The 242177-nt window shown below is 48.8% G+C and overlaps 5 protein-coding genes across 12 annotated transcripts; 3 read left to right on the top strand and 2 right to left on the bottom strand.

The window, feature by feature from the left end:
• The first annotated feature begins 954 nt into the window (after window positions 1–954).
• On the top strand, window positions 955–9354 carry CDKN1A (cyclin dependent kinase inhibitor 1A). Its single transcript, XM_082639650.1, has 3 exons — window positions 955–1053; window positions 5869–6324; window positions 7833–9354. The coding sequence occupies exons 2-3, from the start codon at window positions 5880–5882 to the stop codon at window positions 7880–7882; spliced, it is 495 nt and encodes a 164-aa protein (XP_082495776.1). The 5' UTR covers window positions 955–1053; window positions 5869–5879; the 3' UTR covers window positions 7883–9354.
• An 11589-nt stretch (window positions 9355–20943) lies between these two features.
• Window positions 20944–55253, top strand: RAB44 (RAB44, member RAS oncogene family). Its single transcript, XM_082638254.1, has 14 exons — window positions 20944–20969; window positions 27833–28050; window positions 36940–37051; window positions 38757–38931; window positions 40188–40334; window positions 41000–41090; window positions 41498–41593; window positions 43588–43775; window positions 44364–45826; window positions 49371–49452; window positions 50513–50627; window positions 51702–51803; window positions 53554–53630; window positions 55104–55253. Exons 1-14 carry the CDS (start codon window positions 20945–20947, stop codon window positions 55192–55194), a joined length of 2982 nt encoding a protein of 993 aa, XP_082494380.1. The 5' UTR covers window position 20944; the 3' UTR covers window positions 55195–55253.
• Window positions 55254–63197: 7944 nt separating this feature from the next.
• CPNE5 (copine 5) lies at window positions 63198–155333 on the bottom strand (the record flags this gene model as incomplete). Of its 2 annotated transcripts, XM_082638887.1 has the most annotated exons (22): window positions 63198–64717; window positions 65932–66005; window positions 66440–66497; window positions 67282–67384; window positions 67626–67753; window positions 68661–68842; window positions 70469–70515; window positions 73607–73668; window positions 76891–76944; window positions 80791–80866; window positions 82928–82969; window positions 91133–91237; window positions 96002–96105; window positions 108373–108436; window positions 108725–108775; window positions 110876–110935; window positions 112712–112788; window positions 113003–113042; window positions 114498–114601; window positions 139220–139266; window positions 141054–141094; window positions 155239–155333. In XM_082638887.1, 22 exons carry the CDS (start codon window positions 155331–155333, stop codon window positions 64499–64501), a joined length of 1833 nt encoding a protein of 610 aa, XP_082495013.1. In that variant the 3' UTR covers window positions 63198–64498. The 2 variants fall into 2 exon arrangements, with proteins under 2 accessions (XP_082495013.1, XP_082495014.1); XM_082638888.1 differs by lacking the exons at window positions 108725–108775; window positions 113003–113042; window positions 114498–114601; ... (1 more) ...; window positions 141054–141094; window positions 155239–155333 and having other exon boundaries at window positions 112712–112741.
• Window positions 155334–165285: 9952 nt separating this feature from the next.
• PPIL1 (peptidylprolyl isomerase like 1) lies at window positions 165286–187945 on the bottom strand. 2 transcript variants are annotated; one of them, XR_014295584.1, is made up of 5 exons: window positions 187644–187945; window positions 184441–184595; window positions 170957–171025; window positions 170054–170415; window positions 165286–168475 (listed from the first exon to the last, which is right to left on the bottom strand). XR_014295584.1 is itself a non-coding variant. In XM_082639283.1 (4 exons), the coding sequence occupies exons 1-4, from the start codon at window positions 187697–187699 to the stop codon at window positions 170195–170197; spliced, it is 501 nt and encodes a 166-aa protein (XP_082495409.1). In that variant the 5' UTR covers window positions 187700–187945; the 3' UTR covers window positions 169220–170194. The 2 variants fall into 2 exon arrangements, 1 of the variants encoding a protein (XP_082495409.1); XM_082639283.1 differs by lacking the exon at window positions 165286–168475 and having other exon boundaries at window positions 169220–170415.
• A 4253-nt stretch (window positions 187946–192198) lies between these two features.
• Window positions 192199–221667, top strand: LOC309813478 (bombesin receptor-activated protein C6orf89 homolog). Of its 6 annotated transcripts, XM_082638410.1 has the most exons (10): window positions 192199–192277; window positions 195951–196042; window positions 197033–197140; window positions 200757–200964; window positions 201667–201880; window positions 212698–212852; window positions 212983–213122; window positions 214290–214419; window positions 217515–217638; window positions 220512–221667. In XM_082638410.1, the coding sequence occupies exons 4-10, from the start codon at window positions 200776–200778 to the stop codon at window positions 220604–220606; spliced, it is 1047 nt and encodes a 348-aa protein (XP_082494536.1). In that variant the 5' UTR covers window positions 192199–192277; window positions 195951–196042; window positions 197033–197140; window positions 200757–200775; the 3' UTR covers window positions 220607–221667. The 6 variants fall into 6 exon arrangements, with proteins under 6 accessions (XP_082494536.1, XP_082494535.1, XP_082494533.1 ...); XM_082638409.1 differs by lacking the exon at window positions 197033–197140; XM_082638411.1 differs by lacking the exon at window positions 195951–196042 and having other exon boundaries at window positions 192207–192277.
• The last annotated feature ends 20510 nt before the right edge of the window (window positions 221668–242177 follow it).

The raw sequence follows: 242177 nt of genomic DNA on the forward strand, positions 1-242177 counted from the left end.
TGGATGAGAGGCAAAAGGCCTATGTTCCAACCATCGCCATTTATTTGCTGTGTTATGAGTCAGGCCACTGAACTCTGAGCCTCGGTTTCCCAGCAGTGTATGTGGGCTGTGTGGGGACTACCCAGGAGCTAACTCACCCACCAAATCTTTCTCCCCTTCCTAGCCATCAAATCTGCTGCAATCACAGAGCTTTCTTCTGCTGAGGTGAGAGGGAGGTGGGTGTAGGGAGTGAGGACGAGGGGGTGGGAAAGTTAGTTCAGTGTCCCATTTCCCCTGGAGACCAGGTTGGCCCTTTCTTAGCAGTGTGCCCAGTCCTCTCTTCCCTGGAGCATTTGACAAATAACTTCTCATCCCTTTAGTTCTGTGGGCCTCGGTTTCCTTATCTGTGAAATAAAGGGAATTGAATCCTTTCTGGCCTCCAAGAATGCTTCATTGGGGTCTCTGGGTGCCTCAGGTAATGGGCAGAGGTGGTGTAGTGAGGGATCCATGGGAATAGAGGTGGTGTAGTGGGGCTTTTCTGGGAATTGCAAAGTGAGGGTTTTTTTTTTTTATTATTTAAGGATTTTTATTTATTAATGACACTCCTCATGGTCTATTCAGCTGCTTTGGGTAAACCCTTGCCCAGAGTCAGTTGGTGGTGGGCCAGAGAGGGGGCTCCTCGGTCCTGTCCTAACAATGTCGTCCCCTCCGGGGGAGCGGCAACTCACTCCCCAACTGAAAAAACCAGATTTGGGGCTCAGTTCGTGGGGAAATGTGTCAAGCGTACAAACCCAGGCGCGGGTAGTGGGGAGGAGGGAAGCGCTCTCCTGCAGCACGCGAGGTTGGCCGCAGAGGTTTCCAGAGCGCTGTTGCGAGCGCAGAGGAGCCGCAGTTGTCCCCCACCAGAGGCCGGTCCCCGGCGCGCTGTGGGCGGAGCGGCCGGTCCCGCCTCCAGCCCTTTTATAAGGGGAGTGCAGGCGGCGCCAGCTTAGGTGTGAGCAGCTGCCCGAGTCGGTAGCTGGGCGACGAGGAGCTGGGCGCGGATTCACTGAGACACCGAGACCCTCAGAGGAGGTGAGGGAGCCAGGGCAGGCAAGAGCGAATCCCGGGCTGCGGCTCTGAGCTGAGCCGAGCGTGTCCGCGTGTGTGTCCGCGCAGTTACGTGGGTGTATGTCCGCAGCGGCGTGTGTGTACTGTGTTCACAGGTGAATGGCGTGCGTGGGTCCGTGCTTGGGGTTCGGTTTTGCGCACATCCGAGTCTATACGTGCGCGTGGGACAGGGGCCAGGACGTGTCGGAGATTCCGGGAGGGGAGAGGGAGCACTAATTTCAGAGATTCCCCGCCACGCTCCCTCCGCTTGAAGCTCAGCTGGGGCGAGGGACGGCGTGGACTGGGCGGAGGGTGAGCTCGGGGCCCCAGGCTTGGTGCGCTTGCGGCGTGGGGATGAAGCCCTGTCCGCGGAGGGGTCCGGGAGGGGTGGGGAAAGCCGAGCCGAGCAGGTTCATCTGGGATCCGCTCCTGGGCGGCTCTCGGATCCAATCGGTGCCATCCCGGCCCAGAACCGAGGTCTGGGTCCCCAACGCTGCCTCGTCCGCCAACAGGCTGGGCGCTGAGGTCAGCGCGGGCTGTGTCTCCGGCCCTTGGGAACGTGTCGGGACACGTCCCTTAAGGGCTAGCGAGGAGGTGACTCACGGTGACAAGAAGACCCCAGGGAACGGGGCCGGGTGAGGTCAGATCCCCGCCAGGGCTGGGAGACGGCGGCTCCCCCAGAAGTCCCCTTCCCTGCCTCTCCACGGTCTCTGTCCCCTCATCAGCACAGTGACCTATTTGGCTGGCACAGAGTGTTCCCAGGGAAGCCGGGACACCGGGAGGTCCAGGACTGGGTGTCCGGTCCCCGCCCCGCGGCGCGCCCTCGAGGACCCGGAGCCGCGGCCCGGCGCTGAGTGGGCTTGAGCCAGCCAGTCAGGGAAGCGCAGAAACCGGACCTACCTCTCTCCCACCGCTGCCGGGAGAACCCCGGCCCAGCCTGCCCTTGGGTCGGACGGACGGATTCAGGGGCGGGGGCCGAGCCCTGCTCTGCGGGGCGGCGGGGCACACAGTCCCCGCAAGGGAGGAAGGGGGTGAGAGGTCGTGTCTTTGAGGGATGGGGCTTCGGGGTGCGACGCCGCTCCGGACCTCCGTCGCCTGCATTCGGGGGCTCCGGGCTCCCCCAACCTAGTCCAGAATTCCCTCTCCGAGGGCGACACGGCTGAGCAGGAGGGCGAGTCGTCCTTCGGGCGCCGCCGCCCAGCGCGGACCACGGTGCGTCCGCCTTGTCTGCCTTGTCAGGGGCCCCCGGGGGACACGCGCCCTCCCCGTGGGGACAAGAATCTTGGAACTGTTTTGGTACTTTAGGGCGCCCAGGCAGCTCTCTCCTTCCTTCCCTTTCTCCACGTTGCGTTTCGGGGAGGACTTAAGAGCGGTTTTGTTTTCGTTGCTCCCGTCTATTTTTATTTTCCAGGGATCTGACTCATCCCCTGCTTTGGGCGTGGAGATAAGGTGGAGGGACCAGATCTCGGCGCGCCTGTGCTTGCGGTGTGTGTGTGTGTGTGTGTGTGTGTGTGTGTGCGCGCGCGCGCGCGCGTGTGTCACAAGAGACGGCGCGAGAGCGCGCGGTTTCCCAATAGTGGCGGGGGTTTTGGAAGCCTAGCTGGCTCAGCGTGACGTGTTCGCGGCTCCCGCTCCCCCTCCTCACCCGGGGGTGACGTGCAGCCGGAGTGGAAGCGAAGTTTTGGCGGGCTGGGAGCTCTTTGCAGGAAACTGACTCATCACAACTCCCTGCCGCTGTCCCAGGCTCTGCCCACGCACCTCCCACCCCGCGCGTGATTTCCTGTAGACCAGCGCCCCCTTCTGGCCCCAGCGCTAATAGCAAACACGCCTTCCCGCGGAAGGAGGCTTCACCCGCCTTTGCTTCCCGCCGCTATTCCAGTACTGATCTGAGGTTGCTCCCCCGCCTCTTAAAAAGAATACCCTATTGGTTCAGCAGTGTTTACTGAGAGCTTACCATTTATTTGGATATGAAAATATGGTTGAAGTCTAAGGCACGAAGGCCAACAAAGGAAGCTATTCTCAGTTGCTTGTTTGTAAAACAAGGGTTTTTGTTTGTTTTCTCTGAGGTGGGAGTTATAATAATGGGCATGAGAGAAGATTTTGGTGGGGAGCCTATGAGCCATAAGGGAAGGGGTGGCAGAAGTAGAGAGGGTCCCTGCCTGGATTCTGGTCCCATCTTCAGCTCCTAGAAGCTAGGGAATATCCAGCTCCCTGATAAAGCTCTAGGTGGGCTTCTCCTCCATGTACCAATGAAGCACTGAGATCCATAGTGTCTATTCAGGACATTGTGTGTCTCCTCTTGGCTGGCACCCCAAGTATGCCCATCTGGAGAGCTGTCAAACACTTGAATTTAAGTGGTCTGGGGAAGGAGGGGCCTGTCAGTCTACATTTTGAAAAAGCTCAAGTGGCTCTGATGGGTCTCTCTGGTTAAGAAACCTCAAAATTAGAGAGGGAGTAGGGTTCAACACCAGAGCACAGAACCCAGGGCATTCAGACCTGGGTTCAAATCCTGGCTGTGCCACTTGTGAGCTTTGTGACTTTGGGAAAGTTACTTAACTTCTCTGAGCCTTGGTTACCTCTTTGGTAAAAGAGCTAATGTACCCACTTTTTCAGAAAATTAATATTTGTAAACTTCTTAGAACAGGTCTTGGCACATAAAATATATAAATAAATCTCAATCCTTGCCCTGAAGAGAGTGAGCAAAGGTTTTTTGTGGGCTTTGCCCACTGCACTAGGTAACCCCTCTCTGTGTGGCAGTGGCCCTTGATCCTTTTAACTGTGTGGTTTTGGGGCAAGTCTCATAACTCCTACCCTTTTAACTTGATCTGAGGTCACCTAGTGCCCCCCCTCCCCTATCAGCTGAGACATCACATTGTGGGCTCCACTCACTGTGAGAGGTGGAGTGGGGAGGGGTAGGTGTGGTGTGGGTTCAGGGCTTCCTGTCCCAGGAGGTCACTCAGCAGAGCTTTCACCCTCAGAGCCTACAAAGCAGGACTTGTCCCCAGAAAACCCAGTCCCTGTCAAGGTCGTGCAGGAGCTCATCCTGGAGTCAGGCCGGAGCAGGGCAGGTAGGTGCCAGCACTCCCCCACGGGCAAACTCATCCTTAGTTTTCCCTCTCCTGAAGTGGGAGGAGAGGAACCAGGTAGACCAATGCCTTTAATTTTCTTTGCCTGAAAAATGGGTTCTTTGGATGCAGGCAAAATGGGGCAGGGGCTTCCAGGTTGTCTAGACTTCAGGTCACCTCATGTGCCTGGCAGGATGTGGCTCAGCCTGGGAGAAGTCATCTCCCTGCCCTGCCCTGCCTAGCTGCTCCTCACCCCCAGGCTGCCTGCATGATGACATCCTTGGGAAAGGCCCTCAGCGCACAACACCTGTCAGCTGCTGTCTGAAGGAGGCAGCGGCCCAGGTGGAGTGATGGGGAGGAGCTCAGGCAGAACTAAAGGCAGAGAGAAATAATAATAATATTTTCCAAGTGCTTCTATATACTAGGTACTGCTCTAAGCACATTATCTACATTAACTCAGTTAATCCTCACGTCTGTCCTCTGAGACATTCACTATTGCTGTCTCCATTTTATAGATGAGGAAAATAGAGCCCAGAGAAGTTAAGCCACTTGTCCAGGTTCACCCAGCAGAGCCTGGATTCCAACCCAGGTGGCCTGGTTCCAGAGACCTCACTTTGAACCACCAAGATACAGCCTCCCAACTCTGTTCCATCTGCCTTGCCTGGAGCGACCCACTGATCAACTGCTTGAGCATGCTTCTACAGCCCTGCTCTTTAGACTTGCATGCAGTCCCATTTTACATATGAGGAAATTGAGGCCTAAAGACGTTAAGTGACTTTTTAAAGTTGAGATAGTAAGTGGCAGAGCTAGGACTAGAACCCAGGTGTTTTTATTTTTATTTATTTATTTATTTAGAAGATGTTGGGGGTAGGAGTTTATTAATTAATTAATTTATTTTTGCTGTGTTGGGTCTTCGTTTCTGTGTGAGGGCTTTCTCTAGTTGTGGCAAGCGGGGGCCACTCTTCATCGCGGTGCGTGGGCCTCTCACTATCGCGGCCTCTCTTGTTGCAGAGCACAGGCTCCAGATGTGCAGGCTCAGTAGTTGTGGCTCACGGGCCTAGTTGCTCCGCGGCATGTGGGATCTTCCCAGACCAGGGCTCGAACCCATGTCCCCTGCATTAGCAGGCAGATTCTCAACCACTGCGCCACCAGGGAAGCCCTAGAACCCAGGTGTTTTTTACCCCAAAGTCCAAGGTAGTTTTAAGTAGCTGAGCAGGATTACTCCACATGAGTATCTAGCTGGAGGGTTTCAGGAGGCTCGAGGAGCTGTCCATTTACTTGGGAATTGACCTCCTGGCCAGGTCTGGGGTTAGGAAACTGCTGGACTCTGGCAATTCACACAGACTTGGGGCATTCACACCCATGAGGGACACCTCAGGGGGGAAAACAAATTGATTTTACCTGATAATACCTGGTGGTAAACAGGACCCTGATCCCTGCTATTGCAATAAACCTGCCTTTGTTGACATACATAAACTTGCCCTTCAGCTGCCCACTTCTCCAGTGACCTTGGGGTGCCAGGCTGACTGAGCTCTGCCCCAACCCTGTGTGTGATGCTGGGGGGTTGGGAGAGCCTGTGGGAGGGAAGTGGGGGAAAATCAGCTGGAAGGAACCAGAGTGATCCTCTCACCTCACGTTCTGGTAAGAAGACCTCGCCTGAGGTTACAGAGTGAAGCACGGCCGGGTAAGGGAGGGTCTGATTTCTCCAGTGACCAGGGTCTTACTTGTGTTCCAGCTGCAGGCACCATGTCAGAGCCATCCAGGGATGCCCATCAGATCCCACGCAGCAGCAAGGCATGCCGCCGCCTCTTTGGCCCGGTGGACAGTGAGCAGCTGCGCCGGGACTGCGACGCCCTGATGGCCAGCTGCGTGCAGGAGGCCCGAGAGCGATGGAACTTCGACTTTGTCACCGAGACACCACTGGAGGGTGACTTCGCCTGGGAGCGCGTGAGGGGCCTTGGCCTGCCCAAGCTCTACCTGCCTGCAGGGCCCCGGGGGACCCGGGACGACCTGGGAGGGGGCAAGTGGCCAAGCACCTCATCTGCCCTGCTGCAGGGGACATCTCAGGAGGACCACGTGGACCTGTCGCTGTCCTGCACCCTCGTGCCTCGCTCCCCTGAGCGGCCTGAGGTGTCCCCGGGAGGGCCGGGCACCTCCCAGGGACGAAAACGGAGACAGACCAGCATGACAGGTGAGGACAAGTGCAGAGAAGGATACTGCAAGGGATCAAGACTCCCAGAATTTATGGTGCAAGGGCTGAACTATTTGGCCCAGCTTCCTCATACCTCAGAGGGGGAAACAGGCCCAGAGAGGGGAAGTGACTTGCCTGAGGTCACACAGCTAGCCTGGTGCCAAGACCAACCAGCTAACATTTATTTGGAACATTGATTATATGCCAGGCCCTTTGCTAAGTTTCTAGATTTCTTTCAGTCCTTATAGTAATCCTATACCATAAGACATTCTTGCCATCCTTCTGTAGGCAAAGAAACAAGGCTCAGAGAGGTAGAATGATTTGCCTAAGGTCCCACAATGAATTTGCAGTGGAGAGAAAGCTAATGAGAATTTCCTGGCTGTCCTATTCAAACTTAACTCCCCTTCCCCATCACACATACACACCTCCAACCCCCCCTTCCCTGCCTATTTTTCTCTTTTTGGCACTTTTTAAACTATCAACAGCTACTTCCTTATCTTGATATTGTCCATCTCCCCAACTAGGATATTATCTCCACAGGAAAGGAATCTGTATCTCTGTTGTTCATTGCTGAATCCTCAGCACCTAGGATGGTGTCTGACACATAGCAGGTGCTTGAGGAAAACTGAATGAATGATACTGACATTTGAGCACTTCGACCAAAGTCTTTTTATTTTTTACTTTAAAATTTTATTATTATTACTGTTATTATTATTATTTTTTGGCTTCACCATGCACGGCTTGCAGCATCTTAGTTCACTGACCAGGGATTGGACCTGGGCCCTTGGCAGCGAAAGCATGGAGTCCTAACCACTGGACTGCCAGGGAATTCCCCATCAACCAAAGTCTTTTAGAGAGCATTTCATTTAATCCTCAGAGCACCATACCAGTGTTATCCTCATTTTATAGGTGAGGAAACTGAGGCTTGGAGAGATGCAGCCAAGAATCCCACAGCTAATTTGCAGCTGGGTCAGAACTAACAATAATGATAATAATAATAATAATAGTAATAATAGCTAACTTATACAGCCCAGGCATTGTGCAGAACACTTTTCATGGATTATCTAATGCAATCCCCAGAGCAGTGCTATCCGATAGAACTCTGTAAAGATGCAAATGTCCAGTGCCGCTGGCCACATATGGCCGCCAAGTACTTGACACCTGGCTAGTGTGACCGAGGAATTGAATTTTTCATTTTGTTTAATGTTAGTTAATTTAAATAACCACATAGGATTAGTGGCTACTGTCTACGGCAGCTTGGCTTAGAGCCGGCCCATGGGCGTAGGTCCTATCTATTATTAATCACATCTGTGAAGTGTGGTGAGATGCTCTGGAAATGCTCCTCTGGGAGATGGGCCAGAAGTTGCCAGAGTTCTTCCCTGTACTCGGCAGTGTGTCCCTCTGGCCCTGGGGAGGGGTCCCTGGCCCCTCTGCAGTTTGCGTTGGATGGGTGGTTCTGCTGTGCCCTCTTCCTCCTGGCCTGGCTGACTTCTGTTCTCTCTCCTCAGATTTCTATCACTCTAAACGCCGGCTGATCAGCTCCAAGAGAAAGCCCTAACCCAGCCGCTGGAAGCTAGGTCCTCCTGGAAACAAGGAGGCCACTGTAGGCCTCTTCTACATCTTTTGCCTGATTCCTTCAGTTTGTGTGTCTTAATTATTATTTGTGTTTTAATTTAAACTCCTCCTCATGTATATACCCTGCTTGCCCCCGCCCTCCTCATACCCCCAGCCTCTGGCATTAGAATTATTTAAAAAAAAATGAGATAGCAGAAAAATAGGCTTATTAGAGAGCTAGGTATTTTTATTATGTGAACTATTATTTAAGCCCTCCTCATCCTTTGCTGTCCATTTCCTCTCTCCCTGAGGTACGGTGAGGCTGGCACGACCCTCACCCGCTGGGTGGTACTCTCTGGAGGTACCTGGCTCCCTCCCCTCACCGTCTGATGGGTGTTACAAAATTCTGCCCCTTTCCTGCATTCTCAGACCTGAATTCCTTGTAATTTGAGAAGTAAACAGATAGCACTTTGTAGGGGACCCAACAGAGTGGGGGGCATCATCGAAACTTTGAGGTCCCCTCACTCCCCTCTAAGGTTGGGCAGGGTGACCTTGAAGTGGGCACAGCCTGGAACAGGGCTGGGGATTTGATACCCTCGTGGCCCTTGATAACCCCCTCGGTCCCGTGAAGGCGTGGGGAAGGTCGGTCCCGTAGCAGACCACCCCACCTCCCCTCCACCCGCGGGGGAGCCGGCCTCAGTGTTTGGCTTCGCCTTCCCCTGCACTTTTCTAGGAGCCCCAGAGGCCCCTCTTTCCCAGCTGGGCTCTCAGTCCCTCTCTGCTCCTCTCCCTTCCTCCATGTTCTTTCCCCTTTGTACCTTCTCAGCCCTGGGTGGCAGCTCCGGGGTGCCTGTCCCCCCAACTCAGTGGACTGGAAGGGGAAGGGGCATGCTAGAAGTAGGGTTCCCCAGTTCTACCTCAGGCAGCTCAAGCAGTGACCACCCCCTCCTCTTAGCTCTTGGGGTGGTGGTCCTGGATGGTCAGACAGGCCTCCTTGAATGGGGATCTCTCTATGTGAGGGGTACGTGGGTGAGGAACAGGAGGGAGATTGTGACGCCAGCCTCTGGAACTCATCCAAGGACGTTTTCCATTTGCCCCACCCCTCCCCCATTTCATTGCACTTTCAATAGCAACTGAACAAGGAGTTAAGTGTTTTATGATGGCGGGAGTAGAGGCTATGGATAGGGCACACTAAGTGGGTGGATATGGGCCCGGGAGCTGTGAGTTGTTGTCTTTCCTGGCACTGAACCACTTGGTGGCTCTGACCCCAGACACCTTCCAGCTCCTGTAACATCCTGGCCTGGACTGTTTTCTCCTGGCTCCCGTATGTCCTGGTTCTTCTGTCTCCACCTAGACTGTAAACCTCTCAAGGGCAGAGAATAAGTCCTGTACTGCCCTGTGTCCTTCAAAGCCCCTCCCACAGTGCTGGATATACAGTAGGTGCTCAATAAATATTTCTGGTGACTTCACTTGTAATATTACTGTTGTCGTCAATATACCTTGTTATTTATAAGAACAAATAGGTGGAGGTTTTTTGGATTGTTTTTTTTTTTGCTGTACGCGGGCCTCTGACTGCTGTGGCCTCTCCCGTTGTGGAGCACAGGCTCCGGACGCACAGGCTCAGCGGCCATGACTCACCAGCCCAGCTGCTCCGCGGCATGTGGGATCTTCCCGGACCTGGACCGGGGCACGAACCCGTGTCCCCTGCATCAGCAGGCGGACTCTCAACCACTGCGCCACCAGGGAAGCCCTGGATTGTTTTTATAATTTAAAAAATTAAGCACTTAAATTTTAAAAATGCAGAAAGCTTAGCAAATAGAAAGACCAAGACTACAGAACAAAAAGCAGACAACAATAACAAAACAAAATAATAAATCATCACACCTCTGCAGACTGCCACTGTCAATATTTTGGTTTCTTGTGTGTGTGGTTGTTTTAGTAAAGAATATATTGTTACTCATCAGGGAAATGCAAATTAAAACCACAATAAGATACCTACCAGAATGACTAAGATGAAAAAGACTGACAATGCCAAACGTTGGCAAGGATATGGAGCAACTGGAACTCTTATACCTTTTTTTTTTTTTTTTTTTTTTTGTGGTAGGCGGACCTCTCACTGTTGTGGCCCGTTGCGGAGCACAGGCTCCGGATGCGCAGGCTTAGCGGCCATGGCTCACGGGCCTAGCCGCCCCGCAGCATGTGGGATCTTCCCGGACCGGGGCACGAACCTGTGTCCCCTGCATCGACAGGCGGACTCTCAACCACTGCGCCACCAGGGAAGCCCTCTTATACCTTCTGATGGAAGTATAAACTATTTTAACTACTTTGGAAAACTCTTTGGCAATATCTCCTAAAGATGCCTCCCCTCATGCCTGCCCTGTGACCAGGAATTCTATTCTTAGGTTTGTTCTCAAGAGAAATGAGTACACATTTCTGCCAAAAACCATGTTCATAGCAGCATTATTCATAACAGAGCCAAACCAGAAACAACCTAAATGTCCATAACATAAGAAAAGATACATAAATTGTGGTATCTGTATATAGTGGAATACTATATGACATTAAAAAGAACAAAGTACTCTTACATGCATCTTCTGATTACCTATTCATAGTTAACAACCCTAAGACTTAGTAGCTTAAAACAATAATGATCTGTTTGCTCTGGATTGTGCAATTTGGCCAAGAACTACTTTTCAAATGCTGAATAATTCTCTGCTGTACAGGGCGTGGCTTTGCTCCAGAATCCTAGGGGTCTGAGATGAGGCTCTGCCATTGGGGCTTTTGGAGACTTTACACTGTTTACTTATCGCCCATGGATATTTCTAGTATCGTGGGATATGCCGGGTCATACATCCCAAGCGCTTGCCCCATATCAAGGACCTATTGCAGAGCCTCTTTTGCTCTGGACTCCACTTAAACAAGTCATACAGTATACGGGCTGGAGCAGTATTTAGTATACTGCCTCCAAAATCCTTATTGGCCACCAGCGCTATGCCTCTTTTTAGTGGTAGGATGTCCACAGTATAATAACTTGTCCTTTATCATAGAGGGAATGTCTCAGCATGCCCCAACTCATTTGACCATTTAAAACAACTAACAGGGCTTCCCTAGTGGCGTGATGGTTAAGAAACTGTCTGCCGGGCTTCCCTGGTGGCGCAGTGGTTGAGAGTCCGCCTGCCGATGCAGGGGCGGGTTTGTGCCCCGGTCCGGGAGGATCCCGCATGCCGCGGAGCGGCTGGGCCCGTGGGCCATGGCCGCTGGGCCTGCGCATCCGGAGCCTGTGCTCCGCAACGGGAGAGGCCACAACAGTGAGAGGCCCGCGTACCGCAAAAAAAAAAAAGAAAGAAACTGTCTGCCAGGGCAATGGACACAGGTTCGAGCCCTGGCCCGGGAAGATCCCACATGCCGTGGAGCAGCTAAGCCCGTGTGCCACAACTACGGAAGCCAGCGCGCCTAGAGCCCGTGCTCCGCAACAAGAGAAGCCACCGCAATGAGAAGCCTGCGCACTGCAACAGAGTAGCCCCCGCTCACCGCAACTAGAGAAAGCCCGCGTACAGCAACGAAGACCCAACACAGCCAAAACTAAAAACAAATAAATAAATTTATTTTAAAAAAAAAACTTAACTAACGTGATAGGTTTCTGAATTTTTGTGGGGAATGTGGTCATGACCCACTTTTCTTTTTTTTTTTTTTCTTCTTTTGGTTGTGTTGGGCTTTGTCTTCATTGCTGCGCGTGGGCTTTCTCTAGTTGTGAGCGGGGTCTACTCTGTGTTGCTGTGCGTGGGCTTCTCATTGTTGTGGCTTCTCTTGTTGCGGAGCACGGGCTCTAGGCGTGCAGACTTCAGTAGTTGTGGTGCGCAGGCTTCAGTAGTTGTGGCTCGCGGGCTCTAGAGCACAGGCTTAGTAGTTGTGGCACATGGGCTTAGTTGCTCTGCGGCATGTGAGATCTTCCTGGACTAGGGCTCGAACCTGTGTCCCCTGCGTTAGCAGGCGGATTCTTAACCACTATGCCACCAGGGAAGTCCTCATGACACACTTTTTTTTTTTTTTTTTTTTGTGGTACGCGGGCCTCTCACTGTGGTGGCCTCTCCTGTTGCGGAGCACAGGCTCCGGATGCACAGGCTCAGCGGCCATGGCTCACGGGCCCAGCCGCTCCGCAGCATGTGGGATCTTCCTGGACTGGGGCACGAACCCGTGTCCCCTGCATTGGCAGGCGGACTCTCAACCACAGCGCCACCAGGGAAGCCCTCATGACACACTTTTGATCCGCTTTTCTGATATGGATTGGAAAGAATGCATTGGCCATATTATTAGCTTCTTACAGTCAGAGGCCGTGGAGACTATTCTAGTAAAGATACTATATCTGATATAATGGCTGCAATTAGGGCTGCCTCATGGATAACCATCAATCACCATGTTACATTTGGTTTCTGTAAGAGCAAGATCTGGGGGTAGATTGGGAAACACTCTGTGTCCTTTAAGTTTTTGAAGGTAAGACTAACCTTTGTAATTCCACCAGGGATGTGGTATTGCTTCTGATTTACTATCTTGACCAGTGGGATAACTTAAGAGACTTCTACTCAGTCCTTTCCCTAATGGCTCTTATTCCACAGATTAGGGAACCAATGTGAGGGTTCTGTTAGCTGCTAAGTACATCCACACCAATTTGCATTCAGGGGCTAGGAAATAGCCACAGACTCATTGGACCCATTGGACTCCGAGAGGGAGCCGCACTGCATGGCTGTGGGATCTTAGTTCCCCGACCAGGAATTGAACCCGGGCCCTCAGCAGTGAGAGCACAGAGCCCTAACCACTGGACTGCCAGGGAATTCCCCAGGATGTTTAATCTTGAATCAAGAGAGAGGCCTCAATAAACACTCTCTTTAGCCACTTTGTATTCCTCATCTCCCCCAGCCCCAGTCCCATACCCCTGAGATCTCCTCCATGTGTTTCCCTGTTCCTACCAATACATACCAGCCACACCTGTAGCTTTTTGCTAAGTTGTTTCCTCCAGTAGCAGGGACTGTACTTTCCTGCTTGGGCAATGCTGAGACCTGACCCAATTATTGGTCTAAGAGAAGTGGCTGGCAAACCCCTACTCTGTGGACCAGCTGACCATTTTGGTATAAAGTTTTACTTCAATATAGACACACCCATTTGCTTGTTGCCTATGGCTGTTTTTGCACTTTAAGTAGTACAAAAGCAGAAATGAGTAGTTGCGACAGAGACCACTTGGCCCACAAACCTAAAATATTTACTCTCTTGTCCTTAAGGTGTTTTGCTGACTCTTGTCTAGAGGCAGAGAGGGGAGGTGGGGTGAATCCTCATGTGACGGGAGAGTGTTCTCCTCTAGAGAGGGAGGGGGCATTCTGCAAGCCTGGAGGGCTCAGGGGAAGCTGGGGGTATAAGGTTCATCCATACAAACATCTCCATTCCAGGACTAAGCACCCCACTCTTTCTTTGCCAGCTGCGGCTGTGCTCGGTCTCTCCTGTAGCTCTGCCGCCTTTATACCAGATCCTGGGGCTGATTATCAGCACAGACTGCTCTTGGGCCACAGGAGATGAGGGCCATTTAGAATGCTCTGATGGGGGTCTCCTGTCCCACACAGCCTGCCCTGAGTTGAGTCTGTGATTCTCCTTCTTCAAGACTTCTAGGGCAGTCAACAGAAGCCAGACAACCCTGCAATCCTCATAATTACCATGGCCCCATATCTTTCTATACCTCTCCCCGGTCCGCCTCCCACATCTGGGTCTCTGTCACCATGAGGCTGCAGCCTACGTGGGGTTGGGGGTTATCACCGCCCCACTCACTGCCGGCATCAGGCCTCCATTGTTATCTCACCGGTGAGGGATCCATTTTCAGAAGCCCACCTGCCATTTCTGCTACCAACTTTCTTAGACTTTTTTCCCTCAAAAGCAACCTGAGACAAGGACGTGTGTGTAGGTGGTTTACTTGGGAGGTGGTCCTGGAAGCACAAGCGGGAGAGTGGAGAGTGCGGGAAAGGAAAGGAGAAAGCCACTGGAGGTGCTGGTGAGCAAGTTCTGCTGTGTGCACCTGGGAGGTCTGAGGAGACCGTGTGGAATGCACCCTAGGATTGTCCCTGGGGGTCTACTTGCCTGGGTATCTCTGGGGTACTTAACCACTGACGCCAGCCATGGCTGACTGAGGGCAGCCTCCAGGAGCAAGTTCAGGTTGCTCCTTGGGTGGATCTAGTTCCTGTGATGCCAGAGAAAACCAGAAGGATGCAAGCATTTGAGGTGAGAAGCTATATCCCTGCCAGGAACTATTAACCAAAACTTCCAGTGAACACAGACATGGGCCTGGGGATGCAGGTGGGGCATCAGCAGTGGCTGCTATAGCTACGCTTCAGCCAGCCTAGTGCCCAGGTGAGCAAGCTGGCAAAAATCACTGCAGCTTTACCCCCTCCCACCCAGCTTACAGAAACACGGGCACCATGAGGGTTGGTCTTTGCCTCTTGTATTCACTGCTGTATCCCAACACCTAGAAAGTTCCCAGCACATCATAGGTGCTCAATAAATATTTTTGGAATGATTCACTGCAGCTTGAATTGCCGTCTTGACCTGAGCATTTGTCTCCCAAACTCCACCCCAACCCCAATCCTCAACCCTACCCACCCCCAATCCCAGCTCTCACTTCACTGCCCCTCATCACTCGACAACCAGTCTGGCGTGTGCACAAGGCCACCTGCAAATTGCTAGGATGGAGAAGTTGGAGGTTCTCTCAGTCTCCTTTTAACAAGCACAAAAGTAACAACAGCTGACATTGATTATCATCTGCCTAACACGGTTCCAAATGCTTTATATGGGTTTATAGCACTGAATCCTTACAATACACAACCAAGGTGGGCATTATTATGGCATCTGTTTTACAGATAAGAAATTGAGGCAACAAACCTTTACGTCACTTGCCTGAGGTCACACCCCTACGAAGTGGTGGGGCACCAGGATATTCACGCTGATGACCCAGGTCATATTGCCTGCTCAATAACCCAGAAAGGGGAAGTGCCTCGCCCAGGGCCACTGCTGCCATGACAGCTCTTCAGAGGAGGCTTTAGGGCACCTGTCTCCTTCTGTGTCCCTCCTCAGTCTTTGATGTAACTTAGGTTTTCTCAGTCTTAGGTAAAGCATGCTGTGTAAATGCAGTTTCGAAACTGGTTCCCTGGCCTTGCTTTCCCCTGAGATCACCAGCCTGCCTAAGCTTGCTCTAAAGATAGTTTGGAGCTGGCAGCTGGAGGCAGGGGGACCCAGGTCTCCCAGTTTGAGCCCCAGCTCTCACCACTGCACCCCAGAACAGAGAGTATCTTGCTTCAAGGTTTACTAAATTGTGAAGTGAATTCGAACATCTTTAGGGAATTGAAAATTAGTGAGCGTGAAACTTTGCCATTCACAAAACGGTCTCACTGTCTTTGATCCTTGTTCATTCATTCGATTTCTGTAAAATTTAGTTTCTGAGCTCAGTCCAGTGACACTGTGTTTTAAAATTAGTTCTACTGTTTCCAAAAAGGCCTGGATCTAACTTTTTTCCTAGCACCAGGCTATGTCCTCCTGTCAGCTGGCTCATGGGCAAGTTTTTCCTCTGCCTAGTGTGGAAGGCGAGGCCAGCCTGAGCTCTCACCACATACAGACTCAACTCTGTGACACTCAGGTTCCATCAGAGAGGGCTGTGACCTCCACCGGCCATCTCTGTGCCCCTTTATTTCCATTGTTGGGAGGTGGGGGGGTGGGGGGTAGGGGAAAGTGAACTGGGGATTTCTTGAGATGCTGGGGACTTGGTCTTAAAAATCCAAACTCACTCTATTCTCAGAGAAGTGGAGAGAGTCCCTCGCTGGAGATAAAAAGGTCCGGGATTTGTCGCAATTGCCCAAATGCAGAAGCAAACACTGCTGGCCCTCCTTCCGGAATATATCCAGAGTCCAGTCGCCTCTCATCGTCACCTCACGGCTACCCTCCTGGTCCAAGCCATCACTTGTCTGGATGATTGTAACAGCCTCCTCACTGGTCTCCTGCTTCTTTCTGCCTTTGCCTAATACAGTCTATTCTCCACAATGAAAACAGCCACAAGGATCCTTTTCAAACTTCATGACACAGGATCCTGTCATCCTCCAAATGCCTTCCATCTCACTTATAACAAAAACTCATGTCCTTGCATGGCCTACAGGTCACACTGTCTGTCATCTCTGGCCTCATCTTACTCTACCCTCCACTACCTGCTCCAGCCATACTGGTCTCCTCACTGCTCCTCATGTACACAAAGCATGCTCTTGCCTCAGGGCCTTTGCACTCACTGTTTCCTCTCCCTGAACATTCTTCTTCCAAAACTTTTTTTTTTCTTTTTGGCCACGTGGCTTGCGGGATCTTAGTTCCCCCGACCGGGTATCGAACCCAGGCCCCCTGCAGTGGAAGCGCGGAGTCCTAACCACCAGACGGCCAGGGAATTCTCCCAAAACTTCATCCTCACATACTCTATTCCAATAACACTTCCTAAGACAAGCTTCCCCTGACCACCACTCCCCTATCTGAAATATACCATCCACCATTCTATCCCTTCACTCTGCTTTACTTTTCTTCATAACTTATTGCTACCAGACATTATATTACACATGGTGTTTTTCCTATTTTTTTCACTTTTTTTTTTTTTGCGGGCAGAGCCAATTCAACATCTATGAGGTAAGGCAGACACCTGAAGGCTGGAGTTTGCTCTGACTATATGTAGCTCCCAGTTGCTGAGGACTAACAGTGATCCATGGCTGGGTTTTTTTTTTGTTTTTTGTTTTTGTTTTTTGCGGTACGTGGGCCTCTCACTGCTGTGGTCTCTCCCGTTGCGGAGCACAGGCTCCGGATGCGCAGGCTCAGCGGCCATGGCTCACGGGCCCAGCCGCTCCGCGGTATGTGGGATCTTCCCGGACCGGGGCATGAACCCGTGTCCCCTGCATCGGCAGGCAGACCCTCAACCACGGCGCCACCAGGGAAGCCCTTTTTTTCACTTTTGTATCCTCAGTGCTGGCTCATATTAGACATTCAATAAATATTTGTTGAATTAAAAAAGTCAGTGTTTTATTTAGCTCAATAAAGCCACAGAAACTCTGAGTATCTCAGTGGTAAGAAGGGGGTGAAAAGGATGGTTGGTTGTGGATGGATGGTTGGTTGTGAGAATATCTATTTATTTAGGAATTACATTTATTAATTTTGAAATCTTTTTATTTTGAAATTGTTTCAGACATACAAAAAAGTTGCAAAGATAGTAAAATCATTTCCACAGACCCTTCACCAACAGTTCCTAAATGTTAACATTTTACCACATCTCCTTCATCATTCTCTCTTGAAGGAGAGAATGTACAAAAATTATTCTTAAAATAATGTACAAATTATTCTTAAATTTATTTTATTTTATTTTTTTATAGTTGTATTAAATTCATTTTTGAATGGGTAATGTCTAACAATGGTACAAAATAAACAGTGAAATATAAATCTCCCTCCTTGTCCATTCCAATACTTGTCCCTCACTGCTACCAGTTTCTTGTCTATTCTGTCAAAAATATCCTATGCATTTACAAACATATATGACAGCATGTGCATTTATATAGCATAAATTTCATCCACAAACAAACACTTTTTCTTCATGCAAAACTATACTCAACAATATCTTTTAGAGGGTGTGGAGAAAATGGAACCCTCTTGCACTGTTGGTGGGAATGTAAATTGGTACAGCCACTATGGAAAACAGTATGGAGGTTCCTTAAAAAACTAAAAATAGAACTACCATATGACCTAGCAATTCCACTACTGGGCATATACCCTGAGAAAACCATAATTCAAAAAGAAACATGTACCACAATGTTCATTGCAGCACTATTTACAATAGCCAGGTCATGGAAGCAACCTAAGTGTCCATTGACAGATGAATGGATAAAGAAGATGTGGTACATATACACAATGGAATAAAAAGCCATAAAAAGGAGTGAAACTGGGTCATTTGTAGAGACGTGGATGGACCTAGAGTCTGTCATACAGAGTGAAGTAAGTCAGAAAGAGAAAAACAAATATCGTATATTAAGGCATATATGTGGAATCTAGAAAAATGACACAGATGAACCTAACTGCAGGGCAAGAATGGAGACATAGACATAGAGAATGGACTTGTGGCCATGGCGGGGAGGGGGAAGGGGGTGAGATGAATTGGGAGATTGGGATTGACATATATACACTACCATGTGTGAAATAGATAGCTAGTGGGAACATGCTGTATAGCGCAGGGAGCTCAGCTCGGTGCTCTGTGGTGACCTAGATGGGTGGGATGGGGGTGGCGAGGGAGGTCCAAGAGGGAGGGGATATATGTATACATATAGATGTTTCACTTCTTTGTATAGAAGAAACTAACACAACATTGTAAAGCAACTATACCCCAATTTAAAAAAAAAACAATATCTTTTTTTTTTTTTTTTTTTTTTGCTGTACGCGGGCCTCTCACTGTTGTGACCTCTCCCGTTGTGGAACACAGGCTCCGGATGCACAGGTCCAGCGGCCATGGCTCACGGGCCCAGCCGCTCCGTGGCATGTGGGATCCTCCCGGACCGGGGCACGAACCCGTGTCCCCTGCATCAGCAGGTGGACTGTCAACCACTGCGCCACCAGGGAAGCCCAAAACAATATCTTTTGTAGGTCATTCTATATCAGTCTACCCGGATCTTTCTAATTTTCCATCATATGCATGTATCAGAACTTATTTAACTAGTTTCCTGTTGGTGGAAATTTAGGTTGTTTCCAATCCTCTGCTATGACAGACAATGCTGTAATGAATATCCTTTTAAATCGTCATTTTGTACATCACCCGTAGGACAAATGACTAGAACTGAAATTGCTGAGTAAAAAGCTTTTTGCATTTTAAACGTTGATAGATATTATCACATTACTTTTCATGAAAGGTGTACTGGTTTATGTTCTTACAAACAATCTGTGAAAATGTTTTTCTACATCCTTTACAACATGGTATGTTATTTTTTTTGTTTGTTTGTTTTGTTTTACCAACTGGATAACTTAAAATGCTATCTCATTGTAGTTTTATTTTTTATTTATTTTATTACGAGTGAAGGTAAACATTTTTTCATGTGTCTAAAAGCCATATTTTTTCCCATGAGTTGTTTATTCATATATGATAACAATTTCTCTAATGCATTATTGGTTTTACATTGATCTGCAAGAGCTCATGATATAAAAAGGAAATTAGCTTACTTTCTGTGCTATGTGCATATTTTTTCATAGTTTGTTTGCCTTTTTATTTGTCAATGGTAATTTTTTTGTTTTTGCCATTCATTTATTTTATTTTTTTCTTAAAAAATTTCTATCTGGTGGATTGCCTCAGTCTTTTCTTTTATGGCTTCTAATGCTTTTTGATATGCCTGGAAAGGCCTTAAATGCTCCAAGATTATTTTTTAAATTATCCAATAATTACTTTTGGCATTTGTTCAAGCATACACAAAAGTAGAGAGAAAAATAGAAGGAGCCAGAGTTACCCTCATCAACTTCAACAGCAGTCAGAATAGGGCAGGGCCAGTCTCATTTCACCTACATCCCACGCATTCCCCCATCCCTTGACTATTTTGAAGCAAATTGCAAACAACATATAATTGTACGATTTTTTTAAATGCTGAAACTTTTGATCTGGAATTATTTTAGAGTTAGAGCTCCAACTTTGTTTTCTGCAGATACCTAGCCTATTCTTCCCACAGTTTACTGCATAAACCACTGTTTCTCCATTGATTTGGTTTTTTTTAAGTTTATTTTTTAAACATATTTATTTATTTATTTATTTTTGTTTGTTTATATTTATTTTGGCTGCACTGGGTCTCAGTGGCAGTGCGTGGGATCTTTGTTGTGGCATGCGGGATCTTTAGTTGTGGCATGTGAACTCTTAGTCGCAGCATGCATGCAGGATCTAGTTCCCCAGTCAGGGATTGAGCCTGGGCCCCCTGCATTGGGAGCACGGAGTCTCACCCACTGGACCATCAGGGAAGTCCCTCTCCACTGATTTGAAATGCCACCTTTATCATACAATAAATTCCCATATAGAGTGAGGCTGTTCCTTTCTATTCTTATTTATTTATTTATTTATTTATTTATTTATTTGTGGCTGCGTTGGGTCTTCATTGCTGCTCGTGGGCTTTCCCTAGGGAAAGTGAGTGGGGGCTACTCTTTGTTGTGGTGCACGGGCTTTGCATTGTGGTGGCTTCTCTTGTTGCGGAGCACAGGCTCTAGGCTCGCGGGCTTCAGTAGTTGTAGCATGTGGGCTCAGTAGTTGTGGCTCATGGGCTCTAGAGCACAGACTCAGTAGTGTGGTGTATGGTTTTTAGTTGCTTCGTGGCATGTGGGAGCTTCCCAGACCAGGGCTTGAACCCATGTCCCCTGAATTGGCAGGTGGATTTTTAACCACTGTGCCACCAGGGAAGTCCCCCTTTCTATTCTTTATTTTGTCCCATCAGTTCATCCATTTATATTTATGCTCCAGTACCATGCAGTTCTGATGGATGTAGCTCTGCAATATATTTTGGTGTTAGGTTAGACATTCCCTAAAAGATGCTTTGGGTGTGGGCCTCCCCTGGATTTTGAAGACGTGGTCTGAGAATGAGGATCTGAGGTAAGGCATGGTGTATACACTCAGCTTTAGCCATAACTGTGCCCTTCAACACTTTGGCTGGGATAAGGTGAGGCATCACTCTGGCAACCAGAGACTAGGGTCAAAGTTCTGTCTTTGCCACTGAGAACTGGATGACCTTACCCTGAAGAGCTTCTGTGGCCTCCCCACCAGCTCCAGCTTTCTCCAGTTCTAAGATTGTAGGGCTAGGGCTCCTTGGGAGTACCAGGCAAGATGGTGAAAGTGTAATCAGTGGTCACTTCGACAGGAAGTCCCATAGATTAACACAGGAGGTTGGCTCCCCGGGGAACGGAAAGAGTGATTAAGCAAGAGACAAGACTGTTAACAGTTCCAGAGCTCGTGGGCTCCTGGGGGCAGTGGTTGCCTCATTACCAGGTCCAGGAGGCACGGGGCTGCATGCACGATTGGGAGCCTCTGAGAGGTGGGAGCTACCCTGGAGTTGCAATGCTTCTTTTCTTTGGCGGGGTGAGGATGGGGGAGGGAGCTGTGGTCCCCACCCGGCTCCTGGGACGAGGTGCAAAGGGCTAAGCCCTTTTCTCATGAATTTGGACCTCTCTGCATCTAGCGGAAGGCACTTGGGTAGGAGACTTGGATAGATTACCTATCCTTAAATGGCCATGTGACCCTGGGCAAGTCACCTGGCTTCTCAGAGCCTCGGTTTCTCTATCAGGTTAGTGGGGGGAAGGGAGAGGATAAATATACTAGGAGGTCTCTCAGACCCACTGACATGAACAGTTTGGGTTCTGTGACTATCACTATTACTTGTAGTTATTGAAGTAGTTGGAGTGAAGCGCAGGCCCAGTTCCTCAGCCCTTTGGAGAGAGAATGATGGAACTGGGAGAGGCCCTAAGGCAATCACAGATGCTGTGATTCTGCCCCTGTCCCCCACAGCATCCTTCTTACAAGACTCTCCACTTCCTGAGGGAAAGCCTGTGGTGCCTGATTGCTGAACCAAATCCTACAGTGGGGAGCTGATTTCTGGGATGCCTGGGAGCAGGATTCATTTGCCCTCAAGTCTGGCCTCAAACTTTATATGATTTCTTGGGCGAGGAAGTGGGGAGAGGTAGTAGTGCTGGGGGGTGCGTGTGTGTATGTGTGCTCCTGGCCAGGATGAGGTTTCCCACTGTTACAAGTATGAGGTAGTGATGATCAATAAGGGGAATGTGGGGACTTCCCTGGCGGTCCAGTGATTAGGACTCTGTGCTTCCACTGCTGGGAGTCTGGGTTTGATCCCTGGTTGGGGAACTAAGATCCCACAAGACACAGCACTCGGCCAAAAATAATAATAATAATAAGGGGAATATGGCAGAGGAGGGGCCTCTGACGGAGGGCTGCCCCTGCTGGCTGACTCTGAGGGTGTTGTTCTGAGTGACTCTGAGAGTGCAGGGACCTTCGTAGACGCCAGCAGCTGTGAGGGGTGTCCTGTCTGACTGTGAGAGTTGACTGTGAGGGAGGTGTGTGTGTGTGTGTGTGCGCGTGTGCACATATATGTGTGCACACACATGTACACACGTGAGGACTGACTGAAGGATGTCCCCATTGTCTCTGAGGGGCCATACCTGGCCATGATGGGGGCATAGACTGTTTTTAGGTGCACGTTGCGAAGCCGTGAGGGGGCAGTCCACTGTCCCTGACTTATGGTGACAGGTGTGTTGAGACAGAACTGGTGGTAGGTCACCTGCTGCCTTTCTGCCCTAGGCCTCCTGACAGGCAAGGAGGGGGCCACCAAGTACCCTCTAGAGAGAGAAGGATTGACAGACTCAGAGGGCTGATGCTGAGGCCTTCGGCATAGTGGGGACTGGTGAGGTGTCCAGGAAGTGCTGCTTTCTTACAAAGTGCCAGGGGACTGATGGAAATAGGGTGCAGCTTGACTAGGAACTCCCGGACAGTGATGTCAAGAGCATCCCATGTCTTGCCATGTGGTCACAGGGAATCTATTTCAGGATTCTAACTCCCTTCACTTGTGGGAGCCTGACAGACTCAGTGATGTGACACCCACATCACAGTAGACTCTTCCCCCAGCACTTCAGTTCTAGAAGCTTCTGCACTGGGAATCTTATCTTGTTGCCTTATGTGTGTGTTATCCCTGTCAACAGAAGTACATGTGGAACTTGAGTTCCCAAGTCTCACGACCCGAGCAAAGCCTGCCCACTCTGCCCTGTTCCAAAGCCCTGTCCCATCATGGCTGCTCTGTGGGGCATCTGTGATCTACAGAGGGGCCTCCTGTCCTCTGAGGAGGTACCTCTCCAAGAAGTGGTCTTGGGGCAAGTCCGTCCCATGACAAACCAAGAGAGTGGATCTGGTGCCAGATTTGCTTCTGACATCATGGCTTGGGCAGGTCTCTGTCTTTCGGAGCCTACCTCCCTCAGTTTCCTCATCTGCTGAGTGGGGATAAATCATATGTGTACAGCACCCAACTTTTATGAGACTCAAATGGAATTTCACCCTCATCCATGTTGTCACCACAATTGTCATGGCTAACTTTACCAAGTGGTTGCTGTTTTCGGGGCATAGCTGTGAGTACTTTACATGGATTATATATTCAACAAATATTTGCTAAGCGCCAACTGTATGCGAGGCACTGTTCTAGGCATTTGGGATAGAGCAGTGAACAAAAGAGTAAATTCCTTACTCACATGAGGCTTCTGTTTCAGTAAGAGGAGACGCAAATTTTACCAAATAAATGAATAAAAATACCCTATTCTGGGAAGGGGACAAGCACTAAGAGAAAATAAGGCCAGGAGACTTCCCTGGTGGTCCAGTGGTTAAGAATTGGTGTTTCCACTGCAGGAGGCATGGGTTCAATCCTTGGTCAGGGAACTAAATCCCCAATCAAAAATAAATAAGTAAATTAATTAAAAAAAAAAAAAAGAAAGTAAGTAAAGCCAGAAGGGAGGTGGGCTCTGCTGGGAATGGGAAGTGGTGTTTCCACTTCAATTGTCTCCTCTCATCATCACAACAACCCCATGTGGTAGATATTAGTCTCATGTTCCAGTGAGGAGACTAAGGCACAGGGATGTTATATGACTTGCCCAAGGTCACAGAGCCAGTGAGCGGCAGGGCTCAGGAGGCAGAGTCTGTCTGACTCTAAAGCACTGGGACTAGAAGTCACTGCCTCTCTTGGCCACTTTTTCCACATTTATGGGTCAAGAGGGTGGGTTGGACTCTCTTCTGGCACTGACACTCAGTGAGTGTTTCTTTGATTACAATACACAAGGCCCAAGGCCCAGCCCATTGGAGGGTCGTGGGGTCATGGAGGGAGGGAGCTCCCCTCTTAGGGGGATGGTGAGTGAGGATGGATGTTGACCTCTGGGTGTGGACAGATGCACCCCAAGGAGGGCTGTGTATCTCATCGTTGTTTCCAGGGGCAACATGGAGGGTGATGGGGGAGTGGGAGATACTAGCGGAAGGACAGTTAGATTCGTGGAGGAAATTCTCTATTCTAACCCCTGGAATCTCATTCTTGGCTTCCCCCCCCACCAGTGTTTTGTTTTTGTTTTTGTTTTTTTGACCAAACCATGGCTTGCGGGATTTCAGTTCCCCGACCAGGGATTGAACCTGGGCCCCGACAGTGAGAGCATGAAGTCCTAACTACTGGACCACCAGGGAATTCCTATCTCCTCTGCCTTTTATTAAGAAATCTTCCAAATCTACAAAGGAGTTGAGCAAATAGTTCAATGAATGCTATAGGACAGATGGCTAACAATTTGCCCCATTTACTCTCCCCCTCCCACCCACACTTATTTCCTGTTCATTTTCTTATGTATTTACTCAGAACCATTTGAAAGTGAAATGCAGACATTATACACTTCAGCATGGATCCCTTAAAGACAAAGAGATTCTTCTACATGATCACAACACTTGTACCACACCTAAGAAATTTCACATTGCTCAGTGAATATCATCTAATATAAAGTCCATATTCAAATTTCCCCAGTTGCCCCCAAAATGTCCCTTATTCCTACTGTGTTTTTGTTTTTGTTTTTGTTTAATTAATTAATTTATTTATTTTTGGCTGCATTGGATCTTCGTTGCTGTGCACGGGCTTTCTCTAGTTGCGGTGAGTGGGGGCTACTCTTTCGTTCCCGTGTGCAGGCTCCTCATTGCGGTGGCTTCTCTTGTTGCGGAGCACGGGCTCTAGGCACGCGGGCTTTAGTAGTTGTGGCACGTGGGCTCAGTAGTTGTGGTGCGTGGGCTCAGTTGCTCCGCAGCATGTGGGATCTTCCCGGACCACGGCTCGAACCCGTGTCCCCTGCATTGGCAGGTGGATTCCCAACCACTGCGCCACCAGGGAAGCCCCCTACTGTTTTGTTTTTTGAAGGGAAATCCAATTAAAGATTGCATACTATATTCAGGTGCCATTTATCTTTATTCTCTTGAATAAAGAACAGTCCCCCTGATTTATTTTTTCTTTTACGACACTAATATTTTTTGAGTCTACTCAGTTATCTAGTAGAACAACCCACATTCTGAAGGACAGTGTGTGTCAGTGGAGGAAACAGTGAGTAACTGAGGGTCCAACACATGCCCAGAGCAAGGCTGGGCATCATGAGGCGATCCAGGGTTAAAACTGATCTCTCCTGCCCTGGAACTCACTGCTAAATTATGTTACCTCCCCCAGGAAGTCCTCCCTGATAGGCACTGGAGAGTTGTTCCTTTTGCAGTGCTCTCACAGCACTTGGCACACAGGTTTATTGCCCCTTCCACACTGTGCTGTAATTAATTTTGTGTTTTCTCCTGCATGAGGCTATGTGAGTGCCTCTAGGGGAGACCAGGAGTTAGTCCACCCATATAACTACAGGGCCAGGGGCTCTACTTAGGTATGTAGGTTGTGTCCTGTACAAGGGTGCCTGACCAAGGGGGTGAGTGGGGACTGGAGTCCAGCCCACAGTCCACTTGCCAACCCGTGGGCCCTGGCACTGGGCTGCATCTGCCCAGAGGAAGGGGCACTTTTCCTAATTTGCCTAATGGAGCCTCACACATCACAGCAGGCTCATTTTCCACTGTGCTGGCATTTAGTCGGTGCTCAGTGAACATCTGTTGCTTAAATGCATGCTAGATCTTGGGAAGGGTTTGGGCAGAAGAGATGTTCTGGTAACTGTTCTTTGGGGAAAAACCCCTGATTTGTAGCATTTGCTGATTCCCCTGGTGTAAATACTCCCACAGCGGCTGATTGCAGGCCGCTGAGTTGGGAAGAGAGGTACACAATTGGCTCTTGCAAGCCTCTAATATGTGGCTCCAGCACACCACTGCGATTTTACATCTATAATCTTAAAACTGCATCTGAAGCAGACTTTGAAGGCCCCAAGAGAGAGACAGAAAGAGATATGGAGAGAAACAGGTAGAGAGAAAAAGCAGAAAGGGAAGAGAAAGAGGCAGTAACTGATAAGGGGTCAGGACTCTACTTCACTTTAAAGTTTGGGGCCTCCCCAAGGGTGAGGAATTGCTTCATTGAGGTTCTATGCAACCTGTGTGAAGGAACTTGCCCAAGGGGAGGCTAGACCAGTGGCTCCAGACCCCTGCCATGAGCCCGTTATCCCTGAGGCAGAGTCCCGTTCCCTCCACTCAGCCTGTCTGTGACCTTTGACCCCAACAGGAAAAGTCCAGGGTGAGTGTAGTGCTCCTGCTTCATCAGTCCCATCACACAGGCTGTTCGCTGCTTCTAAATCTTACCCGCTTCCTTTAGAGCCTGGCTCAAGTCTCAGCACCTGCAGGAAGCTGCCTATGTGCACATCAAACCCCTCCCACCCTATACAGGTTTACGTGTCCCAGACTTATTCTCACCTCCCCCTCGCCACCCCCCACTAGGACCAGATTCTACTCCTTCCAGACTCCAGCCTCCTTCTCTCCTACCTTGAGGCCTCACCTGGACACATCCTTATCCATCCAAATCCTTATCAATTGACTAACTGACCTCGAGTGACAGATGAAAGTAGCCCAATTAATGAATTTGACAACCCTTACTTGAGCACCTACTAGGTACTAGGGAGCTGGGAGCAGTGTGGACCGAGGCACAGAGTAATATTCCTACAGGGGGAGCCCAGAACATCATGGGGTCACAGATAAAGGGGCATGAACCCTGCTTGAAGCATGGGGGAGCTTCAGGGAGGAGGTTAGACTCTAAGGTGAGGGGGGAAGAGATATCAGCTAGGCAAGGGGGTGAGAGAATCAGGGAGGTTTGGGGCAAAGGGAGCAAGCGTGGGAGGGAATCTGGCATTCCAGGAATGGTGAGTGGTTCAGAAAGGATGACATGGACCATGATGGGATGCAGAGGTGAGGGGGTGAAGGATGCACATGTCTTGAAAGGTCATAAAAGCCATGTGGGGGGGCTACGGATTCCCTGGTGCATAGGTGGAAGGAGTAGGGAAACGTTGTTGAGGAGGAAAAAGAGGTTGGAGGCCAGGTGAGGCTGAGAGAGGGAGGAAGGGAGGACGGAGAGAGCCCCTTCCGGAAGCTGTGATGTGAGGAGACAAGCTGGTAGAGCAGCAAGTTGCTTCTTTCTGGTCTTTCAGATAGTGAGATCCTGGACCATCCTGTGTAACCACCCCCAAGTAAGGCAATAGAACTTATGATGGCTGGAGAAGACTTCTTTTTTCTTTTTTTCTGGCCGCGTGGGGTCTTCGTTGCTGCCCGTGGACTTTCTCTAGTTGCCGCAAGCGGGGGCTACTCTTCGTTGCAGTGCGCGGACTTCTCACTGCTCTGGCTTCTCTTGTTGCAGAGCACGGGCTCTAGGCACTCAGGCTTCAGTAGTTGCAGCACGCGGGCTCAGTAGTTATGGCATGCGGGCCCTAGAGCGCGCAGGCTTCAGTAGTTGTGGTGTGTGGGCTCGGTAGTTGTGGCTCGTGAGCTCTAGATCGCAGGCTCAGTAGCCGTGGCACATGGGCTTAGTTGCTCCACGGCATGTGGGATCTTCCAGGACCAGGGATCAAACCTATGTCCCTTGCATTGGCAGGTGGATTCTTAACCACTACGCCACCAGGGAAGTCCTGGAGAAGACTTCTGACAGTTGAACAGAGAATTGAAGGAGATGAGGGCATGTGGATACCTCAGGGAAGAGCATTCCAGGCGAGGGAACAGAAAGGGCAAAGGCCCTGAGTGGGATGTGTGGGAGGCTGTCAGCTGGGGGTGGGTGATGAGTCAGAGAGGCCAGAGCAGGTCAGATCAGGCATGGCTTCGTCAGCCACCGTGGGTTTTCTCCAGGGGTGATGGGGAGTCATGGGAGAGTTCTGAGCAGGGAGTGACTTTGTTCATCAGCCCAGTGTCCCCTCACCTCTCTGTCCCCAGGCCAAAGCACCATGGAGAGTGGACAGAGAGTGCCTCGAAAGGCCCGGAAGCTAGGCTCCAACCGCTGGCGTCAGATACGAGAGCCAGCTGATGGCCAGGATGCCTCTGTGGCCCCCGAGCCAGAGTCCTGGTCCTCCCAGTCAGCTGCAGAACTGCAGGACTTCTTCCAGGACTGTGGTGCCAAGGAGAGGGGCTTTGTCACTAGAGAGGACCTGGCGGTGAGTCCAAGGCCCCATCCCCCTGAATCCCTTTTTTTTTTTTTTTTTTTTTTTGCTGTACGCGGGCCTCTCACTGTTGTGGCCTCTCCCGTTGCGGAGCACAGGCTCCGGACGCACAGGCTCAGCGGCCATGGCTCACGGGCCCAGCCGCTCCGCGGCATATGGGATCCTCCCAGACCGGGGCACGAACCCGTATCCCCTGCATCGGCAGGCGGACTCTCAACCACTGCGCCACCAGGGAGGCCCCCTGAATCCCTTTTCCACAGCCTTCTGAGACTCCCCATCCCAGGAAAGCAGAGCTTTCCTGCTGTTTTCCCTTTCTCTCATCTCAAATTTGCTCTTAGGAAAGGCTAGGAATTTGTTTATACTGATGTGTAAATGATTGATAAGGCCTTTTGTGTTACCCTCTTCCAGAAAATTTGCATATTAACAAAGGAAAGGTTTTAGGCCAAAGGAGTAACTTGCAAATGGTATAATTTTAGGCCCACTGAGCAGGGAAGTTTATCTTGGGGAGCAGTCAGGGCCCTGGAAATCAAACAATGTCAATGGCTGCAAACTTCAATGAAACAGAAGATCAGCCAAGGTTGTACATGCCAAGAAGTAATCTTAGGCTGTGACCTAGACCAAGATTGGCTGGATTTTATTTTATTTTATTTATTTATTTTTTTTAAATGAGTGGCCATATTTCTTTTTTTTTTTTTTTTTTTTTTTTTTGCGGTACGCGGGCCTCTCACTGTTGTGGCCTCTCCCGCTGCGGAGCACAGGCTCCGGACGCACAGGCTCAGCGGCCATGGCTCACGGGCCCAGCCTTTCCGCGGCACGTGGGATCCTCCCGGACCGGGGCACGAACCCGTGTCCCCTGCAGTGGCAGACGGACTCTAAACCACTGCGCCACCAGGGAAGCCCTGGTTTTATTTTATTTTTTTTTGGTTTCTCTTCATTTTCTACAAAGGGTCCTATGGGAGTTGCTGGAGTCTCACTGGACCTGCTGTCTCCTCCTATGCTCTATGCTCCAGACTTTGTTCTTCCCCCATCAAAACTGACCCTTCCTATATTCCAACCTCATGGCCACAAAAAAGTACAAATGGCTGATGTTAAAATATAATTTTCAAAATGGTTAAAAAAAAAAAAGACTTTTGAGTAACCATAAAATTAATACTTATCAAAGATCTATCTAATTCATTATTATTATCAATTAGTGAGAGAACCAGTAAGATGTCATGACAGGTTCAAGGACCATTTGAGAAGCTGAAATATGTATAGGCAATTTGACAGAAGAGTGTTAGGATAAGTTTGCTGAGTTCAGTTTTAAAAAAGGCCATAAATCTTTGGGGTTATCTGTACTACTAGACAAAAATTATTTTCACCTCTCCTGGACAAAATCTACAAGTTAACAAGTAACTTCGATAAGTCTGGGACTTCTAATGAAAGGTAAACAATGAGATGAACTAAGTGCATTCCTCTTGTCTAGACAACACTTGGGTAGTCCTTACCCCCATATGATATTGAAAGGATGTGCTGTCTACCTTTTTGCCTTATTTCCAAGTTTCAGATAATTTCCTGTGATCATAAATAGTCTCCAAAGTTTTTTATTTTTGACATAAAAAAGTCTGGTCTCATTTGGTTTGGCTCGATCATTTCCTTAGATGCAGCGAGGGTGCAAATAAAGCATGTAGGCCTCCTTGACTGGGCTCTGCAAATCTAGAATTTTGAAGTATTGAGCCATTTTAGCTTCTCTCCAGAAGTTTTCATATGGAATCTTAAGTTGGACTTTTAAAACCTCTGTTATTCGCTCTTCTACCTAGAGTGACCATCTGTCCCAGTTTGCCTGGGCTGGAGGGGTACCTGGGATGTGGGACTTTCAGTGTTGAAACTGGGAAAGTCTTGGGCAAACTGGAACAGGTTGGCCTCCCTACTAATATGGAAACCAAGCATAAGACTTTCTCTAGCATCTTTCACCTGCAGCACCTATAAATGTGAGGAACTTCCTCCCTTCCTTAGGTTCCCAATTTTTCTAAGGTCCCTCTCCTGCCCAGAAGTAACCTTCCTTATCACCTGTTTCCAGGCCAGCTTCCTGCGAGAGCTTTGCAGGCATTGCTTCCACAAGTGCACCTTACAGTGGACTTGTCACAATTGATTAAATGAGAATCATCTTTTAATACAACATCCAGTCACACAACTGATCTATTCAATTATATCCCAGTATAAAGGAGGACAGATCCTTACTGAAACTGTGTAAATAACTATATTGCCAGAGAAAGAAAAGAGATTCGGGAAAAGTATTGAAGTATTGGTTTCTGAATCAGGAGGGGGTCAGTGAGATTCAGATACCATTTAAAATGTTAAACTTCAGTTTATGAAAGCATAATTTCCTAAACTGAAGCTTAGAGACAGCTCAAAAAGACAGAGAGAAGAGTCTCATACATCCATAAAAATAAAACAATAAAAAAATAATATCAACTATATTCCCAGCAAATAACTACAACTCGATTTCCTTCAACCATTCATTCAGTTCCATGTAATTAATTCTTGATCTACTGGATCTTGGGTGAGCTGGCTGCTTCTGGACTGAAAAGAGTCCTAGAAATTGTGATCCATTGGCTCAGTCTGAAGGTCGGCTAATGCCAGCTTGGAATCCTGTACCCAAGTAAAGCATCAATAGTTCATAGAACCTGGTACAGTCCTTTTCCACAAGACTTTGAGTGTGTGCTTTGTGGAAGACACAAACTGCCCTGCAGCTTGTAACCAAGCCTTCAGGCAAGGGTAGGAAAGCAGAAATGTGTTTAGTAATGAGACTGAAAGCCTGTAGTTATTACAGTAACTAATAATATCAGAATGGAAGAGAGTAAAATGTTTTATTGGGATACGGTATATAACTATTTCTTTTTTTTTTTTTTTTTTTTTTTTTTGCGGTATGCGGGCCTCTCACTGTTGTGGCCTCTCCCGTTGCGGAGCACAGGCTCCGGATGCGCAGGCCCAGCGGCCATGGCTCACGGGCCCAGCCGCTCCGCGGCATATGGGATCCTCCCAGACCGGGGCACGAACCCGTATCCCCTGCATCGGCAGGCAGACTCTCAACCACTGCGCCACCAGGGAAGCCCAAGGCTGAATATCTTTTCTGATCTGACAGTTCTTCCCACGATGCTCTTATAATAGAGTTGAGGTACTTAATAAATAAAGAGAAAGATATCCTGACATTTTAATTTTTTTTTCTAAATTTAGGATCTGATGTTGGGAAGGCAAAACCAAAAGAGCCATCAGAGAAGATAGGGCACTAGATTAAGTTAGAATCATGGGATCCTGAGAAATAGTACTTGGTTTCCTATTTAATCAAAGTGACAATAAAATAAAACATTTTGAAATAAACATAGAAGGCAACACTATTGCAAGGATATTTAGCTCTTTTATAGGGGAAGTGACTCTGCTTTTTGTTTTAAAGAAAATTAGAACATGATAAAGCCAAAATAAAGTCGAGAAAATTATTCTGCTGAGACATGGGATCAGTTTTCCAGGCAACTTACACAGAAGATTAATAGTAACCCCTTTTTAACCCTTGCCTAGAGCTCTAAGACCAATTTATTATTTTAATAAAGATGGAGCCAAATTCTAGTTTTGCATTAATATAACATGTGGCAGTAAAACTTTCACAAGATTGATTGATTTTTTTAAAACAAATTAATTTATTTATTTATTTGGCTGTGTTGGGTCTTTGCTGCCGCGCACGGGCTTTCTCTAGTTGTGGCGAGCGGGGCTACTCTTCGTTGCAGTGCGTGGGCTTCTCAGCTCTAGGCGCGTGGGCTTCAGTAGTTGCGGCACGCAGGCTCGGTAGTTGTGACTCAAGGGCTCTACAGCACAGGCTCAGTAGCTCCACGGAATGTGAGATCTTCCCGGACCAGGGATCGAACCTGTGTCCCCTGCATTGGCAGGCGGAGTCTCAACCACTGCACCACGAGGGAAGCCCCCTATTGATTGATTTTTAAACCCATCAAAACTGAGCCAGGGGGCTTCCCTGGTGGTGCAGTGGTTGAGAATCTGCCTGCTAATGCAGGGGACACGGGTTCAAGCCCTAGTCTGGAAGGATCCCACATGCCGCGGAGCAACTAGGCCCGTGAGCCACAACTACTGAGCCTGCGCATCTGGAGCCTGTGCTCTGCAACAAGAGAGGCCGCGATAGTGAGAGGTCCGTGCACCGTGATGAAGAGTGGCCCCCGCTTGCCACAACTAGAGAAAGCCCTCGCACAGAAATGAAGATGCAACACAGCAAAAATTAATTAATTAATTAATAAACTTCTACCCCCAACATCTTCTTAAAAAAAAAAAAACTGAGCCAAATTTAGCAAAATGTTAACATATACTTCATAGTCTATTTTCAGACTCAGGTGTTATAAATCAAGACAAATAAGATTCCCTTTCAACAAATCCTCTACTACTCTCTATATCCATTCAGATTTCGCTTTTTCATGTTCTGGAACAACCAGGCACTTTAAGACAAAACCACTTCCCTTATTCCTTGTAAAGCAAAAGCACATCCCATTTTCCTTGCAGACACAGTTGTTTTTCTCTGTCACTCTCATTCCTAGTATCATCTCAAACATCATAGTGATTATAACTTTTAACAAAGTAATTAAACTCTATTTCCCAGAAAAAACTAATGGGTAAATAATTGAGAACTGTCTTAGCATTTTAGTAAACTAGCAAAGCTCACAAATACACAACATGACTTTCTACAGTCACACATATCCCTTGCACAACTTGAAAAAAAATTGTGATAAAATATACATAACTTAAAATTTGCCATTTTAGCCATTTTTATGTGCAGAATTCAGTGACATTATGCTGTGCAACCATCACAATTACCACCATCCAAATCCAGATTTTCTTCATCTTCCCTAAAGAAGACTCTGTACCCATTGAATACTAACTCCCATTCTCCCAGCTCCCTCTCCCCTGGAAACCCCGACTCTACTTTGCCTCTGAATTTGACCACTCTAGGTCCCTCATATAAATGGAATCATATAGTATTTGTCTTTTTGTCATTGGCTTGTTTCACTTAACATAATGTCCTCAAGGTTCATCCACGCTGTAGCATGTGTCAGAATTCCATTCCTTTTTAAGGCTGAGTAATATTCCATTGTTTGTATATACCACATTTCGCCTATCCATTCATCCCTTGATGGACATTTGAGTTGCTTCCATCTTTTAGCTATTGTTAATATAGCTGATATGAATATGGGTAGACACATATCTACTTGAATCCCTGCTTTCCCTTGCATAACTATTTAAAGTGGAAAAAATGAATTCGCTCATGAACATGACCCAAAGATACAGCTGCTCTTTAGCATGTAAAAATAAGTAAAAAGATATATATTTAAAATTGTGCTTAGCTATCAATGTTTCAGTATTAAATTTTTCTTAGAAATTTTCCAGGTAGCCAAAAATTATTTATCAATTAACTTAATTGCTATTAGTTCAGTTTCAAAGTTACCTAAGGCTCTCGGAAATTGTGTGTAAGGTGACACACTAAAAAATATAAGTACTGGGCTTCCCTGGTGGCACAGTGGTTGAGAGTCCGCCTGCCGATGCAGGGGACACGGGTTCGTGCCCCGGTCTGGGAAGATCCCACATGCCGCGGAGTGGCTGGGCCTGTGAGCCATGGTCGCTGAGCCTGCTCATCCGGAGCCTGTGCTCCGCAACGGGAGAGGCCACAACAGTGAGAGGCCCGCGTACCGCAAAAAAAAAAAAAAAAAAAAAATATATATATATATATATATAAGTACTGTTGATATAAAATTTGTTACAATAATAAATCAACTGAGTTGAATACAATTTCACATTAAAAAGAAATTTATTGATTGATTTATTTTTGGCTCCATTGGGTCTTTGTTGCTGTGCACAAGCTTTCTCTAATTGTGGTGAGCAGGGTCTACTCTTCGTTGCGGTGCGCGGGCTTCTCATTGCGGTGGCTTCTCTTGTGGAGCACGGGCTCTAGGCACCCGAGCTTCTGTAGTTGTGGCACACGGGCTCAGTTGTTGTGGCTCGTGGGCTCTAGAGCACAGGCTCAGAAGTTGTGGCACACGGGCTTAGTTGCTCCGTGGCATGTGGGATCTTCCAGACCAGGACTCAAACCCATGTCTCCTGCATTGGCAGGTGGATTCTTAACCACTGCACCACCAGGGAAGTCCTAAACCAATTTAATTTAATTTGTCAAAGATTCACCTTAATTATCTGAACCTGGCTCCTTAAAAGTTTTCTGAGTTAGCAATTTCTTGTAAGAGGGATTTTTTTTAAGTCCAGCACATTTAAAGCATTAGAAGTTGTTTCTTTTTTTTTCTGTGACTTTGGGGGCCATTAGATTTATATAAACACTTATTTGTCTCTACAAACCAATCCACACAGAACCCCTGTGAGAGACGTAGTACTCTAAGTCATTAATACCAAGATACAGAAAAATATTCACACTCACAATGAGAGTTAAGGGCCGTTCTGAATTACAGACATGTAGACACACAGACAGGGCTTCTTTTCTCCAACCCTAGCCACAGGTCAAAAGTAAACACAGAAACAAAAACTCTCCAGATCAGATTTCAAAGAGCTGTTCTCCTCCCCAGCGGGCACAAAATTCTTAACCTGATTTGAGGTCACACCTAGAAAAACAAACACACCACCACCAACGACAAAGGATTAGCAAACCAGGTTTTCTGTTGTCTCTCAACCAGCAGACACTAGGTCTCCTTCATGTATCCCATGGAGATCTCCAAATGGTCAGTCCATAAAACAGAATTCCCCATCATGGCTACCACCAAAACCAGAAGCAGAAAATCAGTTAAAACAAAAACGTAAAAACTAGAGAAACAGAGTCAGCAAACTTAAAGTTCTGTCACACTTGGGATTCCCTTCAAGAGCCAAGAAAAAAAGTTCCTGGGTTCCCAGAGTCCATCTGGGGCTCTTTTTTCCAGCAATGCAATTTACTGGGTTCTGACAGCTGAGTCCACTGGGGCATCTCCATGAACCTCCAAAACTGTCGAAGTAGAATTTCCAAAAAGGTAAAATCATGACCCTTAGACAAAAATAAAATGAGTCTATACGAGAGGTTTTATTTAACTCATTTAGTAATGAGAGATGTTATGAATAGTTGAAAGAGCACTTTAAAAGCTGGACAATTTAACAAAGAAATGTTAGAATTGGATTGCTGAGATAGATTTTTTTAAAGCTGGTTAATGTACAACAGGCCATAAATCTTTGGGGTTATCTGTTCTGTCAGACAAAAGTTATTTACATCTCTCCTGGACAAAATCTACAAGTTAACATGTGACTTCATTTAGTCTGGGACCCCTAATCAGTACCATGTGTTGAATTAAGTACATTCACAGAATCTAGAAGATGCTTGGGTGGCCTTGGCCCCCCTGTAGAATACTGAAAGGATGTGCTGTCCACTTTTTGTACTTATTTTCAAGTCTTAGATAATTTTCTGTTTGGTATTCATTGCATTTTATTTATAGAAGTGAAAACAGAGCCAAAAAATGTCCAAGAATAGGGGAAAAGGTAAGTAATTTTGGAACACCCATTCAAGAGTATGAAGGAGCAATTTCAATGAGTTATGGATATGAAGAAATTATGGATAAGAAAAAGGTACAAAAAAAAGAGAGAAAAATGTACAGCGTTATATACATCATGATATGATTGCAGCTATGTAAAATATATGCATCTGGGAAAGGTGGGATGGAATTATTTTCATATGAGGAAAGGAGGACACCTTTACTTCTTGCTTCTTCCATTCTGTTGTCTGGAATAGAGATTTCTGAGTTCCGGAGGCTTCTTTCACCTTCATGTGGAGGGTGGTACTGAGGGACAGTTAAGCCTCGAGCTTGAAGTCTGAGGCCCTGCAGACATAGTGGAGCTGCCACAGCAGCCCTGGCCCGAATACTTCAGATTACTTATCTCAGCTTTTATTATTTAAGCCTCAGCTATTTGAGTTTTTCTGTTATTGTTTGTTAGTTTGTTTTTGCTGAATGCATCTGAGCCTAATCCTAACCCATATGTAATAAAAAATAATAATCTAGGATTAATTCTATATTTAACATGAACAAGCAATTCCAAGGTTTTTTTTTTTAATAAATTTATTTATTTATTTATTTTATTCTTGGCTGCATTGGGTCTTCATTGCTGTGTGCAGGCTTTCTCTAATTGCAGCGAGCGCGGGCTACTCTTCATTGTGGTGTGCGGGCTTCTCATTACGGTGGCTTCTCTTGTTGCGGAGCACGGGCTCTAGGCGAATGGGCTTCAGTAGTTGTGGTACGTGGGCTCAGTAGTTGTGGCTCATGGGCTCTAGAGTGCAGGCTCAGTAGCTGTGGCTCACGAGCTTAGTTGTTCCGTGGTGTGTGGGATCCTCCTGGACCAGGGCTCAAACCCGTGTCCCCTGCATTGGCAGGCGGATTCCTAACCACTGTACCACCAGGGAAGTCCTCCAAGTTCTAATTAAAATTTTAAACTAGATATTAATATTTTAATGCAGAACATAGTCTGTTATACTGCATCATTGAATAGTTTTAGATAATTTTTGAAGACTGATAAACACATTCTGGGGAGAATTGGCTACTGTCCTTTATTAGAGTCCTAAAGGGATGAGACTCAGATCAGGTAGGTTTTGATGTTGGATGGAGGAAGGGAAAAGGTGTGAATGAAGTTCAAGGTACTGCTGAGAGGGCAGCCTTGGATAGGGTCCAAGAGCCTCAAGGGTCTGCCTTGAGGTCAGGTTGGTGGTGGGACTCCAAAACTGGGGAGAGGGGAAGTGGAGATGGCTACAGACAAACACCCTCTCCTTTTCTGAGGGTGACCCAGAGCCCTCCCCAGTGGGAACAGCGCCCAACTTAACTTACCTCTTCCTTGCAGGTGGCCAAGTTCAGCTTCCTGGGCAGCAAGGAGGAGCCGGGGATGATCTTTGACTGGGTGGATGTGGAGCGGAAGGGACGCCTCTCCCTTGAAGAATTCAGCTCTGGGCTCAGTATGTCTGTCCTGGGAGGGCCTCTGGGGAGTGTGCCCAGCATGAGGCGAGGCTGGGCAGGCAGGAAAGACCCCAGAACTCCCTACCAATCACAGGACCTTCATAACCTGCCCAAGGGCAGTTCTGGGCATGGATGACGATACAGATTTCTGTGGAGATGAGAACACTTAGCCTGAGTGGGAAGGCAGTTGGTTCAAGGCAGAGCTGAGCCTGAAGACTCTAACCCAGGAGACTTGACTTCCTTTCTACCAGAGAGAGCAGTTTATTGGCTGGTGGCTCCCCTGAGCATCCCTCTCCTCCAGAGAGGCCTCCAGGCTTGCTTTCTGATGACTCCCTTGTCTTCACCCCAGTCAAAGGTTTTCCCTGAGCAAGAGGTTAAGCACCACCTGTTCTTGAGACCACAGGCCTTGTTTCTGCCTGAAGAAGGTCACATTCTAGCTTTGGTTAAAGGAAATCAAGGCCCCAGGGAGCAGCAGAGGGTGATGTTTAGTGGGTGGGGGCTTCCCTGGCCCTTCCTTAGCCTTCACTGGCCAAGGTTACTCCAACACCGGCTTCTCAAGACATGCCCAGAAGGACCTAAAGACACCAAAGCCGGAGATGCACAATATTCCTGCTGAGCTTGATGGGGGAAGACCTTCTGGCCCAGGGAATGGAAGGAGTGGTGTCCTTGCAGAGACCCTGAAAAGCACTGTTCAGCTTTTAAAGTCTGCAAAGCCATCTGGAGTTCTCAGGTCTGCTGAGTGTCCAAGAGTTTGGGGGACAACAGGAAGGGAGGCCAGGAATCTGCATGTATAGGTTGGGGCCGCCCCAGGAGGTGGTTGCTCCAGTTCTGGTGATTGAGAAACTGGGAGTAGGGAAGGGAAATGAGGGTCTGGAATCGGGAGTGGGGCAGAGGGAACGTTTTGTCCATGTGGCCCCAAGAGGCCATCTTCACATCTGTGTCCATTGTGCCCACTATACTGGGGACTTCCCAAGGTCTATGGAACAAAATCCAACCCCCTTCCCAGGGCCTACAGGCCAGCACCATCCAGACCCTTCCAATCTCTTGGGCTCACTCAATACCACTCGCCTCATCCAGCATGCCAATCTGGCTCTTACCTCAGGGCCTTTGCATGTGCTGTTCTCTCAGCCTGGAATATGCTTCCCTAGAAATCCACATTGCTTGTTCCTTCTTGTTAGTCACATCTCAGTTCCAGTGTCACTTCCTCAGGACACTCCTGACCACCTCCTCTAAAGTAGACTCTGTCTAGTCTCTCAGTGGAAATTACCCTGTTCATTCCTTTAGCTCACTTGGCAAACTACTTTAAAAAAAAACCCCAAAAATGTGTCCTTTTCAGCATTCATAGACTGTCAGCTCCACCAGGGCAGGGATTTTGGCCAATTTTGTCCCTAGCACATAGTAGCTGCTCAATAAATATCCCTTGACTGTGTGTAAAGACTGTGTTGGCCACCGTGGAGCTGCTGTGTGACTTCCAGCAAGTCTTTTGGCCTCTCTGGACCTCAGATGTTCATCTCTAAAAGGGACACAGTGTCTACCTTGAGTAGACTCCAAAGGTTGATGTGAGGAATGTATGACCCTGGCCCTGTAAAATGTGACTGACACAGATATAATGATTTCCCCAATGACTGGAGCAAGGCAAGGTGGGAGGTCAAGGGACTGAGCCGAACCCCACTCTGCTCCCTTCTGCACTCCTTTGTCTCACAGAGAACATCTTTGGCTCTAGCCCAAGCACCCACAGGCTCCACAGAAGGAGGCCACAGTCCTCCAAGCGAGGATCTGTAGCCACCAGCTTCCCAGTGCAGGAGGAGGCCGACGCTGAGGAGAAGGAGGCGTTCTTTGCCTTCACGGAGCAACTGGCAGCCAGTCACTCACTTCCCGAGTAAGGCCATCATGGTTGTGGGTGCAGGGAGAGCTACTGCTGGTCAGTGGGGGTGAGGACTCTCCTGGACACAAGGTCGAGTGGGAGCCACCAGGTACAGCTGGGCAGAAATCCTGGTTTAGCCACTTTTTAGCTGTGTGACTGTGGGCAAGTAGCCTAACCTCCGACCTCTATTTCCCCGGCCACAGAGTGAGCATAAGAGCTGCTGTGGGATTAAATGAAGTCACGTGTGGAGAAAGCCTACCCACTAGGAGTCCATCCCACTCACCCTCTCCCTCCCTGTCCTGCCCTACATGGTCACTCCTCAGAAGGATTAGTGAGTTGAAGGGTCAGCTCCCTAAGGGGACTCAATTCTTAAAAATACAAAGCTCCCCGAGGGTGCCAAAAAGAGGGTCCTCCAGGGGTATGATGGGAGATGTTTTTCAGGCATGGTGATGCTTTGAGTTGGGCAGGACTGGAGACAGGAGAGCTTGGAGACTGCCTCAGGCTCTGGGCTTTTGGCGTTCACTCATGCTTAGAGAAGGGGCTCCTGCCTAGAAATGCCCCTCTCACACCCCCCATGTCCCACTGGGTCTGTTAGAACCAGCAAGGGAATCGCCCTTGCCTGTCTGCCCAGGTTCTCCCAGGTTCTCCCGCCCCGCAGGGCTCTGTGAGGACAAGCTCTCAGAGGGTGGGGCAGCTGTTGTGGGGCAGGCAGGGTGGGATTGGGGTGCAGCCTGGCAGGACAGGTGTGGTGGGGTGATTTACCCACTTGGCAGCTTTGGCCTGGGCTCAGCCCTCAGGCATCTGTCTTCATGACTTAGTTAAATCCATGTGAAAGCAGCATTTATTGAGTGCCAACTGTGTGCCAGACCCCAAGCCAGTGCTTTCACTGGGTGTGTCTCATTCTCCAGTGGCCGTTTTACAAATAAGTTCAGAGAGGGCATGGGACTTGCTAAAGGTCACACAGCTAGAGTGGGAGAAGAGAGAAGACAGATGGAAGCCCTGGGCCATCGGACTCCCAACTTCCCCCACCCCACAATTAATCACCACACCATAGAGAGACAAAGTGTGGGGATTCACAAAGGGAAAGGGCACAACTGGGAAAGGTTCCTGGGGGAGGTGGCATTTGAGCTTCACCTTGTAGGGTGTAAATAGATTTTCGTGGCCCAGGTGCCCAAGTCTCTTGGAGTGTTGCCATTAAAACCGAGGAGTGGGGCTCCCCCTGCCTCCTGGTCCCGCCTCGTGTCTAATCTCTGGCTATCCTCTCCTCCCAGGCAGGCGGAAATCTGGCAGCTATGGAGGAAGCTGCAGCAGGAGGAGCCCCAGCTGGCAGGCAACCTGGAGGGCTTTCTGGCCAAGATGAACAGTCGCCTGCAGGAAGCACGGACTGACAAGGAGGTTCTGGAGCTGACCCTGAGGAAGTGAGTTGGGGCCGGGGTGCCTTGCCCAGTGTTGGCACACAGTGGGTGCTCTTTACATTTTAGTTGAATCTTAATTGAATTCTCTCAGCTCCAAAGAATGGAGGCCAGGCGTCCACTGCAGGGATTGGGAGCCGGACGGGCAGAGCTGAACTGGAAGAAGGGGTGACTAAGGGAACCTACTGGGGAGGACAGAGTTAGGCCTTCAGCTAAAGAGGGAATGGTCAGTGTGTCTTGGTGCAGGGCCACTGCGGCACCTAACTCCAGGGCACCACTCACATAGATTACAATGCATGTGGTGATCCTGGGGTTGGCATGGGCACAGCCTTGCCAGGGAGTCTGAGTTATGGGGGTAGGAGGACAGCAACAGCGGGAAGTGGGGACAGAGTGATGGGCCTTTGGGGACTATGAGACAGGGCCACAGGAACCAACATCTTGATGATGGTTATGGGAGTCGGCATGATGGGACCAAATGATCATTATCAAGGGCATATATGTCAGGAGCTGTTACTGGGACGACTGTTCTCAGGGCGACGGGGGTCAGTGACCACTGGCAGAGTGAGGTGGACAGTAGCATAGACTGCAAACCCAGGCCCAGACCACCTCTGCTAGCAGCAGGGTCCCGGGGTGCTGATGGGCTGCCTGGCCCCGCCCCCCACCCCTTCCAGGCGGGACTCTGACCACCATCACGAGGTCCAGCAGCTCTATGAGGAGATGGAGCAGCAAATCCGGCAGGAGAAGCAGCAGCTGCAGGCTGAGGTAGGCTCTCCGCGACAGCCAACCTCTTCCCCGGCCCTGAACTCCCCTGCGGGCCAAGCAGCGGGCCGGCCACTGGCCAGCATGGGGCAGCAGGAGGCTGCTGGGAGTAGATCTTCTCATATCCCTGAGCTCGTATTCTTCAGAGAGGTGGGGTGGGGAATGTTGAGCCTGGGCCCCCTGCTCACCTCTGCCAGGTCTCGCGTGCCACCCGGAGCCGCTCCTTCTGCTCTCTGGGTTTCTGTCTCCTATTGCCTGAGCCAGGGTAGCTGCCCTAGACCCCTCCTTGTTGAGACATCCTGGACCCTGCACCCAAGGCCTGGGTGGAGGTGAAGTGTGGGGAGGGCCAGCCCAGTCCAGCTGGGTCTTAGATTCGGCAATACAGGGGCTGAGACCTTTCTGCTCCCCAGAGCGACTCCCGGGGCCTGGCCCTCAGCTCCCAGATGCAGGAGGTACTGGAGGCCAAGGAACGAGTGGTGCAACGCCTGACTGAGGGCCAGAAGGAGGTGAGTGACGGGTTTCCCCAGGAGCCCAGTTTCTGAAGATTCACAGACCCTGACACCCATCTCCTGAGGGTTCTCTGGGCTCGTTGGGCCCCTGCATCAGAGCTGGCCCCTAGGAAAGCGATGTCTCTGGCCTTTTTCTGAGATGAGGCCGGGTAGTGCAGTGGAAGTACTGGGACATGAGTCAGAAGGTTCAAGTTCAAATTCCTGCTGTTCCAATTAAAAACCATGCAGATCCGAGGAAATAATTTTGCTTGTCTTGGCCTTAGTTTCTCCATCTGTAAAATGGGAATAGCCACATCTAGTGCATCTCCCCAGCTAGTAGTGTCAAATGAGGTAATAAATGGGAAAGCATTTTGAAACAGGAAAGCACTGGGCGAATACAAAGTCTCAACGTTGGAGAAGCTTGGTGATAGAGTGGTGTTCAACTTTCATCTCCATTGTCAGCTGAGTGACCTTGGGCAGGTTTTTAACCTCTCTGACCCCTGGTTTCCTTATTAGAGAAATGGAGATCAGAACTTTTGCCTTAGAAGGCTGCTGTGATGATTAGAGATACTATATTTAAGGGCCTAAGATGGTGCCTGGCTGGTAGTAGGTGCTTTACATATCACAGTTGTTACTGTCGCTGAACCTGACCTAGCTTCCTGGTCAGAATACCTGCTACCCCAACACCTCATGTCCCGTAACCTATAGTCACTTCCAGTTGGCATTGTGCTAAGCCTTTGGGTCTGAGACCCTGCCCTATTGTCTCTTCCCTCCTCAACTTCTAGACCTTTTACCTTAGTAAAATCACCGTCTGTTGTAACCAGGGCAACCTGCATTTCTTCAGCACTGGACCAGGTTCCCGGAGTCTTCCCCACCGTTGCCTTGGCTGGTCCTGCTACCTGGTCTCACACACCTGACATGGGTTGATTTCCCAGGTGCCTCTGTAGTAGCTGCTCCTTGGAAACTGAGGCGGGCCACTTCTACCGAGGGAAGAGGTTAGACTTTCCACATGGGACCATTTTGTCCTGTCCCCTGTGGATGTGAAGCCTCTCCCCCCAAGGCTATTCAATCCTTCACCCAACAACTATTTATGGTGCACCCACTATGTGCCAGGCACTGTTCTAGGTTCTGAGGAACATAATAGACACAAATAACTCCTGTCCATGGAGTTATTGTCTAGTCAGAGAGAGAGATGGTAAACTAAATAAGCAAGTAAAATCTATAACATATTAGATAGTGAAAGTGCTAAGGAGAATAAAGTAAAGCAGGGCAGGGGGACAGAAGGGTTTTTATAGGGGAGTCAAGGAAGGCCTCACTAAGATGATGACTTTGGAGGAAAGACCTGAAGGCGGTGAGGAGTGGACCATGTGGCATCTGGGGGAAGAGCAGTCCAGGCAGAGGGAATAGCAAGTGCAAAGATCCTGAGGTGGGTATGATGTGCTGTGAATGTTCAAGGACCAGCAAAGAGACTTGTGGGCTGGAACAGACTGAGGGAGCAGGTGGGGGGGTGTGGTAGTGGGAGAGAAGGTCATAAATGTAACAGAGGGGGGTGGGGGGAGACTGTGCAGGGCCTTGGAGGCTATTGTGAGGCCTTTGCCTTCCATTCGGCATGGTCAAGAAGCTCTCCATCTCCCAGTCTTGTGACCTGCCGTTGGATCAGGAGCTCCTTGCAGACCAGATGCGCTCAGAGATGAGCAGCCATTGCAGAACGTTGAGCAGAGGAGGGTGTGATCCCATGTATGCTTCAGGCCCTTGTGGTGCTGGCAGTTTGTGTTTCTTACACAGTTCCCTCTCTCTTCCCCATCCCCCAAATTCCAATGTCTCTCCTGGGTGGGAGATAATGGAACTAATTAGGCCAGTGAGGGGGTAACAACCGCCCCCTGCCCCAATCCTATGTTTTAAGCTGGGTCTCCAGGAGCCTGGAGTCTGTGCCCCACAGTGGCCTTGGGAGGCTGTTTGTTCCCCTGAAGGGCACCTGGGCTTCCCTCCTCCTCACCCTCCACCTCCTGCAGCTGGAGGCCCAGCTCCACCGCCTCAGCAGCACACACCAGGAGGCCAGCTCGGAGAACCAGCAGCTTCGGGAGGCCCAGCGTGACCTGGCTGGGAGGCTGGAAGAGGTGCGGGGGCAGCTGCAGGTGACCAGGGGGCACCTGAACGCCACCAAGGGCCGTGTGTCCTGGCAGATGGAGGAGGAACCGAGGCAAGTAGCTGCCACCCCTGGGCTGGGCTGGAGACCAGGGGCTTCCTGGAAGAGGGGAGGGCGGCTCTGAGTTCTCCGAGGCTCTGCTCAGTGCCCAGAGCACACAGACTCCCTCCTTAAACCTCACAACAGCCCTGCCAGGCTGGAATTATCATGCCCATTTCTCAGACAAGGAGACAGACAGGGGAAAGTCATGTGCCCAGACACACATGACATATGAATCACACAACTGGGATTCACACACACACACACACACACAGACACGCACACACACAGGCTAGTGCAGTGCTGGATCCTTGGCGGGTACAGCATCCACTCTACTCGTTACAGGTCAGAGGAGTGGGATGGGCCAGAATGGTAGGGAAGGCTTCCTGGAGGAGGTGAGGCTCCATATAGGCCTGGGAGGATGATCAGGATTGGAGGTGGGGAAGGGTAGGGAGTGTGTGCCAGGACAGAAGCACTGCCAAAGGAAAGACTGGGAGGAAGGCCTAGTGGTGAGGTGCGCACCCAATGGTGATGGATGCCGACAGGGTTGGTGTGACCTCTACCCGCCCCTCCCCTGACCTTAGCTTCCTGCACCCTTTCTAGTGTCCCCAGAGCAGGTGAGGAGAAGGCCTCAGTCTCCTCTGAGGAGGCTCCCCTGCCCGGACTGACTGGGGACAGCGATGACTGGGACCAGCTCCTTAGCAGCTTCAGCAGCACCCGCCACAGTGCCCTGCAGCTCTCCAGGAGCCCACCCCCAGCTCCGAGAGCCTCCTCAGGCCCCCAGACACCCCGAGTAGTCAGGCAGATCTCCATCCTGGAGCCGCGTGCTTTTCTCTTTGGTCAGGAGCCACCTTCAGATCCAGATGGGTCTCTAGGAAGCCCCCCTGGGGTGCCTTCCGGGACTGAGGAAGAGAAAGGAGTGAACCCAGAGGGGCAGGACATCAGCCCAGAGCTGACTGGAGAGCCCCCCACCCTGGAACCTAAGGAGGAGTCAGGGCCTAGCCCTGGGGTCCACTTCCGCTGGGGGCTTCCAGGGGCTCCAGCTGGGGAGTCAGGGGGTCTGATGGCAGCTGTGCTCAAAGTGCTCATTCCTTTGGAGGATGGGGCCCCTCCTCATGTGACCTCTCCCCCTCCCCAGGCCCCAGCTGGGCCCAGTGAACAGTTCCAGGCCTCATACCCAGATGACGAGGGCCCCGGGCCTGGGCCTGTCCCAGCCAAGCCACACAGGCAGAGAGAGGCCCTCCATCAGGACCCACATGCCACTGGCTCTGAGCCAGGGCTGGGGTCCTCAGGAGCTGGAGCCCTCACGGCAGGGCTGGATGAGCCCTCCCAGGGCCTGGAGCCTGTGGGTCAGGCTCCCACAGATGGATTGGAGCAGGGCAAGCTGAGCCCAGATGCACAGGAGGGCCGTCCTGGGGGACTACAGGAAGCTCACAACCAGGTCCTTGGGTCTGAAGGGCTGCCTGCCCTACCCCACCAGAGTCTGGAAGAGGAGCCCAGGGCTGACGAAAGGAAAGCAGGGGACCAAGGAGGGCAGGATTTCAGGTCAGAGCTGTCCGTTGAGGCTCATGGCCTGAAAACTGGGCACTCGGAACTCCCCCAGCACAATTCCCCACCTGCTCCTCTCCCACCTGACAGAGCACAGGCTCAGGCTGAGGCACAAGCCCCAGCTCCTGAAAAACCGTCACCTTCAAGGGGCTCTCCCCACACCGGGGCTCAGCCTGGGGATGCAGCAGGGCCCCAGGAGCCCACACAAACCCTCCCCACCAGGGCTGAGCTGGAAGCCCAGCCCAGGCCCCAACCTACAACCACTCACGCAGAAGAAGAACCAGGGCCCCCTCAATCCAGGGAGCCAAGGGCAGAGAACAGGCCTGAAGATCCAGGAATGGACTCTGGAGGCATTGGGCTGACCCCATCCCCAGGGGACTGCACGGCCAGTGAGCCTTTGGCCAATCCTGATTACGCCTTCCACGTCATCTTCCTGGGAGACTCGAATGTGGGCAAAACATCCTTCCTGCACCTGCTGCACCAGAACACCTTCGCCACTGGGCTGACAGCTACTGTGGGTAAGGGCCACCTGGGGAGGGCGACAGGGGAGGGAGGGGAGACCTGGGGGACCAGGCTGAAGAGCTGGAACAGGCCCAAAGCAAGCCATCCCTGAGGAAGCTGTAGGTTCTGCCCTCACCACAGGCCCTGCATTAGACGTTATTTTACATGGGCATAATCTGGCTATTTTACTAATCATCTCTAATTACAGGTAATGTGCTTTTTCTGCATTGATCTGATTAGCTAATAATGTGCCACATCAACAAAGCACCCTGCAATTTAGCTGCCAGCACTGGCTGATGGTGAAAACAAGCAGGTTTCCACCCATGTGGCCCCTGGGCAGGCCACCGCAGGGTCCTTGCTGCTTGAATTTGCTCAAGACCAACCCTAGGCCAGTCAGCTAGACTCTGGCAGGAAGTGGCCTTTGGCAAGTTGAATATTTTATGCAGAATGTATTTGTAGAGTGGGGTAAGTTAGGAACACAGGTGCCTGAGTTCAAAACCCAGCTCTGGGGCCTCCCTGGTGGCGCAGTGGTTGAGAGTCCGCCTGCCGATGCAGGGGATACGGGTTCATGCCCCGGTCTGGGAGGATCCCATATGCCGCGGAGCGGCTGGGCCCGTGAGCCATGGCCGCTGGGCCTGCGCGTCCGGAGCCTGTGCTCCGCGACGGGAGAGGCCACAACAGTGAGAGGCCCGCGTACCGCAAAAACAAAACAAAAAAAAAAAAAAAAAAAAAACCCAGCTCTGTCACTTACTAGTGGTATGAACTTGAGCAAATTATTTAACCCCTCTGAGCATAATGGGGGCAACAGTAGTGCTGACCTCATAGAGGGGCTGTGAGAACTAGTTCAGTTAATACATACCAAGTTCTCGGAATAATATCTGGCATGTATTAAGTGCTCAATATTAGTTATTTTTATGGTTATTATTATAAGTAAATTTTTGATAACGTCTAATTCAGTGGCTTTTGCAAATGAAATGTCCCATAGCACAAAGCCTCCTCTCTCTAAAAATATTGGGATATGTGGCCACTTGAACATTGCATAGAGCCACAGAAAAGAGCCTGTGGGAACAGCCAGTTTAGGAGCAAAGTTGGAATGATCCACGTCTTTGTGTCCCATCAGTGTGCGTGCTGATGGGGATCAGTGCTAGACCAGTGGATAAAGTTCTCAAACTTTATGTAAGAGAGGCCCCCAAGGATAAGTTCTTGAAATTTTCTCTGCCTGAGAATCCTCACCCGGGGAGCCAATTAAAAATGCAGACTTGTCAGGAAAAGGGGACCCATAGGAGGCCTGGTCTGATGTTGAACAGGGTCACAGGGTCTGCAAGGCCACCATCCTTAACACCTAAGCTACTGGTTACTGACCACCTACAATGCACCAGGCATACATGCCTTATTCCTTACATCAGCCCTCCCTGTGACTGAGCCTCTCCCATTATTATGTGGTAAGAAGTTTCCACAAAATTCAGTAGAGAAAAATACAGATTGCATAACTCTAAAAAGACAAGGCAACTTTGCATGCACTGCTAGCCAGCTGGGAGGACCTGAGATCCTGGTGCGTGATCCAAATCTGTCCCACTTCTAGCTGTGGTTTGGTGCCCTTGGTGGCTGTCATCTGTCTGGCTTAACTATCAGTGGGGACGATTCCAGCTTCCTCAGCCATAAACATTTCCCCACTCAGCATCACCCTGCTCCATGCCCACCCCCCTTTCTCACCTGCCTCCATCTGAGAGCAGGGCTGGTGGAGGACCAGAGACAGAGCCAATCAAATTATAGCTGATTGTGCATTTTTTTGAGGCTTCTCTGTATCTACTCCCATTTTACAGATGAGGAGAACAGAGAATTGAAGACCCAATTAAATTTCTTGCCCTACCTGGGCCCCAAAGTTCATACCTGGGGCCACCTGCCTTCAAGCCACACGCCCCCACTCCAGAAGTTTTACCCTCTTATGGGTTCAGCCTTGCCCTCTCCCTGGGGTTGTTCATGTAAAATAGCAGATTCCTTGGGAAGCTGAAAACATTATATTTCTAACAGTTTATGTGGTTAAGTTGTAACATGTTTGGGGGAGGGTATGGGGATACATGGGTGGATTGAGGAGGGTGATGGGCAGGGAGGTGTAAAGTTACTAAATGCAAGGGTTTAGTTAGGGTTAGGGTTGCTCAATAGATCACACAGTGGGTATTTAAGCAGAGGCTGGATATCATCACGGCGGGTGGGATTGGATAATCTCAGAAGTTCCTGCAGACCCGGGGCTTCCTTAGACCTGGAGGAAAGAGGGCAGTAAGGAGAAATGGAGGGACTTCCCTGGCGGTCCAGTGGTTAAGACTCTGTGCTTCCACTGCAGGGGACACGGGTTCGATCCCTAGTCGGGAACTAAGATCCTGCATCCCGTATGCCACGTGGTGCGGCCAAAAAAAAGAGAAGTGGATGCTACAGACAGACTTTTGCTTCAGCATTTTGCTGAGGTCAGGACTCCCATCTGCCACTTCTCCCAGCTTCCTGTGGAGAGCATGGGTGTGGGAGTGGTCTGTGGCTTCAGTCACCACCAGAGACAGCAGCAGGTGCTTCTGGGGGCTGTCATGAGAGACCTAGACCTTGAGGAAAGCCTTACCAGCTCAGGGATAATATGAGGAGATGCCCCTTTCCTGAGCTGGTCTGAGCCCTGCAGTGGGCTCAGCATGGACAAAGCAGCCCCTCTCTATCAGCCCCACCCGGCCTGGTGTCCCTGGGAAATGGAGGTTGGCTGGAAGGCGCTCCCCAAAGATTCCAAACCTCCCTGGGACTTCATTATTACTTCCATATTTCCAGGCACAGGAGGTGTCTAGAACCATTACACAGGGAAGGGTGGGTCTGTGAAATTTGAGGAGCTGGGGCTCAGGGAGATGAGAATTCATAGTGATAATAAAAATTACCACCTCCTAAGCTCCCCCCAGAAATTAGGCTGAACCTTGGGCATTAGTCATTTAATCCTCCCAACCACCCAGTGATGTGGGTCTTTTTAAGTTGCCACCTTGCAGATGAGGAAGGAAGGCTCAGAGAGGTGAAGTGACTTGCCTGAGGTTACACAGCCAGTATAGCAGCAGAAGGTGGACAACTCACAGCCCAACTGGTCATCCTTGAAGCCAACATTCCTTCCACCCTCCCAGGCTGCTGTCTGGGTAAAGGGGGAAGATGCATGCAATAATTAGGAATGAAACAAGAAGTATTATAAAAAATAAATTAACAAAACTGATTTTCCTGAGTAGACTGAGGAATAAACACTGCCGTGCAGTTGAGAAGACAGATTTTTTTTTTTGTAGAGGTAAAAATAATGCAAGGTGCCTCACGCTGGCCAACTTTCAGGGCGGGAGTGCAGTGGGAGCTGCGTGGTTAGGGAAGGCTTCTTGGAGGATGTGGGCCCTCAAGTATGGATGGGATTTGGAGAGCAAAAGGGAAGCCCAGCAGCTGGAGGTTCCCATCCCACCCTGGCTGGTACTGGGGACAGGTATGTATTCAGGCAGGCCGCAGCTGCACGTCCGGGATGGTAACTTAAAAGTAAGCTTGACTCTCCTCTGTGTGTCCTAGGAGTGGATTTTCGGGTCACAAACCTGCTGGTGGACAACAAGTGCTTTTTGCTGCAGCTCTGGGACACAGCTGGCCAGGAGAGGTAACGGGCACTGTCGACATTAGTGGCTGAGCCTGGGCTGCAGAGGAGTGGAGGGCAGCCCCGACCCTGAGGAGTCCAATATGGGCTAAGAGGCAACCAAGTGCAAATGCAGCTTCTACCCCTGATGATTCAGGAGGTCAGGGATGGAGAGATGAGTCCAGTCCCCATGCAGGAGACAGGACAGCAGACCCAGAGTTCTCCTCAGCATGGCGGGGCACCTGTGATGGCCATCCCAACAGGGGACAGCCACCCAATCGCCTGTCCTTCTGAAAACGCTGGCTTTCCACTTTCTGGTTAAGCTGTAGTGATCAAAACTGAAAAGGCACATCTTCTGTGACCCAGAAGTTCTACTTCTAGAAATTCATTCTATTGATAAACTCATACATGACTATAATATCAAAGGGACCAAGACTGTTCATAGCAACACTGTTTATATTATGAAACATTGGAAACAACCTAAACACCATCAGTAATGGACCAGTTAAATATATTAGAGTCTCTCCACACAATAGAATATTATGAAGCCACAAAAAAGATGGAGGACCCTCTTTATGTACCAATAGGGAAATATCTTCAAGACATTTTATTATGTGGATAAAACAAAGTACAGAATACTGAATATTAATAGGTACAATGTTTTACACTGTATTTGTTTAAACAGTATGTATATGGGTATATGTGTGTGTGTGTACATATACATTTATGTATCAATATATATATAAAATACCTCTGGGAAACTATTTAAGAAATGGGTAAAATAAACTTCTTGCTATCAAAAAAAAAAAAAAGAAATGGGTAACTCTGGCTGCCTCTGGGGGTGGCTGCAGGATGAGGGTGGGGTTAGCTGGGAGAGACTTTTCACAGGGTGCCCTTTGGAACCTTCTGAAATTTGAGCCACGAGGACTGTTACCTATTCAACAATAAGCACACTGTAAGAAGGAAAATACATGCACGTTCTCTTTGGGAAGCAATCAGAAGCAGATGGAGTGGCTGAGGCCTAGAGAGGTCAGGGCTTAGGGTTAGGCCACCTGGCATGGCCTGATGCGGACTCTCTGGGCAGGTACCACAGCGTGACGCGGCAGCTGCTCCGCAAGGCTGATGGAGTGGTGCTCATGTACGACGTCACCTCCCAGGAGAGCTTTGCCCATGTGCGCTACTGGCTGGACTGTCTCCAGGTGAGCTGATGGCTGCTGGGGTTGGCCCCAGTGTGTGGAGTCAAGAGGGAACTTGTATCCTTCCCACTCCTTCTTTTCTCCCAGGATTACAAATGACACAGCAGACATATGGGTGACATAATCTACTGAGGGTATGTGGCTGGATGGGCTGGGAACATAGTAGTACAAAGAAACTACAACCACATAGTACGGGCTCCAAAACAAACTCTTTCCTTTATCCTATGACCATTGTTTTCCTATATACAGAAGCTCTGTGATGTCTTCTTAACACCTGGGGATAATGCAAGTCTAGTGCCACTCTAGGTGATCATTCCTCTGTTCACACATGTCTAGTTCTTTCCCCCACATACTTACTTGCTGTATGTATACATGCTGAAATTCTGCAGTATGTGCTAGCACAGAAGAGGGGTATGAAGAAAGACATGTTGTCTTCTCCCTAGAAGTTTCTAGTCTAGTTGAAGAGATGCAAGAGAAGCAGGATAAGGTGACACGTGAGGGGAGCTGGGTTCTGGGTTCTGATAAGACCTGGGTTTGTATCCCAACTATCCCATCCGAACTCTGTGACCTTGCACAAGTGACTTAAACTCTCTGAACTTCAATTTCCCAACTTTTCTCATAGAGCAGTTGTGAGGATTAACTGATATAACTGATTTCAGCACAGCACCTGGTATACAGTAAACTCTCAGTAAACAGAAGCTATTATCATTATTATCCATGAAACAATTAGGAGATGAGCCAAGCCAGCCTGTGTAGTCAAATGCTGGGCTGTTCAACACAGGCAGGAAAGAGGGGCATGGACAGGAGCAATCTAGGAAGGCTTCCTGGGGGAGGTGACTTTGAGGTTGGCCTTGGAAAGTGGGTGACATGTTTGCAGGCAGAGAGGTTCACTGCAGATGGAAGGGAAAGTGTAAGAGGTGGGAAGAGTGTGGAGTGGGTGTGATATGGAAAGGTGGGCATGTGTGGAGGGAAGTGGCATACAGTCAGCTTCCTGGAGAGCATGGCTAAATCTACCCAGGGCCTGGCACACAGCAGGCGCTCAACATGTGTTGCTGAGGGAACATGTTCTGTGTACAGGATGCAGTGTCTGACAGCGTGGTCGTCCTTCTCTTGGGAAACAAGACAGACTGTGAGGAGGATCGGCAAGTGTCCACCGAGGCTGGGCAGCAACTGGCCCAGGTGAGTACCTGGGCATCAGCCCCTCCCCCAGCCTGGGTTGGGCAGACCCCTCCCTGGAGGGTAATGAATAGGTCAACCTAGCCGATACCACAGAGAAGGATCCGTTCCTGCCCTTGCCCCATCAAAGACCGACAGCCTCCCACCCACCCGGGGCCTAAGACCCAAACATGAGAAGGTAACAGTGGGCATGACATTGAACCTCACTGTTGAATTAGCAAATCCCCACAGTGTCCCTACCTACCTAAAAATATCTTCAGAGTCAAAATCTTTTTAAGGGCTTCCCTGGTGGCGCAATGGTTGAGAGTCCGCCTGCCAATGCAGGGGACACGGGTTCGTGCCCTGGTCTGGGAAGATCCCACATGCCACGGAGCGGCTGGGCCCGTGAGCCATGGCCGCTGAGCCTGCGCGTCCAGAGCCTGTGCTCCACAACAGGAGAGGCCACAACAGTGAGAGGTCCACGTACCACAAAAAAAAAAAAAAAAAAAATCTTTTTAAGCTTCACTTAAAATTCCCAATCAAATCTTAATTTTATCTCTGGTCTCTAATTAACATAACATTCCTTCTAATTTATTCTATCTTAAGACCCAAATTCTTCCCTGGGAAGATTGCATCAAAAGCCCTGTCACCAGACAGGGGACAGTGGATACTATTTATTTATGAATAGAACTGAACTACATTCCAGAAAATCTGGAGAATAATAAAGGTGGAACAAAGACTCGCTCCCTGCCCTACCTCTGACTCCACCCCTCTTGGCATTTCCATATCGTATTTCCTTCCTGTTTCTTCTCTCATTTCTCCTGATCATGAGGTCATCATTGTGACTCCTGGTTGGTGGGAACATTTTCCTCTTAAAAGTAGTAGCTCATCTCCTTGACACAGTAATTCCTCCTCTAGCAATTTATCCTAAGGAAAGAGTCAGAAATAATAATTCTTAAGAGAATGACGTACTGGATACCTGTGTATTATGTATACTTGAACATTTGTATGAGGATATTCTTTACAGTGTTATTTATAAGAACAAACCTTTGGTGGTTAATTTGTGGAGCTTCATGTGAGAGGCTAGCATTTGCCATTAAGAATCCTGTTCTAAAAAATATCTAAGGGTGTGGAGGAAATGCTTACAATATAATGTGAAGTCAGAAAAGCAGCTGCATCTCCGGGTATAGGTTAGGTTGAATCATATGAGATTGCTGATATTTGACTGTTTGGTGTCTATCAAAACAGCACTTTCATATGGTTTAACCTAAAGTATAACGACGTTTAGCCCACCCCCCTCACCCCCCAATAAAACGGTTATATAAAACACAATGGAAATATATATTCAAACACTAACAGGAGTGTTTTATATTTTGTATTTCTACTTTTTTATGCTACATTTTCAAATATTTCCCCCAATTAAATATTTTTGAAATTAAAAATACATATAACTAATGACTTAAAAATGTCCCCAAGGACACATCTCCAAGTTGGGACACAGGCTTCCCACTGTCACTCTGAATGCTGTGGAGTTTTCTAGGTGGCATCTTTGGTACCTTGTCCAGCCAGGGTGGAGAGACAGTGGGCAGAGGGGCAAGGCTGGGGACCATGGGCCACAAGGAGATGGAGATGGGCTGCCTCACCTGTTGGGGTTGCCTGGGGGTGTAGTGGGTGGGACTCTGTCTGATGATCAGGTCTTTGGTGGTGGGCACTGCCACCTAGACTCTCAGTGGTCTCCCCCATGGCACCTGTACCCATATCTGTCTGGCTGCAGGAACTGGGGGTCTCCTTTGGAGAGTGCAGCGCTGCCCTGGGTCACAACATCCTGGAGCCTGTGGTGAACCTGGCCCGGTGAGTGCCGCCCTGCTGCTCCCCACCCAGAATCTCTGGACAGCCTTCAGCTGACTCATGTGGGAGGGGAAGGCCCATTCCGAGGAAGCACCTGTGAAAGCACAGGGCTCAGAAGTCTGGGGAAGGAGAGAGAACACTGCCCGGAGTCTCCTCACTCCAATGCTACCAGTCCTGTTAGCTGCATCACCTCTGGGAAGTCTCCCGTCCCCTCTCTGAGCCTTGGTGCAGTGGTCGAGGGGCCGGGTTTGATCCCTGGTTGGGGAACTAAAATCCCACAAGCCAAACAGTGCGGCAAAAAAAAAAAAATAGTAATAATAATGCAGTGCTCTCAGAGTAAAATCCAAATGCCTTTCAGTGGCCTGTGTTGGCTCCAGTGCCATCTCCCCGCCCGCGCCCACCCCCCCCATAAGCTTCAGCCGCTCAGAGGGACCCTCCCTGACCACAACCCCTCCCACCGCTATTCTGGATTACCTTCTCTGTGTCCTTCAAAGCCCTTCTTGAAAAAAAAACAAAAAAGCCCCTCTTGACAAACTGTAGTTACAGTTTTCTTTTTGCTGCCTGCCTTCCCTACCAGGCTGTAGCTCCAGGAGGGCAGAGTCATGTCTGTTTCGTTCAGCCCCTCCCCCTGGGGCCTGGCACATACTAGGTGTTCAATAAATAAATGAAGTGAGTGAGGGGGGAAGGGTATTAGACCAGATGATCTCTGGGCCCCTTCTCTGACAAAGCAGCTCGAGGGAGCTTGCTAAACTTCAAACCTGATCACACCAGATCCCTCCGACAGGAAACTGCTCAGTGGCTTCCCTTTGCTTTAGGATAAAAGCCCAAGTTCCTGAATGTGGCTTCCTGGCCGACAGAGCCCTGAATCCCTGCTGCCTCCAAGGCTTCTTTCTGGCCATTTAGTCCTTAGGCTCTGTGATTTAGGACAGCGCCAGGCACACAGTAAATATATTGTGAATAAATGAATGAACGAAGGAGCTTTGCTTCCCCAACCCCCAAGCTCTCTCTCGACACTGAGCTTTTGCCCTCTGCCTAGAACACACCCCTCCTTCTTTTCTGCTAGTGAACCCTTGTCCACTGCTCAGTCTCAGCTCCATCTCTGCCTCCTTGTTCCCTAAATCCCTCCAGGACCTGGTGTGAAGTCCCTCTGTGTGCCTCCCCATTCCTGGGTCCTGATCGCCCCTTCCCCTCTCTGTCTCTCTCACTACTCAAGGCAAGGACATGATGGCTTCATTGTCATAATCAGAGTCCCTTGCGCCTGGCACGCAGTAGGCTACAGAGAATGCCAGAAAAGAGACAGGAAGCCGAAGTCTCCGTGGCCCCATTTTTCTGGTGCCATGTGGAACGCAAGACAGGGGCAGAGCAGCTGGGAGAAAGGAAGCTCAGGGGGGCAGCCCCCCAGCTGCACCCCTGGGCCCCTCCCTGCTGCCCCTGGGAGATGAGAGAGAGGAATGATGCCCAGGCATCTTCACGCAGGTCACTCAAGATGCAAGAAGACCGTCTGAAGGGCTCACTGGTGGAGGTAGCCCGCAAGAGGCCACCCAAGAGAGCTGGCTGCTGCTCCTGAGCACCTGGCCTGGCCAGGGTAGGCGGGCCACCTCCCTGGGTTTCCTGTTCCTCGGCTCCTGTCCCACCTGCCTGGACACAGCAATGACAGAGACAGCCAGCTTGGAAGTTCAGGAAAATCCTCCTCGGGTCAGGGCTTGGATCCCAGGGGAGTGGCTGCACTAATGCTGCCCTTTGTACTCCAAAGGACTTTTCTGAGTAATAAGGCTGGTGGTGGGGGCGGGGTGGGGGAGGTTAAAACTCTTTAAAGAAAGAAAAGTCTAGAAAAGTGACTTAAGGAAAATACACCACAATATTGGCAAAACATCTCTGGGTGGTAAAATTACAGGGTAAATGTGTGAGGGTGTTTTCCTTCTTATATGTATTTGTATTTTCAGATCTTCTATAATGACTGGGTATTGCTTGTGTAGTCAGAAATAAGAGCAAATGTGGAGGGGTGGGAGAGAAACTTTTCAAAGAGCTTGCTTTGGTGCTGATTACAAATTGATATGGCCTGTTAATCGCAAAGTACACTGTTTATTAAAGCAGCCCCACTGTTCCATGCCTGGCAAAGCCCGTGAACCTTGTCACACTCACTGTATCTGTTTGCAAGCATGGTGTTCTTTCGAGCAGGATCCGATTCCTGGGGAAGAGCGATGTTCTGATGGCCCCTGATATGCTCCATCCCCCCTGTCTCCCTGAGCCCCAACCCCACTCTCTTTCCCCAAGATGTGCCTCTAAGGGGCCACATTTGGGGATCCCACTCCTGCCCCCATGCCATGGTGCCCCTGGTGCAGCCCTCTGCCTTGAGGTGTCAATCTCCGGATACACTTGAGGCGCAGCTGGGGTGTGGCTGGTGGAGCCTGGGGAGCAGCAGGGGAAACTGGATTCAGATTATTCAAGGGTCCCTCTTTGGAGCATTTGTGAGAGTTCCCAGAATTGCACAACATTTGCCTCCTGAAAGGTGGCTGCACATTATAGCCTGGGGCTGGGAATTTCAGTGCCCTTAGGGAGCTTGCTTTGAGAGTCTTAGACAGCCTCTTGGTGTTGGACTATCTCCTGTCATCTGTGTTTGCTGTAAATGTCGACTGTCTCATCTTACCATTAACCAAAATAATGCTCACCAGGTACTGCGGTCCAGTGTGGGCAGGGTGCTGAGTTTGGTACTTTGTAATCATTCGGGTACTGGTGACTTCCTCAGCTGAATCAGAGGAAACCTCAGTTGCATACAGAGACAAGCAAATACAGTTCCGGAGGCAGAGGGTAAGAGAGAGAATGAAGGAGAAAGAGGAGGGCATGAGATAGAGGAAAGAGACCTCCAATCAATTTAATCAGTCTCCGCTCTTGGCCCCTATCCCTCTGCTCAGTTCTAAAAGACTTTGAGCTCTCTGTCACTAAAGGCATACAAGCCAAAGCCAGGTAACACTTGGCAAAGAGGTGAGGTGGGGAAGATTCAGGTATCAGAAGCCACCAGAGGGTTAGATCAGATGCCCTTAATGGATCCCATTCAATCTCTAGACTAGTAAATGCAGAATGATTCCTGTGATCCAGCCATTTCTCTTACTGGTCCTGCTCACTGATTCTTTCTTAGCTCCAATGTCTTCTCCCTTCCTGGATCCTGTCAGCCCACAAGCCTCCTCCTGTTCTGAGCAGGTTCTAGGCTGTAGTAGGCTCAGAGAAAGACAGAGAAAGACAGAGACAGACAGAGAGGGAGAGGTGAGCTGGAGTAAATGATGCCTGGCCCTGGCTGAGAGTGGGGGGCAGGTTCTACTGTTGCTAATGGCTCTCTCTCAGGGGTCTGGGGATCTGGCAGGCACCAACATCTCTGTCCTATGGGCCAGTGAGTTAATGAGGCAGGTAGGCAGGGTGTGATTCCTGGGGGAGCCAGTAGAGTGGATAGAGCCCTTATTCTTTGGGGGATCCAGTATAGAAATGGCCTCTCCGCCTGCCCCTCCCATCTCAGCTCTGATCCCGCCTCAGGCAGCTAGCTCAAGTTCCTTGGAGGTGGGGTGCTAGAAGAGACTGCACAACTGCCCAGAGGCCTCTCCTGGCTTTCTCTGGCTGGATCCAGCTTCTGTGCAAAGTACAGCTGCGGAGGGGGTGCTAGACTTTCCTGGTGTCAAAGGGCTCCAAGTCACCAAGCAGGGCCCGGGAACCTCAGAGCAGCACAAGGCAGGTGAGGAGAGCAGCAGGAGGGACTCAAGGTAGACTTCAGAGTGAACTTCCAGGCAAGTGGTGAGTTCTCAGGGCACGTCAGCCAAGGGGGCTCTGGTCATAACTTAGCTTGAGGCTGATTAAGAAATGGAGGGTGGGACTAGGTTGATGGGTCTCAGGGTGTGGAGTGAGAAGGGGAGGGCAGGGGGATAAGATGGAGCCTGGGCAGGGGTGTCAGAGAAGAGAGCTTTTTGGAACTGAGGGTGGGCAGGATCAGAACAATAGCCATCATTTACCAAGCACCTACTATGTGCCAGGCACTGTTCTGAGCACTTAGCTTGTATTACCTCGTTTAATCTTCACATCAGCCCTTTGAGATGGGGCCTGTTATTATCCCCATTTTACAGATAAGGAAAGTTAAGCATAGAAGATTGAGTAGATTGCCCACAGTTACATAGCTAAGCAAGTGGTTGAGCAAGGCTTTAACCCCAGGCTCCAGTGCCCCATAAGCTTAACCCTGAAGTTATAGAGCTTCTTATAGGAAGGTATGGATGCTTAGAGCAGGGGCAAGGTCCTTCGAGCCTTCTCCTTTCCCTTCTCCCTTTCCCTCCCCTCCTCTCCAATCATATTTCATATTATTAGCAGGCAAGCCTGGGCCATGTAGAAGAAATAAAAAAGCAATGACAAATGCCTAGAGAGTGGCTCAGGAACAGTGTCCTTCCCCTGCAGCCCCTGGAAATGGAGTCTGAGATCTGGGGCGTTGGCGGCAGAATTTATAGAGACCCCCCTCCGGTCTCTTCTCAGCTGTTTTCAGGCAAGTGGCTGCCGTTGGGCCCCGGAGACCAAGCAAGTCCTCCAGGCAGGGCTCTGCAGGAGGGACCTAGGGGACCCCCAGCCCTGGCTCTAAGCCAACTACCAGAGGGGCTTTCCAGCCTCCACCCCCGGTGTAGGAGAAAAGGGGATGGTGACATCAGCCCCTGAGCCAACTCTGGGATGCCTTGACCCCATCTCCCAGCCTGAGTTCTCTCATTTGGGCGCTCTCCATGTCCTCAGCATGTGGGATGGAGTAGGGGTGAGGAGGAAGATCTGACAGCTGGGGTGCAGCACTTCCCCCCGCCCCCCGCCAGGTAACCCGAATAGCATGACCGTAGAGGCAGTGGTTCCCAAGCTGGTCTTTCAAAACTGCCAAAGCCCAAATCAATCAAATCGGGTCTTTGGAGGTGTGACCCATGTATTAGTATTTTTGAAACTCCTCAACTGATCCCAATGTGTAGACCTGCTTGGGAACCACTGCTTGGGGGATTATACCTTCTCAAAGCACTTGCACATTCATTTTCCCACTTGAACTTCAAATTAAAACTTGCTCATTTTTGTAAAGCAATTATACTTCAATAAAGATATATAAAAAAAAACTTGCTCATTTCACAGGCAGGGCAAGGTTTTGTTAAAAAATATATATGTATGTATACACAATAAATAAATATATATACTAAATATATATACTATAATAAATATATATGCTAAATATGTAAATAATGTTTATCAGATTCAATTTGTACTCCCTGCAGAAATTTTAGAAATACAGAAATTAAAAAGAAGAAAATGAAAATTACCTGAATCTCATCCTTTAGTGACAGTTACTGTTGACACCTGTTTTGTTTTCTTTATTTCCTCGTTTCCTTACAGTTGAGGAAACTGAGGTAGAGAAACATGAGGTAACTTTCCCGAGATCATGGAGCTCCCAAGGAGCAGTCAGGATTTGAACCCAGGGAACTGATGGAGCCCATGCCATCAGGTTGTTGAGAGGTCTAAAGGGGCTGGTGCATGCCAAGGGCACCCACTGTGTGCAGGGGTCTGTGAAGGGAGGGGGCTCAACAGGGAAAGAGGGAGGCAGCCCTCGGGCAGGTTTCTATCCTGTCCTTGTATGTCCAGAGCAGGAGAACGGAGGCCAACACCATGTCCACCGCTGGGCTCACAGCTACACCTGAGCGACTGCTCCGACTCCTCTTTGCCGGGGTCTGTGGCCTCATCCCCAGGTGGGGCTGCTGGCCAATGGGCCGATGCCGCTGGTGGTGGGCCGGGGTCCGGGCGCCCCCCACCCACTCCTCACCTTGACCAACAGCCTCACGGCGAGCATCACACTGTCTGACCTGCTCTTCCTGGCCGGCGTGGTGCCCGTGCTCCTGCTGAGCTTCCTGTGGCAGGACTGGTGGCTGGCCCCCACCATCTGCACCATCAGCCAGGCTGCCAATGACACCACCATGTTCTGCACCTTCTATGGCATGGTGGCCATGGCTCTTCTGTGCCATGTGGCAGTGGCCTGGCCTGACGTGGCCCTCCCGTCTGGCCTGGGTGCCCGCCTGCTTCTCTGTGGGGCCACGTGGGTCCTGGGCCTCACTGCATCGCTACCCAACTGGCTGTTCCAGCGAGTGGTCGTGGAGGAGGAGGCCCAGGACTGCCTCTTGCTCCTGAACCCTGCTCAGACCTGCTACTTTACCCTGCTGGGATCCCTGGCCTTCCTGCCTTGCATGATGGGGCTGGGCTGCTCTTTCAGCCACCTGGGCTGGCTCCTATGGCAACATACCCGTAGCCCCAGGGGGTAGAACATCTGGGAGCGCCGGGAGAACACAGGGCTCATCCTTGTAATGCTGGTGGTCTTCATGCAGATGTGGGGACCCTGCTCTGTGCTAGGCTATATGGCAGCTGTGGGTGACCTGCCTGCCATACTGGTGGCTTTTGTGGCATCCAGCCTCTGCACCATTCTGGCCTACTCCAACTGTGCTGTCAGCCCCATCCTCTGCTTCTACCTCTCTTGCCCCTTCCAGGCAAGGCTCAGGGACCTCTTCTGCAGGCCAGTGGCAGCCAGGCATCCCTGGGATGTGGGAGGGGCTGGTGTGGCGATAGAGAGAATCCAGCCTGGACATGACAGGGCCCCAGGAAGCCTATGGGGTCTGGCGGGGGTCTGAGAGGTTAGGCTGATGGGAGAGCTGAGATTCAAGAGAGATGGGAAGACCCCTATGACATAGATCCCATCCCCTCCATTTTACCAGTTGGGAGACTAAGATCTAGAGAGGGCAGGCATAGCCCAGCAAAGGTGACACAGCAATTAAAAGGCAACTAGGTCGCTGTTCCCATTCCACCTTGGGGCTCAGATGGATAACTATAGGCTCCATTACTTTCTAGTAGTATGACTTGAACAAGTCCCTTGACCTCTCTATGCCTCAGTTTTCTCATCTGGAAAATAGGATCATGATAGTACCTTCTTGACGGTGTTGTTATGAAGATAAACTTTCTTAATACATATAAAGTGCTTAGAATAATGCTTGGTACTTAGTAAGTACATATGAGTGTTGGTCATTACTATTATTATTATAATCTTATTTTTATTAATTCAGGGGCATTTGAAGTGAGAGTGGTAAAGGGACTTCTAAAGGCAGAGAAGTGGGTAGAGGAATGATCTGGGGGCTGATTATTCCTGGGGTCCTCAATCCTGGGGTAAGGCCTGGGGATTGAATGGGCTGCCTGGGTAGGGGCTCATGGCCCAGGGGGACCCTTCAGTTGCCTCTCCCTTCTCTGCCTGTCCTCCCCCAGCTCTGTCCCACACACACCTCTCAGCCCAATAAAGGAATATCATGAAGTAAAGTCAAAATGGAGCCGTGAGTCTGGGCCTGTGAATTTCTGAATGCCCTCCTTTCTTCTCTGTGGTTTCTCTTCCTGATGCGGCAGGGGCAGGGGCCCCTTTTGAGGCCCCTTCCTTCTCTCCAGAGCCAACTGGAGGTCTTCACCTCTCCTACCCCATCCCCTCTGAGAAGTTTCCCAACTCCATGACCTCCTCTGGCTTCCTGGGGAAAATGCCTCAGGCTTTTGTGTTGGCCTTGGAACCAGGGAGATTGTCTCTACTGAAATTCCCAAGACGACATGGTCTGCTTGGTGATAGTGTTACGGCTAAACACACACACACACACCCTGACCCCACGGTCAAAAAGCTTAGAAAACATTGGGATGAACCAAGTCAAAATAGTCTCTTTGCCACAGGACTAATCAAAGTCTTGAATACCCTGAAGGCCATGGGGACTCTCTGAGAGGGGCTCAGAGTGGGCAGTTTCCCAAAACCCATGCCAGGGAACCAGTGTTCCGTGGAACACACCTTGGGAAAGAACCCAGCTACCGTGTTGAGCACAGTAAAGACACTCTCGGTGCATCAGTGGCAGCGGCTCTGAGCCTCGACTGCCCTGCCAGGTGGCCTTCTCCTCCCGATGCTTTCCCATGGGAGCCCAAGTTAAGGTAAAAACGGGCTGCTGGTTATGGGAACTTTCTTCTTCTCGAGCTATGACTCCAGCCGGTACCCACTCAAAGTGGATCGGAATGCAAGTCGGAGGGGCATCTAATTATAAGGACCGTGGTGAATCAGCTCTAATTTACCATAAAATCGTCTAAGAAGCAAGCAAGTCCCAAACTTTGGTATAATTAGCACCAATTTCTTGTGACGTGCTGGTTGGGAAAGGCTGCCTGGAGGGCTAATCTGAGAGCAAACTCACCCAGAGAAGGGAGAAATCCCCTTTCCCTGTGATCCCGGTCCCTCATGGTCACAGGGACTTACATGTGAAGAGGGACAAGGAGGAGAGTGGTGTTTACTGTGCACCTAGTGCAGCAGGCCCTGTGAATGTCACATGCTTCATGAGTGCACATCTACGTGTCACTCTGACCACACAACGATCCTGCAAGAGAGGAGTGACAGTCCCATCACACAGAGGAGCAGTAAGTCATCCTGGGCACATGACCTGTGTGGCATTTAGGCTGCCCCAAGAGCCCCGCTTTGGTGGCCACAGATCCTGGTCCCTCTCATTGGTTTGGCGTCGATACCTCAGGGTAGTAGGATTTCCTTGCTTATTGCTGCAGAGCAGGGGTTAGGCCCATGAGGGTGCAACCGTGTGTGAGGCAGTGTCTCCAACCTGAGCAGGGCCTGGCACTAATGTTCAGTATATACTTGTTGAGAGATGAGTGATCAGATGCAGTAAAGTCACCCACGGAATAATCTGATCATGTTACTCACATCTCTCACCTCCTCAGTGGCTCCCTGATTCACTCAGAGTAATGCTGAAGGCCTTTCTGTGGCCTGCAAGGCCCTGCACATTCCAGATTCTCTACCCCCAACCCCATCTCCTGCATTCTCCCCTCCTTAATGCAGCTTCAACCACACTGGCCTCCTTAATGTTCTTCAAACACACCTCAGGGCCTTTGCACTTGCTGCTCCTTCTCCTTGGAGCCCTCTTGCCTCAGATATCAGCATGCCTCCCTCTCTCATTTCCTCGGGGCTCACCTAACTGTCATCTCCTCAGAAAGGCCCTCCTTCCCTGACCACCTCATCTGAAATATCACCCTGTCATTCTCTGTCCTCTTATTCTCTTATTTTTCTTTGTGACTCTTATCACCACCGGAAATTATATTATTTACCTATTATGTGCTTCCTGTGTTTCCCCTGTCCTATCTGTGTGTTTGTTGTAAGTGCCATGTGGAGACAGGGCCTATGTTTTGTTCATTGCTGCATCCTCAGTGCCTAGCATAGACCCTGGCACATAGTAGTTGCTCAGTACATTTTTTTGAACAAAAGAATGGAAGAAAGAGAGAGGAGAACCTGGACTCTGTCACACAGCAACATCTGTGCTATTTTTCACAGGAGAAAGGAGAACAAGGAACTTTAGTAAAAGAACCAAATTTACTTCAGTTTAAGGCAAATTCCACACAGAGACTGTCTTAGAGACAGGCACAGACCAGACAGCAGAGAAACACCACCATCATGCATGACAGGAAGGGAAGCAGTGTCTGGCAACAGACGGGGTGGGGCCTGGTCTCCACCCAGGAATGGGAGATTCAGTGGGCTGAGGAGCCCCATGCAGCAGGAGGGACTGGCATGCATGACCATGTGGTAAAGGCTGGGCAGCTGGGTGGGCCCAGGGGTGAGATCATCTTTCTCACCTTTCCCACAGCAGGGGCAAGGGCTCAGGCTCAGATGCCAGAGCCCAAGGCTGAAGGACAAGGGTGGATTTGGGATGATGGGATGGAATAGGGTGACCCTAAAAGCCAAGACGGCCTTAAGGGGTTGCACTGGTGAGGAGTGGGATGGGGGAAGCTGGGCGTGGGATGAATGTGGACTCTCAGAGTATCAGAGCTGAAGGTAAACCCAGGGCCATCTGGTCAACCCTCTTGCCTTACAGATGTGGAAACTGAGACCCAGAAGGTAGAAAGGCCTTGCTCAGGTTCCCACAGCCGTCAAGGGCTGGAGGCAGGACTTGAACCCAGGACTCCCATCCCCTATCCCCATAGGATAGAGGGGCAGTGTGGGAGTGCTGGAGCTGCGCTGCTTCTTGCCCAGGCCTCCAGGTGGGCAGCAGAGGATGGTGCCCCAAGGACCCCGGGCAGTCTCTGGGGAGAAAAGGGGAGTCCTGGAGCCAGGAGCCAACTGTGGAGGTACCTACGGGCTCAGACCACGGAGAGGCCTGTGGATCTGTGTGTCTAGAACCAGCGTCATACTGGGCTTGAGAGGCACCAGAAAGGACTCTGTGCCTGAAAAGCCTCCATTCCTTGCCCACCATGTGGCCTCCATCCACTATCACAGCATCCCCTTCATGGGTCTGTAGGACTCCCACTGCATGCAAGGGTCCCAAGGAGGGGTCACATGTTCAGGCACTCCTGCAAACCCAGCAGCCTCACAGGGTTCACTGGAAATGGGACAGGATAGATACTGGGTGGGGGTCAGGGGCCAGGTATAGGAGTAGACACCACAGGACGAGGGGAGGGAGAAGGGGGCCTGGAGGTGGGAGGCTTAGCCCAGGCTTCAGGGTGATATAGGAGCAGATGGGATTACCCAGGTAATAGCTCAGGTGGGCTGAGCGGGACCCCAGTCGTCCTGATTAACATCTTCCTGGCTGGTCCAGAACCAGGTGTCAATGAAAGGAGAGAAGAGCAGGGGCCCAGATCTCCACCTCCACCACCCGTACCCCCAAACTCTAGGGGCTTGGGCAGTATGGGAAGGAGTCTCCAGAAGCCCCACCCGCTGTGGGCCTCCCAGGCACACGTGTTCTAAAGGCTGGGCAGGATGGTCTGTAGCTGGGTCTGGGTACCCCACCTCGCTTTCTACTGGCCTAAGCCCCAGCCATCTGAGCAGACCAGGCTCAGATGTGCGTGTGCAGGGGGGAAGCAGGGGGCGTGCGGGCGGGGGACTGCGGGGGCGAGTGCGCTGGGGCCGCGGGCAGGGTGCGAGGGCGGATGCCCTGCGCCTTCATGTAGGACACCAGCTGGTCGGGAATCTCAGCCAGCACATCGCGGGCCAGGCGCGCCATGCTCAGCACGTGGTTGCCCGTGCGGTCCACATAGTCCCTGAAGGGCACAAACTGTCCAGTGGGGGAGGCAGGGTCAGGCGAGGTCTCCCTCTGGACACCAGTCCCCCAAATCTCCAGGTCTGGGATCCTGTCCCACTCCTCCCCAGCCTCTGCCCACTTCACTCAAGCCCTCCCCGTCAGGGTGAATTCTCTGAGCGACTGTATCATAGTCCCTGTTCTGTCATTCACTCAACAAATAACTTACTGCACACCTATTCATGCCAGGAAACAATACACCACTGAACAAGATCCCTTCATCTCTGAAGTCTTGGCACCAAGCACAGGCATTTAGCAGGCACTCAGGAAATGTTGAAGGAATCCCCTGGCTTCTGGAAAATGGGCCCTGCGGGTCTCCTCCCACCTCTCCTGCAGGGCGCTCTCTTTCTCTGCTTCTGCTCTTCCCTTTCTGGGCCAACACCTACAGTCAGGCCCCTCTGGCTTTATCCCAGGAGATGTCTGCCCCCCTTCCCAGTGCCTCAGGCTCACTCCTGCCTCCAGGCCTTTGCATACACAGGTCCCACCTCCCAGACTGCCCTTGCTCCAGTTTCTAGTTCCCTGTCTTTGGTCTCTACACCTGGAATGACCCCTCCCCCTTGATTTTTTAATGGGGGAGGGGGTGGTATAGAGAATGTCAGTTTTTTATTCTGAATCTCCTAAGCACTAGGGACTCCGTGTGCAAGAGGTTCACAGAGGGATGTGCTTACTGAGGTGCATCCTGAGGCTTGACTGGACTGGGATTCCCTGAGGACAAAGACCTGTCTGCTCGTTACATTTGCCATCCTACATGGAGACGTTGATATTGATTCAATCAACCAAGCAACATTCATTCTTGGAAAGGGCTGCAGCAACACTTAAGACACCTCCCCCCGCTTCTTGGGGTTTGCCATCTCACTTAGGAAGGCAGCCCAGCAGAAAATAAAGGAAGGCACAAGTAATTAGGCCTCTGTGTTCTACAGGAGACCCTGGAGGCCTGGGGCTTAGGGAGGGCATGGCAGAGCATTCCAGTCAGGGCAACACAGTGTTAGGGGTGAGTCTCAGACATGGTAGAGGTGGGTCCAGCCCTAAGACTGACTCCTGTTTCCTTCTGTGTGGCCAAACCATTCTAGGGCTCCCAGTGCATCCTTCCAGGGCCCCTTTCCAGAGAAGCCCCTAGAAGGGGGAGTTAGGTCAGCCTGCCTAGAGGGGCTCTTGCATTTTCCGTGGGGCGGGCAGGGTCTGGGCTTCACCTGGACAATGTCCCGCTCGGCCAGCTTTCCCCGGGAAGAGATCCGCACGTCATCACCATCCAGCTCCACCATGGCTGTGGGGCGGGGGGGGGGGGGCAAAGGCATGGGGTTGGGGGACTAATTGGTGGGCACTTGGGCCTGGCAGGACAGAGACTGCCAGCCCAGACCCCCATGTTAGAGATGAGAAAACTGAGGCCAGGAGACAGGAGGAGCCCAACCACGTGAGTCTCTGACTTCCAGCCCATGGTGCCACTCCCCCACCCTCCACAGGCTCCCAGGGTGGAGGAGGGAGGAGTGACTTGGGGCCTCCTCCCCACAGCCTTGGTGTGTGGGTGTGCAGTACACACCTTGACACACCCCTACCTGTACAAACAAACGTACACTCACACCCTGCCTGCTCATCCAGATAGTTGCACACACCCTGGGGTGAGCTCTCACTCTTTTGGGAGGGGACATTCCCAAGGGCCTGAAGCCTCTGGGGGGAACATCTAGGGGGGTGGGGACTCACCATCGAACTCTGCCTGGCCCACGCCGATGATGATGATGGACATGGGGAGCTTGGCAGCCTGGGAGACAACATGGGAGGTAGGCGGGGTCGTACCCAGCCGAGGGGCCAGTTACAAGAAACAGGAGATCACAGGTAAGGACAGGAAGGGGTGGGTCAAAAGAAGAAAGGCAGGAGGACAGGGAGGAAATGGAGGAGAGAAGGATGGAGACATACAGAGAAACACCGAAAAGGGGGAGGAGGAGGGAGAAAGGATAGCCAAGGATACAGGGACACCAGAGAGGAAGAGGGGGTGGAGAGGGCAGGAGGCAGAGGGGGAAATGGGTCATAGGTTTGCTTCTGCAAGACACTCCTGTCCCCTCTTCTGCCTCTGGACCTCCGTCATGTGGGACAGCTGTCATGTGGGACAGCTTTTACGTGGGCACAGAGGGAGGGCCAGCTGTGGCTGTGGCCCCTATATAGGAAGACGACCCAGTAGGGGGAGCCATGTTCTTGGGCCTCCCGTTCTTTGGACCTCCCTCCTCTTCTACCTAGCCAAGCCAGGCTGGGGTTTGGGGCAGCAGCCCTAGAGATGGGTTAACGAGGGCACCATAGGAGTCTGGAGGGAGTGGACCATCCAGTGTGATGAAGAGGTAGGTAGAGAGCTCGCCAGCCAGATCCTTCATCACCCGGAACCCCCTCCACCCCCAAAACCCTACTGCTGGCCCTCTAGGCTCTACAGCAAGAACCCAGGAGTGGTCCCAAAGATGGCAGGGAGAGGAGAAGTCATGCCCCAAGGGTTTCCCTAAAGGAGGGGGGAGGTGCACCCCCAGGTTTCCCCATGCTCCATCCCCATCCCTGCTCACATTGACGATAGCCTCCTTGGTCTGTGCCATGTCTGAAATGACCCCATCCGTGATGATGAGCAGCACCGAGTACTGGGAGCCATCCTGCACCTCAGCCGCATTCCTGGGGCAGGGTGGGAGCAGAGGTCTGTCTGGTGGGACTCTGGGCATGTCGTCCCCCCAACACAAGGACCCTTAACACTGGTGGGGACAGCTCTTCGGTGGGAGGGGGTCTCTTTAGGGTCAGGCCTCCCTGAAAAGCAAATCAGTGGGAAGGGACACTCCCTCCCCCCTTCCCGGGAGGACAGTGGTAGAAGGAAGCACCTTGTGAGCTGTGGGGATGGTCCAGTGACCGCCACACTCACCTGGCCACATGGGTGACCACGGGGGCGAAGTTGGTGGGGCCGTAGAGCTGCACCGTGCGCAGGCTGTGGTGGTAGGCTTCCAGGATGCCATCGATGCCACAGCATGAGGGGTTCTCCTGGTTGCCATTCTGGGGGCACAGAGGGCGAGGAGGCTGAGCCCAGGAAGGAAGGAGGGATGGGAAGGAGGGCAGCTGGGTGGTCTGTGGGGGCAGAGCCAGGGTTGGGGAGGCTGACAGGCCTGGGCTCTCCTAGACTCCTCTGGTGGGGCTTCCGGGGTTCGGGGCAGGGGAGGGAGCCCTCGGGGCCCACCGTGAAGGGCAGCACATGCTCTAGGTGAGCAGGGTCCAGACCTGCTCCTTGCCCTACTCCCTGTACCTGCTCAGACAGCATCCCCCCGACCCCCCGAGCCCTGGCTGCTTAGGGAACCTCGGGCAAACCCACCACCCCCTAAAATGACTGCACAGTCTGAGCTGCTCTGGAAGGGCCAGCGGCTGCTCCATCCTCCTGTGTCCTGTGCCCAGCACGGTGCCTGGCACCCTATGGGCATGGGAGGGACATTTGCTGTGAGTGATCCAGCAACCGACTGAGTGTCCTCAGCTCATGGGAGGGAGGGAAAGGAGGTGGCCTGAGGAGCCTTCTCCACAGGGCCCCCATTTCAGACCAACCCAGGGAACTCCTGGAACCACCCACAGTTGTCCATACCCAACCCACACCCTTTTAGCCTTATTTCTGGGGCCTTGGGGAATAGTTCAGCCACATCCCCACTCCACCTCTACCTGGGTCTTGTTAGGAAAAGGAGGGCAGAGCCCACTGTGGACGGCTTCAGACTTGGAGGGGACGTGCTCGTGACTGAGGTGGGGAGTGGGTTTCTGGAAGCTCTGATACAAGCTCCCCTACATCCAGCAGGCAGCCTACCTCTGCAAAGACTGCACCTCAAGTCCCTAGGTGGGCAGGATGGGAATGCCCCCCACCCCAGGCCTATCACCACACCCCCAGCCTGGTCAGCCCTCAGCCCTTTCTCCCAGGACCTCCTACCAGCGGGAACTCATGGGATACCCTGCCGTCAGGGGGTAGTTTGGCCCCGAAGCCAAGGGCAGGGAACATCTTGTCGCTGTCGTAGTGCTGGATAATCTCCCCGACGGCGGTCAGTGCGAGCGCGTAGGCGTTCAGCTGGTAGGGGCTCATGTAGTGCAGGGACGTGGACTGTGAGGGGTTCCCTGCAAGACAGGGCATGGCGACATTTGCCGGCCTGGACACTCCAAGCCACCAGGCTCAGAATGCAGAAGGGGGCATCCAAGGGAACCCCTTTCTTTCTCTCTTACCGCACATTCATTCCTTTAGCAAATCATGGCTGCTAAACCCTCAGAATACATCCAGAATCCCACCTATACTTCTCCCCTCCTCCATGATACCATCCTCTTGCTCATAGGGCTGCAGCAGCCCGATCTCCGTCTTTCCACCTTTGTGTCCATACTCAGCACACCAGCCAGAGTGAGTCTATGTCAAAACTCAGGCAGCTAATCACACCTCTTGTCTGCTCAAAATGCCCCAGTGCTCCCGTTTCACCAGGAATTAAATCTGAAGTCCTTACAAGGGCCCACAAAACCCCACTTGATCTGGCCTGCGGTTACCTCTCTCCTAATCTCCTACCATCCTGTCACTCACTCAGTTCTGGCCTCTCACCATTCCCACCTCAGGGTCTCGGCAAAGGCTGTTCCCTCTGCTCTGGGACGCTTTTCCACAGATATGCACATGGCTTGCTCCCTCACCTCTTGAGGTCTGCTGTGGTCTTCCCCGAGCAGCCTATTGAAAGTTACAGCCTCCTCCATACTCCCTATCCCTCTTCCTGACTTGTTTTTCTCCACAGCCCTTGTCACCACTAATATTGTCCATATTTTAGTTACTCATTTATGAATAAGAGGCAGTACAGCATAGACTGCCATGTATTAATCCTTTCTACCTCCTACTAGCTTTGTGATCCTGCATAAGTTTCTTAACCACTCAGCCTCAGTCTCCTCATCTGTAGAATGGGAGTAATAACAGTCCCCACCTCAATGAACTGTTGTGAGGATTAAACAGATGTTATTATAACTCTCCTCACTGTTATGAATACTAAGGCCCCTCCCAGCTCTGACATCCCATCACTCTGTGATGGGAGGGCCCGCAGCCATGAGGGGGGGTTTCTGACACACCTGTGGAGTACGAGACCTGGGCATCTTCTGATTGGCACAAAAATGAGCATTGAGCACTGCTAATGGGGGTCCAGAATCCAAGGAAGGTTGTGATGGTTCTAACAGTGTAAAGTTTGGCATTGATTGCTCCCGGCCACTTGGTCACAGCCCGACACTGGAGAAGGTCAGAGGAGGAAGGAAGCCCGAGCAAGGGTGAGGAACGGAGCTCCTGGGCATTCCTGCCTCCCTGAGGACCACAAGGCTCAGTCTTGCCTCTGGCTCTCCCCTCCAGCTTGTGGGGTGGACTGCACAGGGGCTGTGCAATCTGATCCTGTGAGGAAATACCTCTGCTCCAGGGCTCTCCATGGGCCCAGAGGAGCTGTCTTATTCCCCTAGGGAGAGTGGGTATCCTCAAGGGCAAGGCTGTGGCTCAGGGTATGTAGGCCTAGAGGCCAGATTTGTTAGTGACCATGATCCAATCTGGGGGTACCTTTGCCACCTTGGTTGCATCTTTGGTTCTCTAGGCCTAAGTTCCTCCTCTTCGGTGAGGATGAGGCCCGAGAGTATGGGAGATCTGCTCCCAGCTAGGGCCAACTACCACAGCCCTGAAAAGCCCTCCCCTTTCCAGGCCCCCGGCCCCCATCCAGCTCCTCTGCCCATGCCCCCACTCACCATTGGAGGCTGTGAAATCGATGGCCACCGTGAAGTTGATCTGGGTCCTAGAAGAGGAAGAACAGCAGGGGAGTAACCTGGACAAAAGCAGGCCTGTAATGGACAGGGAGTGAGAAACCTGGCCTCCACCCCAGCCCCACAGCTTGTCAGGTATGTAGCCTTGGTGAAGTCACTCATCTCCAGTTCTGGAAAACCGGTATAGTATCATCAGCTACACCCTCCCCCAAAGGACTGTTGTGAGCATCAAAAGAGTTAGGCAGTGTGACAGCTCTCTGAAGATGATTATGTTCTGCTGGGCACATGGCTGTGATTTCTTATTTCCTCTCCAAACCCTGCCCCTGGGTCCACCTGAGGCCAGGGAAGTAGGGTTTCCCTGTGTTCCTGGCACAAATTTGGAGTCAGATTCAGGGTTAAAACTTATTTGGCAAAAAAGAAAGACAAACAGGCATTGTGCATCTCCTGAGGGAAGAACAAATGAAGTCATCTTGCCAAAAAACTGAACTGGAATCTAACTGAGCTTCCAGAACTATCTACTGGTTGTTTACAGGAAACACAGGGGATAGAGGAATATGTTAAATGACACCATGGGGGATGCGGCCAGTAAAAGCCAGTCTGTGGGTCTGTGGGAAATACTGTAGGAGCGCTACTGGAAGAGCACCCACGGACCAGCAGAATCAGGATCACCTGGGAATCTGTGAGGAGTCTCAGGCCCCCCGTGGACCTACTGAATCCGAATCCCTTGGTGCGGTGCAGGAATCTGTTTTAGCAAATCCTTCAGGTGCTTGGGGGAATCACAAGATGAAAAGATAATTAGGAATTCCCTGGAAGTCCAGTGATTAGGACTGGGCACTTTTACTGCCGTGGCAACTAATCCCGTGCGCCACAACTACTGAGGCTGTGCTCTAGAGCCCGTGAGCCACAACTACTGAAGCCCACGCACCTAGAGCCGTGCTCTGCAGCAGAGGGAAGCCACCACATTGAGGAGCCTGCGCACTGCAACAAAGAGTAGCCCCGCTCGCCGCAACCAGAGAAAGCCCGCGCACAGCAGCGGAGACCCAATGCAGCCAAAAATAAATAAATAAATTTATTTAAAAAAAAACATGATGAGGCAGGGCTCACCTCACCTGCATTTAGCAGATGGTCCCTATCAGAAACCACAGCCCTCTTTCCACTTCATCACAGCAGAGCTGCTGCTCAGGCACCCTTCAATCTCCAGGAAAGGTGAAGGACATGGTTAGCAGGAGACCCCACCCAGGGTCTGCTGGCCAGAGACAGTCCTCCCCACACTCTTTCCCCCTCGTCTGCTGCCTGGGGGCAGAGCATTCAGTAGACTCCAAGCTCTGAGGGAGAAGGAGCCACAAGATGACAAGAGGTGGTTCTGGCCTTCAGGACTACAGCTGAGGGACATTGTTGGCCTGGCTCTTCCAAATAAAGGGGGAGGGGAGAGTCAGGCTTTTTTTTACTCCTTAAGTAAAAATCCTGCTCTGGGTTCTGAAACAGCTAAAAGAAGGAAGGGACTGGAAAGCAGCTACTTTTGTGGAAAAGGTACTCCCTGCAGGCTGCTCAGCAACCAGCTCCATCTCGGACTCTGACGTGGGGGCAGAGGAGCCCACAGCCTTCCTCCTGGTCCAGGGGCGCGGGGGAGGGAGACCAGGCAGGAGAGGATCCTAGACAGAGGCCTCCATCAGCTGCCTGCCTGGACACACACACCGGCCTCTCACGCAGGTTCTCCAGAGTGTGAGGACGGCCGAGGAGGAGGGCCAGGGCTTGCCTCTGGGAGCTCCTTCTCAATGAGACAGCACCCAGCCCTTCAACTCATCCATCGCTATCACACCTCACCTGGGAGCTGCGAGGTGGGTTCATTACTATGGAAGTGGTGACGGAATGCCCTGCCACCGACCAAGTGCTGGGGCCTTGGACAGGTTATGTAAAGTGGAGATAATCATCTTCACCCAGCCCATTGTGTTCTGTAAATCGGGGGCACTATGTAAATGAGAAGGATAAACAGGATGAGGATTGTTTGAAAATTACCATGGAATATAAGGGGTGGTTGCTTAATAGATGGAGAGCAGATAGAACAGTTTCGATGGGGGAAGGGAGCCAGGGCAGGGCCTGGAGAAGGCACGGAGGAGGGGCAGGAAAGCCTGTGGGTGACTGCAGGAAGGGCATGTGCTCAGGGGGTAGGAGGAGGGCTCGAACCTGGGCGCTGCAGGCTCAAGGCAGCAGGGAGCCTTGTCATGAGAAAGTAAGTGTGGCTTCCTAGGGCCTGACTTTTCCCTCTGCCCCGGAGAACCAGGCGGCCAAGCGCCCGCTTGGCTGGGATAAGCCTTTGGCAACCGCCCTGCCTGTCTCCTTTCCAGACAGGTGTAGTCACTCACCTGCCTGCACCTGTCGGCTCGGCTACCCACACCCGGCCCTGGCACCTGTCCTGGCAGGGAGCGTGCTGCGTAGGACCTCACCTTGGAGTCAGACTCTCTTTCCATGAGCTGTTGGCTGGAGCCACCAGGTTTCTCTGCCTGCCTGGATGCCTACCCTTCTGGTTCTTTCTGCTCCTTAAACTTGTGTTTGACCATCCCCTGGCTCATTTCCCAGTTCCTCCTGCCCTTTGTAGGTCTCTAATGACACCGTGAAGGTTAATCACTGCCCGCCCCCCACCAGAGAGACCATCGGTATCAGAAGCTCAGAGCAGGAAGGAACCTTAGAATTCACTTAATTCCAACTCTCTGTGCAGAGGAGACTGATGCCCAGGGAGGGAGAGTGACATGCCCAAAGTAACCCAGCAAATTCAAGGCAAAGAGGGGCCTAGGGCCTGGGCCTCCTGCCTCCTAGACGGGGGCTCTTTTCACCTCCCTAAGCCCATTTCTCTGTCATAGAGTCCCTACCACCTGCAGGTCCCATCTCCGCACAGGGACCTCACGGGACCCAGGCTGGCCTCCGTGGCTCAGTAGTGCCCTCTGCAGCCACTCAGGATCAGGGGCATGCAGGGCTCTGGGTGAGTTGTCTGAGGGTCTGCTCAGAGCCCATGATCGCGGGCTTCGGCCATGGCCTTGAAGAGGCCAGGTGGGGCTGCTCATGTCGATGTGCGGGGCCCCTTCCCTCTCCCTGAGGCCGAAGAAACCAGGCTGCAACTCTTCTCACCCTCCTTTGATGTAGTCAAGAAATGTGCACTCTGACTCCACAGCAAAAGAAAGCAGCGTGACCTTGAAAACAAAAAGAAGCTTGGTCAGCGGGGAGCACTAGGCAGAGGGAGAGCATTGCTGACAGTTATGGAGCACCCAGCACATGCCAGCATTTGCCTACTTCATTGCAAACAGTGCCCACAACAACTCTATGAGGTACTATTATTATCTCCATTCTACAAACAAGGAAACTGAAGCTCAAAGAAGTGATGCAGTGTGTCCAAGGACACTACCAGGACATGGCCAAGTGATATGGGAACCCAGGTCTGTCTGGAACCAGACCCTGTGCTCTTGACCTTGATGCCAAACTGCATCTTTGGAAGGGTCCTGCCTCTGTCACTGGAGTACAGGGGCTCAAGCCAAGGAATCGAGTTTCCCCTAAGTGGACACGGGTGTGGAGTGTGGAGGGAGAGTGGGGTCTTCCTGACATAGGACTAAGATCTGCCAATTCTGACAAGCTCCATGCTTCCATGTTCCGCTAACTGTTAATCCTGAAATGTGTCTCTTTGGTCTGCAATTGTTTTAAATCTTACTTGTCCCACCTCATCCCTCTAGCATCTTGATCTCTACCCTCTCAGACACAAGACCTTCCTGCTAAGCAGCCTGTCCTTTCCCTGGAGGTAACTGAGCAACTGGGGCCCCCTCTCCCAAGCAGAGGTCTCTTGATCTATGCCCCTGGCAGCTCTCTGGCATCAGCTTTCCAAAGACAGGTAGCTATCTGGCAGCTCTTTATGAAAATGATTTAGGATGGTGGAGACAAGTGAAAAGGTTGGCAGCTAAACTCAATTAAATGAGGGAAGATTGGGGCGGGGAAACTTTTACCTGTGTCAGACAACTCCACTCTAGGATTTGGGGCGGCCCCTACTGGTACAGATTCAGTCATCTTTATCAACTCAGTGGGAGGCCAGGTAGTGCCTCTGCTTGACAAAGGGACGAGCCATTAGCCCGAATAATGGGAGGGTCTGTGAGTACTGAGCTGGGCCTTGGAGACCCCCACTCGCTGTGGTTACAGTGTTAGGCACCTGGATAGACAAAGCCTCCTTTCTCTAGGAATGGACTATGACAGTGGCCTCTACTCTGACTGTGGTCACTAGACTCCCTGGGAAGCTTTTAAAACATCTTGCAGCTGGAGTGAGGACCCCAAACCAATAATATGAGGGTTTTTGGGATAGGGCTCTGGCCCTGCATTTTTTTTTTTTTTTTTTTAGCTCCTCACATGAGTCTAACCTGCAGCCAGAGTTGAACCCTGCTCCAGGCCCTGGGATGAAGTAATTGCCTAACTTGCCTGGCCATATGGATTGACCCAGAGACTTGGTACTCAAAGTATAGTCCCCGAACAACAGCATCAGAATCACCTTGATGCTGAGTAGAAATGCAGATTCTTGGCATTTTAACAAGATCCCCAGGAGACTCTGCACATAGTAAGTAAGGTATGAGAAGCACAAAATACAGATTCCTGGGCTCCAGCTTGGCTTTCCTAAAATGGAACCCCAGGGAACTGGCCTGGGCATCTGTATTTTAACAAGCATCCTGGACTCTGAGTGATTTTTTTATGGTAAAGATTGGGAAATACTGGAGCAAGGGAAAGTCAGGAGACCTCAGCCCAGTCCTGCTCTGTCCCTAACTCACTGTGTGACCTGAGACAAATCATATCTCCTCTCTGGGCCTCAGTCTCTTTATCTCTAAAGTAAGAAAGCTGGATGAGATCAGTGGTTTTCAACCTTTTTTTTTAGCTGTACGTCTAATATTTCTTAGCTGGGGAACGTGTTGCCTCTCCTAGGTGCATTTGGGAGTCTGAGGGAGAGTTTTGGGGTCTCATGATGACTGGGGCTCTATTGCTAGCTATGCGCTGAGGCCAGGGGTGCTAAGCATCCCACCATGTATGGGGAAGTCCTGTGAGACAGACAAAAGAACTATTACTCCAAGCCTGCGTGTGAAACAATTACAATCAGAGAAGCAGTGGTCAGCCCCCTCTGAATGAGCAGAGTACTTTGCAATTTACAGTCCTGCATCTCCCATGTGTCTGCCACAGCCACCCTGTGCATTAAGCAGGGGAGGGATGATGTATTAGCCCCATTTTACAGATGGAGAAAATAAGGTTCCTTGGAGGAACGCTGGAGTTCCCTGTCTGTGACCTCTTCTAGTCTGGAGTTGCAGTTGGCCTGACTCAAATGGCTACATTTGGCTGTATTCGGTGATGGGGCTGTGGCCCTCTAGAGTGGGAGGGACATGAAGGGTACAGACTTGGGTGCGTTTGCACTGCAAAGACATTGGTTTGTTCTATAAATGTACTGGTGGGCTCCACCTCAGGGCCTTTGCACATGCTGATCCCTACAGCTAGAATTCTTTTTCCTCAATATCCTCAGTACTTGCTCCTTCACCTTCTTTAAATCTCTGCTCAAATGTCACCTTCTCAGAGAAGCTTTCCTTGACTACCATAACTAAAATAGTAGTTTCATCTCTCGCATTCCCTATCCATTTACCTCACCCTGCTTTTTCCCACAGCAATCACAACCACCTGACACACACAGGTATTTGAGTGTATATTCGTGTTCTGTCTCCCCCCCGCTAGACGATAAGCACAAGGAGGGAAGGGATTTGGGTCTGTCTTGTTCCCAGCTGTATCCCTCGTGCCTGGAAAGGCACCTGGCACATGGTAGCACACAGTAAATATTTGTTGAAGAAAGGCACGAATGTCCTGAAGATCAGCCCCCAGAAGCCACTGGGCCGGTATAATCCCAGCATGGTCATGGTTAAGCAGGGGTACAGCCCACAGCAGCTGCAAGCTCTGAATTTAATTGTTGTGCTCACTGCCATGTCTACCACCTTCTAGCTCTGTGACCTTGGTTGAGTCACTTCCCTGCCTGCGGCCTTGGTTTCCGCTTTCATGACGAGGTGATGATAATGTCTGCCTCTTAAGGAAACAACCTGTGAAAAGCACCCAAATGGGGAATTTCCCAGAGTAAGGGCCCAATAAATGCGACTCTTTTTCCTCTTCCTTCCACAGGAAGTCCTCATGGTAGTTTCTCTCTGGGATGTCTCATTCTGTATCACAGGGCCTGGTGTCTCCTACACGTCTATTTCGTGTTGCTCCATCGGCCCCCTCCCTCCCAACCTCTAACCCTCCAGGTCTCGTTCCCACACCCCGCAGGAGCACACACAGACACACATGACTCCTGCCACCAGACTTAGCTCGGGGCTCAGGATGTCTACACCCATGGCAGAAAGGGGGTGGCTACTCACTGTGCCAGAATTCACATATTTCTTTTTCTTCATTTTCTTTTTCGGGTTTACCACCTGCAGGAAAAAAACGGTGACCAGGTAAGAAGGAGCGTTTCCAAGCAGTCAGGGCTGGGCGTGGCCCTGAAGGCAGGAGAGAGGGAGGAGTCATGGGTGACTAGGTAGACACAGAAGGAAGAAAGAACTGGATTTCAGGCACAGGTGGGAAGTGCAGGTGGGAGGTTAGCAGGCTGTGCAGGTGGAAACTGAGAGCCTGGGGAGAGAAGCCCAGAAAAACCTTGGAGCCACCACAGGCATGAAATTCTCCCAGATGACATGGTGCTCACTGACATATTCATGGGATGACAGCTTGCTAGGCAGCCTGTTGAGATGAGGGCACACTGCAGCCCCAAGACTACACTGTGCCTCAGTTTCCCAACCTGTTCTATGAGGGTGTGGAACTTTTAGAATTTACCGGATCTCAAACTTTTACTCCAAAGTAGCCCTCCCAGTGGAGGAGAATGAACATGGACTCCTGGGGGCCTGGGCATTGCTGAAAAATCTGGCCTCAAGCACATTTCTTTGAAGTCTTCTCTGTTATATTTAAATTTGCCTGTATTCCACATTTCCACTCTCTAATTATAACTGTTTTAATATTAAAGCACTGTTTTGTTCTCAGATCTTCCTGTGTAGTGGGCACTGAGAAAGCATCCTGTTTGTTCTGAGGTTTCATGCATAACCTGGCACACAGTCCCCCCCTCCCCCATACCAGCCTCTCCAGCCCTAAGCGGCTGCACCCGAACTCCTTGTGGGGGACCAGCACCCCCTAGGGGCCAGCCTAGCAACCTCCCAACTCCTGAGCTGGAGTTCCAAGCCTTCTCTTCTCCCTCTCCTCACATCCCCAGGGTCTCCAGGGCAGGTGTGGGGTCTGCCCTCCTGTGCAAGGGGCACTGAGTGGCTCCCAGGACCAGCAGCGGCGCTGGCTCTGGATACAGTGGTAAGACATTGCCCCCATTCCTGAGGACATCGTGGTCTTTGAGGGGGCAGGAAGTATGATAAACAGGTAATAGGTATGGGAGTGGGGTGGGGGGTGGAGCAGGAGCACCAAGGAGAGGCATCCACTTGAGACCTTGGGGTAGAGTGGGTGTGCAGGTGGGGGCTTCCTGAGGGAAGAACAGCAAAGGGAGTCTCCAAGGCCCAGCAGGCCCCACCAGGTGAAGAAGAGCAAAGGGAGCCCCAGGGGAGGCACCAGTACAAATGGAGCCACAGAGACTGAGACAGCATGGAGGTTCAGAGAGCCTCAGATGGCATGGTGGGGCTGGAAGTGGGATGGGCAGAGGGAAGCGGACAGGGCTAGACCCTAGGGGCTCCTAGAGCTGTGATGTATATGGCTGCTTACACACACACACACACACACACGGTTGCACATAGACTGCGGGTCACTGGGGCATGGCACCCGTGTGAAGGAGCTTGGACTCCCCTTGTAGGTAAAGGGCCCTTCAGGATCTCAGCTGGTGTGGAGGCTCCCCACTCCCCTGTGCGAACCAGGCAGAGGCAGTGGGTGACATGCACAGTCGGGGGTTAAGCAGGGCAGCAATGTGGTCAATTACAATTTTGAAGGAGTATTTGGGTTACTGAGTGGAGGACGGAAGGAGGCGGAAAGGCCACTATGGGGCTGTCACAAAGCCCCTACACAGGGGAGATGGTGACAGTGGGGGTAGACGGGAATGAAGAGGACAAATGTCAGAATATTTAGGTGGCAGGAGGAGTAGGATTCAGTCATGCACTGGGTGTGGGATGAGGGGCAGGAGGTGTCAAGGATGCCTCCCCAGGTGCCATGGCCGCTGTGATGACAACACAGGAGGAGGAGCTGGCTGGCCAGGGGGAGATGAGGGCTGCAGGGACTTTAGCCAGTGCATTCAGTTTGGGAAGGCTGAGTCTAAGGAGTGGCCAGAAGACAGCTGGGCATATGCGTTAGACACCCAGGCTGATGCCGGGGCCTGAGATGAGGGTCTTTCCTGGCAGAAACCTGTTCTCTCTTCAGGCACTTCTGACTCTAGAAGGGCCTTCCTGAGCCCAAACCGGCCTCTCAGGGATGCCCTCCATGGTGCAAGTCCTGCCCCTGGGCTGCCAGAGTTAATTCCTTTTCTACCTGATGGCGTTTCAGATGTGTAAAGACAGCACTTCTTTTCACCAGCGCTGCAGTTTCTCTCATTGATTGCAAGGGGGCAGGGATCGATGACTGAGAAAACAAGTCACTGAAGCCTGAGAGATCGTGGCCTCATCCGAGCCTGTCAAGCATCCTTAGAATCAAACTCCAAGAGACCTGACCCCTTCCCTTAACTTCCCTAAAAATCTCCTTAAAAGAGTCCAGAGATGGAGCGTGCTTCCCTCTGCCTGGGTGAGGGGACAGAGACAGCTCTGTCCTTTGTCCTTACAAAAAGCAAAGCAATTAACTGTGAGGATCAGGGCTCTTTCAAAGAAATCCATCCACTTTCCATTCTCACAAATAGCCTTGTTCAACTGAATTCAGTGTGAATGTATAATAAGCACCTACGGTGTGCCCAGGAGGGCCCAGGCCAGTGTGACCAGGGCAACAGGAAAGGCTGTCACTTTGTCTGCCCTTGGGGAGCTTCAGTCTAGTTGGAACACAAGACCTGCCCATTCGGAACAGAAATACAGGTTGAGGGAGTGGATGCATACAGGGATTAGGGTTCAGAGATGGGAGTCAAAGCCAGCTCTAGCTGAGTGATGTAAGGATAGACCCAGTTTGTAGGATGGTTGTGCAATTTAAATCTCCTGGCACCCAAGCGCTCAACAGATGAAACTAGGAGATAGCACTGACGTAATGCTCACTAGTGGCCAGACATTGTTCTAATAACTTATTTAATTCTCAGTGTGCATGGCACAGAGTGGGGCAAGAACTCAGCCAGGGTCGCACGGCTAATACATGGTGGAGTCAGGATATGAACCCTGGGCTGTAAATTAGGGTTATAAGTATCTGCAGTTCAGTAGGTCTGGCATGAACTATGCTATCCATGAAGTTCATAAGTGGGAGAAAATAGGTCACCAGAGGAGTAGGACCTGAGCTAGATGTGGAAGGTGGAAGGGTATCCTGAGAGGGAGCACACACACAGGCAAAGGCTCAGCAGTAGAAAGTGTCCTTGGAGGGCAGACGATATTATCTCCAGAGAGACTGGATGTCTTGTCCAATGTTCTCTGGTCTAGATGGAAGTATCCTGATTCTTGTTCCTCTCTTTCCTTCCAGAAAAGAGAAGATATTCTGCAGGCCCGGAGACTTCTCTGATTAAAGGCAGAAGGCTACTTGAACTCAGAACCTCAGGTCTTGGGCCTGGAACCTTCTGATACTGTTCCCCACCTTCTGCCCACCTGCACTTCTATTCCCCCGCCTTGTTGGAAGAAGTCTCTCAGTGGGGGACACTATAACTCAATGATTTGGAGTCAGATAAGCTTAGGTTGTTTGCCTCTTGATTCTGCCACTTACTGGGCTTTGGTCAAGTCCCCTCACTTCTCTGAGATTCAGTCTCCTTAACTGTGAAATGGGACAATAACACCCACCTCACAGGAGAACATGAAAAAACCCCAGCCATGGGCTTCCCTGGTGGCGCAGTGGTTGAGAGTTTGCCTGCTGATGCAGGGGACACGGGTTCATGCCCTGGTCCGGGAAGATCCACATGCTGTGGAGTAGCTGGGCCTGTGAGCCATGGCCGCTGAGCCTGTGCGTCCGGAGCCTGTGCTCCGCAACGGGAGAGGCCACAACAGTGAGAGGCCCGCGTACCGCAAAAACAAAAACAAAAACAAACAAACAAACAAAAAACCCCAGCCATGGCTCACTGTTAGTCCTCAGCAACTGGGAGCTACATATAGTCAGAGCAAACCCCAGCCTTCAGGTGTCTGCCTCACCTCATAGATGTTGAATTGGCTCTGCCCGCGGGCCAGCTCCCGGTAGCTGGTGGTGAACTCCCCAATGAAGTCATGGCTGCAAGGGAAGGTTGCTGCTGAGACCGCGAGGCGCAGGCTGTGCGCTGCCTCTGCTCAGCCCCCCACCTCTCATGCCCCTTCCCCTGGCTCCCAGTTCTGCCCGGGGCCTCTGCTCCAGGGGTACACACCAGCAGAGAGTGTGGGCCCCTGGGAAGAGTCCAGTGTCACCCATGGAGCAAGAAACCCAACAGCCACCCAGCAAAGAGCAGGGTCCTAGAGAATAGGACCCACTTCTAATACTTGGATTCTTATTTGAACGAACGAGCAATAGTACGTATTTTGGGGACAACTGGGGAAATTTGAACATGAAATGAATATTAGATGGTATTCAAGAATTATTGTTCAATGTGTCAGGTGCAATAATGACATTTGTAGTTATGTAGAAAAATGCCCTTATTTTTTAGACATTCCCAATGAGATATTTAGAGGTAAAAATGCTATGAACTGTAACTTACACTACATCAAAACATAGATAAGGCAACTGTGGCAACATGTAACACTTGTTAGATTCAGGTGATAGGCTTAAAGTGTTCATTAAACTCTTCTCTCTACTTCTCTGTGTACTTGACATTTTTCCAATAACATTTTTTGAAAAGACAGTTAGCTCTAGGTCCGTCCAGGCAGCTTGAGGTGCTTTCTGCAGTGTTTAAACCTTCTGCGTCTCTGCCCCACAAGCATGTGTTGATGGTAAGTGCAGCAAAACCTTGTACAAAGCAGAACTCCCATCTCCCCTGTGGTTGGCTGCCTTTCGCCACCACTCTCCCTGATAGAGGGCAGTGGTTAACACGCTGGCCGGGAATGCCTGCTGGAGTGTGATGCCCAGGAGATGCCCCTGGGGCCTTGTCCCATCTTGAGTCCACACTGTCTTTTGTCTACATATTTACAGCTCTCAGCATTCAGACTATGAGCTCCTTGATGGTGGGACCCAATGGTATCTGGTAGCTGTCTCCAGCTTCCCTGGTAAAGGAAAAGTGTGGGGAAGTCCAGGGTAAGATGATGAGGTGAATCATGGGTGGAAGCCTGAAGCTGACTTGCCTGGGATGTGGTTAAAGCAAAGAGAGGAGGGGACAGAGTGAGCTGGCAGAGTAGTGTTGGCACTAGAGTTTCTCTATAGGAAGGTGTTGGGCAGGTGAGCTCCTTGGAAGGAGCTCCGGCCTAATTTAGAGCTGTACTTGCACAGCCCTTCATGGCATCCCCCATCCATGTCACAGACTTGATAGGCACCAGTGGAGATTAGAGGGCTTAAAGCCCCTCTATGACCCCCCTGATAGCACCACAGGATGGAGGGCTCACAAAAGTCAGGAAGGATGACATACTTGGATTTGGTTGGATTTGGTTCAACAGACAAGCAGGAGCCGGTGAGGGTTCTACTAAAGTTGTGAGAGGCCTGTTCTGGTCCTCGTCTATGAATTCCCAGTGATACTGGCTCCTTGGGGGCACTTAGATCTACAGAAGAGGAAGCCCCTGGCCTCCCCAAGGTTAGGCTCAGCCCTACTCAGGCTCTGCCTTACCGCTCCGGGGTCCACTCATATGCTCACCTTTCCCATATCCCACTCCGTCAGCCCTGCTCCCCACAAACAACTCCTCTGAGGAGTCAAGGGCCTCCTGCTAGATTTCAGGGAGTCTCTGAGAGCCAAGCTCATCTTCTGCACTTCAGTCACCACACGATGCTTAGCCTCACACAGAGAACGTGGTCATGAATGCTCAGGAGGTCACTAATATCTACCTGTACCTTAGAACATGCACATTTCAGAAAATCCTACATTCTTCCAAATGTGGGGAGATTTTACACACTGGCTGGCTGCTAGGCAGCTATTTGAGGAAAAAAGGCCTCTTGCACCATGTCCTGCAGGACACAGGCCCTCTGGTGCCTCAGTGGAGCTGGGCATGGATGAGCCACCGAAGCAGTGGTCCCTCCACAGGAAACCCAGGCCCCTCACCCCCCGAGCTGCCATGCGTGGGGACCTGGGCACAGCTCTCTCCATGAGAGGGCAAGACCCACCTTCCTCCCAGGGGCTGTCCCCAGCCTTGCTCACCTTCTGTCCTTCTGCCAGCTTACCTGCCATCTCGATCCCAGTCGTATACCTCCACCTTGATGGTCCTGTAAGGCAAAGGGCCCATGGTGGGATGGACTTGACCCAGCACCTGTGTGGCCTTCTCACGTTCCTGGGCCAAAAGGGGATGGAGGAACACCCACCAGGCTCCGAGGGCCCTCGGTGAAGAGGCAGCAGCCCAGGGGACAAAGGAACTATCTTGAAGCCTTTAAAGGTCTTAGGGACAGAGGCAGCTCCAAAGCTGCATTGGGACTTCCCTGAATTTCAGGGAAGATGTAGAAAAGCAGCCTCAGACTTCAGTTCACCCCACCTTCTCTTGGCCACCCCAGATGGGGCACAGATCCCAGCATGAAGCCATACTGCAGTTTAGCAGGGGTGGGGCCATTAGAGTGTGAGTGTGGTGCTCCCTAGATCCAAGGCCTAAGCAGGGTGGGCTCTCCTGGTGGGACCCTGGGGCCCGAGGAGTCTGAGTGGGGGAGAGCTACCCCGCATGTCAGGGATGGACCCAGGGGTCCTGACTCAGGATGGCTTGCTGAGCTTTTCCATGCCAGACTGGCTCCTGAGTGAGGGTGTAATTATCTTCACATTTTAGCCTGGCTGCTTTAATTAGTTTGTTTTGACTCCTGAGCTTGGGGCTGGGCTTTGGGAGCCCATTTTATTTTTAGCCTGTTTCTATGGCAACAGGCTAGCAGACCAGAGGCAGAGGAGGGAGGTGGAGGGCTGCAGGTTAACCCTTGGTACCAGCAGTCCTCCAGGGATGCCCAGGGATGGGGCAGATGCCAGGGTCCCTCTGCAGGGTCAGGGTCTGGAGAGGTGGAAGAGGCATGGGGGAGCTGGGTCTCCAGCCTTCAGTTCTAAATGGGGCACACAGAGGCGGCTGCCCAGGCCTGTGTTCTATGAATATCTCATCATTTGGCCCATGGCTGCGGCCCATCTCCTCAAGTCTGCAGGGAGTCGGCCTTGGAGTTCCAGAACCCCCAGAAGGAGGCGCTGTCTCCCTTCAGATGAGCCTCCATGGGGCATGGGGGTGGGATGCGGATTCTCCTGCATCAAGGGTAGAAACTGTTCAGGAAATGAAGGGATGCCCAGTACGCTGTGCGGCAACTGGATTTTTGTTACCAAAATATAAAATGGGGAAGGCATAGAAGCCCACCATTTAGAGAAATCCTTTAAATTTTTGTGAAAAACAGAAAACTATGTCTCTCTGAGGAGAATTATTATGGAAAGAAAAATAAAATCTAGGCCTCTGAAGGTAGGCTGGTGATCTGGAAAGAGTGGAAAGTGGCTGGGGTGTGGACTTGGATGCTGGGCCCTTTGCACGGGGACCTGGAGATGTCGCTTAACCTCTTTGAGCCACAAAACCATTTTAAAGTAGGGATAATAACAGCCTTACAGAATAGCTGTGGAGACAAGTTGGTAAAACTGCCTGGCATGTGTTGGATCTCTATAAAAATGCCTCCTGGGCTTCCCTGGTGGCGCAGTGGCTGGAAATCCGTCTGCCAATGCAGGGGACATGGGTTCGATCCCTGGTCTGGGAAGATCCCACATGCCACGGAGCAACTAAGCCCATTGCCACAACTGCTGAGCCTGCTCTCTAGAGCCCGCAAGCCACAACTACTGAAGCCCGCATGCCTAGAGCCCGTGCTCTGCAACAAGAGAAGCCACCACAGTGAGAAGCCCGTGCACCACAATGGTGACACAACACAGCCAAAAAGAAATTAATAAAAAAAAGCCTCTTCTCCACTTTAGCATTTGGGCCACACCTGGGATAGTTTTGTTTGTTTTTCGTCTTTTTTTGTTTTTTAAAATAAATTATTTTATTTTATTATTTTATTTTATTTATTTATTGTTTCTGGCTGCATTGTGTCTTCATTGCTGCATGCGTGCTTTTCTCTGGTTGCGGCGAGCAGGGGCTACTCTTCGTTGCGGTGCACGGGCTTCTCATTGCAGTGGCTTCTCTTGTTGCAGAGCATGGGCTCTAAGCACATGGGCTTCAGTAATTGTGGCACGTGGGCTCAGTAGTTGTGGCTCGCGGGCTCTAGAGCACAGGCTCAGTAGTTGTGGCACACAGGCTTAGGTGCTCTGCGGCATGCAGGATCTTCCCAGACCAGGGATCGAACCCCTGTCCCCTGCACTGGCAGGCGGATTCTCAACCACTGCACCACCAGGGAAGCCGTGGCATAGTTTTTCACATGGAATTTACTTAAATCAGGGACCTGAGCCTGGGTACCTGGGCTCTGCAACTTCCAATTCCTGGAATGACAAGGCTGAAAGTGACCTTGGTGGCATCCTAGCCTGGCTACTTGGCAGATCACCAGGGAGCTTTTCAGACACACAGACCCCCAGGTCCAGTTCTTGGCAGCTCTGGACAGGGTCCAGGAATCTAGGTTGAAAGGCTTCCCAAGTGGTTCTGGTGTGCATGTTCTGGAGGGATGACCTCCAGCCCCTCATTTTCAGATGGGGAAACTGAGCCTTAAGAGCGCCCAGTGACTTGCCCAGGGTCACACAGCTGGTGTGCGTCTGAGCCAGGACCCTGCCCCACAATGCTGAAGTCTCCCAGTCCTTCCCCAGAGCCCCCCAGCTCTGCAGGGGACCTTCAGGGACCCCAGCAAGGAGAGCCTCTCTTCGGACCACCAACACCAGTCCCTCAGGTGACTAGATCAGTGACAGCCAACATGCTCAGAGGCTATAGGAGGACCCCAGTCATAGCCACCGCCAAAAAAATCACTGGGGAGAATTTTTTTTAAATCTCACTGCCAGAAGGCATGATTTAATTGGTCTGGATAGGGCTCAGGTACATGTAGTTTTTAAAAGTCCACTGGCTGATTCTAATGTGCTTCCAGAGCCACTAACCTCTCTAGATGAAATTACTGGTTTTCAAACTTGGTTACACATCAGATCCCCCAGGGAGCTTTAGCAATCCTGATGCTGATGCCTCACCCCAGAGATTCAGAATCAATTGGTCTGGGGGTGCAGCCTGTGCAGGGGAATTGTTAAAAGCTCCTCAGGGGGGCTTCCCTGGTGGCGCAGTGTTGAGAATCTGCCTGCCAATGCAGGGGACACGGGTTTGATCCCTGGTCTGGGAAGATCCCACATGCCACGGAGCAACTGGGCCCGTGAGCCACAACTACTGAGCCTGCGCGTCTGGAGCTTGTGCTCCGCGACGAAAGGCCGCGACAGTGAGAGGCCCACACACCGCGATGAAGAGTGGTCCCCGCTCGCCACAACTAGAGAAAGCCCTCGCACAGAAATGAAGACCCAACACAGCCTAAATAAATAAATAAATAAATAAATAAATAAATAAAATTTTTTTTAAAGCTCCTCAGGGGATTTGAACTTGCAGCTGAGGTTGAGACCACTGAGTATGAGATTCCTGTGCCAACTCACCTCAGTAGCAGTCACAGCCAAGTCTCCAGGGATGGCTGCAGGGAGTCAGATTAGCTCGGAGACCGAAATCTCCAGAACTGGGGAAGAAGGAGGTGCCCAGAGGCAGGGGAAGGCAATGGCAGAAACCAGACACAGCTGGTCAGTAGCAGTTCTTGGCAGGGAGCCAGTGTCCTGTGGGTCTCTGAACGCGTGGGGCAGGAGTGACAGAGCGGGGTGTGTGAGCCTCAGCAGGCCAGCAAGGATGGGGGACGCTGGCAAAGACGCCAGGCTTGCCCCCCAGCACACCAAGCAGCTCTGTCCATAGCCTCCTCTGAGCCGAGCTGCAGGTCTGCTCCTAATGAGCCTCTTCCTCTCCCAGGCAGGAAAAACAGGAAGAGGTATGTTTCCCTGATGCTTACAAGTCCCGAGAGCTGACAGGCCTTGAGGGGTTCGCCCTAAACTAACTGAGTCAGTCCATTACTCTGAGAAGCTGCTGGGAGGAAGAAGAGTATCGAGCCTCACAGGCCCAGGGCAGTGAGGCTTGATGGCAGAGGTGCTGTGCAACCCCAGCTGTGCTGCACTGACTGTGGCTCCTGTGTCTGAGTTAAGCTTGTGCATGTGTGAACCAGGGATAAGACACTCCTAACTGAGGCCATAGTATTGGGCCCAGCCCCTCCCGGTGCTCAGGGTGTGGTGGGGTTCAAAGGAGAAGCAACTGGTTCAATCCAGGGGGCCGAAGTTTGGGTGATGTGACAGCCCCCCAGCTCCTGGGAACCCTCTCCCCTCTCCAGGTGAAGACCCAGTACCCTTAACACCCTTTTAAAACCTACTTATTCACCATGAAGGTGTGAGTGAGTGATAGCAGCCCGACCCAGAGGAATTTGGTTTAACAGGGACAAATCCTCAAGTCGCAGAATATTCAAGGACAGAGCAGGGGGACTTCAGGGAAGGCAGGAGAAGTGCCTTCATCACCCTTCACTCCACTTCACCCCACTGGAGGGCTAGACTAATTCTGTCCCTGAGTCCACTTCCTCTGACTCAGGTTCTGCTCAGCTGGGTCGCTTGGGTTTGGTCTTGTGTGGACTGGAAACACAGCAAAGGCAGGGGCACCCCAAACCAGGGGAACCCCAAATTAGAGGGCCAGCCCAGAAGTGACTTCTGGAGAAGGGACATGTACCTTCTCCTTGCCCTGGCAAGTGACATAATCTGTGGTCCTCCGTTTCCCCATCTGTGAAATGGGCATGTCACTAGTACCCACCTTCTAGGGTTATTGTGAAATTTAAACTCACAAAATAAGATACTGTATTTAAACCAATTAGGACACAATTTCGCCCATGTCCTAAAGACTCAGTAAAGCTTAATAAGATTAACTCGTTTCCACCCCCATCATTCCAAGAAGACTGCCCTTTCTCAGCAGATCCCTGGTTCTCACCCCGTGGCCCTCTTTTTCGCCATAGTAGTTGATATTTCTGTTTGAACTCTCTCCTCTCAGCTCCCTGACTATGGCTGCCCTCCCCCTGGTCCCTTTTTTTTTTTTTTTTTTTTTATGGTATGCGGGCCTCTCACTGTTGTGGCCTCTCCCGTTGCAGAGCACAGGCTCTGGACGCACAGGCTCAGCGGCCATGGCTCACGGGCCCAGCCGCTCCGCAGCATGTGGGATCTTCCCGGACCGGGGCACAAACCCGTGTCTCCTGCATCGGCAGGCGGACTCTCAATCACTGCGCCACCAGGGAAGCCCTCTGGTCCCTTCTTATCTCTCTGACATCCCCCTACTCCTGACCTCGGCCAGCTCCCCTCCTGGGGACTCCCAGACCTCTGTTCTCCTCTCCCCTGGGAAGAACACCACTGTACCTGTCCCATAGCCACACACTCTGGCTCCCTGTCACACTTCCCATTTCCACTAGTGGTACCATTGTCTCTCATCCTCCAAACTCCAAACCCTAATAATCTCTACGTCGCCTTCACTCCCATATCCAGGCAGCTGTCAAGGCCTTTTGAGTCTTCCTTCTACCTCCTATCTCGAAGCAGACCTGCTCAAGCCCCTGAGCAAACTCTCCTAGAGCTGTCCTCCAAGTGTCCCACCCCACCCACCCCACACCTTGACCATTCATCAGCAGAGCGCTGGAGTTTAAGAACACAGATCCTAGAGCCAGCCTGCTTGGGTCCAGATTCTGGTGCTATTGGCAGTAAGACCCTGGGTGAGTTACTTAACCTCTCTGGGCCTCAGTTTCCTTATCTACGAGTTGTGGATAGTATTTGTACCTTTTTCAGAAGAGGTACTAATTGTTGGGAGGATTAAATTAGTTCACATACATCAATTACCTCAGAAGTGCCACAGGAGCCTTTGCTGTTATTATTATGACCCATGTCTCCCACCTTGGCCTGGGAGCAACCTCAGAAGGAGACTTGGGTCTGAGAGCTCACTGTGTCCACAGCACCCAACACGGTGTCTGGTGCCCTGCTGGCCTGGAAGACAGGGCTGCTGGATTAAACCCAATGTGTACTGTGAGGCTTCAAGAGGTGCCTCGGAAGTAGAGGAAAGCGGCCTTGTTTTCCTGAACAAGGTCCACCCTCTCCTGCCCTATGGAGGCCTCCCAAATGCCTGCACCTCCTGAGTGGCTGTTGGGTATGTGGGTGACCCTAGGGCTCAGCAGGGGGCAGGCCTGCTCACTCACCAGGCCAGTGTGACACACCTGACATCTCCATTAGCACCACTGTCAGTCACATCACAGTTAATCTGTCCCTGGCTTTGGAGGAGGGCCCAAGCTGCCCAGCCATCCTGGAGGGAAACCAGTCCAGGGCTCAGCCTGGGAGGGGGATGGGAGCCCACCTGGGCTTTCCTCAAAGCCTGCACCTTCCCCCGACACCCGTAGCTCCTCCGATGGCTGAACGGAGAGCCCAGGCCTCTGAGCTGGGCTGCCCTCCTTACAAGGCTGGATTCTGAGGCCCTAGGAGGCCTTCCCTGGGATGCGGGTTGTGGGGGGTCAGCTGGACACCCCACGAAACCTCTAGGCAGTGCGGTCAGAAATCCCAATTCCTTCCACCCCTATGAGACTGGAGCTGCCATGTTCTCCCATCCCCCAACCTTGAATTTCCGCTCCCTTCCTCTCTATCCCAACCATTTTTCCTACATCCCTTGTCCCCAGGAACTGACGCCCCCCACAACCTTCCACCCTGCCCTGAGCCTCCTTTAGACCCTATTGCTTCAACCTCTCCCATTCCCCACCATTCCAGAAGCCCCAGGACCTGGCTAGACACGGAACAGGGGTTTGTTTGGCTGAAATGCCTATTTTTGTTTCCAGTCTCATTTTGCACAACTATTTAGCTATCTAAAATATACGTGTGCACATCTGAGCTCCCTGTAAGCCCCCTGAAGATGGAAATGCGGCTACATCCCCTTGAATGCCACACAGCTGGAGGCGCAGTGCTGAGCACATCTAGGTGCTCAATGACCACCTATGGAACAGACTGTGGCTTTTCTGTCCCAGCCGAGAGGCAGGAAAAGAAGCCACTTCATCTCCTGGCTCAGCAGCCTAATAGGGAGGGAGACAGGGGTGCCTGGAGGCCATCCGTCTGCTCATTCCTGTCCCCTCACCTCACCGCACATACCCTGTCAGCAGCCACTGTGAACAGAGTGCCAGGGAGCCCAAGCCAATGCCACCATCCAGGATGCCCTGAGGTATCTGTTCTGACACCCTAGGGCTCCTGTCGGAGTGGCCAGCAGAGGCCCAGCTTCCTCAGGGCTGCCTGGACAGCCCTGCCCGAGAAGCCCCTGCCAGCTCGCCCACCTGCTATAGCAACCACCAGGAAACCAGGCTGGGTTCTTGTGACTTAACACAGACCAATACCGTGTTACAGCTCCCATCCTACGTGTCCCCTCTCCCCCCTGCACTTGCCACAATCTGTAATTATATGTTTCTTTGTGCAATTATTGGATTAATGTCTGCCTCCCCCACTAGCATGTAAACTCCAAGAGGTTGGGTGAAGGGTGAAGACTGTGTGTTTTGTTTCCTCCTGACTTCCCAGCATTTAGTGCAGTGCCTGTCACATGGTAGGGCATCCATAAATGTTTGTGGATGAAATGCAGAAATGCTCTGCATACCAGAGCCTTAGCATGTAGGTTGTGAGCTTCAAAGCAGCCCTACAAGGTAGGTGGATGTTTAGGTACCCAGTTTACAGATAAGAAAACTGAGGCTCAGACAGGTCAAAGCTTGCTCAGGTTGAGAGTGCTTTTTTCATCACAGAGCCAGGATTGGAAACTAGGTATCTGGTATCTATACTCAACAATCTACACTCAAACAATGGTGGGGTGTATTATGAGTAGGCTTTGTAGCGTCAAAAAATTCCATGAGCTGTTTGCACTGCATCCCTCACCCCCATTTATGGCAACTCATCTGGCAGCGCATATCCTGGGATCCTCACTCCCCACTCTCTCAGCCAGGAGTTGGGGCTGCCGGGGACCAGGTCACCTCTACATGCATCTAGAGCCGCCATCTGGCCCCCACCTGCCCCTCACTGGGCACAATGAAAAGACCAGCTACTAAGCTCCAGGCAGGGAGCCCAACACCCACCAGGGCTCCTCTGAAATCCTTGGTACCTCCCATCCCCCCAACCTGGGAGGGCTTCCACCAATGGGAACGTCAGACTGGGAGGAAAAAAGGCGGGGTGTGGTGAGGGAAGGGCAGGGAGCCAGAGGGATCCCCAGTTCCACCCTGTGCGGGGCCACCAGCACGCAGCTCCAGGAGGCTCTGATCGGATCGCTCGTACTGATGGGATGGCCCTCATCAACGTGACCGTGCCACCCGCACCTGTGCTTGGGGACAGGGGACATTTTCTCATCTCACCGATCATAGTCCCCGTTGCAGAGGGCTCTCACAGGAATGGAGAAAGTTTGCCAGACTGGGTTTAGGGTGTTCTTCATGACCTCAGTCTTGTGGCAGATGGTGAACCTGGCAAAGAAGAGAGGGATGTCTGTCAGTCCTGACTCCAAGGGAGGCAGAATTCAGATCACCAGAGGGGCTGGCTTGTTAATCTCTGCAGTTGCCAGACAGTAGAAACAATGGCTTCGTGAGGTGATGAGCTGCCTGTCACTAGCAGCATCCAGGCAGAAGCTAGACAGCCATTCCTTTTTTTTTTTTATCTTTGTATAAACTTCAGTTTATTTTATTTTATTTTTTTAACATTTTTATTGGAGTATAATTGCTTTACAATGGTGTGTTAGTTTCTGCTGTATAACAAAGTGAATCAGCTATACATATACATATATCCCCATATCTCCTCCCTCTTGCATCTCCCTCCCACCCTCCCTATCCCACCCCTCTAGGTGGTCACAAAGCACCCAGCTGGTCTCCCTGTGCTATGCAGCTGCTTCCCACTAGCTATCTATTTTACATTTGGTAGTGTATATATGTCCATGCCACTCTCTCACTTCTTCCCAGCTTACCCTTCCCCCTCCCTGTGTCCTCAAGTCCATTCTCTACATCTGCGTCTTTATTCCTAGACAGCCATTTCTTGATAACACTACAGAAAGCATTCCTGCACCAGGTAGGAGTGTCAGGAGATGTGGTTCTGGCCCCCGTTCTCTGTGTGACCTTGAGCAAGGTTGTCCCCCTCTCGGCCTCTATTTCCTTGCCTATAAACCCAGGGAGTTGGCCACTATTAGACTTTCTTCATCTGAGATCCATGGAAGGATCTGGGGATGGGCTTTAGGGGTCTGTGAACCCTTGAAATCGTCAGTGGAACTGGGTGCCTGAGTTTCATGTGCGTGCTGTTCCCCTGTCTGAAGGACTCTCTCCCAAATTTCCATGTTAACGGCTCACCTCCTCCCTTCCTTCAGGTTTTGCTCAACTGTCATCTCTTTGACATGAGCACCCGCCCTGAGAACCATTATCTAAAATTTATAGCCCCCTGGTCCCCTGACTCTGAGATCTCCTAGTCCCTTTCCATACTGCTTTTTCCATCCCATCTGTTACCATTTGACATTTGACATGGTCTACCTTTCTCCTTATTTCTTTCATAGTCTGTCACTAAAATGTAAGCTCCATAAGGGCAAGGGTTTGTCTTCCTTGTTCACTGGTATATCTCTAGTGCCCAGAATAGCACCTGGCACTTAGTAAGGTGAATGTAATATTTTTTTCAGAATGAACTAATGAATAAATGTATTTCTCAGAGGAGAGTTTCCATAGCTCTCGCTGGCATTTCAAGCCAGTGAAATTAAAGCCCCTGGCTTAGATGATCTCTAAGACCCTTTCAGCTCTTGTAGTCTGAATCCATGAGCTTGCTTTGCAAACTAAAAGTGCAGAATTGGCTTAATCCCAGCTGGGCCCCAATCCAGTGCCCCTGCCCACTCCCCATGCCGTGCCTGACTGGCCCCACCCTGGAAGCCTGCCCTGCCACGTGGAGGGGCAGCGGGAAGCCAGAGTGGAGCTCAGGGCAGGGGCTGTCCCCATGAGATTTCCCAGCATCCACCCCAGCTACCTCCTGGCTTGGAAAGGTCATCCAGGAAGGTGCCTGGGCCCCGCCCATACCCACACAGCCTGTGCCATTTCTTCCCTGGCAATTTTCAAGTCAAAATGTCATTCCTGTCACCATGGCTCAGCGTTTCTCTTCTGTGCTCCTTCTCGCCCACCCACTGGAGTGTGAGGTACATGTGGGAGACCTCCCCACACACTCCAGAGCTGGTGATGGGGACAGGAATGGGGACAGGGAAAGGAGGGGCCACAGCTGCCCATGGCTGGGGCAGTAGGTCAGGCAGGAAGAGGAGCCTGGACTGGGGGAGGGGGCAGGAGGGAGAATCAGGAGGAGCAACTGGTGGTGAAGGGAGGGAGGTTCGCACCCTGCAGAAGCCCTAACCTCCCACCTGGAACAGGCGCACAGACCTGCTGTGGACCCTCCCCGTCTCCCCACCTCTTTGGAACCACTGCCTTCTCTAGCTCCTCTCGCTTGCCAGCCAAACTGCCTGACCAAGTCTTCTAAGCTATTAGCCTCATTTTCCCCCTAGGTCTTTCTTCCTGAGCCCTGTGTGGTCTGTTTTCTGCTTCAGACTCTTGCCTGAAACCACTTTCTTTAAACTCCCCCAAGCCCCCCCACCCCTTTGCCATCACTAAATCCACAGGCCCCTCGATCCCCCGATGTACTTGCCGTGGGGGACGAGGCCCTAGTGTGGAAATGGTCCCTGCAGTCATCTCCCAGCTCAACTCAATTCATTTCAACACACACTCGGGACGTGGCCGTGGGGTGGGGGTGTGAACCAACGGGGTCAGACAGATATGGGCTCCGGCCCCAGGACCACTACCTCCAGCTGTGCAGCCCTGGGCAAGTGACTGAGCTTCCCAAAGAACCGTAACTAACGCTGCCAGACCCTGTTCTAATAACCCGAATTAACTCATTTAATCCTCACGGCTTCCCTGGGAGGGAGGTGTTATGATTCTCCCCATCACACACACCAAGAAACTGAACCGCAGAGGGTAGGGCCCCACTGTCCAGAATGGTAGCCACTAGCCTCACGTGGCTATTTACATTTAAATTAACTAAAATGAAATGACATAAAGAATTCAGTTCCTCTGTCGCACTAGTCCCTTTCAAGGGCTCAGCAGCCATACGTGGCTGATGGCGACCATAAGGGACAGTGAGATACAGAACATCTCCACCATCACATAAAGTTCCATTCAGTTAGACACTTGCCTAAAATTACAGAGTTAATGATTGGCAGCGACTGGCCGAGCCTGGCTCTCCATCACCACATTCTTGCTCCCAGACCAGTGATTCTGATTGAGGAAGACAAGGTATGTGCAGTGCCAGGAGCATGGGTGCTCTGTGGATGCTTCCTGCCCTTTTCCCTCCTGGCGTGGCATTTCACTCCCTGTGGTCCCTCTGGATCGGTTTCCCCAGCTGCCCTTGGTGTCCCCTCACCCCAGACAGATCCAGCCCATGCTTCAAGTGAAACTCGCCCCCAAATAAACCCCCATCGCCTGCCCCATCTGACCAGCTCCTTTGCCATTTTCAACAGTCTGGGTTCCCTGCAGCTTGTCTGCCAGGGAGGGGGCGGTGGGCGGTCCCCACCCAAGCTCCGCAGAGCCAGGACTTGCCCTGCCCTTTTGTCCATGTCCTCCTCTCCCTGCCTCCTCCCCTGCATTTCCACAGCTCGCCTGGCGCAGCACCTCCCACCTGTTCACCGCGTCAGTCACGAGTCTCTCCCTCTCCCCCGCCCCCTCCCCACCCAACCTACACACCGCTCTGCTAGAATAATCATTGGCAAACACTCTGCAACATGTCCATCTCCTGTTCCACAACCCAGATCCCTCCCTCCTGCTGGCCAGTCAGCCCTCGCCGCTGAGACAGGCCCTGGGGCAGCCCCTGCCCTCCTTTCTGGAGGGGACTTGCATGGACATTTCCATGGGCGCCCAGAACATTACTTAGACCTTTTCCTCCCTCCCTCAATCAAGTCAAAGTCAACAAGAATTATTTAAAGAAATTCTGCTAAGAGTCCTAGGGTGAGACAAAAGATCCTTTTGTTATGCAAATCATCGTACCTAATTTCCCTTGTTTTGTACCTTAAAAATCAGTTTTCCCTTCGACTGAAACATACCTCCTCCCTGCTGCTGCCCTGCCTCCCAACACACACACACACACACACACACACACACACACACACACACACACACACACACAGAATTTCAGATTCTAGGGGACTTAGCGAGGCCTCCCTGCCCTCTGTTCAGGGCACACTTGCTTTGCACACACTGTTTCTCCAGCCTGTTATTCTTCCCTGCTCCTCCCCCCACCCCCAAACCCCAAACCCCCGTGGACCCATTTTTTCCCTCTCCTTCAAAACCTTCTTCCTAGTTCCCTTCTCCAGCAGCGTTTCTCTAATTAACCTCCCTGGCCCCGTCGCTTCCTCATTCTGCAGAATCCCAGCTAAGCAGCCGCAGCCTTCCAGAGCTGTGGTGCTTAGAGACCATGGAGACCACCTAATCTAACCACATCATTTTACTGATGAGAAAACAGGCCCAGAGAGGGGGCATACTTGTCTAGGGTCACAGAGTGAGTTGGAAAAGAGGCTTACGTCCCAAGACCCTCAACCTAGAACCTGTCCCTCTGTGTACATCACTGACCTCCTACATTGCCCAACGAGTTGTGTGTCTTTCCATCATATTGTGGGTGGCTTCCAGATTAGGGAGAGGAGAGAAGGAAATGGAGGCTTCAAAGATGGGAGGGATTTTGAATGAAGCCTGGGGGAAAGGGGTCCAGATTTGCCAGGCTGAGTAGGAAGTAGTGGGGGGAATATGTGTAGTGGGGTGTTAGGAAGGCTGTGGGTGAGTGAGGACAAGGCTTAGAGATGTGGACTGATGCATGTGGAAGAAGGAATGGACTATCAGAGGGGCCCCTCATTCCTGCCCTAGCCCTGTTTTTGCCCGCTCCCTCCATCTCTGACATGCCCAGTGCCAGCTATTTAGTAATGACCCTCAGAATGGCACTGTGGGCTTGCAGTCTGCCCCCTTATCCCCCACCAGCCCCATCTGTGCGGCCAGGGTACTACCTTGGAGCCCCTGACTTCCACCCAGAGCCCCTGCCCTCTCTAGAGCAGGGGCCTCAGGGCAGCAGCAGGAGGAGATGGTCCAAGCCACCCCCGCCCGGCAAGTCACCACGGTCCATCCCTCCCCACAAAGCCCATGCCCCGAGAAGTGGGGGGGAAGCGTTGCCGGAGAACTCACGTTCCGTCCTCGTTGCTTCTGTAGAACACCAAGAAGGGGTCAGACTTCCCAAAGAAATCCTTCTTGTCCAGCTTGTTGGCACAGAACTGCATTGTGGCGACATCCTGGTGGGAAGGAGGGAGAAGAGGGGTGTGAGGCACAGAAGGCTGGAGGGGGGCCCTGTCCCTATGGGGACACAGCCCCAGGGCCTGGGGATTCTGGGCCCCAAGCCAGTTAGAAAGGAGAGCAGCTCACACTGCCCCGCACCACGTGCCAGGCCCTGAGCTAACACTTTGGAGGGTCTCATTTCATCTTCAAACAACCCCACCCGGCAGGTCTGGCGGAGCAAGCCAGGCAGTGAAGCAGGTGGATTCTGGAGCCAGCTGACCCAGTTTGAATCCTGGCTCTACCACTTTGTAGCTGTGTGACCAGGCCAGGGAGGTAACCTCTCAGAGCCTCAGTTTCCCCTCTGTAACATGGGTCTGATTGCAGTACACACTTCAAAGGGCTGTGGTGAGGGCTGAATGAGATCAAGTGTGCGAAGTCTGGAGCAGAGTGCAGGCACATCACCCACTCGGTCAAGGTTCATGCACGAGGTATCATCACTATTGTACTGAGCGGCTCAGAGAGAGGTGCAATGACTAACTCAAGCCACTCTGAGCTTGGTCACCTAACCCCAATCCCTAACCCCAAGCCCTCACTGGCCACATCGCCTCATTCCCTTACATGACTGTATGGTTCCTAGAGGACATTCAAGTTTAAGTATCACTTTCACATGCACCGACTCACAAGAGGCTCATCTAACTCTGAGGTAGCTAGAGCTGGACCATGACCCCCCCCCATTTTACAGCTGAGGAGCCTAAAGCTCAGAGCAGGGAGCAACCCCTACAAGTTTATCAAACAGAGCCCTGGGTTTCTGACTCCCCTGACTAGTTCACGGCTTTGGCTGACCCAGACCTAACACTCAACCCAAGAGCATAAGGAATGTACCAGGCCTAGTGAGAATCGGTTGACCTCTCCTCTCACACGGCTCCTAGCCCCTCAGCTTGCTGCACCCAGCTGGGCACTGGGCAGAGATGCCCCCATGTCCTCCTCTTTGCCCATCCCCGTGTGGTCTCTTCAACCTGAAAGCTCTGCATCCTGACAAAACAGCTGTCAACTGGCCAGAGCTCAAGGCTCTGTCAATAGTCCCTGGGGCCTGGCCTGGCCCTTGAGGGAAGCAAGGCAGGAAGCAAGCCACCCAGCTCTCTCACGCTGCCCGCTTCCTCTCAGTGGCGAAGAGGGTCTCTGGAGATCAGTGTCCTACAGCCCAGTGAGGACCAAAATGGTGGCAGGGATGAAGATGCAACCTCTCACAGCTTGAAGGACATAGTCAAAGGTTGGGGCAGTGGGTACAATATAATGGTTAAGAATATGGTCTCTGGAGCCAGGCTGCCTGCTTCCATTCCATCCCCTTACTAGCTTTGTGACCTAGGGCAGGTTACTCACTCTCTCTGTGCTCAGTTTCCTCATCTGTAAAATGGGGGTACAGGCAAGGCCTACCTCATAGGCTTGTGAGGATAAAATGAGTTAATTGAGTACAGCGCTGAGAACAGTATATTGCAACACTAAGTACTGTGCGTGTACAAGTTATGATGATTTGGATATTTCTCCCCTCCCCCCACCCACTGTGTATGGTCTCTGTCCCTGACCCACTCCCACCTCTACCACCTCATATGCCTTCCCTCCGGGACATCTGACAACAGCAAACAGAGCATCCCTCCATTCACTTGCTCATTCATTCATTCAACAAACATGTATTAGATACCATCTGTGTGGGCCTGTCACTGAACTCAGTGTTTTGCAGCCTTATCATATTTAGCCCTCAAAATAATCCTTTGTTACTTTTTACAAATGAGGACGCTGGGGGTTGGAGAAGCTAGGTAACCTGCCCAAGATCACCAGCTGGCAACTGGTGGAGCAGAAATTCAACATGTATGAACTCAACATAATTTCAAAGTCATGCCTCTTCCAGCACAGAGCACACTATAGTTCACAAGGCCTGCTTCCCTGTATCTTTAGAGTCGCTGATTTCTTCTGACTCGGGTCAGGGCTGGACTCGGGTTAGCCTGGGCTGAGAGGGTCTCCTGAAGGGAGACCCTGAGGGGCAGTGCTGGGGCACAGTGGCCAGCACACGGAGGCGCCCAGGTAATGATGGCTTTTTTTTTTTTTTTTTTTTGCGGTACGCGGGCCTCTCACTGTTGTGGCTTCTCCCACTGCGGAGCACAGGCTCTGGACGCGCAGGCCCAGCGGCCATGGCTCACGGGCCCAGCCGCTCCGCGGCATGTGGGATCCTCCCGGACCGGGGCACGAACCCGTGTCCCCTGCATCGGCAGGCGGACTCTCAACCACTGCGCCACCAGGAAAGCCCGGTAATGATGGCTTTTATCATGTCCCTCAGCATCACCCACCTGAGAGGGACAAGGAGGCCGGATTGGGGGCTTCCAAGGCCTAGAAGCCCCAGGAATCTGAGAGCCTCCTGAGAAATCTAGGACTTCAGACCTGGAATAGAGAATGGCTGATTTATCGAGCACTTACTCAATGCCAGGTGCTGTGTTAAGCCTTCTCTTTACATACATTATTTCACTAAATCCTCATTATAACAGTATGAAGTAACTCCTCTAGTCTCCCCAGTTTACAGATGAGGAAACTGAGGTTTTTAGAGGTCATCCAAGATCACACAGTGGTGGCAACAAAGGCAGCTAGACTTCAGGGGTTTCCCTCACACCCTCCCAGAAAGATCTCTAGCCTTCTAAGTCCATCCCCAGCAGTCACTATCTTTCCCCGGGAGAAAGTCCCAATCCCATCACATGCTGGATGGAGGGAGCACTTCAAATGCCTCCCTGGGGAGTTCCATCCCAAGGCCTAGAAAGAGGAGGAAGCCTAGGACCTGGTAGGCTCCTCCCGGCACTGGCTATATAATCTGTGGGACCCACTAAAAGGGAAAATGTGAGGTCCTTTGTTCAAAGAGTATTAAGAGATTTCAAGACTGTAACAGCAGAGCATTAAACCAAGAGCAGATCCTGTGTGACTGAACAGATCACATGCCCATAAAGTGGGCCCTGGCTCCTCCCCATGGATGGAACCAGCAGCATCAGAAAACAGACCAGACTTTGCTGAGTAGGAGCCCCAGCAAGGAATGCAAAGCTCTGAGTTCTAGTTTGTCCCAGCAGTTCTTCAAGCCCTCTGAGCCTGTTTCCTCATCTATAAAGTGATGCACTGGACAGGATGATCATCACTGTCCTTTTCAGCTGGGCAGTTTAGGTTTTGGTGCTGATGCCACAGGGAGCATACTGGGAAAGGGGCGACATCTGGGGAAGGCTGGTGCTCAGGGGACAGTCTGGGAATCCAGGATCCCTCCAGCCTCCCCAGGCATAGCTTGGTGGTTATCACAGTGACCTCTCCCACATTTGGAGGTCACCTGTGTGACACCTTCACCTGAATGAATACAGGCAAGCCGCACATGACACCTATACTGGTTGACTACGAAATACACACATATATTTGAAACAACCAAAACAGATGCTGCAAAATCCAGAGGCAAAGCTCCTATTTTTCCTTCCTAGGAGAACCCCTGCGGGCCCTGCAAGATCAGGGAGGGGAGTAGGAATATCAGAAAAATCTTAATGCAGAACTTAATAGACCCTAACTTCCAGGACTATTTAGTGCTCCACTGGGAGGGCCATGGTCCCAGCACAGCACCTGCCAGACAGAACAGTACAAAGGAGCCACAGACACCTGGTTGGAACCCCAGCTCTGCCATCTACTAGCTGAGCAGCCTGGGGCAAGCAATTTAACCTAAGTCTTGGTATTCTCCTCTTGAAAAATGGAGTAATAATGCCCCCTGTGAGACTGTTGGGAAGACCAAGGGAGATGATATATGTTAAGTACCAGTCCACAGTGCCCAGCATAGAACAGCTAAAAGAATAGAAGCCAACACTCGCCGAGTGCCATCTACTCCCGGGCTGACCCATATGGAATTGCCAATGTTCAACTTGTGTTTATCTACGATAACTACAATCGTTATTCCCATTTTAAAGCTGAGGAGACTGAGGCACAGAGAAGTTAATACCCTTTCCTGAAGCTACAAAGCTTAGTAAGAGGAGAAGCTTGGATTGAAACAAGACAGTCTGGCTCCAAAGATTAATAACTGAGATTCAAAATGATGACCCCGAATCATCAAGATAAGTTTAATTATGTTCTGTAGCCTCAGTTTGAGAAGTCAGAGAATTGTGAAATCCATTTTATAAAAGTCTCCTCTATGCAAGCTAGCTAAAAAAAAAAAAAAAAAAAGACTGACTCTGAAATTCATCTAACTGGAAACATCCGCCAGTGAGCCACATCTCATTCCCCTACCCCACCCCCATGGCAAATATGTGGGAGGCATTGCTGGGAGCTTATTTTGTTCTTCAACCTGATCTGCCTTCCCTAACGCCACCCAGACCCAGAAACATTCGCCAAAAGCCCATTATGATAAACTGTACGGGGCCATTGCCAAATCCGTGGGCATAAGACAGAACTTCAGAGAGCTTTCTAGGCTATAACCAAGGCAAGCTTCCTCCCTAATGGGTGTGTGGCCCATGGGGAGCCCGTAAGACAAGGAGCATGGAGCTGCTTGGGGACTTGCTTTTGAAGGTGCCTCTGGGTTATGTCAATAGTCCTATTTACTATGCTTCAACTGTTCCCCTTAAATAAGGGTTAATGAATGAATCAACCCTTGATATACATGTGACCCCAGGAAGAGGCTAGGGAAGAGGCAATAAAATGCACTGGACCAGCAGGATTAGGGAGCAGCAAATTCTGGCTGAGGGTCAGAGGTCCTGCTGTTTGACATTCTCAGCCTGAGAGTGGGGCTTTCTGAACACATGATATGCCTTTCCCAAACCAGAAGCATCTCTGGAATCAACTGCAGAGATGATAAAACAGCTCCCGCAATATATAATTTTCTGCAATTTCTGCCTTTTCACCCTATCTTTTAAAAAAACATATTAAGTTCTTCTAAAACAGCAGGATTGCCTCAATTTGCATCTTTCCGCATGTTAATCAGGCTGCTTGGGAGATCACAGCAAACAGCCTTTCTCTCTGGGATGGTGGCCTGGCCCACTCTAGCATGTTAGGCCTCCCTGACCCAGGAGGTCAGCAAGTGGGCTGAAGGTTGGGAGAGGGTAGCAACACCCCGGGGTGGGGGGGTTGGAGAATAGAAGGCTGCTCTGACTTGGGTCTTGCTGGCAGCCCCCAGGATCAGAGCAAGGATAAGGCAAGTGCAAAATTTAAGGGACTCCAAAAATCTCAATAATCAAAGATTTTTTTTAAAAGATTTTTTTGATGTGGACCATTTTTAAAGTCTTTATTGAATTTGTTACAATATTGCTTCCGTTTTATGTTTTGGTGTTTTGGCCGCAAGCCATGTGGGATCTTAGCTCCCCCACCAGGGATCGAACTTGCACCCCCTGCATTGGAAGGTGAAGTCTCAAACACTGGACTGCCAGGGAAGTCCCTAATGGGATATTTAAAAAAATCAAAATCAATGCAAAAATCCATGATACATAAAATATAAAAAATCTGAATAAAGCCATTTTACAGATGAAGAAACTGAGGCACAGAGAGGTCAAGTAACCTGCCCAGGGTCACATAGCTCGTAAGCAATGGCATTTGGTCTGGATCCAGAGCCCACGTTCTTAACCACTTTGCCCTACTGCTCACACGCTGTACCCTAAGAAGCACTTTTAAATAGATGGTGGAACCGTGGTGACATTTACTGTCTCCTCTTTAATATTTGCTGCACTTTCCAAATTTCCTGGAATTAGTACATTGCCTTTTTTAGTCTGAAAAAAGAAGACATTGATTAAAAAGAAAAGACCTATATGGGAAAAGGATCCGACAAAGAATGGATATATGTATATGTATCACTGAATCACTTTGTCGTACACCTGAAACTAACACAATATTGTAAATCAACTATACTCCAATATAAAATGAAAATTAAATTAAAAAATAAAAAGAATCATTAGCCACAACTCTGAAATTTAGCATTCCAGTAGGGAGAAACACAACTCAGAGCTGGGGGTGATTCTGTGACCAGTGACCTTCAGAAGGGCTTCTGCATTCACAGAGGGGCCCAGAGCCCCAGCCTGCCTGGGGTGTAGGCATTCAGGGATAGAAGCAAAGACTCCATAGGCTAGAGTTTATTCTAATGCAGATGGTGAGTATTAAAGTTGGTCTAGGAGGCTAGGCCTGTTGCTACACATTGACGGGAATAACCACCTTGAGGTCAAGCTGGTTTTTCTCTCCTGTCTTAATGACTGACTTCTCAAGCAATCCAATCAGTTGTGTAACTGTTGATTTGGTCATTCAGAGGCTGAATACTCCAGATTGACCGTTTTTTCTCCTGCTCATTGAGGCTGTGTGTCTGGCATACTAACCAAAATCCATCAACTAAAGTTCAAAGAAAAATGGAACAATTCAGCTATGAGGATGTTCACTGCAGTATTAATTATACTGTTTCCTTTAAGAGAATAGCTTTAATAAATTATGGCTCATCCATAAACAGAAAAATGATATACAGCTATTAAAAATGTCTTCCAAGAATATCTAGTGACATGGGAAAATAAATCTGGTTACCATATTCTCCTAATTATAAGAAAAAACTATATATTTGTAAGCCCAGAAAAAAAGCCTTGGAGGAAATGCATCAAAATGTCACAGTGATTATCTCTTGTTGATGTTTCTATTCTTTGTATTTTCCAACTGTCTGTTAGAAACATGTTATTTTTCTAGCATCAGGAAAAATGTTTTTGTTTTGTTTTCTTACATCCTTTTTTTTTTTTTTTTTTTTGCGGTACACGGGCCTCTCACTGATGGGGCCTCTCCCATTGCGGAGCACAGGCTCCGGACGCGCAGGCTCAGCGGCCATGGCTCACGGGCCCAGCCGCTCCGCGGCATGTGGGATCCTCCCAGACCGGGTCACGAACCCATGTCCCCTGCATCGGCAGGCGGACTCTCAACGGCTGCGCCACCAGGGAAGCCCCATTCTGTGTTTTTTTTTAACCAGAAGATAATTTCTAAGACGAAAACATTACAAATTAACTTTTTTAAAAGGTGATGTCTGGATCCTGATAATTTATCATGAAGGACACTTACACCCCTGCTGTCCACACACACATTTTTCCCAAACATCAACCTGCATGTTCTGACACTCAGAAAACCTTCACCACTTCCCCCCATTTCACCTTACCTCTTTCTTCCTATCTTTCTCCCTCCCTCCCAGGACTCTTCCTAAGCCTCCCATATAGAGACACTGGGCTCTCTCTGAAGTTTGTCTTTAGAACAATGAGAGTTCTGACTTTAACAGGATCCAAAGCTAAGCTCCCCGGCCACAGGGTCCCACACAACCTGGCCCCCACACTCACCCACACCCTTACCTCTCTGATGTCACTCATCACTCTTCTCCTGCTCCTGGGCCTTTGCAAGAGCTAATCTCTTTGCCTGGATCCATCTCCCCCCAGGTAGCTGCAAGGGCTCACTGCCTCACCTGTATGTATTTCGGAATAGTGTATAGTATATCCATGAATTTTCCTTCAGGATACTAAAGAGTGCTATAAAATATTTGTTATAAAAAAGAGGCAGGGGGCTTCCCTGGTGGCACAGTGGTTGAGAGTCCGCCTGCTGATGCAGGGGACGCGGGTTCGTGTCCCGGTCCGGGAAGATCCCACATGCCGCGGAGCGGCTGGGCCCGTGAGCCATGGCAGCTGAGCCTGCGCATCCGGAGCCTGTGCTCTGCAACGGGAGAGGCCACAACAGTGAGAGGCCCGCGTACCGCAAAAAAAAAAAAAAAAAAAAAAAAAGAGGCAGGGTGGCTTCCCTGGTGGCGCAGTGGTTAAGAATCCTCCTGCCAATGCAGGGGACACGGGTTCGTGCCCCGGTCCGGGAAGATGCCGTGGAGCGGCTAGGCCCGTGAGCCACAACTACTGAGCCTGCGCGTCTGGAACCTGTGCTCCGCAACGGGAGAGGCCGCGACAGTGAGAGGCCCGCGCACCGCGATGAAGATTGGCCCCCACTCGCCGCAACTGGAGAAAGCCCTTGCACAGAAACAAAGACCCAACACAGCCAAAAATAAATAAATAAATAAATTTATTTAAAAAAAAAAAAAAAGAAGCAGGGTTGAGGGCCACTGCTGTACTGTGATTGCTGGTTGGCAATTTCTGTCTCTCTCTCATACTAAATGGGAAACTCTGGGAGGGCATGAACTGAGCCAAAGCATATCTGATGAAATGAAATGAATGAATACAGGAGCAGGCTGGTGATACCTAAAAGGGGCGGGGGAGGGGCAGCTGCAGTGTGAAGCTTTGACTCCCTTGGCTTGTGAGAGGTGAGCCACACTTTTCCCAGTGTGTACAGGGACCTGACTGGGAGGCAGTGAGAATGTGCATCCAGCCAGGATCCTCTGGCTCCAGAGCAAGGCTGGTCTGGGTGGCTGGGCTGGCAGCCCTAAGGGTAGCTAAGAGTCTGGGGAGGGGAAGGCAAGGAGCTATCTGCTCCCTGCACCCACAACACCCCACTGCCTCTCTCCAGAAGCCCAGCCACTCACCATGCCTGCTAAAGGCTACTGGCCCGACAAAGACCACAAAGCCCACAGCTGTTCCATGTACCATGAAGACTCGGGACATCCCTGGGTGAGGGAAAGACTCCCTGAACCAAGGCTTGGGCTAGAATCCTGCAATCTTAGGCAGGTCACTTCAACCTCTCTGCAACTGTGCACTGGGTTACTCATACCTACCCAGCCCTGAGCCCCATGGTGACAATCAAATAGACTGTTAACATGAGAGTCTTGGTCAACTGTGAGGACTATGCAAATACTGCTCAGTATTACACGGAAAAATCATTGTTTTACTGATGAGCATAATGAACTCTTTGGTCATTCAGGGCCCCTTCAGGAGATTAACTCGTCGTTGTCAGCATCAAGTATTACTGAATAATATTTTGGATCAAATTCGGATTGTTGGAACTTTCTTGGTATTTAAATTCCAGATGAGAAGGGTTTTTCTATAACCCATCAAAGCACGCTGGTGACCCGCTGGAGTCTACTCTAATCTTTTGCTGGTCCCTGCCCGCCCACACCATCCCCTTGGATGAAGGGAGGGTTTGTCTGCTTTGGCAGAATATATCCATTTGAGCAGGAAGCCCTGCTCTGGTGAAAAACCATCTCTCAGACTCCACCCTCTTCCTTTGATCCTCCTACTGAATGCTGGAACGACAGAAGCAAAGCCGTTCACATGTAATTATTTTAATTCAGCCAGATGCTGGGAATTAGTCTCTTTTCCTTGCAAGTATTCTAGGGAAAGACAGAACTCAGCCAAAGATGCCCCAAAAGAAAAGGAGCTGACTATATCAAGAGGAAGGGAGGGAGCCCCCCCAACCCCCACTTGCTCTGAAACAGCTTAAATCAAAGAAACTGCTGTCATCCCTGGATGAAGGAGGGGAAGGGAGGAGTGGGGAAGGAGGAGGAGGAGGAGGCACAGCCTAAGTGGTATTAAACCCAGACTGTTTACCAATCCTGGAAAACTAGACGAATAACAGCACCCAGCATTGTCTAGAGCTTTAGAATTTCCAAAGCACTTTCACTTACATTACTTTATTTAATTATAAACTAGGGAGGAAGTCACCGACTGAGTTATAAGCATGGGGGCAAACTGAATCTAGGCTTCAGGGAATTCAGATTCAACCTTTCCCAGACACCCACTAGGAGCCCAGCCCCTGCTAGGCACAGTCACCTTCACGATCTCCTTTAATCCTCACAGCCACCCTATCAGCCCCAGCATACATGTGGGGAAACTGAGGCTCAGGAAGCTTGGACAGAAGCTCTAGTCTATGCATCAGCTGCATTCTCTCCCTTATTGGGACTCTAACAGCGTTGAGGTCGCCAGCATATATAGGCATAGGAGTTTTCATCATCACCTGCTACTAAACATTGGTTTGTGCTTCCTGTTCATTCAATCACAGATTCACAAAAGAATCCCTGTGATCACCTACTGCACATCACGCCCTCTGCTGGGTGTATACGAGGGGGAGGTTTAGTCTTGTGGTCAAGTTCCTCCAGACCCACTGAGGTAAACAGACAAGTAGAGAAACCAGATTGAGCAATTGTGTTTGGGATGGTTTGGTCATTGTTATACTGCCCTGTCCTAACAGTTCTGTGTCTTATTCTCCAACTGGAAGCCCCTGAAAGCAGAGTTTGGGACACTACAGCCTAGTCATTAAAGACCCTGGCTCTAGGACCAGACTGCCTGGGCTCACATCTCTTCTACTCAGTGGCTGTGTGACCTTGGGCAGGTCCCTTAACCTCTCTGTAAAATGAGGACCATAATACATCAGATATTATAATACATCATTCTACGGATTACATTACATATTATAATACATCAGGTAAATAAACTGATACTATATACCACTTAGCACAGTGTGTGTCTCAGAATAATCACTCAATTAATATTGGCTAACAATTTATATGTCCATACATACCAATAGTTCTCAAAGTATGGACCAGGAACACCCAAGGGAGTCCACGAGGCCAAAGCTATTTCCATAATAATGCTGATAAGACATGGAGTTTTCTAGAAGTTATCCAAAAATGATATCATAACAGATTGACTGCAGAAGCTGATGTGAAAATCCAGCTCTTCTGTTAAGCCAGACGTTAAAGCAATTTTTTTTAATATAAAGCAAAGCACTCTTCTCAATAAATGACTTTTATTTTGGAAAATATACTTATTTTTCAAAAAAGATGTTACTTCTGTTAACCTATAATGGGTTAAACTATTGTTATTTTTAAATGAATTAATACATAATTTAAATTTCTTTTTTTTCTTTTGGCAGCACTGTGCCACCACATGTGGGATCTCAGTTCCCCAACCAGGGATTGAACCTGCGCCCCCTACAGTGGAAGCGTGGAGTCTTAACCACTGGACTGCCAGGGAAGTCCCTCAATTTTTTTTTTGTTTTTTTTTTTTTGTTTGCAGTACGTGGGCCTCTCACTGTTGTGGCCTCTCCTGTTGCGGAGCACAGGCTCCGGACACGCAGGCTCAGCGGCCATGGCTCACGGGCCCAGCCGCTCTGTGGCATGTGGGATCTTCCCGGACCGGGGCACGAACCTGTGTCCCCTGCATCGGCAGGCGGACTCTCAACCACTGCGCCACCAGGGAAGCCCAAGTCCCTAAATTTTAACTTCTAATATGGTAAATACTGATAGATAATGAATACAATAGTTATACTGCCTTCCTGGGAAGGTCAGAAAATGCTGTTTCTCCTCATCCCTCCCAGGCCCTCTAATCTGAGCTGGATCCAGCCCCATAGGAAGCTGAGTTCCCAGGTTACCCCAGAATTGGTCTTGTGCTCACACTGTCACTGTCTCCTCCTTTTCTCCTTATGACACTCTACGTTCTCACCTGTGGCTCCTAATTAACCTAAGGGGCATGCAAGCCTGGGTAGTTTAGGGGAATAAGCCTGGGTTTCAGAATCAGGCTGACCTGGATTAGAACCCTGGCTCTACCACTTATTGTCCTTGAACAGGTGATTAGCCTCTCTGAACCTCACTTTCCTCATCCATAAAATGGGAATAACAGTGGTTACCCTATCTCTTAGGATTGTTGTCAGAAGTAGTGATAACATGTAAAATGCCCAGACATTGACAGAGAGAAACTATCATCATTACTGCATTTTATCAACATTATTAGTTATTGGGTCCCCTGAGCCCCTTCTTGGGTGCTCGGCTACCTACCAGCTGTCCCCATCTCCTTCTTTTCCACAGTCCCACAGAAGAAGCAAAACCAAGGGCTGCCTAGGATTGCAGACTCTGGCTTCCCAACACACACACACACACACACACACACACACACATACACACACGCACATACCACATGTTCTCTCTCCCTCAGCCCCATGCAGGGGTGTCACCCTACTCCACAGCTAAAAGTGAAAAATGACAACTAAATGCCAAGCGCCCAGGCTCCAAGAAAAGGCCCCTCTGTTGCCAGTGTCAGTGCCAAGGCAGTCTTGGCTCAAGGACAAGTGAGCGGTGGCCATGATGGGGAGTGGACCAGGGCTCCCAGCCCAGCTCTGCTGCTGACTGTGGGCGAGTTTCCTCCTGTCTCTGGGCCTCAGCTCAGCTGTAAAAAGGGAAGACACCTTCTAGCTCCGATGTTGTGGACTTCTACGACAGCCAGGTCAGACTGAGGAGCCCTGTCTTCCCCCAGTCCCTCCAACGACACACAACGGTCACGGAGAGGTCAGCTTGCTCTCTGTCACTCCTTCATCCCCACCCCCACCAGGTCCTGTCCTGGAGTCCCTCTGCCACTCACCCTGCAGTTGCTGAGCTCCTCAGCGGACAGGATGATGGTGCCACATTTCTTCCCTGGGACACCACTGGGAGAGGAGAAGATGAAAGAATGGAAAGTCAGACAAAGACAGAGCCGCAAGCCTGAACTCTCCCTGAATCAGCCCTCTTCATCCTCCTCCCGCCCCCCCCCACAACCATCCAGAAGATCTGCCCCAAAGCCCCTAAGAAGACACAGTCTCCTGTGGCCTAGGGCACTGCTTCCTGGGCCAGGCCCCCAGGCCTGGAGCTGTCCCGCCCCCTGCTCCCCAAAAGCCCGCCAAGAAGGGTACTGTCTGCAGTGAAAGTCCTAGAATTGGAAAAGCATCCAGACTCACCCGGAGGCTTCCAGACCAGTGGTCCTCAAACTTTCCATCCAAAGACCACTTCTGTGGGCAAAAGACCTCGTGGGCTAGCCACCCCACCCTGCACCCAGCTGATCCCCAGAGTCCTGGAACATTCCAGCTCTGAGCCACTCTGATTCATCGTAGGTGGGAGAGCAGTAAGAGGGGGTAAAGCAGGAGGACTGGTATACTCTTGGTGGCAGCTTGCCGGGCCCTCTCCCATGGCTCCCTCCTCTTAAACTTCTTGGCTGGGGTCTCTCTGGGGGAGAGAGATCTCGGCCAACCATGTGCCTCCTCTGTGAGGGAGGCAACCAGGACATGAAGTCAACCCACCCAGAGAATCCCCTCTAGGAGGGCAATTCCCAGGGTGGAGCTCTACCCAGGGGATCTGCACTACCTCTTCCTTTGATCAGGAGGGCCCCCTCCCCCAGGCACCAGCCCATCCCACTTCGATTGTTTAGGACTAACCCAGGGGGGTCCCAGTGCAGCCAGGGGCCACTGGGAGGGAGAAGAAAATGGCATGTTGTCCAGTAGCTGTGTGACTTTGGGCTCACTACTACACCTCTCTGAGTCTCAGTTTCCTGGCCCATAAAATGGGTGTAATTGTAGCATCCATTTTACTAACTAATATGCACACACACAGTGCCTGGAACAGAGAAGGCCCTCAAGAGCACCATTTCTCTCCCTGCCCGGTTTCCTTTACAACTGTGCAAAGCTGATAAAATCCAGCCCCACACTTGGGCCAGCCTCAGGGCCACCAGCATGTTGACTGTGGATCACATTTTGAGAACCATTGATGGAGCTCTCCCCAGTGCCAGCTCTTAAAGGGAGAGGTTCTCAAACAGGGGAGGCATGGGAGCCGGCCCTGAAGGCTGATGAGACAGCCCAAATCTCTCCAAATCAGGTGAGCAGAGCAGGGGCTGCATCTCGAGGTTCCCCTGCCATAGGCAGGTGGCGGTGCCTGACAGCTTGTCCCCCTACACTTGGGCAGCTGAGCTGAGTAACCCAAAGCCCCTCCCTACCTCCCCCGCCCCCCAATCTGGCCCTCCTTGCTAGTAAAGACTGATTTGCTTGACCAGGGAGATAGAATCCTCACACCAGCCTCCTCTGTCCAATGGTTCTCCATCTGCTCCTCTCTTTGCCTCTTAGCCCCTCTTCTATTTCCAATTTTTCCTTCCACGGTCTCAAGCCCCAATCTGCTCCCACCTGCTCGCTCGGCCTCTCTCTCTCTCCCTCCCTCCCTCCCTCCCTCTGGTCTTTCTTGCTCTCCCTTTCTGTTTCTCTCTCTGACTCCTGCTCCCTCTCCAATTGCTGCTTCTCTACTCTTCTTATAAATTAGCATCCATATACTTCCTGGGCTGTGAGCATCCCTGGGTCCCCTGAAGGCCTCTTTCCCACATCCCGCTAGTCTGGTGGCCAATCCAGCTGCTGGGACCCCAACTTCTAGGAGCCCTCTGCAAAGGCCAGTGGAGCTTTGCTTACTCTGGTCCCCCAAGCAGATGCTCCCTACCCTGGCTCCCCCACCCCCTGCCAGGTGAGAACCCTTTCTCCAACCAGGAGGGGAAAGGGAAAGAGTGGGAGGGTCTTGGTTGCCATATCTGCGTGAGGCCAGCCAAAAGCAGATGTTCAGGGTGGGGGCTGGAGGAACAAGGCCAGCCCGCCACTGCTGGTAAGCAAATGCAGAGAGTAAGGATTTAGCGGAACCTACTCTGTGAGCAGGCTGACATCCAGCAGTGGAAGCAATGGAGAAGAAGACGGGGAGGAGATGAAGAGAAGAGAGGGGAAGGGTGAGAGGAGGTGGGAGGTGGAAGAAAACTGGCCGGGGGAGAGGAAGGGAAGGAAGAGTGCCCAGCCCCTGCTGATTCCCAGAAACAGCCCCTACCTCTAAGCCCCACCTTGCTCCCTGAGGTCCTATGAGCCACTGGGGCTGGGGATGCTGGAGCTCTAGCCTGGACGGGGGGGAGGGCCAGCTGTGGAGTGGCCCAAAGTGCCACTTTAGGAGGGACCCAGGACCCTCTCTGTGTCCCTGACCAGGGCTGAAGGCACAGTGGTAGGAGCAGGGACTGGGCCAGGACTCTGAGGCCCCCTCTGCAGAGCTGGCTGAATGTCTGAGGACTCCAGGGCTAGAGATGTCTGGTGGCCTACCCGTTGGATACAGCTGGCATGGGTTTGCCTGTCCTGGAATTCAGGCTGAATGCTCCTATTCTGTGGAGAGAGAGAGAGCAGGTCATGAGCTGAGTATCCCCATCCTGAGAGGCCAGAGCACTTGGCATCTAGATTCTTGGAGACAGGTTTCTGTTCTGGGTCAAACATCAAAACAGGACCAAGAGCCACAGGCCAGAGGAAGGAGAGGTCTTCTTCCCAAACCTTGTTGTGAAGCCCTGGGCAGCTCCACCCCAGGGGTTCTCAAAGTGTGGTCCCCAGGCAAGCAGCATCACAGTCCCTAGAAATGTGTTAGAAATGTAAATTCTCAGGTCCTTGCCCAGACCTGGGGTTGGAGCCCAGTAGTCTGTACTAAACGAGCCCTCCAGATGATGCTGATGCCTGCTACAGTTTGAGAACCTCTGCTTTACCTCTTTGAGCCTCAGTGTTCGGGCTGTGAAATGGGGAGATTGCTGAGATAATCACATGAGGCCATGGAGACAAAAGACTGTCTGGTTCAGAACAGATGCCCAATGAAAGGGAGCCATTCATAGGTCTAGCCTGGGAGACAACTAGACTTAGACACATGAAAACTTCATGTGTCTTCAGTGGGGAGAGTAGATCCCCCTCCTTCACCAATACCCAGCATCTCGACATTTTAGATCCCACTTACCCTTTAAGGCTCCTCCCACTAGCCATCCCCTATCCCAAGTCTTCCTTGATCCCTGTTGAAGGTGTGTCCCTCCACCAAAGGAGGGTCAGGGGACAGCACAGACCCAGATAACTCATGTGCATTTGATCCAGGTAGTGGGGAGCTGACAGGGGCTGACACAAACTCACTCCTGGGACCCCAAACTCTATAAACTTCAGAGCCCCCAAACATAAGTTTACTCCCTGTTCTCAATAAATGGTAGCTATTTATCACTATTTTCTGTGAACCCAGAGGAAGAGACGTTTGGGGGGACAGTGAGGCATTTCTGGGGACCCTGAAGTTACCACACATTTACTGGGGGTCAGAGACAAGGGCCTGGGAGAGAGACCACCCCCCCACACACACACACAATAACACATTCTGCAGTTATTGATCACGGTGAGGGGACAGCATCCAGTGTGAACTTGGCAGAAGCAAGTGGGGGACTTTTCTGCCCACCCTGCCCTATGACCTGGACACTTGTCCTAGTGTGCAGGCCTCTCTTGCCTGGGCCCTACTCCTGGGGCTTCCTGAAACAGGGACAAGAGAGGTCACCCCATCACCTGGCCAACCTGGCTTGTCTCTGAAGCCACCCTCACGCTCCACTGTGACAAGACTTGGGACTCCACATCCCAGAGCCTGCTCAGTGTAAATGTCTTCCCCTAAAAGCACTTAAAACTCTATGATGCAAGGGCAGGGTGGGATAGGGAGGGCCTCACCATGCCCAGCTCTGGCCTCACAAGGTATGAACAATCTGAGGAATACTCTTCGTGAGTAGATCCCTGGGTTCAAATCCCAGCTCTTCTACTTCCTAGCTGTGTGGCCTTGGGCAAATCAATTTCCCTCTCTGGGCTTCAGTTTCTTTCCCTATACAATGATGGGGTGGGGTGTGGGAGTGGGATAGATAGTATCTCGGGCCATGCTAAGGAACATGGGGTTCTAATAACTGAGCCAGGGTCCCTCCAAGATAACTGGGTTAAAGGTCCTGCAAGGGCAAGGCCCACGAGGTCTCCTTATTTCCGATTGTCTGTTATGACTGGCTGACTGCTTTGCCCCTCCCCTGAGCCAGCCCTCAGCAAGGATGAACAGGAAGTTGGCCCATCACTGAGGAAACAAACCAGACAGGTCCCACTCCCCTGAACACTTACGTGAGGGACTTCTCCAGGCGGCTCCCAGGGGACCCCACAATCTCTCCAAGGGTGCAGAAGGCCTGGCCCAGAAAATCCTGCACATCCAGGGTACAGAAAAGACCACTGTCAACCACTCTGCTCACAGCCATCCCACCTCCTCCATCACCCCACCCCTGGAAGTATGAGGGCTCTGAAATGACAGGATGCAGCATCAGACACATTCTGTGTCACATTGAAGCCCAAGGCCAACTCAGAGTCTGGCATTTAAGAGACTTTCAGAATTGCTGGGCAGGCACTGGCAGAACTCACGTGTTTGGATAAATCAGGACTCTTGGAGTCAACATCATATCTGCAGGGAACAGAGAGATGGTGAAGGCAGCTGGGGCATCCTGCCCCAAATTGCCTGGATTCTTGAGCTGAGCCAGGACCCCTGCTCCCCCAAAACCAGGCACCAACACAGTGGATATTTCTGGGAGTAATAGCAGGGAGATGCAAATGAGAGCCTTCTAAGGTGCTAGTCTGTCCCTTGATCTGGGTGGTAAATGGATATCAAAATGCGTCATTGGGGTAGCGCTGTTAAGAGTTGGGCACTTCACTGTATATAAGTTATACCTCGTTAAAAATTGAAAAAATAAAATAAACTTGCTCTGCCACCCTGGCTGGTTCACAGATACCCGAGCTGCCCTGCTCTTCACTGACTGTTCTCCCATCTTCCCAGCTAAGGCTCAGCTGCCCTTGGACTTCAGTACCTTGCCTTTGACCTTCCCTGATTGTTCCCTTTTGCCCAGGCCTGCCCAACCTGCCCTCAGGCCTGAGCACTCAGGAAAGAGGGAGGCATGAATACCTGTACCTCAGCCCGCCACAGGCAGCTGATCCTGCAGCTGGGCACCTCTCTTCACCTGGGGCTGGCTCACCCACAGCCTCACCTGCAGCCCTTCCCTCCTGCATTCCGCCTCTACTCACACTGGCCATCTCTGCAGCCAGTCATTCTAGGTACAGACAACTCCTACTGAGGGGCAGTCATCATTGTGCCAGTCCCCTTCCCTGAGCACTTTCTCTCTCCAAAGTGTCACCAGGTGACTTCCCTACAATGGGCTGCATTGACTCCTCTGGGCCTCAAGTCCTCCTAAGTCATTTCCTTTCACTGCATTTTTTTCCTTTGCTCTCTCAGGTGCCAACCCCTTTTCTTCCTCACTCAGTCCACAATTCTCTAGGGCACAGTCCTTTCTAATCACCCTAGACCCTGAAAAAACAACAAAACACCACTCCTCCACCTGCTCATCAGACTAAAACCCCACCATCATCCTTAACCTCAGGAGAGGGGCACTCTGCATCTTTGTGATAAACACACAGATGCTTTGAGCCCCATCAGCCAAGTTACCTCTGCAGGAGGGGAAACTGGAGGAGACCCTCTCCCAGAACAAGCTTTGACAGAGGGAGAGGTCAATGCGGAGCTGGGGGGAAAAGGGCTCCCCAGAATTAGAGCTGGGTTGCGCCAAGATCTTCCCTCAACACCCCCCACCCCGGAATCAGGTAACTTGCCCAGCACCCTCCCACACTGAGACAAACGGGGGGGGGTGCCTTTGTTCCCCCTCCCCACCTCCTTTCCACCTCCTGATGAAGGTGGGGCTGGATTCAGCTAATTGTCACTTTTATCCTAGGCCAACCCTGGGTTCCTCTACTATCACAGCTCCCCCCTACCTGCCCTCGTGAGGAAACTCCCGCCCCACTACAGGTCCTGTAGCCCCACCTCCCATCCATGGTTCCTTCCCCAGCTCCACCCTCAGCACGATCTTCTACTTACAGGTCAAAACGGAGGTTCTGCTTCTCCTCGAAGAAGTAATCCACGATGAATTTGCGCACAAAGTCGGGATTGAGTGTGTTGTCAATGACTTCAGTTCGTCCGAACTACAAGAGGAGATGGGGCGTGGATCTCACGGCCAGGCTGGTGGAACAGGGGAGCACTGGGCTCGGAGCCCCTCAGTCCTGAACCCGGTAATGATGGAAGCCACGCCTCTCCCAGCTCCTGCCCCCACCCCCCCATCAAGGGGAGAGCTCCCACATCTAACAGTGGAAGCCGTCCACCTATGGCTCCAATCTCCATTGTCACTTTATTCTCCCTTTCTCTATATAGGTTCCTCTCAAGTGAGATGGTTTTGATACCTGGATACCTGAGCAGGCCTTTCACTTGCTCACCTCACTGCCTTTGCCTCCACCTGGCCTCCCCTTCTCAGCCAATGGCACATCCTCCACTCCTTCAAGGTCCGTTGCTAATGCCGCCTCCTCCAGGAAAACTTCCTGATTCCTCCAACCAGAGAATTACTTCTCTCTGAGCCACCACTGAACTTGTGCCACCTCTATGACCACCTTCCTTCTCTGACTGATTCCGCATTAGGTGTGTATTGATTTGATGCCCCAATTGTAAATGCAAGGCAGAGACAGGGACTGTGGGATCTTTTAAGGTCCCATCTCGTGGTATTCATGCCCTTGTGTAATCCCCTCCCCTTGAATGTGGGCTGGAGCTAGTGACTCACTTCTAATGAAGACTGGACCAGAGCACAAGTCACTTCCAAGGTTATGTTATAAATGACTATGGCTTCCGTCTTAGGCTCCCTCTCTCTCTTGCTTGCTCACTTTGATGAAGCCACATGCCATGATGTGAACTGCCCTATGGAGAGGCCCATGTGGCAAAGAACCAAGGCTATCAGCCAACCCACCCCTGAGAATCTAAATCTTACCAAAGACCACTGAGTGAACTTAGAAGTGGATCCTGCCCCAGCTGAACCTTGAGAAGACTGAGGCCCTGGCCAACACCTTGACTACAGCCTTGTGAGAGACCCTGACATAAAGGATTCCACAGAGCTACACCCAGATCCATGACCCTGTTGTTTAAGTGGTAAGCTGTGGGCCAATCTGTTACTCAGCAATGCATAACTAATTCAGAGACTTAACTTTCTTGGTAACCCCTGCAACATATACACTAGAGTTTGGCACACACTGGACACTCAATAATTAAATCCCATTAAACTCCCTGAATGACTTAAAGTAAGTCACTCCCCATTTCTGGGCATGAGAATTACTTAAAGGGTTTGTTAAAACATAGATTGTAGGTTCTGATTCAGTGGGTTTAGGATGAGGGCTAAGAATCTGTACTTCCTTTTTTTTTATATATAAATTTATTTATTTTATTTATTTATTTTTGGCAGCGTTGGGTCTTTGTTGCTGCGCGCAGGTTTTCTCTAGTTGCGGCGAGCGGGGGCCACTCTTTGTTGTGGTGTGCAGGTCTCTCATCACGGAGGCCTCTCTTGTTGCGGAGCACGGGGTCTTCAGTAGCTGTGGCACGCGGCTCAGCAGCTGCGGCACACGGTCTCAGTTGCTCCATGGCATGTGGGATCCTCCCAGACCAGGGCTCGAACCCATGTCCCCTGCACCAGCAGGCGGATTCTTAACCACTGCACCACCAGAGAAGCCCAGAATCTGTACTTCTAAAAATGCAGGTGACACTGATGTTGCTGGTGCAGGGACCTCCCTTGGAGAACCACTGGGCTAGACTGTGGTCCACAGGGCTGGGAGCTCCCAGGAGCCTTCCCATGTCATGGAGGGGGGGCAGTGTGGGCACTGTTCCGGGCTACCAGTTCCATCAAAGCAGCTCTTTTACGTCTTCAATCCACTAGATATTTTTGGTGAGATTTTATTTTTAAAAAGGGACATGGGTCTAAAAGATAAAGTGTAAAAGCACTGTACACTCCATGATGGTAGGGCATGATATTCTCCAAACTAAACAAGATAGGCAGACAAAATGAAAATATTTTAAATAGGTTGTCAATCATTCTTAACATGTTTCCAGTTGTCTGGGACATAGCTAGGTGTCCCCTTCTCCCCTGAAGTAAGTTAGAAACCTGCAAAGAGAACCTCCCACCCAGGGCATTGTGGGGTCATCTGGGGAGCACTAGATTTGGCACCTTCCTGCCCTCAGGCCCACAGCGAATCAGTCTCTCATTCTCATCAATTCCATCAGCTAAATCTCTCCCCTCTCCCTGCCTCCTCTGCCTTGGCCTTGGTCTGGACTCTTCATTTTCTTGCCTCAATCACTGCAATAGCCACCTCCTGGCAGGTACCCCAGGTAGGCCAATCGCTAATGCTTAAGGACTCAGCTCCCCGGAAGTCCAGCTCTCTAACTCCCACCCCTTCCCTTGCACTCCCATAATCCTCCTCATATCCCTATGGCTGCACTCATCACAAGACCTAATAATGATCTACTCTTTCCATCCCACTAGACTGAGCTTCTCAAGCAATGGGGGGGGGGATCCAAGTTTTCCTCATCTTTGCAGTTCAGGACCTGACACAGTGTTTAACAGAGTCACAGGCTCACAGTCCCACATGATTATAGCACCAGCAGCTACAGTAAACACTTCACACCGTATTACCTTATTTAATCCTTTTATGGCAGTCTTCCCTATTTTATGGATGAGAAAATGAGAGCACCAGAAAGCCAAGTAATTTGTCCAGGGTCACATGGCTAATAATTGCTGACTTCAAGGCGCAACCCAGGCATTCTGGCTCACGTTCTCTAAGCCATGTTGCCCTACATATAAGGTCCTGAGGGCAAGGACAGCAGAAGCCCACTGCTCCCAGTGACTGGTATACAGTAGGTACTCATTGTTGAATGAAGTAAGGTTGAATGAGGAAATCGATGAGAGGGTCTGAGTCCCAACTTCATCACAAGCTGATTGTGTGACTTGATCGGAGACTTTCAAAGCCTCAGTTTCCTCATCAGAAGATGGAGAATAATACTCGTTCTGCTTGCTTCTTAGAGTTATCCAATTCAATTCAATTATGAATTCAACAGTTTTTAAGCACTTATAAAGTAGGCCAGGCAGTGTGGTGGGTGCTGAGTTACAAACATAAATAGAACACGAATCCTGTACTTAAGGACTTCTCTATCATACGTGGGACAACTCAAACACAAATAACTACAATACAGTGTGACAACACTGTTAACAGAACTATATACAAAGGTCTAAGGCAGGGTGCTCCCCCCTAGCTGAGGAAGTGTGAAAGTTATTAAAATGCACAAAAAAGCAGATCACTGGGCATCCTGTTTCGCGTAGTAGTCCAGGTATCTGATTTCATAGAGGTCTGCATCGTTCATTATCTCTGAGCTACTTTACAACTCTGTAAATTATAGAAAGCATAGAGTAATGCAGATGATTTTATCCATAGAAATGCAAATGGATTTTCCTCAGTGGAATGCAATTGATTATTTGATTATTACCCTGTGGATACAGATCAATTTTGCAGCTATTTGTAAATTCATTTCAGCATTCTTGATTTCATATATGTGTGTGTTGTTGGAATTATTTGAACCAGTTATAACATCTTTCTGGGTCCCTCATTGATTAATAAGTTGCATAAATCTTTGTCATGTGTTCATTTTATATTTCTATGGGAATTGTGATTTTATCTTTAAAAAATCGTATCCTTTAACAGGAGATTTTAAAAAATACCCATGCTTGGAATTCCCTGGAGGTCCAGTGGTTAGGACTCCGCGCTTTCACTGCCAAGGGTGAGGGTTCAATCCCTGGTAGGGGAATTAAAATCCCACGAGCCAGGAGGAGCGGCAAAACAAACAAACAAACAAAAAAACACATCCACGCTCAAGCCCTACCACAGGCCAATTAAATCCGAATCTCAATGGGTAGGGTCTGAACAACTGTATTTTTAAAAAGTTTCCTACATGATTCTAAGATGCAGATGGAGTTGAGAACCAGATTCTCAGTAGGAACATGGTAGGAGGAAGGAAGAAAACTAACATTTACTGAGCCCCTTACTGAATGCTTAGTAGATCAAGTGGATCATTGAATTATCTCATTCAATTCTCACAAAAACCCTGTGACCATTTACCCATTTTACAAGTGAGAAAACTGAAAATCAGAGAGGTTAAGTGACTTGCCCAAGCTCACACAGCTAGGCACAGCTGGGATCTAAACCTACGAATGTCTAACTCCAAAGCTCATTTTATATTTATATATATATATATTTTTTTTTCTTAATTTGACGATCTAATTGGCTTTATTAAATGACTCACGAATCGGGCAGCATCTCTTCTAGGAAGCACAGAGATACTCCCCAAGGCTCATTATATTTTTACTTCATCTAACTGCCAAGAGTCCTCAAGCATTATGAAAGCCAAATAAAGATGAGGTTTACTTCACAAGCATTTATAGAAGCCTCCCTGTGTGCAAGGCCATGTTAAGGACATTGAGTTGAATAAGACTAGGTTCCTGCCCCACCCCACAAATTCCATAATGATCTTATAACCCTGGTTGCAAAAGAGTTCCTGCATTTTCCTCTCCTGCCCTTTCTAATTCTTAATCTCGCGTGTCTTCAGATGCAAAGAAAATTTCTCCTAATAGCTTTCTAGAATGTAGACTATTCCAGGAAAACACCCAGGTTCGAGAGAATCCTCTCTTAAGAAAGGGACCTACCTCCTCCTCAATGCACTGCCTTCCTCTCTCAAACACAATAAAAAAATCCCTCCGGCAGTATTTTATATAAACCCCAGCCCAGAAGGGGCAAGTATTCCTTTGTGCAGCCTTCCATCTCCCTCCACTCCCGGCAGAGACTCCAAGGAAAACACCCATTAGGGAAGATGACAGCGCTGCTTTTAAAATGGCACTTGAAGCTCAATAGGGGGAAATTCCCTAGAGATTGATCTCTGCTGGAGAAGAAAATGGAGTTCCCCTGGAAACAGGACATGGAGGGGGACTCCAAGGGCACCCAATATCTCCTAGAGCAGGAAAGGGGACAAGTGAGCCTGGCTGGGCGGTGATAAATTACCAGGACCAGGGGTAATTAACATATATGCACATCCTAAACTACTGTGAATGAAATCTTAAACCCAGGGACTTACTAAAGATGTTTTATAGCCTTCATTACTTGGGCTAATAACAAAGGAAAAAAATGTGAAAACTTGGATTTTAAAAATCCAACAAGCCACTGGGTCCGTGTCAGACCCAATTTATATCCCTATTAATGACGGTCAGAACACAGCTGAACTGATGTGTTTTTTAAAAAAAAAGGAAAAATTAATTTGGTTGTATTTCGTTCTACATAGAGAATTAGAGATTTCAAGCCAGCAGGGACTTGGAGAGATGAGGTTTTAGCAGCGGGAAGCACACAAAGGCACGAGATCTGACTCTGCTAAGGGGGGCTTGGGGAGGAGGGGAAGGTAGGTTAACCCCTCACCACTGGTAATCCTGAGCCAAGCCAGCCCTGAACGCCCTTCCAGGTCCCTGGAAGGGCCTGTCCCTCCCTCCATTCCATTCTGAAGCCCTTTGTCCACACTTGGTCTCTAAGGATGGGAGGGGGCCTGACACTGCTCAAGTCTGGGGCACAGACCACCAAACACTGGTAGGCACAGGAATTCTCTGATTAACAAAGCTGCAGGGAAGCCCCAAATCTGCTTTGTTTTACCAAGTGATTCTGATGCAGAGAACCCTAGAGAATTGTTGGGTAGGTGGCAAGTGTGGACTGGGGAGGCTGTGGTGTGAAATTGGGGAAGGGGCTGAGCAGTCGGGGAGGTGAGGGGACTTTGACCCCAGGGGCTGGGACAGCCTCCCAGAGAGGAGAAAGTACAAATGAGAAATAAGCCTGGAAATTAGGGTATTCACCCTCTGAAAAGCTTACTTCTTGTCCCTGGCAACAAAACCCAGTGGGAAAAGCTCCTGACATGTCACAAAAGATGCTCCCAAAGGTTCCTAAAACCCCTATGACTAAGTCCCAAGAATATCAATTAAGCAGCATTAATTACATATCATCAGTTTGAGCGAGACCCTCAAAGGGGAGGCAGACTTGAAACTTCTTTGAGGACTAAATTAAGTGGCTCCCAGGGGCTGTGCTACACATAGAAGTCGAGATTTATGGGGGCAAGTGGGCAGCTGTCCCGCCAAACTTCCCTGCGACAAGGGCCAGTGCAGGGCTGGGATTGAGAACCCAGGTCAGGCAGTAAGGTCTTCCCTTCCCACATCCAACTACAAGGTCGGGAAGGGGCAAGCCTGTGTCAAGACATGGGCCTCCTGACCTGCAGGAGGCACTGGGCTGGCAGTTAGTCCTAGACTGATTTGGAGGCTTGTTCTCCGTGCTGGAGAGTCTCCTGCTCCCGGCCCACCCTGCCCAGCTCCTTCTCCGTCCTGCTCTACATTCCAGGAGATTGTTTCCCATCAAACTCCATCACCTGGTTCCCTTGCTCTGCGGGTTCCAGTTGGGTTTGGCCAGTGGGAGGCACTGGCAGATGGCAGATGGCAGATGGGAGATGGGAGATGAGAGGATGTGGGCTACTTCCTCCGTCTCTGGCCCAGTCTCAGCACCATGGTTCTGGGAGGGGCTGCTCCCCCCACACCCACCACCACGCTCACCTCTCACTCACACACAATAACATTGTCTCCTCCCACTGCCCCTTCAAGCCCGGGTGGAAACAGCTCCCTGTTGTTGCCAGGCCCTGGGTGCTGCACTGTCCCTGTGGGTGTCCTCAACCTCACCCGTACCTTTGAAAGAAATCCATTAAATCTCTTCAGTGAAAACAACTGAGTAGAATTCTCTTTCCTGCTGGGACCCTGACTGATATATTTTCTCTCTCACAAACACATTCACACACTCATACCATTTCCAGCTCACCTGAACACAAACCAAGAACGGTCCCCACCCCCACCCCATTCTTCTTAGACATGGTAACATTCATGTCACCAGTAAAGTGTGTGACTCCTGTCCATGCAGCCTAGGTACCCAAGGTCTGTGACAGCCCTCTGGGATGCAGGGTCCCAGCCCAGCCACCCTACCTGTGGGCCTTGGTGGGGACTCTCGGGGTCCAGGGCTCTCACCACAGCCTCTGCTTTGTAGAAAGTAGCCATCCCAGCCCCATCCACACAGATGCCAGAGAGCCCAGCAGGGAAGGGCAACTGCTAGATTAGAACCAGCTCTGAGTGGGCTGTGACACCCTGAAATTGAATGCAAATATCTGTACGTGTCCTCATTTTCTGGGGAGAGAAGCCATGGTTTTCACCAATTTCTCAAAGGGAAGCAGAAAGCTTTAAGAACCACTAATTCTAGCTTTGGAAGGCAGATCTTAGGGGTTCCCACATAAGGCGGTAAAGTGAAGTAGTTAATAGAGCAGCCTGAGGCCAGGCTTCCTGGTTGCAAATCCTGGCTCTGCTATTCACTGGCTGTGTGACCTTGGCCAAATCCCTTTGTTAGGGAACCGTTGACTGAAACTGCCCACCTTGGCCAGGCACCATGATAACCACTTGCATAAGTTTCTTGCAACAGGAGGTCCTGATAAGGAACATGGCGCTGCTGCTGAAAACTTACTGGGAGAATGTGGGAGGGGCCAAAAGGAAGGAGGAGACGCCAGCCCATAATATGTCCTACTAACCTCCCAGAATCCTTTCGCTGGAATCCATCTTGGCTGAGAGATGCACGCACCACCAGGAAGGACCCTGAGTCAGACCAAATCTGGGCCAAGCAAGATGACTGGCCAGAGACACCCCGGAAACTAACCCCATTACCATAAAACCTGAGACTGTAAGCCACGTGGCAGAGCAGTCCTCCTGGGATCCCTTAGCCTGCTGCTCTCCACCCAGGCGCCCCATCCCAATAAAGTCTTTTGCTTTGTCAGCGTGTGTGTCTCCTCAGACAATTAATTTCCGAGTGTTAGACAAGAGCCCACCCTTGGGCCCTGGAAGGGGTCTCCCTTCCTGCAACACCTTCACCTCTCTGCCTTAATTTCCTCTTCCATAAAATGGAAATGACCATTTATCCACACTTTATAGAGTTGTTGGAGGCTTAAATGATTTAGTGTATGTAATATACTTAGAAGAGAGCCTGGGACATAAAACATGCTCTGTAAATTTGTGATTCCACACTCTGGTTCTTTATAAATCCCAAACCCTGGCCCAGCCACCCAGGAAGTATATATCTCCCAAGTCTCTGAACTCAGCCCTGTCTATGAGATGCTCCTGGCCCTAACCGCTAACATTTCCTACCTACCTTCCATGCCTGAGAAGGTTTCTATCCTCCATCTAAAGGGGTCCTCTGTGCTTAAGTCCCCTGGAGGTCCCAGTTCTGTGTGGTTTCTCTCTAAATAACTTCCACATATAGGGTAAGGCTGAGGGGAAAATTCAGGGCTGGCCCTTTGCTCTTACAAACTAACTGCTCCGTTAAGATCAAGGCTCTGCCCTCCCTGTGGGCTCCCCTCAACACCTAGCAATGCCCCAGGCCTCAGTTAGAAAAAAGGCAGTAGAATGTGTAAATTTTGCTTAGCCACCCAGGCCTAGAGAAGAAAATTCACTCTGGCCACTGCAGGAAAGGGAAGGCAGGAGGAGCCCTTGGGCAAGGAGGCTGCTAGTGAGAATGGGGGGAGTGGTGCCCTTGGCCCACTCATCCCCAGCTCAGACACTGGAGATGCAGAACAAAGGCAGCCTGGGAAGAGGCTCTCTCTGTTGCTTCCAGATTTCCAAAATCTGGTCCTCTTCTTCTTCCTCACAACCCACTTGCTGGGAGCAGTGACAGCAAGCAGCTCAGGGATGTCTCCCAACATGTCGGTCAACTCCCCACAGATGCCCATGGCTGGTGGGGTGGGCACTGGGGGCTGGAGCCAGGGAGGTGCAGAGGGGTAGCCAGGCCAGTGGCCCAGGAGCCCCACTGGCCAGGGTTCTGTTACTTATTATCTATGTGAGACCACCTGGGTAACCCCTCGGAAGGTGCATTTCCCCATCGCTAAAACAGAACATCCTTCCTTCTCCAGGGGAAGGCTAGAGGAAAATGTGCATGAAAGGCTGCACAGAGCATCTGCTGCACAATTGGTCTTCAATACTGATAACAACTGTCACCAAGCCCTACCAGGTGCCAGGTGCTAAGTGTTTTCCATATATTAACTCATTTAATATTCATAATAACCTTATGAGGCAGTACTATTATCATCTTCATTTTACAGAAAAGTAAACTAAGATAAGGCTCAGAGAGACTGAGTGACTTGCCCAAGGTCACACAGCTAATGGGTGGAAGGAACAGGATTCAACCTCAGGCATTCTGGCTCCTAATCAATTAGGAGTTGATCGAGTCACTCAACAATAAGAGGTTAACACTGTGAATGAGGCTGGGACTATGTCCCATCAGTCTTTACCCCAGCCCAACCTCTGAACTTCTTCAGTGCTGACTGTCCCTTCCACCTGGTTAATTCTTCCTGTGGAATTGGGTGGTTCTACAGGTCAGGTGGCACAGGTGAGCGCCCCTGATCTATTCCTCTGCTCAACCCCCACCCCACCTCTAACCCCTACACACGCACACACACACACACACACACACACACACACACACACCCCACAGTCCTGGTCCTTCCTATGATTTCTGTGAACATTCATTGACTAACAAGTTGACTCAGAACTGAAGATTTTAGGGCCAGAAGGAACCAACTCCTCTCAACCAATGAGAAAAGAGAGGCAGGGAAGTGGGGATGGGGTACTCTGACAGAGGTCACATAGCTGATTAGGAAACGGGCGGTGACAAGAGCCCAGGCCAGGCGGGGCTCTGGCTCTGAGCAGTGCCCTCTTGTCCCAGAAGCCTGTCTATGCGCCCCTCTCCCAGGTTTCTCCCTTCCATCAAATCCTCCTCCTCCTTTCGCTTTGTATCGTGACTTCTCATCTTTACTACACTTCCACACATTCATGATCTCATTTAACCCCCCACTGACCCCCATGGAGATAATTTTATCATCTCCATTTTACAGATGAAGAAACAGAGCTCCAGGAGGCCCGGGGGGAGGGCCAGGGCTCCCAGGAGTGACAGGATCGCGGTGTTTACCGCGATCCTCTGCCTCAGTAGTGAGTGGGTGGCTCTGCAAGCCTGAACAATCTTAACAGCCCCTGATTTAAGCAGCTCTTGCCTTTTTACAAATTACAGCTGGATGAAGCCTCAGAGACCTTCCCCCACAGCTGCGAAGCCCCCAGTGACTGTGCTGGCCAGGACAGAAGGAGGCCAGAGCTGACAGGCTGCTATCTACCTCCAAGCTGCCCACCCTTCCCCAGCCGGAGCTCCCCTATAATTTTCATATATTATTGATGGCTCCTTAATGCCATATTCTAACATCTTGCCGCAGACCCCAGCCCCTGGACCCTCATGAACCATGTTCACCGGGATTAAAATTAGAGGCCAGAAATCTATCTGACTCAAATACAAATAGGACGAGGGAATCTGCCTGGCTCTGGGAATAGGGGACTGGGTGGGTGTCCAGGGCTGGGGAGAATAGCCAGAGGTCTGGGCATCAGGCAGGAGGACATGGGTTGTGGGGATGGGCACAGAAGTCCCATGCCAGGTCCACCACCGTCTTGGGTCTGGAAATTTCTCTCAGGTTCTCTCACGGGAGGGGTCCAGGATCCTGTAGCCATCTCTTCCTTAGAGAGTAAGGAAAACGAGGCCCAGAGAAAGCATGGGGCTTACCTAAAGGCACACAGAGTGAACCATGACTTCTGTGGCCTGGTGGCCTCCCAGACCATTTCCTGTTTTGTCAAGGCCTCTAGGTGAGGAAGGGCAGAGGTGGAGATGGGGGACCTGAGGCTCCAACGGCATTCCCAGTGCTCAGGCCTGGGCAGAGAAGGTTCCTGTTCTGGCCCCACACACCAGTAGTGGCCTGTGAAATTTTATCAAGCTTTATAATAAAAGACTTCCTGCCAAAAAGCTTAGTTCCTGATTAGCCATTGTTCCAGATAATCTGTTAAATTGTCCCAGCTCCTGGGGGAGTGGCCTTTTTACCAATTAGCCTGGCTGCCAACCTGCTGGCAAAACACTCTCCACTGGCTTGTCCTTCTGGTCCTGCCTGAGCGGCTGAGCCTTGGGTCTGGCTGCAGCACTTTTGGGGGAATGGGGGAGCCTGAGAAAGCCTGCCACAATAGCACCTGTCCCCCAGCACACCCCAAAATGTCTATGATTCCTATCAAATGGCATCAAGACGTCTGACATGATAGCATCAGTGGTTCCTTCCTTATACACCGTCAGTGAAATGATAGCATCAGTGGTTTCTCACTTAAGGGCTTCTTATAGGAAGAGCCATCATTGAGCATTCTCTATGTGCCAGGCCCTTTACATGAATTAACTCCTTTAATCCTCACAGCAGGCTTTTGAGCCTAAGCATTTGCCTAAGCGCCCCAGCTGGGAAGGTGGTGGCCTGGATTTGGACCCAGTCACCTTGACTTCAGAGCCTGCGTTCTCAACAGTTCAGCTGCAGCTATGAAGTGTGCCTGGACACTAACGCCAAAGAATAAATAGATATATCAGCTATCAAGGGACCTGGCCTAGATCCTCGGGGTTTACTAGAAAGGCAGACTCCTTTCTTTAAAGGGAATCTTAGGCTCCTGTCTAATGTATCACACAGAACTAACAAACACCTCTGGCTGAATGGGGGGAGGGGTGGCAGGAGCCACACACAATTCACAGTTGGCCCCTGAGGCACCACATCAAACCCTGGAGCCAGAAAAGCCCATTTTGAAAGTCAGTGGCCTGGGCAGATGAAAGGAGCCCGGACTCAGACTCAAGACCACATCACACCCCAGCTCTGCCACTTGCTAGCAGTCGCTGGGCGAAGCAAGGACCCCCTCCATCCAACTGCTTCCTCATCTGGGATGTGGTGAGGGTCAAGGCAGATCACACGGTGCTGCTGATGTGGAGACTGCATGGGTAGTAGGAATGTCAGTCATCCTCCTATAGAGGATCAGCAGGACCGGGGACAGAGCCACCTCATAGCTTTGTCTGACTGTATTGCATAATAATAATATTTAAAGTATTGAGCACAACAAGGCACTGAGGTGATTCTGTCATTACGTCCCATCACAGCCCAATGAGCAGGCATCAGGGTCCCAGGGTCCCATAGTGCTGTTGAAAAAAACTAGGACTGAGAGAGGTTATGGGAAGCGGAAAAGTCAGGATTTGAAGGGACATTGTAAGCAGGTTCTAAAGCCCTAACCTTAAAACTGGGAAAAGGTTGGGCTTCCCTGGTGGCGTGGTGGTTGAGAGTCCGCCTGCCAATGCAGGGGACACGGGTTCATGCCCTGGTCCAGGAAGATCCCACATGCCGCGGAGCGGCTGGGTCCGTGAGCCATGGCCGCTGAGCCTGCGCATCCGGAGGCTGTGCTCCACAATGGGAGAGGCCACAGCAGTGAGAGGCCCGCGTACCGCGAAAAAAAAAAAAAAATGGGAAAAGGTACCTGTGGACTCACCTGGTCCCTGAAGTAAGGCCTTGGTCCTAGACTGCCTGCTCCTGATGACAGGGAGTCAAGGCCCTGGAAATTCAGCTGTGTGACAAGGGCAAAATCCACTAAAGGCTGCCCAAGGGACCCAAGGCTCAAGAGGGACCTTTCTTTGCAGAGGCAGACTCCTCTCTGCAAAAAGGGGAGAGTCTGGAAAGCCAACACCATGCTGGCCTGGGAATCCACCTCCTAGCGAGGCTTGCCTCCTGCTTTGGGCTTTGGCAACAATAACAGTCCATTCATTACTTTAAATCTTTTGATAAAGGTCTACATTTTATGACGGGGGCCAGGTCCTGTGCTGGTCATCAGGGATCCCAACTGGGCTCACAGCCTAGTGGGCGGAAGGTCATTTCATTTCACATTTAAACTCTTGGCCATTGGATCAAGAGGATCCCCACTGCCCTTGCCCACCCCATCTCATCCCAGGAGCTCCACAAACACTGCAAATTGTCTTCCTGCGGCTGCCCTTTCACCTACAATCTGCTCTGCACACAGGGGACAGAGTTATCTTTCTGAAACATAAACCTGGCTACATCACTCCCCTGCTCAAAACCCTCAAATAGCTTCTCATCACACTTAGAGCAGTGTCTGAACTCCTACATGGCCTACAAAGCCCGGCAGGATCTGCCTGTGCAACCTCTGTGACCATACAGTCCACTGTCTTTATTATTCACACCACTCAAACTGTACCAGTCTTTCTTTTGGTCCTTTGACAAAAAGAGCTTATTCCCACCTTGGGGCCTCTGCACTTGCTGTTCCCTCTGCCTGGAACCTCCCCACCCCCAGACCAATGCACGGCACCACTGGGGCTCAACTCACATCATCAGCCCCTCAGCAGGGCCTCCCCTGACGCCCCTCTAACTAAAACAGCTCCCTTCTCTCAGGTAACTATCTCATTACACTGTCTTATCTTTTTCATAGCATTGATCAACCAGTACCTGAAATTATCCAATTTCTTTACTGACTACACTAAGCCTCTCCAGAGCATGGACTCTGCCTGTCTTGTTCTCCACTGTATGCCTGGATCAGTGAATGGCATATAGTAAGTGCTCAATAAATGCCAGTTCCCTGACTACTGATTCTGGAAACCCTGATAAAATCTAAGACCACATACTCCCAACAGGGCTCCCAGGGGGGCGCCGCCCTCCCCTCTGGAGCTGATCTCTAACCTTCCTCCAGCACACACTGGGCTGCAGTTGGACTGAGTCACAGCCAGCTGGCTCATGGACACGCAGGCCATTCCCACCCCCAGGTTTTGCTCATGTCGGGTCCCATTCCTGAAATGCCCTTTCCTCCTCCCACCATCCTTCAAGTCCCAACTAGGGTGCTGTCTCCCCCTGGAAGCCTCCCTAGCCCTCTTGATCTCTCCCTGCTGTGAAGTGCTGAGAATTCATGTCTAAACTACTTGGGAGGCTCTTCGACTAGTTGTGGTCTGGAACTTGGGGCCTCAGAGAGGATCTGTTCCGACACCCTCAACAAGATAAATAAATGAGGCTTTTAAATACTTCTATAGGGCTTCCCTTGTGGCGCAGTGGTTAAGAATCTGCCTGCCAATGCAGGGGACACAGGTTCAAGCCCTGGTCCAGGAAGATCCCACATGCTGCGGAGCAACTAATCCCATGCACCACAACTACTGAGCCTGTGTTCTAGAGCCTATGAGCCACAACTACCGAGCCCACGTGCTGCAACTACTGAAGCCCGCGAGCGTAGAGCCCATGGTCCGCAACAAGAGAAGCCACCACTCGCCGCAACTAGAGAAAGCCTGCGTGCAGCAACAAAGACCCAACACAGCCAAAAAATAAAAATAAATTAAATAAATTAAAAAAAAATCCTTCTATATATGTGTCTGTTCTCCCCAGCTCCCTGTAAGGTCTCTGAGGGCAGGGACCTCCCTGCTACAGCTTTGCACCCCGGAGGATACCACAGTGTCTTACCTAAGTTACTTCCCTTCTCTTGGCCTCCACACTGCTATTTATAGAATGGGCTACCTGAGATAAAGTGTATAAACTGCCTGCTACATTGCCCGGCACCATCAGTGATCTATTAACAAGAGCTATCTTTTACCAAGTGCCTACCTGGCTCCTCCAACTTATCCTATGTTATCTCAAATCCTTAGACAATCCAGAAGGTAAGTATTGTTAGTTGTCCATATTACATGTGAGGAATCTGAGGCTCAGAAGGTATAAGCGTCTAGGCCACACAGCTCTAAGTAACAGGGTCCTGAAACAAACCCAGGTTTGTCTGACTCTTAAAACTGCCCAGGACCCCACCCCTCCTCCGTGGTCTGGGCATAATCTGTACCTGCCTGCAAAGTTGTTATAAGGATTAGGGATGATGAGTATGAGATGCTGGATACATGGCAGGCACTCAGTAAAGGATGCCTGTTGTTACACAGATTTTCCATACATCTTGGTTGATTCTTTGAGTAGCTTAAATAATCAGAGTTATCAGGGAGCAATCTTGGCTGCTGGGACAGAGGTGTCTGGGGAGCTCAGAGACAGCTTAAGGTAGATCAGAGCTGGATAAAGGAAAGGGCATGGTGGAGAATTTCCTCTGGAGGAATAGAGTGACGGTGGGCAGTACGCCAGACTGGGGGCTATGAGTGTTTGGATGCAGGGAGAGGGACAGAGCTAAGAAGAGCTTCTTCCCTAAGATAGCAGGTAACAGGCCCTGAGGTAGGGAGTGAAAAGTCTGGAGTCAAACAGCTTGGGTTTTGTTCTGCTGTGTGTAACACACTATTTTAAATTATTTTTTAATGAGTTTCATCCATCTTATGAGTGGGAGTTACATTTGAAAGACCCTAATTAGGAGGCCTCACCTCTAATACATTATCTCCTGGGTACTGGAGAGCCCTATTAACAGAGGGATGTTAGCAATGATTTTTCACAACCAACAGGAAAGGGTAGAGAGACACCTGGATGGTTAGGAGTGCTGTACAAGCACTTAAGCACTTGCACAAGCAGGGAGTGAGAATCTGCAGAGACCAGTGACCTCACGCCTTGGGAGTGGGCCTGGGCTTCTGATACCCCTAGGTTCTCCCACAGATGGAGGCTGCTGTGGCCTGATCCTTACCAACCCTGGAACATCATCCCTCGGCCGACTTTCAGAAGCTCTTCAGGCAAGAGGCAGGCCCAGGGACCTCTCTGAGCTTGTAAGGACAGGTGTGTGACTAGGGGTCACTCACTAATATTAGGTTAGAGTCTAACCTTAACTGTTAGACCATATGAAATTGCCAAAGTTTTCAAATTGCAGATTCATACGGTTCAATCTAACTTACAGGTGCTTGCGGCAGAAATCAGCCTGAGACCTGCTTTCACGGTTGTGTAGGCCCTGGCGTCGAGGTTGAGCGGAAGCAGAGATGTGCCTGCACCCACTCTTGACTGTGGGCGGCTGCAGGTCTCTGTCCCAAAGGCCTGGCAGCTGTGGACGGCCAACCAGGGTTAGGTGGCTTCATAACAGATTGAGTACCAGCCCCACACTGATGAACTGCATGGCCTTGCACAAGCCGCTTCAGCTTTCCCCATCTCAGTTCCTACATGTGACCTGGGCCAATCACATCTCCTCACAGTTGGCTGCAGCATTAGGGATGCGCCAGCAGAGCACATAGCAAGGGCTGAATCCATGGTAGTTCCTGTCTTATGGCCATGTTTAGGGTAGTCCGAATGGGAGAGGCTCTAACACCAGGCTAAGAAGTTGATGTTTTGTCTTAGAGCCTTGGGAAATGGGTGAATTCCTGAGCTGTCATTTGGAGAGCCACAGGAAAAAGCCCTCTTCTGTTCAGGAGGAGCTAAAAAGGAGACTTTGGGGATGAGCCTGTGGGTGACCTTTGGGGCCAGAGCCAGGGAGGATGGTCGGGGTCTGATAGGGGGCAGGAGGCAGACAGGCCACCACCAGAGAGGCAGAGTTTCGTGGGCAGACTGAGAGGAGATACCCAGGATAAACACCAGCAGGGGACAAAGGCGCCACAGAGTCTGGGAGTGGGTCTCCTGCACCATCTGCAGCCACCATCCTAGTGGCCAGTATGCCATGCTACAGTGCTCTGGGCACAACACAGGGATGACATCCCTGTGTCCGGCCTTTCCTGAAAGAGCCCCTCCTGATGAGGGACTCCTCACACACAGGGTTGGGATGCTTCCCTTCAAGCCCCTCTTCCCCTGGAAGCCCTCACTCCTTGGAGCGAATCAGGTCCTACAGCCCCAGGCTGAGGAGGGAACTCGGGTTTCCCAGGAAGCTTGAGTATTTGAGAATGTTGGCTGTTGCTCCTGGGTTCCTGGTGCGGGCAGGGTTGGTTTAGTTCCCAGGGTCTCCAAGTGTGGCTGTTCCCCCTGTGAAGGGTGCCCAGGGGCCCGAGCTGGGCAATGGCACACTGCAGTTGATATTTCCAGGCATTTCACAAGCATTATCTTAGTTAGTCCTTCCAAGAAGCTCCCCTAACCCCATTTTACAGATGAGTAAGATGAGACTTGGAGAAGATAAATACCTCACCCAGGTCACGTGGTAAATCTCAGAGCTAGGATGGGCATCAAGTTCAGGGCGTCATCTGACAAGGTATTTGACTGTTATTCATGATGTCCTTAGGTACCAGACGCAGAAATATGAGATGGGTTATAACAAAGTTATGTAGATCCTAGGTGGCTGAACAGCACTCCCCAAAGGTCAACTAGATAACTGAGATCAATCTGGGAAAAGGTCTCTAGTGGAGGACCACAGCACTCCATCCCATTCAACCCCTATCACTCGCGTGGACAATGACTGCAGCTGACCCAGGAGCAGGAGGCAGAACCAAGATGCTGAATGCACAGTCATAATTCAACGTTATCTTCACAGACCATAACGACAGACTGAATCTGCCAAATGACATGTAACAGAGATAAATGTAAAATTTCACATCTAGATTCAAAAACTCAATTGCCAAATCTGAGCTGGAGGAATTCTGTTTGGATAACAGCTTGTTTGAGGAGGATACAGGAGCCCCCAAACTCAATATGAAGTAAGTTGAAGACACCTGCCAAAAAGGCCAGTGGAATTGTAGGTAATGTCAGTAGATATATAACCCTTGGAAACAAACACACAGAATGCATGATTGTCTAGTCCAAGCCCCTGTGAGGAGGGAGCCAGCCCATGATGCTCTGAGCTGGAGAAGGGAATGGTGCAGGACACACACTTTGGGAAGAACATTGACAAATGGACGTGTGTTCCAGGGAGTGTGCCCAGATTAGCAAAGGGACAAGAGACAGTTATATAAAGAGGAACTCTTGATAGAAATGGTCACATTCTAGGTCTGCCCCAAAGCGTACTAACAGGGCCATGTGAGCTGTCCTCAAACATTGAAAGAATATGTGGGGGACTTCCCTGGTGGCACAGTGGTTAAGAATCTGCCTGCCAATGCAGGGGACATGGGTTCGAGCCCTGGTCTGGGAAGATCCCACATGCCGCAGAGCAACTAAGCCCGTGCGCCACAACTACTGAGCCTGCGCTCTAGAGCCCGCGAGCCACAACTACTGAGCCCACATGCCACAACTACTGAAGCCCACGCACCTAGAGCCTGTGCTCCACAACAAGAGAAGCTGCTGCAATGAGAAGCCCGTGCACTGAAACGAAGAGTAGCCCCTGCTTGCTGCAATTAGAGAAAGTCCACGCACAGCAACGAAGACCCAACGCAGCCAAAAATAAATAAATTAAAGAAATAAATTTTTAAAAAAATAAAGAATATGTGAAGGAGAAAATCAACTTACTTGCACATCTAAGGAGTGTGGAATTAGGAACGAGTGGAATTTTGCCCTTTATGTATAACTCTATTACAGTTCTGACGTCATGTTCTAGAAACTACTTTCACATTAACCACTCTGTGCTTCAGTTTCCTGTTTTGTTAAATGGGGCCAATAATAATAATAACAATAATAATGCTGCTGCTACCTCCTTCACAGGGTTGCTGTGAGGATTAAATGAGTTACTACAGTAAATGTTTTTTAGAACAGTGCCTGGTACATCACTGTTAGATATGTGCTTGCTATTAGCATTACGATTGTAGTTATTGTTGTTTTTCTTACCTCCCTGAATTGAAAGTGAGCTCTGGCTGTAGATAGTGTCTGGTCACCCTTTGTGTCCCCAGCATTCATCTCCCAGCACACAGTAAGTTGAGTCAAAGTTATGTGGAGGCTCATGTCAAGATGCTCCGAGGAAGATCATCCCAAATATTCAGAGATGAACTGTCATTCCCAGCTGGTGTTAAGATGTTTAGCAGGCCGAGGTTGCTCAAAAATAGACTGAGTGCTCAGGCAGGGACATGTGGGCGTGGCGGCTGGGGCCACATGCTCTGCAGGTGGTGTGGGTTGATCAGCGGGACACCCTAAGATTCCATGATACCCATCTCCTCCTTTCTGAAGGGCCCTCATCCTGGACAGCCACCTGGCAAGGGAGGGGCAGGGATCACCCCTACACTTTTCTTTTTTTTTTTCTTTTTTCTTTTTTTTGGCTGTGGGGCTTGCAGGATCTTATTTCCCCGACCGGGGATTGAACCCTCACCCTCGGCAGTGAAATCATGGAGTCCTAACCACTGGACTGCCAGGGAATTCCCAATGTGAAATTCATTATTATTATTATTATTTTTTTTTTTTTTTGCTGCACCCCTATACTTTTCAAATGCGGAACCAAGCACAGCTCCCTCTTCCCAGTGAGAGAGTTTCTGGGACTCCTCCTACCTGGCCATCCTGCCTTTCCTGGGACATGCAGAAGGACTTAGTAAGCCTTGATGCAAATAGTGGTCAATTTCCTGGGCTAAAATTACATCTTGAGTCAATTTCACAAAGTGCAGTGACAGATTTAGGTGATGGGAAGACGGAGGTTTCTCAGAAGGCATTAAAATGACCCAAACAGTTAAAATCAGCTGAAACCAGGCAGCCAGGGGCTGCGAGAGCAGCTTTCATCCTTCTGTGGTCTTATGCAAACATGGGAGACCCTGCCTGGGGAAACTGCTGTGCTTGCACTTGACTCCCTCTGGCCATGGAATGAGTATCTCTTGGCCAAGATTCCACTAACAGAGAGACTTTTTGCAATGAACTAGCAGGTAGAGCCATGGGAGTGGGTTCGTGTTTACTGGGAAAAACAGGCTTCCATCCCAGGGACGGTTCCATAGAGATGGATCTGGATTATTCTTTAAACTCTCCCTTCCTGATACTTTCCTCTGCAGGTCACACAAAGAATCAGGCAAAGTAGGGCCTTGATATGTTTGAGGGTATCTTTCCTTCTACAGAAATAGCTTGAAGTCTGTGTCCCAGGGGTAGCCCATGCAACAGAGCTCTACCACCGTCACCCCTGAAGGCTGGGCATGGTGCTGATGGTCTCTTGTAAATGGGGTCAGTCTCCTCTCCGACATTCTGACCCTATGAACCCAGCAGTCCTCAGCCTGAGAGTCATGAGCTCCCTTCAGCTGCCTCTCCCTGTATCTTACCAGCCTCACACCCTGAATACCAGCCTCACTCATCTGCTCACCCTCTGTTTTGGATGGTCTCCCTCTGGATCTACTTCCAGCCCTTCCCCACCCTGCTCTGTGCCCGGGAGGCCAACCTGTGTGGACTGGATCAACAGCCTCCCCCGGCTCTAAGTCTTCCAGTGGGGTTCCACCAATGGGAAGTGAAGGCAGGAGAGCAGAGGGTGGGGAGAGAGTGAGGTTGCCCAGGCTGACCATGTCCCTCCACTGAGGGCCCCTGCTCCTGTAGACAAGCTCCGTTGGGGTTCCAGGAACCACCCCTGCCCCTTACCTCCTCAGGCGTGGAGTAGTCCCACTGTCCCCAGGCCCTGTGATTCACCAGCCCACGTTGGTTTCCCTAAACCCCACCCACTCCTTTATAATTAGCCCTGTATTATATCTCCCAACTCTGCAGGACCTGGACTGGCCTGCTACTCCAGCCATCTCCATGCCTTTGCTTTCACCACCATCTTTTTTTTTTTACAAATTTACTTATCTATTTATTTATCTATCTATCTATTTATTGATTTATTTAGGCTGCATTGGGTCTTCGTTGCTGTGTGCGGGCTTTCTCTAGTTGCGGCGAGTGGGGGCTACTCTTAGCTGCAGTGCGCAGGCTTTGCATTGCAGTGGCTTCTCTCGTTGCGGAGCACAGGTTCTAGGCACATGGGCTTCAGTAGTTGTGGCACGTGGGCTCAGTAGTTGTGGCTTGCGGGCTCTAGAGCGCAAGCTCAGTAGCTATGGCACAGGGGTTTAGTTGCTCCATAGCATGTGGGAATCTTCCCAGACCAGGGCTCGAACCCATGCCCCCTGAATTGGCAGGTGGATTCTTAACCACTGCGCCACCAGGGAAGCCCTCACCACCATCTTTGATGCTGGGCCCTTGTGTATGCCCCCCGGCTTCACTGAAACCCAGGTCAACTCAGCTCCTCCAAGTGGACGCTGCCACTGCACTGGGGTCCAGCACCCTGATTCCAACACATGAGGCCAATCCTGCTCCTCTATAGGATGAGGAGGGTGAACCAGCTGAGCCCTGAAGTTCCTTCCAACCCACATTCTCCTCTGTTCTACATCATGCATCCCTTAGCCAGATAGCTGGTGTTGAGGTTCAAATTCCACTGAAAAATCCAAATGACATTCTGGCTGTAATTTTCTCTCCTCTGAACTCCCATTCTATTCTCATCAATACCTTTCATCACATCCTCTGTTAGCATTATTCATGCATGGGAATCTCCCCTTCTAGGCTGCAAACTCCCTAGTTCCACCTTGCACTTTTGGTGAAACACTTTTCTTTCGACCTATCTCCCTCTTCCCCCCGCCCCATCTCAAGAATGCTTACTGTTGTAAATATTGACTGAAATGGGGGAGGGACCAGTAAGGCTCGAACACTCTGGATGATGCTGTATAATGATATTTACCAGACAATGACTACACAGCAGGTATGTTATATCCATTATCTTGCTTTGCCCTCACCACAGGCCTACAAGTAGGTGTTATCCCCATATTACATATGTGGAAACACAGAGGTTAAAAGTAACTTGTTCCATGGGACTTCCCCAGTGGTCCAGTGGTAAAGAATCCGCCTTCCAATGCAGAGGACATGGGTTCGAGCCCTGGTCTGGGAAGGAAGATCCCACATGCCCTGGGGCAACTAAGCCCACGTACCACAACTACTGAGCTCGCGCACCTCAACGAGAGAGCCCACGTGCCGCAACTACAGAGCCCACTTGCTCTGGAGCCCATGCGCCACAGCGAGGAACCCACGCACCGCAACAAAAGATCCTGCATGTCTCAACGAAGATCCCACGTGCCACAACTAAGACCCTATGCAGCCAAAAAATAAAGAAATAAAGAAAAATAAATAAATAAACACTGTGGTTAAAAAAAAAAGGGAATCCCCTGGTGGCGCAGTGGTTAAGAATCCGCCTGCCAATGCAGGGGACATGGGTTCGAGCCCTGGTCCAGGAAGATCCCACATGATGTGGAGCAACTAAGCCCATGCACCACAACTACTAAGCCCGTGTGCCACAACTACTGAAGCCCACGCGCCTAGAGCCCATGCTCCACAACAAGAGAAGCCACTGCAATGAGAAGCCCACGCACCGCAACAAAGAGCAGCCCCCGCTCACCGCAACTAGAGAAAGCCTGTGCGCAGCACTGAAGACCCAACACAGCCAAAAATAAATAAATTAATTAATTAATGGAAAAAAAATAAATTCATTAAAAAAAAAAGTAACTTGTTCCAGAAAGGGCTGGAGCCAGAAGTGAAAGCACAGGGGTATCTGATTCCAAGGCCTGTCACCGTTCCTTTGCTCCACTCTGCAGTGTGTGTGATAACAAGATACAACATGGGGATTTCCCTGGCGGTCCAGTGGTTAAGACTCTGCACTTCCACTGCAGTGGGCATGGGTTCAATCTCTGGTTGGGGAACTCGATCCTGCATGCCGCAAGGCGCAGCCAAAAAAAAAAAAAGATGCAACGTTGTCCCTGACCCAAATGAGACAAGTCTCATTACAGGATGTAATTAAGGGTTCATGGAGCAGCACCCTTCTGAAGAGGCCCTTCCAGACTTTCCTGAATGAATCACCGAGACATTAGGACACTACTGTTCTCTATGAAGCTTGGCCAAAAGGTCTCAAAAGTAATTAGTTCCTTTAAGCTAAACATTTCCCCAGCAATCTGGTTTATGCTTTAATTGGCTTAGAGTATTGGAGAGGGAGAAAAAGTCAACTTTAGCCTAGCCCCTGCGGAAATATTTCCCATACATTTTATGGATAAAATTCATTCCCTTTGGCCGCTTGCTTCTGCCAAGCCTGAGGGAGGGCAGATCAGGAAGCAGGACAGGTGATGCTCCAGTCAGTCCACCAACGAGGAAGGGGAGGTTCGTTTCTGAAGTCTGAATTACTGAAGCTTTACTGGCCGTTCTCATTCTCATCAAGTCACCTGGGACCACCACCCCTGTGGGCTCTTGGCTTTGGTCATCTCATGCACCACTCCTCTTCCTTCCCTTTCCACAGGCCCTGGGGTCTGGACCTGTGTCCTTCTGCTCTTTGGAGCTGCCTCTGTTCCATTAGTCATTGATACTTCCCTCTCTCAGTGGAGACACCAAGCTGAGTCTCTATCTGGAGCCCTTGGGCCTCCCTCCCAGGTCTGGGTACAGAAGGACATGGCTAGGGCTGCCAAGGTCAAATTCCCTCTCGTCCCATCCTTGGGCCTCTTCTGATCACCAGAAGGAGTGAGCACAGCTATGAAGGTCACGGGAAACCCCTTTCAGCTCTGAGTCCAGTAAATTCACCCCCACCTCCTCAACCCTGGAAGAAAACATTCTTCACCTCCCAGACTTTGACCTCATCCTTGCTTGGCCAGAGCCTCTTCTCCAAGAGTAAGGAGGTCTGCTCCTTCTTTGTTCAGACAGGAGCCAGGGGCTGCAAGGACCCTCCCCCTTGACCAGTTCCCCCTTTTATTCTCTGCACCTGAAAACCAGCTGGCACAGAAGGTCTAAGGCAAGAAGGAAGCAGAGACGGGAATGAGACAAGAGCTGCCACATCCTTGCCAGTCTCTGTCACCTGGCTCCTTTTCCTAATCCAGTCATTCCTTCAACAACCATTTATTAACACCTACTGTGTGCTGGGCATCATTCCAGGTGCTCAAAATGTAAGAGTTAATGGCAGGTGAAAATCCTTGCCCTCATGGAGTTGACACATGACAAACAAGATAAATAAGTAAACCAGAGTATCGTTTATGGCTTATGGTGAAAAGTGATAAGGAGGCAAAATGAAGCAGGAAAGGGTGGAGAGGCTGAAATGTTAGATGGGGTAGCCAAGGGAAGGCCTTGATAGGGTGATGTCTGAGTCAAGATCTGAGGGAACTGTGGAGGGGCCACGTGAACATCTGGGGAAAGAGCATTCCAGGAAGAAGGAACAGCAAGTACAAAGGTCCTGAGGCAGGAAGAGGCAGGTGTGGCTGGAGTGAAGCGATGGAGGGGATGAGCAGTAGGGAATGGGTCAGTCAGGTAAAGGAAGTCAGATCCTGTAGGGCCTGTTGGGCCATCACAGAGACTTTAGTTTTGCAAGATGGGAGCTACCGGATGGTTCTGAACAGAGGAGGGACGGAATTTGACTTGGGTTTTAATAGGATTCCTCTGGCTTTTGGGTGGGGAATAGACTGAAGGTATCTAGCAGCCACCCACTAAAAGTGTCTGTGATTCTTAAGAGCGAGCACTTCAAGTCTGCTCTCTCCTTAAACACCCTACACAAGGGGCCAAAGGCCTCGGGTGGGGACAATGGAATTGAGACAAGGCTGGAAAAGCGGGCCATCCTGAGTTATGGCAGAGCTTGGAAGTCAGACTAAGCAGCTGAGACTTGATGCAAAGAAGAGGGGAGTCACCAAAGGTTTCTGAGCAGGAGAATCACCTAACTAAAGCCACACTCACTCACATTAGTTAAAAACCACGGGAAGGCTGCTCTGGCTGAGACATGGTGCTAGATGCTGTACCCATGTCTCAGGCCGTGATCTTGCTGGGCCTGGACTCCCTGTCTCCCCCCTCAGACTGGGGCTCCCTGAGGACAGGAACTTTCTCTCCACCTTCAGTCTCTTCTTGCATCAGCAAGGACAAGACTCTGCACACCTTACTATCCTTCACGGGGGGTTAGATGCTGAAGTTGGAAACCCATCAGGTGGGATGACTGCGGAGTTAGATGAACAGACAGACAGACAATCAGGAACAGGCTGATGTTTCCACGGTGGGAGAAGGGCTGTACCTACCTCCCGCCACTGCTTGTTCTCCATCCCTTGAGTATACATGACGCATACTGTGAGGAGAGGAGAGAAAAAAGGGTTAACACCTCAGGTCAAGAGGAAGGTGTGGGCCCCAGATGCGGAGGGCCCTGGAGGGTCAGGCGCCTCAGGACACTATGGCCTGGGTAGCAGTGTTGGGTCTGGGTGGGGGTGGGGTCAGCTTGGAGGAGGGGGCCCAGAACATAGGTGTGTCTGGGAGGGGCACCCTTTGGGAGGAGGGTCGGGGTCACTCACATCTAGGCTAGAGCAAGTGTAAAGTGTGAGGCAGGTAGACAGGTGTGCATGATGGATGACTGAGTGGCAGAGGTGTGGCAGGAGAGAGCATCTGAAACCCGCTTGTCCCTTTAGAGCCCAAGGTGGCCTCATGGGGCCTATTATTATCATCAGCCCCACTTCCCTGATGGGGAAACTGAGGATCAGAGGAGGCCAATGAGTTGTGTGAGGTCATATACTTGAGCGGCATTGCTTAGGGCTACAACCCTGGGCTCCAAAATCAGTGCTCATCCCCCTAGGCCACAGACATTGGGGCTCTTAAATGCACTGGTTTCCCTGGGACTGAGACCTTCTGAGCCCTCCCTACCCACTTGGTTGTGTTGAGGCTTCACAAGTATGGGGGCTGGGAAGGGTCAGACCTCCAAGTTCTCTTTCTCCAGACAGTATCGGTGAAACATTAGATAGCCTTGATGTACTGGGAACGATGCCTAGTACATAGTGAGCACTCAGTACAGGCTCCTGTGTTGGCTACTGTAGTAGTCATAATGCCGCTGTAGCAAAGGAAACTATAAACAAAACAAAAAGACAGCCTACGTACAGACTGGGAGAAAATATTTGCAAATGATGCGACCAACAGGGCTTAATTTCCAAATATACAAACAGCTCATACAGCTCAATAACAGAAAAAGCAAACAACCCAGTCAAAAAATGGGCAGAAGACCTAAATAGACAGTTCTCCAAAGAAGACACACAGATGGCCAATAGACACATGAAAAGATGCTCAACATGGATAATTATTAGAGAAATGCAAATCAAAACTACAATGAGGTATCACCTCACACCAGTCAGAGTGGCCATCATCGAAAAGTCTACAAAGAAGAAATGCTGGAGAGGGTGTGGAGGAAAGGGAATCCTCCTACACTGTTGGTGGGAATGTAAATTGGTGCAGCCAATATGGAAAACAATAGGGAGGTGCCTTAAAAAACTAAAAATAGAGCTATCATATGATCCAGCAATCCCACTCCTGGGCATATATCTGGAGAAAACTTTGATTTGAAAAGATACATGCACCCCAACGTTCACTGCAGCTCTACTTACAATAGCCAGGACATGGAAGCAACCTAAGTGTCCATCGACAGAGGAATGGATAAAGAAGATGTGGTACATATATATGGTGGAATATTACTCAGCCACAAAAAGAATGAAATAATGCCATTTGCAGCAACATGGATGGACCTAGAGATTATCATACTAAGTGAAGTAAGTCAGACAAAGAGAACTATCATATGATATCATTTATGTGTAGAACCTAAAAAGTGATACAAATGAACTTATTTACAAAGCAGAAATAGACTCACAGATGTAGAAAACAACCTTATGGTTACCAAAGGGGAAAGGCAGGGGGCAGGGATAAATTAGAAGTTTGGAATTAATACTATATATGAAATAGTTAAACAACAAGGTCCTACTGTATAGCACAGGGAAGTATAGTCAATATCTTGGAATAAACTATCGTGGAAAAGAAAAAAACAAAACATAATGCCGTTGCTGTTGTTGTTACTGTTATTACTGTCAGTGCAGGACTTACATGGGTCAGACTTGGAGAACATGTCTTTGTCCAAAAGGTTCCTGAAAGAGGGGGAGAGAGCAGGAGTTAGCACAGCCCAAGGATCTCAGGGGATTCAGGCTGTTACTGAGATCCGGCGGCTGCCTTGAGCCTGGCTTCAGGCCAACGGGAAGCAGGAGCTCCTTCAGCACAGTTTATCAGGGCTCATTGGAGCTGGCTGGGCCCCAGAGGTTCCTCAGCTGAGCTCCTAGGGTGTGTGGTGCGTCCTGCCTCTCACCCCCGCCACCAACACACACTCCTGTGGACCCTGGTGCCCTGGAACCCACAGCCCCTTGCTCTTGGGCCGAAACACAATCTTCCCAATGTTGTAGAAATTGTTCTAGAAATTCTTCTTTTACCACTTCTCTGTCTCTGAAAAAATAAAGTGAAATCAAGCCACCAATGTACCATTCTCTCAGGACTCTACTTACAGCCAGTTTATTCAATCATCTCACCTGTGCCAGTGGATTAATTAATGATACCTCCCAGGAGATGCAGACTCATTTGAACAGGGTCCTTTTGTGGTCAAGGCCAGAGCTAACACATGGTCCTAACAATTAGACTTGAACTCATGCAGCAGGATGACTGGGAATTCCCTGGTGGTCCAGTGGCTAGGGCTCCGCGCTCTCATTCCCAGGGTACCAGGTTCAATCCCTGGTTGGGGAACTAAGATTTCGCAAGCCGCACAGCGTGGCCAAAAAAACAAACAAAAAATGATGGACACAATGTTTGGAGGCAGAGAGCTCTCACAACAGGAGCGGAGCCCCTCCTGCCCTGCCTCTGTGCAATCATGGCTCCTACTCACTATGGTGCTCCTACCCAGGCACTGCACTAAGCGTTCTGCAAATATTAGCTCCCAATTCTCACTCTGTCCTGCAAGACCAGTACTGGGTAAGCATTATCCCACCTTACAGATGGGAGATCACAGGGAGATCAGGCAAGGGCATGTCCTGCACATCTGGTGTCCCTCACTCCACGGTGACCCGCTGCTGTCAGGAAGCAACATGGCTCGAAGAAAACTTGGTCTCTGGCTGGGAAGTGACTCAACCTCTCTGAGCCTGTTTCCTCATCTGTACAACAGAGAGAAGAGCGCCAGCTCTGAAGGTTGCTGATGCTCGGCCCTACCCCCTTCAGCCCTCCTAGTTCCTGTACACACCCCCAGTTTCCTCCTACTTCTCTTCCAAGGGCTTTCTCGGGGAGGCAGGGCTGCAAATACCAGGAAGTTTACACTCCCCACGGCAGCCAATGATGGGCAGAAGTTGGAGGATAAATGCCCGGCTTCCTGACTCCCCCCGGGACAGCTCTGAGCTGTGCTTCACACAGCCTCCCAGAGGTGCCCACCGGGAGACCTGCTCATTGAAGACCCTTGTTGACTCGGGCAAGGGCTCTATTGCTGAAGGGGCTTCCTGTGAGCCCTCCCACGTGTTGGAGCTACTGACTCCTTCCTACACTGTCCTAAAGTCAAGCTCTGCCCTTGCCAACCATCTTACCCATGTCCCACTTCCCTCCCAGATGTCCCCGGGGGTCTTCTCCTCTCCGCCTCCACTCCCCTACTCCCCCACGGACCCCACGGTCCCTTGCACCCTTTCCCCAGAGAGGAGAAACACTAGGCTATGTGGCTTCCTGCCAGCCAACTCCAAATATCAGAGCTGGATGGGCCCCTCAGGATCATCTGTTCCACCTTCTCCTTGAGGAGGGGGAAACTGAGGCCCAGGGAGGGGCAGGGAGTAGCCATGCTGCACAAGCAGTGGCAGAGCCAGAAAGGTCTAGAAGGAGACCTCACCCTAAGTCACCATCACTGAAGCCATCAGCAGTGACAGCCTGTCTGGACAACTTGACCCACAGTCAACCCCACCACCCATGCTCCCCACTCTGAGGTGGGAGCCAAAGACCAATCAACAGACAGATAGATGCAACAGCAGCCTGGTGCCAGGATACGGCATCCTCTGCTACCCGGGGAGGTCCCAGATGGTGCTCATCAATCATACCAGCTCTGGTCCCCGACCAGATTCCCAGCCTCTGCTCCAGTCTCTTCATTCAGGGTCCTCTCCCCAAAGGCAGCTACCCTGCTAGCCCTCCGTGACCCAAAGGCACAGGACCCTTCTGCTGGCCTCCATCACCCCTCTCCCAGACCTGCTCCTAGTGGCTGGCCCTTTGGAAACCTTCTGATAAACCTCCCAGCCCACTGCAGTGAGCATCAGATGAAATGATACACAGGCAGCTCTGAAAAATATGCAGCAGGAGCTACAGGTAAGATACCACTTTGATATATGCTCATCCACACCGAGATGGGCTGACCTGGACCTGGGCTGACCCTCCCCTCCTGTAGTGTGCTAGGATTCGGGGCAGGAGTGTCTGTCTTGATTTAAACAAAGGACAAAATGCCTAACTTCCAAAGATGACTCTACAGTGGTGGAACTTGAGATGCAGTGAGGAGCTGGAAAGTAATAAAGAGGGTTGGGGGATAGGGGAAGAGGGGGTGGGGTGAGGGGGACTCCTACTAAAGCAAGTGCTGAGGTTTATCTTTGAATTCTGTAATGAAATTCTATAATTACATAAAATTCTAGAATGTTCAATCTGGAAGGGACCTCAGAGGTCACCTTTTCTAATTCCTTTATAAATCAGGAATGTGAGACTCGGAGAGAAGGCAATTGACTTCTCCAAGGTCTGTGCCTCCTCCAAGTTTAGCTCTGGAACTCAGGTTCAGTCACGTCTAAGCTAGTGAGAAAGAGAGTGAGACCGTGTGTGTGTGTGTGTGTGTGTGTGTGTGTGTGTGTGTGTGTGTGTGTGTGTGTGTGTGTGAGAGAGAGAGAGAGAGAGAGAGAGAGAGGGAGAGATTGACAGAAAGAGAGAGAGATACAGATATGGGGTCTTATCTTCAAAGAGAAGCAGATGGGACCTGCCTGGGTGAGAGGCACACAGCTGGACTAAGAAATAGAACCCAGCTACCTAGCTTCGGTGGCTCCCTGCCCAGTGACCTCCGGACTCTCACTGAGCCCTGTGGCATGGGTCATCCTGGCCATGGCACCTGCAGATAATGCAAACCCTCTTCCCCCTCTCTGCTGAGATTATCCTTACCATCCTTCTAGAACCATTCCTGTTCATTCTCCTCAATTCTGCCTTCCTTGGACAGACACTGACCAACAACCATTTCCTTTGAGCTCTCTCTGGCCTGTACTGTGCCATCCTCTGACTTATAGGACCCATTACCATACTCAGCACACCCTGCACTGCAAAATCAGGGGTGCCTCTGTCTCTCAGACTGGGCAGGGACCCCAACTCTGCTCCAGGACAGCCTAGCACCTGACTCAGAGCAGGGTCCTGGCAAATTGGATGGATGAAGGAAAACCAAAAGGAATGGCCCATGGGCGAGCAAGGCTCTTGTCTCCCAACATGGTCATGCTCAGGGCCGGTCCCTATACTTCCTCTTAGCTGTAGAGCCTAATGGTTAAGTATATGGACTGCAGTCAGACAAGCTGGGTTCACATCCCACCGCTGGACAAGTTACTTGCCTTCCTTGTGCCTCAGTTTCCCCACCTGTAAAGTGGAGTTAAAAAACAGTTCCTCCCTTAGGACTGCTGTGGAGCACTTGGACAGAGTGAGGCTCATCAGACAGGTTAGTCTTCATCATCAGCCTGGTGCTGAGCGGGGCGGTCATTCTCCTGGTGGGTGCTCAGGCTCACTTGGTGACAAAGGAGAGACGGGACGGGTGACACAAGCCACTTCTACTTACAGGTCCCAGGAAGCCCATCCCATCACATACACTCCCAGTGCTCTGTTGAGGTTGATCCACTGAGGACTCCAAGGCTCAGAGATGGTGAGTGACTTGCCCACAGGCACAGAGCCAGTAAGAAGCCAAGGGGTAAAAAACCAGGTCTTCCAACGCGAAGCAGGGCTCAAACGGCAAGGACACAGAGAGACCAGATCATAAGTGCTTTTCTCCACTATCTTTCTTCGGAGAGCTCAAAGAGACTTTTTTCCAACAGGCACATGTATTTTTCCCCCCAAAAAAGCATGAAATTCTTCAGATGTCCAAGTGACAGCCTAAAGCTTGGCTTCTTTTGTTCCTTAAATCAAGATCAGGGAGCGGAGCAAAACGCTCTTTTCCTCACTGCTCTCCCCGCAAAATCACTTCAAAAACCGCTGCAGGAAGAACGACCATACACTGGGCGTTGAGAAGACCCCAGCAAAGACAGAAAGCACTGGAAAGGCTGAAATGAGAACTGCCTGGTGCTAAAGGGCAGGGCCTGAGGGTGACACCTTTGCAATGAGAAGCTTAAAAGAGTCAGAATAGGGTTTCCCTGGTGGCGCAGTGGTTGAGAGTCCGCCTGCCGATACAGGAGACACGGGTTCGTGCCCCGGTCCGGGAAGATCCCACATGCCGCGGAGCGGCTGGGCCTGTGAGCCATGGCCGCTGAGCCTGCGCGTCCGGAGCCTGTGCTCCGCAACGGGAGAGGCCACAACGGTGAGAGGCCCGCGTACCGCAAAAAAAAAAAAAAAAGAGTCAGAATAGAAGCTGGGTCTCTCCAGTCAGAAAGAGGAAGAGACGCAGCCCTCCGCTCAGGGAGCCTTGTCAGAGGAAAAACAGCAATGCCATCAGGGAGCTGCAGCCTGAGGGGAGACACAGCCCCGCCCCCAGGGAGCCCCGGTCTGAGGGGAGACACAGCCCCGTCCTCGGGGAGCCCCGGTCTGAGGGGAGGCACAGCCCCGTCCTCGGGGAGCCCCGGTCTGAGGGGAGACACAGCCCCGTCCTCGGGGAGCCCCGGTCTGAGAGGAGACACAGCCCCGTCCTCGGGAAGCCCCGGTCTGAGGGGAGACGCAGCCCTGCCCTCAGGGAGCCCCGGTCTGAGGGGAGACACAGCCTTCTCCTCAGGGAGTCTCAGTCTGAGGGGAGACACAGCCCCGCCCCCAGGGAGCCCTGGTCTGAGGGGAGACGCTGTCCTGCCTCAGGGAGCCCCACTTTGAGGGGAGACACAGCCAGACCCTTATGGAGCCCCAGCCTGTGGAAACACAATCCTACCCTCAGGGAGCCTCAGTCTGAGAGGGAGAAAACAGCCTTGCCTTTAGGAGGCCTACTCTGAGGGGAAATACAGCCCTCACTTCAGGGAGCAAAAGTCTGAGGGGAGACACAGCCCCGCCCTCGGGGAGCCCCGGTCTGAGGGGAGACACAGCCCCGCCCTCAGGGAGCCCCGGTCTGAGGAGAGCCACAGCCCCGCCCCCGGGGAGCCCCGGTCTGAGGGGAGACACAGCCCCGTCCCCAGGGAGCCCCGGTCTGAGGGGAGACACAGTCCCGTCCTCGGGGAGCCCCGGTCTGAGGGGAGACACAGCCCCGTCCTCGGGGAGCCCCAGTCTGAGGGGAGACACAGCCGTGCCTCAGGAAGTCCGAGCGGGGAGACACAGTCCCTCCTGTGCTAAATTGCTCAGTGAACTGATTATCACACATTCAGGTTGTCTCTAAACGAAGCCCATACATGCTCCGTGGGTTTACTAGCAAATGACTCTAGCTATAGAATAAAAGGAAACACACCAAGAACACTCATCTCAGCTTTTCCTGGACTGGCGGTCCCTAATAGAGGTTCATGGACCCCTCTGAAACTATAAGCAAAATGTGGCATATTGGTGCATATGGATGCATTCTTTTTTTGCAGAATTTTCATCATATTCCCAAAGAGCTTCCTTAGGTTCAAAGGCTAAGGAAATATGGGGGTTTTTTTTTTGTTTGTTTCAGGTTTTTTTTAAAATTTTTATTTAATTAATTTATTTATTTTTGGCTGCGTCGGGTCTTAGTTGCGGCACACGGGCTTCTCTCTAGTTGTGGTGCACGGACTCAGAGCGTGAGGGCTCTTCGTTGTGATGCGTGGGCTCTCTAGTTGTGGTGTGCGGGCTCAGCAGTTGTGGCGCAAAGGATTAGTTGCCCCGGGGCACGTGGGATCTTAGTTCTCCGACCAGGGATGGAACCCGCGTCCCCTGCATTGGAAGGTGGAGTCTTAACCGCTGGACCACCAGGGAAGTCCCCGAAAATATGGTTTAACTTCTTTCCCTAAGCATCCCTCCAACCTCTGGCAAAAAGTTGGTGGTGATGAGCACATAGCTTGGGTCTTCAATGCTGGGTCCAAAACCCAGCTCTACCCCTTAGCTGTATGACCTCACTTAGCCTCTCTATGCATCAGTATCCCCATCTGTAAAGTGGGAGTAATAATAGTCCCTCTCTCCTACAGGTTTTTTGAGAATTAATGGAGTTCATATATGCAAAACAGAACAGTGTCTGGCACATACTAACTTGCATTTAAGTGCCTGGCATACAATAAATGCTCACAAAAGCCCTGTGGAGAATAAGGTGGCTTCTAGGGAATCCCCACGTTCTCCCCTCCCTGCTCCCTACTGCTGGGCTTGATCAGGACTTCGAGCACCTTCATGTCCTCGCCCATCAGGGTCCATCTGGCTGTTGTACAGCCTTCATTGAGGAGAGCAGACTGGGGACAGGTAAACCACCATCAGGGAGAAACAGGAATCCTGAAGAGGCTGGAGAGACCCCGAAGCTTGAGGGGCCCTCCAGATGCACCCTATTTCTCCATGGAGCAATTTAACACCAAACATCTGGTTAACCCCAAGCAGGCAAAGAGGGTGGGAGGGGGCCACATTAACCATGGATATAATCAGCACCAAATCCTTTGTTGTGACACCCTGTTCACCCTACGTATCAATGCTGGGAGGTAGACGTTGGCCTCATTGTACAGGCAAGACAGCTGGGGCTGAGGTGTGCCAGTGTCACCCAGCTTGCCAGGAGCACCGAGACTGAACTCTGAAGCCGGAGACATTCAGAGGCGCCTGCATTACCAAAATCCAGGGTCTCCCAAATCCCCACCAGCAGTGCCCCTCACATTCTCACTCTCCCGTTTCCTACCCCCAGCTCCATCAGGGGTGCTCTCAAAGGAACAGCTGAAGAGGCCTGGAGGGCTTCCCATCTCTCCCTGCCCTGCTCCCTGTCCTAACAGGCAGAAGTAATCCCAGGAAAGGTGAGGAGGGAGCCGGGGAGGAGAGGGACCTTGGCATCCAGCCCCTGGCACTCACCCATCTCCCCTTTCAAACCCTGTTCCTCACCCCCGTGCACTGTGTCCCTTCCAGGCAACCTCACCAAGGTCTAAAAGGCAATTTTCACGTGGCTTAAAGAGCTCTCCTTCCTGGAGCTATTTGCATTTTTGTTATTATTAATTATTGTAATAACTGTCCCTCTTAAGCTACGTGACCGAGGGAAAAGAGCCTGAGCTCTGGCCTCAGATCCATTCAAACTAGAATCTCCACACAGCCACATGGTAATTCTGTGACCCTGCACAAGCTAGTTAACCTCAGTTTCCTCATCTGTGCACGCAGTCACATACCTGCCTTGTGCAGTTGTGAAGCCAATAGCTTACAACAGAAGTGTAGGAAGTGTGCTCGATTTTTCTCTCCCTCATGCCCACTCCCCCATTCCATTCATCAAGTCTTAAAATTTCTCCTACTGGGAACTTCAGGCACTATGCTAGGCCAGCAGAGGTGAGTGACATTAGGAGACAGAGGCACCTTGCAATGTTTTGGAATCACACTAAGTCTTTTTCTCTTGACCAGGAAACTAGCAGGAAAAGAGGTTGTCAGGGGTCCAGCCAAGCTGTGCTTGGAAAATCAGTCCCCAGTCACTTAACACTGGCTGTCCACTGACTGCAGGAAAATCTGAGGAGTCAGTCCTCAAAGACACCAAACTCGAGGCCCCTTGTAGCCCCAGGGATCTCAGGTAGTCTGTGGGTCACCTGGAAGGTCTCCTTGTGGGCAGAGGCCATGGCTGTCCACCCAGCAAGCATTCCTCACTCCCTTCCTAATAGAATCCATGCTGGTTCAGTTATCTGATGCAGATGGCCTGAAGTGAGAGAAGGTAGGCTCCTGTCCTTTGTTGCTGTTGACTGGTTGTATAACCCCCCAAATTTATCCATTGAAACAATAACCCCCAATGTGCTGGTATTGGAGATGAGGTCTGTGGGAGGTAACTAGGGTTATTTGAGGTCATGAGGGTGGGTCCTTCACGATGGGATTAGTGCCCTTATAAGAAGAGCTTGCTCTCTGCTCTCACCTTCTCTCTCTGCCATGCGAGCACAGTGAGAAGGTGGCCACCTGAGGCCAGGAAAGAGTGCTCACCAGAATGTGACACCCTGATCTTGGACCTCCATCCTTGAAAACTGTGAGAAATAAATTCTTCTTTCTCTTGTTTAAGTCACCCAGTCTATGGTATTTTGTTTTGCCAGCCAAACTGACTAATATACTGGCCTGGGGTGGACATGAGACCTGCCTTTGGCCACTGAAATAGAAGGGGAAGTCTGCTGAGAGGTTTTGGGAGCGACTGTGCTTTCTAGATAAAAAGAAATTTTCAGAGAGAGGCCTTTGGTCCAATGTCTTGCTTCCTGTCTTTGGATGTGGTTGTGATACCTAGAAAAGAGGCAGTCATTTTATAACAGTGAGGCCCACCATTTGGATGATGGCAGAATAGAAAGATAGCTGCATCCTTGATGGCAAAGTGAGCTGACAAACCGGAACTGAGATAACCTACGTAGAGACTCACTGTGATCTGAGAAAAATAAATGTATTTTGGGTTTGACCTACTATCAGATTTTCTGTTACCTACAGCCAAAGCATTCCTAACTGAATCTGATTCCTCTGTGCCCCAAAGCTTGTTCCAGCCTTATTCCCCTCACCTCCTCCCCACCCTGTCTTGCCAATGGTAGGTCATCTCCAGCAATGGCCTTAGGTCTGAGCAGGGAGACCTGTGGGCTGGGAGAGGACAGATGGTAAGCTACTACCATATGGTCTAGATGCCAGGGAAGGCCAGCTGCAATCCTATGACTCTCTCTGGTCTCTTCTCCCTAGGGATTCCTCTGGTTCTGGGTTTGCCTGGCATCCCTGAGCAAGGAAGGACTCTCTCATCCTTGGAGATAGAGTACCTACTTCTTGGCTACATCTACCACGGTTGGTACCCAGGCCCTACCGTGATTCTCATCCTTGGAGACCCCAATCCTCAAACTCAAGAGGCTCTCAAGGTTTTGAAGTCTGAGGAAACTGGATTTGGATCCCCCTCTCCAAAACACACTAACTGTACAGCCTTGGGCTGGTTCCTTAACCTGAGCCCCGATTTCCTAATCAGCAAAAAGGGAAAAATACTACTAGTATTTTTCTAGTTCATAGGATTGTTGTAGGGTTAAAAAAGATGCAGTAATTGTGGTAGGCAGAAATCTAAGATGGTCCCTGCGATTCCCACCCCCTGGTATACAAGCCTGCACAATCCCCTCCCCTTGAGTGTGAGTGGGACCTGGGAATATGATAAGATACTCACTTCTGTTACTTTATATCAAGTAGCAGACTCTGGAGAGATTATCCCGCTGGCTTTGAAGAGGGAAGCTGCCATGTTGTAAGAGGCCCACATGGCTGGACCTGAGGGCGGCCTGTAGGAGCTAAGAGCCCCAAACCAGCAACCAAAAAAAACACAGGACTTTAATCTTACAGCTGCAAGGAATTAAACTCTGCCAGCAACCTAAGTGAGCTTGGCTTAGACCCTAAGCCTCAGATGAGATCATAGACCCTGCAGGCACCTTGATTTCAGCCTGGAGAGACCCAGAGCAGACAAGTCAGCTGTGCTGTGCCTGGGCTTCTGACCTACAGAAACTGTGAGATAATAAATGGCTGTTGTTTTAAGCTCTAGGACTATGGTGATTTGTTATGCAGCAACTGAAAACTAATATAATAGTCTGAGTTTGTACCAAATCGCTATTTGAGTAGGTTAGTAGCTGAGTACAGGCAATTGCATATGGTTCAGCCTAGTACAGATGTTAAGTGCCTGGCATGTAGTAAGCACTCAATAAATCCCACTGTTTTTATTCCTCTGGCTCCACTAAACAGTATCTTAATGTAGTCAGTGGCTGAATGGACCTCTTTTTCCTAGCAATGGCTCTAACAGCTGCCACACTGCCCCCAGGCTCCTCCTTCCCCCAAAGCCACCCTCCCTCTGCCTGTCAGAAGACAGTGTTCTGAGCCCATTCACACCCTTCTGAGAGGCTAAGGGCACAGCTCTTGAGCTAGGCTGCCTCTCCAAAACGCCAACCTGAACAGACAGCAGAAAACAACATCTCTGGGGCAGAGGCAACAGCTGCCCACCAGCCCCACGTCAGCTGGAGGGGGAGGGCAACTGCTTGAGAGATCCCAGCAGGGCTAAGCCACCACCTGCCTCTGGACTCTCCCCTCCTTGCCTTCCCTGTGGGTCTCGGGAGCCCCGCCATGTAGAATCGTTCAGTGGTTCTGCCAGCAAGACCCCGCGGAAGTGCACAGGTTTCCTGTTACATAAAAAATGCAAATTGCTCTTTCTAACCAACACGCTGGTCTGGATCCCTGCATCAGACGGGGCATAGAGAAATAGTGGGGCCCTTGGGAACAGGACACTGGACAGGTGAGTTTTGACTGGGTCTGCAGGGAGGCTAATAAAGTCAGGAAAGGTCTGGAACAGACCATCAGAGGAAAGAGAAGCTCATGGCTCACACTTTCTACGATGTCTGCTGGAATCTGGTGTCACAAACCATCTACCTTACTCCCAAAACAACACCTCAGAATCTCTAAATGTACACAGTATGTCAAATATATGTCAATAACGCTGGGGGTGGGGGGAAATAGAACTTTCTAGATGGATCAGATCTCCAGGACCCACACAAACCACCTATAGAGAAAGATTTTTATTTACTTTCAGGTGTCAAATAATAGGCAACATAAATTACTATTCATGGCTTAAGGATCCATTTAATCCTTCTACTGTGATAAGGATTATTACACTTACTTTACAGGTGAGGAAACCACGGCCCAAGTTAAGTGCTTTACCCAAAATCACAGGGATTTGAACCCAGGTAGACAGACCCCATAGACTCATGTTCTTACAAGCATTGAGTCAGACAACCAGAGGCTTTAAAATCTTTGGCCCGAGTTTACCAGAATCAGTGAAAACAATTGTTTGGGAGTAGACTATAGATTAGCCCAGGAGATACCCAACACAAAGAAGCAGGGGCCCAAACATGTCCATCCCACAGTGTCACCTGCCTTCAGCAGAGGCTTGGATGGGCCTCTGCTGTGGTCCTGTGCTGGGGCTCAGACATGCCCCTGTGCCAGGCAGCTTTGCTCAGCTAAGAGTGTCCTAGGATAGGCATGGTGGGGGTCAGGTCCTCCCCTAGGCAACAGCAGAGACCTCCTAGGGCTGCAGGGGATGGCAGGGACCTTCCTAAGGAGCAGAAGGGAAGGGAACTAGCTCACAGGAATGCTAGTTTCCAGTTCCTTTGAAACACTGGCCCCCTCATCCCCAGCTGCCCATTCTGAAGCCCCCTGGAGCTCTCAGTCCACCAACCCCTCTGCCTGCCCTACTATTCCTTGCCCACCAGCAGGTGTCACCTAGATGCTCAGGGCAGGGGCACCCTGTAGCCTCCTCCCCCGGGCTCAGTCAATGCTGACCATGAGATGCAGGGGAGGAGGCCTTGGCTCTCATTAACTGGTGGCCATGGAGTATAGAATATGCTGGAGAAAGCCATTCTGTGCAGCTCTCCCTCCTCCCCATCCTCCTCCTCCTTGCCTCCTTTTCCTTTTCTCTCTCTCCCTTTCTCGATCTGTTCTAGAAACTGGATAGTTAGACCTGGTTGAGGCAAAGAGATGGATTTACAATTTCAAGTTGACCCACATTGTTTTCTTGCCTCCCTTCTGTTCCAGGTGACTCCTCCCTCCTCACCCCTTCCTACCAAAACTCATTATTCCGCACTCTCTGGCTTTTGGGAGGGTAGGAGCAGAGCCTGGGTCATGCCCTCCTCAGGTTGATGTCCCAGGAAAGGGAATGAACACCAGAGTGGATCCCAGAACCACATCCCCCAGGAACTCAACTGCATCCCTAGGTACTGCTTAGGCAAAAGGTTTGAGTCTTTGGACACCTCTGCTTCCAGAGAGCAAACAGGAGGGGCCAAGTGCTACTGCCTTACAGTAATCATTGTAGTTATTTATTGAGCACCTACTGTGTGCGAAGCAAGTGCAAAGCTGCATGCTGGATGCTTCACGATCCCCTACTCCTGTAAATTAATTCCTCCAACAGTATTCGGTGAGGACCTGCTACATGCCAGCCATGCTTCCAAGCATGAGGGGTACCTCTGTGAATAAGGTTTCTCCACGAATAACAGCTTCGTTGTTTGCACTTGACAAATGGGGGAAAGCGAGGCTAAAAGTTTGCCCCAAGTGGTGGAGCAGATTCCATTTTGAAGTGTCTGATTCCAAAGCCACAATGCCCTGTGCCCTCTGCCTCCTCTGGGTTCGTGGGTCTGAGTCAGGGTGGGGATCGCTGCCCTCAAATGCTTACAAAGTTGCTTTGGGGGAAGAGGAATGAAGTCTACACACCTGAGATGTCTTCAGAGGTTGTGTGCTCAGTATGTGAGACCCCCGGTGGCCCAGGCTGAGTGCTCAGGACCCAGGGAACACAGAAGGCAGTGATTTGGGCTGCGTGTCTCTCAAGGGTGAGAAGGATAGCTGGAAGTGGGGAGCACGAGGCCAGGCTTTTCAGGATGGGGGGACACGAACTGGCAGAGATGAAGGCAGGGTGAGATATGGATGGAGAATGTGCTGTTCAGAGGCTCTGAGGTGAAAAGCCTCCCGAGACAGCTCCGACACAGGCATGACTGAAGGCTGGGAAGGAGCATCAGGTGCAGGGCTATGCACCAGCAGGGAAGGGAGGACAGGCTGGGGCAGCTGTGGATGGCTGAGGAGGTGAGACTGGAGCTAATGGGCAGTCAGGAATCTCCCAGCAGAGTAATGGCAAGATGCAAATGGCCCTGGGAGATAATTCTGACAAAACCGTATGTGGAACCATAGGGGAGACATGTGGGGTTATCACAGGAGCCCCCAGAAGGGCCTGATGCAGGGGCCAGCTATGTTCAACTTCATCAGCCCTCACTCCCACTCACCCTAAACTGCAGCCCCCCGGCCAAGTCCTTCCCTCTTTCACATCCCAGCCCAGTTCCCCTGGCTCCATCTACACCTCCCCAATGCCACAACTTGGGAACACAGGGTTGGGGTGCCATGAGGGTGGGTGAAAGGTCTGACCAAAGAGAGGCCTGGGCGATTTGGAACAAGTGCACACCCAGGACCCCGGAAGTGCTGTTGGTCACTTGGGGCAGGGGAATGGCATTTCCAGCGGAAACTCAAGAGGTGGGCTCTGTGTAGGCCACAGTGCCCCCTCACAATCCCAGCAAGGCAGTGACCCTAGGCCAGCCACAGGGTGACTGCACTAGGGATAAATTCCCCCTCCCCACTTGTATCCCTTACTGCCTGGGGCAGCCTTCCTCTCAGATAGGAGAACCTGGGGGAGACCCAGCTTAGATGGAGAAGTGACTCCCAAAGCCTGTGTGACACGACTGAGGATTTGGGGGTGGTAGCCCACAAAAACTCTCCTCCCCCTCCCCTGCTGGACTCTAAAATTCCACACTCATCGTTCTAGTCCTTTGGCTTAAGATTTTGTACCCCCAGTTATTGTTTTTTTAATGGTGCAACTTTATCAATTCTCCACATCTCAGTATGAATGAGTCAATCTGATCCTTTCCTGAGAGTCAGTTTTGTTGTTGGAGGTGAAGAAAGGCTTTCAAATCCTGGGGTCTAGAATGGTGGGTGGGTAAGGGAGGAGAGGATGAGGGTGTTGGGGCAAAGGAGGGGGGAGAAGAGAGGGAAGGAGGGCACAGAAGGCAGAGGCTGGGCACGCCTGGGAGGGATAAGGCAAATCATTCTCTTCTGGATTTGGGGAGGGGATGATCAGAAATAGACTGCTGTGAAGACCCTGCTATGTCCTTTCACTACCTCCCTCTCCCCACACGGGCGTCTGGACCCCCGTTCCTGTGTCTTCTTCTCTCCTCGCAACAACAGTCCAGAGTGCAAACTTTCTGGGATACGACCCTAAGCCTGGCTTCCCCTTCCGCGGTCGCCACCCGTGGCTGGGCAGGGGCTCTTGCAGGACAGGCAAAGGGGCGTCCTGGAGAAGAGGACACTCTGGAAGGGGGCGCACGGAGGTAGATGGTCGGAGCCAAAGGGGCGCAGGGGCTCTGGGGCCAGGGGCGGGGCCGGGGGCCAGGGCCAGCGGGCGGCTCACCTGCAGGACACGGTGATCTCCACCTTGGTGGCCGGGATGCTGCCCGCCAAGGAGTCGAACTCGCTCAGCGACGCCATGTCCTCGGGCTGCTCCATAGCCCACCGCGCCCTCCACCCCAAATTAGTAAATCCCTGCGCGATTCACGCCTCCTCCGGAGCAACCGAAACCCTGGGCTCTCCCCCAACTCCGGAGCCGGGGCTGGGCGGCAAAGGGAGGAAAGAGGAGAGCGAAGAGGGGGCGTGGGAAGTGAGAGAGGGAAACGGGGCGGAGGGAGCGGGGGCCGAGGATACAGGAGGGGGCGCGGGTGACGCGACGAGGAGGCTGGGGGCCCAGCGGAGAGACGCAAAGAGCACAGGGAGCTGAGGCGCAGCCGGGAGAGGCGGAGGGGCGCGGGGAGAGGGCACCGGGAGGGACGCGCGGAGTCGTGGAGGGGGCACCGGGAGAGGGGCGGGGAGCTTGGGGCGGGGACAGAAAGGGTGCAGGAGAGGAAGAGGGGTGTGGGGGGCAGGATGGGGCGCGAGCTGCGGGGGTGGCCGGACTCAGGCAGCGCGGAGCGAGCCCGGAGCGCAGGGGCTGCGGCGCCTCTCGCTGGGTCTCCGCGGCGGGGATGGGGACGCGGCTGCGAGCGCCACCTCCTCGGCTCCGGCTCTGGCTCCGGGGCTCCCGGGCTGCGGGAAAATCAAATCTGCCCGAAGCCGCCGCCTCCCGCCACCCGGGGCGGGCTGCGCGCCGAGTCCGCGAGCGCCGGAGGGGGCGCCCGCAGGGGCCGGGGCGGGGCCGCGGGCGGGGTCTGCGCGCTAGTGTGAGTGTGTCCGTGCGAGCGTGTGAATCTCTGTGCGTGTGGCGGGCGTGGAGACGCGGCTCCAGATGCTGGGAGCCTGGGGAGTGACAGCTAGAGATGGTCTCGGCCGTGCGCGTCTCCGTCTGCGCCCGCCCTCCACTCCCCACCTCCCTGAGGGGTCTCCATCTCCGGGGAGGGAAAGGGATGTGTGAACCAAGGGGCATCTGTATGAGAAGGGTCTATGCGGAGCGGGGGTGGGGAGGGACCTGTGCAAAAGAGACAGCAACCCCCAACCAGAGGTTTGGAGGCGGGGATCTTTGCTGAGGGTGCGCCCCAACGGAGGGCAGGTCTCAGTCCAGAAACAGATTACACATCTCCTGGGGAAGCATGTGGGGCCGACCCCGGTGCCCGGAGGGCCCGCCTCGGTTTCCCAGTGAGGGTCCTTAGGCCTAGGCAGAGTGGGTGTATGGGCGCTCCCCCATCCGCCTCTGGTTCCCGCCGGGCCTGGCCATGCGGAGTCAGCCACCTAAGCCACGCGACAGCGCCCTCCCCATCCCCGGCCCGTCGTGACCACACGGCTTAACCAGCCCCCAGGTCTAGAAGCTTCCTCCAGCCAGACAGAGGGCGGCCCGAGATCCCCGGGGGTTCTCTGCAACCTGTACCAAGTAGGCGCCTGCTGTGTGCAGGGCTCTGATCCCAGCCGTGGGAGCGAGGAGAGAGTTGAGGCACCTCTCAGGCGGCCCCCCCTCCCAGCCAGGCCCGTTGCGGCCCCACCCTGCCCCAGTTTCGCCCTTCTGGGTTTGCTGCGCTGTGGCTTCTCTCCAGGAAATCTCCAGCGACCCCTCCTCAGCGTCAGTCTCACCCTTGCGGAGCTGAAAACCTCCTCCGCGCCCACCACCCGGCGTTTGGACGCGACGCGCCTCTGTGCCCCGGGGAGGGGTCCTGGTGAGGCCTAGAGCCTGAGGCTGGCCCCGGAAAAGCCACTCCCCGCGGGCCTGGCTTTGGCAGCTGGGCCTTAACAGGCGCCTCGAGATTCTGTTTGAAGTCAATTCCCGGAACATCAGATACAGCCAGAGTCAAAGATAAATAAGAACACGTTCATCGGCCTGGGTTAGGTGTTTCCCTTTTACCCATGGCTCAGGATTGGCTGCACTGTGTTCTGCAACCTGGGACCCGACAACAAGAACAAAGGCGCTGGGATGCCCAGGGCAGTGGGGGCCTGCTGTGTCAGAAGGCTCCACTCTCTGGTTTGCGCTTAAGACCCTCTCTGCAGGATAATAAGTTGGGCCTCCTTTTCTGAGGGATGCAAAACTGGGCTTGGACTCTGTTCCCTCCCCCCACCCCATACTTGTCCTAGACATGTTCCAGACATACTTGTGGAATATGTTATCCATTCATTCTACCAGTATTTACAGAGTACCTGCCCTGTGTCTGGCCAGGTGCTAGGGCCCCTTGGAAAACTTCCTTGGTAACAGTGATAACCACCATTCCATTTTTGAAGAGACTATCCTGGGCCAGACACCATGCTTAATTTTTTTTTTTTAAGATATTATTTGCATACGACAAAATTCCACCATTTTGTGTACAATTCAGTGGTTTTAAATCTATTCACAAGGACTATGCGCGATTATAAATTCTCAAAATAGGTACAGGCATGAGGTATTATTATCCCAGGGAAGCTAAGTAACTCGCCCATGATCACCCAGCTGGGAACTGGCAGAGTGAGAATTTGAACCCCGGCCACTGAGACCAAAGCCTGACTGAACAAATCTTGACTGCCTCTTAGGACGGGGCCAGATGATGGAGGGTCTTAAAAGTCATCCATGAAATTAGGCCCAGTTGAGGAGGACAACAAGTGGGAGCCACTGTAGGTTATTAAGCAGGTGAGTGGTGAGACTGAAGTTCTACCACATAACCTTGTAATGTGACAGCATCTGGCATAGCAGCGCCTGATTCTCTTTCTAGAAAAATTCTGAAACTTGTCTGTTCCTCTCCATTCCCTCTTAGTCATTGCATTTCCATGGCTGGCTCTTTGGGGGGAAAAAATTATACTGGGCACCATCTCTGTGCCAGGTGCTGTGTTAGGCTCAGAGAATAGAGAGGTGAAAAGGACATAGTATCTGTCCCCAAAGAGTTCCAGGCCAGTGGGGACCCCAGGACATGCAGAAAATAAATGACAATGCAGCATGAGGAGTGCTGTTGAGGTAGGTATAAAGGGCCCAGAGAGTAGAGAAGAGTGACCCACAGCTCTACCCCAGGAATGGGCACAAGGGAGGGTCAGGAGCAACTGCAAAAAGGAGGTGACACTGAGATGGACATTGATGATGTCTGTTTGGTTCCCTCAGAAGCAGACCCCGAGGGAAAGATTTAAATGTGAACAGTTTATTGGGGAGGTTAAGGAAATGCTATGTGGGGAGTGTGGAGGTGAGGTAAGGAAGGCAGCCTATAAGGGTGGTTTATCAAACCGGTTATCACTGTGGGCAACTAAGGCTCATTCCCACTGAGGTGCTCTAGGAGACCATACAAAACACACCTCACACTTAGCCCACCAGAGGGGTGAGGGAGCAGGGGTATGTATACACCAACTTTTATCAGTCACTGGCTCAGTGGCTGAGGGCCGCTTCTGGAGGGCTTTAATTCCCTGACACGTCTGGCCTGACCAGCACAAAGTGGCAATGCAGGTTCCAGAAGCCAGAGAAAGCATCAGGCAAAGAAGTACAGGTGCTGACAGTTGGATGTGGGGCTGGAGTGCACTGAAGTGGTAAAGGTGAGGGTACAGACAGGACAGTGGCTGCTACGGATGATGAACTAACTTCTGCCTGGAAGACAAGGCTGAACAGGTGCTTCTGGCAGGGGACCAGCATGATTAAGGGCCGGAGAGATGTGTTTGGGGACCCTAGTGTGTCTGGAGCACAGGATGAAAGTGCCAGAAATAGAATATGAGGCCAGAAGGTGAGGGGCCATGATGCAAGGCCATGGGCCTTGGCCTCCTCTGGGCACAGAGGCTTTTCAGAAGGGGACACTGAAGGAGGGGTGCTCTGAAAGACACCCCATAGCTACATAGCTAACCAGTGACCACAGAACACAAAACTTGCTGATCAGGCCCAGAGCAAAATGCTCACAGTGCTCGCGCAAATGAATTGCTGATGGTTCAAAAGCAGTCTATGGGTGTTGACATTGGAGAGGTCATTTCTTCTTAGAGGGATATGACAGTGTCAAGTAACTGAGGTCACCTGTGATATTCAGGCAAGCCAGCCGGCCGGGCATCAGGTGCTGCAGACGTGTTGTCTGGGCCTGGCAACCAGATTAGAGCCAACCACAGCTCTGCCCACCCCACCATGTAACCAATGCTTGTTCCTCTGATTACAAACTGTGAGCACAGAATGGGCCATGTCCATAAGATCTGGAATAATCAGCATCAGCGTTTTGCCTTTGCCATCCAAGACTGCAAACACACTCTCCTCTAACCTAATCCGTGGTGTTAATGACGGCAGAGCAATTTCGAGAGGCAACCCGCAGCATTGATAAGGAGAGGAAAAGCACCACAGGGCTTGGGAGGGAGAGCTCACAGATGAGGCAGCTGCTGCCTTCCGCCCTCCCCCAAGCCTGTTGTGTAAGTGCTGCCCTCAGACCTGCCCTGTTTGAGGCTGGGGACGGTAAGACAGAAGGAACACAGAGGAGCAGAAGATGGAGTGAGCGTGGGACAGGGGAGTGGGGGCTGTCCACACTGCACCTCAGAACAAGCTGGAAAAAGGCCTTCTTTACTTTGGGTAAATGTAACCCTGAGCTAGCCAGGGAACATGGCTTGTGGAGACTATGGGCTTGATTTGAGCCTCGACTCACTCCCTTGGCTGGGTGCCCCTGTGAGGTGAATGCCCTGCACCACTGTACATGGGAGCCCTGGGGAGATGGAAAGACAGAGGGCGTGACAGGAACCTGAAACCACTGTGGCAGTAGAGAGGTAGGGGAGATGCAGTGTCTGATTCCATCCATTAATAGAAATGCTAGAAGGGGCTTGGTTGGAGACCATCTAGGTTAAACCCCTTCTTTCACTAAAAAGTTTAGAGAGGGGGAGTAAAGGACTCAAGGTCACCTGACTCTTCCCTCAGTAAGAAACTCCACTAATAACAGCAAGGTCAGGCACCCAAGTGCAGTGCAGACCTGCCTGAGAAGGTCTGGGGAGCAGCCATGTTCTGCTGGGGTGGAGGAAGAGGCACAAGCTGGCCACAGGGCTCTCCACGCCTCCAGCCCCCATTCCTCCTGGAGATGCCCCACCATCCCACCTGGAACCCCCCCCGCCCCTCCTTTCTGCCTCTCCCCACATCACAGCATGGCTAGATCAGTCATCTGGGCAAAGGGAAGCCCCAGGGCCTTCCAGCTGCTGGTGCAGCAGCCTTTCCTGCCCCCCACTCCCACCCCTGGGCTTCCTCTCTCACTTCTCTTGTGCTTCTCCTTCCAGCCTCTCCTGCTTTTCCAAGTGAGGGAAGCCCCCCTGCCTTTACAGTCTAGCTACTAGAATCTTCACACCAGACAGGGGATCCACTTGAAACCAGAGTCGGCTTGTGTCACTCCTGCCCTGGCTTCCATCTCTCTCTGTGGTAAAAGGACTTGATGGGCCATGGGCCTCTCTGACTTCATCTCGTCTTTCTCTCCCCCTCACAGTCCTCACTCCAGCCACACTGGCCTCCTTATTGGCCCTGCAGGCCCCTGTCTCAGGGCCTTTGTACCTGCTGTTCCTTCAGCCTAGAACACTTGTCCCGGGTCACCCAGGTCTCTGCCCAAATGCCCTCCCTGCAGGGGGCTTTCCTTGGCCACACTACCTAACACAGTACCTTGTTACACTCAGCCCCCTGACCCTCCTTTATTTTTCCTCAGAGCAGTACCCTTGTCTGTTTCCCCCACTAGGATACAAGTTTTATGCAAGCAAGAACTTTGCCTTGTTCATGGTTACACTCCCATCTCCAAAGACAGTGCCTAGCACGTAATAGGTGCTCAGTTGATCGTATGACTACATGAAAAGTTCATCTCTCCCCTCTGAAACACTGACTCCTTCATGAGGACCCTTGGCTTCCAACTAGCAGTCCCAAACAGGGCCCCAGTCTTCACTACCACATACATCTCACATCTAGCCTTCCATTTATTGAGCAAGCATTTATTGAGCATCTATTACGAATTCAGTTGTTGAATTGACAACTATCAGATTGAGAATCTCTGGGCTCCTTGACCAGTAGCACAGAGAAGGGAAGGGATTCTTTTTTTGTGTGTGTGGTACGTGGGCCTCTCACTGCTGTGGCCTCTCCCGTCGCGGACCACAGGCTCCGGACGCGCAGGCTCAGCGGCCATGGCTCACGGGCCCAGCCGCTCCGTGGCATGTGGGATCCTCCCGGGCTGGGGCACGAACCCGTGTGCCCTGCACCGGCAGGCGGACTCCCAACCACTGTGCCACCAGGGAAGCCCGGGAAGGGATTCTCATCTATTTATTTTGTTTACTGAGAACCTACCAGGTAATGAGCTTAGCAGTGAGAAGTTAGCATCCGTCACACACTGAATCCTCCCAGTAACTCTATGGTGCTGTTGTCTCGTTGGATAGCACTTCACTCCTCTGTGGAGTGAGCTGGGCTAGTTCACTGCCAGGGATAGGAGATGAGGGAGACCCAGTCTCCTCAGGAGCTCTGTCCAGTGGAGGTGGAGCACTCGTTTGGAGTTATGCTGTAGGAATCTGTAGAATATGGGCCTTAACTTGCCTAAGCTCACACGGATAAGCGGCAGAGACAGGATGCAAACCCAGGACTGTGTGAGACCAAAGCCCCTGTCTTTGCCTGACACCAGGCTCTCTTGTTCCAGTCTTCACTCAGGGCTTGTCTAGGTGACTCTGTCTGCAACACAGCCCCTCGCATGTCCATGGGGCCTAGTCCAGCACCATGTGATCTGTGCTCAGAGCCTTGTCCCTTCCACTTTTCACCCTGTCCAGCAGAGACATCACAGCGTGTCACTATGCGCCCTCCCCCCGGCCACACACACACATTTAACCCAGTATTTAGCTCAGTATTGTTAGTTGCGGTATTGGAAACCTCAGTGCTGCAAAGGACTTTTAAGATAATGCAACTCACTTCGATTTTACAAATCTGAAGACTGAGTCCTAGAGAGGGAAAGAAATTGGCCCAAGGTTGTTTTGCTAATAAGCAGAAACTGGAGGTAAAAACTAACAGGAGTTCAGGTTAGAATCAACTCCTAGATCTTTTCTTTTCTCACCTCAGTTCCTTCAAGAAGGGATGGCTCCCCCCGACTTTATTTATAAATGCAAGTGTGCCATCTCTGGGCCTTTTGCGATAAGGGCCAATGTGAACCTCCATCTCCCCACCCCCACCATCAGCCTTTTACACCCAACCAGGACCAGCCACATGGTTGCCCCTGGCCTTTCTTCCTGCCATTTCCTCTCCACCAGGCCCACATTCTACCCTTCTTTCAGGTACAGTCTCTTCCAGAAAGCTAGCCTGGATTCACCCAAGGTCGAGTTTCTCCTTCCATTGAACCCCCAAAACACTTCTCTTAGGTAGATACTTCTCTCTTCTCCTGCCTAGGAGGGGGCGTGCCCTGAAGGTCTTGGTCTTGGATCTTGGTCCTCCACAGCCTAGCCTTTCCCAGGCCTCAGCCTCCCTCTCTTCCTTTTTGCTGGATTTAATTACATTTGAATATATTACCCCCCAGTCAGCCAGTCTGCTCTTGGGCCTCCTGAACTCTCTCTCCACTTGGTATCAGCCCATTTCCTCTTATTTTCGCATCTTGGGAACTGGAGAATGAATCCTCGCATTTCAATCTTCAAAAGTTTAAAAGCAGCCCATGTCCCTCCCTGAAGTCCCAGCCTCCCACCAACACACTTGATGATTTCCTGATTGGCCTGGGTGAGAGATGAAAGAGCTGGACTTTCAACTGGAAAGGCTTGATCGAGTCTATTCCCCCAAATCCCTCCCATTTCTCCCCCGCCACAGTTGCTTGAGGGTCTGCCTAGGCCTCAGGACTCTGTGCCCCTCCCCACCTCAGGCTGATGGGGTCGGGCGGGGGGCTATTTCACCCCCCCCACCCTCAGATTTTCCCTACACTGCTGCTCCTTAGCATGTCCCCTGGCTGTACCTGCACTGGGCAGTCTGAAAAGCCACCAAGGGTGAAACATTCTTGTTTTTTTCCCCAAGCTCTAAATTCATTTTCATGCCAAGCTGCTTGTATCTGCCTGCCTGGCTGCTGAAGAAAACTGAAATGTGCACAAAATCCCAAGAGCCTGGCTTTGTGTGGAAGCTGAAGTCCCAGTGGCCCTGCCCCTGGAGCCCGTCTGCTTGCATCTCCAGCTGCCTGATGTGATTTCCCTGAGTTTTATTAACTCTGGGCCCTGCACTGAGAGAGGAGCTCATCAGACACACTTCACATCTTGCCTCCTCCACCCCTGGCTAAGAAAAGTTGCCCTGATTACAGGAAGTATGTGTTCCCCAGTTCTCTGATAATTCTATCAGGAGCCAGGGTGAGGCTCAGGTGTCAGGCTTTGGGAGCTGTTGCTGACAGCCTCTCAGAGGCCGCCTGCCCGCCTGCCCGCCTGCCTGGGGGCAAGAGGCAGTGCCGGGTTGTCTCCATTCCAACGATTCATGTTATGACCTTGAACCCCTCATTCTATCTCTGCTTCTCAGGTTCCCCTAGCTTAAAAAATGGGAATGATGATACCCATACGCCCATCCCCTCCAAATTGGTATGAGAGTCCAATTAGATGAGAATGTGCTGCAAGAAAATACCATCATAAAACTGCCCAGGGCTTCCCTGGTGGCACAGTGGTTGGGAGTCCGCCTGCCGATGCAGGGGACACGGGTTCGTGCCCCGGTCCGGGAAGATCCCACATGCCGCGGAGCGGCTGGGCCCGTGAGCCATGGCCGCTGAGCCTGCACGTCCGGAGCCTGTGCTCCGCAACGGAAGAGGCCACAACAGTGAGAGGCCCGCGTACTGGAAAAAAAAACAAAAAACAAAAAACAAAAAAAACTGCCCAGGTTTAGACCAGAGAAACCAAGTCTGGCCCTCTCATTCCATAGATGGAAAAACTATGGCTCAAGGAAGTTGCCAAGGTTACACAATGACCTGGCTGGAAAACCAGCTTCCATATTTTCTGAGCTGGAGGGAGGAGGGGGCAGAGAATGGTATGGAAACCATTCCTGTGGGAGTTTCAGGTATGACCGCGGGAGACGGCAGACCCCAAGCCTGAAGCTCAGCTCTGCCAAGAGCCAGCCATCTGACATGGAGCTTCATCCATGAAATGGATTCATCTATGAAACGGACATTATGATGTCTTGTTCACAGGCCTTCAGAGGATTAAATGGAATAATACATGTAAAGCACCTGGCATGTGGTATGTTCCCCAAACATGAGTTTCTTCCCTTCTCTTGTTTTCTCTTAAAGTATCACAAATGCTTTCAAAAAGGGGAGGCACAAAGGTAACATTTTCTCTTAGAGCTGAATGTTTGCAAAGACAGTTGTGAACTTTGGACTCCCTTTCCTTGGGGGCTTTCCTTATACAGTGAATGTGAAATGGCCATTTTCCCCGTCAGCAGGACGAGGAAGTAGAAATAATTGCTTTCTCCCTCCTTCCCCACCACCTCTGCTGTACAAGGGCTTCCTCACAGGTACTCGGGCCAGCAGCTTTTAATGGAGCTGTGGCTAGATCCTCACAAAGAGGAAAGTGAGTCTATGAGATTAGCTGAGTGGTGAGGCTAATACAGTTATGATCCAATAAACACACTGATTAGGGTCATTTGTGCTCCTTTCCTCCCTCCCTCCTTCTCCCCCTCCTGCTGTGCCTTGGCAGGCCTAGTGCAGGCTCTGCTTAGAAGGGTCTTGGAGATAGCGAAGGCTGGAGCCTCCCAGCCAGCTTGGGCTGAGGATGCTCTAGGATGGATGGCCTGCAAGGCACGAGTTTCGGGTCCTAATGCCTGCCCTGCCACCAGATCATTCTCTTTTTCTGCACCTCATCTTCCTCCTCTGTATGTCAAAGGTAGAGATAAAAGGGCTAAACTTGGGATCAGAAGTTCTCAAGTTCAAGTCCTAGACATGCCTTTTACTAGCCCTGCAACACTGGGCCTGTTATTCCATACATTCATTCACTTTGTACAAGGCTCAGTGCTACTTGTCTTTGGTCCTCAGTCTGCTCACCTGCAAATGGGCATAATAATGCCTACCTCAGAGGATGGCTTTGGACATTAAGAGAAAAATACATATAAGAAGCTTCCATAGACCATGGAACAGAGAAAGGGCAATAATTTCTTTTCTTCTAAGGATTTTTTTTTTTAATAAATTTATTCATTTATTTATTTTTGGTTGCATTGGGTCTTTGTTGCTGTGCGCGGGCTTTCTCTAGTTGCGGCAAGCGGGGGCTACTCTTCGTTGCGGTGCGCAGGCTTCTCATTGTGGTGGCTTCTCTTGTTGCTGAGCACAGGCTCTAGGCGCACGGGCTTCAGTAGTTGTGGCACGTGGGCTCAGCAGTTGTGGCGCATGGGCTTAGTTGCTCCGCGGCATGTGGGATCTTCTCAGACCAGGGCTCGAACCTGTGTCCCCTGCACTGGCAGGCGGGCGGATTCTTACCCACTGCGTCACCAGGGAAGTTCTCTAAGGTTCCTTCTGGTTGACTCTGAAAATATTTGCTATTGCTGGGCCCAAAAGAGGGGCTCCAAGATTACTTGCTGAATGAATGGCTTCAACTGTAAAGTGCAATATTAAGTGGCTAAGAGGGAACTGGCTCTTTACAATGAGTCATGCTACAGAACCAGGCCCCGGGCACAGGGGCTCAACCACCCTCACCATGCACGGAGGGCTTCTCCTCCATCTAGTCCAGTAGACAGGAAAGAGGGCTGGTGGGCCTGTGCCGACAGAGAGCCTTCCCAGGCCTGTTCAGTGCCAGGCTGATGTCTCAATTCTGGCCCCACTCAGTCTGAGCAGCTGCTGGTTTTCCACACCCAAGGGGTGCCAGGCCTGGCTTAGAATCATGAAAAGGCATTGGTAGGCATCTGTCTTTTGAAGAAGCTGCAAGGCTAAACTGTATTCACACTGGCCTCTAGTGGCAAATTTCCAAAACAGCATTCTAAATGGAAATTCGGCAGCTGAAGGAATCTTCTCAGAATGACCTAGATTCAGAAATTTAGGGCTAATAGGGGCCTTGCTCTGATCTTCGTCTGATGAATGAGAAAACCAAGTTTCAGAGGTAAAGTGATTCGCCCAAGGTCACACAAAAGCCTCACATCTCACTGTCCACAAACCTGACCCAAAACTGGCCATCTGTGGTTTCAGTTAGGGATCATGGATTACCTACTTGGAAGAACAAATAAGGACCCATTTTTCAAAATCAGACCAAGCTGGCCTTAGAGTGAGACCCTAACATGTTTTCTTCCCCTATACTTTGCTTCTTTTTTGTTGTTGTTTTTCTCCCCTATCTGTAAAAAAAATGTTGCTGGAAGATCCCTATCTGATATTTACCTGAAAAATAGTAATCTACCCTACAGGCAACAGGGCTCTGAGGCCACGAAGTGCTTCGTAGGCAGTAAACTCTGCCACTTAAACAAATGTGCTCTTCAATGTTTCCTCCTCCACACGTTGCAAGAATGTAGTGCCAGAAGGGGCCACGGTGACAGCTCAGATTGGCTCGAGGATCTGAGGGTAGGAATCGTTTCCCTTGTGCAGGGAAAGCTATTTTGACATATTCTGGAGACACAGTCCAAAAATAAATCAAGCTGAGGACTTCCACAGGGCTTAGTGGAAAGGCTTTGCTACCATACCAGCTAAAGCCTGGGTTTGGAGACTTGGGGTAATGCTATTATTTCTGCAAATGGATCTCAATCTTTTCCTGACAGAGAACAATTTTTAATTTGATGTATTCAGCAATAACCTCAAAGAATTGCATAAGGTGCTAAGAGAACTCCCAGAGGGGAATAAGACAAGGGCTTTTGCTCTCAGAGGTTAGCCCAGCGGGAGGGAGAGGTGTGCAAGGTCAGGCTGCTGCAACGTTGGTGTGAAAAGGCAGAAGTATGTGGTGGCTTCAAGGGCCGCTGGTAATAAGGACAGCTGTTTCCTAAATGCTGGTCCCTGTTCTAAGTACCTGCTCTAGCTCATTTAATCTTCACAATAGCCTTATGAGGTTATGACCATTATCCTCATTTTACAGTTGAGGAAACGAAGGCACAGAGAGATTAAGAAACTATTAATAGTCATCACACTGCTGCTAAGCAGTGAAGCTGGGCTCTGAACTCTGGTAGTCTGGTTCCAGAGCCCTTTACCCTCAATGTCATAATTGCTGATGACCTCTCCCCTGAATTTCTGTGATGTCTACTGAACCACACCATCTCACCCACTCTGGTGCCCTCACAGGATCTTAGTGTCACACATGGTCTGACGTCCGTGGTGTACTAAATGGGAACGGAAGGTGGAAGAGCATTGTTTCTTAAAGCTCAATCTTAGCAGTCAAAGCCAAGAGCTTTGAATCCCTTCAGGTTTTTAAGACCACTACTGGTCTAGGAGGCAGAAGAAAAGTTTATTGTCCTGATTGCTCCATGCTCTAGGAACCACTCCCCACCCCAATTTCATGTTGACAAACATGACCTTTAGGCTCTCACCACTCAAAGTGTAGTATCTGGACCAGCAGTCACCATCTCCTGGGAGCTGGTTAGAAACGCAGAATCTCTAGCCGGATGCTGAATCCGGATCTGTTTTCTAGCAGGCTCCCCAGTGATTCTTGAGCGTGGCAAAGAGTGAGAAGCCCTGGGCTAAGACCCTTGGGGGCCACGCACTTTCCAGTCTGGGTACCAAACTTCTAACCCATCCCATGGGCACTTGTTTGAAGGCTTCTTTCGTTGGCTTATCTACTCCCAACTTCAAGCCTTCTCTAAAAAGTCTGGAATCTCCTACCCTTCCCACCAAAGCTATGTATGTCCTGTCCCTTGATTAGATCTCACAGTCCCACAACCTATCTTCATTAATCTCCATCTAAGTTACAAACTCATCCTGCATTCTCTGCATAACCTACCTTCACCTTGATCTATTTAAGCTGTGACTGAAATGAGCTATCTGTGCCCTAGCACACCCCACTTCCACAAGACTTGTTGTAACTGTACTTTTCCAGAGAGGGTGTGGACACTCGTATGACAAAGGGATCAACCAGGATTCCTTTTACACAAGCTGCCTTTACACAGAGTCAGGAATTTCTACATCTCTGGCTAACTGGCAGAATCACTGGAAACTGAAACAGTTCAAGTTTTACTCTTTGAGGTCACATCCTTTATGAAAACTGGCATATGTTGCATGTGTGATCACCTCGGCATACATTTGGTATACTTATCCAGAAACAAGGAATGTGCCTGTGTAGCTCTCTTCCCAGTGTAATCACAACCTTCTTTACTTCTCAAAGTAGCGATAATATGTTTCCACCACTCTCATGACCTGGGTGAAAGCAGGGATTTTCAGGATTATAATTCTGGAAGGTCAGTGGTTGAGTGTCTTATTCCTTGCTCCTAGAGGTGGGTCTAATTATGTCCACCCAGTCCAGGCTGAAAGAAATGTATTTCTATTTTCCCAGAATAGTACTCTATACTCCAAAACCATCTCTGGGAGGTTACAAAGTCATTTACATAGTTTGTTGATGGGTTTTGCTTTTTTGTTTTTGAGAGAAAAGAGACAGAAAGATGGAGAAAGAGGCTGAACATGGGGAAGGCTTGGGGAACAGAACCTTGTTTGGCCATTCCATAAAGTAAATCACCATTTCCAAAATATGTAGAGTGATAAGGATGAATAGTTAAGCTATAATCCCCTTTTCAATCAAGAAACTACCCATTTAAGAAAACAAACACCACAACACATTTTGCCTCTGGGCCTGTGATGACATGCAGGTGTATCTCTTCCAAGTTCAGGGAATGAAATGGTTCAGGTCTCTCAGCACATCCACTTGGTTAATCTACAGGGGATTCCCCCTCACTCAGACATGCTAATCAACATCACTTACTTCTTTCTTTGGTACTGCTTTTTTAAAGTCAAACCTACTCTTGGATGGGAGAAGTCTACTAGAGATCCAAAAACCTAAAATGATATGAAAACTTGAATATCAGTCCTGCAATACTACTTGAAAGGGTTCAGAGGTCCAAATGGCTGTTAGAACCTCATACAATATTTAAAATCAAACTACAGCAGTGATTTCAACCATCAATGGCATTTTATTTTGGAAGTTCTATGTATTCCATAGGTATTAACTTCCTTTCTCTCACCGCCCCCTCCCTAAAAAAATCAGAAAGATTAAAAAAAAATATATAAAATCTCTTATCTAGTTTCTCTAAAGTCTTAGGTTAAAAAACTTAAGCGGTGCTTCTCCTTTATGAGGATACTGCTTTTTAAGGAGAATTCATAGTCTTTCCGTATGCTCACTATAGATATCTACTCCTTCCTGGGGAAAAAATGGTCAATGCTTCTGCTTCTTTTTAATAAATTAATTTCTTGATTATTACACATTATCATTCCCCACTTGACACATTCTTAGAAACTTGATTGTTGGATGCATTTTTCACTTGGCAAAAATTCAATGTGGCTTTGCGTGGGATGTCTAAGTGTCGGAAACAGCAGTGTTGATGTTCTGGTTTTGAGAGGGAAAATATACATAGAGATGCATACAATCCCTGGAAGAACAAAAGCAAGAGACTGAAATAGGGGGTGCACACAGTTAAGAAGGCTGATAGACACTACTTGGTTTTGAATTCTATGGTGTCAGCCACCAAAGACTGCAGTGTAGCCCAGAATATAAATTTCTGCAAGAAGAAGGTGGTTAGGCACTGTAAAATGACAGAGTTGGCTTCATTTCATTGCAAGTGTATAGAGCAGATACACACAAGAAGGAGCAGTATGGGTCATCTGCAGTGAGCAGTAACCTGTGAACAATCACGCATGGGCATTTCTGCAAATGCTCTGTCAACACAGGCACTGGGGAAGAGAAAAGAAGCATCCTATTAAAATATACTTCCATCTCTAACTCACCCAAGACCCCAGGCCTCCTCAGCGACTCAGATTTGCAAGACCAAAACGCAGTTTAGAGTTACGTGTCATTCTAGGTCATCTGGAAACTGGTTCACTGGGGCCATCTCAGAAGACCTGGGTGTGCCCAAGAGTGCAGCAAGTCTACCCAGAAGGGTATGCCTTAACGATCTTCACATCGTCCACAGGACGGTCCTGGGAGTTTGTTTCCACCATTCCTACTCGATTCACCATTCCTATACCCTGGCACACACGGCCAAAAATGGTGTGTTTGCCGTCAAGCCACTGGGTGGGAGCCAGGGTCACAAAGAACTGGCTGCCATTGGTGTCTGGCCCGGCATTGGCCATTGCGAGAATTCCAGCCCCTGGTGGGAAAAAGGAAGAGAGGAAAGAGTATGAATAACCCCCATAGCTCCAGCCTGGATCTGCAACACCAGCCTAGGGATAAAAAGAAGCCAGACCAACCACCCGACCAGACAACCTTCCCCTCAGGGCAGGCTCTCTGCCCTTGCACAAGGGCTAACAACTGCACTACCCGATGGCCTCATCTTCCTTGTCTTCACCTACTCCCTAGCCTCTATCCATGATGATCCCTGCTAAGCTCTGGACCATGTTCTCAATTCCCCTCAAAAATTCAGGAAGGTCTCCTGCTTCTTTGAGGAAGCTTATAACAGCAACATTCAACAAGCAGTTGGAATCAAGATCACTCAGATCGGCACTCTGAATCGCTCAGGACTCTTGAGGCCGCTTTCTGTAATCCGCCAGAGCTCTTTGTGGCTCTGCAGCTGGGCAGCTACATGGCACCAGGCCACGGTGTCAGGCATTCACCTTGAATCACAGCCAAAAGAGTGACCTTTTAAAATCCACTCCCTCTTCCTACCCAGTCCAGACAGGTCATATACCTACCTGTGAATTTCAAGTCTGGATGAAGTTCATCTTCAAACTGCTTGCCATAGATAGACGCACCACCTCGACCTGCCAGTTAGAAGACAGGAAACCAATCAGCCCACATTCTACCTCACACCAAGAACTACGGTCCAGGATTAAATGACTTTTGGAGTACAGGCAAGGAAAATCAGTAAGCATGCCTAGCACTGTGCTAAGTACACTGCAAATACACAGCCAAGCAGCAGAATCAAGCATTGGCACAGCACATTCAAATCACTGGTTTCATTTAGGTAAGACGTTTCTTTTCAAAATAACACTGAGTGCTTTTTTCCTGCTTATGAAAGTAATACATTTTCACTGTCAAAATGTAGAAAACATAGATCATTATCAAAGGAACATTAAAGTCCCCTGTGATCTAACCATCTACAAATAACCACCATTCGTGGTTTGATGTGTTAAGAGGTTTGCTAATTTTTTACATTTTTATGGGTACTTTAGACAGGAGTGCTCCAAGCCCTAACCCTATGCCCATCACAGACATTGCTAATCAATCAGCATTCTTCCCTGCTGAGCTTAGACTGGCCTCTGAATCCTCACCAACCCAGAAATCCAGGCAGCCATTTTTAATGGATCAGAGATGGCATAAGAATTGAAACCTATTTGTCATCCTTAAACTAGATGAAGGAAAATAAAATTCATTTAAGTCAGAGATAACTAGCTTAAGGAGAAACAAGGACAGTGCTGAGTGGCAACGTGGCAGAAAAGAATAATGTTACAGTAGGGAGAATTCATTGGGAGGAGAAGCGGTATGCTGTAAGGAGAATATGAAGAAACATGGCATTGGGAATGATTTGCTAGCAACATCACAGGTTATTTATATATCCACAAGAGTCCATACCCTTGCTGTTCTGGGCACCCAGGTTTTGTTGTTAGAGAAAAATGATATGTTAAATAAGATTTTTCCATAGGGAAAAATGTCCTAATAGGAGACAGCTCTCTTAATCAATTATTTAGTCAACCATATGTCTTGTTGAACTACTTTGGATTCTCCAAGTTGACCAGTCAAGACAAAATAGCCTGAAACAGCAGATTTATCAGCTTACTCTGCTTGCCTGGCAGCCAGGAAACAGGCCAGAGGCAAGGAGCTCACTTCCTTTTACAGCCTGCTGTGAAAGTAGCATGTTAAAGCACCATGTCCACCCCCAGAGGCCCCTGGGCCCTGGTAAGGTGTTTCCATGGTAAAAAAATCCTTTGCTGTGTCTTTTAGGATGCTCCACCACAGGGAGCCTGTCACAGCCCCCGGTTCAGGAAGAAAATGCTGTTCTCATGCAAAGAGGAATGGGGGTGAATGTTAGAGTTGGGGAAACCTCCCACCTGGCCCAGGCTACCCATGCTTCTGGAAAATTACTGAACTACCAAACTATGTAAAAATTCATTCCAAAAATTCCAACATGCCAGTATACCTCCAAACAGCAATTATATAACCAGTATGTTCCCTCTGACTACAGAGTCAAGGTTCCTGCTTGAGCTTGGGGTGGGGGGGTTGGTTAGTAGAAGTGCTCGGGCTGAAGACGAGAGAGGAGAAAGAGGGCTATGGGGACAAACTAAGGTCAAGCCCTGGCTCCAGGGCTTGAATGAGCATGATGAGGATGAAGTTCAGCAGTGCGCTGTCTGTCCGCAGGCTGAGCCCTGGAAGTGTGATCTCTGCAAGCCAAGGACTGCCCCAACCTCAGGGCCCCACTCTCAAGGAACTGAAACCGAACATATGAATGGTACCACAAACAGGATAGGCCAGTCAAGAGTCACAGATAAAGCCTGGGGGGTTAAGCAATCAGAAGGAGATGAGAGGAAAGGGCATGGAAGCCCCACTTCACTCACTAGGCATAGTTTGACCAACTGCAAGTAGTTTGGGCCTCGAAGGCACCATTTAATCATAATATGTTATCTTTTCGTAACCTAGTTCAACTCAGTAGGGTTTGCAGCAATAATTCCAATCAAAACATTCCTTTGGGCATGCGGAATAGTGGAGAAATGGACAGGGAGTGATTAAAGAGTTCTCCGGTGCACAGCAGGCAACAGATGTCAATGATCACATATAAAGCCAAAAATCAGGAAGCTCTGTGGTAAAAATGTGCTGTGTGCCTCCTCTAGTACAGATACAAGGGAGACAGGCACAGGCCTGTTTTCCAAACTCTATGCCCTCAAAGTTCTTCCACTCTTCTGCCCTCTCCTTTAAACATTTATTCAATGTATTTAATATTTCAGACATAAAACAATACAAAGAATAATACGACAAACAACTGGAGTTTGTTATTTCCATGCATTTTCTTCTCTACTACATATTGTATGCATCCCTAAACAAATGTACTGTTGTTTGCATGTTTTTAGGTTTATATAAATGGTATTAGACTCTACATATTCTTCTGCAGTTAGCTTTTTTTGGGTCACCACTGTAAGTGATATTCATCCATTTTGTTCCATGCAGCTCTCTGTAGCATTCGTTCCACTGAATGATTACAACACAATCTTTTCTCACGGTGATGGATAGTTAGGATCTTTCCAATGTTTTTGCTATCATAAACCATACTGCAATAACCATTCTTATACTGTCTCCCAAACACAAGTACAGGAGCTCTCAGGGACTATACCTCATGGGGGATATGCAGGCTCACAGTGTATCAGCATTTCACCATTACTAGATTTCCCCAACTATCTTGCCAGAAGTGGCCCCAATGTGCACCCCACCCACAGTGCTCTCACTCTTACCCTTACTGCTCGAGGTCCTTTTGCCAGGCTTTTTCTAATGTTTGTCGGTCTGAAAGGTGTCAGATCTCTTGTGGTGTTTTAAACTGCGTTTCCCTGAAGCTGTGCGTAATTTCCTGTTTACTGGCTATTTAGCTTCCCTCCTCTGTCAACAGCCACATTTCTACCGAGTGGTTTCACATTTTAAAATTTATATATATTTTATTAGTAGGATTATTCTAGATACTAATTCTTTGTCAGTTAATGCTTTTGCAAATACTTTTTTCCAGTTTACTTTTTTCACTCTCTTAATGGGATCTTCTCATGCAAAGAATTCTTTGCAGTTGAAATTCCTCAATCTTTTTCTTTATGATCTGTGCTGTTTCTTTAAAAAACAAAAACGAAAAAACCTGTCTTATCCCCAAGACTGCTCTGATGTGCTTCTTCCTTCCCCTGCTCACTGACTGTAGAAACCTCTCAAGATGAACTAGAGTGGCATCTAAGACATGGAGAGTGGTCTCTTACACAAAGATTACCATACTTGGTGCTACCTGTGCCTACCACTCCCATGCCACAGCTGATGGAATCACGGATTAATATCCAGCCCTAAAGCAGCCACAGGTCAGCCAGTTAGCCATTAGGAGGCCCACGTGAAAGCTCTGCCTGGGGCATTCGACACAAGAAGGCAACTAACCAAACCAATCAAAGCCTCTCTTCCAGCAAGAGAGCCTCTAACAGATACCGCAGATGTCCTCTGAGCATTTCCAATCCCTTCTCCATGGCCTGCCTCAACCTCAGAGACAAAAAAGGCAGGTACGGACCAGTCCCGTTTGCAGCTAGGGGTAGCCAGATGACCCAGTTCTGACTTACTGACATAAAAAGAAGCCATTGAGTAGAGCTTCTAGGAAAGCTATAGCTTTCCTGATTAAAAAAGGACAACACACTCCTGTCTTTCACCCATAGCTCTTTCCTCATCTTCCTTCTTTGAAAGCAGAGGTGATGTCAGGAGCAGCAGCAGCCACCTGGTAACCATAAGACAAGTTTGAGATCAAAGGCCAACACTGAGAATGGTGGAGTGGAAGGACACAGCAAGCCTGGGTCCCTGACAACTCTGCTGAGCAGATGAACCAGTGCCTGCAACTGCTTACCTCCAGACATTTTGTTATGTGAGAAAAACAAAAGCTCTCTTTGTTTAAGCCTCTGTGGTTGAGTTTTCTGTTACTTGCAGCCAGAAGCATCCTAAATTGATACAATCACTTTGTTAGTAACAGTAGGAAGGGGGAACTGACTAGTGGAGCTACTATTGAATTACCAGGGCAAATGCCAGATACCAGATCTAACACAGCAAGCAATACTACAGTTCTCCAAGAAGCTTTAGCTCTTAAGATAGAGTCCTCTCTTCCTCACTTGCCTTTGGGGTCAGAGAGATCTGGATTTCAGTTCCCAATCCACCACTTACTAGCTGTGTAACCTTAAGCAATATACTTACCCTCTCTAAGCCCCAGTTTCCTTGCCCAGAAACTAGTAACAGTAGAAGTACTTATGTCTCACAGGACTGTTATGAGAATTGAATGAGGCAATGCGTGGAAACCATGTAGTATACAACACGAAGCAAACACAGTGGTGTCGGTGATGATGCGCCTCCTTTAACTGAGATAATCTGAGCAGTTTCTTTGAGAGACGACGTAGGTTGTGACCAACAGTCCACCTTGGGAGGCAGTCTGCCCAAGTTTATGCCAGTTCCTCTGTCTTCAAACCTCCACCATTCCCGATCTGCTCCTTGCTCTTTGTGGATAACTTTGCTTCTTATTTCACTGAGAGGAAGGAAGAGAACTTTCACATGTTCTCATCACCAAATCCACTTTCCTTCCTACATCTCTACCCGTTTACCTTGCTTCATCCATTATTAATACACTGTATAAATAAATTGTTCAAATGACTATCCCACCACCACATACTAATCAATCCCATTCACCTTTAAGGAACTTTGCAGCTACAATTTTCCCTTCTCCTGTATCAGTTTTTCTTTCTGATAGATCATTCTTATCGGCATAAAAACATGGTATTACTATTTCACATTTTGGAAAAATGATGACAACACTGTCTTCCAAGTATCTCCCCATTTCTCTGCATCAATTTCCAGAAAAACCCCATCCCACTTCTTCTCCAGCCTCTTGAACGCTCTCCATTCAGATGTGGGCCCGCACCCCTTCCCTGAAACTGCTCTTGTCAAGGTCATCAGTACCGCCATGTTGTCATTAAATCCACTGGTCAATCCTCAGGCCTCACCCTGCCTGATCCAACAGCAGCATCAGACAGCTGATGTCACCTTTCTTGAAATCCCACCTTACTGGCAGCTCTGCATTTTCCTCTACTGGCTCCTTCTCCACTTCCCTCTCTCCTTTCACAGATGTTAGACCTGCACTGATATGTGAAGACTTCTCCTTCCAACACTTGCTCCCTCCCCCCTTTCCCTTTCACAAGTGTTACCCCATTAAATCTCTTGAATTTCTCACTCTGTCTTGGCATGTGCTTCCCAGAGCACCAGAACCAACAGAACCCCTATCACCATAGTGCAAACTATAAGCTTTAGCTTTGACAACAATGAAAGTTTCTAATTCATCTCCCTGCTTCTGGCCTTGCCTCCTGCTTTCCACACCAGTCTATTCTGCATGTGGAAGTCAGGGGATCCTTTTAAAACAAGTCTCATCATGGCAGTCCTCTGCTCAAAATCCTCCAGTGACATTTCATCACACTTCAGACAAAGTCCAAAGTCTTCATCACAACTTACAAGACTTTCCATGATCTGGTTCTCTGATACCTCCTGCCACTCTCCCCCTCACTCACCTGCTCCAGCCACAGTGGCCTCTGTGCTGTTTCTTGCAGGGCACATTCTGGTTCTAAGACCTCTGACTGCCGTTCCCTCTGGATTGTCCTTGTCCCTGACATTCTCATGGTTCATTACTTTATTTTATCCAGAGCTCTGCTCAGATTCCTTCTTATCAGAGAGGTCTTCCCTAATCACACTATTCAAAGTAGCACCTCCCTCACTATCCCAGTGGTTCTCAACCAGGGGTGACTCTGCCCCCTGGGGACACTGACCAATGCGTGGAGACATTTTTGGCTGTCACACCAAGGACTTCTATTGGCATCTAGGAGGTAGAGGTCAGGGATGCAGCTAAACATTCTACAATACACAGGACGGCCCCCACCACAAAGAATTATCCAGCTTAAAATGTCAGTACTGCCAAGCCTGAGAATCCCTGCTCTATCCCCTTGTACATCATTTTTTCCATATCATTTGTCATGCACAACCTCACAGTGTACTACGTACTTATTTGTTCACTGTCTCTCCCACCAGAATGAGAGTTCCATGAGGGCTTTCTTATTCATTATTTTTTCCCCAGCTCTTAGAATAATGCCTGGAGTCCAACAGACATTTGTTAAATGAATTAACAACCAAAATAAATAATAAACACCCATACTTTTTTGACCTCCTATTTTGTGTTGAACCTGTGCTAACCATTTTATAAACATCTGCTCGTTTACTACTCACAACAACCCTCATGAGGTACATATAACCACACTCCCCATTTATATATAAGGCGGCTCAGCAAGGTCACATAAGTTGTCTAACATAACACTTAGTAAGTGTTCGTGTGAAGCCAAGATTCAACCCCAAGCCCAGTGAGCTCCACCACCCTCTGTTCACCCCCACACTACACTACCTTGCCGTATACCACGGCTGGATTAAATGTCCTCACACATTTTTCTTATCAAGAGTCCCATATGGTCCCCGAATGATGCTAATTCAAATCTGAACTCCCGTCTGGGAGTCTCCATGAACTGGCCCGATCTTAACCCCCATGCTGTCTCCTACTACTCTGTGCACTCTGCCCCGAACTGCTCCTCCCTTACTCTCCCCTAAGCATGCAGTTCGGGGGTCTTAAAAATCACATTTTATGCATCTGTCCAGGGTGTGGAGAGGTGGCTGGGTCCCGTCACAGAGCCAGTCCAGCATGAGACGCGACACCTGGGGTGGTGGGTTCTCCTTCACACCCTACATGGGTGTCACTTGTGCCTCCATTCTGTATTCACTCTTCTTCCTAAATCTATCAATAAAATGCCCTTCCCTGTCCCCTCAAAAGTTAAAATTCTACATTTCCCTCGAGGCCCACCTCAAAATATTACTCCATCCCATTCTAACCCCATTCCACTGTACTTTTTCTCTCATTATGAATTATTCCAACAAATGTTCTATACATAATCCATAGCATACCACCATGCATTTGCATATTTATCATATTATTACTTTCTAGTTGTTTCTTATAATGAATACACTGTCTTCTTGGCAGGGCAGGGTACTCTGCAAGGAAGAGAAAAATGCCTTGGCTTCTAATGCTTAAATACTCCTCACAGGCCTTAGAATAGTACAGCATACCCCACAGACTCTTAGCAAATATTCATCAAATGAATAAAATTAACAAGAGCTTGCTGTTCAACACGTTAAATTTCATGTGTTCCTGGAGCTACTAAGAGGCGAGATGAAATCAGAGTGAGGGTGACACACAGCATAATCAGTATGTAATTAATCACTGTAATCACGGCAGCTGGTGAGCACTGTGAGGCTAAGTGCAGAGCTGGAAATGTGAAAGGAAGAGCTTGATAGGATGCCATGTCTTACAGGGAGAGGAGAAAGAGAAGAAGTTAGTAGAAAACAGAGAAAAGACATTCAGAGGGCTAAGAGAAGAGCCAGCATAGAGTTATTACAATAAAGGAAATTTAAAAGAAGAAAAATGGTTTAAAATGAAGCAGGAGGTCAAAGTCAAAGACATCTGAATTGAGAAAACATCTGGCAAAGGTGTATCAGAAAGACCCTGGAGGACTTCCCTGGTGGCACAGTGGTTAAGAATCCGCCTGCCAATGAAGTGGACATGGGTTTGATCCCTGGTCTGGGAAGATCCCACATGCCACGGAGCAACTAAGCCCGTGAACCACAACTACTGAGCCCGTGCTCTAGAGCCCGCGAGCCACAACTACTGAGCTGATGTGCCACAACTACTGAAGCCCTCGCGCCTAGAGCCTGTGCTCCACAACAAGAGAAGCCGCCACAATGAGAAACCCACACACCACAATGAAGAGTAGCCCATGCTCGCCGCAACTAGAAAAGCCTGCACGCAGCAACGAAGACCCAGTGCAGCCAAAAATAAATAAATTAAAAAAAAAAAAAAAAAAAAAGGATACATCGGGGATAGAAAAGCTACATCGACCTGCTGAAGAGCCCAGAATGCCACATGCTGGTCATCTGAGATGTTCAGCAAAAATTATGTTACCTAGTCAGCCAGCAGTCCATACTAGTGACCCAGGAGGGCCTAACTCCTGTTTGCCTTCCACCATAAGCCTGCTCAACCACTCACTATACTTGAGGCTGGACGCAATTATTTGGAAATCTTTTGAGTGATTCAATTTCATTAAAATCACCTCATGGAAATGTGACATTATGAAGGATTGCGAACTAATTACAGAAATACAGGGAAGCTCTGACAAGAGCACTCACATCTGAGTCACTTCCAATTCTTGTACACTAATCAAGAACTCTCAGTTCACTGGTGTTATGAATTAAAATTTTATCTCATGACAACAAGAAAGAGGAAGAAGACAGGAAAGAAGTACAACAAAGTGTTGACAGGACATTTTCAGATAAAGAAAGTGGACTGAAGCAGAATTAGACTCAGCCTTCCCCAATAACTGATGAAGCAAACACAAAAAATTCAATTTCTTTCAAAGCCAAAAATTCATCAGCAACAACCAAATAAGAAAAGGGAGACAAACTTATTCCAAAGATTCTGAAAAGAGTCAGTCAGGGAAAGAAATAAGAGATCCTTCTGCCTGCACTCCTGAAAAGTAGTAATCAGGAAAGGAGGAGTGTCACCCAGAGAATTCTCACAAATACCCTCCAATTTTGAGAAGCCAACAAGGGGAGTGGGTGAACAACCCTGAAGAAGTTAAGGAGAAGCCCTTGAAGACAGAAGCCCACACACCACAGGCACTCAGGAGTGGCAGGTCAGGGTAATAGCAACGACCGCCTTAGTTAGGTGGAGAAACACAGGACCATGACAGGGATCAGGACATACTACTCCAAAATAAGGCACCCAGGCATAATGAGTATTTCAAGTTGAAGGAATGTGAGAAACAGCAGGTGCAGGAAGAACTTTCTAACATTCCTCTGAAGGGTCATAAGACTCTCAAGTGAGAGGTCTCCGTATACTTGGAGGAAAGGAACATCTCTACTTTCATGAAAGAGGGACACCCAAGAGGAATCTGAATGAACAAGCCTTGCTAAGTCTCCCCTAGTTTACTACACTGAGCTTATACTCATACCCCTTTTGTCCGCTCACATTTTCCCACAACTTTCCACTCTTTATCAAACCTAGCCTAAAAATGCTCAAGGTAACCCCTTCTTCAGGTCTTCATTTCCCTATAAAGGAAATGTCATGCAGAACTTATATTAAATAAATTTGCATGCTTTTCTCTCGCTAATATGTCTTCTGTTATAGAAACCCAGCTGAAAATGAAAAAAAGGTATGAGGCCTCTTTTTCCTCTGCTACAGCTATACTCAGGGGCTACCCAGGGCCTGGGGTGGGGGTAGTGGGACACCACCGGCATGGAGTCTGGGAAGACAGAACAAAGTCAGCCCTCCCACAGGGGCTCACTCAGCACGAGCTGAGCTGGTGTTCTCTCCCACACCCTCAGCAGGCTAGAATAAAATGGAAAGAAAGCAACCTAGCATTTGGGATGGGGAAGATGACTGGTCCCACAAAGGTAGGGAGAGTGACAAAGAGAATCCACTTACACTGTACCCAAGCAAATAAAAGGTAAGGTCAATGCAGGTTCCGACATTAAGCGTGGATTTGACAACAAGAAATGGCACGGAGACTATGCAAACATACACAACAAATGGAAGGAGAGAAAGAAGGGAGAAAATATAATCCAAGAAGGGCTTCTCCATGGTTGTCTCAGCTACAGATGCTTCAACAAAAATAAGAATCCAAGAAAACAAGAGCTCATAGACAAGATAACAAATCAACAGAATAAGGTGAAAAGAGTGCAGAGCTGAGGAAACAGACTGAGAGCCAAATGACACCAAGACAGCTCTAATAAATAAATTAGAGCAGTAAAGAATGAAATAGACAGGGCTGAAAACTGAATAAGGCACAGAGTAAAGGTCTGAGATTATTTCAGTGGATGCAGGAAAAAATAGAAAAAACATCATCTCACTTACTCAGGAGAAATGTGACAGATATGGAAGGCAAAGGCAATGAAATAAAGAATAACTAGTTTCCTGAAATAGAAAATCCAGTAAGTGTAACAGAGAAAATATTCAGAAACATGAATAAAAAAATTTCCCTGAACTGAAGGAAGGAGTAAATCTGGCCTCAGTATTCTCCAAAGCCATGTTCAAAACCAGAAGGCAATGGAGCAGAATTGTCTAAAAAGATCTGAGAGAATTAGTCTAGCCCAAGAATAGTAAATAAGTCATGATCTTTTTCAACTGTAAGCGTAACTGGCAGAAATTCTCAAACATGATTGAGTTTGAAAATATAACACCCTCCAGCCCTTGCAATAAAAACCACTCAACAATAAATTCTGCCTTCTACCACTTGTGAATAGAAAAGCCTAGTGGTGAGCACCGAACCCTCTGAAATGTAGAACCCACACTGTAACTGAGGGACTCACGGGTGCAGAATGGAAAATGCTGTAAACTTTGATAAGGAAAAATAAAACTAACAACAAAAAAGTGGGAGCAAGGGAGGGAGGACAGGTGTGAGATAATAGAAAAAAAGATATATCTATATATACATATATACATATATATGTGTGTGTGTATATATATGTGTATATATATATATATATATATATAGACATACAGATACCTGCCCCTGGTTCCTGGCACAGAGCCTCTAAAACCCTTGTAAATTCCTAAGTGGTAAGAACACTAGGAGCATCTCTTGTTCTAATATTGGTCTTTGACCCTATCCCTGACACAGGGCTCCTGAAACCCTTATAAATTCCTAAGTGATTAGAGCACTAGGACCATCTTTTGTTCTAATGAGGTGACTCTGGGTAGAATCCTGGATGGGGGCTGGTCACCAGAAAGACCAAGTCATGATTAGAAGCTTGGAATTTTCAGTGCCTGCCCCACCCCCTTCTCCAGAGAGGGAAGGAGGGGAGAAAGGCTAGAAATGGAGCTAATAATTGATCATGCCTACATGAGGAAGCCTCCATAAAATCCCAATAGTACACGGTTTATAGCGTTTCAAAGCAGACGAACACAGCCACCCTGGGAGGGTAATGCACCCCAACTCCATGGGGACAGAATTTCCCATTCTCAGAACCTTTCCAGACCTCACCTGAAGTATCTCTGTTCATCTGTATCCCTTACAATATCCTTTAATAAACTGGTAAATGTAAGTAAGCACTTAGGTTTCCCTGAGTTCTCTGACCTGCTCTAGCAAATTAATCAAACACAGCTGGTGTCACAGGGAATTGCTTATTGTGGGGAAAAAATTCCATACAGTTGATGACCAGAAGTGTCAGTGAAGTGTTCTGTGCGAGCATATAAAAGTAAAGGAAAAACCCAGGAGGGAAGAACTGAGTTTTTCCCAACACAGGAAGCAAGTAAAACTAAGTTTTTCCTAAACAATAGGAATGGGTAGAAATTTAAGTACTAATTGTCTCATCTTTCATAGCAGGAAGTCAATTTTTCTGTTAAGTATATACAAAATTAAATAAAATACTTTTTGTTTTAAAAACAATAGCATGCATGACATAGCCTATTCTCTTGAAATTATTTCCATCTAGCTAGTTATCCATCCTTTTAACTAGGTATCTGAAACGAAAGATGTCTAGAATAATGGCCACCAAAAGTTAACGTTCATCATTTCTGAGAGGTGGGACATTGGGGGAATAGCTAATGGTGGTTAGGAATCTTCAGGAGCTAAACTTATGAGTGATTTCTTTTTTCTTTTCTTTTCTTTTTTTGGCCACGCCACGCGGCTTACGGGATCTTAGCTCCCCAACCAGGGAGTCCTAACCACTGGACCACAAGGAAATTCCCTCTTATGAGTGATTTTTTCATTCTTTTTTCTATTTTCCTCTATACTCTATATTTTGAAATGTGTCCATATATATTGAAAAAATAGAATGCCTCTTCATCATAAAGGATAAAGGACAACTGAGAATGACAAGGAAGAAAAAGTGAGAAAAAACTGTCACAGAGAGAACCAAGCTTATTTAAAGGCAAAAGAGCAGGAATAGGAATTAGCAGAGAGAAAATGCAGACTGGGAAGCAAGGGCCCTTGAAACTTATAAATGTTGGCATCTACCAATTTCACTAATAAATCCCAACTAAATGATGATAACTCCCAAATTCATACCTCCATCCCCGACCTTTCCATGAACTCCACACTCATATCCCATTAATCAACATTTCCACCAGAAGATCTGACAAGCATTTCAAACGTAGTGTGTCCAGAACCAAAACCAAATTTTTGATGTTCCCCCTCCAAACATGCTCCTCTCTCCCCCTTCACATTTCACTAAACTGCAGTTAAAACCCTTGAAGTCATCCTTGACCATCTCTTTCTCTCACACGCCTGTCCTTCCCAGCTTCCAACCTCAGCAAATCCCACTGGCTCCATTTCTATCAAAACATAACCTGAATCCAGTCACTTCTCACCACTGTCTCTACTATTAGGCTAGTCCAACCACATACATCTAGCCTGGATGACTACAGCAGCTTTCTAACTGGTTCCCAGCTCTCACTCTTGCCCCACATCATCTATTCTCCAAACAGCAGTCAGTGATCTTTTTTTTTTGGCTGTGCCACACAGCATGTGGGATCTTAGTTCCCTGATGACCAGTGATCGAACCCGTGCCCCCTGCAGTGGAAGCACAGACCCCTAACCACTGGACCGCCAGGGAATTCCCAGAGTGATCTTTTTAAAGAATAAGTCAGATCATGTCACTCCTTTGCTCAAAACCTTCTAATAGCTCCCACCTTATTCAGAATAAAACCCAAAGTCTCTACTATGCCCTACAAGGTCCTACATGATCTCCTATCTAGGCTCCTGCCTCACAGCCTCTGGGTCTACTCTTCCCTCCATGGGAATGTTCTTCTCTCAGACACAAGGTTCATTCCTTCACTTCCTTCAGATCTCTGTTCCAATCACATCTTTCAGACAGGACTTCCCTGACCTTTCTACTAAAATCCCATCCCCACATCCTTTTCCTGCTTTATTGAGAGCAGGAAGTTGTGGTTTTTTTTTTTTTCTCTAGGCACAGCCATATCCCAGAGCTCAGAAAAATATATGACACAAGGCAGGTGTTCAGTATTTGTTAAATGAATGAATCAATCTAAGAACCCACTATTTTCTTTTCCTCAAAACACTGCAAATGTCCTTCTTTACTCCTGATTATCCAGACTACTCTATGCATTACTATAATTCAGACAAAACATTATTTGCTCTTAGTAAGCAATACACGGAAGATATGAGAGACTCTATAAAATCCCGGAGTCAAGATTGGTTTCTGGTCAATTCCACTTGTGTGTGTTTGGGGAAGGGGGTGTGCTAGCAAGGGCAGGAGTAGTCACCAGAATCAACTAACCCAGTCCCTGGTATGTGGAAGAGAGCCCTGGCTACCTTCTACCCAGTTATACAGCATGAGGCTTCAGAAACTAACGTTGACTTAACTGTACCTGTCCCTGTTGGGTCACCTCCCTGGATCATAAAGTCTTTGATGATTCTGTGGAATTTGGTGCCATTGTAGTAACCTCGACGAGCCAATTCAGCAAAGTTCTTACAAGTCTTTGGAGCATGCTTCCAGTACAGCTCCAGCACGATGATCCCCATGCTGCAGGGGGAGAGGACAGTAGAGCTCCAGTCAAGAACAAGGTCACAGCAGACAGAAACATTATGGGACTGCTCCAAGACTCTTCCTTTTCAAGCTTATAAATCATGAAATTATGATAAATATCAGATTTCATGCTCAGCAAAGGAAAACAACACAATGCAAATAACATAAACACAGATACCTTCTTTGAGTAAAACATGCAGGGGCTTCTGGAACTTCTTCTAAGCAAAATAACCATGGACAACTAAAAATTTTAACACCTTGTATACAAGAAATCACTGATCATTGTAAACCAATATAACCAACCCCTGAATTAGGAGAAAAAATCTTACACTTAATTTGTCATTTTTTTTTAAGTTGGACATTAAAAAATTGGGAATTCGGGCTTCCCTGGTGGCGCAGTGGTTGAGAGTCCGCCTGCCGATGCAGGGGACACGGGTTCGTGCCCCAGTCTGGGAGGATCCCACATGCCATGGAGCGGCTAGGCCTGTGAGCCATGGCCACTGAGCCTGCGCGTCCGGAGCCTGTGCTCCGCAACGGGAGAGGCCACAACAGTGAGAGGCCCGCGTACCGCAAAAAAAAAAAAAAAGGGAATTCAAATTTATTTATACATACATAAGTTTCTGGGTGGGGGTGGAAAGTGGGTAAATGGGAGACAGGAAGGTTTTCAGTGAATATCTTTTTTAAGCTTTTGTATTTTTGAGCTATGTAAATTACTACCTATTCATTAAAAATTTTAATGGGGAAAAAAAAGGGACAGTTTGTGTGTATTTAGGAAGGGTACAACAAAGGCAAAATCTGATTACTTCAAAGCTTTATACCTGCCCAATGTGATGAGTGCTTTTCCCCTTGAAGTAGTGCTAAGGAAAAGGAAGAAGTAAGACTTAGGACAGGTGCCTTCCCCTCCATTTCATCACTCACCTAGACTTTAAGCTCCAAGAATGTGTGAACTGAGTCAACTCTGTATAGCCTGAATACCCAGTGCCAAGCACAGTGTAAGCACTCTATTAATAAATGTACTATGTGCTAGAACATAGCTTTCTAAAAGCCTTTCTACTTGCTATTCATCCTTCACACTCCTAACATTCAACACGGGTTAACAACTACTCTGTGCAAGATACAGTTCTAAGTGCTTTTCCTCTCACGGAGCAACATTCTGGGGGATATTTGTAAAATACAGGGAATAACTTTTTGGAATGGCAATCAGAAAATACCTATACAAATTTGAAATGTGCATACCTTTTGACAGCAATTTCAACTTCTAAGTTTCTATTCTATGGAGAAACTTACAAAAATGCTTAAGGATACAATATGTGCAAGGATGTTTATGCCAGTATTTGTCCTAACAAAAAAAAATATGAGAAGCAATTTAAGTCTTCAAAGAGGGAATGACTAAAATATGAAATATCCATACTACAGAAGGCTGCATGTACTAGTGTGCGAAAGAAAAGCAAATTACAGAAAAATATATATATATAATATGATCATACAATCTTATTGTTTAAAAATAGAACATAAAAGAGGGCTTCCCTGGTGGCGCAGTGGTTGAGTCCGCCTGCCGATGTAGGGGACGCGGGTTCAAGCCCTGGTCTTGGAAGATCCCACATGCCGCGGAGCAACTAGTCCCGTGAGCCACAATTACTGAGCCTGCGCGTCTGGAGCCTGTGCTCCGCAAGAGAAGCCGCGATAGTGAGAGGCCTGCGCACCAGGATGAGGAGTGGCCCCCACTTGCCGCAACTAGAGAAAGCCCTCGCACAGAAACGAAGAGCCAACACAGCCATAACTAAATAAATAAATATTTAAAAAGGCAAAATTCCTTTAAAAAATTAAAAAAAAAAGAACATAAAAGAGATGCCTATGTGTACAGAGAAAAAGATCTGGATCGTCATCCAACAAACTATTAATGGTGTTTTTACAGAGACGAGTGGCTTTCACTTCTTATTCTACACACTTCTACAACTGCTTGGATTTAAATTCTGATTTATGTTGTAATTTAAAAAACTAACAGGTGAGTTCAGAAATAACATACTTTCAAGTTGAGGCCAGAAAAAGTAGAATTTTCTCATTAAGAAGGTGGGGAAAATGGCCAAGGGGCAAGAGCAGCACCTGAGACAACTGTACTCTGATGGAAAAGCAGCATGGGCAAGAATAGAAAGATGGAAAGACGATGGCTGGATCTTGGCTGCTGATGTGAGAACAGCAGATGTAGGGAGAGAGGTAGGCAAAGGTCAGGATGAAGGTCAGACGACAAAATTTCAATTTTATAGCGCTGTAGTAGTAAGAAGTTACTTAAGGTTATTTGTCCTACTTTGGAAAGATCACTTTTAACTTCTTCCAAGGAGGCAATGGAATGAATGGGGCTAAAGAACCTAGCACGTGAGGCAGACAGACCAGGCTCCAAATGAGGTTCCCCTACTTACTAGCTACATGGGTTTAATCAAGCCATTTACTCTGCAAATTTTGACATTTCTCCTGCTAAAACTGGAGAGAAGTTGGAATTGTACCTACATGATCTGAGTTGCTAAGAGGATTAAACTAAATGTGATGCTACACATCAGGGGCATGGCACTAGCTGTTTCTGCTCAATATTATCACTCTTTGATAGGAGAGAATAAATATGCTTCTTCCTGTGTTCTCCTAAAATCTGTTTATACAACTGTTTTACTTACAACCTTAATATTTACAAATCTGTCTCCTTCACTATACTGTAAGCTTCTAAAGGCAAGGCTGTGTTTTATCCACCTCTGACCCTCAGATCCTACGTCCCCGGCCTGTAAATTCAATACACGTTAGTTGAATGAAAGGATGAATGAACGGAGGGGTGAGAGGAAAGCAATCGGGCCTCTGTCGCTAAAGTCTCAGCGCGAGTCGGTGCGGAGCTCGGACGCGGGCAGTGGCGGTCCCCACTCAGCCCTCAGGCCGCCCCCACGACCGCGGCTCCACGAGGAGGTCGGCCTCCCGAAGGAGCGCGCCGGGAACCCAGCCCTGCGGCTAAGCCTGGGCTCCGCGTCGCCTCCGCCAGCCCAGGCCCAGAGGCCGGACCCTCACCTGGTCTCCAAGTATACGTTGGGCGGCTGCCAGGAGTCTGGAGGGATCGCCGCCATAGCGAAGCTGGCGGAAACCTCCCGTAGCAATTGCTACTTCCGGCGATTCGCCTGGGACCCGACTCGCCGGGGACCCGCCGCCGCTGCACGCACTTCCGGTTCCCGCCATTCAACTCTAGCGATGCCAAAGTTTGGGTGCTTGAGACGAGGAAGGGGAAGGACCCCCATCTCCAAGGACGAGAATCTTGGGTGCAAGGCGAAAGCAAGCTGTCCGCAAGGACGGAGAAAAGTGCAAGCTCTATAAAAGAGGGCCTCCAAGTGGAGAGATGCCGCGCCACTCTCCGGACGCTCTGATTGGTTCTTTTAGGCGTGGAAGGCGTGACCAACCAGCAAATCTGCACTTCTATTGGCGTTAAAGCCTAACCTTTCATTTGGAAGAATTCCCTAGTCCCACAGTCTGAGGAGAGGAAGAGTGGAAGGGAATAGAGATGAGAGACGACAGTAACTAACGCTTGTAAGGCGCTGTGTATTTACAGAGCACTTGAACATTATAATCTACTGCGCAAAACAATCATATAAAGTAGATGTTGTTATTCCCATTTTTCAGATGTGAAAACTGAGACTCAGCAATTAAATGACTTATTTGTCCATAGCCATACAGCAAATCAGAGCTTCTAGACTCCAAAGGCAGAGTCTGGAAAGAGGGGAGAGGGAAGGACAGGGAAGAAAATGAGAGATAAGGAAAGGGAGAGACAGGAGAATGAAGATCAAATAGATCAGGGCTAGAGCAAGGCTTAGAGTGACTGTGGCTGGGATAGATGATGCCCCAAGGTTGTTAAAGTTTGCTCAGGATCAAAGAGAAGCGTAGAGGCAATGAGACGAGGTTTGGAGGGAGGACAAAAAAGAAATGGGGTAAATAAACATATAGTAAATGCTTTGCACACCACTTAATAATGATGGCTAAATGAATGCTTACTTTGTGCCTGGCATCCAACTAAGGACTATTGTGTACTTTCACGTTGTTAAAAATCAAACACAGATGGAGCCCAGACTTGGAAATTCCCTGAGCAGACAAATCAGTTTAGTCATACAAGTAAAACTTAATTTAGCTTATTCTGTAAAACAAGCAAAACTTAACTTGGGCCACTTCTTGTTAATGCCTCTGAAAATCATAAACAAAACTTAAACTTCCCCAAAATTAATGTGAGGTAACCACTTTTAACCCATTCCCTATCACTAGGAAAACTCTTAATAGTATAACCAACCACTGTGAAGAATAAACAACCACTGCCTCCTCACTGTATAAGCTGCTTTATAAAAATATACCTTTGAGCCTCTTTCCATGTTCTGAGTGCCCCCAGTTTGCAAACTGTTTTGTGTGTGTGTGTGTGTGTGTGTGTGTGTGTGATTGTGTGTGTGCAATAAACTTTTACTAACTACTATTCCAGTGATCCAGTGTTTTACTTCTGCTATTTCTGAACTTTTTTAAAAAATGAGGTACAGGGACTTCCCTGCTGGCGCAGTGGTTAAGAATCCGCCTGCCAATGCAGGGAACACGGGTTCGATCCCTCGTCTGTGAAGATCCCATATGCCACAGAGCAACTAAGCCCACGTGCCACAACTACTGAAACCCCTGCGCCTAGAGCCCGTGCTCCGCAACAAGAGAAGCCACAGCAATGAGAAGCCCATGCACCGCAACGAAGAGTAGCCCCCTCTTGCCGCAACTAGAGAAAGCCCATGTGCAGCAATGAAGACCCAACGCAGCCAAAAATTAAAAAAAAAATTTTTTTTTAACTGAGGTACAGGGCTTCCCTGGTGGCGCAGTGGTTGAGAATCTGCTTGCTAATGCAGGGGACACGGGTCGAGCCCTGGTCTGGGAAGATCCCACATGCCGCGGAGCAACTAGGCCCGTGAGCCACAACTACTGAGCCTGCGCCTCTGGAGCCTGTGCTCCTCAACAAGAGAGGCCGCGACAATGAGAGGCCTGCGCACTGCGATGAAGAGTGCCCCCCCACCACCGCTCGCCGCAACTAGAGAAAGCCCTCACACAGAAACGAAAACCGAACACAGCCGAAAATAAATAAATTAATTAATTAATTAAAATTTTAAAAAAACCCTGAGGTACAGTCGATTTACAATATTTTGTAAGTTTCAGGTGTATAACCTAGTGATTCACAATATTTAAAAGTTTTACTCCAGGGCTTCCCTGATGGCGCAGTGGTTAAGAGTCCACCTGCCAATGCAGGGGACACGGGTTCGTGCCCCGGTCTGGGAAGATCCCACATGCCACGGAGCAGCTGGGCCCGTGAGCCATGACCGCTGAGCCTGCACATCCAGAGCCTGTGTTCCGCAACGGGAGAGGCCACAACAGTGAGAGGCCCACGTATCGCAAAAAAAAAAAAAAAAAAAAGTTTTACTCCATTTATAGTTATTATAAAATATTGGCTCTATTCCCTGTGCTATGCAGTATATCCTTGTAGCTTATTTCTGAACTTTTGACAACACTTAATCTTCAAACCCACAGGAGGTAGATATCACTATTCCCTTTTTACTTTGAGGAAACCGAGGCTTACAGAGATTAAATAATTTGCTCAAAGTACCACAGCTGTGAGCCTGTGCTCTTGACCACAGTTCAATCCTAGTTTCCTTAATTGCCAAGCAGGAATAAGGGTATACAAGGTTGAAAAGGTCAAAGTAGACAGTGAGCTCCTTGAAAGAATAACTGTGCCTCCTTCATCTTTGTGCTCTCTTGGCAGAGAACTGAACATAGGATGCTCAGGTTTCATTGACTAATGGACAGAAAATAACGTTTTAGACTGATGAGTGTTGTGCTAATGTAAGGTATAATTAATTTTACACTTCCTGCAGTTTTGTGTTATGACCCTTGAGCTGGATGGAAAAGTTTTCATCATTGGTCCTTTCTGTCTGTTATCTGAGTTTCCTTTCTTTGGACTTTATGTAGTTCCTTACTGTGTATCTTGGGAGGCTTAGGGTACAATGAGGATGTATTGGGGTTTAACACAAGAATAAGACAGTGTCTTGCTTGCTCATTCCAAATCCTTCCTCAAGCGGCTCAGTATTTGTTGGCCTTTTTGTCCCCAAGAGAACATTAGGTGTCAGTGACTTCAGGACAGAGTTGACAAAGAGGCGTAGATTCCTTTTCTACATTCACTATTAAATTGTAGCTTATATAATACTTCATTTATTCTGTATCTAAGCTTAATGTGTCTTCTGAATAAATGTCCCTTATTAAAAACAAAATTATAAACTTTTACAGAAACATCATTTTTTGAGCTGGAAACCTGAAGATCATCCTCTTTCTCTCTGCTCCCTATAAGTGACACATCAAGACGTGTCAGTTCGTTTTTCCAAAGATCCCCAAATTGTATCCCTTCCTTCCCATTCCCACTGCTGTTTCAGACCTTTAACACCAGGATTATTTCAGAAGCCCCTTTGCTGGGTTCCCTGCCTTTTGGCTTTGCCCCACTAATACATCTTACACACAGCAGCCAAAGCCCTCCTCCCAAAATATTACAAGATATTGCCATGAAGTATTAAATGGCTTCACTTTGCCCATTAAAGTCCCAAATCACTTGGCCTGGGCTTGAAGGCCCTTCATCATTGACCACTCACTGACTTCTCCAGCCTGATTTCTTATTATTTTATTATCCAAGCCTTAAATGTGGCACCAGCATTCCCACTTCCAGACCTCTGCCCAAGCTAGTCTTTTTCCTTGCAATGCTTTTCCAAACTTCGCCCATGTCCTTGTTCCAGCTCCTTCAGAAAACCTCTCTACTCTTCCTGTCTACAGTAGACTCTCTCCCCTTCTCTCTTCTTGGTCTTTAATTCAGTGCCACCTTCCATCGTTGTCTAACTGCTTGTGTCAGATTTTCTTCTCACCGAGATTGTTAACAGCCCATGTTAGGGACCATGTCCTAATTCTGTTCAGTTCAACATTCACACGGCCTGTTCCAAACCAGAACCTGAACAGAGGGAGCTTCCAGTGTAATCTCGAGCAATTTAACCTTTCCATAAACTTCAGCTTGGTTGGTATGAGGGTAAATGGAGGTTGTTGAAGCAGTTTCTCAAATGTAAAGTCCTTTGTAATGTCTGGCAAAGAGTAAACTCTCAATTAACATTAATGAGTGGGCCGTGTGTAAATCTGAGTGATTTGTTTGCCTGCCTTTCTTTTAGATCCCAAGGGTAAGGGCCTGCCCACCATTTACGTTATCCCTCCCACTCCCACCCCTTAATGCCTAACACGCTGCCTGGCACGTAGTAGGAGGCTCAACAAACGCTCATTGAATGAATCAGTTCAGCTATGAAGTCTGTGGTAGCCCACGAAGAGGAGAAACCCTGGCAAGAACTGAAGAGGACCGAGGAGGAAGAAACGACGGCAGAGGGAGCAAGAACCCGTTCTCTCCGGATATCGCGAGAGTTCCCTAGCGCTCCGAGTCTTTGTGCTTTCGGCTTCTGGCGGAAGCGTGGGGCGGGAAAAAAGAGCGCTGCCTCGCCTTTGGCGTAGAAGTTGCTTCCGGGTTGCGCGCCCGGAAGCAGGAAGTTGTCGGTCTATACTCCACGCCCGGCAGTTTTCTGTCCCCGAGGCGGGAGGAGCCCGAGGGGGCGCGGGCTCTGCATGTGAGTGACTGGGGCCCGAGGCCGGGAGGGGGGAGGCAGCTTCGTGACAGCCTCGTCACCGCACCCGTCTATGGCATCCTCGCGCAGCCCACCTTTCGGGGCCACTGCCACTCCTGCCCCTGCGCTGGCCCCTTTTCTGAGCCTTTGGCGTTTTGCAGACTGACGGCAGCCTCCTGCAACTCCCCCGGAGTCGATTCCCTTGTGACTTTTCCTCTTTTTTTCCTTGGCTCTGCTGGGGAGAGCAAAGCGAGTTCTACGCTAATTGAACTTGTTTCGCGGGCGTCACAGCAATGTCCAACACAGCGGTGCTAGCAAAGTCCAGATTTCACTGCCCTTTTGACAGATCTCTTATTTTTTTTCTTTTTGGCAGGTTGAGAGTGGATTCCCCGCCCCCCTCCGAAACATCTTTTTCTAATAATTGTTAGGGAGAGAATGTTTTTTTAAAGTGTGATCTTGGTATATGGTAAACATGGCATCTCGGATTTCAGAAAGGAATATGACTTGTTTTATTAACCCAAGTAAATGAGCTGTTTGTAATCTCCTTTTAGAACAAGGAAATTTGCCTGCCTCGTGTTCCGCGTAGTATTTTAAGACCATTAACCCTGCGAGCTACACTTTTTCTGGTCTAAGAGCCTGCATAGCCTTGGTATTCACCAGTATACTTCTTTTAAAGTATTTGGTAGTCTCCTTATAATAGAGACTATTCCCAGATACTTATTATTCTGGCTTTTTGTGTTTGCTCACTTAGTTGTTCCCATGATAAAATGTTCTTTGGGCATCTCTCCCTTAATAAGTTTGCTTATTTGAGTTTGAGTTATCACAGTTTCCCTCTAAGGAACAACATGACTTAACCAAATTTAGCTTTGCTACATTGAAGTTTTGACTGAAGTTCACATCGCCCAGCTTGAATACCACAGGCCCTGTTTGCCCTTTCTGCTTTGGACCAAAACAATTTTCAAGACCCAGTTTGAATCCCTATTCTTCCACAGCTGCTCTAAAACTCCACAAAAAATATCCAAGTGTAAAGTTCCTAACTTGCTCACCTAAACTCTCATTAGGCTGATGTATTTCTTAAAAATAAGAAGGGCCTCCCTGGTGGCGCAGTGGTTGAGAGTCCGCCTGCCGATGCAGGGGATACGGGTTCGTGCCCCGGTCTGGGAGGATCCCATATGCCGCGGAGCGGCTGGGCCCGTGAGCCATGGCCGCTGGGCCTGCGCGTCCGGAGCCTGTGCTCCGCAACGGGGGAGGCCACGGCAGTGAGAGGCCCGCATACCGCAAAAAGAAAAAAAAAAAAAAAAAAAAAATAAGAAGAAAAAGTAAAATAAATGAACCATTACTTACATCAAATTAGTTTGAGAACAGAATGATCACTTTAGGTCCTTTCTATAAATGTGTTCAACAGACACTGATACGGTTCCGTGTCTCTGAGGTGAATTTCCATGTCTGTTATTTGTGTTGTTATTTTCTCCACTTATCTCTGCTTTCAAGAAACAATTTAGTGTGAGAGGAAGACAAGGAAGTAGATGTAATACAAAATGATAGAGTTGTGTTTAAGGTTCATAGGGCAAAAATGAAGGTTGGGATAGCGTTCAGTCATTGGACAAAGCACTGGGGGCTAGGTTTTGTAAGCAAAGTAAATTATGTGTACAAGAGCAAAAAGATGTGAAATAGTGAAATAGTATGGCAATGAAAACTGTGGGGAGGAATGGGAAATGAGACTGAACAGGTAGGCAGTAACTAGATCATAAAGGGCCATGCTAAGTAATTTGGAGTTCATCTTATAATAATTATTAAGTATTTAATTTGAGTATTGAGACAGATGTTTTCAATACATCACCTTATAATCCCTTAACAACATGGTTGGAAAGACACAATTATCCTCATTTTATAAATGAAAATTCTGAGGCTTAAAGAGGGTAAACAGTGACTCATGGCTATGCAGTAGATGGAGAATCCAGTATTTGCATTCAGCTTTTTCTAACTCTGGTGCCTGTGTTCTTAACCACCATGCTAAATTGTTCCCTAGCAGGGCATGGGAAGTCAAGGAGGGTGCTTTAAATAGATGAGCAATGTGCACCAATTTGTGTTTTAGAAAAATAACTTGTAGAGGATGGATCAGAAAGGAGAAAGAGGATTGGAAATAGAGAGATTAAATATATCTTTGTGATGGTCTGTGGGAGAGATGTTGAGGGCCTTGACTGCCGCTTAGGTAGAGCTGAAGAGGAGGTGATGAATGTGAGAGCTATACAGGATGTAGAATTGAGGATTTGGTGATTGGTTCCTTAGTGGGGATGAAGAAGCAGGAGGAGAGGTTTTAAATTTGGAGAACTGGTGTTTCCGCTAATTAAGAAAAGGAATATAATAGGAGAAATGGTTTGCAGGGGAAAATAATAAGTCAGTTAGGAACACATTACATATAGGGGACTATAGGAAATTTGGGCCAGGGTGTCTGGTAGGTAGTTAGATAGATGGGTCTTGAGTTTTGGAAAGAGTTCTAGACTGGAGAAGAGATTTGGAAATCACTAATAGCTGGTGGTTAAAGCCATGGAGGGAATGAGATGGTCAGGGACAACCATGATGAATACCAACATTCTGGGACATAGACTCAGAAGAGAACAAGAGAATTATGCCAAGGTTTGAGAGCCCTTGAGGGAGATAATGGGTAGCAATGGCAGCTGCTGCAGAGAGGTCAGATAAGGTGTTAACTGAAAAAACGTCCTTTGGACTTGGCATGTGTAGAAAGCCTTTGGTGACCTTAGTGAGAGCAGTATCAGTGGCATGAGGGGGTCAGAAATGAATGGTGACCTGAGAAACAAGAAGGTGAAGTGATACTTTTTTTTTTTTTTTTTGCGTTATGCGGGCCTCTCACTGTTGTGGCCTCTCCCGTTGCGGAGCATAGGCTCCGGATGTGCAGGCTCAGCGACCATGGCTCACGAGCCCAGCCACTCCGCGACAGGTGGCATTTTCCCGCACCGGGGCACGAACCCGTGTCCCCTGCATTGGCAGGCGGACTCTCAACCACTGTGCCACCAGGGAAGCCCGATACTTTTTTTTTTTTTTTTAAGGGAGCTTGACTCTGAAGGGAGGAAGAGTATGAGCTCTGGAAATCTGAAGAGGAAGGATTTTTTTTTTTCATGGTAGAAACTAGAAGTGGTGAAGATAGGAATAAGTAGAAATATGTTTAAAGATGTGGGGATTCCTGCTTCAAATATGTCAATGTCATAAAAGGCCAGAAAAAAACCAAACAAACCACACCAGCATCTATTTTAAGATTTAAGTAGACCAAAGAGACATGACAGCTCACTGTGATAATGTGATCATTGGTTGGATCCTAGACTTCTAAAAAGTTATATGGCTTGCCTTTCTTTCTTTCTTTCTTTCTTTTTTTGGACCTTTGGGGAAATTTGACTGTGGACTAGATATTAGGTGATGTTAGAGAATTATTCATTTTAATAGCTATGATTCTGGAACAGAATCATCCCAGTTGAGCTTCCAGTGTTCCACAGCAATGTCTCCTAATTGTGGGGTGTGTTTGTAATCAGCAGGGAAGAGGTTTGAAATCTTCTGCACCTGGGTCCCATTCCCAAGGTTCTGGCAATTCAGTATATCCAAGGTGGTGCATGATACCTTGATTTTTGCAGCTCTGCAAGTGATTCTGCCTGTGCCCTTGCAGGTATAAGCCACTGTTAAGAGTCAAGCTCGCTCATCGGAACTTCCCTCTGTGGCAAAGCTCATTTCTGCCAGAGTTGGACCTTCTTTCTGGAGGTAAAGGGGTTGCCATCAAGCTTCAGCTGATTTCACTCAGTCTAAATGAATATACTTGATGCTTAGCTATGACTTTGTGTTTTTTTTTTTTAAGGGACAAGGTTTTTGTTTTTGTTTTTAATACAAACTGTCATGTTGAGGGTTGACTTTCAGCAGATTGCAGCAAGGGAGCTGCTCTATAGTCTGACCTAAAGGGACAAGATTTTTTTTGTCGTTTAATTAACATCATAGCCACTAGATGCCAGTAGTACCCTCAAGTGTGACAATCACAAATGTCTCCAGACTTTCCAAATATCCCCTCAGGGGCAGAGTTGCCCCCAGTTGAGAACCACTGATCTTACCAAAGGCGAAAGGAAGGCTTATTATCAAGACCTCCATGTGCTCTTGAAAAGTTCACTAAATTATTAGTAACTACCCTTCTGATAACTTGAGAAATGTGTCAGAATCTCGGAGAAGAAGGATGTACAGCTTGCAAAAATGTGTGTATTCAGTATCATATTATCATTGTGTACTTGAATTTTAAAAAAAACCTATTTGCAACACAAACTGGGAGTTTAATGAGATTTTTTATGTGTATCAGAAGTGGGCAGAGGTTTACAAAGATTGTGAAATAGTCTTCAAAACCTATGATAGTTGGTTCTCCTTTTAGCCTCACCTGCACTTCTTTCCCCTTCACGGTGCCCCTAAGTGCACACCAATGTGACATTCTCTTCTCCCTGAGGATACCTACAGGTGCCCCCATCTCTCAAATCTTTAAACTTTTTTACTGGAATTTTTTTCTAGAATTCCCACAGCTTTCCTTTTCTGGTCCTCTACTGAGTTTTAATGGATTTTGACTGGGTATTGTCGGGTAATTTATTGTAGCTTGCTTGCTTGCTTGGAATATCTTTGTTCATATAAACAGGAAAATGCTGTGTCTCTGGAATCACTGGTCACAAAAGCAAGATGTGAAAAATATTGTAATAAGTTATTGCTTTATTTTTTTTCCAGGAATCATTGTAGTCGATCACTTTCCAGTTTTCAACCACTCATTTGTGATAATCAAGGGACACGGTGTTGTGGTTTTGGAACTGCCTGCTCAGAATAGGAACATACTTGGTAAGGGAGGCAGTGTGCATAAAGATTAAAAGCACCAGCCCTGAAGTCAGGCACACTTGTGTTCACATCCTGGCGAGTTATGAAACCTTTCTGAGCCTTAGTTTCCACATCTGTGAAATGGGATTAATCACACTTACCTTATGGGATTGCTGTGACGATTTACTGAGATAATGTTTCTTCAGTGCTTAGCACAACACCTGACATATCAGATGGCATAACAAGAAATGGTAATATAGGAATGCAATTGGACATAAGGCTTTAACTTCTAATGTATTGATTTTTTTCTGCTTCCTGAAATATTCATACACTCCTAGAATTTTAGAGCTAGAGGAAACTTGAAAAATTTTCTGGTTCAATCCTCTTATCTTTTGGATGAGGAAATAGACCAAGTGACTTAGCCAAAATCATAGCAGTGAATGTAATAAATGCCACAACGGGATAAGTTCAGATTCTATAAGTACACATTTTACAACATCTTTATTGAGATATAATTTCTATGCCATGAAATTCATTATAAAGTGTACAATTCAGTGGTTTTTATATACTCACAAAGTTGTGCAACCATCACCACAATTTGTTTTGAACATTTTTGTCACTCCAGGAAGAAACCCTATATTAACAGTCACTCCGCATTCCTCCCCACCCCCTCCCCTAGGCAACCCCTAATTAATCTATTTTCTGTCTCTATAGATTTGCCTATCCTTGACTTTTCATATAAATGCAGTCATGTAATACGTAGTCTTTTGTTACTGTCTTCCTTCACTTAGCATAATGTTTTCAAGGTTCATCCATGTTGTAGCATGTATCAGTACTTTATTCCTTTTTATTGTCCAATAATATTCCATGGTATGAATATTATTGATGTATGATATTATTAATATCCATTTTGTGTATCCATTTATGGACATTTGGGTTGCTTCCATTTTTGAGCTATTATGAATAATGCTGCTTAAACGTTCACGTCCAAGTTTTTGTGTGGATATTTGTTTTAAATTATCGTGGGTACATACAAGTGGAATTCCTGGGTCATATGGTAACTCTACATTTGAGATTTTGAGGAACTGCCAAACTGTTTTCCAAAGCAGCTGCATCATTTTACATTCCCAGCCACAGTGTACAAGAGTTCCACTGCCAGCGCTTGTTATTATCTGACTTTTTGATTATAGTCACCCCAGTGGGTGAGAAGTGGTATCTCATTGTGGTTTTGATTTACACTGCCTTGAAGGCTAATGACGTTAAACATCTTTTCATGAGTTTGTTGGCCATTTGTATATCTTCTATGGAGAAATATCTATTCAAATACTTTGCCCATTTTTAATTGGGTATTTGTCTTTTTATAATTGAGTTGTAAGAATTCTTTATGAACTCTGAATACCTGTCCCTTAACAGATATATGATTTGCAAATATTGCCCCCCCATTCTGTAGGTTGTCATTTTACTTTCTTTTTTTTTTTTTTTTTTTTTTTTTTGCGGTACGTGGGCCTCTCACTGTTGTGGTCTCTCCCATTGCGGAGCACAGGCTCCGGATGTGCAGGCTCAGCGGCCATGGCTCACGGGCCCAGCCGCTCCGCGGCATGTGGGATCTTCCCTGACCAGGGCATGAACCCATGTCCCCTGCATCGGCAGGCGGACTCTCAACCACTGCGCCAGCAGGGAAGCCCGCATTTTACTTCCTTGATGGTATCATCTGAAGCACGAAAACTGTTCATTTTGATGACGTCCAATTTATTTTTCTTTTGCTACTTGTGCTTTTGGTGTCATAGCTAAGAAGCCATTGCCTAATCTAGTGTTACAAAAATTTCCCCCTTTGTTTTCTTCTAAGAGTTTTACAGTTTAACTCTTAAGTTTAGGTCTTTTATCCATTTTGAGTTAATTTCTGTGGTATAAGGAAGCGTCCAACTTCATTCTTTTGCGTGTGGATATGCAGTTGTCCCAGCACCATTTGTGGAAAATACACATTTTATTTTATTTGGCCACGCCACACAGCTTGTGGGATCTCACTTCCCCGACCAGGGATTGAACCTGGGCCCTTGGCAGTGAAAGTGCCGAGTCCCAACCACTGGACCGCCAGGGAATTCCCAAAACTACACATTTTAAAATAGAGTTTTCACCATCCTTTTACCTGAACCTTGAAATGAAGGCCTTTGTGGTCTTAGGAAAACAGTTTGAGCAACGGCAGAGAGTTTGGAGAAAGGTTGTGTCCCCTTTAATGTGGGGTTCCTCCCTCCCCCAATCCCCAAAGTCTAGATTACCTGCCTGTTAATCCACCATTAGAAGTCTGATTCTGATTTAGTTGGTCTTGGGTTGGGGCCCTGGTATGAGCATTCATTAAAAGCCCTCTAGGTAATTCTAATGTGCAGGCACAGTTAAGAACTAGTGAAGTAAAAGGTTAATAGTCAGAAAGAGGACCAAAGGGAAGGAGTCATTAGAGGAGGCATTGTTAGAAGAGGAGCTATGCCATGTGTGCTGGTTTGTGGCAGTGCAGACCTCTTCCTCTGCTGGAGCTTCATGACTGTTGTCCTCTGTTCTACAGGGGGCAGCATCTCCTTACTGAGGACATAGTTGTACCTTGTCAGTGCTTTTTGATCTTAGCAACACCTTGGGGATGAAATGTGTGAAATAAGAGGACCCTCTGCAATGTAAAAGCAAGAAAATAACAACAACAACAAAACCCAACCAACAGAAGAGAGCGTAGATACCAAGCACTGCTTTTCCTCCTATAAATGAAGAAGAACATTGTTCTGTAGCACAGCACTCTTTAAAAAGAACTTTTTAATTTCATTTTACAAATGATACAGAGAATTCTATTTTGCCTTTAGTTTTTGTCTTTTATTCTGTGGCCACTGTGAAACATGATACAGAGAATTCTATTTTGCCTTTAATTCTATGGCCACTGTGAAACAATCTGGCTTTAAAATAACTGTGAGAACGCAAATTGAATTTTGAAATGAGTTATAGATCTTAGGCCTTTAAGTATGTAAAACAGAAACAGAATGCTCTTTATTGTCTGAGATTGTATTTGCAGAAAAGCATGAGGACTGCAACCTGCTAAGTCTGAAGCACTACCATGCTATGGTTTTGTGTTGTCTGAAATTCTTGGTCTGTCAGAAACAAAGCATATCAATGTGTTCCTCAGTAAATCTTGCCTTCAGTGATAAGTTCCTCCCCTTGTGTTGCTAAAAGGTTCATCTTATGTGAAAGGAAAGAAATAATTGATCAGCAACACTTTCCATATTCCATTTCTTTTTATTTTAGTAAATTACCAGTAGCAGATCTCCTGTGACTGGTTTCAGAAATCATTTTGGATGGACCTAGTGTTTCTGAGTCCCATTAGGGATTTATTGTGCTCTGGACAGGTATTCCTCAAAGTGTTTGGGAACCAGTGCTGGCCTGTGAACCATTTATTACTAGCCCACAATTAAAAAACACTTAAAAACTTGTATTGCATCTTGACATTGTCTCAATGTATTCATTGTGTTTTACAGAAGAATTGTTCCTTCCCCACAGGTGGTCAAAAAGCTGGTCAATAAGCACTGTTCTAAAGGAAGTAACTTTGTGGAGGAAGTAGTTTAAAGAAACCATCTTTCTTTTTGCATTCATTTTCTTTCTCTCTCAGGGATTTTGTATTAGAAGACATGGATCTTGCTGCTAATGAGCTCAGCATTTATGACAAACTTTCAGAGACTGTTGATTTGGTAAGACAGACGGGCCATCAGTGTGGCATGTCAGAGAAAGCAATTGAAAAATTTATCAGACAGCTGCTGGAAAAGAATGAACCTCAGAGGGGGCCACCCCAGTATCCCCTCCTTCTAGCTGTGTACAAGGTAAAAATGTGTTCTGACTTGGAAATAGCTTAGAGCACAAGCTCTTCAACATTCTCCCCAAATATTAATGTTGACTGATTCCACCACTGAACCTTGGTTTTTCTATGAATAAATTGGCCTTTACTCTTTGTTACTTTGTTACGATGTGTTATTAGCAAATTTGACTACTTTGTTAAATGTTCTAGATGAAAGCTATGTATTTGTCATTAACTGTATCTGTGTGTGTATATATATATATATATTTTTTTTTTTTTTTTTTTTGCGGTACGTGGGCCCCTCACTGCCGTGGCCTCTCCCGTTGCGGAGCACAGGCTCCAGACGTGCAAGCTAAGCGGCTATGGCTCACGGGCCCAGCCGCTCCGCGGCATGTGGGATCTTCCCGGACCGGGGCACGAACCCGCGTCCCCTGCATCCGCAGGCGGACTCTCAACCGCTGCGCCACCAGGGAAGCCCTCTGTGTATATTTTTTAATGATGGGCATAGCCCCTGGTCTGTATGATAAAAGTTTGGTGAGCCTTGCAGTCCTCACAGTTCTCAAGCTTTAAATGCTTTCAGAAGTGAATGTCAATGGCTTGTTTATGAAAATGGATTAGTTCTTAAAGCACACTGGAAATAGTAGAAGATGCCTGTTTTTTTTCCTTGGCCTAAAAGTATTTTGTTTGCTGTGACAATTATTAATCCATTTCCTGTCTTTCCTTGTAGGTCCTCGTAACCCTGGGATTAATCTTGCTCACTGCCTACTTTGTGATTCAACCTTTCAGCCCATTACCACCTGAACCAGTGCTTTCTGGAGCTCATACCTGGCGCTCACTCATCCATCACATCCGGCTGATGTCTTTGCCCATTACCAAGAAGTATATGCCAGAAAATAAGGGAGTTCCTCTGCATGGGGGTGATGCAGACAGACCCTTTCCAGGTAGAATACTGCATTTGTTATTTATTAGATACGGCTTTCTTGGCAGTATATCATGAGAAAGGAAATAACATTTACTGACATCTAATGAGAGACACTTTCCCTATGTTGTCTCATTTAATTCAATCCTCAGTGAAACTCTATGGGATGGGTTTTATTACCCCGTTTTGGCAGATTGAGAAACTGAGGCTCAGGATTAAGAAGCTTGTCAGAGAAACACACCAGGTGGAGCCAAATTCAAGCCCCCTGATTATAAAACATATGTGATGGGGATGAGTGTTTTTGCTCATAGGAGGGATTTGAGTGTATCTTACTCTACTGTTTTCTCTCCTGTGATCCCTATCCATAATAGATATTTTAATAAATAGCTATTGGTTTATTGAAAGCATCTGAGTCCATATCCTCTAATAGTCCTTAGCCTGTTGGCTAGGTTTTCTTCTAGGTATATCCCTCTCTTTCAACTGAGTCTTTTCTCTGTTTCACAGTTCACTATGTAGTGCTCCTAAGTATGCAATTTTGCCAATAAGTTGAATTTAAGAAGCACTGAAATTTAGTAACAATGCATCAATGGTAGCATAGGAATTCCTGGTCTGATAGACCATTTGAGGAGTTCCCTTTTGAGAATAGTGTAATGTAGTAAGATTCAAAATTTACTTTTGAGAAAGAATAAGGGGATATTATTTGGGGATTTTATTTTATTCATTTATTATTGTTTTATCTTAGTGTTTATCTTATTTGCCTGTATGAAGGAATATGTAAGTTAATATCACAAATGGATTATAGAACTTTCTGTGTAACTGTGTTCTGAAACCTTTAGGCTTCAGCATAACTGTTGAGGAAGTATGTTTTCTCTTCAGTGTTTTCAAAAAATACTTAGCAGTTGAAACTAAGCTTTATAATCATAATGCTCCTCTTTAAGCCAAGACCTAATCAGTCATAAAAATCTTCACTTGGTTTGGGTCTCCTTTGAAAGCTATTTTTATACACTTGAGAAAATCATGGAAAGATTTCGAGAATTATATCAAAATCAGAGGAAGGGAACATTGTAAAACAAAAACCCAGTCTTGTAAGTTGTTTTAAAAAATCAACTTATGTATTTAAACGTTTAAATTCCAAATATATAACTTTCTTGTATTTACTGGGGAGGTTGTTTTTGAAACAACAAAGCTCAAAAAAAATGAAGTTTCCAACTCCTATCAGGAAGGTCCAGAGCATGTAGGGAAAGAGCCAGAGAAACGTGTCAGTTAGGCCAGCCTGTGCTGCTGCTTCGGATGCATCAGCCTCCTTTCCTGTCCTCCCCTCACAGCCTCCCTAAAGTCATTTTCTAGTCTTTGGCACATGAGATGAAGTCAACAATTTTTAGGACCAGGTTGATGGCACCTACTCTCTTCCCATCTTATAAAGTACATCTCCACAGACTGTTAAGTTAAGCAATAATAGTCAATGGACAGTGATTGCTCATTCTGTGTATCCGAGTTTAAAAAGTCAAGAAACATAGGTGTCTTGTCAACAAACCAGGTTGTTTGGCCACTCCAAATGAATATTTTGCCTTGCAGATGGAAATAAGAATGAGTCCTTAGAGCTCACTTGTAAAGAGAGAGCATTGGAAGGGTGTGGTTTTAGGTCTTTAATGTTGTTGATTCTATTAAAGTGCTGCTTTTACTTGTCAATGGAGATACTGCACCCTATTTTCCTATGTGTGATAATTCTGGGAAGCTGTAGACATGTAAAACTAACAGCATTTTGCATAACACTTGGAAGGAAACTTAAGAATGCATAATAATGTAAGTGGTGAATAGAAACATATTGGGGAGAACTAGGTATAAGAAGGGCAAACTGCTGGGCCTGAAAGAGGGCCAGAAAAGTAAAAAATATATAAATCATTCCTATTGTCATGGTACCCCAAAGCAGCTGCCTTTCAGTTAGGACTACTTAGCAATACCTTTAAAGTAAATGTCGAGGGAGGATGTAAAGTGAATGTAGCTCCCATGGGAAAGCCCTTCAGCGAATTGTTTCCTTAAGGGCTAGCCTAAAGCTCCCGCCTAAAGCATACCCCAAAGCAGCTGCCTTTCAGTTAGGTCTTTCAGCTGCCTTTCATTTGATCTTTACAATATCCCTATGCAGTAGGTTCTGGTTTTATGTCTGTTTTACAGATGAAGACACTGAAGTAGAGTGAGATTAGCTCACTTGCCTGATCTAATAAGGCTAGTTAGTCATTGAACCATGATTTGAACCTAGGCTGCCCATCTTCAGAGTCTGAGCTGTTAACCTCTGATAGGAGTAGTTTGTAGCTACATGGTATACCTGAAGAGTCTAGCTTTAAGTTTGATTTTGGAGTTCAACCCTTTCTTTCAGGTCACCAGATGCCTTCTCTCTCAGCTCCCTAGTCCCCGAAGAAATAAGGTTCTTTCTGGCTGGTACTGCACGTCCAAAAATAAATGGTCCTCCAAGCCATTGGCCCTTTAGCATTTTCCTGAACTAGTCTTTTCCTAGGCATTCAGCCCAGCTCATCCTCCCAGCCTGCACCCTTATAGGTAAGGTTTGACTTACTGTTTGACAAAGTCCTTTCTCTTATTAACCTGCAGTTTTCTCTTCACATTCACATTCTTAGTTCTTACCCACCCCCACCCCTGGCCTCATATCTTTATATCTGCTTTGACCCTGCCAGCCACCCTCTTGGCTTTCACCCTTCCGTGGAATCATTGAGTTTTAGAGCTCAAAAGGAACTTTATAGAGTTGATCTGGTACATACCCCTGTTTTGTAAAGAGGAAATTGAAACCAGGAGAGGTGAAATAGCTTGCTTACCCAGCTAAATGTGACAGACTAGCACTTGATCCTTCGTTTCTTTACTCTAGTCTAGCACATGACATCATTACATCTACTGCCTGCTGCCTCTGCCCTCATTCAAGCCGGGCTCCAGAATGGTAGGCCCAACTATCTTGTTTACTTGGGGCATTTATAATTTGTAATTGTAACATCCATATATACTGAGGAGGCCTGGGACAGTTCTCACATACAATGAGAAGCTGCATCCTGTATCTGTACTGCATAATTGGAACTTTATGTACCCATGAACTTTCAAGGGAAGGCTGAAGTGGATCTACCAATATCAAGGAGTTTGGGGAATAGCAGGTCATTCACTGACTTAGAACTAAGGTAAGGACCTAATCAGAATTAGAGTCCAGGCCAGTGCTACGTGAAATGCTAGAACCTGTTTATTGACAAATAAAAGAGTGAAGTGATAACAGCTCTTTTGGGCACTTACAGTATACTTGGCACTGTGCCGTATACTGTGCCGTGTATTCCTCAGTCTTTACGGCGGTCACGTAAGGTAGTTAATATTTTTATGTCCATTTCAAAGATGAGGAAGCTGATGAGCAAGGGGGTTGACTAACTTGCCGAAAGTCTCACATTTAGAGACAAATTTGTATACAAGGAGAACTTATAAACATAGATGGACTCTCTGGTTTGGAATGGTTCAAACGTGTTGCTTCCTGAAGGCAAAGCTGTTGGCGAGATGATTTCTTGGGTTCCTTCCATCCCTCCGGTGTACAAAAGTGGCTCTGGGCCTGTTACCGTCCATGCAGGGGGCCTGGCCACGGTCGAGACTTCACCCCTGCCTCATGCCCAGGATGCTAGAAGTGCTAAGCAAAACAGGCTGCTGGAGAGTAGCCTGATTAAATACTGAGCACGCACCAGTGAAAGTCACAGAGACTTTGTCATGGACTTTTGCCGGGTTTTCTTAGATACGTTTCTTTTTTTTTTTTTTTTTTTTTTTTAAGACAAGAGCTGATTCTTTTTTTTTTTTTTTTTAATTTATTTAGTTATTTATCCATTTTTGCTGTGTTGGGTCTTCGTTTCTGTGTGAGGGCTTTCCCCAGTTGCGGCGAGTGGGGGCCACTCCTCATCGCGGTGCGCGGGCCTCTCACTATCGTGGCCTCTCTTGCTGCGGAGCACAAGCTCCAGACGCACAGGCTCAGTAGTTGTGGCTCACGGGCCTAGTTGCTCCGCGGCATGTGGGATCTTCCCAGACCAGGGCTCGAACCCGTGTCCCCTGCATTGGCAGGCAGATTCTCAACCACTGCACCACCAGGGAAGCCCTAGATACGTTTCTAATATGAGAAATCTAAGAAATCATGAGGTTATATTTATTTAATCCTTATTTTGAGGTTTCTCCAAGTTCAGATTACTTGTTTGATTTTTCTCCCCATGGACTTAATCCTATTGTTAAAGCTTCTGAAAAGTCAAGGTTTCATTCATTCATTCATTCATTCATTCATTCAGTGAGTGTGTATTCAGACCCTACTGTACACCAGCAACTGTTCTCAACAGAGCAGTGAACAAAACAGTCCCCCTGCTCTTGCGGAGCTAGTCTTGGCTTTGTGCCTTTCTTCTTCTCTATCGTTTTTACCCAGAGGGAGGTTTTTTTGGTCCTGGAAAGAAATCTGTTTTTTTTTTTTTTTGCTTTTTGCTTTTCACCAGATTAATAGTCTGTGTAAAAGGACTCTCTCCACTTAGAATTCCAGAGTATGTTATGGTTGTCCACAGCGAGCCAGCCTGAGTGCGTTTTCTTTGTAAACAACTCTCAGGCACCAGGAAGCCTCCTGACAGTCTTGGCTCACCATTGTTCTGCAGAGTGCCCAACTTGCAGAGAAGGCTGGGCGGTTACAGTTTCTGCCTGTGCTGGAGGAGTGGATAGAAGCAGAGGAGGGCTGCAGAGAACTGAGATGCAGCATGTTAGGTAATTGAAGAAAAGTTGTGGCCTGGGGTGGCATGGGATGGTCTGCTGTGTGCTACTGGCTGTTTTCTAGCATGGGACTTTGATCACTCTGGTATGTTGGCTTCAGCCAGTTGTATAGTGCACACATCAGATAAAACCTTTTCAGATAGATGGAGACCAAGTTGAAGTCTGGGCACTTCTCCTTGTTTTTGGAAATTCTATGAGAAGGGGAGAAAGAGCCCCAACTGTACACTGCCCCCTACTCACTGCCTGGCCATTCGTTAGTCCCTCAGACCAAATATAAGCACATTCTTTATCCACCTTGAGGACGAAGCCTGCAGAGAAATCAAAAGTAGCTCTTCCTCTTGCAGTGTGCTCCCCTAATTCAGATGGATGGTATAAACTACCCCTTTCCAGTGATCCTTTTTCCTCATCACTCCCCTCTTCCTTGGCTGGCCGCCAGCCTAGCCACAGTGCCTCTTCTCCTGTCGGGTACCTCTCCAGGGGCCTGCCTTCCAAGATGACTGAACTCTACATTAAAAGTTAACAATCTCAGCTTGAGTTTTCATGGTCTCCAAAGACCTTCTTTTTTGTTTTGTTAATTTAGTTTATATTGAAGCATAGTTGTTAACAATGTTGTGTTAGTTTCAGGTGTACAGCAAAGTGATTCAGTTATACATATACATATATCTATTCCGCCCCCCTCCCCCGCCATGCCGCACGGCTTGCAGGATCTTAGTTCCCTGACCAGGGATTGAACCTGGGCCCATGGCAGTTAAAATGTGGAGTCCTAACCACTGGACCATCAGGGAATTCCCTCCAAAGACATTTTTATTTGGAAAATACATAAAACATTTACATACAGGGACTTCCCTGGCGGTCCAGTGGTTAAGACTCTGTGCTTCCAATGCAGGGGGTGAGGGCTCAATCCCTAGCAGGGAACTAGGATCCCACATGCCGCGCGGCTCAACCAAAAAAAAAAAAACGCTTACATAACGAAAACAAAAAAAGAGGTATGAGATTTTTGATTTTTAAAAATATACTTTTAATGAAGTGAATTTTCTCACCTCTATCCCTCTAACTCTTCCACCCAAGCAACCACTGGTAATAATTTGATATACATCTTTCTGAATTTTTCCATGGCTGTACAGATAGCTATACTTAATATCTATAAATATAAAATAGTTTTTGATTCACACATGCAAGAAAGGGCTTATGTCCATATTTTTGGCTAGACACATTGTATTAGTTTCCAAGGCTGTCGTAACAAAGTACCAAAGGCCAGGTGGGTTAAAACAATAGAAATTAATTTTCTCACAGTTCTGGAGGCTAGAAGTCCAAAATCAAGGTGTTTTAGGGCTCTTCTCCTTCTCAAAGGCTCTAGGGAAGAAGCCTTCTTTGCCTCTTCCAGGTTCTGGTGGTTGCCATCAATCCTTGGCATTCCTTAGCTGTGGTAGCATAACTCCAGTCCCCATCTCTGCAGGGCCATCTTCCTACTGTGTGTCATTGTGCGTCCTCTCCTCTTCTAATAAGGACACCATTTAGATTGAATTTAGGACCAACCCTACTTCAGTATCACCTCATGTTTAATTACATCTGCAAGGACCCTATTTTCAAATATGGTCATCTTCTGAGGTTCCAGAAGGACTTGAATTTTAAGGGGGACACTATTCAACCCAGTATACACATTTTTCAGGATTTTATATTATTCCATTCTGTGAGTTTTACATAATTGAACAGTTTCTAGATTTTTTACTCTTATAAAAAAAAACACTTGGGACATTCATATACACACACTTTTATATACATATACTATTATTTCTGTAAGACAGATTCTCGGAAGTAGAATAGCTGGGTCAAAGAGCATTCACATTTTACACTTTAATAAATACTAACAAATTATCTACATAAACTTGCACCAATGTGTAACTTTCATTAACAGCATATGTAGATCATCAACACTGGATATTGCTGTTGTTTTGCTAGTCAAGAAACTGAAAAGTGGTATCTCACTTTAAGTCTCACCTTTTAGTGGAGTTGGATGTCTTTTCATGTGTTTCTTTTAGGCCATTTGTGTTTATTTTTCGTGAATTACTTGTTCATATTATCTACACAGAGAGAGCAAAGCAATGCCCTTTCCCTCTAGTCCTGCCCTCCTCATGTGTGGCACAAAGAGAGGCTCGAGCTCTCCAGTGACCCATGAGCAGTCAGAGGTGAGGGTCCTCAGGTCCACAGTCTGCCCAGTGTCTGTCACATGAGGCTCTTAATACAGTCTCTGACTCTATCTGTGCCTGAGGGGAGTATCCTCTGTAGATTTTAAGCAGTGACCATATTTCGTGATTCATTTGTATTACCCCAGCATGCCTTCTGGCACTTAAATATTTCCCAGAGTTAATTTGTCAGGGGGCGGGTTGTTGCCTGTTGCTATTCTCACACATTTTCTCTTCTAGATGAACTTTAGAATGCTGTGGTCACAGCCCCACCCCATCTCCACCTTCACCAATAAGAGACTCTGATGGGATTCTGTCCAAGTTGTCTTAAGGTTCATATATGTATTTTTTGAGTAGACTTGACATCTTTATGATATTTAGTCTTCCCATCGAGGATCATGGTATGATATGTTTATTTAGGTCTTATTTTATATCCTTCAGTAAAATTTTCTAGTTTTACCTTTCTTGTTAAATTTATTGCCAGTTTTTATGAGTGAGATCATTTTCCATTTCCATTTTTAAATGATTATGGTCAGCAGTGTAAGAACACTATTGATGTTTACATGTCTAGAGATCTCTATCTTGTGTTCTTCCACCTTGTTAAATTATCTTTTATTGTTTTCTTTTCCTTTCTTGATTTTCTTTGGGTTTTCTTCCTCCACCTGCTTTTCACATATCTATACCTGTTAATCCCAAGAATATCTAAAGCTCAGAATAAAACTAATATAAGTTACAGTTAAAATAATCTCTTGATACCCTTAGGTTCAGAACTGCCTGCTACTAGCCCATGAAGCACCTTTGTATAAATTAGAAGAATTTCTCCTGACACTTTACTCTTATCTCCTGGGAAGATTGTCATAATTAATTGATTCATTTGGAATATGACACATTACTACAGAAAAATGTGATGATAAATATATGCAGCTCTCCAGTGTCTCCCTTAGATGAGGAGCTCTTGCGCCATCTCAGCCTGCACAGACATTCTCCATAGTGCTGCTTAGAGCCATAGATTGTGTTATCACTGCCTCTGGAATCACCCCTTTCTTCCCAAGCCCACTGCCTCAGTTAAGACTCTCGTTATAGGGACTTCCCTGGCAGTCCAGTGGTTAAGACTCCGTGCTTCCAGTGTAGGGGCGTGTGGGTTTGATCCCTGGTTGGGGAACTAAGATTCCACATGCTGCAGGTTGCAGCCAAAAAAAAAAATTAAAAAAGAAAAAAGACTCGTATTTCACCTCTCATCACAATACAACCCCTCCCTCCCCCATAAAAGGACAAAAACAAAGTATAACCGGGTCTTCCTCTTCCCAGCCTCTCTCTTCCAGGACACCCTAGTCACAACCCACAATCCACAATCCAGAATAACCTTCCTAGAAGGAAGCCCTAGAAGTCCTCATCACAGTCTTCCTCAGCAGCCTCTGTCCTCTTATCCCCGCCCCACCGCATCCTCTGTGCTCTTCCCACTGCACCCAGGTGCCTCGGTAATTCCTCTTGCCTGTCAGTCTCAGTTTGCTCATCTGTAAAATGAGAATAGCAATGCCTCCTCAGTAATTATGTGGTAAACAGTAAACGATATATTACCTGCAAAAATGACTCGTATTGGGCTTGACGCGGAGCACGTTAGTTTTCTTTCCCCTTCCTACCCCCTCCCTCACAAGTACTTTGGAAATGGAAATGCTGTATAATTGTAACATGTTGTTATGATTATTTATGCCTCATTTCATGTCCATTACCCAGAGTTCTTGTATTTTGGCAAGAATTCATCATATTTGACCTCTAATAAGGAACATTTGAAAATATTCCAGAAGGGAAAAAAAAAAGTTTCATTGCAGCCTGAGTGTGCCACTGAAACAGGTTCCACGAAAGGGTTTTCTGCTGCCCCTGGAGGCTCCTGGTGAACACTGTGTGTGCCAAGGTGTGCGTAGCCCCCTGGATGAGAAGAGTGGGTGGCAGCTGCCTCAGGGAAACACAGGTTCTGTCTGCAGGAGATGGAGGATGCTCAGGAGACGTGCTGAGAACAAACACAGCCCTCCCCCGATGAGGATTTCTTATACTGCACGACTGCTGCCTTCTGCTGACTACAGAAAATGTTTTGTGGTTAAGAGTCGGTTTCCACGTGTGTTTATTGGTTTAAAGGACTGACTTGGTTTCGGCCACATTTGGTCGTCTGTTGTCTTTTGTTGTAGGCTCTCTCCTGATTTGGTTTCCATTGGGTTTTAATCAGAAACCATCTGTGAAACATTTTGGATTCAAATTAGAGTTTATCAGAAACATCTATCTCAATTCTCTAGCATATTTTTTTTACGTGAAATGTTCTCTATTAACTATAAAAGATTCAGCAAAACTGAGATGTTGGGATTCTGGGCAGTCAGCAATGGCCACTCAAAAGACCTGCTATGTTACATTAGCCTCCCAGCATGTATGCTTCAAATACTAAAATTAAAGTGCTATATGGTTATGTTGTATCTGGTCCCTTAGGATTACTTGTGAATAAAGTCAATCACAAACTCAATTATATGTAATGATTTAATATAAAGCAATTTAACATTAAATACTTCAGTTCTTTTACTACTAATCAAATGAGTAAAAATATGAACATTTAAATGAACTAAAGGGAGATGGTGATTTGTTAGTTGAGGTATTTGAAAAGCCCCACTTGTTTGAAACACATGTGAACAGTTAGAACTCTTTCTTGACCAATACAGTACTGTCTACTATACTTTAACTTTTATGTATGACTCAGAATAGGAAGTTGTTGGTTAGAAAGCTACTACTTGTCTCTCTAAATCCCTTCTGTAAGCAATAAAGTAACAGTGATAGATATATGATAAAACTAGCATAGTAAAATGTTAATGGTAGAACCTAGGTAGTGGATATACTGATATCTACTGTAAAATTCTTTCAACTTTACTGTATTCTGGAAATCTTTCATAATAAAATATTGGGGGAAAATTCATCTTAAAAAAAAAAAAGAAAGAAACATCTATCTCAGAGAACACAGGTGAAACCCAGAACGGAACAGAAAGCAAACAAGAAGTAATGTAATAATATTATGAACAGAATAGTCTCAGAGGGAAGGGACACAGAGAAACCGAGAAGAGCTGCATAGAAACAAAGCCAACCCTTCAGAGAAGGACCAGAGAAAGGTGTGGGGAGCCAGCAAGCTGTCACATCAGGGTCTGGGTGGGGCATTCTTCTAGTTCTGACCAACCTGCAGTCCTTGGGGCTAGAAACCATGGTTAGTAGCCCCTACCCACCCTGAGCTCGGACAGAGTGCTAACGGGCAGATGCAGTTCACTCTACTCCAAAGATGGGCCCCTGAAAAGTCCTGTCTCTCCTTTCCATCCCTACTGTCTGTGCCCTTTTCTCAGTTTTCCTTCCCAGAGCCGTCCTGGCCTCCACTTGAACTTGTGAACCCAGGGCCTAGGGTGTCAGAGAAGACATGCATGCAGAGGGGCTCATCACTGACGATGGGGCCACCCTTCCTGCCTGCCCCTCCCCCATGTGCTGTAGCCGGGTCAGACCTATGGGTTGCAGGTTAGAAAACGGTGGAAGAACTGCATCTCCAACCCCATGTCTCCGAATATAGCTCCTCAAAGTGTTTGACTTCAGTTGTTGATTTGACTTAGGAGATACTTGTATGTGTTAAAAAATATTTTCCACAAAGCCTAGAGGAGGATACAGAGAAAAGTACCTCTCCTTTCCACCTCTGGCCCCTAAGCCGTCTGTTCCCTTCTCTGGGGTTAATGTATTTGATATGTACCTTTTCAGAGGTCACATGCACTTATCACTGTTAGCTTTTAAAATTATTCTTATGTCTTTCTGCTTCTATTGCTGTGGCGCCTAGATTTACCTGCTCTATCTGCTTTCTCCATATCCCTTCCTCTCTCAGACTTTGACCCCTGGTGGACAAATGAGTGTGAGCAGAATGAGTCGGACCCCATCCCTGCCAACTGCACCGGCTGTACCCAGAAATTACCCCTCAAGGTGATGCTCCTGGAAGACACCCCAAGGAAATTTGAGAGACTCCATCCTCTGGTGATCAAGGTGAGCAAGAAGGCAGATTCTCCCACTGATCGATTACCCATTTATTGACTAGGAAACATCAAGCGCCGTGACATTCATGATTAGTAATTCCATGTTGTCTTGTTGCGCTTTTGTTTTCTGCCTTGCCAAGACCGGACAACCCCTGTCATCTGAGGGGCTTCAGCATTTTTTGTGCCAGTACCCTGAGGTGACAGAAGGCTTCACCGAAGGGTTTTTCACCAAGTGGTGGCGCTGCTTTCCTGAACGGTGGTTCCCGTTTCCTTACCCATGGTGAGTGTGGAAAGGACCGCTCAGCGTGCCTGTGTGTAGAGAGGGGGCAGACCAAATGTCAAAATGGTACTATGGATAGTTACTGCCAAGACGCTGCTATGCCCAGCACTGTGCAAGCACTTTGCAATACACCCTTCAAGTCAAATGATACTCAGGAGGGCACTGTTGCAAACTTGATGAGAGAGAAAGTGGGTGAGTCCAAAGAGGTGTGTCAAGAGGGGCACCACTGTGGTGGACACCAAGATTGCCTAATAGACTCATAATTTACTTCTAAGTATGTGTTTAGCATTTGTGTTCATGCTGAGTGGGCCCTGAGCATTGAGGACTGCAGAGAGAGCACAGAGAATAAAAGGGAAAGCTATTTCTTGGCAGCCAGGCTGTGTGCCTTGGTACTGAGTATCTGTTACTCGTTGGTGATGCTCATAATAGCTCTGGGAAGTAGGAATTATCACTGTCGTTTTTCAGATCAGAAAAGTGGGAATCAGAGAGGTTAAGTACCTTGCTTAAGGTCACGCAGCCAGAATTGAAACCCAGGTCTATCTCCTTGTTCCTTGCTGTGTCCTATAGAAGACATGGTCTGTTTCTTCACGTGAAAGTTGCTTTCTAGAAGAAAAGGAAGGCCAGTTTACTTCTAGAACCATTCCAAAGAGAATTAAAACTGCTTTTTCAGGCCTTTTGTCAGATGATTTCTGTGTTTCTGCCTTTCTTTAAATTTGTCGTTTATTTACATGATCAAATACTCGGTGTAACGAGCTGATACAGGCTTCCTACTCCATGCTGCTCCACCTCAGAAGGTTCGCGATTTTTGCCTCCTCCTCCTCCCTTCTTCTCTCTTGCCCTGTCTGCTGTTACTTCAGTCTCTTTGCCAAGGGAGGATGAATGGAGTGTTCTTTTCTCCCTCTATATGTTGTTTTAGCTGGATTTTATAAACACCCCACCCACACAGACAAATCATGGCAGTAGAGTTTGTGTGTGTGTGTGCGTTTTACTATTAATTGATTTGGCATGACTGTTCTTCATGGACCTAATACTTCAGATATTGTCCTGACATTTTTCCCTCTTCACCCACCGCCCACAGTTTTCCCACCCTTGCCGAGCTCTGTTAGTCACGAAGTTAGGCTGGCTTGCCCAGTTTAACTACATTTTTGTCTTTTACACATTTTACAGGAGAAGACCTCTGAACAGATCACACCTTTTACGTGAGCTTTTTCCTGTGTTCACCTACCTGCCATTTCCAAAAGAAGCCTCCTTGAAAAAGTGCTTCCTTCTTCAACCAGAACCTATTGTGGGGAGTAAGGTAGGAAATTTTGAGAGGACTTGGCTCTAGAATTTTTCTCATTTGGTACCTGGGCTGATGTCATAAGGCCTTCCCTGCATGTCAACTTAGGGGGTGAATTGAGGGGTCACCCACGTAATCTAAAGTTCTCTCCTCCTGCTGCTTGCCAACAGACCTGACTTTTTACTGAAGACACGCTTACAGAAAGTCTAGTTACCTTGCAGATGTATTTCCTGCCCTTAACACCTGGGGGCAAGTTACTTTTCTATATTAAAGGAAGTAATATCCTAAAATTTGAAGGGTCCTGAGCATCCCATTAGTCTGACTTCCCTACCTCCAAGTAGAAAGCAGGCAGACTATGAATGAATAGTATGTAAATGAATAGTCCAGCTTACTCATTTTATAGAGAAGGAAACTGAGCCCCAGAGAGATAAAGTCATTTGCCCAAGGACACAGCAAGTTAATAAGAGGTCTCTCCTCACCCTCCACTCCCAGGTTGGCTTTCCCCAGAAAAAAACAAATGAGAAACTTCAGATAGAGAACCGGGAAAGCAAAAAGCTTGGGAGCATGGAGAGGTTTGGGAACAAAAAGGCTGACAAGCCTGTGCCTGAGGCAGGCAGCCCAGTGTGTGTGGCAGTGGTTCTCACCTCAGTCCGTGGCCAAGTACCCAGAGCCCACATTTACCGTCTCTGGGGCCAGCGGACTGGGCAGAGCTGTTCTGTGTTTGTGTCTGTTTACTTTTCTCTGAATTGCTCTTTTTTTGAGTCTCATTCCTGAAGAAGGTTTTTGAGCCTGGATTGGTTTGGAATAATTAAAAGGATGAATTTTCTTTTATTAAAAAATTAAATTTGCTGAACTGTGACCCCTACCAACTCTGGGTTGTGTCTTTAACCTCCTGACACTATTGTTTGGCTCCAATTTGCTGAATCGTGTTAAAGGAATTTCAAAGCCTTTAAAAACAATCATTTCATCTAGAAGTAAGAACTTCTGTCTGCCAGCTGTAGGGTGGAGGTGCTGGGCTGTTGCCTCAGATTTTAAAGAATTTTATCCTTCTGTCTTCGGCTAGAACTCGGGGCCCTAGTATGATTTCATCTGCATAATTATGATATAATTCTGGGTGAGGGCCTTGATCTTTATCTTGGGTTTTCCCACTTGAACCTTAAGTTAATTTCACCAGTCTGCTTAACAGGGACACCAAGGAGCCCAGCCAAAGGGTTAAATACACAGTTACACAGACGCCTGTCAGAGTCATCTTGTTGCAGTTCTCAAGGATGTTTTGGGAAGGGGAGTGGCCCAAATAGGCAAAAATCCTGAGAGTCTGATTTCTTAGAGCATCTGTTCCCCATCCTGGCCCAGGCTGTCCTTCCTCCACAGCCTTGTTACTCCGCCCTTGGTCCACATCCCTGTGCCCTGGACCCTGGTAAAGTCACATGTCTGTGGGCCCAGAATCCAAGAGGCAGCCTTGGGATAGAAGATAAGCAGTGGGAGCTGATTGTTGAGAGGCCCTGGGGGAAGAGGTGAGGGGCTCCAAGGCCCACTTTACCCACCCCATGGTGTTGCCTAGGGCTGGCCCACTCCATCCTGTTGTCAGTTTCTCCTCATCCTGAATGTGAAGGAACATGGTCCCACCCCCTCTCAGGCCTATATGAAACAGAGATACATCCGCTCATTTTTGTCTTCTGGGATTTTTTCAAGACTGCATATGTCAGGGCTTCTGCCAGTGTTACTACCAGTCAGTCACAGGCCAGCTCAAGACACTAGTCCTCCTTCTGTCACTATAGCAGCAGTTGAAATGGCTCTAGCGTTTCCATGGACACAGAGTCATAGCCAGGGCCTGTGGGAGCAACCGAGAGACCAGGGTTGGGGAGCAGGAGAAGATAGGGCCACATCCCAAGGCTCTAGAGGACCCAAGCGGAAAAACCAGGATGTGGCCCAGGGAGTCAGACTTCTTACCCCTGCTTTATAAGGGCATATAAAGAGCTTCCCTAGAGGGCAGGGGCTGGGAGGAGGGGGAAGAGGGGAGGGAAGGGGAGACCCTAGGGGTTTTCTCTCGCCATCTAGAAAGGAAGAGAAGCCTGAGCAAGACCAACCTCTCCCTTTATCTCTACTCCCTGCCGCTCCCCAACCCCAGGGTTCACAGCTCTACCTGGAACACAGCAGGTTGCACTTAATGCCTGTTGGTAGCAGTATTGTGCCCTCAGCAGTGCAGTAGTTACCTGTGTAGGTGTATATCCTGGTTATCTCCTTAGCTTTCAAAATCAGAGGCTGATCTTACTGTCATTAGTTTTTAATCAGTAGCATCATGTATCTGCTCACTTGAGTCTTGCCAAAAAGTATAAACTTGAACTTGCTGCTGTCAAAACCCTAACAGTAAGTGATAATGTTCCATGGACCATTGTCCGAAGGATATGCAAACTATCTATCTGGGTCAAACCAGACCCTCAGAAGATTGCCTATTTAGATCACCACACGTTGGCCTCTGCTAGACTTTTTTTTTTTTTTTTTTTTTTTTTTTTGCTGTACGCGGGCCTCTCACTGCTGTGGCCTCTCCCGTTGCGGAGCACAGGCTCCGGACACACAGGCTCCGCGGCCATGGCTCGCGGGCCCAGCCGCTCCGCGGCATGTGGGATCTTCCGGGATCGGGGCACGAACCCGTGTCCCCTGCATCGGCAGGCGGACTCTCAACCACTGCGCCACCAGGGAAGCCCCCTCTGCTAGACTTTTGTTAAAATACAATTAGATATTTCGCTTTTGACCTACTTTGAAACTGTGGCTAGAAATAGTTGTGAATTATGAAGCTCGTGCCATTTCTGTTACAGGACTGTCATTGAGGATGCTGCCCACAAAACTACACGATGTCTCTTTTAGGAAAAACCATAGAAGAAATCTTACCCTGGTCTCAGTACCAGGAGATGCCATACTTAGGAGAAACTAGTTTGTTTTTGTCTTTTGGACGTAACTGTGAATTGTGTTCTTGGTACTGTTTTCCTCTGCTTAGGCTGCGAGGAAGCTCAGAGCCATATGTGTAAGAGTTTTTGTGTATTACTGTCCCATGCTCCAGGGTTTTATTTTGTTTTCCTTTCCTTCCTTTTCTTCCCCCATGTCTTCTCCTCCAGATGCATAGGATGCATGACCTGTTTACCATTGGCAGCGGCGAGGCCATGTTGCAACTCATCCCTCCCTTCCAGTGCCGAAGACATTGCCAGTCCATGGCGATGCCACTAGAGCCAGGGGATATTGGTAGGTGGAGCCCCCGGCGGGCAAGGTCACTGGAGGGCCTTTTTACTTTTTAACTCAAAAAACATTCTAAAAATTAAATATTGCCTTCACAAAGATTCATTAAGTAGAGTTAAAAATAGCATTCTTTTATTAAAAAGGTCAATATTTATGCTTAGATGTAATGAGAAGTAATGAGAAAATGTAGCAGAGAGAAATGTCTTGTATGCACATTTAGAATGTATGTGTCCACTGGCTTTATTTATTTATTTTTTTGGCCACACCACGTGGCTTGTGGGATTTTAGTTCCCCGACCAGGGATCGAACCCAGTTCCTCAGCAGTGAGAGCATGGGGTCCTAACCACTGGACTGCCAGGGAATTCCCTCCATTGGCTTTAGAGATTTCAATTTAGAAAGAATTATTATGGGGAGTATTTAGAGTGATCCTTTATTTTACGGATAAGGAGATTGAGATCCAGAGAGGAGAGGTGACCACCTCAAGGCCCCACCATCAGTTAGGCAAAGCATCAGTGTTAAGTGACTCCTTTCACTGAGTCAGGCCAGAGGAGGTACAGTTCAGATTTGAGGAAACCCTTTCTGTGCCTGTTTTGCTAATAAAACAATGCAGGCAGTATGTAAGGGCAGCAGCCACCCAAGGAAATACTACCTTCCGTGTGGGTCCCACAGCCAGGTCACAGCCTCACAGTCATCACTCACCCTTGGCTCCATGATTTCCCACTGTGACTTGTTCTGTACCTGATACTCTAAAAATCCGTTCCAAAGAAACAGCCTTGAATCAACTGCTGTCAGTAGCCGTCAGTTTGACAGTGGAATTTTCTTGGCAGAAGCACATAAATCAGCAAGCATCACCATTGGCCCTCCTTTTCTTGCCTCACAAAACCTAGGGGAGCCCTGGAGTTCCTGGCAGAGCCCAGACTGGTTTTCCAGTTGATTTCTTTTAATTTTATCTATTCGGAAGACCCCAATCCCTAGAAACCTCTCACCTCATTTGGAGGTCGGATGCAGACTGCGAACTGCCAAACTTTAACCCAACCAAGTTATATAACTTTTAGTTCAATTTAAAAATGAAAAAATAAAAATAATGCACAAATTAAGCATTAACCAATAATGGAGCACAGCTGGTCTGGCCCTTGAGAATTACTGCAGAAAAGAGGATTCTTATGTGGAAATTATTCCGAAACCATCTTCCTTTAGTGGAGTGACGCTGCACAAGTCTGTATGGCATTCTGAGTTTGGAATGTGTAGTTGTGCTTGAAAAAGTTTCTGTCTTATGTTCTACAGATGCCTGACAGTTCAGACAACCACAGAAACACTTTAGTTATCCAAATTCCATGTTTTCGGCTCCCACAAGCATTCAGAATGCCAATTATAGAATTAGGGAAAAAGAAAAAAAGATGGGTGAGTGGCAGTGGTCAAAGAAGCTTTGTGCCTCAAAGGCTGCTGTGGCTGGTCCAGAACAGCTTAAAATCCAGAGCCTGATGCTTATCATGCTGTGACTGGCAGATTGCTGACCAGAGGGGAAGGAGCCCTGTGGTTGGCAGTGTCCATGAAGGCCAGCACATGACAGGAACGTCGAGAACTAATGGAGACTGACCAGAGCAAGGGGAAGCGGGCAAGTCAGGAGAAGAGTGGAGGTGGAGAGGGCGGAGGAGGACAGTGGACACCTGAAGCAGTGGCAGAAATAGAAGCAGTGGCCGCAGCTGCCACAGTGAAAAATGAGGGCAGGAGACCGTGACAGTGGAGGAGACTAATTTAGTGGCTGTAGGACAGGTGGCAGCTCCTGCACCTAAGAGACCCTTAAGAATAGCACTGTGACAAGCAGGTTCTGTGTTTTTTGACAAAATAAGCATTATCCTGTCAAAGCTGAGGGGCAGGGGATCACCAGAAAACCTGTGACGGGCGGCGTTTTCAAGAATGACGTGGGTGTCAGGCATCAGAGGCTGATGCTGGTGAGCCCACACACCTGCCATGATGGTACAGTCATGGCTCGTAGTAACCTTTCTGGAGTCACGAAGTAGAGGGCACATCCGTTCAGCGCTCTCAGTTTAAAGATGGGTAGTATATATCATTCTTTAGAAATTTTTCCATCAGGAAGTTATTGAAGTGTTAAAATTGTTTAACTTTACCTTCCTAGCCTATTCCTATTGCTCAAATGATATAGGTCGGTGTTTCCTAATCGATTCTTCAGATCACTCATGACCCTAGGGGGCAAACAGGAGCCCCTTGGAAAGACCCTTGGCAAATAGGGCTCTTGAGTCATTGACTTTGGGAAATGCCTCTCTTGTTGAAACATAGTATACATTAGTGTACAAAAGGCCCTGAAAAGCCTTGGAGAAATCCAGTGTTTTTCAAACTTACTTGACCAGGGAACCCTTTTTCCTTGGACTATTTTATGGGATGCTACTGTCTGCAGAATACAATTTAGGAAATCCTGGTTTGGGTTAATCTGGATGTTCTGTAATGAGACCATATTATGTATAACCTCAGGAGAATTGGATAGGGGGTCCTGGCGCCCCTCAGAACCCGTTCTATCTTCTTGCTGAAAAACATGAGACCTGAGAATTGATGTCCCATATCAGCCTTATCTAGAGCATCCTGCTTTTGTAAACCTGCTGAATGGTGATTCACAGTTACCCAGGTGAGGGCTGGTGATGAAGCACTTTGGTTCATAGTGGCTCCCATTGGCTGTCAGGTTACAGAGAGGACTGATAATAACTGGGGATACTTAGGCCAGGAAGAGCTAAAAGACCTCCAGAGCAAGCATTGCCTCTGAGTCTGTAGGTGAATCTGAGGGCAGCTTTGGCGGACCTGCCTTGCTCGTGCCCATGGGTAGGCTTGACATTCACATGCTTTCCTTGTTCGTGTCTCCCTTCAAGGCTATGCTGGCGTCACCCACTGGAAGGTCCACATTATAGCCAGAGGGGTCCAGCCTTTGGTCATTTGTGATGGAACCACCCTCTCAGAACTGTAGGAAACAGAACTAAAGGAACAGGTTTGAGAGCTGAAGACCGGATCGAAAGGGGGAAAATAAAAACAAAAAACGATGAAACCACTTTCCAGGGGTTGGTTGCTTAGTTACCTGCCCTGTGCATGCGTGTGTGAGCCAGTTGTGTGTTGGAAGCAAAGGCCAGAGCCCAGCCCTCCCAACTCTTCCAGACCAGCTGCTTGGCCAGGACTTTGCCAACACCCATCTGTGAGAGACTGGCCTCTTCCAGGCCTTTTGGCACCAAAGCCTTGAGGCTGCCCTTCAGGCAGGGAGCACAGTTGATACCTTCCCTCACTTGCATGATATGATCCCCTCTGCTGGCTCCCTGGCCACGAGAGGGCAGTCACCAGGTCCTGACTTTGGAGCCATCCTCTACCAGGTGGGCCTGCCTGTCCTCTCTTCCTGGTCACAACACCCTGTACTTTTTTATGGAAAGCCATGGATGATTAAAGAAGTCATTGCAGCTTCCCAAGCAGAATGGAATCTAGAACCGGTGAAAAAGGATCAAATAACCTCAAACTGCACTCAAGAAGTGCACTTCTTTCCCAGTGTCCATGGCTCTTGGGAGTATCAGCAATGCCAGGTTGGAGTCTGATTGTAATTGAAATGGTAATTCCTAAGGTAATACTTGTCTCCATTCTATCAGTTCTTACGCCTCTCCCCTCCTTTCCCTTCTCCCTTGCCTATCTGGATGGCTTCTCAGAAGTCGGGCTCCTGGTCCGCCTCCCTTGGATGGGCCATCGCCCTTTACTGCTGAGGCAGCACTGTTCTTGTCAACTATGTTGCTTTTACCAAATGTCTTTGGAGGGGGATAGGGTGCCTCCCTGGGTTTGATCTTTAGGGTCCAACTTTCTGCAGGAAAGATGTTTTACAGACGTGTCAAGCTGATGTAATGTGGTTGGGGAAGGAACTCCAGACCCAGAGTGTTGGCCAGCTGGGCGTACGACTGTGTGACCCTCTGTCTTGAAATGATTTCTCTCTCTGTACTGGGAGCCAAGGTGAGGTGTTTTTATTTTTTGTGAAAATATAAAATTATGGTCTTTTGATTGGATGATTCACTATGCTCATTGTTTTCCCCAAGTGCTTTTAGTGTGTCTTAAGTGTGTAAAGAAGGACACTCTTGTTTCCTTTTTCCCTTTATTATCCCTTTATCGACTCTTAAAAATCTGGCTTCTGGGGCTTCCCTGGTGGTGCAGTGGTTGAGAGTCCGCCTGCCGATGCAGGGGACGCGGGTTCGTGCCCCAGTCCGGGAAGATCCCACATGCCGCAGAGCAGCTGGGCCCGTGAGCCATGGCTGCTGAGCCTGCGCGTCCGGAGCCTGTGCTCCGCAGCGGGAGAGGCCACAACAGTGAGAGGCCCGCGTACCGAACAAAAAAAAAAAAAAAAAAAAATCTGGCTTCTGATCATGCCATTGCCCAGTTGAAGAAAAAGCAAACCACACTGCAGCCCTGGTTCTGAACTGCAGAAATCAAACAGATACTGGAGGTGTCTGTGTCGAGTTACAGACCAGAGGCAGACAGTGGTGAGGGAAGAGGGTGGGTGTGACTCCTTATGGGGTCTTCTTCATCCTTGGAGGCACCCCTGCACCTTGTCCCCAGGCCCTCTTTCTCTACACATCTCACAAGCAGCAGTGAGGATCATCAGGTGCTTGAGTGGCCTGTGTGGGGGCTTGTAGAGGACAAGGAGGGTTCACAGAGTCCAGGGTGGAAAAGCTCAGAGCCTCCTCCACGGTCTTGAGTGAAACTAGGATGAATTGTACCTGAGGGAATTTTTCCTTCAAAGAATCAGGCGTGTGTGAATTGATACAGGAAAAACAAAACTTTGTGTCCATATGAAAGTCATGCTGCTAAGCAGTTACAATTTAAGAGGTTTTAGATCAGAGAGATCATTTGGAGGCCAGCTTTGTGCAAGCTTTTCGAGCCTTTTCAGTGTCCTTACCCCTGCTGCATACGGGGAAGATTTATACGTAAACAAGTTCTTTAGAGGCCTCTCAGCGTTTTTCTTAAATCAGGTCCTCTGGGTTAACAGAAGACAGGGTTCCTTAGGAGCAAAGCAACTGTTTTGTTGATGGAAATTTCTGTTTTTATGAATTACCTTGTGTTCCTTCCCCATTTTACTCCAGCCCTTTCCATTTTACTCCAGCCCTTTACACCTTAAATGTTCATAAAATACCCTCTTCAGCTCAAAACTGAAAAACCCTTGTATGTGTTAGTGTTCTGAGGCATCCTCTGGGAGGTCCCCTGAGCTGTCTACAGTTCAACAAAGAATGGTATGGCAGCAGATGAGTAGAGACTTTTAAAAATCATTTAAAAATCTGTCCAGTTCAGAATTGAATATAGATTTATGTTAGGGGAGAAGTTCTCCAAAGAGGTTTTCCGCTTTTAATTACTGGATACTGAGAAGTAATTCACATTCTTCTCAAGGTAATTCTGAAAAGCAGAATCTACCACTGACCAGTCAATGATCAATGGGTTGCCGGCCAATTCCTTTCTAGTTATCCAAGTCTTTGTGTGAGGGTGCCGCAGGATCTCCCCTGCTCACCTAGCTCTCAGCTCCTCCATTGAAGCAGCAAAAGTCCCTCCACGTTGCCCGGTGTGGGAAAAGGGTCATAAAGATGAGGAAACAGGGTCGGGGGGCTGGTGGGACCACATAACTTCCCATCTCTACCACCACAGTAAGAGCAAAACTGCAGAGCTTGCTTTAAACAGAGGGTCTTGCTCTCGTGAATTTGAGTTGTTTAGTAAGAGGTCACGTGGCGGTGACCTCCGCGCATGCGTTAGGTTCCCTTTCTTGTCAGTTCCCAGAGCAGAGGCTTGTGTCCCCAGAATTCAGCTCTCAGGGGAGAAAGGCTGCTTTGGCACCAGTTTGAAGTATTATATCCAGGTGTCCTGAGGTTCCCAGGAGTCAGGTGTTGAACAGACACTACACCTGTCCTGGCTTATGAAGAGAGGTAGAACTTATCCTCTCCCCACTCTCAATTTTTCAAGGAAGGGAGAGAGTGAAATAACTGGTTTATGAAAACAGAATCTGCCTGTTCGGCAAAATACAAAACGTCTATGAAGTGGACAAATTTGGGGTCATTTTCTGAGAGAAAGAAATAGTAACATTTGTCCAGTCCATTCCAGCTTGAGTGTCTCGAGGGGCTTCCCTGGTGGTGCAGTGGTTAGGAATCCGCCTGCCAATGCAGGGGTCATGGGTTCGAGCCCTGGTCCGGGAAGATCCCACATGCCGCAGAGCAACTAAGCCCGTGCACCACAACTACTGAGCCCGTGCTCCGCAACAAGGAGAAGCCAGCGCAGTGAGAAGCCCGTGCACCACAGAGAAAAGTAGCCCCTGCTCGCTACAACTAGACACAGCCTGAGTGCAGCAATGAAGACCCAACACAGCCAAAAAAAACCCAAACAATTAATTTAAAAAAAAAGTGTCTCGATATACATGATCTCTGATCTTTTGTCAGTCCTGTAAAGCAGGTATTAGATCCTCATTTTACAACTAAAGAAACTGGGGCTGAGGACTGTCCTGTAGATGGCTGGTTCCACCAATAATGGTTCCACATTATTTTCCTGCTACTGCAAGTATGGTGCCCAGGAATGAAGCTGTGGGTTTAATTGACTCAGGTGTGCCCAGCCAGGTAGGAGAACCTAGGGGCAGGGGCAGCAAGCCGGGAACTCCAGGGTTTGTTTTCAAAACTGTTTTGGCCAGAAATGGAGAGAATCTAACAGATGACTTTTATAAAAAGCCTTTCACTTTTTCCCTCCCCATCTGAAAACTCTTTTAAGAGTGAATGTGGCTGGAACACAACCATGTCCAGCCATCTTCCCGTCACCGCAAGTTTCCAGATGTGTGACCAGAAGAAAGACTCTGCCCAATTCCGGTTGTGGGTCCCCTTGGAGTTTACATCACTTGTTTTTGAGTTCTCGGTTTTCTATTCCCTTCTTCCAAAACCCAGCATAGACCTCAGCGTAGGAACAATTATTTTAAAACAAAATAGTTCCTCAGCTGCAGGTGATGGCCTCAATCATTTTAATACAGTCTAGATGATATTTTGCTCATTAACCAGTGCCTTCCATTGTGAAAATTCAAAACCTCAAAGCAGATGTTTGCTTCTCATCTAATCCTTGTCCAGCAGGCCAGGTCGTAGGGGAAAGTGAAGTCTGGTTGCAAGGAGAAAGACGCTCTTGTCTACCTTTTGAGAATCAGTTATTAAACAGGAATCTCTTAGGCTTTTGAGTTCTCCTATTGCTGGAAGAAAAACTCTCCTGAGTCAGAAGTTCCACACTCATTAACTTTCATTTTTAAACTTTTTCACCCACTAAAATTGGTTGAAGGACGGGCGTGCCAGAGATGTGCTTTAAAATAGCATTTTGGTTTGAGAGTCTCTCCACATTTGGACCTGCGTATATTGGGTCCAGAGCAGACGCATGTCTGAGCCAGGAGGCTATAAAGGTCAGGTGCTTATGGAGAGAGCCTTGTCACAAATGAAAAATGGGAGGCTCTGGGAACGTGCTGTGTCGCCATCAGCCTCCCCATATCTCCAGCAGCTTCTTCTGCAAAAGCATCTCAGAGAAGATGGACGGGCAGTCTCCCTTGTGCACCACATCCAAGTCCACCCACCGGGCGCAATGTGGCTTTAAGTGCTGGCCTTGGTGAGAAACCCTCCAGCCACCTCGTCTATGGTCCAGGTCCTCTAGTGTCTGGTTTCCCTGTCCTGCATAATTTAAGCATTAGAGCTAAATCTGTCATTTCTCCCTCTCTGGAGACTGTGAAATGGCCAGCCCTCTTCAGAATAGTAGAGAGAAGAAATGTTAACATAACTGCAAGTGGAAGCCTGGAACTGTCCAGACATGGTGGGGCTGCCCACAGGCCATTCCTCCTGTCTTCATGCAGCTGAACTCTGTCCGTCAGCCCGCATCAATCCAAGAGTGAGCCACAGCTGCAAGCATCCGTGCTGAGGAGGGAAACCGATTTAGAGTTTCAGACAGAAATTGGGGTGTCGGGACACCTGCTTTGTGCCAGGCATAGCCGTCCTTATTATTCCTAACAACGGCTCTGTGGGGTAGGTGAGGTCAGCAGTGTCCCACCCTTCAAACTTCAGCCCCTCAGAGCACTTCCAACCTTTCAAGGAACAAACTCTCACTTAACCTATGAGAATTGGTGACGGAAACGGACAGACCTGTGGCATTCCCAGAGAAGCCCCAGCCTCATAGGCGACTTTCCCTCCAAACTTCTCTCCATAGTTTCACCCTCAGAAAAGTGCTGGCTGTGGTCTCTTCCTCCCCCTCCCTCCTGGGGAAAGGTCAGTAACAGACGCCTAGGCTGGGGGAGAACACTGGAGAGGCAAAGGGAAGCAGGAAGTCAGTGCTCGGCCTCTTCCCCCGGCCATCAGGGACAGGAGCCAGGACGGCTGCAGCTCGTCTTCAGGGAACCAGGGTGGTGGGTCGGGGTGGTCCCAGTGAACAGAGGAAGGGGGACACCTGTCCCACCACGAGTGCTCCAAATGGTCTAAGCTCTTACTCTGTGTTCAGTGTGGAATATTGACCGTAACTTAATGTACTGCAAACTTGTAAAGAATGTATGTAAATTAAAATTTTATGTAACAAAAATTTTTACTTTTTGCAATTAAAAGTGTGTACGTTGGTTGATAAGAACTTTCCTGTACTTGATGTCATTCTTTGGTTTCCAGTTTTCTCTTCGCCTGTAACTCAGAGACTTGTAGCCACATCCTACTCATGAGGCAGGCCTCGAGGCTCTTCTGTGGGCCTCCGGGTTACCTGTCCACATGGGCCTTGGTCCTTCTAACACCGGCACCCGGCTTTGTACTCGCCTGCATTCACAGATTCTTCTGTTATCCCTGTTCTAACCCTTTGCCCACAATGACTTCTGATCTCCTGTTCCATGAATTCTCAAATCTCAGTCCTCCTGTTAATACTCTCCCGTTCTTGCACTTTGCCCAAAATTCAAATGAGACCCTCAATGCCATATTCCTTCTCCCAGACGGCTGCACACGGCCCAGGTGCCCTCACAGTGTTACCTCATCCGTGGATGTCCTTGGTCCTTGCAGGAGGACAGCCAGTCCCCCTTGCTGGCTCACCCCCACTGCCACAAGATTAGGGCCCCTCTCAGCACTCAACTCAATCGAGATTTGATTTAAGTCATTTTTGTGTGTTCATTTTTTTATAATTTCTTTTTAATATATGCATAGTTTTATATAAATGCATAAATATGGCCATTTCTTATATAGTGTTTAGTGTCCTGTTTTATTTTCTTTTATTACTTGCTGCACCCTTCTCCCTCTCCTCCACCTATCCCTCCCCCTTCCCATGTCAGGTAAATGTAATATATACACAGCCACACCCTGCCATGTATCTTTCCACACTTTCTTCCTTGTTCTCTAATCACAATCAGAAATCATAAGATTTTTGTCATTGCTTTGTCAATATTGGGATCATATTACAGGCACTTTCTTGCTTTTCTTACTTAATACCCCACAGAGTTCAAGTCAGCTGGCATAGCTCTCTAATCCATTCTTTTTAATGGCTAATATTCCATGGTATGAATCCAACCATGTGGTAAATCACATCCTGTTAAATGATTATCTGGATTATAAGTCAAGAAGTCTGGAGTTAATTTTTAAAATACTTGTTTTTACAAAATGTATATTCCTTCTCATTTGCTCCAAGTCTCATGTAGGTTCTTCAAAAATTATCCCATTCCACAGTGCTATTCATTTACCTGCTTGAAAACTGCACTTCAACATAAATAAATAGGTAGATAGATAAATAAATAAAAGTAAGGCTTGATTCCAGGTAAAAAGGTGGCAGAGTTGCCTGTTTTCAGTCCTCTTCTTTCTCAATCCCTCTATAGCCCTTGACACTGACCTGTGGAAAACACCTCCTTCCCTCGGCTTCTGTGAAACTCACTACACCCCTCCTGAACCTCCTCTTTCCACTTGTCTCTGCTGTAGGATCTTCTGCCTGTCTCTGAAACACTGATCTCCCCTACCAGTCTGCCCTTGGGTTCTCCTCTTCTTTTTCTCCCTGGGAGAGATCTCAACTCTGTGCTTTACCTTCCACCCATGGGCAACCTCCGTGCCCGGCCCACTTCTCACCTGAGCTCTAGTCCTGTAAATCCAAGTGTCGGGAGCTCAGCTCCATCAGCTGTCTCCCAAAGCACCTCTACTTCTGGTCAGGACCAAGCTCTGGAGCGTCTGCCTCCTTGTCATATGTCCAACCCCCTGGTTGCTGCCTCAGTTTAGAACCTTGCTGTTTCACTCCTAGGCTTTGCCAGTAATTGCCTAATATGTTTCTCTTTCTTTTTTTTTTTTTTGGCTGTGAATTCATGACTTTATTTTTTTTCCAGTTTTTTTTTTAATTGGAGTATAATTGCTTTACCATGTTGTGTTAGTTTCTGCTGTACAGTGAAGTGAATCAGCTGTTTGTATACCTATATCCCCTCCCTCTTGGACCTCCCTCCCACGCCCCCCCCCACTCCCCACCTCATTTGTTTCTCATGCACATCCTACCATCCCAATTCACCGTCCACTTAGCTGCCGCAGTGATCTTTCTAAAGCACGTGTCACTTCACTTCCGTGCGTAGCACTCCTCAATGGCTCTCCCTTACCCACAAGACAAGGAGTCCTGGCTGGCCCCTCCAGCCTCATTCCACTTCTTGCCTTTGCCTCCCCTCCTCATCTCCTGTGCCCCACCTCTACTAGACCATCCATAATTCCTGGAAGCATCCAGGCTATGTGTGTGTTTTGTGTGTGTGTGTGTTTAGAGCAGTTTTAAGTTCATAGCAAAACTGAACAAAAAGTTCAGAGAGGGCCTCCCTGGTGGCGCAGTGGTTGAGAGTCCGCCTGCCGATGCAGGGGATACGGGTTCGTGCCCCGGTCTGGGAGGATCCCATATGCCGCGGAGCGGCTGGGCCCGTGAGCCATGGCCGCTGGGCCTGCGCATCCGGAGCCTGTGCTCCGCAACGGGAGAGGCCACAACAGTGAGAGGCCCGCATACCGCAAAAAGAAAAAAAAAAAAAAAAAAAAAAGTTCAGAGAGTTCCTGTATACCCCCGGTCCCACACAGGCACAGCTTCCCCACCACTGACTTCCTGCACCACAGTGGTACATCTGTCACAGTCAGTGAACCTACACTGACAGATCGTCACCCAGAATCCATAGTCCATTTGCATTAGGGGTCACATTTGGTGTTCTACATTCTGTGGGTTTGGACAAATGTATACTGACATGTATCCATCATTATAGTATCATACAGAGTATAATATCATATAGAATAGTTTCACTGCCCTAAAAAATACTCTGTGCTCTGCCACTTCAACCCTCCCTCCCTGTTAACCCCTGGCCACCACTGATCTTTTTACAGTCTCCATAGTTCTGCCTTTTCCAGAGTGTCATATGGTTGTCATCAGTCACACAATATGTAGCCTTTTCAGATTGGCTTCTTTCACTTAGAAATATGCATTTGAGTTTTCTCCATGTCTTTTCATAGCTTGAAAGCTCATTTCTTTTTAGCGCTGAATGATACTCCATTGAATGTACCACAGTTTATCCATTGACCTACTTGGTTGCTTCCAAGTTTTGGCAATTATGAGTAAAGCTTCTGTGAACATCCATGTGCAGTTTTTTGTGGGGACATAAGTTTTCAAGTCCTTTGGTTAATACCCAAAAAGCACAATTGCTGGGTCGTATGATAAGAGTAATGTTTAGTTTTGTAAGAAACTGCCAAGCTCTTATAAAATGGCTGTACCATTTTGCATTTCCACTGGTAATGAATGAGAGTTCCTGTGCTCTTCATCCTCACCAGCATTAGGTGTTGTCAGCGTTCTGGATTTTGGCCAGTTTAATAGTTGTATAGTGATACCTCATTGTTTTAATTTTCAATTCCCTGTAACATGATGTTGAACATCTTTTCATATGCTTACTTGCCATCTGTGTATCTTCTTCAGTGAGGTGTCTGTTCAGACCTTGGCCCATTTTGTAATCAGGTAGTTCATTTCTTTATTGTTGAGTTTTAAGACTATGTATATTTTGGATAATAGTCCTTGATCAAATGTATGTTTTGTAAATATTTTCTCCCAGTTGGTGGCTTGTTTTCTCATTCTCTTGACATTATCTTTCATAGTGCAGAAATTCAAAATTTTAATGAAGTCCAGCCTATCAATTGTTTCTTTCATGGATCTAGTGTTGTATCCAAAAAGTCATCCCCATACCCAAGGTCACCTAGGTTTTCACCTATGTTATCTTCTAGGAGTTTTATAGTTTTGCATTTTACATTTAGGTCCATAACCCATTTTGAGTTAATTTTTATGAAGGGTATAAGGTCTGGGTCTAGATTCATTTTTTTGCGTGTGGGTGTCCAGTTGTTTCAGCACCATTTGTTGAAAATACTATCTTTGCTTCATTGTATTGCCTTTGCTCCTTCATCAATTTGCCATATTTATATGGATCTATTTCTGGGCTCCCTACTCTGCTCTATTGATACTTTGTCTCTTCTTTTTGCAATACCACATTGTTTTGATTACTGTAGCTTTATAGTAAGTCTTGAGGTCCAGTATTGTCAGTTATCTGACTTTATTCTTCTCCAATATTGAGTTGGCTATTCTGGGTCCTTTGCCTTTCGTAAACTTGAGGATCAGTTTGTCGAATTTCACAAAATAACTTGCTAGAATTTCGATTGAGATTGTGTTGACTCTGCAGATCTAGTTGCATCCAGGTTGTTTTAAATTAGAAGTTATAATTCCTATCCCATGATAATATTTTTACACTCCAATATGTCCTTTTGCTCAGTTTGAATTCCATTGTATTAGGGCACATTCCTTCAACATGACACATGTACTTTAGGCTTTCTTAATAAATCAAACTGACAAGCCTCTAGGTACCATGTTGAAGATAGATATTTCACCAATCATTTTTTCATAATAATGATTTTATTATTTCTATAAAAATGATTCATCTTATAAAGAATTGAAGACAGTTTGAGTGATCTTACGAAAACCTCCACCCAGCGATAACTACTGACTTTAGGTGAACAGCATTCTAAGTATCTCGAGGGTATTTCTAGTTAGAAGGCTAGATAGAAATGCTTTTATTAAAATGGGCCCAGTCATGCCATTTAAAGAATAAAAACACTACATCAATTTTATGTGAATGTAACAGAAGAAAAAGAAAGTGAAGTAGACATTTCTTTCCCACACACACAAAAATAATTCCTAAAAGATCTCTGTGAAGTTAAGATGATGAGAAATATTGAGAAACTACAGCTGTTCTTAATAAGGTTTCCTTTTTATTTTATTTATTTATTTTTTTTTTTCTTTTTGCGGTATGCGGGCCTCTCACTGTTGTGGCCTCTCCCGTTGCGGAGCACAGGCTCCGGACGCGCAGGCCCAGCGGCCATGGCTCACGGGCCCAGCCGCTCCGCGGCATATGGGATCCTCCCAGACCGGGGCACGAACCCGCATCCCCTGCATCGGCAGGCGGACTCTCAACCACTGCGCCACCAGGGAGGCCCAAGGTTTCCTTTTTAGATGGCATGGTTCAAGGCTCTGAAGATAAGGAAATAGGCTGCTCTTTTTCCAACCTTATCTCTTCCTCTACTTCCCAATTTGTGTGAATTATAACTACATTGACATTATCAGGGTCTATTGCATTTCCTTCTGCTCTGAAACCATAATTCTCAGAGTTATTTAGCCTTCATTTTATGTTTAAAATGATTTGTGATTCATCACCAGTACTTTTACCATCACTTCTTCATTCCTGAGTTGTTTTTAAACTCTCAGTTGGCTGAATCATCACTAAGTTTTTCAAGGATGGCTCATCAACGCTGTGTTTTCTGTGTTTGAGAATGTTTCTGTGGTCTTTATGCTTGAATACGACTTGGCTGAGTAAAGTATTCTTGCATCACATTTCCTTTTGCTCAGAACTTTGGAGGCATTTCTCCATTGTCATTTGGCAGCATTGACTGTTGGTAGGGACAAGACAGGCCAGCGTAAGATTCCCCTTTAAAAGGAAGGTGCCTTTCTTTTTTTCTCTCTTATTCTTCCTCCCCTCCCTCCCTGCTCCTTTCTTCTTCCTCTCCTTTCCTCCTTCTTCTTCTTCATCTATGTGCCTGAAGGATTCTTTTTTTCTTGTTCTTTATCAGTTTTTCCTGGAAAAAGGTGTGCTTTTTTTTTTTTTTTTTTTTTTTTTGGGCCACACTGTGTGTGGCTTGGAGGATCTTCGTTCCCCAACCAGGGACTGAACCCGGGCCCCTGCAGTGAAAGCGCCGAGTCCTAACCACTGGACTGCCAGGGAATTCCCAAGGTGTGCTCTTTTGAGTTGCAATTCCATTCTTCATTCTGGGGAAGGTGGTTTGTATTTTCTTTAAAATGACTACTTTTTCTTTTCCAGTTGTTAGGTTCTCTGTTTCAGAGTCTATATTTATTCCTTTGCTTCATTGTCTTGATCTTTTATGACTAGTGTCTTCTCTTTTTTAATACTTACCTTTTTTCTCAAAAGGAAGAAAAAAAGCCATCTTATGAAGTTCTGTCAGTGGTCTGTGGTTCCAAAGAATGGAGCCATTTTCTCTCTGTGTTCATCGTGGGCGGAGGGAAGTGTAGGGGCTCAGCTCTGCCCGAGAAGCGCATGATTTACCCACAGCCTGTGGGCTGGCTGGAGGCTGGCCTGACCTTGGGGCCCCACTCTTGGCAAAGATAGTGAAGAGCTGCATTCCCTGACTGACTTTCACGCCTTCTAGGTTAAATCTCTTTAGAAAAATCTCAGAGTTACCCAAACAGAATAAAAATGTCCTTTCTTATTTTGGGAAAGATTTGCACTGACATCTAAAATAACCCCATTTAGGGCTTCCCTGGTGGCGCAGTGGTTGAGAGTCCGCCTGCCGATGCAGGGGACACGGGTTCGTGCCCCGATCCCGGAAGATCCCACATGCCGCGGAGCGGCTGGGCCCGCGAGCCATGGCCGCGGAGCCTGTGTGTCCGGAGCCTGTGCTCCGCAACGGGAGAGGCCACAGCAGTGAGAGGCCCGCGTACAGCAAAAAAAAAAAAAATAAAATAAAATAAAATAACCCCATCTAAGCTTTTGAAATGGTGTATAGTAGAACTTCGGTGTCTCTCCAGAGATCAGTACCTGTGCTGTCATCACAGGGTAAAAAAAATATTCAGTATGTAAATAAAACGGGGAAAAAAAAAAAAAGATGAACTGCTTTCTCAGTTGCCTGCAAAGCAGAGGCAGAGTTCTTTAGCAGGCCTGCTTGCACAAATGCAAATGTTGAGATGACTTTCCGTAATGTATAAAAGCAAACTTGGCCAGGCATTGATCATGAAATGAACTCACAAATGACTGTACACAGCTGGTATAAATCAGTGCCACCCGGCAAAACAGAGGAGCCCAATCAGGGCTTGGTTGTTGCTTTTCTTGAATTCTTTCTTAATATATGGTTTTTTTTTTTTAATGATTCTGACTGTCAACTGGGATTATTACACTGCATAATGATATTTTTTATGTCCAAACATATGAATAAAATTACTTTCTCACCATGTATATTATGGTTATACATGCTTTCTGAAAGTGAATTAACATAGAAATAAATCTGTGATGTCAAGAATGTACATTAATCTGTTCGGGCCTTATAAATATGTAAAAATAGCATCTAGCTTTTTGCCTCTCTGTGGAGGTATACTATCTTATGCTGAATCTAGAACTGGACATTTTGTGTATTAGCATATACAATTATATTTACTTGATACAGTTTAACAATATTTTTTTTTTTTTTTTTTGCGGTACGCGGGCCTCTCACTGTTGTGGCTTCTCCCGTTGTGGACCACAGGCTCCGGACACGCAGGCTCAGCGGCCATGGCTCACGGGCCTAGCCGCTCCACGGCATGTGGGATCTTCCCGGACCGGGGCACGAACCTGCTTCCCCTGCATCGGCAGGCGGACTCTCAACCACTGTGCCACCAGGGAAGCCCTTTGCTTACTTCTTGAATTCATGTTGTTAAATTTTTTTTAATTTTATTTTATTATTTTTGATTGCGTTGGGTCTTCATTGCTGTGCACGGGCTTTCTCTAGTTGTGGTGAGCAGTGGCTACTCTTCATTGTGGTGCGAGGGCTTCTCGTTGCGGTGGCTTCTCTTGTGGAGCACAGGCTGTAGGCGCATGGGCTTCAGTAGTTGCAGCACGTGGGCTAAGTAGTTGTGACACGTGGGCCCTAGAGTGCGAGGGCTTCAGTAGTTGCGGCTTGTGGGCTCAGTAGTTGTGGCTCGCGGGCTCTAGAGTGCAGGCTCAGTAGTTGTGGTGCACGGGCTTAGTTGCTCCTTGGCATGTGGGATCTTCCCAGCCCAGGGATTGAACCCGTGTCTCCTGCATTGGCAGGCGGATTCTCAACCACTGCGCCACCAGGGAAGTCCCGTTAAATTTTTCTGTAGTTCAAAATGCTGTAGGAAAATTTTTTTCTGTTCCTTGGGTTACATTTTTTTCTAGACTTGGTTTTCATCGATCACATACATACCCCTTTCTTTCATATATTTCTGTAGCTACCCTGCCATTTCTTTTCAACGTCTCATGCTTAACATGGCAGCTCTGGCCAAACCTTTTGTTTGTTTCTGTATAATTTGGGTACATTCTCAATTCTAACAGCGTCTGTACCCACCACTAAGATTTTACAAATGCTAACGTTTTACCATATTAACGAAGTATTGACTTATGCAACCCATTTAGCACTTGCCACAAAAGCCCCATCTTTGCACTTTCTTACCTGAGGATCCTCCTCACCAGGTAGACAGCTGAGACTCTCTCTCTCTGTCTTCCTGACCTCGAGTCGACTTTCTCTGTCTTCACTCTGTCCTGATCAGGAACTCATATTTTCTCAGCTTCCTACCATATTCCATCTTCTCGTTTAAAAAAAAAATAATCCTTATTTTCCATCCCCACCAAGTGAAAGTACTGAAAACTAAGTTAATGAAAACCTTGTAAATGTAAGAAACTACAGCATTAGTCTAAAAGCCAACTCAGTAGTCCCTTCCTTTTCAGCCACTCAGGCACATACCCACACACAGGGCCTCCTTGCCCCTCAGGAGCCTCCCCCTGAGGTGGAAGGGCCAGGGGCTCAGGAGCCAAAGGCCTCAGTAGGAATCCCACTTGTGGCTTGCTGGGACGCTGACCTTGGGGAGTTCCACTGACCTCTCTGGTTTTGGTTTCCTCATCCCTAAATCAATGCAGCTAATCCTGTCTTCGGAGCATCAGTATAAAGCTACCTGAGACCTGGTATGTGAAGGGCCCAGCTCTGTCCCTGCACAGATCAGGGACTCGGTGTGTTCTCCCACTTTCCTCTCATCCTCAGCCTGTGTCCTCTCTCACAGTTAGCTTCTGCCCTCCACTGTGGACAGTCCTCCAGCCTCAAGAGCCATCCTTGAAATCACAGGCAGAGCTAGACCAGACCCCAAAGGTTCTCTACTCACCCCCTCCCTTTTTATGAATAGGTAAAGCTGAGGCCCGTAGTTGGTGGCTGAATCAAGAGTGGAAGAACCCACCCAGTGCTCCCGACCACCAATCCTCTTAGGTTGATGGAAATACTGTCTTTCTGTTCCCCGCTACCCTGCATAGTCCTCTCCTTGGCTCCCCTTAGCCCAGTTCCATCCTGAACCCTCGGTAAAAATCATCTGAAGATATCACCTCACAGCCTCCCACCAAGCTCAGCGTTCATCCTCTTTGCTGGCTCCCACCCTGTCTGGCCCGGGTTTGTGGAACAAGGACAAAGCTCGTTCTTTTCAGCTGAATTCATCGCCAGCTCCTTCTAGAGGCTGGGTCCTTCAGTGTTCTGTCAGAGGCCCCGTGCTTCTCTCCTGCCCTCTGGTTCCCTAAGGCGGTTCATGTGGACAGAGGCAGCCACATTCTCCTTCCACCCACACAGATCCCTTCCTGGCTGAGGACAAAACTCTACACAGATGTGCAGCCAACAGCATACTCCGGAGGCTTCGGAGAGAACTGTCTTGGCCCAGAAGATACTTCTTGGCCCTCAGGCTCCCCAACTCCTGCCCAACCCCCAGTGCCTGGCAGGTCTGTCCTCTGCCAGTCTCCAGGCATCTTGAGTTGAGCTGTGCAGAGCACCAAGGGCCGGCTGTACGTGTTACGTTTTAGTCTAGATATCCTTGGGGTTACAGAAAAGAACATGGTCCCAGCCCCTTGATACAATCTTGTTGTGGAGACGTGGGGATCAAGTGTAAAGTGCACTTTAAGAACTAAGTACTGGGAAGTAAGATGCTCTCTGAGAATTAAACCGTATCAATACAAGATGAATTAGATGCAAAGCCACCTGAAGGAATGGTTTCCAGACTTGACTGAAATCAGAATGGAGATATAACACAGAGAAACATTAATGTAAAGACTGTGCCCATCAGAAGATGGAGAGAGTGGCCACCGGTGGAAACCCAGAAAAGGCAGAGCCTTGGAGGCAGAGGCTGGTGGTGCCCATCTGACTGGGGAGACAGTGCCCCCCAGGTGGTTGGCATAACTGGCCTTACCCACACCTCCCTGGATTCCAAAGCTTCATCCATGCTAAGCTGCCAGGGGAGTGAAGAAAGCTGGGAGCAGGGGGTGGGGGGGGAGGGGTGGACTGGAGTCACTGGTGAAAGCCAGGCTGTGAGCTCCATGAGGACACTGCTCTTCACAAGCATTTCCTGAATGAATGCTGCAGGATGAAAACTACCCCAGAGAACGTGAGGCCTGAGCTGGACCCTCAAAGATGTTAAAGCACTTAGGTATGTGGACAAGGGGCAGGAAAATAGATATTCCAGAATGGGTGCTTTGCATGGAAAATGAAGGCACAGAGGTAGGAAGAGCACGATGTGTGCAGAGGACCAGAAGGAGGCTGGCAAACACAGCGAGTCCTAGGGTAGGGCCAGGTTGTGAGATCAGATGCAATGCAGTGGGAGCCACTGAGTTCCTCAGAAGGAATGACACAGGATGAAAGTGGTGTTTGAGAATCATCAGCCTGGCTGGGCGGCTGACAGGTGCCAGGAGAGGAATGGGAATGTGGGGGGCAGAGACCGGGGGCCAGGCAGTTAGCTAGGAGGCTGTGGAATAACCCAGATCAGGGTCATGGGACTGTTTGCTACAGCAGGCACTAGAAATAAAGTTGGGAAAGACCGGCAGGGATATGTACAAAAAGCATTGCTGCAGCAGCATCTGTATTATTGAAAACAAAACAAAACAAAAAAACAAAAAGGAAACAACCCAAATGTCCATCAGTAGGAAAACAGGTAGATGGCTGTTTATTCATACAATAGAACACTGTACAGCAGGGAAAATGATCAGGTAGCTCTACATGCCTCGATGTCAAGAAATCTTAGGAAGGAAGGAGGGAGGAGGGAAAGAAGGGAAAAACAAGTTTTAGAAGGATCTAACCCATGCTGTCCAATGCAGTAGCCACAAGCTACATGTGGCTGTTTAAGCTTAAATTAATTAAAATAAAAATGCAATTCCTTAGCCCCACTAGCCACATTTCAGGTGCTAGATAACCACATGCAATTAGTGGCTACCATACTGGATGGTGCAGATAAAGAACATTTCCACCATCACAGAGAGTTCCTTTGGACAACGCTGACCTTTTAAAACATACAAAACAATATTACATATTGTGCCTGGATAAGGAATGTATAGTAAAAGTACAATGGAGATCATGCAAATGTCAAATTCAGACAGCGGTATGCCCGGGAAGGCGAGTGTTCAGGATCAGAGAAGGGACAGTAGGGGCTTCCACGTTTTATCTCTGAAGCCAGGTGGTGGCTAGATGAGTACTCATTATATTATCATCTATACTTTTCTATGCCTTAAGCATTTCATAATAAAAACATTTTTAAAGAAGAGGGACTGGGACTTCCCTGGAGGTGCAGTGGTTAAGAATCCGCCTGCCAATTCAAGGGACACAGGTTTGATCCCTGGTCCGGGAAGATCCCACATGCCACGGAGCAACTAAGCCCGTGCGCCACAACTACTGAGCCTGTGCTCTAGAGCCCGTGTGCTGCAACTACTGAAGCTCGCGTGCCTAAGAGCCCATGCTCCGAAATAAGAGAAGCCACCGCAATGAGAAGCCCACACACCACAATGAAGAGTAGCCTAGCCCCTGCTCGCCACAGCTAGAGAAAGCCCGAGTGCAGCAACGAAGACCCAACGCAGCCAAAAAAAAAAAGAAAAAAGAAGAAGATTGGACTGGACCTGAAGGACAATGTGATGGAGACTGCGTACAGGCCAGGCAGGAGACCAAAATGGCTTGAATTTTTTGCCTGGGAAATGGCAGGAGGAAGGGGGTGGTGCTGCCTGCAGGGATATCTGACCTTCCTCCTCCTGGTATCCACACTGTCCCACGTGTACCATTCAGCCACTCCCTTGTTGCCATCACCATCCTCCATCCTCATAGACACTCTTCTCTGGTCCTCGTTGCCCTGGTTACCTGGCCTCCAGACAGCTGTGACGGGGGCAGGCACAAACACCTGTAGAGGCTGGCCCCCTGCTGGTCAGACACACACATCCAGGTGGCCCTCCTGCTGGCCCAGACTTAGCCCCCACAATTCTGACCACAGGCTCCTTCACCCCAGCTCCAAAACCAAGCCGGCCCACACCTACAGAGGGCCATTCATGTCCCATTAGTGTCCCAGCAAGGCCTGGGACAGCTGTGCTCTGTCAGGAATTTGCACCAGGAAGCCAGTGGCCCAGGGGAGGTCTGGGCCAGGCGCCCAGCCCTGCTGAGGCCAAGAGTCTCCTGGATGCAGGCTTTGGGCCTTAGCGGAGCTTGGTATTTCAGGGGAGAGAGGGAGACTCCGACCCCAGTGGGCTGGGCGCCGGGACCTGGTGATGATTCGGGGCTGGCTGGGTCAGCTAGGCTCTCCTCTTTGGAGCCATTTGTTGTGGCCCCCACTGTGGTGGGGATGCCCTCTCCTCAGAGCCCCTAGTCCCTATTCCCAAAGCCAAGAAACCCTAGACCAGGAAATTAGTTAGCAGATCCCATTCTGCCCCTGTTGAGGCACCTGGGGACCTCCTGCCTCTTTCCACTGATTCAAAACAGCTACCATTTATCAAGTGCTATGTATTTGACATTAATTTTATTGAATCTTCCCCGCAAGTCTCTGAGGAAGGTGGTATTCTCCCATTTTACATATGAACAAAGTGAGGTTTGGGGGGTAAATGATTTGCCCAGCTAATGTATGACAGTCATGCTTAGAGTGTGGATGTGTCTGACCTGCTTTCACCTCTGAACTCTCTTGACCCCCTTTTCCTCTCCCTTCCTCTGGCACTCACCTTGCCTCCCTGCCCTTCAGTCTGTCTCTTCCTCCCCAGCCTTTCTCTGAAGCTCTGTGTGACTCCCTCCTCTGCTCCTTTCTCTTTGCCCCATTTCCCATCTCCCCTACTTGCTCTCCTTCCCTGACCCAGAAACACAAAGATAATTCACTATACAGTGAATTGTGTACCATCAAGTGGCTGGGACTGCAAAAGCCAGGCTTCCAGGGTTTGGATTCAGTGCCGGTGACCTTTTGTTTTCATGAGAACATGGAATGTGGCATCCAGAAATCTGACCTGAGCCTGACGTGTAAATTCTAATAAAAGAGCGAGCTGAGCTACAATGGTGAGAATAGGAACTAAGAAAATAATATGCACAATATAAGAAAAAGCCTTGCGCCCAAAGGCAAATGATTCACCTGAAGTCTAACTTTGAGAACGGGATAAGTTACACCACAGCTACTCTGTGGAATATTTTGCAAACATTGCAAAGTGGTAGTTAGATATGAGCAAGTTGGAGAAATTATTTATAACTACCTAGAAAAAAAAAGTCACAACCCAACATTGTACATGTGCTATTCCTTCATTAAGGAAAGAAAAAGGAAACATACTAGTCTGTGCTTCTCAAATTGTCAGTGGTAAAGGATGAGTTTGTGTTTGTAAAATTTCCAGTCCATTACAAACCAACAGTTTTGTAAAATACCATAAAAATAAACGACAAACGTGTATGCATCAAAGGACGACCATCTAAAATTATACTTTTTTTTGTTTTGTTTTTGCGGTACGCAGCCCTCTCACTGTTGTGGCCTCTCCCGTTGCGGAGCACAGGGTCCGGACGCACAGGCTCAGCGGCCATGGCTCACAGGCCCAGCCGCTCCGCGGCATGTGGGGTCCTCCCAGACTGGGGCACAAACCCGTGTCCCCTGCATCAGCAGGCGGACTCTCAACCACTGCATCACCAGGGAAGTCCTAAAATTATACTTTTTTAAAAACTTGCAAAACTAAACAGTAAAAAAACACACAAAACAATCCAATTTGAAATGAACAAAAGACATGAACAGACACTTCACCAAAGAGGATGGCAAATAAGCACATGAAAAGATGTTCACTATCATTATCCACTAGGATATGCAGAGTAAAACCACAATGAGATTTCACTGCACACCAATCAGAATGACCACATCAGTTTCCTAGGGCTGCATAACAAATTACCACAAACTGGGCAGCTTAAAACAACAACATAAAACATTAAAAAAATAATTATTATTAGAAAAACAAAATGAAACCTAGATATACAAGATGCCAGCCTCAATTTTTGAATAAGATGTTCAACAGACATAAAACAACTATGTCAATTGCCGTAAGAGTTCCTCAATGCCCACCCTTGTTTTCTGCATCTGTTGTGCTGAGAAGCAGTAGCAAACATCTGGCAGAATGGCACCGGGCCGTTGACCACGCTTTTGAGTAGCACCTGCTCAAAGACGAGAAGCAAATACTAGAGGTGGAATTTTTTTTCCCCTCTTTGGCTTAATTTTTTGTTGTGGAATTATATTGCTATTCAAAATGAAACAATTTAAGGAATTCCCTGGCAGTCCAGTGGTTAGTATTCTGCACTTTCGCTGTGGGGGCCCAGGTTCAATCCCTGGTCGCGGAACTAAGATCCTGCAAGCCCCACGGTGCAGCCAAAAAAAAAAAAAAAAAAAACAATTTAAGACATGTATAGATAGTAACACAGAAAATAAATTTCCCCCAAGTTGTGGTTAAAGAGAAAAACACAGTTGATGTAAACCACAGCCAACCCTGCACGTGCTTAAATCTGTCACCACCCCTCCCTCTCCTCCTCCCCTAACTTCGCCTCCTGTCCTCCGTTCCTCTCTCTCCCCAGTCTGCTTGCCCTCAACCTCCCTCTCTCCCCAGTGGCAGGTCCCAGGCTCTGGTGCACCCCTCCCCAGCCCCCAACATTGAGGAAATCACTTCACCTCTCTGAGCATCAGTTTCCTCGTGTGTGGTGATTATGAGACCCACCTCAGAGCTGTCATATGAGGAGGAAATGAGGTCACCCACACAGCAAGGACTCTGAGCACTGTGTGGGAATGTGCATGTAGGGCCCTCTGGCTGCGTGCAGCTGTCCGCAAACACCCGGGCCAGCTCTGGTCGGCCTCCCAGTCTTGTTCCATCTCACCCTCCCCTCTCAGGCAAACCAGGCTCCTTCTCCACCTCCTCAGTCTGCATCCTCTGCCCTCCAAGGGTGCTTGTCCTCCCCGTCCAGCTGTGAGATCCCCCAGGCCAAGGGGGTTCCTCCCCAGAGGAAAAGCCAGGCCAGGCTGCTGTATTTTTTTCTCTACTACAACTTGAGGCCCTGTAATTTCTCCCACCTGTAATAATAATAATAATAATAATAATAATAATAATGAATACATTCATACTGGCTAACTCAATGAGCACTTAGTATGTGCCAGGCACTATCCCAAGCCCTATCGGTGTACTAACTCATTTAATGCTCATGACCATCCTATGAGGTAGGTTCTGTTCTAAGCCCAACTTACAGAAACTGAGGCCAGCAAGTAGGGAAATAGCTTGCCCAAGGCCACCCAGCTGATAAGCCCCATGCACTTATCCACATGTTTCTATATGGATGCTATACATGTTTCCTGGCAGTTTTCCTGCTTCATGATGGTGGGGACCAGATCTGTCTTATTCACCCAGCTCAGTGCCTGGCACAATGGAGAAGCTCTGTAAATCTTTGTTGAATGAACAAATGAATGAATGGGTGAGTAAATGCTGCTCATTGTGCTATCTTAACCAGTTTTATGTGTATAGTTCACTGAAAGTGCAGGCTTCAAGGATCCCAGCTAAACTCCAGAGTACTGGTTCCCACTTCCTACCTCATGCAAGGGCAGGGACCAAGGCCAAGACCTTGGTCCCTGCCCTTGCATGGTCATTACAATGCAAGTGCTTGGCCACTGGGCCGATTTCCCTTCCAATACACCCACCTCAGAGCTCCTGCTATATCAACTCACTCACCACTCTGCTTTTCTGCTCTCTCTTGATGTCAAAAACAGACACATTCTATTTTCTACATATTCAGAGCAGGAAGGGTCCCAGCATCCCACTTCCAAATGAGCACCTCAAGCACATGCATTCACAGAGGGCACACAGAAGCCACAATTGTATCCATAGTGAAAAGCCTATTCCAAGGCTGGGTGGTTGTTGTCTACTGTTACTGAGAGCCTATTATGTGCCAGTTACTGTACTGGGTGCTTTTTATATATTTGATCTC

Source organism: Mesoplodon mirus (assembly GCF_964341445.2).
Source record: "Mesoplodon mirus genome assembly, chromosome: 12".
Taxonomy (NCBI): Eukaryota; Metazoa; Chordata; class Mammalia; order Artiodactyla; family Ziphiidae; genus Mesoplodon; species Mesoplodon mirus.

Coding starts and splice junctions, on each gene's coding strand:
- CDKN1A (XM_082639650.1), top strand. CDS start 5,880: ATGTCAGAGCCATCCAGGGATGCCCATCAGATCCCACGCAGCAGCAAG. Junction 6,325..7,832: donor GAGACAGACCAGCATGACAG/GTGAGGACAAGT, acceptor CTCTCTCCTCAG/ATTTCTATCACTCTAAACGC.
- RAB44 (XM_082638254.1), top strand. CDS start 20,945: ATGCACGATTGGGAGCCTCTGAGAG. Junction 38,932..40,187: donor GCCAGTCACTCACTTCCCGA/GTAAGGCCATCA, acceptor CTCTCCTCCCAG/GCAGGCGGAAATCTGGCAGC. Junction 51,804..53,553: donor CTGGGCAGCAACTGGCCCAG/GTGAGTACCTGG, acceptor GTCTGGCTGCAG/GAACTGGGGGTCTCCTTTGG.
- PPIL1 (XM_082639283.1), bottom strand. CDS start 187,699: ATGGCGGCGATCCCTCCAGACTCCTGGCAGCCGCCCAACGTATACTTG. Junction 171,026..184,440: donor AGGTGACCCAACAGGGACAG/GTACAGTTAAGT, acceptor TCTAACTGGCAG/GTCGAGGTGGTGCGTCTATC. Junction 170,416..170,956: donor TCCAGACTTGAAATTCACAG/GTAGGTATATGA, acceptor TTTTCCCACCAG/GGGCTGGAATTCTCGCAATG.
- LOC309813478 (XM_082638407.1), top strand. Junction 213,123..214,289: donor TTCCCGTTTCCTTACCCATG/GTGAGTGTGGAA, acceptor CACATTTTACAG/GAGAAGACCTCTGAACAGAT. Junction 214,420..217,514: donor AACCTATTGTGGGGAGTAAG/GTAGGAAATTTT, acceptor CTTCTCCTCCAG/ATGCATAGGATGCATGACCT.